Genomic DNA, 264,119 nt, shown 5'->3' with positions numbered 1-264,119 from the left:
AAAAATGGGTCTGTCCCCTCTGCATTGACTCTGTGTAAAATATGTGCTCTGAAGAGGCTTGAAGCTTAATATAGGTCTTGTTAAGTGTTCATAAAAGATAGTGAAACCCTTAGATTAAGAGGTACACCAGAGGAGAATGACAGGGTTATAAAATCTATTTCTACGCATAACTCATATTTTTATAGGGCCTTTCAATCTAACAGATCCCCAAGTTTTTTTAGCATAACACCCTGATATACTGTGTTCACTTCACCTACCAGTTCAAGGCAACCTCCTCTGAAGTGAAATGTGGCAGCTGTTTAAAAGCCCTGAGCAGTAGTAAGTTTAATAATAGGAAGGCATTTATACGGTCTTACAAACTTCAAAGAGTTAATTCTCTGCCCCTTCAGGAGGCAGACAAGGTTTATTATTCCCATTTCACAAAGGCAATATAACAAGAGTGGACAAGAGTGGAGGAAATCTGCACTCCCACAGATTTATAAAGCAAAATTCTGTGCATGAGCCTGAAGTGCTTTTAATCCCACATAGAGAAAACATATCAACATGTCTTATTAAAAAAAAAATCCTTTTCTAAAAATAATGATGTGGAGAGAGCTCTGATCTGGATTCTAACACCTGCCACTTCTGGTGAAAAAAACCCTCCTCAAGCTCGTGTTGACATAGAAACATCATGGTCCACAAATGCTTCTGTGCCATGAAACAAATTGGGCGCTCAAAATATACTGCCAAGAATCAGACAATCTGTTTTAAGAGGTCCCAAGAGTTACTAAAACCCTCTTGAAATACAGCAGGAGAGAAAGCTGCAGCAGCCCCAATCCCAGAGGCAGGCTGGCATTGTTCCTCCACCACATGCAGCTCCACAGTTCTCCCCAGCTGGCCTGCATCACATGGCAATGGTGCTTCCAATGAACAGGAAAAATTCCTTCTGTTATCCCCAGAGGTTCTGCAAGATGGTCCTGAACTTGGGGAAAGAAAGTTACAAAATTGCTTGGATTTTGCCACTTACTCATGGGGAACTGGAGTCCCATGGCCAGGTAATGCCACTGTTCTTATATCATTTCTTGAGTGCAGTCCTGATGCAGGATGAAGTAGGAGTTTAAAAGGAACATCTGATCCCTAGGGTCCCAAACACCTTTTCACTTGGTAGCACAGAAGTCTCCAGCTTTCATTCCTCCTACTGTTTCCCAGCAAGGATTTGCCCTATTGCAACTTCCACTCTTATTTGCAGGCCAAAGTGAGAAAGACCCTCTTTCAGACCACTTTGATCTTTCAAAATCCGCTTGTCTCCCCCAGACTGCATAGCCTCTGTCTTAGTCTCTGCAGCCTCCCTGCAACCCTGGGCAGCTTTCAGCTGGGGCTGCTAAGCTGTTTTCAGCTGTGCTGCCCAAGCTCCCAACAAATGGATCTGGAAAATCTTCCATCCAAAAAGCCAATCCCCAGATTGCAGATGCCTTGAGTCACCCCTACAGCATGAATGATGCTCGGGGCTGGTGGAGGGTGAGCTGTGGTCTCTGTGTCTGGCAGGATCTAGGACAGGGAACTGCGAGAGATGAACTGACCCATGCCGAGCATCATCAATCCTCCAGCAAAGTGATTTCCATCAAGGAGCACATTTGCTACACGAATCACATCCCATTCATCACTGCTACTGTCTGGATGTGACTCTGCCAGCCAGGGCTTGGCCTCTCTCTCTCCAAAAAGCTCCTGATGTACTGTACAGCATCTTCACCATGCAGGACCTGGATCAGTGCTCCTGCCTGACTCATTGCCCCCTTCCTCACTTCTTGGGAGCTGTGGGAGCTGCTCCTTTTCATCCCTCTGGCTTTACAGTGCCTGCATAAACCTGTCCTCCACGGTCCCACTGCAGCCTCTGCTGTGGAAGGGTGGCCAGGGAAGGAAGGGAGGATAGTCAGGGATAAAAATGATAACTTTAGCACTGTTGGCACGGTGCTGCAGGCAGGTCCTGTTCCCTCCATCCCCTCCCTGGAGCTGTGCAGCAGAGGAAGCTGGTCTGAGAGCAACATGTTCTGAAAAGCTGCTGCAGGGCCCTGCCAAACCACCTGGCCTGAATTCACTGCCTGAGGCTGACACTCCTTTAGGCACACAAATGAGGATATAGAGCTCAGACATAAAGTGTGGGCCTTTCTGACACTGTGAAACTCAAACCCAAGAGCAAAATCATTCCTTACTGCTGTGGCACTGAGCTCACAGCACAGAGCTTCTCACCTTCACTACCATGCAAGTCAAACATGCCACCAATCTAGATGATGGCCCAGGGGAGGAATCTCCTTGACATATTTGATGCCTTATGAGACAATGCAGATGTCATGGAGGAGATCCTGTGACTTTGCTTCCTTGGCAATCCTGATGCCAGGAGCCTGAACATGCACTGGCTCTGTACAGCCACGTTCATCCAGTGCTCCAGCCCTGGAGAGAGAGCAGCCCAGCTCTGCTGGTGGCCTTGGTGGTGACAGCAGCCCTACATGGGTCCGTGCTCTCCCTGTTCTATTGCTCTGCCATGTCCCAGCTCTGCAGGCAGCGCTGGTTTTGCTCTCAGCCCCGAGGAATGAGTGTTATGAAATGTGTTCTGCTGGCTCTGGCTGACGACGTCGGTTGATTTCTCAGGCTGACAGGGAGATTTGCAAGCTTAAGATGCTTTACAGGTCCTTATTTACAGCTCACAAGATGAAACCCAGACCTAGACACCCATATATTTGTGCTCAGAGGTTGAGCAAGTAAAGGAAATGTTTAAATATCTCTCCCTCCTCTTGATTCCCTGCCTGTGGCATGACTATCCATCACAGGTACGAGTGTGAGGATGGAGCTGCTCATGTCTCCTTCACTGATGGCTCTGGGGAATCCCTGAATCCACATCATGGTGTGTGACTCACTGTCCTTCCCATGGAGAAAGGCAGGGCACAGCCCTAGCTGGCTGAAATGAAGGGACAGAGGGAAGCCTGGGTCATTCTGGCCACAATTTATGGGATGAGACAGTGGAGCACGGGCACAGGATGCTCCCAGTCTTCAGCTGGTGTTAAGTCAGCAGAACTGCCCCCACCTGAGAAGTAGGATTTTTCCATTAAATAAATCCTGCAGCTCTTTCTTTCTTTTTCTTCCCTTCCCTCTTTAAATCTGAAAGAATCCCATTTAATCTGTAGGGAGCTTTTCCTGAACAAAAATCCCCACCAGGCTTGACCCTGACCTTTGCAAATGGAAATATGATGTAGTGAGAATTGAGAGCTGAGAGTCAACTGGCATCTTTGCTTTTGCTGCTGAAATAGAGCAGGTCATTTCACATTTCTATTATGAGCCTCAGATAATGGGGAAGAAAATTAGGTAATTCCATTTTTTGGATTAGTTGGTTTTCTTGTCAGCTGGGAGATGAGATCTGATGTATGTGGAGAATGACTGGAGGCACAGGATGAACAGAACAGCTGGCCACAGATATTGTTTGAGATTCTGTTTCTGCATGACCTGCTCCAGAGATATCAAAAGCGATTGTGGCTGTCTCCCCTGACATTCATACCTGTTTTCCAGTGCTGACTTCAAAGCAGTTGCTCTGCATTTGCCCAAATTTGAACGAGTTGAGAATCTGGACCATTGTTTAAAGATAATCTTGAAACTTACCTAAGCTTTGAAATGATTGAAAATGAGTTATGAGACATGAAAATTAAAGTACATCAGAGAACCCATAGGCAATAGCAAGATATGCAGGACGGGGAGCCTTGCCAGAGCTGACAAGTACTTGTTTATGGGGAGAATTAGAAGCTCAGTTAGTTAGTTCAACGTGCAAATTGCCCCATGAAAGCAGGGCCTCCTCATCACAGAGCCTGAATTTTCCACACAGGCACATGTGAAAAGAAGAGTTTGAAAAATCAAGAGCAGCGTTAGTAAAAAAACCAGAAAAAAACCCCCAAAGATCACTGCATGAAACATCAATAAGCACAGCAAGGAACAACAGGATACCAGGCAATCTTTAATCTGAGGAAAAAAAAAAAATACATAAACCCAATGTCTAGAAAGTAAAGCCTGATTAAATTTAACAATAAGTTTTTTAAAACAACAACAACAACAACAACAAAAGGGAATATGTGTGATTAATGAAGCAAAGTGTTTGATTTTTCATCTCAAGGGGTCTTCAACTCTGGACATTCTGGAAGAGATGCTTCAGTGGTGCCTTAGCAAGCTCACTCGAGGATTGAAAGGAACAGATTTGATGTTCTCATGCTTCTTTCTGATCTTAAAAATCAGTGAGCCTTTTTGGATTTGGTAAAGCACTTGATAACATATCACAAAATTTAGCTCTTTGGATGATCTGAATACAATAATCCATGGACCAAATCACAGCTGAATGGCTGCAAGGAATACTAAACAGGGAGTGATTCTGTTACAGAATTATGTTTATTAGAGCATCACAGAGATCAGGTCTTTGGTCTTTACTGACATTTGTATTGATGACTCTAAGGAAGGATTAAACAAAAGGATGACAGGCATTCACACAGTGACATTAAGTTGAAAGGGATCACAAACACCAGGGTTAGCTGAAAGATAATGCAAAGAAATATGGGTAAACTAGAAACTTGGGGCAAAAATACCCCAGTGCAGTGAATCTGAGACCTGGGCAGATTGAAAGTTTCATCTCTGCTGATGCCTATAGGTTTAGAGGTGATGCTCATGAGGGTCATGCCATGGGGTGAGAAGCCTAAGAAGTGCAGTGTGTAGGGAGATGCTCCATGAGAAGCCCTAGAGATGTGAGGCAGAAGGAAAACAACGGAGAGTCCTTTAGCATTTCTGGCAGGCAGGTCATTTAATAAACATGTCTACCAAGAATCTTCTCTAGTAAAACTTGATGTATCATTTCCATTCACCGAGCTGGTGTCATGTCTGCAAACTGCACACGGCTTTGTCTCCTCCATGCATTAATTTCCATCCAAATGCCCAGGCAGAGCCTCTATTAGCCACCACTGGTAGACAAGAGTGGATTATTCAGGGAAGCGTAACTAACTCTCTCTTATTTCCCTGAAATCTATACTTGGCTCCTCTGCTGGCAGATGAAAATTTAGAAGTGAAAAAGTCTACTGTGTTTCCTTTGGTTTAGGTGTTTGGAGTTGAATTTAAAGAGGATTCTAGAGATTCCAAACAAGGTTTATGCCTTGGAACCTGCTGCAGCGTGCAGGCAGTCTTGAGTTCCCTGAAACCATCTCCCAGCACCTCTTGGTTGGAAGAGAAGGGGGCTAGGACAGGGAGAGAACTCCTAGGGATACTTTCAAATGAAATTTGAAATGAATCATTGATCTGTAAGTGAAATGAATCATTGATGTGGGGAAACTGGGCAAATTTAGCCAGTTGTAGCAGCTCTTCTGTGCAAGTGTCCCTGCCATGCTGTGGCATCCTTCCCTTCTGGACACTATGCCAGCAGCCAGGGAAGGACATTCTGGAGGAGAGGTAGGATGGAGCAGTGCAGCCAGGGAACTGAGACAAGAAAATCCAATGCCAGGTTGCTTTAGACAGCTCCAGAGTACCCAGTGCTGAAGGATTTGGAGTAGGTGGGAGCAGAGGAATGATGTTTGCCTGTAGGTTCACACCCTGCCTGGCATTAGCCAAAGCCCTCCTGCCTGTGGAAACGCTGTCTGCATGATTTCACTGTTCTGTGACCTACAGGCCTGTCCCACCTTGCCTCTGACTGAAGCTGATAAGAATCCATGTGCAGAGCATCCTGTGCCATCACTCCATCCTCGCTGGCTGGCACTGCTGCCCAGTGTGGCTTTATCTCTCTGTGAAATAAAGGTCATTTTGGTGTTCTGCAGGTAGTGAAGGCTTTGAAGAGAGGCTTTGAAGTACACTATAGAAGTAGACATTATTACTCACTGCCCAGGGATTTGGAGAATGTTTAGTCTGATTAAAAAGGCTTTGCATTCTGCTGGCAGGAAGCATGACATAAAGTGGAAAATTTTTCTGAGCTGAATTCAAATGAGTTGATTTTTCTATCAGCCCTTCTCCTAGAGAATGGGTACGCTGTTCCCTGCACTCGATGATGCTTCATGCTCTAGCAAGGTTCACTCTACCCGTAAGGATTTGAATTTAGGACTGAAGTTTTAAGGGGTTTGATTTGAAATGAAGTTTATGGTACATTGGAAGTAAGTACATCTGGCTCGGGAGAAGGGCTCACAGGGTTTTTGGTGCTTGGGATTTAGAGGCATGGCAGATTTGGCAGGGACAGGAGTTGGAGTAGGGACTAAATTAGCAAATCTTCATAGCTAAAACCCCAGTGCATCCTTAGGGAGAATTGTATGTTATGTTTGGCTCCAAATAGTGCTATCAGACTCCAACTTCATAAACAGCACATTCTTTCACAGGTGTTTGGGAAAGAAAATTGTGAGAAATAGGATAGGCTTATGGACTAGACATCTTTCATCTGAACTGCAGTAAACCTATTAACATCCCACAGGTGAGGAAGGGTTTGTGGCACTCTGCTGATAACAGCACTGACAGCAGATGTTTAGTGCCGGGCAAATTCTTCACAGCCAACCTCATTTGAAGTGCTGCTTCCAAAAATCATCAGCTGTATTTGAGGTGATGCTGAAAATATTTTAAATGGTGTTTCAGGAAGCAAAAACAAGAGATGGGTAGAAATTGCAGCTCACAAAGGCTGGCTTAAGTGACAATTTGTGTGGTAGCAAGTGACATTTATTTAGTTGATTTGAAGGGAAACAAATATATTTTACACCCACTCCTCTTGTGTCAAAATTTAGTTAAAAAAACAGGTTTGCTGCTGAAGAACAATCAAGACATTTTCCCTTTCTGCTTTGCTTTTTAAAAGGACTAGAAAATAGGTGTGCAGTTTTCTCACAGTTATGAGATACCTGAATCTTCTGAGCAGCTTGATTCCTTCTCCAGGCGTCTTTCTGATATTTGAATTAAATAGATGGTAACAAGAAATAGCGAATTTTTGGCAATTTAAGAAATAATCCTTCATTTTCTGATTGCTTATCTTTTAATTTTGGATCTAGTAAGGTCATAATCCTACAATTTCTCCCCTCATCCATACAGACTCTCCAGCCACACAAAGATAAAGCTTCATGATGCTAAAGTAAAACCAAAAAAATCCTTCTCTGGAAATCTCAACAAAAACAACCAAACAAAAACCTCCACTAACAAACCACAGGGTTCAGCCTTTTTAGAAAGCAACAAACCACAGTGAGAGCTCACGGATTTCCTGCTGCCAGCACACCTTTTGGTCAGCACACCTTTTGGTCAGCACACTCTCCTCCTGATATCCATCTTGCCACCAGACAGGTCTGGTTCACACTGGGGATTTGGAAGCCTGGCTGCAGATGTTAACAGATGTTTCCCTACTTTGCCCCAAGAGCGGGTGCCACTTGCACATCCATAATTCCCTATGAGCTGATCCCTTTAACAAGATGCCACAAGGATTTAATCTCACAGCTTCCAGGGGAGCTGCTTCACACAGAGAATTATTCCAGGCAACTCAAGATCACTGTCCTTCCAGGGAGAAGGCCAGTGCTGGGATGACAGTTACAGACACAGCTCAGTTAAACCAGGATTAGTCTGCTGCTGCTGAAAGGGGCAGTGTGTCTCACCCTTGCTCAGCTGGGTGTTGGGATTCCTGGGAGCTGCAAACTGATGTTTGGCCAGGTGTGTGACTCCCAACAACTCCCTCTTTGGTAGCCCTTTGGGGTGGTTCATGATTTACAGAAGAGCACCCAGGAGCAGCAGCTCCAAATCACGGGCACGGTGTGGGACAGGGAGAGTGCATCACCTGTCCAGAGGCACTGCCAGGGTGAGGTGCTCCACGTGGGATGGACATGTGAGTGACAGGGCACGTCTGTGCCCTTTAGCTGTTCTGGAGACTCCAGAGGGAGTCTGCTGGTGAGGGCTGCACAGGCACTCTGAGCTGCTCTCACAGCAGCAGTGACCATGACGTGCTAGAGCAGCATCCTGCAGGTGCATTCCCTGCTTCTTCTGCCTGTGCAGAACTTCTAAGACATGGGTAAGTAGGTACTGGTGGATGAGAAGCACTATCACAGCACAGACATTTCCCCTTTGAGCCGGCCTGACCTATTCTCCTGCAATGACAAAATAAGTGCCACGTCTGACGATGGTTCAGCTGCACTGGGAGATAAGTGTTGAGGTTAAATCCAATTCTGTTTATTCCTTATCCCGGTCACTTGCAGTTCTGGATGGAGTCCTGCTACTTGGAAATCACTTTAACATCATCAATGAACCTCTAAAACCATCTTAGTGGCAAGATTGGCCACTACCACCCCGATAAGTTTATTTCATGCAGCTGAAATGAAGAAAACCAGTCTAAGGACACCATTTACAAATTATCTTTTTTTTTTTTTAAAAAAAAAAAAAGGAAACAGCTTGAATTATTTGTCAGTTGCCTTCAGGTTGCACTTCAGCAGGCCAGCCAGGACACCCTGCATGAATAGGTAGTGAAGCAGTGGGAGGCAAAGTCATAATCGGCTTTTGTGTTCTTTGATTATTGTTATCCAAACTAAATAAAGATTTGTGGTTTACTGCTGTCCTTCCTTTCCCTGTTTTCTTTAGATTAACTGCTGCACTGCAACATTGGGTGTATTAGCAATATTGTAGAACCTACTCAACAGATAATCTCTGCACCCCAGCTTAATGACTGCACCAACCTCGTTTAAAAGGAATCTGCTGCTTATCACAGACTTAAATTACAAGCCTTTTGCAGCAGTAACACTGGCTTTTAATGTCTGCAAAAAGCCATAAATGTTTTAGAGGGTTATAGAAATAACAGGATAATGTAATGTGCTAACTAGGAATGGGCAAAGACTTGTCCAAGTATATCTGAAGCTCCTGCTTGCTCTACACCATTGGTCTTTCCTTAGCAATAGGACATATTTGCAGCCCTTGGACCACTCGTGATAGATGAGGCATTGCAGTTTTACTGCACTGCTGGCTGAGGTTATCTAGCAATAGTCACTGGAAGAATGATTAAATCTTGCAATTACCCTGTGCTTTCTTGTCTGACATCCAAGCTCAAACACCCTCTGATGGAGAGGTGATTGCTCCTTGAATTTGTATCTCTGCTAGTAGCCTGGCTTTTTGGTTTTGAGATGTCAGAGGTGGGCTCATGGAGCACAGATATCTCACCAGCTCCATTTTATTTCCTTCTTTACTGGACTCTGGTCTTTTCCAGAAGGTGTACTACTTCTGCAGCAAATCCTTGGGAATGTAGTTTGCCTCATTTTGTACACATTTCATTTCTCTCACAGAAACGCTTATTTATTCCTGCAAATCCAGCCTGCCTAAATCTGACGACTGAGCTAGCTTCAACTCCTTTGCTTATTTCTTCTCTGCACAATTTCTTGCAAATTTTCCCCTATTCTGAGAGCTAAAAATACATCTGGGTGCTGCCTGGAGGCCATCTGAGAGCACAAAGGAAGGGGCAGCCCGATCTTCATATGCATTGCTAAGCAGTGCATGAAGAGCCTTCCCCACAAACAGGGTTGCTCCTGTATCAGGCATCCATAAATACAGAAATCTGCCATTCCCAGAAGCAATTGCATACAGAAATATGCTCACTCCTTCTATTTAGCCAGTACAGACTCTTCTACAGAAAATGCAATTGCTACTGAGAACTCCAACTTGTAATGACACCGAACAGGTGTAAAAGGGAAGAAAACTCAGCAGGGAGAAAAGCTACACCAACTCCCACCCCTGCAACCCGCAGAGCCCTCTCCTCCAGGAGTGTGTTTGTGTCAGGAATGAAACACAAATTTCATTGGAGGGGAAAACAAATACTTTCTGCATTTTTCACTGTCTGAATTTCCTCTCGATTTCTCAAAGTCGTGTTCTTCTACCAAAGCTCTTGGGAGCACTGGCTTTCACAGCCACCACTGCTAAGGAGGAGATGAAACCAAGATGTAGCTTCCTTGTTATCCAAGTGTGACTCTTTGTCCTACATACATGGAAAACATGACTTACTAGGTAAAATCCAAACCCCACAAATTAATTCAGATCTCCAAAAGATGACTGCTCAGATAAAATGTTTATTATAGAAGGACTGGTAAACTCCCCTTGTTCTCATTTATTATTGCTGTGTTCAGAACAAACCACATGATGTCATTGAAGAACAGAGTTGCGAAATCCCACATTCCAGACCAGGACCCAGGAATGATTCCCAAATTAGGCAAATGACATATGAAATATCAGTAAAGCATCTGAGGAGAAAAAAACCTAAATCTACAAAGAAGCCAAACCAAACCAAGAAATCCTGAAGCCACTTGAAACAAATTATGCTTGCCAAAATTATCGTGTTAATGGCTCTTCACCTCCGATATATTCAAACTGCAGGAGGTGGTTCTTGTTTTGGAAGTCCTTCACACATCTTCCCTCATCCTATGGGGAAGCACTGCTCTGCCAGAGGGATCTGCCAGAGGCCGGGCAGCAGCTGGCAAACATCTCAGAACAGGCAGGGCCAGCAACGGGGTCAGTGTTTACAAATGATAACTCATGTGAGCAGTGCTCACACCAGTGTTTGGGAAATAGCCCACACCACCAATCTGACCTCCCGTCCAGATGGAATTTTTACTGATTTATTTATTTTATTTTTTTTCCCTGAACAGAAATAAACCAAGGCCTCACGTTGGAAACTGGGAAACTGCACAAAAGTCAGCAATGAAATAAAGTCGGAACAATGCCCAATTCAGATGGTCTAGGGGGCCTTCTGCACAGTGTCCACGTCAAAATTTCCTCATCACAAGGAACTTCCTGCAAAACACACAGGATGCTTTTATTACTGAGTGGGTGGCATTTGATACAGCATCCCAACTGGCCAGAGAGGCCAATGAACCAGGCATTATTTCACTACTTCTCCAGAGGGACACTGCACGCAGGAATATACCTCTGTCATCTCCTGCACAGCTTAGTCACACATATAATATATAATACAGATCATACCCTGCCATGGCAGCTGTGAAGTGCAGAGTTTAACAGGACAGAAATCAGCTCTTTCATCCTTCCCCTTTGTTTCATGTCATTTCAGTGCCAACGTGCCCCTTTCCCACATACAATTATTTAGCAGTGATGAAGCTCTTGCTAATATTGAACACTGAAAGCAAAAGTAAGTTGTGTTTGGCAGTATCGTGGCACAGGCACTTTGCTCCCTCATTTACTCCTCACCTTGAACACTGTGTGCAGTTTTGGGTGCTACCATATAGGAAGGATATAAAGCCATTAGAGAGTGTTCAAAGGAGGGCCATGAAGATGGTGGAGGATCTAGACAAGGGTGGTTGGTCACTGGAACAGGGCAGTGGTCACAGCACCAAGCCTGACAGAGTTCAAGCAGCATTTAGACAATGCTCTCAGGCACCAGGTGGGATTTTGGGGTTGTCCTCTGCAGGGCCAGGAGTTGGATGATCCTTGTGATTCCCTTCCAGCCCAGGATATTCTGTGATTCCTGTAATTCTGTGATTTATGCCCCCTGTCTGGCTTGGGTCATGGTACCATTCACATGCTCAGTGCCCCAGGATGGTCTGCAGAACCATGGCTGCGATTTTTCTCACATCTTACATTTTCAAAGATGTGAAAGATCTTTAAATACATTAGCCTGGAAGCAGAGCCCTGGTGATCAGCGAAAAGGCAAAAAGGCATAAATCTGGTGTAGGAATTGTTGATGTAGCAGCTGGGCCGTGCTGACCCAGCAGCTCAGGAGGTCTGTGCCCTGTTTGATGACAGCGTGAACTCTGCGATTGTTCTGCAGCTGCGCCGATGCTGTGTTGTAATTAAAAGTGGCCACAGAATCACAGAAACGGAGAATTTCGTGGAGGGGACTCACTATATCCATCGAAGTCCAGCTCCCGGCTCTGCACAGGAGACCCCAGCCATCCCACCCTGTGCCTGTTGTCCAAATGCTGCTGGAGCTCTGTCAGGCTCGGTGCTGTGACCACTTCCCTGGGCAGCCTGTTCAGTGCTCACCACCCTCTGGGTGAAGAACCTTTTCCCAAAATCCATCCTAAGCCTCCCCTGACCCAGCTCCAGCGGTTCCTCGGGTCCTGTCACTGGGCACACAGAGCAGAGCTCGGAGCTGCCCCTCCGAGGATGCTGCAGCTCTGCCCTCACTCTGCTCTTCTCTTCTCCAAGCTGAACAACCAAGTGCCCTCCGCCGCTCTTCGTATTGCCCCTGTAGACCCTTCCCCACCACGCCATCCCCCTTGGATCCTCTCTAAGAGCTGTTCGTGTTGAGCGAAGGAGCAGCGCCGGCCCCGGCAGAGAGGGGCCCGAAGCAGCAGGGAGCTCCGGGGACAGAGGCTGCCGAAGCCCCGGCGGTGTCAGGCCTCAGCTGTGCCCAGTCCCGGCGGTGCCCGGCCCCAGCTATTCCTGCCCCGGTGGTGTCGGCCCCGGCGGTGCCGGGCCCCGGTTGTTCCGAGCCCCGGTCCCGGTTGTGCCCGGCCGCGGGGCCCCAGCGGCGGCGGCGGGAGGCGGTGCCTCTCGGGGGGCGGGGGCCGGGCCGGGCCGGCCGGCGCTGCCTTCCGGGGCTCGGCTCGGCACGGCCGGAGCCGGGGCAGCTGGAGCGGGCAGGATGCGCTCCGCCGCCGCCCCGCTGCCGCTGCTGGCGGCCTCGCTGCTGCTGCCGCTGCTCCTGCCCGCCGCTCCCGCCGCCCGCGGCAGCCTGGAGCCGCCGGCGGGCAATGGCAGCCGCCCGCCCGCCGCGCCGGGCCCCGGCAACCACAGCGGGGCCCGGCTCAGCCCCGTGCCCGCGATGCTCCGCGACCTCTCCGCGCTCAAAGCCGCCGTCATCGGGGCCTGCGCGCTCACGGCCGCGCTCATCGCCTGCCTCCTGCTCCGCGTCTTCAGGTGGGGACCGCCCGCGGCAACCCGGGACCCGGCGGGGCACGGGGGACACCCGCCACCGGGGCCGCCGGATTGGGGAAACCCCTCCTGTTTGATTGTTTTATTATTTATATATCAATATCTCGCATGTAATCGTACGTTATATAACCTGCTAATGCTGTGTTCGAAGCCCGGCCTCAAGCACGGCGTGTGCGGCTGGCCCAGCAGCCCCTGGGGAGCCGTGCGGGGCTCTGGGCCTGGCAAGGAAATCAGGGCAGGAGCTGCGCTCCGAGCGGCATTTCCCAGCCTGGGTCCCGCTGCCTGGGGCCACGGTGGGCACGGAGCGAAACGCGTGGGACTCTGTTGGAATATCTGGGCACAGGCGAGGTTCTGGTGGTGGTGGCGGTGATGGTGGGCCACTGGGATGGGATGGGATGGGTGCCCCAGGAGCCGTGGGGTGTCCGGCCTTGGAGGCACCAAGCGCAGCCGGAGATGCAGCCCAGATGGCGAGGTGTCACAGCTCAGTGCCCGGCTGCTGGGCAGGGCGGCCGGAACCAGACGGGAACAGCTGGCGCTCGGCGCGGGAGGAGGCGAAGCCATGGCTCAGGTGACAGAAGCGGTTAAACAAGTGGAGTTGGCGAATTCTTCCTTGTTCTGTCTTCAGGCCGGTCCTTTGTGCATGGCTGAATGCTCTGCTTCTCCTACTTTGAACTAATTCCATGTAGGAAGGGCAGCGTTCACGATGGTAGTATTCCAAAGTATTATCTATACACTGAAATGATTTGGGCTGATACTTTCTGAAGAAATTGACATTTAACTGTATTCTACTTAAGTGCGTGCAGCAGCTGGCAAAGGTAATGCAAATAAATGTGCTCATAAAGTGATGTGGTTTGGGAGAGCCCAATAAAGTGAAAAGGTGGGGTTTTTTTTAATCAGTATATCTGCTTTGCAGCTGTACAAAGTTGTCACGGACAAACAGCTGAATTGGTAGAGGTTATATGAGCCAGAATTAGGAAGTCCATAGCTAAGGCTTTTTGTTCTGCACTAAGTTTCTATTCCTAGTTCTGGGTGATCTTGGCGAGTTTATTTTCTTTGCCACAGTTTCTTCCGAGTATAAAGCAATATCTTGTGTCAAGGAGACCTGGCTGAATATTGGTAGCCAAAGAAGGCAAACTGATAACCTTTAAAGGCCTTCCCTGTACCATTATCAGCAAAAACAGGTCCAAGTTTAAATCCGTCTTTCCAAGGTGACTTTTTCTCCCATGCCAAAGTGGTCATTATGCAGCTGATCAGAGTTAATGCAGCATTAAAGATGTGTTCAAATAAGCACCCTCTGAGATGTCTTGTGTATCTTTGGTAGGACCTGCTGGCGAAGTGGAAAATGAGCTATTGGCTTCTGAGTATGTTTCTTTGTCTGATAGAGCACTTGTTTGTAAACAGTTATCCCAATTGCAAACGAGGCAAGAATACCAACAGGTATCTTTGTACAGCGTCACACTTGTAGCTGACAACACAGATCAGTGGAGATTCTGTTGCAGAAGAGATAAGGGATTTACCCTCAATAAATGTAAAGCTTTTCTCTGTCAGAATACGAGCTTTGTTCACACTTAGTCAAAAAACATTGCCATTTTTTTTTTCTGAAGAGTCATGGATTCCTATTAAAGCGTTTTTGCTAAAATCAAATCTTTGATTAAACTTTCACTATGAAATTGTTCTGTGTTGCTGGAAGTATATTATCCTTTTATATGGGTTGTAGAGATGAAATAAACCAGTGATTAGCCAGATACTGTCACAGGCATCGGATTAATATTTTATACATTTTATTTTTTATATAATCTCATTTTTACATATTTTTCTGTTGATATTATTTTCCTTTCTTGTTTGAGTAGGAGTAGATATAGTTCTCTAGCATTCAGCTCAGTTTTTAAGGCAACACTCAGAGATTCCTCTCCATTCCTTTTGGAAATGTTATGCTCTGAATTCATCTGATGATCGTGTGGTTCAGAATGTGGTATCACCCCAAGTGGTCTGAATTTCCTTTCTCTCTGTGGCTGCTGGGGTCTGTGAAGGCCAGCCAAGACTGCTATTTGTCTGCATGTGGCAAGCTCTAATTTGCTATAGTATTTATTTATTTATTCCTTTTTGCAAGCTCAGTCCTGGATTTGCTTTCTTTCCTACACTCGTGGACTCTGCATGCTCCCAACCCAAAACCATTTCCACAACAAACCAAATTCCATGTTATTCTTAATCAAATAGCTGGGTAGTTTGCATTACCAAGGAACAGTGTCTTGCAATAGAATGTGTGTGGCTAAACTCACTTTGATCTGTGTTTTGGATTTTGCATTTTTACCTCCGTGTTCTGCCCTGTTTCTCTCCCCTGGTGCAGCTCAGTTCATTCCATTGCAATGCAATTCTTGGGATCAGCTCACAGGAACACAGTTTTTCAGATGTGGCCAACTGTGCTGGCAGACCATGTGCCTTCCAGGGAAATCTGATAAGTTACTTTTGCTCCCATGGGCCAGCTGAGAGAGACCTAACACTTTAGTTGCAGAAAACTCTGCTCTCTAAGTGTTTGCATCATGTCTTGACCTGCTCTTGAACAAACAGAATCCAGGCTGGAAGGGCTGCTGTATATCCAGATTTTTAGAGAAAAGCTACCTGCTTATTTTGCATCTCATTGATTTTTCTTCTTGTTCAACTTTGATTTCTTCCTCAAATACCTCTTTAAGCTTAGTGTTCCAGTAATAGCAAAACTGGTATAAATGAGATTGAGCAGAGGTTCAAGCACATGATCATAAGATACAAGACCCTTTGTTCTATGAGCTGGACAGTTGCTCCAGGCCATCCAAGACTTAACCCCAGAGAGTTTTATGATTTAAAATTAAAGAATCACACAATCACAGACCAGTTACAGTACTCCAGCAAAGACAAGCCTTCTGCCAGCAACAGGAAAGAAAAACTTTGATTAAATTACATTAAATGTATAAGAAAACCCCAAATCAACCAAACATCCAGCAGCAAAACATCTATTTGTGACCTGTGTTGAAAGCCAGGGGCAGCCAGCAGCATTGATCATGGAATCATAGAATGGCAGCTGGGGTTGGAAGGGACCTCAAAGAATCACCTCTTTTCAACCCCCCTGCGTGGACAGGGACACTTTCCACTAGAACAGGTTGCTCCAAGTCCCATCCAACCTGGCTTTGAACACTTCCACAGGTTTTTCTTGACAGCCTGTGCCAGGGCCTCACCACCACACTGATAGTAGAGAATTCCTTCCTAATATCTAATTTAAACCTGCTGTCTTTTAGTTGGAAGCCATTCTTTCTTGTCCTGTCACTACGTCCCCCATCTCCAGAAAACATCAACTTTGTTGTCCAGTGCATCAACTTTGTTGTACCTAGCACCATCCAGAGAGCAGAGATACCCAGAGAGATCAACAGGAATTAAATATTGCTGGTCTAATTCGTCAACTGGTTAGAAGCCTGGAGTTTCCTGAGGTTTATAGTTCTTTTTTTTTTTTTTTTTTTTAATTTAACTGCTAAGGGAGGCCATTAACAGGAAATAAACTGGTTCTAATTCCATTCCACATATAACATTGCTGCAGTTCTAGGAGGGACTGGCTTAAGTAGATTTCCAGTAAGTACCCTACTTAGAAGGGATAAGGGGTTTTTTTTAGTTGTGTTTTTTTTGGTTTTTTGTTTTTTTTTCCTTCTTTCCAGGGGTGAGTCCTCTCCCTCTACATCTCTTAGCAGGAGGTAAAAAAATGCGGAGACCTCTCTGTCTGGGTCAGGAAAAGAATAATCTTTGAATGTCAGGGTTGTGGACTAAAATAGATTAGAGGAGTAAATAATACAATGAACCAGTGAGTTGATTCGAGCACTTACCCCACCACATGATGCCTCAGAAAGGAGGATGAAGTGCTGCATATGACTGGTGCTTGATCCAAATAGCCCCTGGTCAAAGTACAGACACAAAGTCAGCGTTCTGCTGTCTGTGTGTCCTTCCCTGCCTGGAGAGGGGTGTATGTATGATTTTGGATGGACCAGGCAGACCCTGGTGTGGTGAATGGTGCCTCAGCACTGGGTCTGCAGAGAAAGGTTAATGTCCCTGCCCCCAGTTAACCTGGGTTTTCTTTTCTCCTCATAATTGTGGGCAAGACCTGTAGCATTCCCTGCTAGTTACAAGGGGTGGCTGAATCAGCAGAAGCAACAGGATTTTTTAAAGTTGAAGATGGTTTTCTGTGCTGAACTACCAGAACCACTTCTACCCTGGCTAAAGCCCTTGGGGAGTGCATTGTCATTGTGCAGGGGCTGCTCTCTCACCACAGCTTCCAGCATGCTTCTTGTTTGCTTTTAAAAAACCTCCACAAAATTAATGTGGCTGGAAAGCAGATGCTCTGTTTGCCCATGAGGTCTGATGTGTCCTGACCCTGTCCAGGAGGTCTCCAAAGTTCATGAAACATTTGTATTCTCTAGTTCCTGCCCTGTGCTGCTCTGCTGATTCTGCTGCCTGTTCCACCTGATGAATAAATTTAGTGCTTTTCCTTTTCATGCTGTCATTTTTGTCGTGATGGTTACAGGTTCAGGAGTTTTAATGTGAAAGTTTCCTGACAGGCAGCCTTATTCAGTGTGTGTGTAGGGAAACTCCCAAAGCTTTCCTGCAAAGTTAGCTTGGGTAAGCCTTCTGGTATTTATGAAGCTTGGGGGAGTTGTGCAAATGAGGAAACAGACTGCTGGAAAGCAGATTAATGAAAAATTAGCTAGATAATCTGGGGTGGAATGGATTGAGAAAGGGGTGGCATGGAAAGACCTTTTTAGTTGTAGTTGTAGCAGCTTAGCCAAAAATCAGCAGCAAAATGAGCTTCCACCCTATCCTAGATGAGCACCATCATTAAGTCAAGTTGTGGGGATTAATAGGTCACGGTACAGTGAGTTCTGCTCCAGGTCTTCTTGAAAGTGTAGCCCAAATAGACTAATTAATGGCTGGAGGCAAAAGGATTCTAGTTTCCTGTTTCTAAAAATATCTGTTCTGCAGTAATTTCTTCAACCACTCCATTATTAACAGTTTTAAGGTGAACTCTGTGGAATAAGTTATGTTTTCTAATGGAAGGAATGAGGGAGGAGGGGTCTTAGTAAAGTGGGCCTGATACTTGGGTAGGATTTTAAATGGAACCCATGGAATCCCCCTGTAGCCTGTATGTGAGTGCAAAGTGGTAAGGCTGTGTTTGGTTAGTTCTGACAGGTTGGTCTTGGTCTATGTATAGGCTTCCCAGGATAAGTAAATATTTCTTGCAAGAACGATGTTTTACTTGCAAGGGGAGACCTCCCTGCATCACTTTGCAGTTTTTAGCAGGGAAGCAGAGTAATGGAGAAGTGGTTTCAAAAGGATTTTCAAGTGTTTGGGTTAAGAGTCCTACTGTACTGGATATAAAATCACTTTTTTCAACAATAGCAGTAAAAGAACAAATCACCCCGTGCTCAGCAGCACAGATAGCTCTAAAGATTGGAGGTGACTTTCTCCTCACTCCTGATGCAACCTCAGCCTTCAGAACAGGGAGGAAATGCAAACTACTTCATCCCAACGGCTGGGACCTGTTTGTTCAGCCTTGGACTACTGCCCAAAAGCAGGGCTTGGCAGAGGTACTGAGATTTCCACATCAGAGCTGGTCACTGATTTAAATTTCCTTAACTTCAAGCTTGGAAGGGACCACTGTGGTGGAGATGCATACTCAGGGCTGGAGTCCCAGTGTCTGCGGTGCTCACACCCCAGTTCCTGTTGCTGTGTAACTCTCTCAAAGACTTCTTGAGGCAAAAGCTGTGCTTTGAATCCAGCACACCTCGCATGATGTGCCAGGGCAAGGCTTCTTGACGGTGAAAGTGCACTTGGGATATGCTGACTGCTCAGAGCACTAGCTATGACTACCAAAAATCTGGGCTGCTTGCTTGTACCTGCACCAGCTCCCGTGTCATGCTTGGCAGGTAGCAGTTTTGTTTGCTAAAAGGTGTAGGGGAAAGTTCTGCATTTTGTTAACCAAAACCATCCACTTCTCTCCCTGAAGGCTGGCCGAGTACACATCAACACGTTCTTGAATGTATAATCACAAAAATGCATTCATGCATGAAAAGTGTGACCTTCCTAGCATGCATGAAAACAGTAGGTGAGATAAAAAAAATGGACCCACACAATTCAAGCTAGAGGCAGAGAATAAGTTGAAAAGCCGCACACCAAGTGTTTATTAATTGAAAGTAAGTGTTAGAAAATAGATCTCTCAAAACTATGGGATGTGCAGGTGTGTGAGCATCTCCATTTCCAAAGGAAGCTAAGGCTGGCATCTGTGGGAGGAGAGGTGGTAGGTGCAGTTAGCTTTGAATGATGGTTGATTATTTTTCATAGCAGCTGCACAGATGGAGCCTGAAACTGCTTCAGGTGAGACTCAAGGTTGTTGCTGTGGGAGTCCTGAGCTTGGCCTGACTGCGAGGAAAGTGAGCAGGCAATTTTGTACCCAGACAGCATCACCTCCTTGCTCCTAATCTTGCCTAGAACATTCCCATGGCTCAGCAGGGCTTAACCTGTGCTTTCTCGTCTGAACATGTTCACTAAACCAGTGGCTGCTTCAGCTGATTAAGGCCATGTCTCACTGAGTGAGTGTGGCAGCAGGAGCACGTGGCAGCTGCCGTGTTCGTGTGTCTGCCCTGGTGCCAGAGCATCTCTGGTTTGTCAGCAGTGGGAAGACTGACATTGGTCTGGATTGCAGCTGATGAGAAACTGCTCTACGCACACAGGCACGAGCAGTGGCCTTGGAAAGGCAGCAGGAGGGGACAGAGGCTGGTTCTGCAGTGTTCCTGTTAGGGGGGTCGGAGCTGGTGGGAGCAACCTCAGCCTCTGCAAAGAATACTGTATAAAGGCAGGCTTTCCCACCTCTGTTTCAGGTCTGGCAAGAGGATTAAGAAGACCAGGAAGTACGACATAATCACCACCCCGGCCGAGCGGGTAGAAATGGCTCCTCTGAACGAAGAAGACGACGAGGATGAAGACTCAACAGTGTTTGATGTGAAATACAGGTACTGCTGCCATCTATCCCGTTAGACTTGCTCACTGACCTCTTGTTAGTGAAGACAGATCTTTTATTTTTCTGCTGGGCTGACTTGGCAGGGATGAGGCAGTCACAGTCTCCCTCTTGGCGCAAGCATTTTCCCTTTCCTTTACACTCCTCGACCTATTCCCAGCACACACAGCTCTGTCCTTCCCTGCTCCTGCAATAACCCAGTCACTGCCCCAGGCTGTCTGCACTCCTCTTTCCCCTGCAGAGCAGCACAACGGGATGCACGTGTCCCAGAGAGCTGACAGGGTTTGACAGACTGAACTTCCCCTCTCGGGCAGCTGCTGGCGGTCATTCCTGTGTGCTCACACTGGATAGAGGGCTGTGGATCAAGGGTCGTGGATCCAGGGCTGCTTTCCCAGGCACTGAGCCTGGGAGGGAAATCAGAATGAATCTCCACAAGATTTGTACCAGAGTGCTCCTGTGTTGGTCTGTGACACAGAGAGGACCGTGGGCCCTCACTGATGCTGTTAGCAGTTATCCCTTAGCAACAAACTTTCCTTAAATATGTCTGGTTTTTTGAGATGGAAGTGGTGTGACAACCCAAAACTTCTGCTGCCTATTTTGGGCCTGAAGATTTATGGCAACAACTCAGCACATAAAGATGCTGCTTGTTGATTTATGGCATCAGGGTATCTGCATCTCTTATTTTTATTTGCATCAAGCCATCCACACTACTCGAGTTGTGTTCTAATCCAAATAAGGCCCACTCTAAAATCTGTCCTACTTTGGCTGAAATAAGCTCTCCTTATTATAAAAATGCAGGTCTTGACATCTTCTAACCGGAGAGTTTACAGACTTTACTCACATTGCCCATCCCCTAACTTTGGAAAAGGGGGAGCACCACACCTGCTCTGAGCACATGTGCCAACATCTGAACCACACACCACCGTATGCTTCACTGGTAGTTTCCCAGGTCACTGCATTAGTTCTCTATAAAAATCAGGAAATAGTTGGGAGCCATGAAACAATGAAGGGTGTGAGTCAAGCCTTTATGTGTGAACAATTAGTTCTTGGTTTAGAAGACTCCTATCAGTCCTTACCTGACTTTTGCCGTTCCCTGTAGCTGCCCTGTGTTTGCTCTAATAATTTCAGCTTGTGCAGTTTGTACTTTGGGATCGAGCTTTGTTAAATCCAGAATGCAGAGATCTGAGTCACCATGGCTATTTAAACAGCCACCATGTCCCACCCTTTTCCTTTTAACTCCAAACTTTCTCTGTGAACTTTTGGAAATGGGATCTGAGGGTTTTTTCCCCAAAGAGCGAGAACAGAAGAATCTCAATCATGGCAGTGCTTCAGGACAGGATGTCTAATAATGAAATAGTGGATGAACAAAGAGAGCTTGCTGGAGCCCATTTGTCTCTTGAGAGCTGTGTTCGTGTTATCTGACGTTTCTTCCCTGGAGCAGGAACTCTGCTGCTATCACTGAAGGTATCAGCTCATCCTGGGTCCCTGTTCTTGGCCAATCAGTCATCTTTTCAGCTGTGGGAATTCCTCCTTTCTGCCACAGTGCAACAGCTATTAAATTGCACATTTTCTGCAGTCCTTGCTGTTTCAGGCATACTTTTGTTTTGCTCAAACAGAGCTACTCAGTTAGGAGGGGGAGATCATCTCACAGACAGCCCCTTAGCAGTGCTGATTTTGGGAAAGCTGCTTTGAGGAGGATACGTTTGCTGTAGAAGGTGTCAAGCTCTGTGGTTCGTTTGTGCAGGTTGGAGAGTATGTCCCAAACAGTTCACAAATCCTGTCACCAGTAAAGAGACTCCTTTGCAAATTGGAGTTGCTGAGTTTGACCACTGACAGCCCCATTAAACTAGTCAGGACTCTTTTCATAGGTGCTTGTGTTCAGATGGGAAGAGGGGGATAGAGCTGTAGAAAGGGCAGCTCAGATTTGCCCACAGGGAGTCAGGGAGCAAACTTCTAACAGGTCTTCTCTTGGGGTATTTGCCCCAGTCCTCCCCAAACCCCCAAGCTGGAATTCGTGGTGTGGGAAGCTCTGAGTGGTTTATTTGAGATCCCCTCCACTGGTGGAAGATCTGTGCTGGCACTTGCATCTGTATTTGGGGGAGTAATTGAGATTCTGTGCTCTCTCCCCGTGTAATGCAAACAGTTCTCTAATTAAAAGGCAGTTGGTGTGGAGCAGCAACAGGGGAGAAGCGACATTTACCTCTCCAATTGGTTCTCATGCAGTTAATTTTCTTCCCTTTAATGCTTTGTCCTTGTGCAGATTTGTTTCCAGTCTTACATGAGGCATCAAAGAACAGCAGACAGTGTAAATTGGGCTGTTGGATGAAGGTCGTTGCTATTTTTTTCCTTTTTTTTCAGGAGGCTTTAAGGTTTTAGTCTCCCAGTAAAGCCCCCCCTGGCTTCCCTTGGGCAGTGGAGCAACAAGAAATAACCACCTTCCTCCAATAAGGCAAACTAATGAGACCACTTCAAAATCTTACTCAAACAGTCCTTTCTGCGGATGCAAAAGGCACCCACTGCTGCCTCTGTCGAATATATGCTGGATCAGATCTCCTCTTTGCAACCTCATTTCAGGAGCAGGGAAGCAGCTCTGTCAGTGGCCTCTAATCCTGCAGGCACAATTTCTGTGCGAAAAGAAGTGGAAAGTATAAAACAAAGATTGTTACAGAGTATAAGTGCCAGATTACTTGGACATTGACACCTCCTTAAAAAGCTTATGGGAAACCACTGTTTTAATTTGTGTGTTTCTGTATGTATTTGCTCTGGTGTTGAGGGAGGCATTTGGATAAAAAGTTCAGGAATTGTTCTGAAATTATTATAGAGCTACGCAAAGAAAGCAAAAAAACTGAGCAGTGGAATGAGTGTTTGTTTCTTGATCACTGATTGAATCTCCGCTGAAGGCCACAAAGCATTCTTGTCCAGTTGATTCCTGGACCATATGAACTATATTGGTCATCATTTCCCAGATGTCAGATGTTTTTTCAAGTTTTATGATGGGATTTGCTGTACATCTTCAAAAATGAGTTAGTGGAAAGCTAAATCCCATCCTCCATATGTGCTTTTTCTCATCCCACAAATAGATTTTGATTTGAAGATTTCCCTCTCCTCTTTACTCCTTTAACACTTTCTTTCAGGAAGGCAAGGGGAATTTGCTTGGGTTCTGTGATCTCTGTGATGGAGCTAAGCCATTGATTCATCAGGCATTTGGCACTCAGGGATACTTGAGTAGAGCTCTGAAGTAAAGTAGGTTGCAGACAAACATCCTCCACAAACTGGTGTCCATCCCCCACCACAAAGCACTCTGCTTACTTTGTGTAGTAAGAGAAAAGAGATTAAAACAGCTGCAAAAAGAACCAGTTTCTGAAAAGGTAAATAAAATTGTTAGCTTGTTAAGCTTATTAACTCTAGCAATGCTCATTGGGGGATTTCTTGTCAGCTTCAATAGGAAACTGAAAACAAGTTCTGAATAAATTCCGTGGTGCCTTGCACATGAAAGGCTTTGAAAGCACTTCAGTAATCTGGGATATCAGCAGTGACTCCTCTCCCTGCTGACTTGCAGCTGTTGGAGGCAGCGAGTTCTGCTCTTGCTTCGCTTGCTGAGCCCAGCTGGGGGAATTTCACAACTGTCCAGGGCGATATGTGCCATGTGACAGCCCAGAGCTGTGGAAAGAACTTGGAATTTAAATGCTAGTCCTGATGTCAGGCTCCTAAATAAATAGAAATAATAAATAGAAAGTTTTTCTTGGGGCAGATTGAAGCCTCTGTCCTTCCTGTCGGCCGAGTAAAATTCCTCAGTTTGTTTTCCCTATGGATTGTCATTTTTCCCTCTAACAGCTGCAGCACCAGCAGAACGCAGGAGCAGTTTAGGAATGCATCTTCCAAAGTGCTCTTGAGAGGAGAAAGATTTATGTGTAAGGAGCAGTGGCAGGCTGAGGGAAGAGGGCAGGAATATTTATTCAACCATTGTGGGTCTAAAGAGCTTTTGAGAGCTTGCAGGATGTTTTAGAGGAAAGATGCACCCACATGTAAGGGCTGGATTCTGGATTCATCCCTTTTTTAGGCACTGGTAGCACTGAACTGTAGAGAAACATCTTCAGCACAGTTGCAGGGCTCAGCCTTTGATGTAGTGGAGTCTTGGGAGTCTCTGTATAATAAGGGTTACAGTACTGGTGCCTTCTCTAGGACTACATCCTTTCCAGATCCTGGCTGCATGTGCAGCTCTGAATGGAGCATGGAATTGTTCCGTTTGTTACTGTGAGGTGTTCACTCTCAAGGGAGCAGCTCTAATGGATTTTTTTTTTCCAGTGAAAGCTGCAGGCAATTCTGGATGATGCTAGGTGAATTGTGCTGGGGTTTATAGCAGCTTATTTTTTTTCCCCAGCAGGCAGCAGTGACAAGTTGTGTGTAAATGGAGGGGTATCATTTATCCTCATCTGAAGGGGGTGCAAATCACCAACTCAGGCAGCAGCTCACTATAAATACAACAAATTGCCAAAGCTTTGGTGCTGCTGTTAAGGATTTCCCATAGGCCCACAGCAGGGGAGAAAAAGAGATAGTCAAAAAGCAATTTTTGCTGGGTTTTGAAGGCCAGTTCTTTCCCAACTCTGACAGTTGTTGCAGAGCACACTGTGTTCTGCTGCTCTTACAGTCCTATGGGAGGGCTCTCACCTCCTTCCTGGAGTGTAACAAGTTCTTGTTAAGGTTTTTTTTGAAGATCAAAGCAGTTAAGGCAGTAGAGTGTCAGAAGGAGTGTCCATAGCAAGGAGGATGGTCCATGTGTGTTGATGGGTAAGGGGTGCACTGGTGTGTAAAAGCTGTGAAGTGCAGAGTGTGGTTTCATGGGCCTCCTTGTGCACATTCTGTTTTCTGCTCTGCACAGTGACTGGCCACAGGATCTCTTCCAGGATCTGGGCTTTGTATCATCTAACTCTGCTTTTGTCTTCCTTTGACATGTCTTCTGGCATTCCACTAACATCCCAACACACAAACTGCTGGAGGGGGCTGGTGGCAATCCCAGTGAATTATGCTCCCTTTTCCTTTGTGACTATTGGGATTTTTATTTTCCACTTTGCACGTGGGTTCTCATCTCTGCCTGTGAGTAATTTTAATTGCAAATCTCCAGCTGTACTAATTCTTCTGCTTTCCAGGTAAAGCAGCTCCATGGAGCCTTGGTGCCCTGCAAGACATCATTCTGCTGTCGAGGGACCTGCTGAACCCATAACTGTGAAAGGGGAGGCTTTCATCTCTGCAGCATCACAACCAAACCAAGCCTCACCTCCTCGAGGTGCTGTTTGTACAGCAGGCTGTGGATCTTCTGACTAAAACAGCACCATTTGGTTCCCTGGTGTCCCAACTCCTGCGTTGGAATGACCAGAGTTCCTCTTTGCAAACTGGGCTCTCTTGCTTTAAGAGGGCTGCAGTGTCACCAAAGCATGACAAGGTGCAGCTCCTTACAGTCTAAATAAATTTTGCAGAAGGAGGAAGACAAGGAAGATTAAACCGAGCTGCTCCAAGGACTCATTTTCTAAAATCCTAATTCAACACTTCAGTCACTGTTACGGTCATTGTTAAACAGATAATGTGTTTTTAAAAAAATCAAGAAGTATTTTTTGGCCTTACAGAGGTGACTTAGGACTTAAGATGGTAAAAATGTAAGCCATGCTGGAATGCCACACAATGTTTGGTGTAGGGTTTTGGGTGGGAAGGGGTTGGGAGGCTGACTCATGTAAGAAATTTTCTTGACTTGCTACTGATTTTTTTTTTAAAACAACAGTTGCACTAAGTTTTCATGATGGCACTCTCATTGTCCCACGGAGCTCTGATCAGATCAACTTCAGTAAGTGAGACCACAGGGAAATAGGATGAATCAGGCATGCTCTAAACTACAACAATCTTGGATTAAAGAAGATATATTTTTGTAATTTTCTGCCCTTCCACTGGGAGTAACACCAGTGTTTTGTACTGTCCTGTGCTGACTGTAACTTGTCTACAATTCATTACGTTTTTCTAAGCAAAGTAAGTCCTCATGTGAAACGATTGGATTGCAGAAAGAACATGTCTTATTTTTCATGGAAGCTTCATGTAAGTGATCTTATTTTCTGTCAAACTGGAAGTTTTCCCTTACTACCTGCTTGGCATTTTTCATTTATCTCAAGGACACATTTTTAGCTGTTGCTCCCTGCTGTGCTTTGTGCTGCAGAGGTCAGAGCTGTGGGATGACACTGTGGGAATTAGATTGCTGTATCTGGAAAGGTCGGGCTTGGGAGACCACAGGCATCCAGGCATTCCAGGCCAGCGGTAGAAAGGGCAAACCTAACTGGGTTAGTTTCTTTACTTTGTGGTTTTCCTTTAGGGTAACCACAGATGAAGTTCAGATGTTACTGTTTACTGCACTCCTTAACACCTTCAATTTTGGGTTTTTAAGCTGGCTGGAACTTTGCTTTTCTTGGGGAATACATATTTTCCAATTGTTTTAGGATTGTCCCACTGTTTGTTTGACCCTCTCCCAGCCTTGCAGTTGCAATCCCTCAAGGAGACTGCAGTTTCTGGCAAAGCACCAGCCTTGCAGCAAGCTGCCACTTTTGGGATTTTTATTTTTTTTAAAGCCCTATTGAGATTTGAGGCTTGTTGAGAAACCAAACTGCTATGTCATGATACCATGACCTGTGCCAGTTCTGTGTGGTTCTCCTTGGCCCTTCAGTCAGTAAAAGGAGGTGAAGGGGAATTTTTTTCCCTTTCAAGCAGCCTTGTGCATTCATCCCAGCAGCTGCCATACCACAGCTTGTTTCCGTAGCTGTGACTCAGCAAAGGCTTTGCAGACAGCCAGCTCAGCCTGCATGGAAAAATCCCAAAGCAGATTGTTGTGTTAATATTAGTCATCAAAGCAATATAAAATGCTCTGTTATTTTCATTCATGGAATAGTTTGAGTCATTCTGTGCCACTGTTACCAAGCCATATGACAGGTCAGAGGTGAGGCCGGGCTGGGCAGGTTGTTCAGGCTGGTAGGAACCACAGGGAGCAGGGAGTGGAACAGGCTGCACTGCAGGTTGAGGTGAGCTCTGGAGCTCTTTCCTCACCTCGGTAAACCAGGTTTCGGGCTCTAGGCTGGATGCTCCAGAAGGAAATACTGAGGTTCTTCAAGGCTGCAAGACTTTGAAGGCTGGGAATTGAACTTCTTGGGCAGACCAAGCCCTTTTGAAGTCAGAGAAGTGGCAATGCTGAGAGGAGAGAGGGAGGTTAAAAGCTTCTGTTGGCATTTGTGGAAGGAGGGGACAGGATGAGGTGGCTGTGCCCTGTCTGTGCAGGCACCGTGGCAACGAGGTCATGCCCACAGTCCTGCCACGCTCATTGAACTGAGCATCAGGCACTCTCAGAGTGGGGGACAGGGAATGAAACCATCTCTGCACAAATGAAAGGCAGGACCAAGTCATGTAGGAGACAGATGAGAAGAAAAGATGCATGAAGGGCACTTCTCTTTCTGAGGGCAACTCGGTTCTTGAAATCAGTTTTTCCAGCAGCATCAGGTCACTTGCTGAGTTAGGCTGGCAAAGGCCTTCTGCTCCCCTTGCTTGTAGCTTAAAAAAAACAAAATCCCACCATTTTCACAACATGGCCAAATCTCAATGGTGGATAGGGACCAGATGTTTAAGATGTTGGAGATGGAGGTGCTCAAGGGCAGCTGGGATTTCCTGGCTCCTTGGGGAAGTCCCAAATTGTGTGCCATAAGCTAAAAAGTGCTTATAGGAAAGCAGCAGCTGCTTGGTGGAAATAAAAGGTTAACCTGACCAGTTGCTCAAAGTCATGAAAATAAGCCAAATGCTCTGTCTGATACTCAGTTGCTGTTGCAAATGTGAGGCAATGTTTACCTCTACAAAACTTGCTGTATGTGATTTAAAGTGTCTGGTTAAATATTCTATAGCTATATTTAGTTAAGATTTTAAGAGCACTTGACGTGACTCATCTAATAGTATATATATATGAATATTTTTTTAATTGTAGAAATCAGTTTAAAACATAGTTTTAATAATTTGAACTGTTTGGTTCAGGTAGTTCTAGGAGTTCATCAGAGAAGAAATAGCCATTAACCACTACATGAGTTTTTTACCTTATTGTTCTGTGTATCTTACACTGCAGATTTAGTCTGATTGTGACTGTAACATGTCTTAGTATCTGCTGCTATTTTCTGTTGCGTAGTCAAACTTGCTTTGTTCAAGAGCATTTTAAAAGGCATATTTTTTTTGTTACAGAAATGAAAACAGAAATGTTATTACAGCTGTCTGCCTGTAGCTCACTTACTGCTTACAGAATCCACTGACTCCGGGCTGAGGCAGAGTATGTGAGTCAGAGGCTTTTCCCTTTGTGCAGGTGGAGGGAAAACCCTGCACAGAATTGCAGCTGCTTTACTCCAGCCACAGCCCTGTCACCAGAGATTACACTTGAGAAGCCAGAAATCAGTGTGCTGTGCTTACCTGCAGAACTAAGTACACAGATAACTTTTTGTTATTTGCATTTTTCCTCCCTTTTCTTCCCTGGAAGTTGCAGAGATGACTGCAAACACTCGTTTAACTCACTGACACTGTGATCCCCTAGTGTTTATCTTAAGGCCAGACTTACTCGTAAGAGTCTACCGGCACTAATGAAGCTTGAACACACAGATACTAATTAACTCAAACACTTTGTTTATAACTATTCTCTCTAATTCCATGTACATGGTATAATCTCTGCAGATTGGTGGGCTGTGGTTTTTGTCGAAGATTTTTCCTTGTTAGATGAGTTTCTGCTGCTGCAGTTTGTGTGTGAGGAGATATCAGGACCATGTGTTCAGTGTTGTGCAATTGCTTTGAAGTTTTTTAAAAAGAATTTGTCATTGTGACCAAAGCTTCTTTTTAAGGAAAAAATGGTTGCGTTTGAATGGACTTCATGTGTTTCAGTAGAAACTGCCGTCATTAAACATGTTCTTGAAATCCCTGTGCTGTGTGTTACGTTTAAGGCAGGAATGGGACAGGGTGGTGCTTTTTGGGGTGAGGTGGATGTCAGAGCACCTGTTTGCTCTCTTATTAGAGGATTGCAAGTCCCTTTGTCCTGTGACTCTGAATCAAAGGCTGACAAGGGGGAAAACTGTTTTTAACAGCACGGTAGAGGAATATGTTTAACCACACAAGGTCCCCATTAACTATCACAAAGCTGGGCTTTTTTCTGGGATCAGAAGGCAGAATCCTCTGCAGTAGGGATCCCAGTGCCTTTGACTTTATAACCACGTTTGGTACCTCAGAGCCCACAAACTGTAGCCCTGTCCCAGACTTTGATCACCCCTGGGCTAAGCCCTGTCCCCTCCTTGGGGTGGCCTGGTCACACCACAGCTGTTCAGCAAACTTCCCCTCCAGACTTGCTTGATGAAGTTGCCCATCTCTGAAGCAATTTTGCCTTGTGGCTTTCAGGGCATGGCAAGATGCTGAAGTGCTGGAGATAAGGATCAGGGCAGTCTGAGGCTGCTTGTTTCACACTTTTGGCAGTTCTCAGAGGACTTTTCCTCCTCGATATGGAGAGCAGACACTCCTGAGCTCTGGAGCAGCTACAGGACAGACTGGTCCAGCACCCTGGGCATGGATTAGCTCTGCCTCTCTCCTCTGCCATGTACCACATGATTTCTCTGCCTTGATGTCTTCATCTCTTCAGGATCAGTCTAAGAGTAATTCAGTGCTGCAGAGAAGAGGCAGCTGCTGTCCCGCCTCTGCCTTTTGAATTATGTCCTGCCAGCAAAGTGAAACTCAATCTAATTCAAAGTACCAAAAAGAATGCTGTCAGCCTTGAGCCAGCTGTTGAGCAGCTAAGCTGGTTTGTGTAGGAAGCTGTAAGACCCCTCAAGGTAAGCCCTGGCCTAACTCTGGCAAAGCAGGACAGGCTGCTCTTAGCACAGGCTGCAGGAGTGAGGATGTGACAGAACAAAAGGCAGACGCTGCCATCGCTGGGGTACTTACCTTTCTGATGGGGTCTCAAGTGGAAGAGGAGCAAATGACTTGTGGAAATTATTACCTAAGTAAGAGCTGAAGAGCTGAGTTTGATGAAGGTGATTGCAGCTGAGGCTGTGTGAGGAAAGGGCACAGCTCAGCTTAGCCTTGTGTGAATTTTGACATGGGGAAGCCAAAGCTGCAACAAAGATTTTCTCAAGCAAGTCTTAATATATTTTTTTTTCCTAAATGGATCCCATTAAGGGGATGTTTCTGCAGTATCTAGAAGAGTTCTGCATGGGGCAGAGTACAACACAGCTTCCCCTCTCCCGTGGGTGGCTGTTACCACCCTCGTACAAGCTGCTGCTCTTATTAGTGAGTCTGTGTGCAGGAGTGAGGTTAAGTGAACAGAGCTAATTCACATTTACAGCCTTGGCAAAGGCGGGGAGGTGTCTTCCTTGTGTCTCAGTGTCAGTGATCTCTGGATGCCTTGATACTGATAACTGCAAAATTGTCAGCGATGTGTGGCAAACGCTATCAGGGATGGGAGCTGAACACGGAGATGATTGGAATCATGCCTGACAACGAGCTCTGTTAAGAGTATGAAACAGGAACAGCTCTAATTGCTTCAGACCGAGTAGTCTGTAACTAGGCTGCACAGAAACATTGAGGATAGTTAATCTCCCTATCAGCTGTCAATTACCAGTTTTGAAGAGGCCAGAAACTCTCCTAGCTCTGGTTTCAAACAGACACCCACTCTAGGTTGGCTCACTTCTCCCGTGCCCATTTGCTCACAGCATGTTATATGAGCCAAATATATTTCAAAACAGTACTTCTAATTCATGGAAAACAACTCTTCAGCTCAAGAAAGCAGCATGGAAGGCGTGGCCATTGCTTTTAAAGCTAAGAAGCAAAGGGTGTTAAAAATCCAGATGCAGTTTTTGATGGCTTAGGAGGCATAAGGCCAGTTTCTAGGCTTCTCTCTCCCTGCATGCTGGTGTCTCCAGCCACCTTGGTCCCTCACTTGCCTCCACGATGGGGGACCAGCAGCACAGAGGAGCCCAGCTCTCTCCAGCTCCATGGGGAGAACCCATGGAGCATATGGACAAGGAAGGAGAAGGCAGGTCCTGAGGAGCTTGAGCAGCTGCTTCAAAACTTCAACCAACATGTTTAATCTTTATCTTGGAAGATGTTACAGTCCTAATTGCCAGCCTTCAAAGGCTGCCAGCCCTGGCTTGAGAACACACTCCTGTTGTTGCCTGTCTCTGCCCAATCCATCCTGCTCAGTGTTGGAGGGAACCCACTGATCTGAGTGTCAATCAAGGACAAGGACTCAGATTCCCTGGCCAGGGTTTCAGCTCTGTGCTGTGCAGATGGGGACTGTTGGTTTGAAGGATGAGGAGGGATAAGGATTAGATGACCTACTGCACCACTTCAGCCAGGGTGATTTATTTTAAGGATTTTCTGTGAAGGGTAACACATCATCTGCTTAAAGCTCATCCTGACTCCTCTGAGCTTCTTGCAGTGGTTCTTCCTAGATAATTTAATTCAATGTACATGTTGTTATTGTGTCCTATCAACAGTCTAGCACCAGATACCTGCCCAGGACCTTTGCCAATTTCAAAAGCCAGATGAGCCAGTTTAAACATATTCTCTGACCTGTGCTGAACAGCATAGAACATCCTTGGGGACTTCTCTGCCAAGTCTAAATGCCAGTGAAATAACTGTGGCACAATTCCCTCTTGCATCCAGATTGGAAAGAGACCCTCTCTGGGCTCTAGGATCACAGAAGCCAACCTCCCCTCCAGACTCGCTGGCCCTGCTCACAGTGAATCCTCAGCTGTGAGTTTCAGATGTGCATTTCTTGCCAGGGAACAAGTCTGTTAAAGGGACCTGTGTTGTTGTGGCTGGTCCTCATCAGCTCTGATGCCAGCCCAGAATAACCACTGCACTGCTGCTGAGCAAAAATAAACTCTTTGTCATCAATTCCTTGAAGCATCACTTCCAAATCCTTTGCCTCCCCCAGCTGTTTCCCCTCCATGGATTTCCAGAGTGTCTGTGCCTTGATACAAATATATTTATCTGAAGAGAAGCTGTTCTTTACGGACACATTTCTCTCCCTCTGCCCTCAATTCATAAAGGTTTAAGCTCAGGTCAAGAACATTTCACATTGCCCCACTTCATTTTTGCCTGGCTGTCAGCAGAGTTGTCTCAGTAGTGCCTTTTGGACAATGTCTGAAATTACCTGGTTCTCTCCATCTCCTTGCATAAGGACTTGTACAGCACAGATCCCAGTGGCATTGAGATGATTCTCAGGTAAACAGAAAAAACCCAGTCTGTTTAGGCAATGTCTCCTGTGTAACATTTTTTGGGTCAGACCAGTTCCTCTTGCTGATGGTGCAGCAATGCTTTCAGAGCTCAGCACTGAATGCAGTGGTCCCTGCCCTTCTTGCTCTCCTGCCCCTTTTGCCATCCAGCTTCCCAGGGTATTTCTGCCACCAAATTCCCGGTTTCCTGACTCTGACCCCCATCTGCTGTGTGTTGCCTGCAGTACAGATTAACAACGCCCTTGTGGATAAAGCTGTGGCAAAAGAGAAATAAATCTCTTTATTTCGGACTAACGAGACAAAACATTGCTGCAACAACCTCCTGATGGGGATGGGTCTTGCTAGAAAGGCAGGGGTTACCCAGAGCAATGCTGACATCCTCAGGAGCTGCCATTTCCATGTCTGACTCAACGGGCAAACACACAGAACTGGAACTGGATGATCTTTAAGGTCCCTTTCAGTCCAAACCACTCTGTGATTCCATGATTCAAGGTTCCAATCTGAGCTCCTGTAGTTAAAAGCAGGAATATTAGGTGCTGTTAGCACTCCTGAAGCTTGCTACACTTAAATAATAAGATTGGTCCTTCTCAGGGTGCTCACACACAGGGCAAGGCTCTTGCTTGAAGAGCTTCTATTTAATGAGGTGTTCAAATGATGGATACACTCTGTCCCTCTGCTCGTACGTAATATTTTTAAAATCACATATTTGCAGTGCATTGTTCATTGCTGTTCCAGGAAACAAATGATTTGCTTTTAACATAATCACTATCAGAAATAAGTTATTCAGCATTTACTGCTTGGAAGTTAAAAAAGGAATCTGAATTTCTTTTTAGTTCCTGCCTCTTTTTTTTATAATAGATATACAAGCTGCAGGGCACACTTTTATGCTCCTGTAGCCAAGATTTTATAGAATTGACTAATAATCTATTTTGCATATTTATAAACACTTTATTATTTATTAATGGTGCATTTCAGGAGTAAATTTATAATCCTGCCATGTGATCTCAGCCTTTTAGAGAAAAATGGTTGCTCGTGTCAAAGAGCTGGAAATTAGAGCTGGCATAACAAAGAAATGAGTGAGAATATCTCATTAGTGTGAGAGCAAACAGGCAGGAGCCTCTGTGAGGATGAATACACGCACACGAGGTGCATGCACAGAGATGTCAAATGCAGAACACAGCACTCACGATGTATCAATTCCTGCACTGTTTGCTCTAAACCCACAAGAACACAGCACAGCCCTTCAGCCGTGTGAAAGCACAGGCTCACTACACCCAGTGCTCACTCTCCAGGCTGACATTACTGCCCTTGGCCATGCCACCTCTGGGCATTTTAAGCTTCAGGATTTTGAAGAGTCCTGACGTCCACCTTGGTGTGTTCAAGCCTGAAGATCAGACACAGGTGATCAATTACCTCACTGTTACTGGAATTCACAGATCCCTCACCCATTTCCAATCTCAATCTGGATGTCTCAGGCATCCCCTCTTCACCCTGGGCATTATCAAACCATTCAAAACAAGCAAATGTAGTTTCTGATACCAGCATTTATTTCACTTAAAACCAAAACACCTTCTGTATACTCAGAACAAATCCTCTGAGCTACTTTTTCTACCTTACCTGTCTCGAGGAAGCCCCTGGAGATCTCTCCTTTCAGGCGTGGAGCTCTGCTGGTCTCCATGAGCTCATAGCTAACAAAACACTTCCCAAACACCTTGCACCACTTGCAGTGACTGCTCCACTTGTGCCCTTTATAATTTTCTGGTCCTGACTCTTCCTCCCTCCAGTCTATCAGGTGACCAAACACCAGCCAGGTGCTGTCCTTTCTAGAGCTGCTCCTCACACCCCAGTCACTCTCCGTGAGGGGCAGGTGGAGGAGGCAGCCTGGTGAAGAAGGCACAAGGTTGCAGATCCAAACAGAGCTGGCACCTTGTGTAAAGATATATCATTGGCCTGAAAGTTTTTTGGTTATTCAGATTCACCAAATCACATCCCTTTAAGGGCAAGGATGCTGAGGCTGCCCCAATGCTTGGCCCATGGCACCAAGGTTGTGATTCTGGGGAAACATTTAATTTTTGGAACCACTGTGTCCAGAACTTCACAATCCAAAATCCTCCAAAAGCTTTAGTGGTGCTTTTCTTACCCCTAGAAGATGCTTTCTCCTGGCTCCTTCCAGCCATGAAATGAATGACACTTCCTTCCCCAGTGCCAGGGCAGGGTTATTCAGCTGTTTAACTGTGTGACTGGGCTTGGAATCTCTGCACGGATGGCTGGCTTCCCATCAGCCTGGGCTTGCAGCTTGTGCCAACCTGGGCAGCCTGAGCCACAGGAAAGACCTCTCAGAGCTCCATCCCTTAAGCAGGGCTTCACAGCTCAGCCAGGGCATCACCACCGTGCACAGGGGGCTGCAGAGCCTAAAGCTCCCATAGCCTCAGGTCAAAAGCCTGGGAACCACATCTGTCTCTTTTGGCTCCAAAGCTGGCAAGCAGGGAGTGTGTAGTGAGGTCTCTCATGGTAAGGGAGAGGTGATTAATGAGTCTGGCTCATAAAAGCTGGGAAGGAGAACTGAGGAGACCTGCCAGGCTCTTCATCAGCAGAACAGGCAGCCGGGCACAAGGTGAGTCTGCTCCTGTCACGGGGAGCTGCTCTGTGATTTGCCCTGTGCCAGAGGCATCAAGGTGCTGCTGCTGCTCTGGGGCAAAAGCCTCTGAAAGGCCATGTTTCCTCTGCTCATTTTATTTTATTTTTCTGAAAGGAACTCGGAGCGTTTGGAGTTTTCTTTGATAGGATTTTCAGAGGCAGCAGAGCAAGCCGGCTGTGCCTCACCTTCTGATGGGGAGCAGGTGGGGAAGAACAGAAACAGAGGGGAGAAGGTGAATGGAGCCTCAGTTTGGCAGATCTGAGTGTAGCAACATGTCATTAATGCCACCTAATTGCTCCCTGCACCTCGAATAATGTGAAAAGCATTAGCAGTAATAGCAGCTCTGTTATGTTCCTGTTTTGATGTGCTGTCTAAAAAGGTGAAATCTGAGGAAGGACATGAGGAAGGTGGAATTTTAGGCATCTTTTGGCATTTTGTTTTTGTGCAGTACTTGAAAATACTTCATTTCAGCCTATTAAGGGCTAATAAAAATATATGCAAACAGAGGAAACATATATGGAGCTCACAAATATCAAGTATTCAGCAGGTGTGAGGTGAGTCAGTGGTTTAGGTGCTGCACTGAGCTTTTGTACACCAAGTCTGTGACCCGCCCAAAAAACCATGAACTGCTAGGTCAGAGACCAAGAGCTCTTGTTCGAGGCTACCTTCATTTAGCAGAACTAATTCTGCTGGCTTAGAAGCCTTGTTGGGATGGAGGTAGAAGGTGCAGGGGAAACAGCTTGGCTTGAAGCCCTGGGGGAAGAATCTGTTCCTGCTGTGTAGAGGTCAGCTCAGCCCCTGGTGATGCCTGTGTAACACAGACAATACATTAAATCATCTGGCTCAGTGGCTCCAGCTCTCTCCCCATCACACTCTACTGCCTGGCTCTCGTCACTGGGGTGTTTGGAAATGTGGTGTGGCACCTCCAAGCACCCAGAGGATGTCACAGCTTGGTGTCATTCAGCCTGCATTAGGCTTCAGTGCAGCACATGCTGACCACGAGTGAGGGAAGGAGCAAGGGCTCCTGCCAAAAATGCAGCTGGTTCAGCTGTGGCTCTGCTGAGACAACACAAAGGTGGGTTTCCTGTGCTGCCAGCTCCCAGCCAACAAGCCCTGACTTCGTTCTCAGTACATGGACACGGTGTTTTAGTTTTTTGATTTTGCCCACCCAGCAGTAAAAAGCCAGAAGGATGGACCCTGCTCCTGCTGCCACTAACTCAAATGTGGAGCTTCCCCCAGTGCTTGTATGAATTCAGTGCCTTGTGTGTACAAAACAAAGCGATTTTCCTTTCACCCCGGTGCAGACATGCCTTGGGAGGTCTCAGTGGCAGTGGAGATGGTGGATGGGTGGTTGCACCCAAGATATTTAGGTGAGATGCTGGAGCTTGTCACACCTCACCCTCTTTTCCTGCCCGAGGCAGCCTGCAATGTTCACCCTGTCACAGGGCATTTGCCATTGCTGCTGCCAGGAGATTCCTGGCACTTGCTGGGGAGCAGGGACTCGCTGAGAAGGAAGAACTCATTGTGGCAGCAGCCCGGAGAGATGGGAGGTGAGAAAATCCTCTGGCACTTAAGGCAAGATGCCAAGCTGAGGTTTCACAGTTTGCTGTGACGTGGTCTTAGCAATGCCCTACATTTGTGCATGATAGCTGGGATGCAAACATGCACAGGACATGATGGCAGAGCTGGGGAAGGGCAGGAGTGGTGTGTGGCTCTGGGAGGCTGCGCTGGTCAGGGCCAGACCTGCAGGATTGGGATCAGTGCTGCACCAAGTGTGCTGGTCCTGAACCAAGCCAGGGTGCCTGATCTGTTTTTCATCAGCCAACAGCAGCATGAAACCAGTGCCAGATCTGGCTCTTCCTGGGCAGCTTCAGAAAGCTGTGGGAGGCAGGAAGAGAAGCATTGATAGTGATTTGTCCAAAGCACCTCAATCTTGAAATAAACAGTTCAGGAGAGAATTTGGGCTATTTCTGTTCCCCCAGCTGTTCAAGCTGTGCTGTAACCTTGATGCCAGGCTATCCAGGATTTGGAGACATTCCAAGGGTGAGCATCATTGCACTTTCAGATGTTTTTTGTGTCACTGAAAGGCCACCAAGCACAGCTAGGTGACCTGGGTGGCTGCTGTGAGCTATCACAAGCCTCCCCCAGGGCACGTAGGCACCAGGAACGATGTTTTTTTCCATTCCTTGTCTCCAGAGCTCACAAGGCTGCTGCTTCTTCTTCTTTCCCTCTTTTCTCATGCCATTTCTCCTCCTTCCAATTTGTCTTTCATCTTTAGCTTGTGAAAGGAATTGCTAATAATAATCTAGGACCATTTTAAATATCCTCCCAAACTTAGAGAAAGTAACAGGCATGTGAGAGCTTTTCCTTTCTCTCTGTGCACAAAATCCAGTCAGTATGACTCATATTTTCTGGGTATCCTAGGTGTAGAGGTGATGTGATGGATGGTGACAAGGTCTGAAAGGATCAGTGAAAGTGGCACTTTCATAAAAGACAGATGAAGCATAAGAAGGATTCCCTTATGCACAAAAAGCACCTAACAGTTTTGGTTTTTTTCTTTACCTATGTGAAGAAAAAAGAAACCTGGAGTGAAAAACTTGCCTCTAGTGAAGAAACAGGAGGAGTGCTGCCAGTGGCAACCAAGGCAGGACATTTTTGGGTGTACAATGATCTGAGGGTTGGAGCAATTCTCCTACGAATGCAGGCTGAGAGAGCTGCGATTGTTCAGCTTGGAGAAGAGAAGGCTCCATGGAGACCTCGTTGTTACTTTCCATACCTAACAGGAGCTTCTAAAAAAGAGAGAGACTGACCTTCTACAGAAGCAGATAGTGATAGGACAAGGTGGAACAGAACAGTTTTAAACTTTAAGAGAAGAGCTATAGATTAGATATTAGGAACAAATTCTGTATTGTGAGGCTCCTGAGGCCCTGGCACTGGGTTGTCCCATCCCTGGAAGTGTCCAAGGCCAGGTTGGATGGGGCTCTGAGCAACCTGGTGCAGTGGAAGGTGTCCCTGCCCATGGCAGGGGGTTGGAATGAGATGATCTTTAAGGTCCTTCCCAACCCAAACCATCCTGTGATTCTGGGATTCCACAGTCATTGCTGGAGCTGCTGCCTGTCCCTGGCTCTGCTAGGGGTGCCATGTGTGGGTGCGCTTTCCTCTGCTCCTGCCAGCTCCATCCAGCAAACCAGAAAGACAACAGGAATGCTAAAATTCCTTTTACTGTCCATCCTTCTCCTGCATAAGTAGATCAGGACATAAGTACAGTTAGTGCTGAGTGAGGAGATGCTTTTACAGAGCCCTGAGTTTGCTGTTGGCTCGGGCAGAGCCTCTCTGCAGCCATGTGTGCAGGACATGCATGGTCTGGGCAGCATCTGCTTGGGCAGGGTCAGGACTTCCCTCCTTGGACACCCAGGCAAAGCAGGGCACTCATGTGTGTATTCCAGTTAAACTGGAGGCCAGAAAGCATCAGCATGGGCAGAAAGGGCTTATTTGGAGCTGTGAATGTAGGTCATGCTGAAGATCAGACACCTACATTTCCCAGGTTGGAAACTGCAGAATTAAGAAAGTCACAGACAGGGAGCCCCACAGTGTCCTGCTGCTGCTGTCCCTGCCATGGGGAAAACCAGCCTCCAAGGTCCAGAGCAGGAGGGAGATGGCCTGTTCCAGGGAAAACGGAGGAGCTCTGGGCTGGTTTGAAAGAATTACAGTACTGTGTTTGTGCTGAAAGGGCTGTGAGCACCTGGAGCAGCCACGGGGTGGGGAACCCAGGGTGCTGGTGGAGTTTTCCATCTCATCCTTTCAGCAACAAGCAAGTGTCACTACTATGGGAAAAGTTAAAAGGCTTGCTCCAGGCCAAGCTGGTTGTCTTTATCACAAGAAAGAAGTGAACCAGGATCTCTCCCCAGGGAGCATGAAATGCTGAGTCCTGCTCATCTCTCTGAATCACAGCTCTGTTTCCTTCCCACCTATTTCTTCCAGGCCCATGTTCTGCCCTGCTGCTGCTTCTGCCACCCCTCAGGCTCTCAAGCATCCAAAAGTCAAAACACTGGCTTGAAAGGGTTTGAAAAGATCCCAAACGGGGCTTGCTTGTTTATTCATTAGTCTTTTATTGTGTTTTATATAATGTTGTCTCCTAATTGAGCATCTCAGTGGGCAGCTATTTACACACTTCCCTGCACACCCTGCCACCTGCAAGGTCTTGTAGTTTGGGGTTTGCAAGTGAAAAATGAGTGTGGACTCAGGCTCAGGAGCTGGAGCTGCAGAAAAAAGGCCTCTTTGAAGGTATATGAGGCCCAGAGGAGGATCACAGTCTCTGAAGAGGTGTGCTCAGGTTGTAAGGGCACCACATGAGAGCCAGAGCTATCCTGCCTGCTCCAAATGCATCCTCCTGGGGTTTGTTTGATGCTGGAGAGCCGGAGCACGCTGGATTTCAGGCTGTGTGGAGGTCAGGAGCCAGGGCACAAACAGTGTTCTGGCAGATTTGGGCAATTAGCAGCCCTTTTTTGAGTCCCCAGAAACTTGAGCTGCTGCCTCTGTGCAACCTGTGTAGTGTCATCGGGCTTTTCAGCATTTGCAATTGCCAAAGCCTTAGCAGGGGATCAAGTGTTAGATCCCTGTTCACCTGCCTTGACGTTAACTGAAGAATTATTATTATAATAAACATTTAACGTGTTTTTTAAGCCTTTGGTGCGGAACATTTTGTCGAATTTGACTGCAAATCTGGACCCCGTGGCTTCTGTCAAAATACTAAATACTGAATTCTCTGCTTGCCTCCCTTCTGACATCATTAATGATAATAATCATCCCCCACAGCTGCTAATCCTCTTTGCAGAACGCTCTGAGCTGAGTCTCTTCTGCCCTGCATATTCTGCAGTCATTTGTATCAATTTGATATGACCATGGAAACGACCTGGTGGGACTTCAGACCGATGGAAATGACCATGGGAGAAGCAGGGCAGCAGAGAGGAGCACTCACTGCTCAGGGATGGCTCAACCAGTTAGTGGGGGTTTAATGGTGTGGCTGCTGTCCCCCAGTGTTGGGTGTCCTGTCCCCTCTGAGTTGGGTCACTCAAACCAAGCCACCCCAACCCTGTAATGCCCAAAATGTTGTGTGCCAGCATTTGGGCAATGCTGTGGGGGGATGGCACAGCCACATCCTCCTCCTCATGTGAGCAGCACCACAGCAGAAAGCCATGAGCAAGGATTTCCCTGGATCAAAGTTCCAGAGGTCCTGACTTGCTTTTATTTTTAACATGGGCAAAAATCGAGTCTGGTTGCCGTGTCAGAAACACACCCAGGCAAACAGAACCTGCAGGTGATTGGCCTGACCCCCTGCCTGAGAAACCCATTTATTTTTTACATCTATCTCCCCTTGATGTGCAGGTGTTATGTCTCAGCTCGTTTCATGCTCCCCTTTAAAATCAGCTCTGGAGTGATGGGTCCCCTCAGACTAACACTTGAAGAGTGATTGCAGTGTCTCTGGGACAGCCTTTGCCATGGGCTCATGTTCATCAAGCACCAGTTTTGGTGCAAATTCAGCCTCGCAGGAGAGGCAAGACCTCAAATACTCCCTTGAACAGTGGTAACAAGGAGCTTTTATTTAATGTTCTCCAACAATCTGTCTCCAAGAGCTCTAACAAGGTGGGCTACTGTTTCTCTCTGTGTTTGGAAAATCAAGAGCTGCAGCAGGTACTGAGTTATGTCATCAAGTTCACACATTTAAAGGGCTGCCCAGCACCACTAGGGAAATAATTCCCCTTATATATACTTCTGATGAAACTTCAGTTCTGCGTGCCTGAAGTTTTCCATGGTAATTGCATGATTTTTTTCCGTTGTTCTTGACTGGGAAAAAAATCAAGAGGACCCAACCTGCACATTTCAGGCATGTTTATCCAATCTGTGAGATGTCTTGTGGGCTCCACAGGCCCACAGAGAAGGAGAGGAGCACTAGGATATGTTGGATCCAAACTGTGATACCAGTGGGGCTCTTCTCCAGTATGTGGGTGGATATTGAACAGACTGGAACCTTTTTAGTCAGTTCAAATTTCCCCTTCCTTATGTGTATTTGTGTCACTTTCTCATCTCTGAAATGTGTGGCTTTCGTCTCTGTTCCCCAAAAAGGCAAATGCTGAGACACTGCAGTGGAAGTGCTCCTCTGCCTGATGGGTGGGATGGGATCAAATTGTCAAAGGGATGGAGCACACGGATTTTCCTGCTCACAGGTCTGCTGCCTCCTGCAACAAGTCTGTGCTCTAAAAAATTGCAGATTTGTGCCCTGTCTCAAAGTTTTGAACTGCCCACTCACTCAGCTTTAAGATAATTACTGAGGTGTCCAAAGAGAAATAGCTTTTCCTTGTGGTCTGTAGAAGATTCCCAGTCTTACTCCTCTGGCACAGCCTTTCCCCACTTCTCCCTCCTGGTTTATCACAGCCCTGAGACAAAGTCTACAAGGCTCATTCTTTCTTTTTGTTTTTCTTTATGAAATGCCTCGTGGTCCTTTTACCAGCACACTGTAAAACCCAATCATAAATAATTAAAACTACAGCTGTCAAAATAAACGGCTGAAGTCCATTTTGGCAATGCTGTGAAATATTATCCTAGCAGGCTTTGTGGGGGCAGTTGGATTTTTGTGTGCTGGCAGCCGGAGCCTGGCAGTGCCCTGCAATCAGCAATGAGTTCCCCAGTCATTAGTTCAAATTAGAGCAGCTCTGATGACAAGTTGATGGCAACTCCAAAGGCTGAGCAAGGTGCAGAGTGACCCTCCTCGAGAGCAGAGCAGAATGGTTTATTTTGTCCCAATTTCTGGACAGAGGAAGGGCACAAAGCACTTGTGTAACGCTGTGTTCAGATGGGTTGGCAGCCAGGAGGGCTGGGGACAGCAGGGAGCACGTGGCTTTGGTCAGAGCAGCAGAAATGTCAGCAGGAGCCAGCAAACTCCTGGCATCTGCACGGGGCTGGAGCTCCCACGTGTTCTGCACACCATGGTCCCACAGTGCCCTTTCTTTGGGCTTTACTTCAGATCCACCTTTTCCTCATCTTCTCCTTCCAAAACAAAAATAGGGACACATTTTTCCTGCAGGTAAACACACGTTGATTTGGACAGGTCCAGTGATTTGATGTGTGCAGCAGAGTTTGCAATGGGAGCATCCAGCTCAGAGACCACAGGGCAGGGTGGGGCAGAAGTTTCCATTTGGGTCTTGCTTAAAAGTGCTCTGGGAGGCTCTGGCTGTCAGGGTCTCTGCTCCTACCAGTACAGCAGCAAGAATAAGCCCTTAAGATCTCCTGGACCTCTGCTTTCCATCCCAGCTATCAGACTTACTCCCTGGCCTCTAACAGTGGAAGTCCTGACCCAGGAGCTGCAGCCATGCAGGAGATGAAAATAAGCTGCGGGTGAGAGTGGGATGTGAGCTCCAGGTAAAAGCTGAGCTTTGCAAGAATGGGGGAAAGGGGTGCTCTGAACTTGAAGTACATTTTTCACAGGGCATGCTATTTGTGAAGTTTTTGAAGTCACAGCTCTTGAACCTGAGAATATTTGGGATGTTCAGCTTTCATTAATGCAACAAAAGCTGTGAGTTTCTAGACCTCATGGTTGCAGGGGAAAAATTTGAAAGGACACCCTGAGAACCAGAAAAAAACATAGTAAAATTAAAAATAGATGGCATACAGGAAGATTCCCACAGGTATTACTCCAAAAGAATTCCCTGCCACTACCTTGCTGCCTCATCTGTTTTGGGTCACTCAAACCAAGCCACCCCAACCCAAATGTAATGCCCAAAATGTTGTGTGCCAGCATTTGGCCAAACTGCAGAGCAGCTGCTGTCATTGGACTCCAAGCTGCATTTTTAAATGCTTGGATTTGGCTATGGAGATGACAGCACCCCCTCCATGGCTCTGTTTTCCTTCTCTGTGGAGTGAGGATAACAGCATTGGCTCATTGTCACAAAACACATTGAGCCCTTTGTCTGAGGTGGGAGGGGATGTTTCTCAAAGGACCTCAGGTATTTTGGAAGCATAAGTCCTGGTGAAAATCAGTTTGCAATTAGTCTTAGATGATTTTTGAAACTATTGTTTCTCTGCCGGAGGGTTATTGCTTTCACTCCAGAACAGGAGCTTTTCTTGCAAAGGCTTTCCCCAGCTCCTACCCAGCTGCTAAACAAGGCTTTCTCCAGGTCCTGGAGACCTGAGGCTGGACACACATTTCATGGGTCCAGTGCCTTCATGGAGTGACCTGTGGGCACTGCTGATGCTGCTGCCTTCTCAGGAGCTTTCCAATCACTGCTGCTCTTGGATTTCTCTCCCTTCATGGATCTGGCTGAGCCCTTGGAGTGGCTTTTAAATGCCACCTCCCCTGGGACTTGTTAAAGTGCTTTATCAGTGCCCATCTTCCTCTGCAGGGATGACCTTTAACTCATCCCTGCTGTTGCTACCTGACTCAGATCACCTTGGAAGAAAGGTTGCCATGGCAATTTCATATTCAGCTCAGCCAAAAAACCACAGCTTCTGTATCTTATTAAATGCTGCCTTTTGAGGACCCTACACATGGAGAGCCAAGGCCAGGGGTTTCCTGCATTCACTGCAGCCAGGAATTTGGTCACCAGGAGCTTCCCTGCCAGCCAGCCTGGCTGTTCCTTGCCCCCTTGCCAAGCCAAATGGTTTTTGTTTTTTGTTTCTTGGGTTTTTTTTCATGCTGGGTTATAAGCTGGGGGTTTGAAGCCATTAGTATTACTATGAAAACACTCCTCTGCAAAATGTCAGTCTGCCTTTTCAAGGGGATTTCTCACTGCTCTAATCTAAACCGCTCTGTCAAATGTCAGGAACGGATGTTTAATGAGGATCAGTTGGAAGCCTTAATTGGATGGGTATTCAATGGGCTTCCTTTTTTTTTTGGTTGTTGTTTTATCCTTGGGATGCTGTTTTCACAGAGATCCTCGTTAAATTTTAGAAGCTAATCTCCATTTAAACTACAAGCTCAGGGAACTGTGGTCCTTGGGGGCTTCTGGGAGCCATGGCTGTTGTGGGCTTTCATTGAATTTGTCTGGAAAGCAGAAAGAAAACTCATCCAGAATGCTTCTGTGGGAGCAGTGTGGACCATCTGGGGGCATGGCAGTTCTCTTTTTGCAAAAAAACTTAAGTAACACACATGGAGAAAACAGTCTAAAGGCACCAAGGTCATGGAAGAGATGGAGAAAGAGCCCAGGAGTGTTGTGGTGGCTGGCCCAGGGTTCCCTTCTCCACTGAGAATGTGAACACAGAGACACGAGGAAGGGGACCAGCTCACAGGCATATCCAGATGCATTCATGTCCAGATGGATTGGGCATCCCAGCAGTAGGCAGCAAACCCCTGATCCATCTGAGGCCATGGACAAACCCAAACCCTCATAATCCCTTAAAAACAGCCAGAGATGATGCCTGCAGCCACCTCTCTGGGCCTCATTAACTCCCTTCCATCCTGTTCCAGTCTTTCCCTGCTGTCACCTCTGTCAGAGGCAACAGGCGCTGCACAAAATTGTTTTAGTGTGCCTGTCACCAAGCACAAAATGCATCGTGCTCTGTCATCTCAGAAATTACAGCTGAAACTCCTCTGAGCCATCCAAAGATCATCCCAGCCCAAATCCAGCATTCTCCTCATCCCACCTCCTGGCTGTGATCCTGCTCCCAAACCTCTGGCATGTACCATGTTTCTGGCAGACAGATGTACCTGATGGGAAAACAGGCACTTGGCAGATCCCCAGAGCAGCATGGAAGCCCCCCTGCACTTTATTGTCAGTGCAGCACGTGTTTCCTGACAGCAAAACCTTTCCCAGAGGGTTTATTTCTCCATGTGAACTCAGTGTCCTGAACTCCTTTACACGAACAATTGTTCTTTGATTTTCTTCCCCCCCGCTACAAAACAATTTATAACAGATGATTGTTAAAACATCCTGGTTTCCTCTCGTTGTGCTTTTATTGCGTTTTTAATTAAAACCTTGGGAAGACCATAAAAGACACATCAGAGATGCGAGTGTTTCCATGCCCTGTTTCACATTAAACACCCATAAAAACCAGCACACCCCTCCAGCACCTCCCTGCTCCCTTTGGCCTGTGGCACATTCAGGGGTCCACGTTTTTAACAGGCCCTTTGGCTTGGAACTGGCTCCTATTCCAACACACATGCAACACCTTCCCTCCATCCCTAATTGCCTTTCATTTAACGCTTGCAATTACCAAAATTGCTTCTTCCAAAAATAAACCACAGAATGCTCAGAGCTGCCTGGCTTCTCAGATGGTTTTCGGCCAAGAAATTCGTGCCCTCCTGGTCTCTCCTGGGAAGCCCAGGAGGAGGCTGGCATGCTTGTAAATCTGCCCTTTCCATAAAATCCGAGGAAAGGTGCCGTGAAACCCGTGCTCGAGGCAGGTGAGACACACAGGTTACAAATCACAGAGCCTGCCCGGTCATTTCCAGCCATTTGTTATGGTGTCTTAAGTCAGCAACCTCAACAACTCCCCTGGTCTCCAGCCAGGAATAAAAGTGCTGAAGGAAATCAGGCCACGGTAATTTCCCCAAACCCCAGAGCTAACATGCATGGCAATTAATTAATTTAGTGGAGAGAGGTTTTTTTCTCTGCTATGAGCTCTCCCAGGGGCTGCCACAATAGCCCATCCCCTTGGCGGTCATCCCATGGCTTTAATCATGTGTCCCACGCAGTTCTGCAGGAAAATTCAGCAGAAATGTTTCCAGCATGGGGCCTGAAATCCGGCCTCCGAGGCCCATCTTTCAAAGCAGAAATGTGACCTGGAGAAGGGGATGAAGTCGTGGTGCTGCTGGGCTGCCAGAGCCTCTGGATTTCAGTGAGGTCAGGACAAGTCCCACCGCACGCCGGCTTCTCAGTGCAAGAAACAGCACAGCATGCTAGGGCTTGGAGTCTTTTGGGGCTAATTATTTCTTTTAAAAGAACAGAAAACATCCAAGTCTGGTGCTTGTGGTTAATAAAGAGCTTGTAGGAGCAAAGTTCATTTTCCCTAGAGTTGTTTTAGTCATGGAAGAACTTCAAGAGTCCTTTCTCCAGCTTCCTTGAATTTGTCATTGAAAGTTGCCTGAATTATGCCTGCAAACATCTTTAAATCTGGTCACAGATGGAGCATAAATGCCATGTTATTGAAGTTGAAGGACACAGCTTACTTTCTGGGGAATAATACATGGGAGGAAGCTGACACAGAATTACTAGGATGATTCTTGTTTTGTTTTCTTTTAACTATGTTTCCTTCAAAGCTTCCATCCACAGCACAATACTCATCCACCCCCATAACTAATTCATTATTTTACAGCAAGTAAAATCAAACAGGAGACAAATGATTGTTTAGTGCCATTAGTTTCAATGGCTTTGCACAATATTTGAGTCATTGGCGCTCATCTTGCTTTGGAGGAATCCCAAATCTGGATGAATCTACGCACATTATAAACCATCCATGGGGCCAGGCCAGGCCTGCCTAACAGATGGAGGTCCATATGCTTTGGCTCTGCACCCATATGGAACACTAATGTGCAGTCCAGGAATAGAGCATGCCTCTTCTCCTCTTCCTAGTAATCTCCAACACAAAGTCGTTTCCAGACGTAAGCTGAGTTAAGCAAGTTCATCTGGAAGCGGTGCAGCAAGACACTACAACACTGATGCTCCAAGCATAACATTTTCCTTGCTCTGTGGCTCCTGCTGAAGCCTAAATTGCAACATTTTCTAGAAAGCAGCGTGTGAGGCTTTCCAGAGCACTGGTTAAAAACCTCATTACGCTGCTCTAATGTGCTTTAACCTTTGCTGCCTGGGTCGTGTGAGAACACCGAGTGCTCCATCAGCCCAACATGGAGCAGCTTCTCCAGGCAACCAAGCCAGCAAATAGCTGAGGATATTTCACAATGCCTGGGAAGCTTTGTTTGCTGGAGGCACAGGATTAGTGTCAGATGGCCTGCCACCATCTCAGCACAGGGGGACTTAACTTTTATTGCTGGCAGCGTTCCTCCAGCAGAGCCATGGGTTTGTCCTGGCTGCTTTTTGGTGTTCAAGGACAGTGTTTTTTCCTAATCCATGCTCAAACTCTGTGCTTTTCTCCTGGATACAACCAGCAGATTCTGCTCACTTCTATTTTGAGCATGAGAGCAGTAAGTTCAGTGGGCAGCCTTCAAGGAGTTTGGTATCTCCTTTAGGATGACATCTCCCTGACCATCCCTGGGATCTGTCCTCCTCCTGCCTGTGCCTTTTTTAGGCAGTTGGAGATGGCTGAAGATTCCTTCATTAACCAAGCAGGAGATATTTCCATCCATGTTGTTATTCCACATTTGTTCTCAGCTCATGCACAAGGTCTTGAGGGCATCACAGTAGGAAGGGCCAGTGAATTCTGATCTTGGCTCTTGTAGGGGCATGGGTAGATTTGCTTGGAGATGATGTTAAGAAGCCAAATGCATCTGCCTCCAGCTGGGCTGTGAAGGGAACCAGCCTGTGACAGCTTTGCTCATGAACAGGAGTTCAAACAGGAGTTATTCCAGCTGGAAAAGGAGCTTATCACTGAATGCCTGGATTTTGCTAATACTGGGAGAGAAGTCCATCCTCTCGGGTGGATTATGATTTTTTTGGTTATCATTCAGGCCCTTATCCAAGGCCTTTCTCAGTAATTTCCTTGCCTACATGGATGATGTGTAACTGTCTGGGGGGCACAAGTCCATTCCCTGCTGCTGCTGGTACCCACAGTGAGAAGATGACCCAATGCAAAACTTGGACATGAACAGTACTGGAGTAGTGTTGTCTACAGACAAGATTTGCCAGCTCAGAGGTGCTCAGTTGTTTTCACAGAGAGAAATAAGATTAAATAGTAGTGAAGGAGAGGAAGGCTAGAAAGTATCTGATGTGGTGAAAAGGGGGACCCCAAAATGAAATTTTGCTGTCTGGTGCTGAGGGTGATAAAGTAACACATAGAGATGAAAATACATGCTAATAAACCATTCATAAATCTGAGAAACCTAAAAATTAAAGCAACCAAAAGACCAAAAGAAAAATGTATGGTTTGACAAAGCATTACATTGGAGACCATGGTTATGTGCCTGGTTTTACCTCTTGACATTGTGGGGGCACTGGAGAAAACCAAACCACTTCCCTGCCATCCCCTGGGGGTCTCTCAAAGCTTTAAGCTTTAATCTCCATAGTTTCAAGCCTCTCTAGCATGAAATTGGATTGCTTAAATTTTGACAAGGAGTGGTGGGTAAAAAAACTAACAATATCTATGTCATGATTTGTAGATGGTACAACCTTTTTGAGACTACTTTGCAGAAAATTAAAAATTAATTTGTTTTGGGATAGACTGAAATAATTTGTATCATTTAAGTGGGACTGAAGTGCTCAGTGTTATTCCCAACAAGTATCCAAAATGCAATGTAAAAATGTAAACAACTCTCATTATGCCTTGAATACAAAATATTGTGTCTTTCTGGTTTGCAAGACTGGTGTCTCAAAAAAAAATCAGTTTTTTCATAGGACTAAGGAAACCCCTAAGGCAGCTTGAGAAGAAATTTAAAGGTAATTTGAATCACAGTGACTATTTGCACTTTGCTCACTAATTATCTGGGCTGTGACTGAAGTAGAGGGTTGGTTATTACCTGCAGCAAGTCCTGGCTGGTGGAGAGTTTTGGGGAAGGAGACAAACGCTATTCCTGTCTTGTGGGGCTGGGAGGGAGGTGGTGCCTCTGGGAAGCAGCCAGGGGATGCTGTGCTGCTGTTCAGAGGAGCTGCTGCAACTCAAACCACCCCAGTCAGCTTTGAACGAGGCAGTGCAGGGGTTAATCATAAAGGATGGTGGCAGTGGAATGCAGACTCTGCAGTTTGACCAGGGGAGATGTGCTTGGTGTCAGGGCCAGATATGGGCATGATCTCCCCCAGGAGAGCAAGAGTCATGTCACTAGATATGTATTTTTATATATATATATATATATATATATATATGCCAAAGCTGTGGCAGACTCCACTGGATGTAACCCAGCAAACCATGGATAAAATGAAAAGACAGCCGAGCTTCTCACTGTGGTGTGGGGAGCAGGCAACACACAGCCCTTATCCCCAAGCTGCTGTACCTGGAAAATGCTCCAGGGCACAGGGTGAGGGGAACACTGTGTTTGGCCAGAAGCACCTTTTAGAGCATTGCCCCAAAAAGCCACGCTGGGGAACAGCCCCAGTCTGGGCTCAGCCAGCTGGAGACTCAAGCTTGCCTCTGTTGTTCAAGTTTAGGTCACCTCTGACCATCCAGAGGCTTTCTGGCACAAATGCCTTACCCGTGGGAGGGAGCTCCCTGTCCCAGAGCCACCAGCACCACCAGTTTGGACCAGCCTCACTGCTGGAGGGAGTGGTGGGATGGGGGATGGAGGAGGGAAGAGCCAGGGGAGCTGCTGCTGCCATTCAGGGCAGTCAATTGCACCACACTCGTGGTGCACTGTGCACCTGCATCTCTGCCTAAGTAGCATCAATACTCTCCTTTCTTCCACTCTTGATGACAGAAGAGCCTTAATTGGGCATGAAGAAATCCATCAAGCAGCAGCCTGGTGCAGCCAGGTCCCCACAGCATCTGGCAGCTGCCGTGCTGCCCCAAAACAGCCCAAATATCATCCACCCACCCCAAGCACTGCTGCAGGAGGGGAATCTGAACCTCTGCTCCTGCTGCTCATGAATAGCACAAGGGCTTTATGGCTTGCTGGGGCTTGGTGGAGCCAGGTCCCAGCTATTTGCTGGAAATTGAGATGAAAAATTTATGTTTCCAACCTGAGGAGCTGCTCAGAGAACCAGACCAGAGGTCTTGACACAAAACAATAAAGCAAGGGGAAATTATTAGTTGTTTTTTGTGCATATAAACACAGCAGAGACCAGCCTGCATGGCAGCAAGGTGAAATGGGAGCTCAGCCAGGGATTTCAATAGCTGCAGGGTCTTGCTCATGGTTTAATGCATTTTTACAACGGGGGTGGAACAGGACCCATTCTGGGAATAGAAACATCACCAGCAATTTCATCCCCCTGAATAATTTGCTTATAACTTGCCTGTGCTTTGATGCAGCAGCTGCTTCAAGGGCACCAGAAAAAAACCAAAACCCTTCTCCCATTCCCTTTTCACCCCTTGGCACACCCCTGTTGTGCTGCTGGAGCTTCAGCTCAATAATCTCTGTAGGCACAGAGAGAACATCCTGCTGGCTTTGGATGGCACAGCACTGACATCCACCCCACGTGGGCAAACCAGCCCAGCCTTCCCCTCTCCTTCACCAGCAAAAGGGGTTCCAGGGTCCCCCCATTTAATCCCACAGCACTTCACGGTCTTGCCTCCCCTCTTGCCCTTCTATTCGATGAAAATGCAGAATAAAAATGAAACCCCTGCACGTTTATTTTATTTCCTCTATTTTTATTTAAAAAGAAGGTTTGCTAACAGCAATCAGTACCATGGCCCAGTCCCCTCCATACAACAGTTGGCTTTAACAGTCCCTGCAGCTCCAGCCCTGCTCTGTCCCTCCCTCGTGCTGGGAACAAACCTGGGAATTATCTGGCTTTAAGAACCACTCCTGAATCGTGGGAAGCTCCCTGGGATTGCAGATTACCTCTATCCTGCAGTTTTACTCTCTGTCTCTTTCTGTCTCATCTTAAGCTGAGGTTCACAGCCAGGTTTAGCTTTATTGTGAAACTAAATTCACGTAAAAATAATACGAAAAAAAAACCCCAAAAAACAAAAAAACCCCACCAGGTTTAAAAAAAAAAAAAAAAAAAGACATGAAAGAAATAATTTTCTGGTGCTGGAAAGAAACATCCCCTCAGTGGCAGATTAGCCCACATTTATCCACTGTAATGTTGCTTATACCTTAATCTTAGCCATCTTCATCTGACACTAATTAGCAGGCTGGAGGCTCCTATGGGTACAGTAGCTTCTACAGCCCAAAACATGAAAGTGAGCTCTTCTTTTTACCACTAGAAGCACTCAGAGACAATGTCAAGTATTTCAGCCCCAAACTGTACACTTTTTAACTTAAAAAACACAGCAGCAGGAAGAGGCCCAAAGGTGATGATACCCAGCCATGGCAGCAGTGAAGTGCATGCCTGAGGTCTGCCTGTGCAGTGTTATTTACTCTCCCACAAATTAAACCCAAACAGTCCTTGCTGAACCCTGGACTCACCTGCATTCTGGCACTGAGTGCTAATTAGGACACAAACAGAATAGGCTGAGGAGGCAGAAAATGAAACAGAATCATCAGATCAATCTAGTTGCTTCCTTCAAAACCCCCGAAAATCAGAGAAAAGCAAATGTGGTTATAAAAAATTCTTTATATTTTGGGTTCTGTCTGGCAGGAAAAAAAAAAAAAAAGGAAAAGATTATTTCTATGATGTTCATCACTAGGCAAGCATCCCATCAAGATCCATCTGACATCCTATTTAACTGCTGGGAGTGAGAGATAATTAGGGCTTGAAAGGACTGACAGAATGGGACTCCAGGAATTCAGCACTGTGTGTGCTGGTTCTTCGGGGAGAAACTGAAAATAAATTATTTAGACTTGAAAAAATTCCTTGAAGTCCTGTGGTCTTTCTGCTTGGCTGGGTCTAGGCCTATCACCCATATTTCGGCAGTTTTTGGAGGGGGAAAGAAGGCAGGCTGCTTAGCAGGTATCAGTTGGGAATTAGAGGAATTAGAGCTGGATATACTTATGGTTTTCACCCTGACAGATGTTGAGTGTCTTTGTCACACAGTGAGACTACTCAATACTAACGGTGCTGGTTTGTGGCAGCAAAGCTCCTTCCTGCCACGTTCCCGTACCTCTGCTCCTCCCTGCACTGCTCCTCAGAAAAGGAAGAGAAATACACGTTCAGCATCCTCCTCACCATCCCCCTGGCCCAACGCTGATGCTCTCATCCTCTGGAGGCCCTCACATGAGTGAGTGTCACTGGGATCAGCTTAGCTCTGCTCCCTGCCACCTCCTGGGGACCCAGCTGCAGCCCCGGAGGCTTCTCCTGCTCTGCAGGGCTGTGCCCAGCCTGGCACTCCGTGTTTGGATGGATCTGGTGGAGCAGGACCCGGGTCCGGCTCGGTGCCACGGGACCCTGGGCTTGTGAGAGCCACCAACAAACCTTCCCTGCCCACCCCGCTCCCTGCCCCTTCCCCTCCCCGCCACGAGCACGGGGCCAAGGACGTGCCCTTGGCCAAACAAACTAACTACCAACCTCGGACCAATCACGACAAACGGCTCACGTTTACCCATCACCTAACACACCCTCAAAAACCAAGGCCACCTTCACACCTCTCGGGTGCAAGGCAAACTCCCTTCGAGTCCAGCAAGCCCCACGGCAAGGGGGTCTTGCCCAGGCCAGTCCTGTGAGATGCTCCTGCACCTCTCCTGCCCCTCCCTTGGTGAACACCGAACAGTTATAATATTCAGGTCAATATATATAGGTACCACGTAGATATATTTGTGTCGCTGTCCTGCGCGTTAACGAAGACGCCCAACCCCGCCAGGCTCCACTCGTCCTTTCCTCCCCCTCCCCTTCCTCCCGTGGCTGTGCAGGAACGTGGCCAGGGACCCACCCTACGTGGCCCCATCGCACTCCCCCACTGTCAGCTTCAAGGCTCCTTGCTGGTGCAGCGTCTTTAAGGCTTTGAACTCCAAGGGCATGGTGTGCGGGCTGGCCTGCGAGGTGTAGCCGTACTTGAGGCTGTCGTAGTAGTGGTACTTGACCGGGTTCTGGTTCTGGTCCAGGGGAAAGGGCCAGAAGCCATAGAGATAGATCTGGTTGCAGAAGCGGGTGGCCAGGGTGTACATGAGGAGGCCGGTGGTGGGTCGCTTGATGTGCACCTTGTTGGTCAGCCAGTACCTGCAAAGGGACAGTGCAGCCTGTTATTCGCCAAGCACCTTTCCTCCCTCCAGCCTCTGACTGAGATGTATTGGTGATTCAAAGTGAGAGGATTCTGACTAGCAGAGCTCTCCATGCCAAGAAAAGCCTCTCTAGGGACTGCATCCTCCTGCTCTCTGTCTGCTGGCTACATCACACTTGTTGCCATGGCATTGAAGCATCTCATGCCTCGACAATCCTTTATGAAAAACAAATTGCTTGCAACAGTGGCCTTCGGTACTTCAGCCTACAATTATCTTCCAATCAACCCTGGAGATCAATACCACAGACCAAAGCATCCACATGTCAAGTAGACTCCAACAACCCCTCGAAGCAGACACAGTCAAACACATGCTGATGACTTTCATTGATGAATGAAGATTTTTACTCTGACAGCAAACACGACAGGGCTGGAAAAACATCTGCCTTGGAACAAAGGGTCACCAGGCTGAAAGAGCTAAAATGCACTGCTGAGTTCCCATTACACCCAGCGACTGCTGCTGTGATCCTGGACCAAGATACATCACCACACTCGGCAGCATGAGTCCATCAGACACACAATATGGCACATTGCAATATAAAATGTGAGATATGGAGGTCAGCTGTGCCTGCTGCTGGGAAGCACGTTAGTTTTTATGAGAGATGGTAAAAAGAATAGGGGAAGGATGTAGGGATGCAGTGATGCAACAGCAGAAATGGTATCAGCTGTGGTATTTTGGGCTGCTGATAAAAGTTATTGCAGCACCAACACCCTGTAAGAAGACGTTTCCAGTGCCCCATATATATTGCAAAAGCAACTTAACTGGTTCTCTCAGCAGGAAAACACTGTCAGAAGAGCAAGATCAGAAAGCAAAAGGTTTGGGGAGGTAGAAGATATCCCCATCAGGCACACTCCCTTCTCCCCCAGCATGTCTGATGCCAGCACTGCCCCAGAGCAGGCAGAGCTGGTGGAGGCAGCACATTCTGCTGTGCCACAACAGCCTGTCTGAGCCCTTGGACTGTGTTTTACAGATATTTCCAAGGGCCTGAGCTCAAGGCAGCACCTTGGATAAAAGGCAGGAGGAAGCAGAGCAGAGCACGTGGCATTTGTGCTCTCACCAGATGTTTGGGATCCTGAGCCGGGCTCTGCAGTGGCAGTGGAGCCCCAGGAAGTGTCTCACTCCTCATTCCCACTTTCTGCTGGGCTCCTGAGGGTCTGGTGCTCAGACAGCAGGAACCCTTGGGACAGCTGAGCCTTAATCCTGCAAATTAGCTTTTCATGAAAGCCATTAAAATTTAGCAACCAAGGCACAAAACGTGCTTGCTTGTTCTCAGCCAGATAAGAGAAAAAATTGACTTTTCTGGTGAATCAAATTCTGGAAGCAGAGTGCCTGCCTTGGCATGTGCAGGAAGGTGACAAGGACAGTTTTTTGGGGTGCCACATCCCGGGGTGTTCAAGGGGGTTTAGCAAAGGACAAATATGATATTTTGGGAAGAAGGTCTTTGCCTGGCTCATGCTTTGCATCCAGCACGAAAAAGGAGCAAGAAACTGGGGGAAAAGCAGATTCTCAGTGGCACAGCATCAGCATTTTCTGTGCTTGCCCAGCCATAGGGCTGTGCTGTGGGGACCCAGCAGAGCTTGCTGCAGTGCCACGGCAACCTGCTCCCACAGCTAGCCATAAAGCAACCTCCTTGATGAGTTTATGGTAAGCACATTAGACCCCCTGTGTGCAGAGGGAAATGGGAGATTATCACAACCATTTAACACTGTGAATTAGGGTATCCTCATGCAGCAGGGAAGCCACCTGGGAAGAACTGTCAAGCCATATTAACCAGCTGGCTTTGAGGGAGGACAACTGTCTGGGTTTGTCCTGCAGCTGCTTTAGCCTTAAAACTCTCCTTCCTATCAATTTACCAGCTGGAGTACACACAAAAGTACTGGTGACCTTTTGTCCTCCCAAAATACTAACTTCTGTGTTTTGTTGAGAGGCTGTAAATACTCTATGAACATTCAAGGATCCTGACAACAAGATGAAGTGATTCTTGTACAGAGGCACAGGCCATTCATGTGACCACCAGTTTCATGCATATTAACAACGAGAAAAATGACCTGGGTCAGCCACTGAAGCACCCTATAGACACATGCTGTCCTCTGCAAGACAGCACACAAAAAAACCTTACCAATTCCAACAAGTGTGCACAAGCCAGCACCCAAAACCAGCCCCACCACAACCAACCCAGTGTATCCACCTCACCAAATGCAGCTAGTGAGCACTCACTTGATTATGCTGGGGTAGGGAACACTGACAATTCTTTTTTTAATAATGAAAATTAAAACCTGGCTCTTTTGTCTGTATTTCTCTTTGTTGCAGGCAGGTTATTGCAAAAACCTCACTCATGCAGCATTATAAATTCTAAGTGCAGCTTTGAGAGGGGGTGATGGACTCCAGGCTGTCCTAAACCACCCACATGGATGACATAACATAACACATAATGCCCAATCCATAAAACAGGCCATGCCACAGCTCCTCCAATTTGTTTCCTGGACAGTGAAGGTGGGAAATCCTTTGGTGAGGTCTGGGAAATACTTTTTAATGTCTGGTTTGTGATGGGAGTGTCAGAGGCATGCAAACTTCCTCTGATCTCTCCCACCACTGTCCAGCTGAGACAGCAGCCACAACCCTGGTACGGGAGAGAACAGCTGGGGATGGAAATAAAACCTAATTAATTCTGTAAATCCAAATGAGGTTGTCTGGGCGCACATGGGATGCTGTGTCAACAGCACACCTTTAATATGTGAGGTCCAGGATTTTAATTAGGAGGAAAGATAATCTCGAAGCAGGCAGTAATTATTTTTCGAATTGGCTACACCAATCACCATAACTATTAACTGCAACATTTTACGGAAAGAGGCAGCAATTAAAAGAGAAGAGCAAAGAGCAATCCTGAAACCCAATACCTCTGTTCTCAGAGCTGTTCTCCCAGTGAGGACCTCCTTCAAAGCTGGCGCTGTGTCTGTAAATAAACCTCCAGGCGTGGATGCACTCTCGAGATAGGCAGGAGCCTGAGCAGGATGTGGCTCAGAACAGGAACCATGATGCTGTCAGGGAAAAGCTGCCTGAGACAGCTCTGGTTTCAGATCATGATAGTGACAGATGTAAAATGACATCAGATCTTCAAGGCCATCTTTTGTAAGGAGGCAGCCTAGACACAGCCCTAATAACTTCTTGAACTGAGACTTAAGAAGAGCAGCTCAGAGAGTTTCATCCTACAGCTGGGAGGTGATTCTGGCTGCTCCTCATCTCCTAATCCTCAACTGGAGATGATCAGAAGTCTCCGAAGCAGAATTGCTGCCATGTCCCTGACCATCAGTGCGTGCCCCCTGTGAGGAGGCTGCTCTGCAGCCACAGGGAAAGAAAATGCTGTATTGGGACCTTAAAGCCCAGTGGGAATCAGGAGGCAACACTGTGAAGATGCCCCTAGGAAGCCACAGGGAAGGTGGCAGCCTCCCCACTGCACACCTGGAGCACGAGCCCACCACACTGAGAGTGCTCATCCTCCCCCAGCATCACTGAATTTGGGGAGAAGAGCCTGGCCTGGATTTGGGCTGGAATGCTGGGTGCAAAACTCCTCCGTGCAGGCAGCATTCAAGGACTGCTAGAGAGGGCAGGGCCCTGCTCTCTGCTTACCAATCACCTCCTGACATACCTGAGAAAAACCCAAAATAACTTGTACCCTCCAGGTAAGGGTTAACCCACAGGATAAAATAACAGAAAATCCATTGCCCTGATTAAATGAATAAAAGACATAGGTCAATGAAGAAATCAAATTTCAGCAGTATCAGCTGCATTACTTCATGATACAAATCAGAACAGCTGAAATAATGCAATTTCAGACTCTCTTAAAAGAGCTCATTCATGAAGTGTGATATAAACACAAGCTGTTGTGGAGGTGCTAGTCCTTGACTGGCAGCAGTGTATTATCAGTCTGCCACACACATCCTGCTCCCAGTAATACCCAGGAAAACCAGACACAGATAACCAGAGCAGGTGCCCTGACTGACGTCGGTGCAGTGGGGACAGGACCTGCTGGTGCTGGCAGGGGACAGAACATATCCCAGAGCTGGGTGGATGGAGATGAAGTACTGGAGCCCAGAGAGCAACTGATATTCCCCCATTCAGCTTCTTCCAGCCCTTTTCTGTCCAAGTATTGAGTTTCCTCTGTCACCTCCACCAGAACAGCCAAGAGCCACGTACAGTGATGAGAGCTGTGCAGGACAAGCAGGAATGGGCATGTCCCCATCCAGATGCTAACACTGACTCCAAAAACTGCATCCAGTGCCAGCTGGGCTTTATCCACAGGCTGAGCAAAGCCCAAACACCAAACCCAGCCTCCTTGTCCAGACCATGTAGCCCAGTTCTGGTTTTGGTGACTTGGCACAAGCAAATCAACTCTGAGCCACAGATAAAAGACTCTCTTCTCTAGATCTTGAGCTCTGTGATGCCTTTTCAAACACATATGGTACTTAACACCCTCAAGTTAAAGCATTTCCAAACAGACAAAAAAGGAAAATAATTGAGAATAACCTTTTTTCTTTCACCTTTCCTTTCTGTGCCCCTTCACTTCTTTTGAAAAAGAAAAGACTAAATCTTCCAGATTAACAGGAACAAATTAACTCTCTTGGGCCCCCAGTGCTGACACACCACAGCTCAAGTTCAATGTGCCTCAAGTGCAGAAGAGGTGAGGATAATAGCTCACACAAAGGGTTTTTTTGCAGGATAGCCACTGATCTAACCCACACATGGCTTTATGGTGTGTTCACAGCTCCCCCTCACATCCCACTCCAGTCACACACTTGTGAATGGCTGTTTTCTTTCCCTACACCCTTTGGATTTCTTTCTCCCTCACCTGAGTGCAGCACCACCGTCCTTAAACCATTTGTTTAATGCTCAGGGGAAAGGCTTTAAAGCACAAGACCCCAGGACAGGTATTTCAGAGGAGCCTCTGAAAGCATGAAACACCATAAGGGAGGAGGCATGAATTAGCTGGTTCAGAAAACCCACAAGTGAGTAATGCTGGCCCAACACTGCTGGACCCAGCAGAACCAAGCTTGAGACAGAGGGGGAGAAAAGCTGAGCTGAGAGGGCTGTGAAAAGGAAAATCAGAAGCTTAGGTTTGATTTGTTAGAGAAATTCAGAGGCTGTGGAGGGATGCAAGGGAGTGTAGTCAAAGCAACAGGTCAGGAGAACCATCTGCACACATGTCCTGTGTGGCTGCAAGTGAGGCAAAGGATGTTGGAATGGATGTGGCACAATGGGGACACGAGGCAAGGAGGGACCAGGCGTGGGTTTCCAGCGCCAGGGTTCCCACCATGGCTGGTGTATGGGACATGCATCGTGCCCTGAAACCCCAAGTGAAGGCTCAGCCCCTGTGTGGGTGGGAGGACACAGACAGACACCAAGGCAAAGATAAATGCACCCTGTGGTCTGTCAGGCTGCAGTTCTGGGTGCTCGTGGCACCCTGGGCGAGGCTGTCCTGAAGAGCCAGCTGTCATGATGTTAAACCCTATGGGAGACCAAGCCAAGGAGCTGGAAGGTTTATTGATTTTTAATTTTTTTTCCTCTCAAGGAGCCCTTAAAAAAATCTTATAGGACTGAAATTGGTTACTGCCAAGAGACCCTTGTGATGGACACGGTGAGAAATGCTAGACCAGATCAGACAAAGTGAAACGTGTCCCTGAATTTGCTGCAAGGAGTGACAGAGAAACCTCCAGACACAATTATTTTCCCTCTCTTCCTGCATTTCATGTTATTTTTCTAACGAAAGCTGCTTGGCTATAGGGATTACAAGGCTTCTTGGAGACACTAACAGGCAACTTATAAGGGGCTTGCTTGCTCCCCAGCCAGGCGAGGAGCAGAGGAATTCCTCAGGGGACATTTTATAGAACTGCTGCGAAGGAAGGCACGCACACACCCTGAAACACACAGCACTGTCCCCAGGAGCTGCTCCCTGCCACCAAACTGCCCCTGAAACACACAGCACTGTCCCCAGGAGCTGCTCCCTGCCACCAAACTGCCCCCTCCTCAGCCCTGGGGATGACCTGGCTTCCTTCTGAGCTCCTCCACTGGAATGCTGAAGGCTCTCTCCCCTCCTGGTGTGAGCAGAACTGCGTGAGAAAAGCCTCCATCCTACTGCACTGGTTATCCAGAGCAACAACACAAAAAGCTATCAGCAAACATTTAAAGCACCCTCACAGCTAGAAAGGTGATGTCTCAAATGATGCTGTTAAGGACAACAAAATCAAATGCTTTTTACTTATCTCAGCAATGCACCCTCTACAAAGGCTCCAAAATACACTGAAAATTATAGGAAAAACGCTCAATTGCCACTGAAATGTGTTTTGGTTTGAGGGAAAGCAGAGCAGGACAATAAATACTGTGGTTCAAGGAGGAGTCAAGGGCTCACAAATGTGTTTTGCCGGTAGTGGAGAAAGAAAAGGCAACACTTTTGTGGCCAAATTGAAGTTGGCTGAGATGTCAGTCTTTGCAGAAAGTGCTAGTCCTTGGGGAAAAAAAATATAAAGGGGTGCCTTGGCTGAAAAACCTACCCCATTTCTCATTTCTTTGTGACTTCCAAATCAACTTAGGGTAGATGATAAAAGATAGTTTTATCCAAAAAGGGAGAAGATGGGACCTCTCTGCACCAGCAGGACACTGCAGCACAGAGGGATGTGCTGTGGGGCTTTGTGGATTATTCATTCTCTGCTGCACATCACATGCCACAAAACATATTTGTTTCACAAATCTCAGATCTGTCAAACAAAAGCATAGTGCTATGAACCAGCACAGAGAGAGCTGGAGAGACAGAGGATGTGGTTGGAGACCACACCCCTCATAAGCAAAAGTATGGGATGATCACAGGAATTGGACAGTGACACAGAAGATGAATAAACTCCTATAAATTCCAAGTGATTCTGGTCAGTTTGACCAGAGGAAGGACTCCTTCACCCCAAACCACATCACATCAATTACCCTGAGCAGATGGTCAAGACAACCCTATTGGTACCTGAGAGACTTCCTACCCAGCACCAACAGCATCAGCCACCTCCCTCAGCTCATTCAATTCTGCCTGAATCTCAAATCCACCCAAGTCCAACCTGAAGAGGCTGTACCAAGGAAAGGGTTAACAATGACTCCAGCCTTCCCCCAGAATCCCACAGCCCTTTGCCCCCCAGCCCTGGGTGACCCCTCTGGGCCAGGCCACAACACAATGGGTCAGTGTTGAAGTGCTCCCATCAGTTCTGGCTTTCTGAGGGGGCTGCAGTTTTCATTAGATTAATTGCTAATCAGTAGGCATCCTTGTCTTCCTGCTGAGAAGTGTGAGAGCAGGAGGGCAGGTCAGGCAGCAGCTCCCTTGGTTTAGAGGGCAATCCCTGATGAGGATTAACACTGGCCTCTGTGGTTATAATTGAATTAGTGCTGCCTCTGTGCTGCCAGGAGCCACCTCCTCCATTGCCCTCAGCAGCCCAAGGGACAGGATTGAGGTCCTGGCTGAATTTCCAACCAGGACCTTGGAGTTTGCCATCAGCAAACTGTCCAGCCACAAGCTGGTGCCATCTTCATCCCCAACACCCCCAGCTCACTCCACGTGCCTGCTGGTCTGACTGGCTGCATCCCTCTGAGCCCCAGGAGGTTTTGAGAAGCCCAAACCCACACTCCTTGCACGAGACCCCAGTGAAGTCCATGGTTACACTAAAACATGTGCAAAGGGAAGACACAGCTCCAAGACACAGGGGAGAGAGGGTGCACTGCTCCCTGGGCTTCTCCCAAAATCCCTGCATCTCCTCCAGCCAGGCAGGTCCTGCCAGCCACAGGAACACTGCTCTGCTGGAGCTGCACAGGGACAGCCAGTGTGCCAGCCAGCCCAGCTGGACCTCAGGGTTGTGACACAGAAAGGCCAGGAAGATGCTGTGAGTTGGAAGATAAGCTCAGCAGCTGAGCTTGTGGAGGCATCCTCCTCTCCCATAGGAAAGCGATGCCTAACCCTTGCCAACTCCTCTGCAAAGCTTCCTATGGGAAGTTTCTGGCACTAGGAATGGTTGCCAGCACAGGATTAGCAGCCTGTTGATTTAGAGGGCTTATTACAGGAGCTTAATTCTATTTTGACAGATGAAAGTAAGTCAATTATAGCTAGAAATAGCTCTGAATTTGGGTTGTGGGATTTTTTTTTTCTTCCTCTCTTCCTCTTCTGTGAGTTGTGGTATCATTTCCTTCCCTTTCTTTACCTCAAAGCCAGTGTTTTCTGTGAGATGCCTCTCTGGCCCAGGGAAGCCTCTAACACAGGCACTTGGGGCAGTTGTGGTACGTGCTCATTATTGCAGCCTGTGAGGCACCATGGCACCACTCCACTCCTCCCAGCCCCCCCAGGCTGTCCTGGAGCCTCTCCTTGGGCTTTCTCCTGGCAGAAATGACCCCAAAACCTGTCCCCTACCCACCCCCAGCACTGACACACTACCTGAGCTGGGATAGGAAACACCCAGCAGTGACCAACTGCAGAGCTCAGACTCAGAGGTGTGCAGGAGAAGTGCTCAACGAAATCAAGGAACATTAATGCTGAGGCTTAGAAGTGGGAGCACCAGCTACACAAGGAAATTCCCATCCTGTGAGATTAATGGAGTCTAGTCAGGATCAGAGGACAACTAGTGCCATAAGTCATCTCTAGCACAAGTCCCTATCTGCCTGAACTTCCTAAATGCCTAAGGAATCATGATCCTTCTAGAGAAATATAACACAAAATCAAGAGCCTACCCCATTCTCAAGTCATTTATATTAAAATCTCACCCCTGGGGCTCTCTTTCTTTTATAACCTCCTCGTCCCCACCACAACTGTGTCTCCTGTGCATCTCAAGATGCAGCCAGAGAACAGAAAGACCCTTTCCTTCCCTCAAAGTAAAACCAGTCACCACCACCTGGCCCTGTTTATCTGATCAGCAGGACCAGATCATGTCACTACCCTCCCATCCAGGCTCACACAGGAGCTCCCTGACTTGAGGAGCTGTGTCAGACTGGTGCATGTCACTGAAGCACAAGGTGACAAAGATCATTGCTAGCTCAGTGCACACACGTTTCTCCAAGGAAAGCCCTAACTACAGGCTTGGGGGTTATGGTGACATGCCAGGAAAGCACCGGAGGTTTGGATATTGCTAAAAGCCCTCAAAGAGCAGAGTGGGGAGCCCCTGTTTAAGGTGGTCCATCCACCACCCCATCCTCAGGTCTGCAGAAGGAAACAAGGTGTGTTTTCCTGCAGCACAAGCCCATGGATCACTGTCCAGCCCAGGAAATCCTGGCTCAGCACAGCAGAGAGGCTCTCACCCTCGCACAGCGTGCAGCAGGCGCAGCGAGGGGTAGGCAGTCCTGACATTGATGTGGTGCTTCAGGATGAGCTCGTTCACCCACTCCACTCTCTCCTTGCCCCCCTTGGCCATGAAGGCTGGGATCCAGAGGATGCTGCCGTTGAGGCTGTGCAGGCGCTGCAGCAGCTTCTCCCTCCAGGTCTCGTTCACCAGGTCCTCAAAGGCGCGCTGGATCACCGAGGGGTTCATGGTCACCAGGTCTGTCTTCATGCCCACGTCCTGGGAGTACTCCTGGACAGGGGCCAGGTTGCACCTGCAAGGAGAAGCACCCAACAGCTCCGTTCAATGGGCTGAGAGAAGGCAGTGACAGGCAGAGTGAAGGGGGTGTGCTGCCAAAAGCCAGGGCTGGTGACAATGTGCCCGTTCGCCCACGCTTTTGGGAGGAAGAGGAGGGAGAATGACCCTCTGCCATAAATTAGTGATGATGAGCCATCTCCATCTCAGGCCAGCATCCCTCAGCATGATGGCATGTGCACATATGTCCCTCTGGGACAAGGCTAATGCCAGCCACAACTGTGGTGTCTCGTGGGTGGTTTGCAGGGAGCAGTGACTCTTCTGGTGCCACCCAAAAATAACACCAGCAACAAAGCTCCAGTCTCTGCTCCTATGGCAGATTTTACATAAAACAGCCTTTTCACTCAAGGAAAGCACTTGCCTCTGAATTCCAGCCCTGCTGGAGTAACATTATCCCAAAGGCCTTTTCTCCTCCTGGTGAGTCTCTGCAAACAGCAGACCTGGTGGCACCAGTGGCAATACTGACACCAGTGGGAGGAGAATGCCAGGACATGGCCTCCACAGGGCCTGGCTGTCTGGAGGCTGTGACCCTCAAAAACCACCTTTTTCTGTAGTGTTCATTGGTGCCTCCTCTCAGATTGTACATGTGGGCACAGGCCATGTACCTTGAGCTCCTGTGTCACACCAGCATAAGGGCTGAGGGCCTGTGGGACAAACTGCCAACAAATCGTCCTTGTTGTAGAGTGGTTTCCTATAGCTCCTTGAGGGGTGAAATCTGTGTCTGTGCCATGCACATGGCATGGAGGAAAATGGCAGAGGGAACCAGCTGAGGGGGGGATGCAGAGATGTTCCCTCAGCATCCTAAAAACCAGGGGGTACCCATGTGTTTGCACACCGAGTGCTCTGCTGTGGTGTTTCACAGTGAAGTTATGGTATTTAACGAGCAGGAAGTGCATCCTAACCATCTGCCTCAATAATCAGCCATTATTACTGTTTTCCCTACTTACAGATGGGGAAACTAAGGGAATAGTAGAAAGAAAATCCAGCTACTGGCATGGGGGCCCTTTGATTGACTCATCACAGGAGTGAATTCAGTAAAAATAAACATTGGACCTGTATCCTGGACACAGACCCAGTCACTGGTCACTGCCAACCCTGCTGAAAAGGCTGCCTGGATGGAGCAAAGCTTCCTCAGGAAGATGCAGGTTCCAGCAGTGGCTCAGACAACCTACAGTGGGAAGTGTGGTCTGTGCTATGCCAGACCTGCACTAGCACATGGCAGGGGAGAAGTTGCTCAAAATCCCCATCCCCACATCCAGAAAAGGTTTTCTCCTGCAATATTGCTGCCTGACATGAATGCCCCTCACTAAACTTGGCCAGAACCACAATAAGCAGTTTTTTCCCCCTGCTCACTTGTGCTCCAGTTAAGGATAATGCTCCATCCCCCGTGGACAGGCTGGAGCTGCCAGCAGCCAGGCAGCTGGAGCAGCAGGGTTTGAGTGGGGGACAGGGTGACATTATCCTCATTCCCACGTCATGCCAGCACCGCCTCTGTGAGCTGCTGATGGATTGGGCTGTCCTCGTAATAGACTCACCAGAAAACAAATGTCTGCATGTACATAAATCATCTGTGGATTCCACAGCCTCTCAGCTAACTGGGGCTTTGGGCTGGGAGGGCAAGAGCTCCTCCTCTCCACTTCAGACATGTCCAGTGAATTTGGTGTGTCCCAGCGGGGTCAGAATGTGCTGCTGCAGGGACAATGGCACAGGGGACAGAGGGGACACAGAGGAGTGTCAGACCTGGACATGCACAAGTGTGGTGCCAGGGCATCGTGTGGCGCACCCTGTGCTCAAGGGCAGAAGTGATCTGGGGACAAATCATGTTTGTGAGAGGTTTGTTTGCAAAGAGGACAAACCCGAGAGAAGAGAATGTTGAGGGGGGTTAATGGTGTACCACAAGAAGAGACAAAGAACACTTGCAAGAACACGTGGGGAGCACCTGGAGATGAGTGGAACATTTTCAGCAGGACCTTTTCAGGGGTGAGCTGTGTGTGTGCAGGTGGGGCTGTGAGGCCATGCTGCCCCAGCTGCCCAGGGTCCCAATGCCCTGCCCTGCCCCACAGCCCTGGGGCTCTGGCTGCACTGGGAGCAGTCCCTACCTGATGACAAAGCTGTGAGCATCGATCTCGGGGCCACAGCCACTGCTGAGCAGCACCCCTGAGTTGCCCACGATGGCACAGGTGGGGAACTGCTTGCCCTTGAGGGGAGAGGTGCGGGGCAGCAGCTCGTACAGGTTCTGTGAGACGTTCATGGTGCTGTCCCTATCAAATACGTAGTGGATGATGTCCCCCGGCTTCAGCGTCCCCTTCAGCACTGAAATGTCCTTCTCTGCATCCAGGAACTTCAAGATCTGTTTCCTGAGCATAGGGAAGAAAACAGCTTTATCAGGTGAGGTAGAGATAATCTGGCTGCCCTCCCTCTCTGGCCAGTCCATCTGGCCCTGCTCTCCAGGCACGGATTACAAAGGATATCTCCATCTCAATGCCTGCTCCCTCTCCACTCATCCTGCCCGGGGCAGGCTACCACAGTCAGCCCACCATTAGCGAGGTGGCAAACCTGAGTTTACCCAGGCAAGAAGGTCTCCTTCCCTCTGTGACCCATCACCTGCACACACAAATTCCACTTGGCCTGAAAAACAAGGGCTCAAGTGCTCCTTGTTTTGTCGTTTCCAGGCCAGCTGGCTCAGCTGGGAATTCATTTCCAAGCAATCGCTTACAGATATGAAGCCCAGCTCAGCAGGAGATAAGTCTTTTTATTTCTTCCTTCACTTCTTTAGATGATACAATTTGCCAGCTTGCACTGGAGAGGACCAAATCTGTCTCTTGTCCTATAGGTAATTACCAGTACCTGATCTTCAAAGAGAGTGTCTGGTTGTGTCTCCATTTGGATGAGGCTGGTTTAATGTTGTGCTTAATGCTTTCATTACTTCTGTCAACAACAGCTGGAGATGAGGAGTCATTTATTACTACTTCAGCTCTAGAGAAAAGAAAGTCGGGGAGAGGGAGACAGAATCCGTTAGCATCCCAATTGCACTTCTAATCACAGTCTTCAGCTCTGGCTGCTGGAATTCAAACTTCATCAGAAAAGCAAAATTGTAGTTATTAGCTAAACAAGAAGTGAAAGCCTGTTCGTATTCTGCTACACTCAAGCAGACAGACAGAGATCCTTAAATACCCACTCACTTCCACGAACACAGACTGACAGCCAGGCACAGCTCCACAGAAAACACACTACTGCACACTGAGCTGCAGGAAGGCATGCACAAAAACACACACAGTGACAGGCTGGCAGATGGGCACTTGCAGACAGGACACCCCAAAGCCCCCAAAATTCACTAAGAAACTTCTTAGACATGGTGGCTGCCCTGTTGTCTCGTAGTCACACATGAACAGCCCAAAATGGAGCCAGCTCAGCTCCTGATGAAGATTAAAATCCTCACCAGAGAAAAGCACCCCTCTCTTCACCCAATGGAGAAATTAATTCATCTGAGCTGCTGGGTGCTCCTTGTGAGACTGGGCTGTGAGCATCCTGTACTAAAGAGGGGCAGGCTGGCTCACTGGAAACTTTCTCCCTGCTTAGAATTGAGCACAAGGATTTCAACACCCGTATCACCTGTTCCAGACCAAGAAATGAGCAGCAGCCAGATGCTGGAGACCACTGGGAGACCCCAGCGTTTAATCCCAGCTCAAAGAAGCAAATCAGCCCCAGCACTTCTGTGACATTTAAATCAAACTGCATGAATTGAAGGAGCCTCCAAATATTTGGTTCCAGCCAGCTGCCCTCCAAAAAGGAAAGCCAAGCATCTCATCAAGAAGCTGCATGTGTATCTGCAGACCCAAAAAAGCCTTCACACTTCAGAGCACTCTGAAAAATACACAGCCAAAGCACTCACTATCAGCTAAAGGGAATCTCCCTCTTCACTGCAAAGGGCTTTTTCCAGCTGGCAAATGCTTTGTAAATAAATGCATTTCTATAAAGCATGTAAACCCCAAGGAGGGAGCAGAGTGAGAGATGGGCCAGAGGTGGTGGCTCAGGCTCATGGACAAACATCCAGCTCCTGGGAACGTATCTCCAGCCCAGGGAAAGAGCTCCCCAGGACACATTGTGGCTCACACTGTATAATGCTTCAAAAAGGCAAGGAAATGTGTTTATAAATGCTGGCTGCCAGTGTCCTGATGTGTGTGTATACAGTACCTCTCCAGAGGCTGCCAGTCTGTTGGATTTGTTTGCTTCTTGCATTTTGCTGCATCACTCATGTCTTGGAAAACCTACCTAGAAGGTGTCAAAAATCATAATGGAAGTAGGGTAAAGCAGTCCTGGGAACAACTATGGTTGTTTTGGTTTTGTCCATTTTCTGTGTCTTGGTCACAGGCGCTGACATCATCACAGAATGATATCACTCTTCTTTACATGCCATCACTAAGCTTTTCAAAAGTGCCACTTGGCAATGCTGGGCTGACAGGGAATCATTGTAAAAATAACACAGACAGACACTGAATGGGGCTGGGATGCCAGGGAATGACTGCCACGGAGGGATGCTACTGGAGTGCACTGCAATAAAACTGGAGTTCTGATCCCAAACACAGTGATCTCTCCTCTAATAGCACTTAAAACTATGGAAAATAGCAACTCTATCACTGACTTATTTTCACAATAACTAACTCTTTCTCATTCTCTCAATCACCACAACTTCCAGATCCTTGGTTATTTACAAATGATTATTGCACTGAGCTGGAAGAAGGAGGGGGAGAAATGATTAAGAAAATGCAAAGCAGAAGTGAAAAGGAACAGATACATTTACTAAATAAGAACAGCACTATCCAGCGAAGAGGAGAAGCAGATTAATAGCTGCCTTACAGCAAAAACAAATGAACACAAAATCTAATTTACAAACCTATTAGATTTGCTATGTAAGCTGTTCACAGCTGATCTGATTGTACCTCTGCCTCCAGAACTCCTGCAAGACAAAGGAAATGCATTATTTATAAATCCAGCTCCTTTCTGCCAAGCATTGTTCAACAGTCAAGAGATCCTGCTCTGAAGGACTCTGAGCCGAAACACTGCCACGAGCCCGTGTCCCACCCCATCCAGAAGGGAGATGTCCTGATGCCTCTGAGGGGCTTTTCATCCCTCATCACTGCTGCCTTGCTGTGACTGTGAAACCATTCTGGCAAAGAACACCCCGAGCCACCCCAATTAATAATACCTGTGTGATCTAACCAGCCATCACACACATCTGGTCTCGCTGCTGCAGCAGCGTGCGCCCTACAGCTGCACTAAACACATCTCTACTTCTCTTTATGAGCCAGGTGTTAGCAGAGCACAGAGAAGCTCTCCTCCATCTCCAGGCTGCCAATGGACTGTCCCTGTCCTTTTCAGGCAGGGACTGAATTATCTGGATTCCCACCACTGTGTTCACCTGGGCTTTTAGCCGAGAACATCCAGTATCTTTATTTTATGCAGACTGAATGACCAGCGTCCTTGACCTGTGGAAACCTCATACTCATAGTGTACCTTTCACACTCGTAGTGTACCTTCTCCCAGAGAGCCAGGCCAGACCCAGAACTCCATTCCAGCCCACTCCAATCCTGTGAGTGCCTTCAAGCCCCTTCTCCTCACCTTTGGTGTAACTTGGCTGAAGCTACAAAGCCAACCCACCACAGTCATTCACATGCTGGAGCTGAGACCTGAAGTGACAGCAGTGTCACTCCCATGGCCTGACACCATCACACACGGACAGATGCCAGACCAGTCTGACCAACATGTGTGGGAATGAACAGCCAAAGTTTCCAGCACCTCTATGATGCTGTATTGAAGAACAGGTTGGACCGAGCCCCTTCAGAAAGCCACACCATTCACACGAGCTGTGAATCCTCACTTAAGTACATACATATAAGTATAGGTCTGCATCTAGCTGTCTGCAGAGCTCCTTCTTGCTTTAGCTTGCTGTTTTCAAAGGGGTTACAAAGAACAAGTCACCCACCTTGTGATGCTCAAGGGAGCTGGGCTCCCATTCAGACACATTTTAACCACCATGTACTCATTGCTCTGTTTTATTGTCCCCATTGCACAGATATCCCAATGAGCATACTCATAAAGAGAACCAAATTCTCTTCCAGCAGAAATATTGCTACCCAGAAATATATACATTAATGAAAATGTATCTCAGGAGAATGTATTTCTACCAGTTCTGAAAAAAATCTCAAATGCATTAGACAAAAATCAAAGAGAAAAAGCGCGAGTGAGTGTGCTTGGTGCCATTAAAAAGGATTTTCAGACTTGCGGGATGCGACACAAATCCCCTCATCAGGCTGAGCACAGCCCTCAGCCCCACGTAACATCAAACCCTTGGAAATGCCACGATGGTTTTCCCTCTCCTCCCTCCTGCCAGAGACCATCCATGGCTGAGTCAGTGACTCCTGCTCCAGTGCTCTCCTCCGTCCTTTGACAGAGCTGAGAGCCTGTGAGCTGTTTCATTTTTTGGTGCATCAAGGGAACAGCAGGACTGGCTCATTCCTGCAGCCTAGTGGCATTTAACAAGCCTCCACATTAATGGGGTTCACGGCAGGGTGTGGGAGCAGACTGGATTAGTGTGCAAACCATGCACCTGCTCAGAGACATCTTGTCTGAAGGAGCCTTCCAAATGGGATTCACACTCCTTCACACTTGCTGTAGGACAGACAAAGCTTAGAGAAAGAAATGGTTTTGTTTGTTTTTTTTTTTTCCTGAATACATGCTGGTTCATATGTGAAAGGAAAAAAGGTAAATTACGAAGTAGAGATTATTCCCTAAGTGTTAGTTCCTACCTCAGCCATGTTTTGTGGCTACAGCAGGAAGGATTCAGAGCATCACAAGGTATTATTCAAATGCATTTATCCAGTCTGGCTTTACCTGCCCCCCAGCGACAGGTCTGTGTGTCTCCTCCTGGAATTAAGGCAGGTGTTGGGGCTGGAGGTGCTGGATGTGAGGAAGACAAGTTGAGAGCACCTCTCCCAGGTGCCTGTGTGCAGCCTGGTGGGGAAGGGGACTGGCTGCCAGCTCAGGGACAATGTCAAGGGTTACTCTTTCCCCTTCACACACTGTGAAAAGCAAAAATATTGCAATGCAGACAGAGGCACAAAGGGTTCTGCTGTCATAAACGATCAGGGAGGGGCAGCCTGGTGGAGGAGAGCAAGGCTCTGCTAACCATCTTCCCATGGCACTGGGATCACTGCTCTGATGGCCAGCAGCAGACACGATGCTCTCGTGGACACCTGAGATGCTGGCAAAGACTCTGCTCCCTGTGCCAGGCTTGGTTTCTCTCTCCAAGACAGGGACTGCCCAAATCTGGGACATGATGGTCAGAGCTGGTTTAGTGGATCTTAAAATGCTCAAAACTGTCAGTCTTTGGGTGCTTGGTGTGCCACACTACAACTTCAGGACGTTTTCCCTACAATCTCCCTTTGTACAGTGGAAGAGTGCTGTAGGATGCCGTGGGGTGTGAGGCTCTGTCCAGCCATCCTGCTCAGCTCAGCCCACTGGTGGGTCCCAGCCAGACAAACCAGCTGCTGAAAATACCAGCAACTGAGCCAAGCACAGTATTTTCCAAGGTCTGCCATACTTCATCACCAACACAGGCAAGCCAGTACTCCTGTATGCCTTCACTTCCCCCACCTGGCAAGAGGAAAACATTTAGAAATGGAGGGCACTAATTAAGAAACAGATGTTAAAAAAAAATCTCAAACAAACAAAAAAACCCAAGTCCATTTTATTATACCTTCCTGACCTGGAGTTTCAAATCTCTTTGCTTCAAAAGGCAAAGACCAACCTCGATTAAAATAGCACAGATAGCATTGATTTTGAAAAGCTTTCTAGTGCTACACTGTGTTTGGACTGAATTGCCTTATTAATCTAGTTGTTATCAGTTTCATTGTATTGCCAGCTCAACAAAGTACCAACCTGCTTCCTAATCCTATTATTTACAAAACATTTTTCTTTGGGCTTCTGTTGGGATGTTTTCCAGTGATAAGTTGCATCTATATGTGCTAATGCCATCTTACTGACTTATGCCATCTTTTCTCATTTTCACTGAGATTTTCAAGCTGCATTGCCACTAAGATATTATATAGGTCAAAACGTTCTGTGCTCAGATGTAAAGTGACACTGATTCATATATCAGAGGATGTAAAAGAAAAATTGTCTTATGGTTCAGGTCCAAATTTTCTTGGATGAATAATTTGTGACAAATCAGGTATGCAAAGACTCTTCTATTCACCGCCTATGAATGGGCCTGTTTAGGGTTTTTACTTCTCTTTTCATCGTTTCCTGCTTCTTAAATGCTTCTCTTAATTGTTGCTAGGTGAGTTCGGTCTCGCTTCGAGCCACTTCGACACGTGAAATCAAAGCAGCTTTGACTGAACAAGTAGGTCACAGAGTCTCCTTGAGTGAGCAGATCTCTATGAGCACACTTCACATGTCCACGTTCCCAGGCTCACAAACTAGAAAATGTATTTTCCATGGGTATTTTACAATGCCCACCCCCAAGTCCTGCTTCCCCCCCAGCATTTGTGGCAGGCGATGCACATGGAAAATGGGCATGAAAAACAAGAACTAACTGGAAACTTCAGCCATATCCAACCACCCATTCCACAGCTCACAAAATGATTTGGGTTGAAAAGGACCTTAAAGATCATCTCCTTCCAATCCTCCTGCATTTAACCACACTTGTGAAGCTCATTCCTGGTGGAACAAAACCTCTGCCTCTTCCTGGCCTTGGGCAACCCAAGTCCTCCTCCCTCCTCCACAAAAAAGTTAGGTAATAGTCCCTTGGGGGATTATTAAACTGAATTTATCCACCTGAATTCCCCAGGAAGAGAGTTCAGAGTGCCACAATTTTTACCTGAGGGGTTCAAAAGACTAACATCTACTAATTAGGTTTTCACAACCTGCTTTTATGTTAGGTGCATTTTATGATCCTTGTTTTACAGCTGGGGACACTGGGGATGAAGTAGCTTGGCCCTTAATACCAAAAAATGAGTTCCACAAGCCAGGAGCAGCCACTGTGAGCTTCCAGCAAACCTGTCCTCTTGAAAATGCTGCTCTTTACTTGTTGAGAGTGAGTATGGCTCCTGCTGAGTGAGAAGGCTCAGAGGACCACAGGAATTGATCTGCAAGGGTTTCACTGGCCCAAAAAGCAGAGGCAGGCAACAGCCTCCTGAGATGGCTGCAGACTGTGCCCATTAAGGCATTCTGTATCTATTTTTAAAAATAATAAATCACCACCTATATTTACTTTGCTTTTTAAGTACTGTTCTGATGTTTTCCTCAAGACCAGAACTGCTATTTTCTATCTGAAGAGCACATGAACATGATGCCAGGCCTGGCTAGAGACCACCCACCCACAATTACTGTCCTCCCACCCCAGGGGCTTTCCCAGAGGCAGCCAAGTGTGGAGGGGATGTGGAGTGGGATGTTCACAGCCCCTCTGCAGGGTCCTGTGTTGTGGCCAGAGACCCAGTCAGTGTAATTAACAGTTCTGGGGAAAAGGATACACTGCCCAGCCACTGGAAATGAAGGATATATGAGGCCCTCCTCCTCCCAAACTTTAGATTTGATCCTGCTGATGCTCACAGCGCAGTGAAATGAAGATCAGGACACAGGCTTCAACCCTTCCTTCCCCTCCCCTGAAATTCAGGGTTTGTATTGAGAGCAGCAGGACAGCTAACACACTCCAGGGCTTTTGGGGAAAAACTCACACTTCCAAGTTGTCTATGAAAGAGAAATAATTGGCTTCCAAATGCCAACCTGTCCAGCCCAACCCTGCAGCACGGACAAGCAAAGGCATCCCAGGAGCCAAAAGTGAGAAGAAACTGAGCACAGAGTCCAACCTGGATTCCTTGGAGATTGTGTTCTAGTTTTCCATCAGCACATCAGAGTACGACTGAAAATATGGAAAAAGGACACATTCATTGATGAGTCCCTTTGTGGGCTTCTGACTAGACACTCAAGTGCTTACTATGGAGTTTAGGTCAAAATCCACCTATATCCATCAAATGCTCTGCTGTCCCAGGAGAGACAAATTCAAAGAGGAAGAGCTGGCTAGCCCCACGTGTAAATCAATCTGCAAATCAGAAACAAAAGCCAAAGCTAGATGACAAGGGATGAAATCAGAGATGCATTTCTGAACCTTGAGATCCTGCACTCAAACACTCCATTGTGCACCCTCCTGGCACTGCTCCCCCCTCCAGGAATGCTGCTCTTCCAGGCTCCAACAGCATCTCCCTTTCCTGCATCCCATCTCATAACACACTGGGTGAAGCTGGGACATCAGATCCTTGCAGGCCACGCCTGTGACATTTCACCAGTTGTTTTGGAGGCTCTCTCACCCTGAGATGTGGAGAAGACTGTGATGAACAGAACTGGTGGTTGCTGAGTGGTAGCTGTGGTATCCACATTCCCCAGGCAAGCAAGGGATTAATTGGGAAGACATTTCTAAAGCAGTTGTCTGCTAGGACAGAAGATCCTACAATACATCTTGATGAGATGCTTGAAATCACACTTCAGTGTGTTTAAAAAATCCCACTTGATTATATTGTCACAGCTTGGAAGCCTAAGTGTCAAAAACTTCCTAAATATCAGGTGCTACTTTTAGTGTTCCAAGCTTAATTCTAGCAAGTCATACAATTGCATTTGGGAAAGCGTGTCCATATTACGGCTTTCAGAAACATCACCTGGTCCAGCTGGGGTCCCAGTGCAGGTCTGGTACATGAGGAGTAGCCAGGCTGGCAGTGCAGCATCTTCCAGCAAGCACCAGAGGGACACCAGCCAATGGCCTCACTGCTGCTCATGGAACTTGTCATGGGAAATGCAGTCCCACGCAAAGCAGCCTTGTTAATTTGGTCACCTCCTCCCACACCCCAATCCCACCTCCACAACATCACCCATCCTGCAGGCTCCTTCCCAGGGACCACAGAATGATGAGAAGGCCAGGGTGCTCGGCATCCCTGCCTGCCAGGTGGTGACAGTGGCTCCACATCAGCTCCTGAGTAAATGTGAGCAGGGTTTGACCCTGACATCTCAATCTGGCTGCGATTCATGGTGTGTAATCACTGCAAGTGTCTGCTGAGGACACCATGGAATGATGAGTTTGCAAAACAGGCATCTATTGCTTAATAAGGAACATGCCAATTAGTCTGAAACACTTACGAGACAAAACCAGTGACAAATCAGCAGAAACGGTGCAGCTCTGACAACAAATGGACACGAGGCAGTGGGAGAGATGTGTGTGGCAGCCTGTCACCAGGACACTGCTGGGGATCACTCTACACTGGGGTGACCAAATCCCTGTCCCTGCCTTGAGTCTGGGCCCAACCCAGCATAAGCTTTTCCTGATCCAGAAAAGTGTCTCTCACACCTGTGGAGTGTCAGCTCTCACTTCCTCATGCATTTGCCATAATGTCAGCATGGCCTGACTCAATCACCTCAAGATGCTCTTGTTCTATCAGTGCTCTAAAGACAAAATACTCACAGGGCTCAAATGTCAGACACTTCCCCTCTCCCCATCCTGCCTACAGGCAGGACCTTATTCCCTCCTTCACCTTTGAAAAATTATTCCTGGCATCAGCTCTTTTTCTCTGGCTGTGTTAATGAAATAGCCAGCAAAGAAACAGACATAGAAGCAGGCAGAAAATGAAGAGCCTGGGACTGGGCAGTGTGTGTGTTTGTGTATTTTGTGTATGTTTATGTAATTTATTTTCTTTCTCTTCTTTCACTTCTGGAAGAGAGAAGGTAAAAACCCCAATAGTCCGGGAAGATCTAGAAAGTAGCTGAGACAAAAGCCTCACTGCTTACAAAACACGTCTACACTGTACATTTGTCCTGAGATCATTATTTTCTGCTAACAGAGCAGTGTTCTCAGGGAGCACAAACAGCAGAGCATCAGGCTTGCAGCAGAACCTGTCATCCTGAGCAACCATGTCCCAAAAGCCAGAAATCCCAGAGGCTCCTGCAGCATCCTGGGTGCTACATACCTTGGGAAATGGTACAACATGAAACATTATCATATGGGGCTGTGGGCCCTTGGGCTCATCCTCCTACACTCCTCTCATCTCTTCTCCTAGTGCTCTGTGCAGCACACTGGAATACTGAAGGTCTCATGTGATTTCTTCTTCCATTGTTGATGTGGAAGCTGAGGACCCCTCCTGGGGCAGCTCTTCTGTATGAGCATCCTCAAAACAACATCTGGTGCCTAAAGACAGGCGGCTGGGAGTGCTTGGGTGAGAGCTACACCCCACAACCAGCAATGGAGACATCCCAGCATCTTCACAGGGATGTGGATCCCAGACCACAACGTCGAGATGCCAAATGTTGAAAAGTCCATGGTGGTTTCAGAGCTCGACCTCCTCTCTCCTCCCCTGCCCACAAAGCTACACCATGGAAATCCAGGCAGCAGTCAGAAGTTCAATTACCCACTGAGCAGCTGCTGGTTGCCAGCTGAGTGTTCTTCTGGGTGTCTGAAAAGGTGCTGGACATGCCTCACAACGATGCTTCACCTTTGCAGGGGAAACATGGCCCGGTTGTAGCAGCTGGCTGAGAGCTGAGTGATATTCCTGAAGGTGCTGGCAAAGCCTGGCTGCAAGAACCATCCTTGGATTCAGAGCTGGGTAATACCTGGAGCCCACTGGGATGCTGTTTGACTGAGGATGCCTTGAGAGAGCACTCCAAAACCATGACAAAATGTGCTTTTCAAAGCAGCCCTGCCTATGGAGAGCACTGCATGGGGAGGGACAGTGTGCTCAGCAGGAAGAAGGCAAGCCTTGGGTGGGATTTGTGTTTGTTTGGGGCATTCCCAGGGGATTTTTGCATGCAATAATAAGGACCTGATTTGCAATAGCAAGAAGTATTCAGACTTCTCTTTGGAAAGAGCTCTCACCCCACACCACTGCCACTGCTCTGGCAGGTTTCAGCAGTGCTGTGCCCGTTTCCTTGGATCAGTCCTTTCACTTCCCAATCAGAGCCAATTCTGCTGCTGTTGATGAAGATGCATCTCCCAAGGCCGCCACACCATCAAGGCTGCTGCCAGCCAAGACAGGATTTACAGCGGAAATGTGAAGAAAAAGGAGCTGTAAAGATACTCTCCTTTTTTCCCTTTTCCTTTTTCTATTGCATTGCAAGGGACTGAGAAGCTGACACCTGTCTGCTCTGCAGTGGTGTTTCTGGAAGGACACCTAAAACTCTGCACCTCCAGTGAATTTACTTTGCCAGGGAGCTTCCTTGTTTCCTGAGGCAACTGGGGATGGAAGCCAGAGAAATGGCAAAATAATTATTCTCTAAAGTTGTACTTTGGGCTTATTTCTTGCTGCTGAGGATGACCCAGTCACAGGGAAAACAAATGTGGGAGGCAATTGGAAGAAGTCTAATTTTGGTTTGGAACAACTTTTTTACAGCAACTCTGCCTGGTGTATTTAAGTAGTGCTATTCTCAAGATGATAAAGCAAAACATCTGTAGAATCACAGAATCATATAGATTAAAGATATCCTTTAAGATCACTGAGTCCAACAGTCAACCCAAGACTGCCAAGTCCAACATGAAACCATGTTCCTAAGAGCAACATCTACACATCTTTTAAACACCTCCAGGGATCATGACTCCACCACTTCCCTGGGAAGCCTGTGCCAATGTTTGTCAGACCTCCCAGTGAAGAACTTTTTCCTACTATCCAATCTAAACATTCTCTGGTGCTAGATGAGGCCATTTCCTCTTCTCTTATCATCAGGACAGCCTGAAAGCCCAAGGAAAGATAAAAGTGCTCCTGTTAAATGCTTTTCCTGGAAGATCACAAGCCCATCTGCCATGCGAGAGAAAACCTTGAGTTCATCCCTGCCAGGAGAAGGTTGGGGGGGCTAGTGATGCCTGGGGACGGCTGGGAGGGCTGGGGAGGGCTGGTGATGCCTGGGGAAGGCTGGTGATACCTGGGGAGAGCTGGTGATACCTGGGGAAGGCTGGGGGGGGGTGGTGGCAGCAGCAGGGTCTGCTGTGTCACTGCTGGCCCTGGTCCCAGGGGAGGCTGAATCACTTAACTCGCCGTTAGCTGCTCAACAAGCCTTTGCTTAATGAGCCAACACTTGCAGCTCCTTGCTCTCTGCTGGGACAGAAAGGTTTCCTTTGCCTTCCCGGCTGGGATTCTGCACTTGCAGGGTTAGAGGTGGGACACAAAAAGCCTACCTGGGCAGAAAGGAAACTTGAAGCCCTTCTGGGAACTGCTTTGCTGTATTCATTGCTCTGGTCATATGAACTGGTCTGGCTACAGCAACAGTGCATCCAGGAAGGGCTGGCTGGTGATTTGCATTCTCCTACCATAACTTCCTCACCAGCAAGGTCAGAAATTTCCTCCTTGGGGTCTTGCAAGCTGCTGACAGCCATTTCTGAACCGTGGAGTAACTTTTCAACGGATGCACTGGAAATCCCTTAGCACTGTCTTTTCGTTTTTTGTTCCACTGGCTTGCTTGAGGGTCTGTGAGTGCTTTCCATCCTGCTGCTCCCAGCCCTCCCCTCAGGTACCACTGCTCCCACCGGTCCCTCAGAGCTCAGCTTAAGGAAACAAGCTGTGGATATTCATCTCCCTCAGGCTGCTCCAGGCAGGAGCACAGGGGTTTGGATTGGTTTTTGTGGCAGCCCACCCTGCCCCTGCAGGGCTGCAGGGGGTGAGGGAGAGCTTCGTGGGGAGGAGAGGGAGCTCTGCAGCCAACCTGAAATCAGCTGCTCAGCTTATTGTCAGAAGAGCTGCAATCAAAGCCTACCCTGAGTATTTTCTTACCCAAATCAGTGCTCCAACATTGCTTTAATTTTCCAGCCTGATGTGTAATGGAGCTTTTCTTAGAGCCCTGCCATACCCAAGGAGAACAAAGGTCTCCTCTGGCTCCATTTACATGAATACTTCCAGGATGTCTGTGGGCTCCTGTCCTGCCGAGAGCTATTCCTCCTCCAGCCCAACCTGGATAATTGTTGGCTTGTGCACACCCACTGTGAGAGCACACAAAAGCGCTTGTTGGTAAAAGGCAGCACTTTCTCCAACAAAACTTTGTGGTGGAGAGCAACTCTTAGACTAACTCTGGGCTGGGTGCAGTAAATCACAGCCTGGCAGATATAAGCAGGACATTTGTACCCCATGGACCAACCCTGACAAGGAGCATTACGACTACAGACCGCTCACAGTAGGCACAGCAGCCTCCATAAAGGACACAAAATCTCTCTTCTACTTTGAAAGGCAGGCGTTAGAAAAGGGCACATGAGAGAAAAGTGGCAATTTACTGACAAGCTCCCAGGCAGGCAGGCCAGCAATACCAGAGACTCCGATTCGTCACTTGGAGTGAGCAGAATAGAATTCCTCTTGTAATCAGGATGGAAAGGCATGTGGTCTGGGCTAGCAGGGAAAAAAGGTTGACTCATATTAAGACCAACCCATTACCAAGTGTCAAGTGCTCCCTAAGATGGCTCAGACGCTAATTCCAGAAGTCACCTGGTGGCAGCGGGTCACCAGCTCCCTCTACAGACAATCAGGACACAGCCGGACCCCTGCAGAACTGCAACAGCAGGCGCGGAGTAACAAAGAGAGTCCCCTTGAACCAGAGCAGAATTTTCCTCCTCATCACCGGCAATAATCACCGCACTCGATGCCAGTCCTTTGTTCTGCTCTGCGGGGCCAGGTCCATCCCGCTGCTCCATCCCGGCGCGGATGAAGGAATGGCTGCGATGGCATCAGCGCTCCCCAAGACAGACGGGAGCGCGTCTTTTGTTTCCTGCCAGCCAAACAAAGAGCGGGAGCGCTGCATGGAAACACAGGCGCCACCGGGCTGCAGGAAAAGTTCAGCAGCCCGGAACCGGCTGGCTGCTCGGAAACAAAGTGCCAAGACCACAGAAATACTTCACGGAGCAGCGGGCGAGTGGGGCGAGCGTGTCCCTGCCCGCCTGCATCCCGCCAGTATCCTGCCAGTATCCCGCCTGCATCCCGCCAGTATCCCACCTGCATCCCGCCTGCATCCCACCTGCATCCCACCGCCCCAAGCCACACACCCATATCCAGACGGTGGCAAGGATGTAGCAGGGGGAAAACCGGCGCACAAGGGTGGCCGCAGGGTGGGAAGAACAGGCTAAGCAAGAGCGACGTAGAATCAGGAGCGAGAAGCTGCTGAATTTCCATCCTTGCCCCAGCACCTCTTTGTTTCAGCATCTCCTGGCTGTGGGAGGTGGTATAAGGATGTCTAGAGGAGTGAGACGGGACTGCTTAAGGCACAAACATCTTTCTCAGAAGCCTCTGGCAGGCAGAGCAGCTCCAGCTGCCCTCGGCTCCTACCTCCCTTCACCTGCGATGCGGGGAACTTATTGTCCAGAGAAACAGCACGGGTTTGGTTTTTTTGTCCTTTTGCCAGTAGTATTATATTCTCTCTTTTTACCTAATGAACGTTTTGTGTCTTCTTTCTGAAATTTGTCAGTATTTGTAGGTGAGAGAAATCTGTTCCCCCCTACTCCCACCTGCACGAGGCACGTTTTTCCAAAGACAATCCAAATCACAGGCAGGGGGCAGGGTACGTGTAAAAGTGGGCAAGCTGTTCGCTCCTCGCAATAATTAGAGAGTGTTCCGATGCCAAGGAAAAAGAAGAAAAGAGTTGCACCTGCCTGTGTTTCCCAGCCCCCCTCAGTGCCACAAGCCTGCCAGGGGACAGCTGGGCAGATCCTTATTTCCCTGCTGCACTGACCAAAGCCAGGGAGGTCTGGGGGGATGTGGAGGAGGATGCTGAGCCACACAATACAACAGCCAAACATTCCTGATGTGGGGGAAAGCTGCACAAATACACAGCAGCTCCCAAACCTCTCATGGCGAGGAGCTGTTCCCTCCTGGACACACAGAGAGCTCTTGGCAAACTTTGGAAGGCTCTCTTCTCTACACTGCTGTGCATTTTGCTGTCACACAGTTCCCTTTACCTTCCCTTTACCCTAAAGGACCCGTTAACAAAAAATGCTATTATGTGGCTCCCACAGTTGAAAACCGTCTATCATCCCCTGACCTGCAGACCAGGCACTCTGCTTTTCCAAGTCACCACAGCCAGGTCAGAGCACCGTGCTCACCATTGCTGGCACCATGGCAGCACACAGGGATGAAGTGCCCATTGTGCCAGGCTTCTGTGCAAGGTGAGCAGTGTTTGGTCCCTTATTGTGCTCAAGATGCAGGAGCTCATCAAATCCAAAACACTTTGGAGATGCAATGGGGAAAAGTGAGTGGGAGACGAGAAAGCAAGAGAAAGGTTCAGTTTGCCTGACTTCATGATTGAATAATATATAATTAATACAGCAGAGTCCCACCTTTGCTCTGTTTATCCCTGCATGGGAAGCATAGCTGATGTGGGCACTGATCTGTGACAGGTTTGGTGATCACATGTATCACACGGGACACAGCATCCTCCTTCATCCCCTGGGTGCAGGGTGCTCCTCTCCCCTGCCAGCTCCCTCCTGCACTATCATTTCTGATGCTGTGTGGAACAAGCTGCTCGCTGTTCCTACAGAACTCATCTGACCCTGCTGCCATCCCTGCCGCCGCACCGCTTGGCAGTACTTCCTTGGAGGAACTACAGAAACAAACTCAGATGCCAGGGTTTGGAGATAAGCAGCCAGCAAACAGCCAATTTCCATACAATGTACAGAAAAGAGAGGAGAAAAAAGACACAATACTGGGAATCCCTAATGAACCAGGGTGAAAAACAGGACAAGTAAGGAACAAAACAGAATAGATTTTCAATAAGGGCACAGCAAGTTCTAGTGGGTAGATCTAGCAGATAGGCGAGGAGAGAGAAGAAAGAACAGAAGCCAGAAAAGGAGATGGGAAGAAAGCAAGGGGTTCAGAGCAGCCTGTCCAATGGGGAGGATGCATCAGAAGATTTTAATTTCCTTTATTATTATATAGATAGTGCCAGCTCATTGCAGAGCAACAATTCATTTACCCTGGTAACCCACAGTCTGGTGCTGGATGTTTCTGGACAAGGCTACTGACCTTTAAGTACTTCTTGCCTGTGGCACCCAGCATAACATAACAATGAAACAATAAACAAACATCACTGCATTTCATTTATTATCTCATAAAGGTGTTTGTTTTGGTGTAATACAGCAGACAAAGCCAGCTGGTCCCAAACAGAAAGACCTTTGTGTCATTTGGGCACCCTGAGTACACACCTCATTACTAAAATTATTTGGTTTTCCACATTGCTGTAGCAAGTTCCTCAAGTTGATGCAAACCCTCCTCTCTGCATTTATTCCTCTCATTCCCTAAATTTCCAAGCTGACCTCAGAGATGGGGTTTATGGGGTGGGAAGGGTGTTGCTCCTCAGACTGAGGAGCTGCTTTAGCCCCTGCCATACATGGCACCCGCAGGTAAACACCAACCATGACAGTGTTCAGTAAGAGCTGATCTTGAAGCCCTGCATCCCACAGTGGGTTAAGGCTCTTAGACCCCACACCAGTGGGTTAAGCTTTCTGCTCCATCACCCCCACCCAACTGATCCCTGCTCAATCTCTCGTATCCCACAGACTGGTCCCTTATCCGCCTGCAGACTGGTCTGTTATCCATCACTCCCATCTCCACCACACCCATCTGGACTAGCAGTGACACCTAAGCCCCTTGGGCTAAAACTTGCCCCAGCATCGCTGTCCAGCAGAGCACTCACACCAATATCCACTGAAAGACCTGCTCCATCCGTCTGTCAGCACCTGAGCACTGCCCGTGCAAAAACCCCTCTCTCCAGACCAGGATCTGCTCCAACATTTCTAATTAGACTGGTACCCACTCCAGCATCCTTACTCAGACCTGTACCTGACAGAGCATCTCCGGACTGGTACCTCAGCCTCTCTAAAAGGACCTCCACATCTCTAACAGGAGCAGTACCTGCTCCAGCATCTCTGCCCGGACCGGCACCTCAGTGTCTGTAAAGGGAGTGGTACCTGCTCCAGCATCCTCACCCGGACCGACACTTCAGCGTCTGTAAAGGGAGTGGTACCTGCTCCAGCATCCCCACCCGGACCGGTACCTCAGTGTCTGTAACGGGGCGGTACCTGCTTTGGCATCCCTATCCGGACAGATATCTCAGCTGCTGTCCGCCCTACAGGGACCGGTACCTGCTCCAGCATCCCTAAAGGGACCGGTACCTGCTCCGGCATCCCTACTCGGACCGGTACCACCGCGTCTCTAGCGGGAGAGGTACCAGCTCCCGCAGCCCTGCCTGGCCCGGCGCGGCTGCCCCCCGGCCCCGTTCCCCATCCCGGTCCCGTTCCCCATCCCGGTCCCGTTCCCCATCCCGGCCCCGTGCCCCATCCCGTGTCCGGCGGGCCGGTCCCGCCCGGGGCTGCCAGCGGCCCCGCGGAGCTGTGCGGGAGCGCAGCGCGCTCCTTTCCCACTTGGGCACGGCAAAACCCGGGAGAGCCGGAGACAAAGAAACTGTCCGGGCGCCCGCCCCCTCCGCCGACGCCGCCACCGCCTCCCCGGTCCCCAGCACCGCTCCGCTCCGCGCCCCTTCCCCCGCGCCCGGCCGGGGCATTTACCCGCTCTCCTCCTCGATCTCGGAGATATCGGCGAAGATGAGGAAACCGACGAGCAGCGTGAGCAGCGCCAGCGTCCAGCCCCGGCACGGCAGCGGCATGGCTCCGGGGCTGGGCCGGGCTGGGCCGCTCCGCGCCGCTCCGCGGGGTGCGGAGCCCGGCGCCGCGTCCCGGCTCGGCGCTGCCGCCGCCGCCGCCGCCGCCGCCGCCCGGCGGGGCCGCTCCGCCCCTCGGCGCCCCCGGCCCGCCCCGCCGGCGCGGGGAGGGAGCGCAGGGGGCGGGGAGGGGGCGCTCGGGGCGGGCTCGGCCCCGCCGCCCCCCGCCGCTAAAGTTTGCGGCGCGTCTCCGCGGCCCGCGCGTCCCGCAGCGCCCGCGCCGCGTCCCGGGGGTGAGCGCGGGGGGCGCGGAGCCGCCGCCTCCGCCGCGCCCTGCGAGCCCCTGGCAGCCCCTGCGAGCTCCCTGCGAGACCCCTGCGAGACCCCTGCCAGCTCCTGCCAGCCCCCTCTAGCCCCTGGCAGCCACCCCTAGCCCCTGGCAGCGGGCTGCGCTCCTCGCCGCCGCGCCGCCTCCTCCCCTGCGCCCACCGCGCGGTGTGGCGGGGTCGGTCCTGGCCGGGGAGGGGGGGTGAGCACCGCGCAGGCGGGGCGGCTTCTCCCCGAAAGGACAAAAACTGTGATAAAATCAGACAGCGGGAACTCCCGCGCGCGGTGCGGTGGATGTACCTTCTCCCTTGACAGGGACGGGCAGTAACAGCTTTTGGCACGGGAAACACTCCGTTAAAACAACAACAACAACAACAAAGAAAAAAATCTGAATAACTCATCACACCCAGTTCTATTACTATCAATTGCTGTTTTGGCAACAGTGCTATTTTTACAATTCCTTACACTCCTATAAATACTGACTGTCATAACCGCACTGGTCCTGCCATGACTCTAGATCCCGTTGGAGTTTGTGCAGGCAGAATTTATTTAAGAACAAAACTGCAAGGTAGGTGTTCTGCTTCGGAGATGCTTGGCTGCATCTCAAGCACTTTGCAACCCCTGCAAACATCCTCCTGCAGTCTACAGGCACCCTTGGGTTTTGTTATGGAGAGAAAAAACTGCAGTTTCTACACAGAAAGTGTGTGAAAGCTGGGAAAAACACAAAAGTACTGGCTGGACCAAAGAACCGCCAAAACACCACCAAGAGGTGCTTTCCCTATATCCCTGTTATCTCTTAGTCCAGTGACAGACCTGGAGAGGAGAGGCTGGCTGTGTCGGGGTTTAGGCAAGGCCAGCCTGGCAGAGCATCACCAAATCCGAGCACAACTCTTCCAGACCAAAAAGTTGCTGCAAATCAGAATATCTGGTGATATATGCACTGCCGAGCTGGAGAGGCACACGATAGATTTATAATGCAGCAGAGAGAAGCAGCACAGATGTGTTGAGAGCGAGAGATACTAATTGCTTACATATTTAAAACAGCATCTTTAGTCTGAATGGGAGGCACCATTAAGCAAAACAGAGCTATTAACTGGGGCCACTTGGAAAGCTGCCATTTTCCCTTCTGTGCACGGCTTTTTGCATCAATTCAGAAGTACAGTGTGATACACTGTCAGTGTTGTGTGATTCCTGCCGAGGTGCCTTGCACCAGGATAAAGCTGCCCATATGTACAGGGATGCCTAACACCAGCATCGTGTATGGGAAGGCACACTCAGCATGAGACTTTTCTCTTTATCTGGATTAAATGGTGAAAGGAGCGTGTTACGGCCATGTGCTTTCCTGGGGATTCTGAAACTCTTGTAGAAAGAGGAGACAAACAAATCATCATTACATTTATAGGTAAAAAATACAACATAGGTGAGTCTGCTACAATTATACTGTAGTATATGTGGCAAATTTACACTCCAGTATACAGCTTTCATAATAGAGCATATTCAGGACCCTGGGGAGAAAGCGATTTTAGGTGGTGTAAGTAGCCCCATAATTTACCTAATGCATAAATCTGAGAAAAGCCTAATTTTCCTCCTGTGTTATTCATCTTGGACTCCTTTTGCCCACCCTGTTCTGGAGTTTCACAGCAGTGTGACTGGCCTGAGGATGAGGAAACAGGCTTTGAGGTGACCTTGCTGGTGCAGGACTGACATTGGGGTTTCCCGAGATGCAGCGAGGCACAGCACCAGTCCCCTGTGATTCGGGAGCACCACACCGCAGCTGGCTTCTCCTCGTACACATCCTCGGGAATACAGATGGAGATATCTGCTCCTGCATCTTTTTCAGCTCCATCCCAGGTGGTGTCTCAGCCTCTTTTGTCTGATCTTTGTGTTTCAGTTGCCAATCACAGTGTCAATGTGCAAGAACAGAAATCTCGATGGAGGCTGAGGAATAAGAGGGGGGATCGTTCAGTGCACGGCGGGAGTTGGTTTGCCTGGACAAGGACTCTCAGGGGCAAGGGCATCCTATCTGCTGAGATGCTGCTTCTGCTGAGGAGTAGCTTTTCTTAAAAGACACACTGGGATTTGGCTCTGCTCCTGTGTAAGTCAATGGAAATGCTGCTATTAACTGAAATTGAAAAAAAAAATCCTCCTTGCAGGGTGAGCTGAGAGTTAAGCTTGATGCCCTTCCATTGCTAGGGGCTCACACAAAGAGCTCTGTGAATCCTCTACTTGGTGTCATCTGTTGCTTTATTCCTCTGAAAGATGTAGGTCAAAAAAAAAGGTCATTCTTTGGCTGATTGGGCTTCAGACACAGGGACCAGGACCTTGAGGTGCAGCTGGTTTGAGGTGAGGAGACAGTAAGCTGGATAGAAGATGTAGGAACAGTGCAGCTTGCTGAATTATTTTGTAATCAATTAACAAAGCTGTATAACACCACCAAGTGTGACTCTGCGACGAAAACCTTGAGATCTCACTGCTGAGGGCTAAATACTGCATGGTCAGGAGTCTCACTGCAGTGATAAGGGGAAATTAATATAATAATACTGACTACAGAGAGGACAGTTTACTCTGCATTCACTCCAAGTCTATCCTTTACAGTGTCTTGGCCAGATTTGGGGAGGAGCAGATAATCCACCCTGATAATGCACCAGTTTCATGCATTGCTCATTATCCTGAAGAACTGCAGACTGCTTTGGAGCAATTGCCATAGTTCCTCAAGTGTTAGTCATTCTGCACATTCAATTCACCATGAATCTTTACATGATTCAGCTTAAACAGGTGCATAAATGTTGCAGGATTGGGTCCATAAGCATCCACAGCCTCAATTTTATGTCTCATTTGTAAGATGGGTTGCAGGAAGATGAGAGCAAACTGTCGCAAATAGACTGTTGTGGTAGAGTAATATGTTCTAAAACAGAATAAAAGCTGATTATATCTTCTAGTTCCTAATAATTTGAGGAAGTAATTCTGTATCCGGAACATTTGCAGTAAATACAATAAGGTCTACTTAAAAAAAAATAAAATGTTAGCATTGCAGCTAAAGTAACTGCACCAGAACAATATTGCATTTTCTGCTTTGTAAGGAGAAGAGAAAAGAAATGGCATTTTTACATTTTCTTTTGACCTTTGAGAAATATCAGGAATATGTAATAGCCACACTCACCGGCAATAGCTCAGAGGATTCAGAGAATAAGAGTTAAACACCTGGGGACATTTACAAACAACTGGCAGAGAGGTGATGAATATAAGATGTGGGTATGAAAGGCACAGGCACACAGAGAGTGCAAAAATAATACATATTTAAAATGCTTTTAATCTGTGTGAGAAGCATCATTGAGGTGGGTAGTGACTCCTGAACAAGCAAAGGAGGGGCAAGGAAGATGACCCATGAGATTCCTGCTATGCTGTGGCAAATGCTAGGACCTGGTGCAGTGAGAGGTCTCAGGAGACCTTTCTCCATCAAATTCGTAATGCTGTAAAGCACACATAACCTTTATCGTACCTGTCAGCCAAAATGAGCAGAGTTTACAGCCCATTTTATACAGCTGAGCACTGCTGTGATGTGAGGAACAGGCAGGGGCACGGGAGCCCGTGGTACCCAGGGCTGTCGTGTTCCATCACGTCACTGCTGACACCCAGCCTGCATCCCACTGCTTTCCCCAGCAGAACCCTCCCACGAAAGAGAAGTCACTCCCAAGGGCCATGGAGTGCCTTTTCCTCCCCAGCAGGTTCACTGGCAGGAAGGAAGGATGCTGATTCAGTAGGTTTGATGCCCTTCATCTTCTCCTGAATGCTCTTGCTGGTCTCCACACTGAGCAAGGGATTTGAGAGTACCAACAGCTCATGGACTCATGGATGGAGGGTGCTGGTAACAACCCAGCAGCTTCCAGAGCTGCCAGTCTCCTCACGTGGCTTCATCTACCCTTGGGTAAATGTTTTCCAGCTGGATCCTGAAGTGGCAATGTCCATTACTGAAGTGCATTCACCTGGCTCCTGGAGGAGCTCCCAGACACTGGACAAGCTGTTTCAAGCTGTTTGTCCCAGGCTGGGGAATATGAATAGGGCTCTTTTTTTTTTTTTTAATTAATTTTTTTTTAGTCAGCAGAGACCACTGAGTTGCATCTCAAGCACAGGAATTTAGACCTGTCCTGAAGTCAGTGAATCTGAATTTTGTCACATTACAGAGGTCCATAACTTTCTGTGATCCATCCCCTGTTGAAATGGGTAAAGAAGCATCCCCTGTTCCTCATTTTCTAGACAGAAAGGGAGAGCTTTACATCCTTGGATAAAGAGCTAAAACTCTCCTGTTTTTCTCTTTTTAAGGATTTTTGCCATTGGAAGGAGGATGCCAAGTCTGTCATCTTTGTACCCAGACTGGTGTAGCAGCAATAAGAAAGCTTTGTTGGTTCATAAGAAAGGGAGAAGAAAATTAAACTGTATTAATTTCAAGCTCTATTAGGATTTTAAGAAAGTAAAATCAATAGAAAAGGATGGACTCAGTAGGGAACGTGACCTTATTTTCCCAGTGTCTGAAGGGGAAGTGCACACAATAGAGAGATAAAAATACATCTATAAAACCAGATCAGCTTCTTTGATGTTGAAGAAAAGAAGTTAAAATGCTTATGTGAACTTGCATCACTCGACTGGCATTTAGGAGAAGTATCTTAAAGATAAAAAGAGCAAAACCAAAAAATCCCAACCCAAAATCCATCAAAAAATCCCCAAACTCCACCCCATCCATTAGTCCTTTCTATTTCTTTCTGTCCTGCACTAAATTGTAAAAATGGTGTGATCCATGCAGTATTTCATCAAATATGACTTGCTGTTGTCAGAGCAAAATGTTTGATATAAAACAAGAATGATATTTCTTTTCTTTTTGGTCAGATAAGCTGGTTTGGATTAATAAAAATGCCACATTCACAATGATATCGATAATTTGCATGTGAAAAGCCTTCCACCTGGTAATGAAAACAATTTTTCAGTTTTGCCACCACTAGTCAGGCGAGATAAGGTCTGCCATCCTCCCCCTTGCAATTAACCACAGACACACAAAAAACGGAAAAGGGAGAAAAAAGGGAAAAGGCAGAATATGTGTGACAATTGCAAATTGCCTGTTACCTGAACCTGATGCCAAGGAATTGATATTTCCACCTGCAGCTGCACAGCTGGCTCGCTCCTACAGCCTGGCCCTGTGTGCCTGCCAAGCCAGGCACCTCCAGCTTGGGAAGGCAGAGCTAGCTATGTGTTTGTATTCAATTTGTACACCATGTTAATGGCATTTAGGGGAGAAAACCCCACCCTAAACCAAGTTTGCACCCCCTTTTGTGGTTAGCAAACCACTGGGTGGCAGTGCTGTGTGTGCACGGGTGTTCATGTACACACAAATAATGGGGGGACCCTCTTTTTTGGGGGATGTTGTGAACCTGGATATATTTTGCTCATTCTGTGAAGCCACTGTGATGCCCAGGGCAGAAGGCAGGAGAAGAAAGGTGTTCCAGCTTTGAAGAACGTGGACAATTGCTGCATCTCCGTGGACCTGTATGAAGCTCTGCAGCCAAGGAGGTGTGAGTGCCCAAATGTCACTCCCAGCACTGCCATTCCACACTGTCCAAGCTGTCCCAGCCTTTTCTTCAAACCTGCACTTAACAGTGCTTGTCTTGCACGGTCACCAGAGGAACAAAGAAGCCTTTTGCTGATAGTCATGGAACAGAAATGACACAAGACTCCTCCCTGTTCCCTGCTTCTACCCTAATCCACATGCTTCACCCTTTTTTTCCCACCTCACAGAGAAATAATTAACCCAGCAAGGCCGTGTTTTCAGTGACAGAAGATGCCCACGTTCTCAGTGTGTATGAAGGATGCACATTTTATGCACACAACCAGCAATGGTCTGAATTTAACAACATATCCCCCTGAAATAAGGCCAAACTGATATGTAATTCTCACTTATAATTGTAGATTTGAAGTGGCTGATAAACAGATGTAGGGTTCAGATGCCAAACTGAGACCTCAGTGAGTCTTGAATTTGTCTTTTATCTCTGATTAAAGCTGCTAAGCCATGACATTTCTTTCAGGTTTGTTTCTGCAGCACCTCCAGCATGGTATTCCTGCATTTCATGGCCCTGCAAGCACAGGTCATATTGGACTCTAGGTTTGACCTGTTCCAGACTGACACGTTTGATTAGTCTTGTCGTATACTTTGACAGAAAACCAATTACACTCTACAGCCATGTTGAGGGGGTAGATCTACCTAGTTTGGGTAAACAATCTCACATGCAGGATGAAGGAACAAGCTGTGTACAGGCACTGCAAGGTGTGAGAGGAGGTTTCTTGCAATAAAAATTTGAGATTTTAGATTGTTCCCACCTGTGAGAAGTCAGAGTGAAAAAGAGGGCTGGAGGTGACAATGCAGGAATAGATAAAGAAGGGGAAATCTTTATAACCCTCCTTTGGACCATCCAAGACAGCACTGTTAACCACTCAAAAATCCATCACCTTAGTGATGAGCACACCTGAAAAAATTTGCAGGAAGGCTCTCTTGCTTTTTCCTTGCCCTCTTAGGGTGCTTTGGAAATTTTGGATTGAAATATTTGCAAAATGTGCAGGTTATAACAGCAATTAAAACAACCAAAAAAAGAAAAGGAACAAAAAAAATTCACATGCACACATGGTCCTTTGCAAATGAGAACTTTTCTGCCAGGAAAACACGAGATCTGACAATATGTTCCATTTAGCGAAGATGACAAAACCTAAAAGGGTAACATTAAGAATGTAACTTTTTCTTCTCTTCACCTCTTGCTAACAGCTATAAAACTGCTGTGCAAAAGGCCTTTAATGTGAAGCCTCATTTCAGCTCTAGAAAGGCACTTGATTTCTGTAACTACGGTGGCTGTCGTTCTGCCCCCCATCAATAATAAAATGCTTTTTCTTCCTTCTCTTTTTTTCTACTAATATTTCTCATCCTTCATGTCCTTTGTGGTGGGCAGAGCTGCCGAGGGAATTGCTTAGGCTTTGAAATAAAGGGAATTTGGAAAGAGTAAAGTAGGGCAAAAGGATTTCTCCTGAAGAGCTCTATCCAGAAGGTGCAGGGAGAGCATGGCCCCCAGGTTAGATCCTCCTGTGAAGCAAGAACAGGATTTCTTGGCTAGAACTCACCTATTGGTGGCCAACACTGAGAAAGAATCACCTATATTGATCCAAAAATCTCTTAAGGAATTGCAAGCACCCCAGTCACATTAGGAGCAGCCAGGACAGGATATTTTCAAGATCATACATCCCTTCTGGGTTCCAAAATTGAATTTTTGAGTAACTGCTCCTGGCCATGTAGCACCACACGCTAAAAACCCACCTCTGTGGGAATCTGATTTGTCAGCTCAGCGAGCACATTCCCTGGGAGGAAGAACTTTAGGGCAGCTTGTGCCAAAATGTGATTTTTTGCTCTGATCTGGGATCATTAGTGTCCTGTGTGGTGAGGAATACGAATGAGCTGCTGCCAGATCACACCTAGCACAGAACACCCGTGGGAAGGGGGGCTGCAGGGAACACTCCTTGCAGGTTGAAGTGTTCTGTACAAAGGAGAAGGAGAAGCAGAAGGAGGAAGCAGAGAGAAGAAGAGCCAGTGCGGGGGAGAGAGAGAGACCACAGGCATGTAAGAGCCTCTCTGACCTAGTGATTTATTTATGGCAGTCCTAGAGGGGAAGAAGCCATGCAAAGATCATGAGCCTGCATGCTACAGTAAGTGGTGTGTATGTGCTGGCATATATTTAGCGAGCAAGAGTACAAAGCACAAAATCAACAGAGGATGGGGAAATGCTTCCACTCCTTGCAAGGTTTTTGAATTATTTGAGTCAAGCAAGGGGAGAGGTTTATTTGGAGGAACAAGAAAGATTCCCCTTGTTTTTTCCTATAAATAAATTGCAGGGAGATTCTTGGGTTTGCTTCCTTGAAAGCCAGGGTGTTTCCTCTCCCAGCACACACCTCACCGTGCCTCACTCTTGGGCTGGCAGCAACTTCAAGGAATTTTAGATGCTGATAATTCTGCAGGGAATTTTGGATGTTGATTGTCCTCTCAGGTCTGTAAGAGAAAAGGCTGTGTCTGGGATGAAGTGCCTGAGAGGTATTTCACAGTGAGCTGCTGTCTCCAGGGTAGGTGAACAACAAAAGGAGCATTGCAGGGAATAGGCCTCCAGTACAGCAGAAGAAAAGCAGAATGTGTCAGCTGAAACCAGTAGCAATGTTCACCTGACAATTACCTGCTCTGGAAGCTTAATAAAGTACAGTATCACACGAGGGGACTGCACAAAGATTTACTCTGCACTCGCTGATGCTGCCTGCAGCCCTGGGGAAGAGCCCATCACTGTGGCCACCATAAATAGATGTTATCAAAGTGGTTCTCCTTCACTTCCCTCTGGAGTGAGCCCTGAATCCACCAGGATGGTGCAGTCTCCAGTGGGATCTGGAGCAGCACAGCAGGGGCTGCACTGTGCATGGGGAGAGCAGGGGGTGCACGAGGTGTTGGGTAGCATTCATCACACCTTGAACATCACAAAATATTAAGCCCTAAATGAGAACATAGTGTCAATTTAAAGCTCTTGACTCTGTTGTCTAAATTAAACCTCGTCAGAAATAGGATCTTAAACAAAAGCCTGTGACACCCTCTTTGGTTTCTGAATTTAGCTGCTGCTTCAGCACTGGGGATTTCAGAACCCTGGTGGCCTGAGCTCCTGGAAATCTGTGGGGACACACAGAGCACCAAGTGTCCCAGCTGCCTCTCCAGCTGTGTAAAGCTGAGGGTCTGATGACTTGGGGAAGGCTCAGAAGCATCACTGGACTTTTCCTGTGCAGGGCCAGGACTTTGATGATCCCTGTGAGTTCCTCCCCACTCAGCATATTCTATGATTCCATCAGCATTTGACATGATTAGTCCAGGAGTGGACTTAATGCTTGGACTTGCATCTCAATCAAACTTGTCTGTCATTCACAGATTCTAGTGGGAAAAAAATAATCTCCATTTATATATGGGAATATAACGATCAATCAAACTTTATAGTTCCTGTTTCCATTCTAGCAGCTTATAACCACATAATAAAAGCATATAATGAAAACATCATAAAAGCACACAGTAAAAACACATTCACCATGCAAGTATTGCCATCTTAGCACATCTTGGATAGAAATGCTGGAGAATTCTTGAGGCTTCTGGTATGTACTAATAGCCTCCATAACACTACATCACACTCACCCTTCCCACTTGAGGAGTGCTCTCAATTTAAACAGCAGTGGTTATAGAAGATGCATGTAAATGTTTGGGTTCAGCAAATTAAAGACATGAAAGATCTCCAAAAGAATTTTGCTTTCCTGGCTTTACAATGTTAGTTAGAAATTCTCTGAGAAAAGCCTCTTCAGCTGCTTTTGTTGTATTATAGCCCTTATTGGAAAAGCTGCATGAGGTGGGTGTTGCATTAACACTCATCTTCCCTGTGGTTTAAATTAAAGTTCATCTTCACAGGCAGTCCTCTGCTTCACTTGAAGGATGCAAGCAGCTCGTTCTGCCTCCCTGCTCTTTCTTCGTTTCCCTGACAATTTTCCATAAATCCTTGCTCTAGCAGAGCATGATTTGCTCACTGTGGAGGAACCAACACCCTGATCCTGCAACAGGGAGGTGATTCTGCACCCTGATAGAAATTATTGCTCTCTGCTAACTCTGCTTTGAGCCCAAACTCTTGTGATTCATCTCAGCTGACTCTCAGTGTGTGGCAGTGAGGTACCAGTGTCAGTGCAGTAGCACTCTTGGAATTCTTCTCCCATCCCATGTAGCTGCAACTCCTTTATATGTGGGGAGTTACTGAGGTCAGAGCCTTGTGTGGCTGGCCAATGGACTTGCCCACTTGTCCCTTCACATATTTTCCAAGTTTCTCATAAAGTTGTTTCAGTAAGTGAATAAACCAGAAATTAGTCATCAAGCCTGTCACAGTGACTTTCTCCTTCACTTCAATAGTGCCAGAATAGTCACCTCTCACTTTAATAAGAGCCTCTTGAATTCTTCTCACTTTCAAAGATTTTCATTTTGGTTTGAAGCGAGCATTACAGTGACACTGTGGACCTAATGGCTCAGCCACAGGTTGATTTTTGTATCTTTCTTTAAAGCCACAGATGTTACTGTAATATCTAAAATGACTGAACCTGTTTATCTTAGAGATTAAAGGCAATATAGTTCCCAGTTTTCCCCAGCTGCTTATTTTGTGGCTTTGGGAAGCACTTTTACTCACACGGCCTTGCTTTTTTTCTCCATTACTTCCCTCTCCTTTGTTTGCTTGACACTTTCATGCAGAGAAAGAGCAGAAACCTAAACTGGGCAAATGTGATTTGATCACAGAGCTGGTGGGGGGCAGGTCAGTCAATCACGCTCTGTGAGCGCTCCTGTGTGCGATCGGCTGCAGCTTGTTTGGGGAGAAATGATGCCCTGCAAAGATGCCAATCCAAAGCCTGTGATCCAGGGATACCTCTGCATGGACTCTGCATCTGGTGCAGTGTGTCACTATTCCCCCCTCTAGTTTGCAGAGGTGTTAAAGCTGGAGGTTGGTTTACCAACAACTGCAGATTGGTTCAGCTGCAGAGCAGAAATTCCTGATCCGAGTCCTTCAGTTCCTCTCATGAAACACAAAACCACCATCAGAGGCACTTTTTTTTTTTTTTTCAAGTTCTCAGTCTCTTCAGAGACACACTAAATTAACCTGAACTCCCTTGGCTTCCCTTAATCTTACAAAAACACGAGATGCCAAGTAACTGCATTCCAGTTGAAGGCAGCAGAGCTGCCCCCCTTACCCCAGCTCGGAAGTTGGTCCCTGGGATTTTAACTGTTCCTTTATCTACTGAAAAGGAATGTTGAAAAGTTTAATTGGCATGTAATGAGATAACTATAACAAGTTAATTAGTTCTCAATTAAATTGCGTTTACCATACGTTCTGAATATGTTGTTAGCAATTAACGACACCTAATGAACTTGCAGTAGTGACTGAGTTTACCATGATAAGGGAAATAATAATAATAATAATAATAATGCTCACACGTGGTTTCACAGAGCATCAGAGGCAACAAATGATTTAATAAGTATGTGGTTAAATCATCATATCTTGTGCAGCCACTGGAAGGGATACATCCAGGAAATTTATTCTGGTACATCTAGCAGGGTCTGGGAGGAAACAATTGGCTTTTAGGATAGGTCATCTTGGGGAAAAAAATTCCCTGAAAGCTGTAGAAGAGCTGCAGAGGAAAAGGGAAAGCAGAGCTGCAGGAAAAGGTGATTCCGTTTAGATATAAGAAAGCATGACAGTTCCAGGTTGGACAGGGCTTTGAGCAAACTGGTTTAGTGGAAGGTGTCCCTGACCATGGTGGGTGGGCTGGAATGAGATGATCCTTAAGATCCTTTCCAGCCCATACCATTCTGTGATGATTTTATGACAAAGAAAGATTGTAGCAACATCCCAAAATTGGGAGAAGGTAGAAACCCCTTTGGTAAGAGAGAAGGGTTAAATTTTTTTCCAAGATCACTTAAGCAGGTGAGTATATGGAGAGCAATTTGTCTCTGTGCTGCCAGTTAACCTCCCCTTAATGCTTTGTGCCATTAGAGTGTCACACTGAACAGGCATTAGAAGGAAAAAAACCCTACAAAGTAATTTACATTTTAATGAATTTTTAATTGAACCAAAATCTGTTGTTTCTGTTTAAAGATGCAGTGTTGACTTTGTGGTCTGTGCTGCTGAGAGCCAAGTGGGATCTTAATGCGATAAAAACAATGATAACGCTAAGCTTAATTAGGTTTGAAAGCATCCTTGGTAAAGTGGTGGGGAATAAAAACGTTACCTTCCCACATGGAAGCCAAGCAGGCAGCCTAGGGACAGCCTGGACCACTTGGCCAGCCTGGCTGCCATGAAGCAAGAGCCAGAGCTGACACTTCTTGCTTATGTAAAGCTCAGCCTATGGCCCAAGTGGGTTCAGGGAGACAAACCTGACACAATAACGTTAGTTCCATCTTTTCCTGCCATTAGATCCAGCTTTAATGATTGTCAGGACCTTCTGGGGTTTCTCTAGTCCCTTTCCCCTTCATAACAGGGTATTTCAAAATGCCAGAGCCTGGCCATCACACTTTCCATGGCTGGGACTTGGAGGCATGGGCTCTCATGCCCATCTCTGTCCTGGAGCATGTCTCCAGCAAAATAAACATCTCCTCCTCTATGCATCCAGCCTGCCTGGAGCTTGGAGACAGAGAGCTCACTGCACTTGGATTTAACCAGAAATGCTCCCTAGTATTGACGTGCACATGTTTGCTCTCTCTCTGGGGTACCTGTAATCCTGATCCAGACATTATCAGGCATTTTGTTGTGTTTTTAGGGTCTTGTACAGAGCAATTTGCCAAGTTGACCGTGGCACACACATACCCAAGGAGCTCGATGAAATGGCAGCAAAGCAGCTTTTAAGCACTAGTTGCACATCCTCTACTTTCATCTTTCCTCTGGCTGCCTCTGCTCCTGGGAGGATCACTCTGTTCATAACATGCTCACAGTTTCGCATAATTAAACGTTGGTTTTTATTAGTTATCATTTATTAGGTTGTTGTTGATTTGGTTGTAGCATGAGCATAAGCTGAATACACCCCTTACCTCCACAGAGAGCCCGAGCATCTGACACTCTAACGAGCCCAAATAAAATCACAGCAATTGAAAACAAGCTATGGCAGCAGGTTTCAAAATCTGTTAAAATCACTTTGTGAGCTTTGTCTTCAATATCCTGCTGCTACTTACCAGGTCCTGCATTTTGCAGCAATTTGCTTCACTCTTGCTCTTTTATGATACTGAATTTATACTGCACAGGAGTCCCTAGCCTCAATGCTCAACTTTGAACTTTACATTATATACCATGTTATTTTTGGCTTTTAAAAGTAAGGTTTCCCTTTACCAATTTATTTCATACCTCCTCCTGCTGCCATGGGCAGTAATTTGGTTCCTTATTAGCATAGGCTAGAAGTATATTCCTTTCTAAAGTGAGTAAGTTTGTCATTAAAAACATCTTTGCATGCATAGTGGGTGCAGAAGAGTTAAGACAGAGACCTTGCATCTCATCACATGCCTGAAAAACTCCTTATTTCTACTTGGAAGCAAGGAACTTTTCACTGCTACATCAATTTTTCAACTGCTGCTGTTTTTGCCTTCAGAGGCATTAAACTCCAAACTCACTTTCCCTACCTTGTTGCTGTATCTGAGCTGCTTCTCTCTGGAGCTACAGCATCTGAACAGAGAGAGCCACAGCACTCCTCACGTTGCTTTGGCTTGGGAAATTATTCCTGCCTGCCTGTCCGTGCCTTGGAACAGCAGGAGCTGTCAGTGCAGGCTGCCCTCGCTGGGTGTGAGCAGCAGAGTGGTCCAAGAATAGCCCTTGGTCCTGACAGGGCATAATCCCAGAATAGCTGGGATGTTAGAAAGTTAATACAAGGGGAAAGAAGTCACTGAGAATTTTGACTTTCAAGCGGGGATACCAGGGCTCCCAAAGCCGTATGTAGTGAGAAAGGTGAGGAATTAAGCACAGGGCTCAGCAGCTCTTGCCATCACACTGGGGCTTCACCTGCCTCAGGGAGATTATTAGGACCTCTCTGGGCAGGGGGGTGCTGATGCATGTTACCTCCCCAAAAGCAGCTCTGGAAAGGGTCAGAGTGTTTCCAGAGTATTGTGGTCTCTAAACTCTATTTTCGTTTTGGCCACTGAGCAAGAGCAACCCCAGAGCTGGAAGGCTGGGTGCAAACCCAGGCAGCAGAGCTGGGAAGCTCTCAGGGGACAGAGAAGGATGGAGGGGAGGGCTTTTTACTTGTCTTTCTGCTGTACTTGTACAGGAACTGTCACTCTCTAGCCCATAAGAACTATCTTGAGATCCAGGAAACAGCTGCTAAATGACAGAGGTGTCTTTGCATTTATACGAGGATCATTACTGAAGGGTGGGAACTCAGCTCTTGCTCTAAGTGTGGGAGGGTGCCACATCATTTTGCTTCTTCCTTCAGAAAGGGTCTTTCAATAAATTCTTCTTCTCTCTCTTCTCTTCTCTTCTCTTCTCTTCTCTTCTCTTCTCTTCTCTTCTCTTCTCTTCTCTTCTCTTCTCTTCTCTTCTCTTCTCTTCTCTTCTCTTCTCTTCTCTTCTTTCTCTTCCCCTTGCTGTTGTGGGACATTAAACGTCAAATCAATTTAAAGATTTTCCATTTTGCCTGACAGTTGCAGGCACTTGAGGCCATCTGGAGATCTGGATGGCCCCAAGTGATGAACCAGGCCAAGGGACCAGTGTCTCCCTCTCAGATGAGCCTCAGCGTGTACCTGGCAGGTCCTGGTGAGCACCACAGCAGAGTCTCTGCTTTTGCGCTGAGATGAAAAATAAATAATAAAAAAAACCACTGGTTAATTGGCTTTTTGCATATTTAGGTAACTATGGCCCAGCTCCACAGAAAAGGCTTTTCTGAAGTGAAGCATCTCTCTGAGATTGTTTTTTTACCATAGCTTTATGTAAAATCTCTCTGCTTCTTCCCCACAGTTGAATCAGATCATTGATCTTACCCTGCAAGCTTTGCCTCTCCCTTTTCACCTGTTCCTGCCTCTGTTCCACACAGCCTGGTAATGATTCCCAGATACAAAAGCTCACTGCCTTCCTCATAATGAGTCCACTTCTGTCACAAAGCTTAATCTTGGGTACCTGGATGGAAAATATTGTCCAGATCCCATTTATGAAAATCCCTTTAATTCTGAAAGAAGGATGATTTTGCAGTTCTCTTTGGGAAAAATGAGGACAACAAAGGGAATTTAGTGCAGAAGGGCCTAGAAAAGATCCATTCCACATGCTGCAGGCCACAAAACACTCTCCATCTTCTTTATCTAACTTAATGTCTAGAGGAAGGAAAGAATAAGCTCACAATGCACTGTACTGCAGGTCTCCCACCCTCCTAAGTCAGCATGTCTGGGAGAGAAATATACCTGAAAAGATGGGTTTATGTGAATGTTTCTGTGCTGGTTTAGGGTGTTGCCTCCTCCTCAGAAGGGCACAAGGACCTGGACCTCTGTTGCACCCAGGCAGGCTCTGGCATCCTTCTTCAAAGCCACCACTGCCATGTGTGACAGACCTGTCGAGATGAGGCTCAGGTGCTGAGCTTTGGCAGACAGGCAGCAGAACTGCCAGGGCTGTAATGTCTTAAGCTGTGGCAGCAGGAATTCACCTGGCAATGCTCTGTAACCAGGAGTCCTAGTGAGGAGGTGCAGCACACCCATGTCCAGAAAGACTTAGGTCAATTGTGATGATTTTCTTCCCCAGCTCTGTAATGTGGTTAGGCATAGAAAAGCTGTCTTTCTAAGTGGATTGATATAATTGACAGAAGCAGACATCAAAAATTCCTAGGAGACCACGAGTATGATCTTCTTTGAATGCAAATAGTTCCTAACACAGCAGCCCTGACTTTGGTTAGGCCTAATGCAAATTAATAAGCAAAATAAATTATATAATGGATGGAAGAACTTGAAAAAAACACTTCACTCAAGAAAGAAGAAGTGATTTTTCAATAGCACACTGTCCAGATTTTCACCGGGCTTCAGCTGCATTTTGAATAATGAGAGAAATGAAGAAGTGAAATACATATGCTTAAACCACAATCCTAATTGAAATACATTATGGTCAAACAGGGCATGTTCTACAGAGGTGGAGATCAGTGTGATAAAACCAGGAACAAGATGGAATAGTGCTTCAGAAGTGTTTAAAAGCTCTTCCCATTCCGAAGGAGTGGCTCACATTTGCAAAACATTTATTCAAGTCTCAGCTGAAAATAAATCCTTGAACGTAGCTATGCTACTGAGAGGTTGCTCAGTGGCAGTGGCCTCTTTAATCATTGTCCCATTCAAGCCCTAATCAGGGCAGCATATGCAGAAATGAGTGGTAGGAGCTGAGAATTCACCTCCTCAGCAGGGTGAGATTGTCTCTGTGTCTTCTTTCTAATTAGAAGCACTATTCAAATGTTAATCAGCAACACCATGATTAAGGAGGATTAAAGAGAACACTTGGCCATCACTTCGCTGATGTGGCTAAAGAGGGTTTTTTTCCCTTTCTTGTAACAAATAAGGATTTTCTGCTCCTGGTGGAAGTCAGTGTTGTTTACCTTCACCTCAGCATCGAGGATGCCACCCCTTGGCCAGGATGCTGCCGTGATGGAGGACAGCTGTTTTACTTCCAAGACCTTCTGCCAACCCTCTGAGCCACACAGGTCCTTGGTAAACACTGCTGATGTTTGAGGAGTGAGGAGGGACTCGCCCACCACAGCTGAGAGGAATTTGGGAAGCACTCAAAACAAAAATGGCCTGAGAGAAGGTCACAGGAATAATCTCTCTGCTCCCCTGACATTAGCTTTGAGCTCTCTCCTCGGTTATTCCAGGGCTTTAATACCTTCTTATCCCATCTTCTCTGCCAATATGGGCTCCTACGTGGTTCTGTTTGGATTTTTCTTTAGAGAAAGGAAGAAAAATAATCACTGTCAGGTTAAGATGAAATAAAATGAATTTGAGACAAATGGGAGAAGTCAGTGAAGGAATAGTGTTATAGCTGATGGAAATGGACATAACCCTGCAACTGGAAGGGACAAAACCACTGGAGATTAAACCAGGATGACTCCAGGCCAGACAGAATAAGACAAACCCCAGAAACAACGGGCACTTCTCCACTCCTATTCAAAGGAAAAAGGTGCTGCATGATTGGTAACCCTGTCCTTCTCCAATATCCTCTCCCAGGGTGCCTGCCTCACATGCCATGCCTTGCCCAGTGATACCACGTCATTCCCAATGCCTTCCCATGCCCATAATTAGGAGAAACAAAAAGCTCTCTTGTGTTTGTTTTTTCTGAGGAATAAGCTCAGCTAGCATAAAATCAAACCATTTGTCTAATGGTCTTGTATTTGGAAAAAATCCCTTCAAAGAGAGTGTACTGGAACTGGCTATTCCTCCAACTACATGAAATGACTTAATTAAAGGTGACAAGTTAAACAGAAATTTTAGAGCATAGTGACCTCATTGTAAGTCTGTATTTTGCCTTTACAAAAAGTTAGCATCAGGTGAGCCTGCCCTCCCAAATCAAATGGCATAACCAAGGTCTCAGCACAAAAACCTTTCTCCAAACTCTGAGGCTGGGGAAACTCCCTTCATTTGCATATTTCAAGGGAAAAAACAAGCAAACAAGATTGAAAAATTGAAAGCAATCAGCTCATTTCTGGTGGTGAATTTGGATGCTGCCTCCTGCATCCATGCATAATCCTCAGCACAGCATTCATTAAGCCCTGATGATTCATGACTGGCTTCTCCAGCTGAGACACAGGATAGGTTCAGCCCTGAATTGCCCTCACTGTCTGGAGGCATTTAATTCCAGGGGTGACAACATAGATTGCTGTGAGTATTTTGAGGCTGGCTCTGCTCTGTGGCAAATTTAGGTGTTGACTTCAGCTGTGTTTCTGACAATACCAAAGCAGGCGAGCAGAAATTCAACCCTGCCCTATATATTACATATGATATATGATTGTTCGGGGCAAAAAAAACTACCAGGGTCTTTAATTCTTCTTGGTATTGTAGAGGAAGGAAAAGTGGTGGCAACAATAGGCTGTGTGCTTGCAGAGTTCTTCCAGGCTGGATTCATTTTTAAAGTAAGCTAGAGGTTAGCTCAGAGTCGTCAGGGACTTCTGAAAATTAGGGGTTTTCAAAGCATCCAATTCCCATGTTGAGATGCTGTTTGCAGTCAATATCCAGCCCAAATCTTCAAATATCAGGTGGGCCTTCAGCACACCTTTAGTCACACTAATAGACATTCACAGCCCAGACAGCACCAGTGAAAGGATGACTCCTTGAACTGGAATGCTGTCCCATCTAAGATAGGCTGTAATCTTGGGAGGCACAACTGTGCCAGGTTTAATGTCCCCAGCACAAAAAACAGCAATAGTGGAGGTCCCGTGGAATAGAGAGCTGTGTGAGTGACACAAACTCACAGTCTATTGACCCATGGCAACATCCACATCCCTCCACTGTCACAGCTCACTGGGACCTGCACTAGGTAGATTAAGCACAGCTACATCAACCTGCCCACATGACAGAACAGCTACACCGAAAAATCTGGGGAGAACTGGAATTGTAGCCAAGTGTGCCAGAGGGGAGGTGAGTAGGAAACAATTATTTGCTGTTCTTGCAGCAGAAGAACAAGGGATCATTACATGAAATTCTGAAATTGCAGAGTCAAGCAAATGAGCATTTTGCACACATAGTTAAACTGAAATATACTGCCACAGGATAATGTGGGGGCCGAAAATATTCATGGCCAGAAAACCTGTCAAAAGTCATTAGGAAGAAGGACTTAAACATTGTCTGAAGAAGTGCATACAGTACTATAGCCTGAAGGTGAAAGGACACAGAGATGTTTCCTCTCTTCCAATACAAAAAGCTTCTGCTGCTGTTCACTATTAGACAGAAACCAGAGCAAAGCTGATGTTTGCTTCAGATGAGTACAGCCATTTTTATATCTTTATATAAAAAATGTTCTTTTCATGGATTTGTCCTTTCCAGGGAAGGTCAGGCTCTCCAGATATCTTTTTTGACAAAATTTTGGAAACTAATCAGATAATCAAATATGCCTTTGACTGATGCTGGGCAAGGAGCATCTTCTTGCCTGGTAGCAATTAATTCCAAGAGTCCCTCCATAGCCTAATGGATTACCAGGATTCCTAAAGGTCATCTCCTACCAGCAGAGCTCTCCCAGGATAGATGAGCCTCACGTTAGCAATGCCATCCATGTCCTGACACAGCCAGGGTAGCAGTGCCTGCTTCTCCTCACACTCAGGGTCCCTGCTCTGTCCCTCAGCTCGAGCCAGCAGACTGAGAGGAGCCTGGCTCAGCCCTGCAGCTGCCCAGGTCCCTGACATTTTACTGCTGTCACCGTGGCTGTGTCTGGGCAGCATAATTCAGCACTCTGCAGGGCTGTCTGAGCCAGCTCGAGTCAGGCAGCATCTGCACTGTTGGCATCTGAGCTGCAGGCACGTGGAGCTCCCTGGCACTTCCCACCAGTGCTTCTACCCACAGGGCTACTTTGGTCTCTCTAGCACCTTGGGTTAATTTTAATCTCATTATTAAAGGTGATATGATGAGGCCTAACATCCCCTTTGTCATCCCCAGGACTGCAAGGAATGACAAGGTTGGTCTGTGCCATCTCTGCACATGTCCCTGCTCTCCTGCCATCCTCAGCGAGGTGAGGAGCTGACAGCACACCAGGAGTGCACACTCACAGCTCCTGTGAGATTCAGAGATCCCTCAGCAGCCTGCAGGAGCCCTGCCAGCCTGTCTGCTGCCATGCTGGCCCCAGGTAGTCCAGTGGGCACGTTCTGGCCACGTCAAAAGCTTGGAGACAGTGTGTGCGCAGTTTAGGTGAGTCACAGCTTGGGACAGCCTCAGGTCTCTCCTTGTGTGCACTGTGGGCAAGAGTGAAACACTCACACTAACGAGCTGGCTCTGCTTACTGAGATTGAGATCACCTGGTGCCATTTAGCTTGGAACACCCAGCAGCTAACACTAGCGCTTTCCTTAGGAAAGAGACTGGGAAAAGTTGAATTTCCTGTTCCATATCTTTTACTTAAAACATGGCTTTGCATCAGAACCTCTCCAGTGCTGGTCACTTTCATCTGGCAATAAAATTCTCTGAAAGCTTTTAAAATAAAAACATCACAGAGTTACAAAACACAGAGGTTTTGATCTGAAATCATTACATTCCTACATGCTTAGTAATGTATTCATATTTTTCTTGCTTGCTTCTTTCAGCTAATAGTATCTCCAGAGGGGTTCTTCCAACATCACCTATTTCTTGGCTTGCAAAGAAATAAAAATCCTGATTGATGATCCTCAGGCAGACGTGATGAAAGCATTCCAATCAGAGGCACAACACTGGTGCCTGAGTAATGGTTTCCCACGCCCACGGGAGGCACAGCACGTACCAAGTGATGAGGTTGCTCTTCTGGCAGGCAAAATTCTGCACCATCATATCGACATAAACAGCCACCAGCTCACGTCACTGGGCTAAAGAAAGCAAATAGATAAACTCAAAATACCTCCCTGCACTTGTCTTTCCTCTTGTTAACATCCAGGCGTGAGCAGTAGCCTGTTGCAGTAGGTCATTTGTTTTAAGATTGTATTTGGCTTGACAGGGAGTCTAGACAGAAGAGTACTCAGTTAATCTGTCAAATTCCCATTGCTCTTCCATGCATCGAGCAAATCTTGGACGAGCTGATGCCTGGAAGGTGAAGCAGGGAGGTGAGGCAGAGGCTTCACTGCAGAGCAGCCCAGAGGAAAGGTCCTGGCAGACCATGCCAGGATTCCTCTGGAAGCAGTGAAGGAAGGAGCTCATTTTCCTCTGGAGCAGAGCTGAAACCTTCCAGAGTGCCATGAGCACAAAACCTTTCTCCAAATCATGAGATAAAGGACTGGTGTAGTTAAAGCTGCTCAGACTGGTGTGAATGGATAAGTTGCTTTTTAGGGCAGCAAGACTTTGCTTTACAAACATTATAAAGGATATATCTGTGTAAGGCACTGGATCATGGCCCAGTGGGACCCAAGCTGGGTCCCTTTACTGCTTGCAAAAGTCAGCAGTAGGAAAAAATAGCTGCAGTTTTATTGTAGTGCCCTCCATGATGCTACAGTTCTCACTCCCAGGCTGATCCTTGCCACCCTCCTAGTGTGACATTTTTTGGCACTTGTAGGTAACCTCTGCCATGAAGTGCTTACCACATGGCTGCTTTCTTTTAGAAAACAGTTGCCACAGTCCCAGACAGCTCTGACCAGCCAACACAAACCCTTTTGGGGGTCACCAGGGAATCTGGATCCCCATCCTGAATGGATGGTTAAGAAACATGCAGCCCACCAGGTAGAATGGTTCCACCTTTATGTCAGGCTCCTAACACTGAATCTGTAGTTCTTATAGCAGCAATAATCAACCAGAGCCTTGGAAAGACAGGCAGGCCAGGTTCATTTTAGATAAGGGAACTGTGAAAAATGACAGCATGACAGACAACTGCACGAGGGAGAACTCTTCACACAGTTAAGGATTTACTGACAAAATGCTGGAACTTCCCAGCAAGACCTGCTCAGTCAGCTCCAGAGCTTCATCTGCTGGTGTTCCTCAGTTCACACCTTCCAGTGGGATTCTTCTCCAAGCAAAAGGATACAGGGAGTGGAAGTTATGAGAAATGTGGCTATTTTGGGGTAGAGAGCTCCAGAGGTCCTGGCAGTAAGGATGAGCATGCCCATGGCACTGTGAAATCTGGTTAGTTTGTTTTTTGCTTTTTTGGAAGATGTCAAGTGCACCTTCAGTGAGGTCAGGAACAGGGTGTTCATCTACAACTGCCCATCCTGTGTCTTCCCACCCCATTTCTCCCCACCATGCATTAAAATGCACACAATTTTCTAAAAATTTTCAAAACCTGCTTCTGAGGGAGAGTACTAAGTTCAAACCCCTTGAGGTTGGACAGGGCAGGGTGGAGCAACTTCCTCCAGCTGCTCCAACAAAAGGGCAGCCTGCAAAAACTGAACACTGGGTCAAGGCATGATGCTGGCTGTCCTGCATGATCCTGGTCATCCCTTCTCTATGTGGGATCCAGAGCTGGTGTGTGCTCCTGCACCCTGAGGGAATGTGAGCAAAGGAGACCGTGCAGGCAGCTCCAGACAAAGATTTTTGGCTGCATCTCTGAACACTCCTCTGCCGATGAAATATTTATGATGACATGTTGCCTAGCAATGACCAGATTGCCCTGAACAGGCAGGAGATAAAATATACTATGGGATGTGGGAACTATGGGAGAGATTATGAGATTGGGGGGGAAGGGGGGGGATGAATCAAAATAAAACCAACTCCAAATGGGCACTGATTTTGCTGGGCTTAGAACCTTTTACTAGTAAGAGATAAAAAATAGGTTTTGTTCAGTAAAGAATTGGATTGGTCAGACTGATTTCACCAGCTAGGTAGAAGCTTACAGGGATAAAAGCAGGCAGTCAGGAAGCACTTAGCTGTTATGTAGCAAAATGTTTTATTTTTGTCACTGCTTGGCGATGTGTGTCCAGACAGCACTGTCCTGTGGTGTTTTCTTTCCTCTCCTTGTCAACGTGCCAAAGCTAATTAAAGTGAGCTGGGTCTATCTGTGAAGTGGGATTTACTGAAACAAACTAATCAGGAAGGCAAAAATAGCATGTATTTTTGTCATTTGGAGGGAATGGGTTGGCTCAGAAAGAGGATGGATGGGAGAGCCGAGAGCTACCGCATGTCGTCTGTTTTGCCATCTGATTCTCCTCATTCATCCTGGTCTACATGCAGAGCACTCTCAGGTTGTTTTTTTTTTATTTTTCACCTCCTAGATTTAACCCCATTTCCAGCAAGGTGGAGAGCCAACAGGTGAGCCAATAGTGTTCTTGAAAAACAGCCACATAAAAAAAGCCGGTGGTGTGTTTGCTATTTGGTGGGTCTCGATGTGAAGAGGGGGGAAAAAGGGAAAGACAAGAGTTGTTTTCATGTGAAAAGAGATCATCCTGCAACAGCATTTGTTTGCTGGAGCCCTTGCAGAGGCCAGCTGTTAATAGATGGGCTGCATGAGCCTTCTCATTCAATTTATCACCAGTCTTGCACAGAAAGATTCTGCTGCTTTCACGAGGGCAGTCAATCCAACCATCTCACATACCTAGAGCAGCCCTGATTGCTTTACCATCCATTGCCTGGCAGTCTTTATTCTTCCCAGATCCCTGTGGGGAAGGGATGGTTGCTTGCTGCACTTTGCAGATTCCCAGAGGAGTAGTGCTCAAAGCCAGACAGGAACTTTGCATCACCCAGCCTAACACAGATCAGGACATTTCATCACTCACCTCAATTCTTTGTGCATGACTGATGTCATGTTTCTCATAGCATCCCATCCCACCACCAAGCCATGGAGACTCTCTGGAGAGCTTGATGCTTTTGGTTAAACCTCCTGGAAAACTGTTTAATTTCAAATCAATGCATATCTAATTGAAAAAGTATAAAATATAAAGGGCAGAGATGGAAGTTTCAGGTAGGTGCTGGGCAGCAAGAAGTGTGGGCCCACTGGCAGAATTAACCACTCAGCAGGGAAGTTGTGGTGTGCTGAGGAATGATCTCCAGAGGGGTCATAAGAGCCAACATGTGACCCTCACTGTAATAATCACTCTGGAAACACACCCCAAATAAATCCCCAAATCTCTGGGAGGGACTTCCCTGGCCAGACCAGGCTAGGTGCTGTTGGGATTAGTGTTTTCCTTGCCCAGGTTTTGGCCTGCTCGTGGGCTCCAGTTCCAGCAGGCTCCTTCAAGCATTTTGTCAACAGCTTGAATTTCTGCACTGTTCTGGCTTCGTGGAAGCTTTTCGAGCTTTGTCATTTTGACATTTCTCCATTGCTGGGTTTGCCAGGCAGAAGTGACACAACATGCTCTAGTAGAGCTCTCAGCACTGTCTCTGCACAAAGCAACCCCCAGGCACCTGCCTGGGCTGCAGCAGTGTTTGCCAAACTTGCAGTTTTTCCCCTCAGCTTTTATCCAAAGCAGATGTTTAGCTGGGCCTTTGGGGGATGTTCCCTCCACTGCTTGCACTTTGGGGAAAAATCTCCTTCCTCCAAGGTGAGTGATCATTGTGGAACTGTACAAAGGCATTGGGGTTTGTGCCATCCTCTCACAGCAGTTTTGGGGACAAGGTTACCTCACTCCCTCCCAGCTCTCACTAAGAGTCAGCGTGGGGGAACTAATTGCTGCCACCTTTAATGGATATACCAAGAGCTGTTTAACCTCTGATGACTGAGCACATCGGGGAAATAAATTGAACAATCTTAAACACAACAAATTGTATGGTCAAAAAGAAGCAGAGTGCATGGCAGGTCCATTGAGCTGCTGAACTGGAGGGGCAAGGGGCCAGAACGTGACCCTCTCTCCTCCATCCCGATAAAAGGGAGCTCAGGGGTGGGGCCATCACAGATGGCACATCTGTGTCAGGAGCCAGGCTCATCAATTACCATTGACACAGAATCAGATAATGCTGAGTCAAAACCACAGCCTTTAGGAGACTGCAAAGACCTCCAGTTCCAGCCTGGTGCTATCGCTGTTCTGAGCAGCTGGAGGTGTGAGATGCAGTGAGAAAGCACCAGATCCCCTGGGTTCAGTGGCTGGCTTGGCCAGTGATTTGCTGGATGCCCTTGGAAAAGCCAATTAAGTTCTGCTGCCTTGGATTTCTCAGTTGTACAATCCAGAGCTGTACTCAAGCATAATTAACTCATGATCTGACCGCAGTTTCGGGCATGTGGTTTGTAAAAGGCATGATGGTTAAAAAAATCAGGATTTGAAAGTATTAATAGATTTTTAGCGCCTGAAGCAATGACTCTGCTAATTTATTTATACAGCATTTGTTAACCAGACAGCAGAAGCTCTTCCAGCAGTATCTACACTGCAGGCATGCCTGTGAGTCGTACCTGTGCATCCAAAGAGATGCAAAGTCTTGACTTAGACATCTCAAGTGACAGAGACTTCATCACATCTGCAGGTCTGCTGTTGAAAGGTTTATTTTCCTGCCTCTCTAACACACACATTGCCAGTCTGTGCATACCCAGGGTCGGCTCCCACTGTGATGGGATTAAAGAGCCGTAAATGTGAGCAATCTCTAACCCAAGTGGAAGGTTGCAGACGGTGACTGAGCCAGCTCTTTGCATTCTGGTGGATAAGCTGAATAGATTAGGGTTTAAGCCACTCACAATAAAGAAGGTTTTCAAGGTCTTAAATGATTCTGGGAACTCTCTCCAATTTTCCCAGCATCTTTCTTTGAGTTTTAGGTGCCCAAATTTCTTTGAGTGCCCAAATTGAAGAAAGAACCAAACTCATCTCACTAACATTTCATTTAGATGTAACATCTCTGCACTTCTTTTAATCTCTTTCCTTATTCATTCATGGCTCATATTTGTCCCTTTAGCTACAGTTTTGTGCTGAAAGTTCATGTTTGAATGGTTTTCTACTGTGATGCCCTATTTCTATTCCAACAGTTTCTGAATACTCTCGGAATACCTGTTTTACAACCTGAGCAATGTTTAGACATAAGGATAGGATGAATAACTTGATATTTTGATCTAAGGTAATGTAACAAGTGCCCCAAAGTCAGTCTGAGTTGGAGAGAAGGAGTCAAATTCACAGCTGGAGTTTAACCAAGACTTGAAAGGATACCCTGAATGAAGACTGGAATTAAATTTCAAGGTGGGGTTTGCTGTTGGAGCACATCAAATCTGGCATTAATCTTATGAAATGTGCTTTTTTCTTTTTCCTTCACTGTGGCTTTGAGCAAAAACCAGCTCAGGGAATTACAGGGGAAATGCTGCAGACATTTATTCTAAACTTTTATTGCTGATATGGGAATGTAAGGAGGATCCCTGACCTGAGAGAATAACCCAAAATATAGCCAGGGGCAAATGAGTTTGGGATACCCAGAGAGGAGAGAAGATGGGCAGGGAGAGTTTCACTGGTGTACATGCCACATCTATTCTTTGCTGACACCTTATTTAAGAAAGCCTTTGAATTTCTTTGCATTTCTTCTTTGCATTGTGTATTTGCTGTGGGACCACAAATGATCCAGCAAGGACCCATCTCAAGTGCGTGGCTGTGGGGCCACAAATAAGAAATTACCAAAAGATCTCTGACTCACCAGGAGTTAGAAGTAAGTTAGAAATAAAGTGTGTCCATTAAAAAATAATTTTAAAAACCCTGCTGCTTCAACATGATATAGAAATTATAGATCCAAGGAGCATCTATCAACAAAGCTGTTGTCTATGGAGGAAGACAGAAATCTGGAGAAGAAATGCAAAAAAGATACAGGACAGTGGAAGAACAGATTGAGGAATGATCTTTGGGAAAAATTCTGTGGTAAGTGAAGAGTATTGGCAGGTAGAAAATGAGGGTTTCACTAAATAGAGTGTAAACAATAAAAAACTGAAATGCCAGGACTTGCTCTACTTAAAAAACAAACAAACAAGCAACCAACGAAACAAAAAGAAAATATGACAGAGTGGTAGAGATGCTTGCAGAGTAATCTGGAGCTGAAAACTGCTTGCTTACATGAATGGCTAATTCCAATTAATAAATCCACATTAAGTTTCCATTTTCTTGTCAAGTGGATATATCAGGCTAAGTAGGATGGACAGTGAGGAAAGAGAGTGGGCAGAAAATACAGAAAGAAGACAGCATTCACTGTATGATGTGTCAGATGGACAGACTAGGGGCTACACCACAAAAACAACACATTTGAGTGTTTGAAGTGAATAAATGGGAAACTGGGGAGATGGAGACATAGAGATGAGAATTGTCCAAACAAAATGATGGCTGAAAATCAGTGGAAAGGGAAGCTGAAGGGAATAGGGACAAAATCCTATTTGACAAACAGGGAAAGAAAGAAAGAGTGCTGGCAGAAGCAGAAGGGACAATCGTTGGCAAGGGTGAAAAGGAAGTTCCTCTGCAAAGTTTTGTACTCAAAAATCATAATCAAAGATATAATGAAACGTTTCAGCATCTCAGAAAGTCCCTGAGGACATTCATGCAGAGTTTCAGCTGCTGTGTTCAGATAAACAAACATCATCTGGGAGGTTTTGTGTTGTATATTTGTATCAGCTGGGATGGAGCTGGATGGAGCAGGACACAAGGCCATGATTTACTGTGTCATACATTAATAGTATCAAATTATGGCTCTGTGGTTATTGGGGTATATGGTGGAGTGTGTTTTACTCCTGGCAATAAATGTAGTGTTTGCCTTGGGACGTCAATCAATAAACTATCTGCCTTAATTGCTATCGATTTATTCATTCATTATAACACTGTACAATGAAAACCAACACTCCTGCCTCTTCACAGCCCCTGCAGCAACAGAGCTCTCTCCAAATCCATTTTGCACATCAGAACTCAGGGTTTCGTATGGGGACAAACCTCTGTGAAACTCGCAGTGACTCCAGCTCTCCCCTGGGACACCGAGGGGCTGCCCTCCATCACTTCTGATTGCTACAGACAGGGGACTCATGTTCAATTTTGCCTCTTCCATGACCCGCTGCTGAATGGGAAGAGAAAACCTCTCTCTCCTTTCTTTGTAGCTCAGTTCAGCAGAGGAGACCAGAGCTTTCCCCGAGTGGAGGTGTGAGTGTGGATACCCCGTGGGTTGAAGCCTGCCGAGATGCTCAGCAGTGCAGCCATTGGCTTTGTTTAATAGTGGTGACAAAAGCTGCCAAAGCAGCGCTAAAACCTGCCCTGCACACAGGGCTGGGTGGCAGGGGCAGTGCTGGAGGGCTCGTGGTCTCTCCCAGAAGAACACCTGGAGTCTGCTGTGCTGCCTGTACGAGGTGAGCAGGTTTCATGCTACTTTAGGCTCAGCGGGATGCTGCCACTGTAACAATATCTCCTCTCTTTTACCTGGGAGGAGGCAAAACACTCGAGTCAAAAGATTAACTCTGACATGGCTCAGAAGCTGCTCCAGAGGGGCAGGAGGGATGCAGCAGTGCATCCAGCCTGGAGAGCACAGGCTCAGGATGGGGTGAGGGCTGGTTGATCCACTGATGGCTCGCTTTCTTTTAAGTTACAAAATGATGACTGAAAAGCAGGAACTGTAAAATCAGTGGAAAGGTAACAAGGACAATCCCCTGTCTGACAACAGTGAAAGAAAAGGGAACTGATGGCAGGCAGTGGGGGGAGGGAGAATGGTTTCCAAGGGTTTTAGTTCTAATGAATAAATAAATCAATCTGTTTTTTTGCTACTTCCATACTTTAAACAGTGCTCAGGATACCAGGCAGTCCCAGAACTTATGGCATGATACAGAAAGAGGAATCTCTTTTCCTGCCTCACTGGTATCCTCAGTCATGGCTCTGTGCTTTGTTCTGGGGATGCCTCTCCCAGACAGAAATGTATGTGATGGCAATTAGACTTAGCGCAGACAATTACACTTCTGGGGTTTTTCTCTCGTCTCACCTCATCTGAGCAAGTCAATTAATCTCCCTGCATCTCAGTTTCCCTGCCTGTAAAACAGATAATCATGTGGGCACCACCCAGCATGGCTTAATCGAAGTGCTGGCATCTCCCCTGGCCGCAGAGGCACCGTGGATTCTTTATCTGAAGCCGAGTAAAACGCTGCTTCTGGCTGGTCATTATACCTGCCAAAGCACCAGCAGCCTCTGCCCACCCCTGGGATGTGCTGGGTCACCTCCCAGGACCTTCCTGCTGTGGCTCTGAGCCGTGGGAGACCCTGCTAAAAATAGCAGTGCTGGCACTTCTGCTCTGGATGCTGCAGTTCATCTATTTTTCTTTTTTAAAGAGCTGATTTTATGGACGTTTCTTTTGCAGAAAAATAAAAAAGAGGGAGGGAGAGGAAGAAATAATTCAATTAGGGATGAAAATAATGGCCCCATTAGACAGTCACTGCTGGATCAGGCAGGAGGGAGGTGAACTGCAAAGTCTTGGGAGGGAAGGTGTGTGGGGTGTGAGGGGCTCCCTCGCAAAAAGTGCCAGTGGGATGTGAAAAGAGCAAGGCCAGAAAGGGAAACAGCCCCAGAGTGATGATGGGGCTTGCCCAGGGCCGTGCACCACAGGAATTTGTCCATCTTTCCTGGGAGGACAGACCACCCCAGATCATAAAACCTCTCCACATCTCCTCCACCCACACTGTTATTCCTCCCAGCACTACAGAACATCAATTGTGCAGTGAAAAGTGACCCAGTTAAGTCCCAGGATGAAAATTTACCAATTAAACAACGTTTCTACAGAGGAAATTACAGCAGACATGCTGTATCTCTTCAGGAGGAGATGTCCATTAGTGCTAAAAGTGCTGGTGGCCTTGGCAATGGAGACACTGGCTTGTTTGGAGAGGGATGGACAAGCTTAATCCAATTTCAGTTATGCCACCAAACAATGTCTGCTAATTATTTTAGTCACTAATTCTTTGTATCACAGTATAACCCACGATCCAGAGGGGAAAAGTTGTGTATCCCATTACCATATCCCTTGCATCAGCTAATGACTCCAAAGATAAACATGTTTAAATTAATAGCAATTTCTACGTGCTTTGTGACAACTCTCTTTCCAGTTTACAGGCTTTACATGCTCCCTATTTTTATGCAGAAAATGTATTGTGTTAAAGCTTGAAGAGCTTTTTATTGGGTATTTTTGGTATGCAATGAGTGCTTTTTTGGCATTAGTCCATCTTATGCCCACTTGGATTTTAAGGAGAGACTAAGTGGTTCTGACATGAGTAGAGGAGGATGAGCAAATGGAAGAAAGCATAACTGGAATAGATGAACTTTTCAATACTCAAAGAGGTCTGTAAGAGGAACCACTCTAGAGTTTGGAGAATCTCCACATTTCCCAACAACAACGCACACCAAGAAAAAAGGCTGTAGGTCTGCAGCTAGTGATGGGTACACAAGCAGCACATGGCAGCTGAAGCCCTTCTCTGGAAAATCCTTTGTGCTCTCAGTAAACATCTCCTTCCACACAATACATCAGCCATCCTCCCAAGATTTCAAATTTTCCTTGGAAAGTCACAGTTTTTGTTTATGGAAACGAATTTCCTCTCATAATTTTTGGTTTAGGGGTGGGGAAATGTTGGTTTACTATAAAAGAATAATAAAAACCACCCAAATTCCCACCTCTTCTCTTTTTCTCATCCAGTTCCTGTTAGTCTGTGCTCATCCATGTTAAAGCACAATAGGAAGGGTTCTTTTGGGTGGGGTTTGGCTCAATGCAACCCTAAAACAACATTTGGAAATCAGGCACTGACGTGTCTGAATGGGTGTGCTGAGCCTTTGGAACAATTTTTTTAACAGGCAGACAGGTGAAAGGGAGAAATCACAGGAGGATTCAAATGTCTCATAAAACGCAAGAACCAACCTGAGAGCTCACATGGTGCTGAAACAGATGGCTTTCTGAGAGGTAATCTGTTTTCTCAATTTGGTGCTGTGGAAGGCACATAAACATTTCCTAAGGAGAAGATGACTCCTTGTCTTTTGACAAAAGGCACCTGCCCTCCATGCAGCCGCTACCTGAACAAGGACAAAGAGAGAGAAAACAGAAAAAAAGAAAATTATATAAAAACCATGTTGTGTTTTTCAAGGCTGTGTTGGAAAAAGGATGTAGAGAGGGAGAATACTCCTAATTATTATCTGAGCAGCATTCACAGACAGTAGCTTTGGGGAAGCCTGTGGCAGGTTAAGGGAGCACATCAGCAAGTGCACACAAATGAGAAGGTACCTGCTCAAAGGAAAACAATGCATAAAACATCCTGCTTATGCAAATGTATGATGATGACATTACCAGGCACTGATTAGAAAATAAATCTGATTTGCTTAGGGCCCTTTTTATCAACAATCCAGTTTTTTAAAAGGTGTCTGGTGGCTGTAACCTTGGCTCATTCCTCCATATTGGGCTGTCCCCTGAGGTCCAGTCATTTGGAAATTAGCAGAGAAAGGAAGGCTCCTGCTTGCAGGGTGTCCTGCAAGTGAGGCTCCAGGCATGGCTGATGAGCTGATCGGGGTGGTTTTTGTGCTTGCCACAGGGGAGATGGCTCTTTATGCATCCTGTAATCTGTGTTCCTTCTCCTAAGGATGCTCACATGTACATCAGTGATGCAGCAGAGGGATAAATATGAAACAACTTACAGAGTTGGTTGGTTAGAAGTTCAATTCTTGCTGTGTTTACAAAGGTTTAGAACTTTCCTGTTTTCACTGCAGGGGCAGAGACATCAGGACATGACAAACACTCCATCTATATGGGCTGCTGTGGACACCAAAGAGCAGCACTGTCTCCTTTGATGGCATTCATTGCTACAAGACTTTTCTGATAAACACTGGCCATTAGCACATCCTGCAAGTGCCTTTTCTAAGCCCATCTCTCTTGGCATCCATGACCTGCAGAGACTGGTTCCTAGCTCCACAAATTGGCACAGATCACATTAACAGATGGCCTCGAGTACACGCGTGCCAGGACTCATTATGCACCTCTTTTTTTTCTTATTTTTTAAGAGCTGTGTATGGACTCTATCCAAGTATGTGGCAACATCTCTCACATCTGGGATCATGGTGATAGCTCCTTTCTTGTATAACAAAGGTGTGTCTCATCTGTGATGCGCTCCACAGTCCTCACTCACACTCGAGGGGAGAGAAACATCTGTCTGGTTGGAGTAAACAGATGTGCACTCCTTTTGGGTAGCCTGGAGTGAGCTGCTGGCAGCCAACACAAAATGCAGCTGCTGGGATCCATCCAGTCCTCAGCACACTCCCAGCCTCAGTAGATCTTCCCAGCCAAAGCAAACCTCAAATTCTCCCTCAGCTGATACTCCTGTGGCAGCCACAGCACAGGGAAAACAGGGCATGGAGCAGGAATTTTCTGGCAAACAGCAGCAGGTGGCCAGCAAAGCCCAAGGAAAGGGCAAATGGAGCCTGGAGTCTCCTTGCTTGGTGATACTCAAAAGCTGTGTGGACATAATCCTGAGTAAAGTGCACTTGGGGATCCTGTTTGAGCAGGGAGGTTGGACCAGGTGAATTTGTGATTTTACAGCTCAGGGCTCATTTCTGGGGCTGCCTCCACAGCAGAGCTGGTCAGGGAACTTCTTAGAGGTGGCAGCTGAAGGACGCAGGTACCACAGCCACACCCTGATCCAACAAACTCTGGTTTTGAAGCTTTGGGCTTAATTTGCATAACTTCAGGTCTGTGATATTTACCTGATGGAGAAAGACTCATCCCTTTGTCTTCCTGAAGATCATCACGACTCGGCTGCCTCCCCTTTGTGTCAACCTCAATTTTTTTTCCCTTGGGAAAAATATGTTGTGCACTGATCTGTCAGTCACTTCTTCGGGGATATGGAATCTATAAAAAAGAAAAGCCTGGTTTTAAATGACATGTCACACTAAACTGCTTCATTACCTCCAAAGTGAGATGAAATGCATTCTCTCTACATATTATTTTTTTCTCCTACTTCTCAGTATTATTCTTCATTCATGGGAATGGTGTTTAGCTTGGAAGATTATAGACTGGTCATAACCAAAGAAAAGGAGAGAAAGATTTACTCCAATCATGTGAAAGGGACCTCAGTGAGTATTAACTGATAAAGCATACACAGGTCTCAGCACCCCCCTCAGCCCGCCTGTGAATTTATCCGGCCTGACAAATGGGAGCAGTTTACAGAGCAGGCAGAAATTGATACGGGAGAGGTTTCTATCTGGAATGCTCTGTATAAATTACTGGATGCTTATCTGTGAGTAATTCCCTTGCATATGCTAACTGTCCAGACACTTAGAGCCTATGGCAAAGACATTAGATAACCTTCGATTCACAATTGCTGGGGGCAATCTTCAAGCTAAATAAATAGTTCATCTCCTTCAGACCCAAATGATATATCTGTTTCCTAGCACCACAAGTACTGCTCTAGAAATGGATACTTCAGCTACAATTTTTGAGCTGTCCTTCCTTTTTTTTTTTTGTGCCTGCAATTTGTGTCCTCACTTTATGTAATTTAGCATCCTGCTACTCCTGCCTTGCCTATTTTATCCATCAGGTTTCTAATGTCCCCATCCAGGGGTCTGTCAGGTAGATGGACAGTTAAAAAATATGATTTTTAATCTTTCTCTTTTTTGCCATACACGCTCTATTGACACCACAAAACACCCCAAGCACCTTCCTTTATTTGCCTGTTTGACAATTTTGCCCACAGCTCTTCCTTGCTACAAACTTATGTGCTGAGCTGAAAAGGAAATATTTTTCTACTGAGCTTTGCAGTCTTAAGATCAGAATTCACCTGAGCAAAAAGTGAGGCCAGGATGCAGGCAGGGTGAAAATCAAGCAGTCAGTACATGAACACAAGAGCATTTCCAGCACTCAGACAGGTGAGTGACAAATATCATCCTTTTCTGATAGAACTCCCCCAGCCCACCTTAATACAGACACTGCATAGTGTTTGTTTGGCATCATCTGAATTTACAGCTCTATTTTCTGGGAATAAAATCACTATCTCTGCCTGAAAGTCAAAGCAGATTTTTTTTTCCCTACAAGAAATTGCATTGGCACACTCTTTGCCCATCGTGCAGTCCCAGTGCCAACCAAGTGTAAATGAACCAGGAGGAAGAAATTCATTGCACAAAGAGGAAACTTCAGGCTGCTGAAAGCGATGTACAGCAGCAGATCCAAACCAGGTGTGTGGAAGCTGCTATTTCTCCAGCCATCAAGAGCAAAGCCAGGGATTCCCATCCCCTTGAGACCCAGCTCCTGAGCCATGGAAACTTTCTGCCTCACTGCGAGGGTGAACTGGAGCTGTGACCAGCACGTGGCCAAAAGCCACAGTGTGCTGGGAGATGAGACATGTGGAACTGCTGTCCCTGCCTGGAGAGACACAGCCCTCCAGGGAGGACAAGAACAAGGCTCAGGGGTCCCAGCTGCTGCCTTTGGTTTAAATCTGCTGCTACACTTCAGTCAAAACCTGCACCTTCAGGCTGAGCTGCAATTAGTTAAACAACATGGTCTGCACAAGCCTCCTCACCACAGCCATGAAATTAACTGGAAATTATTAAAACCTTAAGACACTCTTCACCCAGTGTCACCCACTCTTCTTCTTGCTCTTAACTTTTGCTACCTAACAAGTTGTGCTGGTACATGCAGTTTCCCTTGGCAGTTATCAGGAAAGCCGGCTCTGTTTGCTGCTGGATTTGTATTTCTCAGCTCTGGAAGAGGTGCTGATCCCATGCCTCATTCTTGGCATTGCCAGGGTCCCTGGCAGAAAGCTGTGCACAGATCCTTCCACAGGGGAATACTTCATTAATCAAGCGCTGACAGTCTTTGTCACTGGATTCTTTTTCCCCACATGATGGTCAAACACATAATTTTTGCTCCTGAAAGATGTTGCCTGCAATCCTGCACGGCACAGCTGCATCACCCAGACCCCAGCAGTGGCAGAGGGTCTGGAGCTCAGTCTGTACTCTGGGGAAGGGAGCAGTGCTTACCAGCATGCAGCCAGGATTTCCTACAGATGCAGAGACAGAGCTTGTCTTTTGACAAGCTTCTTCCACCCTCTGGGTTTAACAGCTAGTGACAGCTCATGTCTGCTGGTCAGAGCCCCTGTGAATGCTGTAAGCTGTGCCACCATCTCAGGCTTGGCTGCCCTCTCTCTCAAAGCCAGAGTTAACCCATCCTTTTCTCAGTTTTCCATGTGAAAGCAGCACTCAGCAGCCGTCCAGATCTGCAAGGCACAGCTGAATATCTGGAGTCCATACCCCAGACCAGGGGCATCCTACCCCCAGAATGGGGATATCCCAAGATTTTATATAGAGGCAAAACAACTCTCTCATTTTCAATGGCATCCCTGGTATTCTGCAAGATTTTTTCTGGCTGCCACTGCACATTGAGCTAACAATATTGGAGAACTGTCAGAACTGAATCCAGCTATGCCCAGTCCAAGCTCAGCACGTGCAGAGATGGCCCAGATTGTTTCTCTCCACATTCATTATGGTCAGTTACGCTGGGGCTCAGCTTTATCTATTCACACAGATTTCTGAAACCCTTCGGAGGTTCCTTGCTATTGTGATGGCATTTCACTGCCCAGAACACCTGAGCTCTTCTCCTCACTCCAGCTGTGTTGTGAGCAAATGCACATCTGGAGGGATGCCCAGTTGGGATGGGCACTGGAGGAGCTCAGCCCTCTTTGGCCTCTTGCTCACCAGTTCTTGCTCCTAAGAACCTGGAGGCAGATTTTATACCACAATTACTTTTTTTTTTCCCCCATAAAAAGCTGACATTATTGATTATTAAAGGTCAGTGAGAGGGAGAAATATCTTTGCATTTGCCTCTTCAGCTGAAATCTGGGAGCTACTGCCCATCTGCCAGGGTAGTGCTGGAGATAAGCCCAAAGTCCAAAGTCAGCAGCAAGCTACAACTCCTCTAGAGCTGGCCAGAGTAAATAACATCTCCTGCCACTGCTACATGCCTGTGATTTGGGTCAAATAAACCTTTTGCTGCATGCTTGCAACAATTTGCACAAATTTCTTCAGACCCAGGGTCCAACAAGTGCTCTGTGCAGAAGGGAAATGGGCACAAGTTTCTTTCACTGTCTCAGCAGAAACATTTACGTTTCCATCTCACAGGAGAGAAAATCTAGCTGCTATTTTTTTCCTCCTCATGGCTTGTTGCAACAAGGACTCTCCCTACTACCTTTCCCAGAGGGGAGAAGAGTTGCCTTCATTTCTAAATTTAGATTTAATGAGTGCAAAATGAATAAGGCAGCAGGGGAACCTAATCTGGTTAGCAGAGCAGCAGCAGAAAGTACAAGACGCTTGAGTACAGCACTGGGTTGTGATTTCCTGTGCTGAATCCACGGGAGCATTGGTTTTGTGGATAAACAGTAGGGTGTGAATTCGGCAGGCAGTCCTTACTGCTGGTGATGAGAGCAGAGCTGAATTTGGCCCTGGGCAAACACACCTTCCTGCTGATCTTGCTGCTTGGATGCCGTTCATGAAGGGAGAAATAGCACAGGCTGGAATTGATGAAGTTCTGTGTAAAGCCACCCCCCTGGCACAGCTTGCAGATGTACTTGGCTCCTAGCAGGCACCCTCTGGCTGTCCCTGCCATCACCCTGCTCTCGGCTCTGGCAGGGTTGGGGTGCCTCTCTCCTCCACCCCTGGAGCACCACAGGAGCTCTGATCATTCATTCATTCAACTCCAAGATGCCAAAAAACCCTCTATCAACACACCTTAGTTTTGCTCCAGACCTGATTCTTCATGTCCCTACTGATACCCTTCACTCCTGACTTGCATTATCCTCATTATCCTTCCATTCCTCACGGCCCAAAAGGAGAGTGCTGCTGAGCTCAGCTCCCCTGCATGGCTGTCCTGATCTGCAGAATATCTAAATGGGTAGGATGCCCTGACTCTTGCAGCTGAGATTCTCAGAAAATATTTCCTCCAAGAACCCAAGCATTAAAATCCCAAATTTCTTCTTGGGGGTCATTCTTGGGGAGTAGCTCCATGGAGGAAAAGAAAAAAAAAAATTGCCACCAATGTAATCAAAGTAGCTTCACTGCCCAAAAGTACAAAGAAGAATATGTACACAGAGATAAAATATTCAGGTTCCACTGCAGGGCATTTTAAGGCAGAATTAGCACCTGGCACTTGTCAGAAATGGCAGAGGATGGCTCATGATGTTAAATGATCAAGGCACTTGCTCTGGTCTCATGTGAAAGCCGAAACTATCTTCAGAAACCATAAATTCTGCTAATCCTGTGCTGATGCTGCCACTTTCTGTGGTGTCCTGGGGCTTCCTTGGAGGTCTGTGGACCAGAGACACATAAAGGATGCACAGACTGAATTTCAAAAGCATCTCTGCTCCCACAATTTCTAGTGAAGTCATCTGAGGAGACTGCAATGCTCCAATCCTTTCCTAATTAGATCAGCAGGCTCATCACCTCCTGAGAGGGCTTGGTGTATCCTCTGGCTTTTAAAGAAATTCTGTATCAAAAGCAGAGTTCCAACAAATTGGAGCCTCCTCAAATACAGAGAAAAATGTAAAGAAAATAAAGAGCTTCCCCATCACAATTTTGAATAATGACAGCTGGAGAAATAACACTTGTTTGTAAATAACCCACGACCCTTTTCATCCAAAGGGATCACAGTAGCAAATTAATCAATGCTTTTCTCAAGATATAGAGGGCATTAATAACATGCTTGGCCAGTTTTCTCACTTGAATTTTAACTTTTTCAAGGCTGTGACCACAGATTCCCAGAAGAAGAAATAGCTAACATTATCTTTAATTTCTCACTAATTTACAATGTGCTTATTTTCAGGGAATGGAGCAGATATAATTTATTTTTGTACACACTTTATTTCAGGGGATGAATGCAAACAGAAAGCACCATCAATTACTCAATCAAGCATGGAGGCAGCAAATCAACTGGGTATGAGCAACGAGGGTCAATTATTCCCCTATATATTTCTGCAGTATATAAATTAATTAAAAGGCTGGATTTGTGTTTCAGTGCTCTCACATTGCCTGGTGTCACAGAATATTTAATATTTATTTGTCACTGTTGGGATGAGGGCTCATTTGTACAAATGGGTGTAAAGATGACCCTGGATCTGTGTCTTGCAGCATTTTCAGGGTGAGCTGATAGAGCAAGGGAAGGGTATCTGAGGAAAAGGAATTGTTATTATTCCATTTTATGGGTGAAGAGTGAAGGTCTAAGGGAACAAGGCTGAGTGGAAGTGTGTAAAGCACTGAGAGGTGACTCCTGTGCTCCAGTCATGGTGTGTGCCTTCCCAAGAAGATCCACACCTCAGAAATTCAGTGAGCAGCTGGGAAACTGAAGCTTTGTCCCCTCCAACAAAATGGAGGGGAGATGCTCAGAGTTAACAGGTGGCCCAGAGGTCACCAGGGAGCCAAACCCTCACATCTACAAACCCCATGGGTAAGATCTGCACAAGCCAAAATGAGCAAACAATGGTGAAGTGTTTGTGAGGATTTATATAAATGATGCTTGAGTGTTTTCCTTGGGGATATTCCTGCCCTTTGCCACAAATCTTCATACAAATGATATTTTTGTGTGCAAGACCAATTGTACAAAGGAAAATGCTCAGAAATATGCATTTGAGTGAGGTTTCACTACAAAGAAATCTTTGTGGTTTATGAAAGTTTCAGTCCCTCAGAGGGTGAATTGAAGAAATACAATCTAGGTAATACATTCTGCAAATCAGAAAATAGCAACAAAAGGCTGGCAAACAGCCAGGTGCCATAGAAATGAACTCGAGGACTGAGATACATCATAGACTGTGTTTGAGTAAGGAACATTGTCATAAAACACAAGCCTGTTCATTCATGAATAATACAGGACCAAGGGACAGGTCTGAATTTGTCATGTAAATTATTTACTGTGACTATGAAATGGCCACCTGTCTGGACTTGTTGCAGCATTTGTAACACAGCCCATTAAATAAAAAAAGGAAAAGATAAAGTTGATTAAGCTGAAGAGGAACTTATTTGGTCCTGCAGAGTGGGATGGAGACTTGTCTTCCAAAGCCAGTCTGACCCAGAGGACACAGCAGCTTTTAGAAACACAGCACCTTCACACCTAGCATTAGCAGTTGTTAAAGATAGAATAAAATCTGCACTGTAAGAAGTTTAAAAGACATTTCTCTGGGTTGTGGCTTCCATGCCTCCCCCAGCCTGTTCCCACCACCCCACCTCAGTCAGCTCCTCCATGGTGACCTGCAGCTCTGTGCACCCTGAGCTCGAAGACAGCTGAGCTGCTCAGGGTTTCAGTGTGGTCTTTTGTTTCTTGGCTTCATTTTTCTTTCTCTTTTTTCTTGATTTTCTTTTTAACCTGTTGCTCTATAAAGTGCTTCCAAAAATCCCAGCAGACCAATAATGAACAAGAGTTACTTCAGAAAGGCACTTGGCATTCTTGTTTCAATAACCTCTTTTACTCCTCAATTGTCTTGTTTTTCTCAGGGTTGTCACAGAGAAGAAGATATTGATGAGCTGGTGGTGTGTGAGGGAGCATGCATGAGAGCAAAGTCATTTAGTCTTGTTCTCAAAAGCATTTATATTTGACCTATTTATCTAGTGTGTGTAGCTGCAGCGTCCCCCTGCTCCTTGATGTCAGTTTGGTCACTGGGAAGAGCATCCTGCAGCAGAGGCAGATGTGGTTAATGCTGCCCTGCCTGGGACTAGGGGAGTGTCTGTCATGTTTAATACATCCTGAGTAAGCAGGCACCTTGTAGCAGGCAAGTCAATAGGTTGTTTAGTTATACAGAGCTTCCAGAAGGCAAAACCTCATTTCCACCTCTCTAAAGAAAGGAAAGGTCTCCATGTCTGTGCATTAGATCTTAAAAATGGTCCCATCAAAACACAGCCTGCTGCAAAGGTTGTTTCCTTTTAAGAGAACTGTCTTACTGAAATCAGCAAGGTCTCTGCTCTCTCCTGTGAGAAAGGAGATGAATGAAAGCAGGCAGTAGGTTCTAAGACTGCTTTCCCCAGAAATAACCCAAAACATTTCTTCCTAGTGCATTGCAGCCTTGTTTGCACTTAACTAGAAAACTGGAAAAGAACTAAAAGGTGAAAGATGCCAGGCCAGGATGTCTCTGAGTTTTAACCATCAAAAGGCTCCTTCAGCAGCAGAAGCATTATGAAAAGTCCAAGATAGAATGCATTATGAAGATCAAGAGCTACTTACAAACTCCAGCCCTTGTGGAAGCTACACTCTTTGTTGAAGACTTTCCTCTGGATATTTTTTCCTGCCCTTGCTGAAACACCCAGTTCTATTTCCAGCCCACACAACACACTTGTCCTCTTCAGGTCTCACAATTCCTCTGCTCACACTGGAAGGCAGCACTGCCAGCAGAAGAGTTTTGACTGTAGCAGCATATTCACCAAAATTCCTAATTAACTGATTTACCCTTTTATTGTCTCACATCTCCACTTATCACTGGGCCTGCTGTGCTCTAACAATGCTGTAAAAAGTCTAACTTGTTTTTTCTCCCCTGGCTTTTAAACATTCCCATCTGCAGCTTTGTATAGAGATACACGTGCAAAAAACAAACAAACATGCTTGCAGACTCCTTCACCTTCTGCTGAACACAGCCCCCAAAAGGTGTCTGCCCTGCATGCTTCTAAAGCTTTAACCCAAGCTGTGACCACATAAATGCAGCCACAGTGATACCAGGTAGATAACACCAGTAATTGCAGTAAGAGAGCAGGGAAAGGAGGGAGGAAAAAGGGAACCAGCTCAAATAATATTTTCTGAAAGATGATCCTAAATGTTACTAACCTGATTCTCCTCTGCCGTCAAAATTACACCAAGGAATCTCTAGTTCAATGAGATTCAGACCATGAAAGACCAAAAAAATCCTTTCTGTTAACAGGCCCATAAACTAACGGTACTTGAAAAACTCAGCACACCAGGCTTTATGACCCACAGTGAAACAGATTAGAAGTAATACAAAGGCAAAGAGAGCCCCCTAAAACCTTATCTTTAGCTACAAAGAGTGTTCTTGTGCTGAGCAGGTTTTGGTTTGCAGCTCAGCATCCTCTTCTGCATCTCCAGAGGCAGTTGCCATCCAGCAGCATGTTTCCACAATACTGGAAAAAAATAAAATAAGTCTAACACCATTTTGTCATTTCAAGGGCTGGGTTACATTCTGACTTCATACAGAAAGCTTGTTTCTCAAGCTGCTCTGCTCCTTTCCAATCACATTTGGGTTGTGTGGGTGTTAGCACTGGATGAGTGCTGATTTCAGTGGGGAATTAGTACATGTCCTGAATGGAGAAGGTGCTCTGTATACACCCAAGGCTTGCAGGAAATGGTCTCCAGGATCTCAGGTGAAAGCATTCCAAATTAATCTTAGGGGAAGGGTGGAATTCAGCATGCTCTAAGGGTTGTCACAAGAGCATCATCATGTCATTCATTCATATTATTGGCTAAGCAGTCCCTTTCCTCCTGCATAGGAAGGAAGGGTTGGAGAGAGAAGTTTAATTCCAGAAACCATCTCTAAGACAAAAAATCAGGATGAGGCTCCACTCCATCCCAAGCATTTCTGAGCATTTCTCCTGGATTTCTGCTTGCTGAATTTCTGTACTCATCTGCTGGCAGCAGCCTGAGGAGCTCCTCTCACAGGCCACCCTGCAGCCTTTGGGGCACATTCACTCCTCACTGCCATCCTGAGTCCACCTGAGAACAAGATAAAAATTTCCATCTCCTTTGCTCTCCCACATCTCAGCAGAAATTTTCCTAACTTGCTGTATAATGAGACCATTTTTATTCTTTCTGGCCATCTCCTAAAATTGGCCCTCTGCTGAGCATCTGCTTCCCAGGCTCAAGGCTTTTAATGAAAACCTCACATTCCTATATTTAAGGCCAGCAAGGTGACTAATGGACTAAACAGCCTGAGAGGTGGAGGAAAGGCTCTGCAGAAAAGCACTATGGCAGCCAGCAAGGTCCTTGTGCTGAGCTGATGCTCCTGACAGCCAGCTGTCCCCATGGACCTCAGGCAGGGAGCAAACTCCCCTGAGCTGCACTCTGCTCTCCTCAAGCAGCTCTTTCACACCTACAAGGCCACTAAAAACACCGTATTTCTACAGCTGCCCTTCAGCTTCATGGATTTCCACTCCCAAGATAAGGAGTCTCCTACTGGGAAGTCTGCATTCCAAAAAACACAGGCTGGGGCTCTGCAGCCTGTGCTCAAAGGCAGTGGGACAGGAGCAGGCTCAGCCCCTGGACATGGTGCTGCCAGTCTGAGGATGAGCCCTGCTCAAGCATCTTCCCCTGCCAGGGAGGGAAAATGCAAATTTGCAAAAGAGCAGACACAAAGCCAATTTAAAAACCAATGTTGGCCTCAAGCTAGGAGGAAAAGATGCACCATTAGCTTTGATTTTTAAATACATTAGTTATTCTCTCAAAGGCTGGATCAATGGAAAAAGGAAACTGAGCAATGGATAAACGTTTAATTGCTTAGGATTCATCCTCACACTGCCTGGCCAGAGCATGGACTTCTGCTGGGTGACTGTGTGCTCCTGCATTCCCTCACAGCAGCTGTGCCTGCTCCCATGTCCCAAGTGACCACAGGCCAGTTAGGCACTCCGACTATTTTTCTGGTTAGGTCTGGATTGGCAAGAGGCATCTGTGAAAAGTTCCAGAAGGTTTATGTGCACTTGTGTCTCAAAATAGAACAAAACACTGAATTTCAGAATTTCCACAGAAGTGTAGTGTTAAGCAGAAAATATTGCTTGAAGGCAATCAAAACATTTCATTTCATAAAAGCCCAAATAGTCTGATTTGTTTTATATGCTGAGAAAATTCAAGCTACAGTTTCCCAAAGAAAACTCTAAATGCTCCAATTTCAACAAGATACTGCGAGCTCATCAGCTTTTGTTTGAATGAAATAGCTCTGAAACGAAGATATTCCCACAAAAAGTTATAATTTAGAGGAAATTACATTTCCCCCCTCACTGGGAATATTCTGACTGGCTGTATGTAGCACTTTGGTTTTGCATTTTGCCTGCAAAGCCCAAGGCATTTGTGTGGAAGCACACCTATTTGTCACAGGAGTGACAGGAAAACAGAAACAAGGGATAAACACCTAACTTTGCCCTGCCACGAACATGGGATCTGTCCCTCCTCTCTGGCTGGCTGAGAAAGGCTCTTCAGAGAGGGTTTGTGGTACAGAGTCACAATTTAATGAAGTGTTTTATCCTTCCAACATTCCCCACTCCAGACCACTGGACTGCTCTCTGTTGTCACACACACACACAACCCTGGGCTGCTGCCAGCACAGGGAACAGCCCAACACAAAACCAAAACAGCTTCTCACAGCCTCCAGGCCACTCAGGAGCACACAGATCATCTAAAGCTTCAGGAGCTGAGCAAAGCTGGTGCAGAGCACATTGTCTGGAACACCACAACCTTCTCCACTTGGAGCTCCCCACACTTCACCACCAGTCACTGCCTTAGACCCAGCTCAGGATGGCTTAGGAAGGCTTCCAGCACCACAGCATCCCTGAGGTGGGCACCCATCAAGGCTTACCCAAGGTCTTGGAACACCAAGGAGGAGAAGGATCAGAGAAGGCTGAAAGGGGCAGGTAAACTGATGCTGTTGATGTAACCCAACTGTGAGTCCTCTCTAATTAAAGCAGGGCTCACAGCACAGCCACACACGGGCCCTGTTGCTAATTAGGGAGGGCTGAGCACTGACACATCAACCTCCCAGTCTGAAAACATTACCTGGTGTAATATCTTCTAGGTGACATAAAGGTTAATAGTCTGCATCCACAACAGAATTCAGCTCAGTAAATACCCAATTAACCAGATTCTGTCAGAGGTAGCAGCACAAATGAAAGGTCTAGGATGGCTAAAGAAATGCTGGGTGTGATGTGTGCTGGTGTGTTCAGCCACTGAGGGGGACAGTGGGGACCTGCCAGCAATGGCCAGGGGAGCAAGCAGGAACGATGCCTTCAGAGGGAGCTTGCACAAACCTCAGCACTACCAGGAGCTGGGCTGAGGAAAAGCAATGAAGTGGAAGAAATAAAAAGATTATTCGCTGTCAACATTTAACAAAACATTTTTTTTCCCAGACTTCCTCCCTCATTCCTCCTGAACTATTCTCCAAAGCTCCTGTTGTTAGAAAGTGAATTCAAAGCAACGGTGGTTGGATTCAACTTGTGAGCAACAAAATTGTTGGGGTTTTTTGGATTTTTTTTGTTTTCTGACTTTTAATCTTTGTTTTGCTCACTGCCTTTCAGAAGAGGAAATTGGAACAGAGAGGATAAAAAATGGAACAAACAAGGAATAAGTGAATATTCAACTCAGTTGGAATGCAACTGCCTAATTTAGCATCATTTTGTAGAAGCTCAGGAGAAAACTTCCCTTTGATACACCGGATTTGAAGCATTTAAAAATAATGGGTCAAAGAAGTGATTACTTTTATTCTGACCAGTACAGCAGCTGGAACAAGGGGAAGTGTGTGTCACTGAATATTCAGGAATGTGTCACCCTCTGGGCCTGATCCCAGGGCAGCACTGATGGAGATGGAGAAGCTTCTGCAGCTGCAGGGGCTCAGGGTGCATGGCAGGGCTCAGCCACTTCACTCAGCTGTTGCTATTTCAGCTAAAAGCCCTGTTGTTTTTTCTCTCCACAGCTGAACTGACACAAAGAGTGTGAGACATTCATCACCACCAACACATCCAGCATTTTCCTGCTCAAATCATGTTCCCTCTGAGCTCCTCCTCATTTTAGTGTATTCCAGGTGTTCAAGTTCCTCCGTTCTGCAAGAATTTAGGATGCCTTTGTTCTCTCTTTCCTTTCTCCATTCATCAAACTTCATTTTGCCTTCCCCAAAACAAGCCTTACCTTCTCTGCCACAACCACTGCTTCACTGGACCTTCTCTCTGAGGGCGCTGCACATACACAGAACACATTCACCCCCACTGTCATTTCTAGCAAACTTCCAACATCACCATCAGAACCTCCAACCTGAACTCTCAACCCTGCTTTTACTGAGGTAGAGAACTTTCTGGAACAGTCAGAGCACCAGCCCAGCCAGCCGACCTGGGAGAACCAAAGACATCATCCAGTGAGACAGGACAAGAATGAAAATAGTGTTTTTAATATCATTTACAGCAAACTTACAGTATGTATTTCACATCACATATTTCTAAACTGCTCATCTGGAAAATATAAGCTGCAAAAATACAGAACACTGTACTCAAAATATATCGAGCATGTGGCTTCTCCTTTTTTTTTCCTTATTTTAAAAGTCAATTGTACAGTGAAACATTTCCTTTTCAAAACCAGGTTTTGGTTTATTTTGGAAGTACTGCTAAACCTCTGAAAAATTACCAGCAGTCAAATTACCAGCACAGTTCAAAGACTTTTCTGAGGACCACTTCCCTTGGGCACTGCAGAACAGTAACCCCCAGCCCGAGAAGGGGCAATGGCACATGGGCTCATCCAGGTCCCACACCGTGCTACAGACCATTTATGGAGCTGTTCTGTGCAGGGAGGACCTTTCTCACAGCCCACAGATGCTGCTCTGCCCAGGTGACTGTGAAGGACAGCAATGGTATGAGGGACAAACACCATGGACTGGTCTGGTACAGAGACAGGTAAATACTCCTCCAGTGCTGTGGACCCTGCACAGAGCTCTGCAGGTGAGTTTGAAGCCACAGGTGTGACAAACTGCAGGGGGTGGTCTTGTTCTCCAACAAGACAATCAGTGTGGAAGCACCCTCCATGCACTGATGGAGGATTACATCCACACACCAGCTGAAAACACTTGTCAGAGTAGTCCTGAGCTTCCAAAGCTGGGAGAACCTCCCACCAACAACCCAGTTAAAAGATGCATCAGGAGTTGGAGGGCATGGAGACATGGCAGGCCTGCCTCCTGAAAATGTATTATTTTCTTTATTTATACTATGGAGAAAGAGAAGGATGGATAAGTGAGTGGATTAAGGAACAAAGTATGTTCCAAATATTCTTACTAGCCAAAACCCCAAGCCCCTCAATCTCTACCAGAGACACAGAGGAGCCAGCTGGTCAAGACCCTTCTTTCCTAATCTGCTTTGAATTTTAAACTCTTGCATTTGCTCATCTGTACCTGCTGCTCAGGGCTGTCAGGGGTGGGGAATAACCAGGTTACACAGGCAGGGCATGTGCTGCTGCTTGACCTCTGCAGCAGGAAAACAAGCAAAGGGAGATCAGCCACTGAAACCTCGCTGCTTCTCCACCGTGAACGAGGCATGGCCAAGGACTGGCTGGGCAGTCTCTTCTGCCCACAAACCACACCAAGAGCTGCTCTCCTCCTGCCCGTGTGAACTGCCCCACTCCCTCTCCTCTGATTTCAGATGGTGCTCGTGTCTCACCTGCACAGGGCAAAAGGAATTTTAAAACAGTCTTACTGCAAATACACCCCATCTAATGCCATTTATGCATTGCTAGCTCACACGACTCCAATGTCCCCTGTGCCTGGAATGTGATATAAGTACATACAGCAGGGAAAAAAAACATTTCTGCAGACTTAATTTGACTTGTATCAAAATCCTAACGAACACCACATTTATTGTACTTTATTTACATGGTAGTCACGTATAATATAATACAATACAGCGTTCCATTTGCAGTGGTAGGCACTATGGGTTTTAAAATGTCACAGCTCTTCCCCTGCTCCATCCCACCCCCTTCTCCCTATGGATGTGGCACAAGAGCTCCCTGTTGTGCGGTCCCAGCGCTGCTCCAGTTTCCCTCTGACCCTGCTCTGGGATGGCTCCTTCCCCAAAGCAGGTGAGGGAAGCTGCTTTCGTGTGCTAGAGTGGAGAATCCAAAACTTGGATTTGGTCACAGACCACTGGCAGCCCACAGCACTTGTCAGGGGCAGTCTCCTCACCATGCTTTGCACCAAAACACTGTGAAGGCAACGTGGGGCTGTAGCTGAGCTGAGCCCCGAGCACAGGGAAGAGCTACCTGTGATCACAGAGCACCGTTTGGTCCTGCTGCACTGGGACTTGAGGAAAACGGCTGCGAGTCTCCAAGAGGGATCATCCTCCTCCTCTGATGGGGCACGAAGTGTCACAGGTGAAGAACAGGGGTGGTTTCTTCCTTTCAAGTTCACAGTTAAGAGTTGTGAGGCACCAAAATCTGCACTGTTTGCACCGAGGGGTAAATGCACCGGTGTTTGTGCGATGCCGTACTGCAAGAGCAAGCGGGTTTTGGGGGGCTGAGATATCCGTGGCAGGGAAAGATGCCTTTTGCTGTCCCACCCATGGGCAATTCATTTAGGAAGAACTAAGATATGTTAGGCCATATGCAACTCTCTTGATGCCCGAGAGGTTTCTGCTTCCGATCCAAGAGCTGTGCAAACATCGCAAGTAAAATTTGCACCACCTGCTTCACCTCAATACCAATTTGGTTTTGTCTAGGTTCATACCCTTCTGGTGTTTGCTCTCAGTAATTACTCAAATGAGTGCTTTAACCAATAGGAACACTGGGAGAGGCTGAGAATTTCAAGCATCTATTAGAGAATATTCCTGGAAAGTGGACTGAGCTGGAAGGCAGCACTTTGGCTGTCCTGGAGCACTGTGTGTCCAGCAGTGCTCAGCCCACTGGCAATGAGCAAGGATTCTCCTTCTCAATTCCTAATCACATACTTTTGAAATAAATATTTTTACTGGTGAGAAAATTCCAGCCCAGGAAACTCAGGGAGCAGAAATATCCTCTGTGAGTTTTATGTCCATCCAGAACAAACCACTGTATATGAATTACAAGAAAGCTTTTCCAGCTTCTCCAGACCACAGATATGCAGAAACAATCTTGCAAATACACTGGAGGCATTTTCTTGGTTTTCTCAGCAATTTGCAAGGAAGAAATAAAAGGGAAAATTCATGTATGAAGTTGCTATAAATTATTTGCTGAGTTGTAGCTGACAAGTTTCTTATTGCTTTCTGCCATATGCAGACACCAACTTTGTGTAGAACAAGTCCAGAACTACAAACTGTTCAGGGTATGACAGATTTTCTCCTTCTCAGGGTTGGACATCCTGCTCTGCCACACTCAATTTGAATAAAGTGGGGGAAACATCACAAACTCATCCCATCCCGAAGACCCCATCCCTGGGGTCACTCCATTCATCAAACAAATAAAGATTGAAGCAAAATGACATAAACACTACAAATGGATTTCTCTGTCCACGTAGCTTCTCCTGAATTTCCTGTGTCTTTTTGGGACCAAGAGATACTCAGAGCCAAGCAGACAAGGCAAGACTGAAGCTGAAAGAAAAGCAGTCCATGTTCACACTCTGGCCCAGGAAACATCAGTATTGCTTCTGGGCAGGCACAGCTTCCTTCTACTCCCCTGAATTCAGGGAACAGACAATGGCCAAAGATTTTACTTGGCATCGCTAGTTAATAAAGAAGTACCTCATGTCTAAGAACTGCTGAAAGGCCATTTTTCAGCAAAGCAATTGTATTAAGACTTAGATTGGCTAGAAATGTCAATGGAATGATAGAAAACATCATTTGCAGCCTAGAAATTATAAATTTAAGGGACATAAGCAGAACAAACTATAACCTTTTGAACATATGCAAAACTAAATGAGACCTGCTGGCATCCCAGGCAAATTTAAATGGCTCTCAGTAACTCTGGGTAACTCTGGTATAGCCAAGCTGTGCTTTGCCATCAGGGGAAGGAAGAACTATGGCTAGAGAAAGGAAGCTGATGGTCACTTTGGAAGAAAACACCCACAAACCATGGGTCTGGTGGAGGTAGGACTATCCAGGAGCACAGAAGGATGGATAATCCTTTCTGAGTGGCTCAGTTGCAATGTCCTTTCCTCCTTGAATCAGTCTCAACCATCAGATAAGCATGGCTGAATCTGGCTCACACCAAAAGTTCCCATCTTAATAAACTGCTGCTATATTCCCACCAATTGTATTTTGGCTGCCAGCAGAAAAGGTGAGTCAGAGCAGCAGTGTGAGATGCTGGAGAGGTGAGCCCAGATTTAGGTAAGAAAAGCCAGAACTCCTATTGCAAACGAGAGCAGGTCAGGATTATTGCTTGTAATCAGGGGTGCTCTGCCCTGTGCACAGGAGCTTGTGAGCTTTGCACATATTAATCAGATCTTGAGAGAGAACAACAACAAACCTGCTCCTGTCTGCAAACACAGTTCACATGAAATTAGGGGGATAGATGAGCACGGCTGCATTTAAAGGCAGAGCGGGAGTAAGTCTGGGAACCCTTGTGAATAAAAAAACAAAGCTGTTATCACATCAGTCCAGTGAAGCATTTGCATGTGTCTTTTATACTGACAATTCCCCACACCACCTGCCAAGAATAAAGCAAACATCACACCAAGAATGTCAAAGTCTGAAGAAAATACCAAGCCAAACACACCCAGCTGTGACAAACTCTCACATGGCAGCAACAGCTGTGGCTGACTTGGGGGCTAAAGCTTCACAGTGCTGGTAGACTTTAGGCTGTTGAGGGTTGGCTGTGGAGTGAAACTGCTGGTTGTGAGATGGAGTTGCCTTTCTGTATCCCAGGACCTCATTTACTGAGAAAAAATGTGAGTCTGAGACACAAAGGTGAACCTTAAGCACATTGCCTCCACTGCAATGTGATGAACACAAAACTCTGATGGGGATAGGAGGGGGTCCAAATCACATTCACTCCCTTAATTTTTTTTTTGCAAGGAAAAAGAAGTCAATGCATCTCAGCCATTTGGAAATACTCCAATCACTTTCCAAATGTCTGCAGACCATCAGTTCAATTTGGAAGCATTTTGAAGCATAGCTAAGTCAGATAATGGAAGCTAATTCCTCTCTGCATTTTTCCCTTCCCACCTTCTGAGCAAGGTGAGACCCAAGCACGATTAACAGCAGCAGCACCGAGGAGTTTAGTGCATCTCAGAGGGGAATGGCAGAGGGAGGTCCCTGTTAGCTGAATTGCTAAGAATGGAAGGTTTGTGATATTCAAGTGATAATTCAAGTGATGGACTTTTCAGTCCCACTCTTGATTTCTATATATATTAAAAGAAGCTTCTGGATATGCATCACCTTATTAACAAGGATGCAAAGAAAACTATTCCAGTGTCATCTGCACCAGTTTTAGATTGGGGTCCCCTTTTGATTCCACTGGGGCTATTTCCAAGTGGGATCTGTGCAAGGGAAAGGAAACCTCAACCTGAAGTCATGCAAGGCAACTGGTCAATCCCAGAGAGAGTGCAGAATCTCAAGTAGTTTGTTTTTCCAAACATCCCATTCCTTAGCAGACAGCCACGTGGGGAACACAGTGCTTGGAAGAACATTTCTGCTCAGACTGAGACCTCAACACACTCCTGAATTTCAATTGAATATGAAAAAAAAGCCACTTTCCACCACTGGATCTGGACTGCACAGCTCAGGCCGTGCTCCTGTTTCTGTTCCTGGGAATGGGCATTTTTTCTAACTCCATCCTTGTTTTTTAAGTTTCCTGCATGGTTAAGGCAGTTGCAGGATGGAGGTGAAGTACTCACAAGTGAAGGCCCATAATGCAGTTTGGGAAGAAGGAGGATGTCTGATGCTCTTCATTTGTTATTCTGTAACAAACATTGGGTTGCAGGCAAAAATGGCTTGTGGTTCTGAAATCAGAAAAAAACCAGAATGCCTGCTAGTGTGGATGAAGGGTTTGGTCTGTTTGTTTTCTTTAAACTAAAGCTCTGTTCTTAAATCTGTACCATAGCACTTACAGCAAAGCCCTTCACAATGCAGGCATCAGATTTAACCCTGGGAAAAAAAAAAAAAAAACAAAAGAAAAAAAGGGGGATGGGGGAAAAGCTTTTCAAAAGTTCCATTATCAAAAGAAAATAACAATCATGTAGGATTTTCAAGTTACAGCTTAAAAATAATGTAAGTAACCCCATTCAACTGCATCTCCCACACATACTAAGAGAAGAGATCAAATGAAAAGAGTAAAGAAAAACAAAAATGAAAATGTTACGTGCCCAGGAATCCTATTTCTATAACTCTGGTCAAGGGGGACTTTTGACTGTACCAACAAACCACAGCTCATGCACTGGGAGTTTGTTTTACATCACATCAATCAGCATGCTATTCTCCTTCACCTTGGTCCTTCAGAGGGGAAAATCATGAAACTGTGAAAGGGGTTATGAAATTTCAAGCAATCAGGCTTTTAGAAAGGTTCTATTCTGTGACATTTGTGTTCGAGTCTGAAAGTGTGTGTATAGTATAAAATTATGAGATAACATTTGGAAAGACAGCAGTCTAAGTAATAAATCTGCAGAATGAAGAGAACTGTACAGAATGATTTCAAAGGCTTATAGTTGACAATTATATATATTTGATGAGACAGTTATGCACCCTGTGCCTTTTTTGAATTAATTGTTTTATGGATGCAGTATCTCTGTTTTAGCAGACAGGATATACTAAACCAATGTAATGGTCTAAAAAGCATCATTTACCACCCAATGTAACAATGGCACTGCATAGCTTAATTTTTTTTTTCTTTCAACTCCTTTATCAGTCGAGTGATTCTTAACATGGCTGAAACCCAAGAATTAATTATCTGCAGTTACAATATTTGTTGAGTATTTGGCACAATGGAGTTTATTTGATACACCCTTTTTCCTGCCCTTATTGTTGCTGAACATGTCATTCTGTGCACAAGCTGCAAACACCCATGTAAAGTCAGTCAAGTGGAAGCAGTTTGATAGCCCACACCCATGTTGCAAAGCCTGGATAAGAGCAAAGTCTGCTAAAAAGGTGCTGAACATGAGTGACAAGTTATCAACCCTCTGTAATTGTGCCAGCTCTGGGGTGTCCACTGCAGCAATGGACAAGGACTTGGGGAAGATCAACCCCTCTGCCACCTGCATGGAAGTGACATCCAGCATTTGACTCAACATGCCAGGTCACTCCTCTAAACAGCCTCAAGTTCACAATAGCTTAGAAATGCACACAAAAAAGGAACTTTTCATTATGATGCTAACCCTTAAAGCCCTTCTGACATTTAGTCCATCAGAAACAAGTCTGGTTCCTGGGGAAAAACTCATCAAATGCTGCCAATGTGCATTGTTTCTCAGCAGGAATGTTTTGGAAAACAAAAATATGCATACAAAATAGCCTGACCCCCATGCTTCTTGTAATCAGATGAAAGTTTCCCCACGGTTTTTGCAGGTTTAGGTAAGACTGCACTGCAAGAGCCAAGCCAAATCTGCTCCTGCATGGAAGCTTTGTGGGGAGCTTGAATGGAAGTTTGAGTTGCTCAGTGCTGGCCAACCTCTGCTCCCATAACACAGCCTTCCAGAGGAACACTATTCCCACATGTACAAACAAAATGTGGCATCCAGGAGAGATTATTCCATTTTCCTCACATGGCTTCCCACTGAAAGTCAGTGGAATTTCTCAGGTGAAAAATAAAATACCAGTTGTGAGGGTTGAAGGATTAAGGTCAGTATTTCTCTCATCTTGTACACACACGCACGCACACACACACACACACACACACATACACACTTTAAAGAAAACATCCACCACACAATTTCTAGATTGCAAATTATATATATATCTTTAAAAACTGGAGAGAACATAAACAGCCTCTCCACATATATATGTATTCACTGAGTCACATAGAATATGAAAAAACTATATTATGTAAATCATCATATTATCTATAATTCTCCAACAGACAATTGTTTTTATAGAGACACAGTGCATTCATTCTCTTTTTTTAAAAACATATTATGTGTCTTCATTGGCTTGGTAGCATATTAGAATGAAGGCGTATGGATAAAAAATGCAGAGGATTAAACAAACCCCTTGAGTCACATTACGTTTGGGTGAATTAAACAGGATCCTTTACCCAAACTAGCATAAATAAATCCTCCTCATGGAAAAGTGTCAGCGATTTAAGGGTTAACATAGATTTGAAAATAATTTCAAAAAAAACATCTTATTAGAGGACTACACAGATAAGCATTTGGAACTCATCCCCCTTTAAAAATGACAGCACGTTTGGCAAGTGTGAGCACATGTCTTGAACTCTAGTGGGTTTGAGATCTGAGAGCAGTTATTCACAGACAGCCACGAAGCTGCAATCTGTGAATAAGCCTGGGCTGGAAGGACTTGGATACCCCTGACAGCATTGCTCGCCACCGGGAAGGTTTCCAGCAGCTTTCAAGGTATTTATTGTGGACTCGTGGCTGGTGACAGAGTGTGACTGGTGGAGGGACTCCAGCACCGCTCCCTCTTTGCCATGGCAGCAGGTTGGAGCAGCACCCAGCCTGGCCAACCCTGCAGGGCTCCACACGCCCTATCCCAACTGGGACAAAACCTATTGCTGTTATCACCTGGCTGTTATCAGCTTGCTGTTATCACCTTGCTTTCTCTACGCCTGTGCCCAAGCCTGTGCCGAGCTCTCCGGTGAACCTCTGCAGACGCCCTCCTTGGAAGCTCGTACTGTCACCAAAGGGGCTGGTACCCAGCCACAAGGGCTCCCCCCTTTCTCCATCACCCTGCAGGATGTCACAAGTGATCCCATTGAAAGATGCTGTTCTCAAGAATCCTGGCTGGGTCTGACTTTGAGAAAAAGACAAAAAGTTTCCTGTGTTGCCGTTGCTGTTTTGCAGTCGTTTCTTCTTTCATTCGTGCTCTCTCCTTGTTTTTATTAAAAAGGACCCTTGTATTATTAATATAGTTCACCCCTCCACAGTCACTATAAAACAGACTCCATATTTTCACACCACTCATGATCTTCAAGGTTATAGATAAATTTTGTCCTATGTGGTTGATTTTGGGGCACCGAGTCCCGCCCCAGATTGTCTAGGGTGAGAGTAGAGGCAAAAAACTCACTAGTGCTGAGACCACCTTCGTGGTTCTTGATGTATCTTTTATAGTTTTTCCTCAAGCACTGCCAGGTGGTTGTGTACAGGATGAATGCAAAGGACTTGAGGGCAATAGCAATGCTGACATACAGGTATCTGTAGACCACGTTGTCATACAGTGCACAGGCTCCTTGCTCGCCACAGAACGTGCTCCAGAACAGACACGTGGAGTCAATCCCGGCCCCAAAGATCAGCGGAGGTGGGATAAAACCTGCCAAAATAAGAGAGACAAATCATGCTTTTATGATCCCTGTGATAAAGAGAGAGGATGTGACTTCAGTGAGTGGAAAGAAGGTACTTTATCAAGGTTAATAGTCCCAGCTACAGCCTGTGATTCTAATTTTTGAAGTTTTAAATTAACCCGAATGAAGTTTGTGGATGAGCTTTTAGCTTGGACTTAACGTCTACGGAAGAGATTCCTGCTGATATCAACATGCAGCAAGGATTTTATTCAAGTTTGAGTGGCTTTTATTAAGTTTCTTGTTTGCCTAATGAGACTAAGTGGAAGGGTAAATGAAAGAGGAGGAGGACAGCCTTGCAGCTCACTCTCTAGAAACTAGCAGTTCTGCACTTTAGGGTGTTCACCTGAAGGATCTCAGAGCATTCCAGTTCAGCACCTAAAATGAGCCTCAGCACTGAGATCCAGTTTTGGACTGTACCCTGACAGAGCAAAAGGGTTTCTCTGGATCTAAGGAATAGATACAATAGCCTCTAATAGATGTCAAAGATGCCATCTGAAAAGAAGTGAAAATTTCGGTGTGCCATTAAATGAAATATCACAGCAGGATTCTCCCACAGCCACTGCAGCTAACTACAGATGAGTGTTTCTCAATCATAGTTTGCAGCAGAGCTGCAATCTTAAAGCAAAGTAATCACTCCAATCTCATTTAACTAATAAAGGAAATGTTTTTCTTCTCTACTTTCCCCCATCCTACAGGGACACTGCAGCAACCCCTCATTTCCCATTAACCTGACAGTGATTAGGACATCCACGTTCCAGCTCTGCACTCCCCAGCCAGAGCACATGCACTGAGCGTGCAGCACTGGGATGAAAATGTGAACATTCTACATAATGTAACCATTTCTCTACCTTCTGCTGTGTTAATGGGCAGAGAATAGAAGAAGATAAACCCCGAATAAACCCCTGATTGATAAAGTCACTGGTGTGGGTTAAGACGAGCAAAGGAGACCATTGTATCTACTGAAATCCACCAGCAGGCAGGCACAACATCCTCCTGACAGTATCAATGCATCCGTAGGTGCTGTGATGCCTGAGACTCTATAAATACCTGTGAAAGCAGACACAAGGACTTCAGTTTTAAGACAAGAAAGTGTTTAATCTTGGATCCGGTTTCATCATTAACCTGGATTTCCAGGCTTAAAAAAGATACCTTCCTTCAGCTTGTCACGAGCATTCATGACATGTATCCTAAGACTGCAGATAAATTGGTTGTCTTCACTGTTCCCTGTGGTAACTGAGATCTCTTTATTTTATTTTGTTGATGACTGGAGCTCTGCAGATTTTGTTTGATCTTCCTTATATGTCGATAAATGCAGGAATTAAGAAAGGCTATATGGGCTTTTGGTACCTGTTTTAACCAGTCATTAGTAACACAAATGTAGTAAATAAAACCAGATGATAAAAAAGCAAGACAATCTGTTTGTTAGAAATACTAGTTCCAGTCATCATATCTAAAAACCTGTCTGTGTTCTGGAAAAAAAATCAGCGCCAGCTCTTTGTTCATCATTTCAATAACTGGAAAATCCAGGCTGGGTTGATCTGCTTCTGAGTTAAAAGATGCTTTTTCAGTTGAAACCTGTGAACAACCACACACTCAACCCGGATTTTAAAAATTCACAAACAAGCAAGAGGCTGTGCTGCTGACTGCAGTTTGTGTGCCCAGTGCTGCTGGATGGCACCTCAGGGGTAACATCCAGATGTGGCAGTGACTGAGGAGCCACATTCTTTCTGGAATAACAGAAAACCACATTTGGATCATTATTTTGAGGTGTGAGGTGTTAACATGCTGAGAGATGCTGACACAAAGCTTTGGAGACCTGCAGGCTGAACTTCAGAGGAAGCTGCCATCCCACCTGCTGGATTCAGCTGGCCTGCCTGGTGTCCACGATAATCTGCCTGGAAAGTGTCCTCATAAGACTTGAGGAAGAACCTGTTTCCCTTGAACACCAAAGCTACTCGCATGTGAATGCAGGCATGTGGAAAAACCTTTAGCAACCAGTGAGTATTTCAGGTTGTTTTTAGCAGAGGAGAGGACGAGAGACTGACAGGAGCAAGTTGGTGCTCAGAACCCCTGAGACAAGGGAGCTGAGGGGTTGCACACCAGGAACTCCTCTTGAGAGTGAAACACTGGTGTTTTGTCATGTTAGAACAGGCAAACAACATGAGATTGGAGATAAAAATCTAAGGAAGTGCCCTGGTAGGGAGAGGCTTTTCCAGGATGCATGGTGAACACCACCCACAAAGGATGCATCCAGGATCTTAAAGGTCTGAAATTCTTTGCCATTCCAGACAATCACATTCTGAACCTTTGGCTCCAATGGCAGTGCTTTACTCTCTTCTCTGGGAAACTGCAGTAATGCTTTTATGTGAAGACACTATTTACGCTGCCCTCTCACAGCAGAATTCCTACAAAATGAGATAATATATGCAGGAGGATATCAGGAGAATTCAGTCATGTTTCATGTTATTACAGTGAATATTAAAGAGAGTCAATCATGTTCTACCTCTTGCTGCAAAGTGTTGCAAAAATTTCTGCTATATATGTATTTCACAGCAGAAACTGTAGGGCTGCATAAAAAAAGGTGCTTCTGTCTTACTGAAATCTATTAGCTAGGATTGCACCTTCGGGTCTCATACCTCCTGCATTTAATTCTCTCCTTTGGTTCAAGAAGCAGCTATTATCACTGTCTTCTTAAGTCAAAGCTTAAAGGTGAACTGAAAAGCTTTTAAAATAAATCAGTAAAGCTATTCTCAAACCTCAGGTTGATAGAGGCACAATGTAGATATCCTTGCTCATATGGAGGAGTATCTTTCTCTTCATTTTCTGTGCGTTCCAGCTACACTGCTGATATGCTTCAGGATGTATTGTCTTATTTCATGGGAATCCCTTAGTGACAGAGCAACATATAAAGATTTGAGTTTAAATTCTCACTATGGCTTCTTTACTGGAATGAAAATAAGAAATCTGTTCAACTTAAGCATACATGTCAGCCTGGTTTTAGAGGAATTCAGGATGCTGCTATCTCAGGAGACTTCTCTCTTTTGAAAGGAAAAAAGAAAAGCTAAAAATTCCTCCCCTGAAGTTTGGAAACAACACCCCACAGCCATCCTCCTTGCACACTTGCCTGCTGACACTCCACATTCAGCCAGTCACAGCTGAAGTCAGGCCAAAACCCACGAGCAGCACCAGCAGCTAAAGAAAATGCTGCGTTTGCAAGGCTGGAACCAGAGCTGACCCAGGTCATCCCAGAAACTTCCCTTTGAGTTATCTGAGCTCTGGCTAAGTTAACTTGCTGGAACTTTTGTATGACTGCAGTTACTTCACCAAAACCAATAGACATCTAATTGGCTTTATTGTAAACTGGTTTGGGAGCACCATTTCCTGTTCAGCTTACAGGGAATGAGGTGTTAAGAAATAAAGAAAAAAAATGAAGTCACTTATTCAAAGCAATGTCTGGTACTGCTGGATTTTCAGTCCTGTAGACACTGAAGTGTCTTGCTGTAGCCTAAAAGATGACACTTTAGTCTCCAGCTCATTCCTTTGGGACCAAGGGGGAGCTGTGCAGGGAAGGTGCTCCTTGTGCTCTGCTAAAAAAAGTAAAATTCCACTCCCACAGCATGCAGAAACCCTGGGCGTGAGATGGTCCCACGCAATGATGGATCAGAGGATTTTGCCCTGAATCACTGAGACAAATGAGCTGAAATGGGAGAGGTTTAAAATAGGAGCCACCTCTTCCAGAGGGGAGAAAAACTCCACCCAGAAACCAGCAGCCTGGTGTGTTCCCTTTAATTCACACATGAGAAACACATACTAGTCCAGAGGAGGAGCCATGTGCATTTCAATGGAATATTAACCCACAAGATGAAACAAGGACTCAGCTTGTCTCATTTTCCTGGTTTCCTTTCTGAGACACCCAAAGGAAGGGGCAAACCCACCATGTAACACAGATCCTGTCTCTCAAAGGAGGGTGAAAATCCATATCCCTCTACTTCAGCTATATGCAATACAGCAGTAATTCTGCAAGCTGCTGACACGTTAATAACAGCTACAGAAGAGAAACTGGTTGTGTGGAACCATGGGAGAAACAGTCATTTCTCATGCAACACTGCATTTTCTTCCATTAGCACAACACAAATAGCAGGAAAAGTGCCTTCAGGAGCCTTGATGTGACATCCCTCAAGGGCAGGGCTTGGGCCCCAGTGTGCCAGACCCCACCCACGACAACAGCAGCACTACAGGGAGTAGAAATCAACTTTTGCATGTTAAAACTGGAGTGTTCAATGAAGGAACAAAGGTTGGGAGGGAAGGACACACAACTTTTGTACCTACCTAGCAACCGGAGCAGCAGGAAAAGCACCCCCAGAGCGTAAGACTTGAGTTCAGGGCTCACGGTTCTGCAGGGAGGAGAGAGAGAGAAAAAAAAAATCAATTCCTCTTGTTCTGCTTTGATTAACACACCCTGTGGCCATTCTGTGCTGTCAGCCAGGATGCCACCAGCACCTCTGCAAAAAAGTCATTAATGGGGCTTTTCTTCTGCCTTTTCCTGAACTGCCTACAGCCCTGAAAGTAATTGCATTGGTGATAAGTTCAGGAATTAGCCAAGTCATTAATAACAACAGCTAATGTTGTCATTGGATGGGGAAAAATGGAATTCCCATCTCATTAAATCATTGTTTACAAGCTCCCTATGATGTTTTCAAGCTCCAGATGTTAAGAACTGGAGAGAGAGAAAACTTTTGGTTCTGAAACTCCCCAGACTACTGGGAACAAGAGAGGGAGGGAGGATGGTGGACCAAAGGGTTCAATCAGCCTAGTGATTCAGTGAGGAAGTGCTCAACACCAGTTTTCATGCATGTGACTTCAGCAGGCCACTTTTTTCATCTTGGGAAGACAGTGTTTGCAGTATCTTCTGCTATGAACACAACCACTATTGCATTAAGAGTTATCCTTTACAGGTGCTTAAAAAAACACTCATGGCAGGGGTGGTCTCTGTATAAATACACTGGAGGGGCATCAGCCAAAAGGGATAAAACAGAACCAGTGAGAGCTTTTAGGTCAGGAGAAGACCCTTCTGATCACCTGCCCTCCTCTCACACATTCATGGGCCATGTAATACCACACCATGACTTCTGCATGAAGCCTGTGACCTTGGGATGAATTTCAGCAGTTTTCAGGCAGACCCCCACGCTTTATATAAAGCCTTTATGCCAGGAATTATGTGACCTTGGAAAAACGTTCCAATGGTTAATGGCTTGGAATCCTCAAATAGGATTCTAAAGTTGGGTGGGAAATTAAGGAAACAGAGTTTGAAAGTTTATTATAATGAAAAAATAGATTATCATATGGAATATTCATAGTGGGCTTTTAATTATTAGTGGTGTTTCATCCACTTTTCTATATTTAAGACTAAAGTCAATCCTCTTACCTTAGGCTGGAGTAAAAATTTCCACTTGGAGACATCTCCTTTTCTCACTGACTACAGCAGTGACCAAATGACTTGCTTAGACAAGGTATTTAATTTATAAACACTGAGTCCATTTTTAAATAACCATGGGAGCTGCCAGTGTCACTTGTCACTGCTCTGGACACCAAGGACACATTCATATGCCACAACTTTCTTTAAGCAATGGAAATGGCAGTTGCAAGAGAGCACGAGGTAGTATCTGGCTCAGAGCTCTCTGCTGTACATTTGGTAGCTATCAGTGATTCTGAGTGAAGTTACAAATCTGGATGTGTGAATTGTTTATTTCCTACAGCTCTGAACTGAGTATGTTGAATCTTCCCTTTGCTTTTTTTATTCCCGGGTATTCTTCTTCCTGGCTGGTGCTGGGCTTATCTCATTTGAAGGCAACACAAAGATGTCTCCATGCAGGATCCTAAAGGTGCTGGCAGCTTCCTTGAACAAAGAACTCTTCAAACTTCAAATTGCTTTTGTCATAATATTTATCACGAGGAATTTGATTTCCCTTTAGCTACCAAAGATGCAAAGAGAGAAATGAACTAGTAGGTGGAATATCTCATTTTGTATCCTGCAGGGAGACATGCCCTCACAGAGCTGTTCTGTCCAAAATCCACTCAAGAGTGTGTTTCTAATACAGACCTTATTGATTGAATTTTATTGGAATTTTCCAGGCAGCAGAATGGATCTGCTATTTATGCCTCTGGTTATTATTCTCAGTAAGTGACAGCTTGGACAGCTAAGTAATTCTGGATAAATGTGGGCTTAGATATATATGTATATCATAAGGTGAAGTGTTCCACATGTCTGGAAATAACACAAGGTCAGTTATTTGAATAAGCTACTTTTGCCCACCTATTCACATTGGCTTAACTCAAGACATGTCCTTCAGACTTCCAAGTTCCCTATGTTCTTGGACTTGGTCCAGGGTGAGAGAAGTTGAACTCCAGTCAGGGAGGTGTTCACCAAAGCTAGTCTTTGCTGCAGCTTTTCATTTTTCTGTGGTCTCCAGACTATCTCAAAAGGTGAGCTTAAGCCTTTCCCTAAGCCATTACATGCTGAGAACATGGGGTGGCAATTCTGCCCCTCTCCTGATGCAGCTGTAGCTTCCTTACTACCTGGATTGGAGACTGCACATCTGTATCTCCACGTTAATCCCAGAAGAACAACCCCTGCCACCGTTCTCTGCAAATCCCTGCAAGAATCTTGTCCATTTGGGGGCCCAGTTCCACCTCACTCCCTCACTTTACTAAAGGAGAGCTCGAGCAGTTCCTTTTTCTCTCTAGCAGCTCCATACTGCAGCCCCTGAACTGGGGCCATGCCATAGCTAAACCAAGTGCTACCAAGTGAAAAAAGTGGCTTAGGGAGAAAACGGCTTGAATGGGTCTGGGGACAGTGAGTTCTGTGCAAAAGGCAGAGGCCAGGAGCTGTGTGGGACCCTCAGCTCCCCACTGTGCCCTAGGGTCCCTCCCACCCTGATTCCTTGAAAGGAGTGGCCCCACCTGATGAGGATGGTGACTGAGATCCTACCTGATGAGGATGGTGAATAAAGGCCCCTCTGATGAGGATGGTGACTGAGATCCTACCTGATGAGGATGGTGAATAAAGGCCCCTCTGATGAGGATGGTGAATAAAGCCCCACCCGATGAGGATGGTGAATAAAGCCCCACCCGATGAGGATGGTGAATAAAGCTTCCCCCTGATGAGGATGGTGAATAAAGCCCCCCCGATGAGGATGGTGAATAAAGCTTCCCCCTGATGAGGATGGTGAATAAAGCTCCACCTGATGAGGATGATGAATAAAGCCCCACCTGATGAGGATGATGACTGACGGTGTCTGTGCCATGGCCCCGATCATGCTGCAGACACACATCACACACAGGAATGTCAGGAAGGCCTCTTCACACCCAGGGCTGGGGCATTTGCCAGGAACCACGGTGGCGTTTTCGGCAGGGACCGAGGTGAGGCACGAACAGCCACTGAGGTTCTGCAGAGAAACACAAGGAGTCAGGAGCAGGGAGAGCTGTGACCCCCACCTGTAACAGGGCTTGTCAGCAGCAACACCTAATCCTCTAATGGTCAATTAAATTACTTCTAAGTGCTTGTTGGAGGGGGGTTTGGAAAGAATTTCAGGAGCATCAGGGCTGATGCATGTTGCCAGCAAGGGAAAGCTGTCCCTTGGCTTGTTTCTTTTCTTCTGCTCCTTTCAAGTCTCTCCCATAAATGTCACCGTGACAAAATTATTACCGAGTTCTACCTTTTTGGAGGAGAATAAAGAAACAATCTGTGTCTCTGTGACAAGGAAGATCCCCCCATTATGGTTCTAATTACTTTCTTATTTACCTCCATCCTCTTGGCTGCTGCAATTAAACTGAAGAACATTAAATGCAGGTAAATCTGCAGCCCTGTTCTTGGCTGCAGGTTTGGGACCTGCTTCCAGCACCTCAAACCCTGGGAAGGAGCCACCCACGATGGGTGCTGCAGCTCACCCAGAGCTGAATTACCACAGCCTGGCAGCACAGACGCTGCAGGACTTCAGTGCACTCCAGGGCTAATAAACGGCATCTGCTTCAGAGGGATTTGTGTTGAGCTAAAAGCTCAAGTCAAGCAAGATAAACTTTATCAATATGTGATCAGAAGGAGGGTGGAATGACTGCATTTTGCTTTGATCTCTCCAGCAAGCACAGGATGTGAAAGGAAGCTTTGTTTGCCAGTCACAGATTTAAGGATTTACTTCTTTTTTCCTTATTTTCCCAATTCGCCCTCCTGAATTTCTGAGTGGGGATGTCAGTGCAATTAAGGCACACAATACTACCAAAAAATCCCTTAACGAATACAGAAAGAAACAGTCATTAATGATTCATGACTTGTCTTCACCAGCCCGCTGGGTTTGCAGGTCACATGTTTATATGAGGAGAAACGTCATAAAACATAACATATTGAAAAGCAGCTGAATCTCCTCCCCTTCCCCTCTACCATGGGCAAGCAGAAATTCCTTTGCTTTTCTGCAGAAGCGTTCCCCTTAGGACCATACAAAAGCACACTTTCTGGTTCGCTGCCTCCAAAGATAAGGTTCAGCAAGGGTACTACTCCAACCTTTCTGACACCAATCTCTTTCTTCTGCACAGGAGTCAAATCCTTTTTTTCCAACTAAGTGCACAAAGGGCAAGAGAGACTGTGGTGCAGAACTCCAGGAGAGCTGGAGCAGACATTCAGGTGCCTTTCTGCTGGCAAGCAATAATTAACATAACAAATTCCTGTGCTGAGTTAGAAGCTGACACCTGAAGGCTCCAGAATGTCGACAATTAGCACCACTGAGGTGGTATTTGCACAGACAACAGGAATTTGTAGCTCCTGGTTCTTACTGCAGTGCATTGCTATCCACCAGCCTGGATAAAGCCCTGTGGATCAAAAACCCATCTAAGTCTGGAAAAGTATATACCTGCACTGAATAACCCTTGGACAAAACTCCCATCACAGCAAACATGCAGCATTGAGTGTTTATTTCCCATGGGCTCTCGTCAAGAGACAGAAAGTACCTGTTTCAGGCAGTGGTGGAGCAGGCTGTCCTCACAATGGTGAGATTTTTTTACAAAGCACAAGGCAGATCCTACCTTCACTGCCTGAAAATGTGTCCCTCAATCCACTTTTTCCACCACTTTGCTTCAAGGTGCTGGCCCAAAGCAGTGTGAGTGGTTTGCACCAAGTACCTCAGCTTGCTGAGCACTGCACCTCATCCTTACCTGGGAGATCTTTGATCTTTTATTACTGACACAGTATGCAACTCACAGACATCAAACAAGGAAACATCAAAGATGGAGTTATAACTTTGTCCTGTGGAGAGACAATTTTTTGCTACCTGTGCCAAACTTCTATAGATCCCCTTGTCTGCAACCCCACTGTATTCAACCACTTGTTATCAGAACCTTCTGCTGCCCAGCAACCTGCACACTCAGATTTATGTGTGCCTGTGAGACTACACAGATGCAGAGTTTATACCTTTAAAAGCACCCTGACTTTGGTGTGATTATCCATGCAAATTACCCACGTTTTTAATTACTCATTTTTTAAGCCCTGGCTCTGACTGGTACTTCAATGCAAAGCTGTGAGGTGCCAGCACAGTAACTCCAGGCTGGAGTTTCTGTGTCTCCAGCCAAAATGCTGAGAGAGTCAATGGCATCAAGAAAAAAACCACAAGGTATGCAAGGGTCACTCCCAGGAATGACTTGAAAGGAAAGTTCTTGGGGGTGCCAGAGCTCTGTCTACCAGTTCTGATATTCCTACGGCTTTTTGGACAAGTGCACCTCTGGAATCAGCTCAGTAAGAGAGAGGGAATGAAAAAGAAAAAAATAATGGAGCTACACATTGCTTTTAGAAATTGTTCACAGAAGAAAAGTGAAGAGAAGCAGTCAGAAACGTAAAATGTAGTAAAGTTAAATAAAGCATTCAGAGAATTTTATGTCCCAGTAAAAAGCAACCCTTGGCTCATCACAAGCACGTAACATTCACAAGACCCTCCAGACAGGTCATTACCTGGATTATGGGTTTAAAACTTGGTTTGGCAATTTGGCTTTGCCTCAAGGCCATTGCATGGCCAAACTGGTCCATAATTCTTGATAATGCCCTTTCCAGCGGATGCTATTGCTTCACCAATTTGTGTTCAAAATGTTACTGCAAAAAACCCCCACAAAACAAAGAGATGAGAAAAACCCCGAGGATGACAACGAAAAGGCAAAATAAGAAGGAATGAGTAAGAGAGAGCCTGAGGGAGAGTGAGTTTTTTGCTGAGAGGTTTGCTCTTGCAGAGCACAAGGTCAGGCAGTGCAGACTGAAGGGGCAGAGCTGAATTTTCATTACCACACTCCTTCCAGAGGAGCCAGAGCTTTGCCCTGCCCTGCCCTGCACTGTGAGGAGATCACTCCCATGCTCCAGCCACAGACCAACACCAGCTGTACACCTGCTGAAGGCTTGGTGAACTGCTGAGACACAATTCTGTGTGCCTGAAACAAGCTGGTTTCTTGTGAAAATCATCCTGCTCCCCTCTCAGGTGTTGACTGACTGGGAGGAGGAGGAAGAGGAGGGCAGGAGGTAACACCTTCACGTGTCATACACTGATGTAGATCTTTGTAAGGCTGCTGAAAGCTCAAAACTGTGGTGCTTCACAGGGATGCCTGCATCTCTGAGGCTGGAGAGGGAATGGAGGAGATGTTTAAGCAGGACAAGCTCACAGGTGATCTGGAAGGCTGCCCTGCCAGCAGCAAGCGTCTGCTCAGCAGCACTTACATGTGCTTTGTCTCTGGGGCAGGAAGGCAGGTTTAGTATCTCCTCAAAGAGGAAGGATGAAGCCACGGGGGGATAATTGCATGTGGTGAGCACTGATGCCCCTGTAGGCACAAACAATCCCTGTGACCAGGCTGAGCTGGCACAGACTCCACACGGCAGTGATCACCACGCCTGGCACAGCCCCAGGCAGCAAGCAAGGATGCAGGAATCCCAGCAGTCCCCACCCACAGGAGCAGCAGGCACTCATTTTCAGTGTAACCCAGAAGACATTAACATTTCAGCAGCAAAAAATGAAAAAGCTGGCTTTTAAGATGTTGTTAAAAATTCCCCACATCTTCTTTATACAGAGATAGTTTGGTCTTTAAGTTTTCTAAGAGAAAAAAAACTCTTGGAGAGAACTAAAAAATGCAGAGTATCTTTGGATGGAATCTCTGCTCCCCTGACAACTGCTCTTGCTGCTGCCTCAGAGCAAAGCAAGGAAAGAGAGAGAAGCAAGAGGAGTTAAAGGAAAGCTTAAACAAAGGTGAATAAAATCAGGATATGCTCATAACTGTCTAGGAACCAGATTCAGGGAAAGAGCAAGAGGAAAAAGACTAAAAGGGTTGGGAAGGGCACACGTGGGCAGGTGGAGAAGAGGGGAGATGAGGAACAGCAGGATAAAAGAGAAGCTGGTTCCTTCTGGGCTAGCAATGTCCTGCAGAGGATGTGCTCTGCCACTGGACACCTGTGCAGATCTCCTACCACGTTCCTTGCTTCTATGCTGAGGAGGAAGAGCAGGGCAGGAGGTTGTGAGATCCCATCCTGCTCCGTGGCAGCTGCTGCTGGAGAGAGTGGGAATTTATGGAACAGAGTCAAAATCAACAGGGGCTCAGGTCCACTGGAGGTGTGAGGTCAGCTTTTGGGGGTGCAGCCAGTGCTGGCTGTGGGTGAGCTACTCTACCAGACTCGCAAGAACCTCACTCACTGAGCTCTCAGAAGTGTTCCTACAGGTGAGAGGTCCCCAGGAAAGCTCACTCACCGTGCTGCTGCAGCCAGCAAAGCAGGCAGATAAGTATGTGACCCCGTCTGCCCCACACACTGGAGTGAAGGAATCAGTTTGGCATTCACAGTTGTTATTGCAGGGGGAATATGGGTCCAGAGATGAGGTTGGAGTTGAGCTGTAAGACAAAGAGAGAAAGAAATTAATGGATAGTGTGATATCAGGCAGCTTTTCCAATTGTTGCCTCACAAAAATGCCTTTGAGAGGGATAGTTAAGGCAAACACATTACAAAAAAGCAGTGGAGGATTCTTTGTAAGGCTAGCTGGGTTCCAGCTCTAAGAAATCCAGGCTACAGCCTGTCCTTGGAGACTGAAATACCATGGCCACTATCTCCCTGCAAAAGAGAATCTAATGCAAGGCTTGGGCTGCCCTGTAACCTCAACAAGAAGCCTCAAGGAAACACACAGAGATGCTGTGGAGATTGCTCTGTGTTTTCCTGCAACACTGTAAGGAGCTGACAGGCTGAAGCTGTCATCTAAAGAGTTGCCACTGCACACAGGAGCACTCAGAAAGAAAATACCAAATAACTCTCTCCAAGTCCTGTGAGTGCAGGACATAACAGGGTTACATGGGCCTCATTTCTCATATTAAAATGGGCCTGCAGCCACAAACACTCTCTCTTCACCATATCTCTATTTCCAGGCATCTAAACCTGGTTCTCCAAATTCCCCTCAGGCATTTAAATCAATGTATAAAGCAGTGCATTCCAGGACAAACCAGACCTACAAAAATGCTACAGGTCTGGCACCTTTTGATTCAGTTTGACTGAATTTCAGATTTTAGTGAAACTCTATTGTCATCTGCAGGTCCTCAACCCTCCCAGTGGTGAGTGGCATGGAAACATCCCAGACCAAGAGCCCACATAACACTGCCTTCCCTGTGCTTGCTCTATGGCTGTCTGAAGGCCAGCACTACCTGCTGAGGACACAAACACAGATTTAAAGCTCCCTGAAACTCTCTGTGGACTCACTTGTTTCCATAGGGAACAGTAACCCCTGCCACAGGTCCTGTGTCACACCCCAGGAACAGGAACGACACGTAGCAAGCTGTGGACACCAGGTTCACCAGCATGGCCATCCTGATGGCTCCCAGAGCAGACAGGCTGAGCTTCTTCACCAAGAGCCCACCCAGGAATATGCCCAGACATGCACATGGGATTGCTGTCATCCCTGCAAGAGGAAAAACCAGTTAGCAAGAGGCACGAGCAAGGCACAGTGAGCTACACAAAGTGACAGGGCTGAACTCTCCTGCAGCCAGATCTGTGCCCTGGCATGAGGAAACCTTGCAATGACCAACTGCTGGAATAGCTCCAAACTGGGGCTGCCCAAAAAATGGAACAGATGCAAACAGGCATGCTGCCTTGCATGGAGGAACCAGGATTTTCTGCCAGTTCTCATCCATGCTGGAGGGAATGCCAGACTTGCTGAGCTTGGCCCAGCCTGACCTAAGCAGCAGCAAATAAAGTCAAGAATTTTCCGAGGTGTCTGGAGGCTTTGGATGAGCCCTGCTGGTGCAACTCACAGAAATCTGATCTAGAGAGACTAGGCAGGAGCAGCACTTGAAAATATGAAATCTCCCTAAAAGAATTTTCTTTAACTGTGAAATGCAAAATCATTGCCAGAAGTGACTCCCCTTCCAGCACAGATAGAAATTACCACACTATGCTTGTTTGAGATCACTTTTATCCCTTTGCTGCCAGTTACAATCCAGATCTCACCCGCCTGAACTGTGCTGAGAAGAGAATCCCAGTCCTGGCATTTCTAGACTCCCTTAAATGCCACGTGAGAAATCTGATTACAGCTTTGTTTAAACACGCTGCTGTGAGAAACACGGAGGTATCCAAGTCTCCTTTCCCGCTGTGAGGTCAGAAGCAGGATGTGCTCTGGCTCATGGGTGATCCCCTCTCTGCTGGCCATCCAGCTGTACTCACATGCTGACTGCCCAGCCAGCTCCCACCAAACAGCATTTTCCCTTCTCCCGCTGGGTCAACAGTGAAGTTACTTTCCTTTGCCAAGCCTTTAATTTTCAGGAAAGATGGAATAGCCTAACAACTTTGAGACCTCTGGCCTTCTGTCAAATTGTATTAAAATTCACTAGCAAATTCCTGGGTTGCTGGGGGAGGCAAGGCTGACTGCAGGGGATTGTTTCTTTTGGAAAACCAGGCCAAAACCAGAAGACAGCTTCCAAACTTCTCTTTATGAAGATCCACCCATTTCCTAATGTCCCAGTTTTTGACAGATCACTGCCAGCTGCCCATCTGGCGAGCTGGGGTCGCAGATCATCCAAGATCAACTTGCAGATATCTTAATTGGGTGCTGCTGAGAGAAAGGCTGTCATAAACAAATGGCTGGGCCTGCCTGGGATGAGCAGCAGCAGAAAATAAATGAATATTCTGCCATCAGTGTCCTGACAGGGAACAAATGAACACTGAGAAATGCAGAACGTGAAATCACAGCAGCATGGAATGGTCAGAGAGAAGGGACATTTGAAAGACAACCAAGCTGCACTAACTCAGTACCTGAACTGCTCATTGCAACCTTGTCATTTCCAGGCCAAGGGGAAAGCAGTGACTAACAGGAGAAATTGGACTTCCTAACCCAGACTGAGACAGGCTGCAGAAGTGTGGGGCACCAGAACCATGAGACAAGGAGTTCAGTGGGGCACACTATGACTTGCAGAGTCTCAGGGATTCAGATGGCCCATTTCTGCTGCATCCAAAGCTCCCACAGACTCCTCTCCTGCCTGTCCCATACCTCTTCCCACACAATAGGCTTGGCCACAGGGGAAGTGATGGCAGCAGGATGCAGTGGAGGGCAGAGCTGAGGAGAAAAGATGCCGGAGGTCTGCTCTGGGCACAGCTGAAACCCAATTCTTATTCACAGACACATTTCCACGTGTCGGAAAAGTCACTTTTTGGGCAGCCTAACCGGCGAGACTGGCAGCAGTTACCAGCCATGCTGAAGGCTTTTAAATACCCTTGGGTGCTGGAGGGTTGGTGTCCCCGTGGTTACTCACCCAGGAGCTGGTTGGCAGATGAGGTGGTGAGGTTGAACTGCTGCTCCAGGTACTTGCCCAGGAAGGCAGCGAAGCCGGCCACCACCGCGATCTCCATGCACGCTGCCAGGATGATGCAGGTGAACACGGGGTTGGAGAGCAGGTGCTTAGTCACTTTGGGGATCACTGCAACACAGGAGAAAGGGAGAGGTGTTTTTGTGCAGACTTTACTTGAGGTGCTTTCTCCTCTGTGGAAAGGCAAACTCACTTCACATCAGGAGTAATTTCCTGTTATGCACAGACGAGCTGCTTGAAATGTGGGAACACCAGAACAAAGTGAAAACACCCAAACAGTGCCATCTAAAGATTAAAGAACCAAGAAGGTGCAAAAAGAAATTATTTGTGATTGTTTACTCTTACAGATGATTATGAAAATTGGAAGAATGAGAAAAATTTTCAATATTGCTTTTTGTTTCCTCCATAGCGAAGTCAATCAAAACCTGGTGTGCTCTTTCTTCCCCTTCTCCTTTCTGTTTCTCCTTTCTCTTTGTTCATGCTCCCCATGAACAAAGCTCAGCCAGCCAATGGGTACCATGAGTGCTGTATTCAGCATAAATTCTTGCAAGCTTTCAGACACAAACTATCCCAGCTCACATCTGGCTTTTTCCTTCTCCTGCCATCCAGATTTGCTTCATTTTCCTATTCCAAACTGGCTCACTCACTGATGGTCACCTTCTTGCAGCACATGTGGGTGTTTTCAGCAAGCTGAAACTCTCTGCCTTAGCCTGGCCCATGGATACCCATGGCACAAGGATCCTCCTGCCTGGGACAGGCTTGTCAGTCTGTGTGTTCCCACAACCTAAAGCTTCTCCAGCCACCCAACACCTTCCATGTAGACCTTCCCATCCTCAAGAGGGTGGAAGAGGAGGTGCTGAGCTGTTCACTGTGTGGGACACACACATGCAGCTCTGGATTCATGATCCCTTGGCTCTCCCCTCCTAAATCATCAATGTCCAGAGTCCTCACTCCTCCAAGCCCATCTCAATTTCCCATAAGCAAACAAGAGTTACCCTACAAAGGGAAATCTGACTAATGAATCAGATCTCACGTTTTCTACTCCAGTGAACGTTTTAATTATTGTCGAGATAACACAGCTTGAAGAGAAGAGCATCCCAGTACAGAAGAGAGCCTTGCTTTGTCTCAATACCTGATGACTAATTTCTCCCTGAATTAAATGTGAAAATCATTAAGTTTGAAAATTACCTTGATGTAGTGTAGTGAAGCCTCAGTGGACCCCTATTTGCATTTTGAAAATCCATCCCCCACATTCCCAGCGGTGTACCAGGGGCTGGCAGATGATGTTTCTCTGGTGCTGGTTTATATTCTCCCTCAGGGATTTTTTTGCACTGGCCTCAGCAGAGAATGCTCAGCTCTTTGTCAAGGATCTGCTTGGGTGTCCTTGGCTCTTTTTTGGGGACAGTGGAAAAAGGGGTAATAATTAGGTTTGATCTAACCTTTATGGAAGAGGTCACTCCACAGTTTCTGGTCTCTTTAGATCAGAAACATTTTTCTAAGCTGTATAAAATTCCTGCTTCCTGAACATAATTAAGGTGCAGGAGGCATAGCAATTTTTAGCAGAACAGGGGGAAAAATAAAAAGAAAAAAGAGGAAAAAAAGACTGTGTGGGAGGAATGGGGATGGGGGAATTCAGACATGGATAAATTTCAGAAACCACCTGCTGCTTCCTTCAATTCTTTGGTGGCCACCTACAGAATTTCCCCTTCTTGCCAGGAAAAATACAGAAACCGCAAAGGTGGACTTGGCAGTACTGAGCTTGAAAAGCCATATTTAAGGTATTAATGACTGTTGTGCCTCAGGAGTTCAGTTTGTTCAAGATTAATGGATTCCTTGAGATGTAGCTTTGTGCCAATTTAAATCCAAAGACACTAAGGTCTAGCTCTAACTTTATCCACCCAACAATAGTGATGACAGCCTGCCTTTTGCAGGAGGGAGTTAAAGATCACAGACATTTATTTCTGAAGTTGGCACCCAACCATCACGCACTACCAAGGTCAAAATAAATCTTCTGTGTTTGGGGTGGACAACAAAAAATTTGCAGAGTTATTGTAGCATCTCACACAAGAGAGGAACCCCTCATAAGTGCCTTGCCTGGCTGTGCTGGGCTACAAGTCACAGGACTTCATCACCTAAAGGGCTACAGGAGAGCTGGAGAGGGACTTTTGACATGGATTTGTAGTGACAGGACAACAAGTAATGGCTTTAAAATGAAAGAGAGAGGGATTACATTGGATATAAGGAAGAAAATCTTTCCAGTGAGGGTGTGACACACTGGAACACGTTGCCCAGAGAAGCTGTGGATGCCCCTGGAAGTGTTCAAGGCCAGACTGGACAAGGCTTTGAGCAACCTGGTCTAGTGAAAGGTGTCCTTGTCCATGGTGACGTGTCTGGAAAAAAATTATCTTTAAGGTTCCTTCCAACCCCAATCTTTCTGTGATTCCGTGATTCCATGATCATTGCTTCTCCTTCCTGTGAGTTTTCTGGGACAGATCCTGTCCTCTGCTGCATGTTTGATCACTGCAACAGGACTCTGTACCAGCAGGCAGGCGTGACACAAAACCAGTGCAAAGAGTGCACAGACAACTCAAGCAGTGTCTGGCAGCCTCCACCATCTCCTCAGCCAGGGCCAGCTTGTTCTCTTTCATCTTCTAAGGGAAATGACAGGAGGTTCCCTATAGAATTGAAAATATCCTTTCATCTTGCTACTGCCATTTGTTAAGATCAATCATTTGACACTGGCTGCTGCCTTATCTGTCTCAATTCTTGGGGTGAAATACCTCTGGGAAAAAGGTAAAAAGTCAGCAGTGAAGTTTAAAAATCTCTCAATGGACTAGAGCGACATGCTTTCAGCTGCCTGGCATATGGTGCTGGGTATGGAGTGGGAATAGAAATGCCTGATGGGGGACAGTGAAGCCCTGGGGAACAGCTAGGGATGGTGCTTCTCCACTGCAGCCAACTCAGCAGAAGTCATGGTAAATGTTACCCTGCACCTTACGGGCCCAAAGGTTACCTGAACACTTTGGAGCAGCCCTTTGCAGCTGTAAATCTCAGCTGAAGTACATTTTCAAAGTGGGAAAAGTCTTTTAGAGTCCAAAGAGTCTCAGAATTCTACTTGGAGAACGCACAAGCTGCAGCAGACACGGCACAGACTCAGCCTCCCACTCCCAGCAGGACGAGCTCATTTACCATCCTCATCCTGACGCACGCGATGCGCTCCAGAAACGGCGGCAGGAAAACAAATCCCACTGCCCTGAGGAGAACACAACACCTCTTCTCACTGCTGAACCACTTCAATCCCAACTCTTCACACCATCCGTGTGCAGTGTTGGTCACAGGATCATCCACAGGCTGAGAGGAACCTGGGTGGATGTCCCAAAGCTTCCCCAACAACCCGTGACCTCCCAACTCTTCCACACTCCAGCAATACCCGTGCCAAGGCACCAGAACACCCTCCCTGCCTCCCTCCGTGGGGCTCTGTGGGTGACAGCCAGGGGCTTGACAAATGCACACACTTATGTACACCAAGTAGCTCTGATTTGTCACTGCACATCGGGGAGTACCGGGGATAATTGGCAACCTCATTACACGAGGTTTAACTACTCTCCAGAAACGACAAACTATAATCATCACGTTGGTGCTTGAAATGAATTGTTTGGAACATTACAATCACCAAGGCCCCTGTTTCTGGTTGGAGCACCCTACAGAGACATGTTTTCAATTTGCAGTAAAGATGAAGAACACAGAAAGCTAAGTAATAAATTAGAGGGAGGTTTACAGCCCAGTCCACCTAGGACAGTGTGGTGAGGGAAAGGAAAAATGTAGTATTGAGCCAAAGTACGACTTTCTACTACCTGTGTCTGCAGCAAGCCTCAGGTCTGAAGAGAAAACAAAAGGTAAAATCTCCACCTGGCTCGAGGAAAAAGGGATGAAGAAAACAGCACAGACAGCAAGAATAAAACACATTCTGGAAAGAGGTAGCCTCTGTAAAAGAGAATATGGAGTAAGGCATGAGGTGCTGAAGATATCTCAGGTGAGTTTAGTATGCTGAAGTTCCACAGGGCCTTAGCAAAATTATCAAAAAGGATATGAGTGAAAAGGATGACACATAAATCTAAAAAGCCCTCCTGAAAAGATAGAAGCCTGAAGCAGCAGTAACATAAGCATGGAAATCAGGTCCTTCTAGTCCATCATCTTCTCTACTTGAGAGGAGGACATAAACCTCCCTCACCTGTGACACAGAAGTCACAGAAAAGCATTTTTTGGAAACAGGCTCTGCCTGCTTTGGCCCTGAGGTGTGCCAGTTGAAGGCCTTTCTGAATTTTTTAATGGTGCTGACAAGAAGATGCTGGCTTGGAAACAGCCAAGAAAAACCTGACAAAAATATCTGCACCCTCATGAAACACAATCCAAAGGAAACTCAAAGACTGATGGGACCTGATGCCTTTTATGATCACCACCTAAGACTTGGATTTCTCAGCAAGCCTTTAAGGTGTTTGCAGGGGGGACAAGACCCAAATCTAAAAAAGCATTAAAGTCTAAACCTGAGCCAAACCCTCACCACTGTGGCTGTGAATGAAGATATAGATGGAGCCCTCTCCAAAAGGTTGTCACTATCAGTCATGAGAAGTCAGGAGTTAAAAACTGCTCTTGCTAGTCTTTAATCCTGCCCAATCCTATGAACTCCCACTGAGGATTACAGGCTCCCCATGGTCCAGGCCCTCCCTGCACAGCTGGGAGCTTTTAGCTTAGCACTATGTGTCTGCCCCCAGGGAGCAATTTTTGGGAGAGAAATCCCAGATTCAGAGTGGCTCTCTCCCCAGGTATTCAGCAGATTGGCACACAGAGCAGGACGGAACTGAACAGAAGACAAGGCAGCTGTCAGCTGTACATCCCAGCTCTCCTACACTCTTGAAAATTAACCTGGAAAGAAACCAAAATGTTTCCAAATCTAGGGAATTTGCAGTTCTGAAATTCATTTAATTCCACAGTGAGTTTTCTTTTAATTCCTTGTGAATGAGTTTCTCTTTCCAAATCTGGAGGATTCCATATCAATTTCAATCCTTTTAGAGTTTTAATCTCTCTTGCTAGACAGAGCGGCAGAATGTAACGAATTTCTGGTTTAAATCATTGCAAAACAGAATGCATTTAGAGCAGAATGTTTCAGAGAGGTGTTAAAGATCATGCCGAGGAAGCATTCTGAAATCAAATTTCATCAGAACTGGCCGCTCCATTCAATAGATGTGACATTTCTGTGCGGAAAAAAAAAAGAAGGGTTTTAATGAACTATTTCCAAGCACGTCCCAGAGCAGGTGGTGTGTCAGAGGCAGCGAGTGAGAGGGCAGATGCTGGACAGACTCGAGCAGAGGGCACAGGTGCCCTGACCCAGCCGAGCATCTTCCCTGGCCCCGAGGAGCAGAGAGGTCCCCAAGGCAGAGCAGAGGTAGGAAAGCAAAGCTGTGCCCCCCAGAAGAGCAGGGACTGCCCAGCCCTTGCCTGAAGTGCTCTCACAGAACACAGGGAGAGCACAGGGCTGGAACAACCCTGCCAGGCAGGAGCAAAGAGCAATGGCAGCATTTATTCAGACTTCCACTGCTGTTAATCCTTCACTTCTCTGTGCTCCCAAATGGATTTGCTTTGCTGAACTGAAATACTAATCAGGCAAAGCGGTGCAGCATCCACGTGCCAGTTTAGGCATGGGAAGCAGCTCCCAGGACTGTCCCAAAGCTTTCCTGCCTGAGCTGCAGTGCCCCTGTGCAGAGCCCCTGCTGCCTCCACTGCCTTTGATTGCCTCGTCACCTCGTGCTGTTCAAAGGCACCACTTCCATTTCAAGTTTAGAGCTCCTCTTAAGTTTGCTTCTTTCCTGGCATGAAAATACCCCACAGGAAGAGATGCCAAGGCTTCCCAAAAGCTGGGCCCTCCCTCCTGCTTAGACTTTGACAGAGATGTAAAAGATCGATACTATGAGCATGTTCCTTTTATATTAGTCCTGGCTTTTTTTTGCGTGCTAAGGCAAGAGAAAGCCAAGGAAACTCAGCCAGCCCTCCACCTCACTGACTTTCAGCAGATCTTGTGGTGTCTGGAGCATCCTCCCACGTGCCAGCCATGCCATGTCTCTAGCTGACAGCCATGACCCAGCTCAGAGCATGTCCCCAGCTGACACTGCCCTGCTCCCTCTCCTAACATGTCCTTTCTCTTGTGGCAGTCACTGCAAGGCTGGGGAAAAAATGTAAGATAAAATAATAAAGCTACTTCAGTAGCCAAAAAGAAGCATTTCATCCTCTAAGGATGTGTTTGCATTATCAATCCAGAGAAACAGCTCTTCCTCCCCACACCTGCACAAGAGATGGACAATCCACACCTCCATGCAGACATGGACTTACAGCAGGAACAAGCTGCAGAGACAACACTTGCTAAAAATGAGTCAGAGTTATGGCCATCCAAACCCCAAGGAGCATCTCCAGTCCCTATCCCCTGTACAGGCAAATCCTCTGCTGTAGCCCAGAAAAGCTGTGGTTGTCCCATCCCTGGAAGTGCTCAGGGCCAGAATGGATGGAGCTACGAACAAGCTGGTCTAGTGGAAGGTGTCCCTGCCCATGGCAGGGGGTTGGAAGTAGATGATCTTTAAGGTCTCTTCCAACTCATACCATTTTATGATTCCATGGATTCTGTTCAGCCTCACAAATTCATGCAAAATCCAAGGTCATATTAGGACAGAAGACATGACTATACATGCATATATGTATTTTTAACCTCTGTATATAATTAAGAGCCTTTTTTACCCTAGGAAAAAGTCTAAATAGTCTTAACTTTCTCCAAAAGAGATTTAACAAATAGATTAAGGAGACCAGGACCTGCCACAAAGGAATACATACAGATATTTCAGCTGCTACCAAAGTACTGTATACCCACAGAAAGATTAAACCATCACCTGAAACACTGCTCATCAGGAATGATGAGGTGTGTTTGCCTCTCTTCAGCAACATGACTCTTGACCACATTCTGACTGTGACAACAGTGGCAAAGGACTTGAAAGGAGATGTCAGCTACCAACACTGTGTCGTCTGTGACAGCCTCAAAGGAATAACTAAAAAGGTCATTGCTTGTCTTATTTGATGTGACGTAAATTTTATTTCAAAGTCCATCTAGAAAGAGGCTCCTGGAATAGTGACTGATCCAAAATGGGGTTACCTGCAGTGAGAGGGCTAATGTGGAGGCCTGTGGTGCCTCCTGATGTAATCAATACTTGAAGCATATGGATGTGGCAGTTTAATTTCTCTACTTCAATGAGCAACAGATGCTCAGTGAACCCCCCCATGGCCTTCCTGTGTGCAAGATGGTCAGCACCATCCTCAGGCTGAACTGCTGCCCCTCCATGCAGCACGTATACATCATATTCTTTCACTTTTCTGTATGATAACCTGCAAACTTTGTTCCAGTGCCCACTCCAAAAGCTTAGTGGCCAGAAGCAGACACTAAGATGTGTACACAACAAAAGCCACAGACCTATCCATATGGACAAATAATGGGAAAAGCCCATGCAAGAGAAAATCCTTGCAACAAGGATGAAAGGATAAAGAAATTAATTTTACTGACTGAGTTTCAAAAAATTTATCCATTTACCTTTCCTCTGAATTTCCTCATCAAGTCAAAATTTCACCTTGACCTTCCCTTAATGAGCAACCACATCTACTATTCAAGGCATTTTTATATATTTAGACAACACTTTTTTCCCCAAAGTCTTTTTTCCTTCCCACCTGCATTTCACTCAACTCCCAATTAAGGTGACTGCACAGGGAGTAAGTGATTTTGTCCTCATTTATCTAAATGCATCAGGCAGTAATGAAACCTGCTCTACCACAGCAATAGGGAGTGAGAAGCAGCTACAGAAACACCCTCTCAGATGAAGGATTTTCCAGTACAGCCTAGAGAAAGGATATCTGCCCACACTCTCCCATGAAATGCTGGATCCTCAGCTGACTTTAATTAGAGACACCTCCATTTCCATCACTGCAGGATGTGATGTGAGGCTTTCTCTCCAATTTTCTACAAATCATACTCTGTCCTGCCATTTTGCTGCTATTCTGGCTGGTATCTTCCTCTTCCCTTTTCAGTTTAAGAGCTGTGGTGATGCCCAGCACTCATTGCTTTGTATCAGGATTGCACTAAGCTGAAACTCAGGTGCTGGGAGCTCTCCTCTTTTACGTGCCCTTGCTGGCTTGCTCTCTGTTTTGGGAGGTAGAGGGGAGCAGGACATGCTCCCAAATTTCTCTGGCAGCTGTACTCCCCTTCATTGTTTTAGCAACTCCTTAGGACCATCATGCATTTATGAAGCTTAAAAAAAACCAACGCAATGCTTTCAAGTCACAAAGACAACAAAATCTCTCAGATGCGGACGGCACCAGCGATAATGAATTAGAAGCTGAAAGGTCAGGTCACTGATTTCGCGGGTGACTTTTTGGCGGGACAGAGGACCCGCTGAGCCTGAACCCGCCGGGTGTCTCACCTCGCAGCTGCTGGAAGCAGGTGGTGCTGCTGTCCCCATCCAGAGGGTGCCGCAGGACGCCGTTGCTGGGCTTGGGGCGCTCGTAGTCCCTGTCGGGCAGCATGGCCTGCTCGCTGTCCCCAGCGCGCTCCGCCCGCGGCGGCAGCGACTGCGGGAACCCGAACATGGGCAGGGACGAGAAGAAGAGTAAGGCACCGCAGAGCAGGAAGCCTCCCCACCACGCTCCGATCCACCGGGGGTCGTCCGGGGTTATGTCCAGCTTACCTGCGGAGAGAGCAAACACGAGTCAAACTGGGCCACGGGGAGGGGGAGACAATGCTGTGAATGATCCTGCGGGCTTGTAAGAGTCAGTCTGGAGTTTCCCTTATTTGCCTCATGACCGTCGCAAGAAGACCCCGAGGACCCACCCCAGTTCTGGCCTGGTCGTCTTTGGACAGGAGTCTCTGGCCTGGCCGAGGGGGATGCTTGCCAAGACTGTTTGCAGGTGTGTCGTGCTCACTGGACTGTGCTGTCATGGTACCAACTGAAGACTGCATGTTCTGCAAGTCTGCACCTGCCTCTCGGAGCACCTCACAATGGTCCGTAACTCTTCCCACCTCTTGGCCAGAAGCCACTCCCTTTGGAAAAGGACTATAAAAGTGACCCTCTGGAGAAGCTTTTGAGTACTGCCCACAGATGAAGACCTGTCTATTGGCTGAGGACCACGAGGATGTCCGTCTCATCTGTTGGTAGCTATTCCCCCATTCCCCTCTTTTTCTCTCTATAGTTCGTTTCCTATATCTCTCCCCTCTATTGCAACTGAGTTGCTAGCATTCAATAAAAATGCATTGCTGTGACTAAACTGATTTGTCCCCTGCTATTTGCCTTTTGCACCTCTGAGATCCAAAAACGAACTATCACGACCCCCGCCTGCGTTGGCAGATCGTGACAGGGCTGCAAGGTGGTTGTTGGGGCTTTTGTTGGCCTTTGTTGGGTGGTGATGATGCCTTAAATAAGTTTTTCTGTTCTGCTTGGATGTGCTCTTCCATTGTGCTTGGAGGGTGAAGACAAAACAGTCTGATTCCAGCTAAGGACTCAAGGACAATTTCTTCAAACTTCAGGCCCGAAGCATAAACAATGTGAAAAGAGGAGGGTGGGCATGTAAGCAAGCAAGGAGGATGAAACTTCATGATTTGAGACTATTAATTGGACAGCTGACTCCTGCATGCAAATGGACTGAAACCTATAAAGATGTGAGATCTCGTGACCAAGGCCTCTTCTTGCTTCCATCTTGGAGCCATCCAGGCAGGGGCCATGATTGGTATTGCCAGGGTGTGGCCTTTGAAGGCCTCTCAATAAATATCCATTTATTCCCCTTACTCTGTTCCAGCTCCTCTGGGCATCAGCATGGGGCACCAGACACAAGGTGGGAGCCCACAGTGCACCCCACAGCTGCAGTGTGTGAGCCACCAGTGCAGTGTCCTCTGCACCCAAGAGATCCCTAGGGCCAGCTCCCATCACCTCCTCTATCTAAATGTCCACCCAGCCTCTGCAGCACCCTGTAATCAGAGCTTCTCCCTAATGCTGGCCAGGGGTTTTAAGCACAGAATCACAAACGAGATGGGACTGCTGTGGAACATGTCTCGAGCTGCTTTATTATTGTTTTTTCCTCTCAAGCATCAATCTCTTTACATGGTTGGGACAGTGGGAAGATGCCAGCAGCTCATGCACTCGACAGCAGCCAGAGAACATGATGTTACAACACACTTTGAAAGTTTTTTGACCAGTAACAAAAGCAAAAACATATTGCCAATAGTTCTATCCAACCACTATAAGTACACATACCTTTAGTTAAAACAATGCTTGTTTATTTCGAATACAATACCTACTTGTAAGCCTTAAAATACAATGCACAGAGCTCCATTACTAAGCTTAGACCTTCCTAATATCTTGCTAGATATACTTTTCTGCAGCTTAGAGACTTATTCTAGCCAAGCGTTAATACACAGACCATTGTTCTATTTTTCCTTGCTTTCTACATCTCATACAACTTTGCTGCTGACAAACCTTATGCTTTCTGCTTAGCTCTAACTGCAGTTTGCTGTCTCTGAGGCCTGCTTTTTTGCAGCTTTCCCAAAACCCCCTGATTTTAAGGATTCCCACACTCCCTACTGTTTCTGGCTCTGCCAGCTCTTGGAAGCTGCTGTATACCTGTGTCCCTGTGCTGGCACTGAGGATTTGGGTATCCCTGTCCCAGTGTGTCACACTCACCTGGCACACCTACTGGCACAGACCTGCACAGAGAAGGACACTGCTTACCACCCTATTCTCCCAGGTGCTCAATGCTCCCTCTGCTTTGAATTCACAGCCCTCTTCAGCAAAAGAGAGATTGGCATTTGGGCTTTAGGGGCACCTGTGACAGTGTGGAGCATGAAACAGTCCTAAATATTGGAAAAGAAACCCACCCACAGAAACAAATGGGCTCAGGAAAGTACAGAAATAATCAGAAAAGGAAGAAAAACAAAAATAAAAGGCTAGAGTATCCTGTAGGCCGTCACTCAGCAGAGGTAAGGCCTAAAAAGGGTCTGGAGTCACTGTGGGGAAATACAAATAAACAGCAGGAGAGGAAAAATGGTTATTCTAACAGCTGCCTTGCTGCCACAGCCACAGGGGTACCCAGTGTTGGAGCTGATTCCTGGGGGACACCCAGGTCCACATGGCTGGAATAACAAGCTCCTCTGTTCATGGTGACTGTCTGGTTATTGCCACTCTGAAAAATCTGTCTCAAGTGAGGCAATCAAGTTGTCTCTCAAGCAGAGACAGAAGGAAACTCTTTTCTCCTTAGGGAAAATAACACGTAGCTCTCAAATACAGATAAAGTTTGAAAAATAGTGTTGTGGAGGGACTGGATACTTCTACTGTTATTTCCTCCTGCCTGAAGTGCATTTTTTTCAGGTTGTTGGGAACACAACAGCGTGAAGAGTCAGGCAAATCAGAGTCTTTTTCATATTCCCTTCCTAAAATAGCAGCTGGGTGATGGGCAGTGCAGCAGTGTGCCCTGGCATCCCACATCTGCCCAAAACAGGCAGCAGGACAAGGCTCAACCCACTGGAGCTTGTTCTCTTTTTGCTGCCTCAAGCTGCAAGGCAGAGCCAGCTGCAAAGTGGAAACTCTTTCCCATACAAAAATAAACAGAGGCCATGTGTGCCCAGCTTTTGCACGCCAGTGACTGACCATGGCCAAAGCCAGCTGGACCTGGAGCTGGGAGCACTGCACCCTCCCTGGAAAGTGGCTGAGCCACAGCCCTTCCAGGCTTCTCAGCAGTAATGTTCTACAGTTCTTCTCTGTGGCTCAGTATTTGTCTGGGATCTTTTGAGCTGTAAATACTGAGCAATGTCTTATGTTAAAAATGGCCAGAAGACACCAAATTAATTTTTTTAGCTAGGTCAGCATCTTGCCTCTGATGTTAACCAGCTGCAGCTGCCCAGAAAGCCTACAAGAATAAAGTCAGCATATATTATTCTTGTGGCTAGGGGGCTTTCTAAGCTAGATTTGGTGTCATGTTCATTTTTTCATATATAAACTTATGCAATTGCTTTGAAATCCATTTGGAGATTTTTAGCACCTTATGGTGAGGAGTTCCACAGCTTCACCTACTGGGAGATAAAATATTTTCTTCTTTACATTCATATTTTAGTGTAAATTGTACTAAATGGTCAAATATCTAACAGGTTTCAAACAGCTCCTCTGCCAAACTAGGCTTTGGTAAAGCCAAGGAATGAAAAGGGGCCATGTGGTGTTTTGACCAAACTGCAGCCAAATGTCTCAGCCATCCCAAAAGATACTTCTTTCTCATTTGATATTATTTACATTTCTTCAGCTGTCATGTGCATGCGAGATCAAAAAAAGGCAGTAACACTTCTGCAGATTTGCACAATTCTGTTCTGAGTCCTGCAAGCTTCAACTCCATCCAAATGCGTTCTGTGACAATGCATCTGCAACATTCAGGGGCTGAAACACACCCTCCCCTCCAAGGGACAAAAAGGGACCCCTCACAAGGGTCTGTGGGTCCCGGTGGAGCTGAGAACTGTGGAAAAAGCACCTAGAGGGAAAAGAATCAGGTTTGCTGTGTGCAGCCAGAGAGCTGGGGAGCAGCAGAGAACAGCCTTGTACATGTTGCCATCTCATGGCTGAGAACACACAGTGCAGGCACCAACAAAAGCAGAATTTGGTCTAAATGAACAAAAGGACAATTCGCAAACAATCTGCTTTAACCCAGTGAAGTCAAGGTGAGCAATTATCATTTAATGCTTTGGAGAAAAGCAATAACGCCATGGGATCTTACTGGTGTGCCTCCACCAGAACCGGGATGGCTCCCCCACACCCTGGGCAGCTCCCCAGATTTCACCCTGTGCTCCGGACACAGCTACCCCAGCATGACAATGCCACAGTGCTGTTTCACAGTGTCCTTTCAGAGCTGGGATGAAACTTATCTCATAGTAGAAAACACAGAAGGGAACAAATTTTCACCATTACAAATCTGTTATTTATCAGAACAGTGATGAAACATTTTGAATCTCAGTATTAAAACCCTTCTAAAAGTGACACTCATCCATGCATGAGGCACTGAAGATGGGATGACAGACAGTTTCCTGCTTGTGAAACATCAACATTTTTGTCCTGATGATAAAAAATTTAGCATATTTGATTTGAAACCAAACCCAGTTCTCCTTACTTGTGTCAATGAAGACAGCATCCACATAGATTTTGGTACAGAACGAGCCCAAGATAAATCCACAGGCTGGTCCAAATACCAGCATCGTAAACAGGATCCCTACAAGGAAAGAGAAAAGAGAAGATTAGTACCAGGCTCTGGTTATTCATTGCAAGTTGTTCTGCTTGTCTGCTGTAAGATGGTATTACCTTCGTGATGCCAGATAGATAGGGACATCTCTGCATTGAATGCTCCAGGCAAAAGAGCACCCTAAATGTGTTTTGCTTTTCCATATCTCTTCAGGAAAATGAACAGATGGAGGTGTGATAATGCTGAAGGATTTCTACTGAGCTGAGAAGACACAGTGGACATATGCTGTGTTTTGGTCGGCTGGCTGCTCTAAAAGATGTCTTACTCAACAGCACAAGGTAAAGCAGACCTGCCTTCTCCTCACAGGCAGCTCTGTCTTTGCCACCCCCACCTAAAATCCTGCTAGACAGAATTTTCAGACATTAGGGACAGCAAATCTACGAAACAAGTGTTGTCACAGACTGCTGGATAAAGTCCCTTTACAGAAGTAGGAGCACTTTTCCAAATCTGTGAAGCCCTTCTCCCCATCAGACACACAATATTCATGATGTGTGGATCTTCCAGCTTCTCACAACTGCTTGTTCTTTCTGCAAAACCTGCGTGAAATTGCCAGTGGAATGGCAGAAGAGCTATTACAAGTAAATTACTTATTTGTTTCAATACAGTATTTAGAAGCATTTATTTTCACTCCCATTTTGGCCCTGAAACAGGAATGCTACAGGCACAGCGCCAGCTCTCAATTATCCAGGGCAGAAAGGCAGGGGGACACGAGGATAATCCAGAAAAAGAAGCAGTTAAGATAACACAAAACATTTGTAAATTAGACAATAAGAACGTATTAGGTACTTTCACATTTGGGATAACAACAACATTTGGGAAAAAAACAACAAAAAGTCCCCCAAGGACCCTTGTAAATGGCTTTCTGAAGGGAGCAGGGCCCGACTGAGCAGTGTGGAGCAGAACAAGAGCCTGGATTTTCCCTCTGGGGCAAGACATTGCAGATGGACCCATGTGCCTGGTGAGGGGGGCAGCTCAGCAGGGATGTTCCAGCAACAGTCCTGGTGTCCCTGCACTTCAGAAATGGCCCATGAAAGAGCTTATTTGCATCTGGGTGCTTTGCTCACTCTCCTAATCTCTCTGGGGGTGTTGCCTGGCATCTCAGTGCATTTATAATGCACTTCATCACAGCTATCTCAGCTCTCAAGTTCCTTATCTGGAAACTTTTTAATTCCCAAGTTCCCTCTCTGTGCATTTCTTAGGAGCTGGAGAAATTATCAGAGCTGCAAAAAAATTCCCAGACCACCATCCCCAGGCAAGGCAAACCTCACCTGCCAACAACAGCTTAGCCAAGCAGAATAAACTGGTACGGTCAGAAGCAACTTCACCTTCATTTTTAAAATGCAGGGTGCAAACTAATTCCTCCAGGTTGTTGGCACTGGGATTGGCTGGATTAGCAACCAGGGACAAAGCAGAGGTGCCTCAGCCAGCTGCTCACACACAAACGTGGTGCATTAAAGCCTTCGTGGCTCATCTCCAGCAGCACGAGGGGCAAACGAAGGAGGAGGGAGGAGAAGTGCCAGGTTGTATGAGCTGCAGCGAGGGGACACTGCTGACAGGGCAGCAGCAGGAGCTGCCAGCCCCTGCCCAGTCTCTGCCAAAGCTGCAGCAATGCCACCGTGTCACAGCCTGTGCTGACAGCTTGAATTATTCCCCAGGGTCTGTGCCCGTGATGTCCCATGTCACAAGCTGAGCAGCCATGTCCCCTCCTGCAGTCCCCCTGTCCTGGGGTGCTGGGTTTGGGCTCCATCAGCCAGCAGTACACTGGGGAATTTGTGCTCCTCGAGCAACAGAGCTGCTGAGCCTTGCTCCTTTGGGGATCCATAAAGCCTCACAGGGAAGATCCATGGTTACTGCAGAAGCATTTCGTGGGATGTGAAATGAGGGAAGAGACAGGCTGGGAGAGCAGAAAAAAAGGGATTTATTTTTCCCTTTCCACGCCTCAGCCCCATCTCCCCTCCTTCCCAGCCCCAAGGCCAGCCCCACTTGTGGCTATACAGTTTCCATCAGGATTTTATAAAATATCCATGTCACATAGTTTTTTGGTCACTAGATGGCATCAGTGTTTGTCACTCAGCCCCCAAGTGCCATGCGGAGCAGGCTGGGTGACAGTGATGCTCATCCTTGCTCCCAAAACACGATGGTGCTCCTGGGGTCCTACAGCCCCAAGGAGGGTGGCAGTGACATAGGGCACTGCCAGCACCAACAGATCTGCCATGCACACACTCAGTCTGTGCCCCTTCCCTGTCTTCATGCAGAAAATCACAGGTTTTTGGACAAACTGTTCTATAATGGTGAAGTTTTCAGGCACAGAGTTGAAGGAGACAGCTTGTAGCAGAGATTGCCACGGCTACTCCTGTGATGAATGGGGCAGCATTCAAATACATTTGAAAACGGAACTTTAATTCCGAATTTCTATGTAAATATAAATGTAGTCAAGCACATAAGGACATGCTGGGCCCCATATCAGCTGGAGCAATGACAAATGGAGCTACTCAGGCAGAAGGAGAAGAGCCAGCCAGTTCTACCCCCTAGGCAACACCTTTGGATGCATCAGTGTTGGGTTGAGCAGGGATGGAAGTTTGTCCCGTGATGATCTTCAAACCACAGAGGTGTCTGACCATGTGTGTACAGGGAAAACCACAGAACTGGTGTTTGTTTCATGGAGCAAAGTGCAAGACAAAGAACATGGAAAAAGATCATTCTTCACCAAAAGCAAAAAGGAAATATTTTCCCCTTTTCCAAAAGCAGAAGAGAGCAGGAACCTGTGGCTGGTGATACAGCAGCAGCAGGGAGATGCTTGCAGAGAGAACTATCTCAGAAAAAAGGCAAACATCCAGAAAGCTGTAACCTGTGCAGGCACAGGTGACAGATGAACACTGCCCCTCCTCACACTATTGCATCTCAAAACCACTATGGCAGAACCAAGCTCTGTCCTCAGTTATTAAAATACCACATTTCACATCCTAGTGGCTGCAGGAAGGCACGATTTGCCATGCCCTCACTAGAGGGCAATGTGGGATAGAGCATGCACTGAAACACCTATCTAACATCTTGCAAAGGCTATTAAATTATTATTCACCTCTAGGCTAGCTTTAAAAAAGCCATGTTAATTGTGTTTTCTCTTTTTCTGTAGTTTATTCTAAAATCACGAAAACAACCAGTTCACCCCCATGCCCTTTTTTATCTTTGTTTTGGGACTAACGAAATCCTAGGGTTGCAATAATACTATTTTACACTTTAATTCACAAATCAAGCAGACTGTGGAAAAACCCAAGGCATGGACTGTCACAATGGATAGTCCAGGGTCTGTACAGAGCAGGACCACGCTCAAGGATCAATGGAGCATGCTGCTGGGCACAAAAAATAGGCCAATTAAGCAATTGGGATAGAGCCTGTGGTTGAACATTTATGCGGAATTGAGGACACAAGGGGAAATTAGGCAAGTTCGAATTCGCTTAAGACATCCTTCCCCTTTTGAGAAATCCTGTACAACTGCTACCACCCCCACTACTAAGTGGAGAACACTTTCCACATCACCCACCTCACCATGCAACCACAAAGCTCCTGTTTAGTAGAGAAGAAGGTCTGGCAAAGCCCTTTTCCCAGTGCTGGGGTTGCTAAGAATTCAAATGTGCTAAATTTGTGGCGAGCTTTAATACCACTTGCTTGGTCTTTTTCCCATGTTTCCCTCTAACTTTTAGAGGGAAACCTCTAAATACCAGGAGCAAACAGATCAAAGGTCCTATCCTGGTTCCACCAGGCTCTTGGGAAACTCCCACTGATGTCAATAAAACCAGTGATCAGTACAGGCACTGAAATTTGATTTTATTTTTAATCTCAGAGTCATTTTTTTAAAATTCTTACTAAATTATGGCAGTTCTTAGAAATACTTCAGAAAAGTGAACTGAAAAAAAAGGCAACTCTGTCTTGGGACAATTCAAACACTTTGGTAACTCTCAAACACTTCCTTCCAGTTTGTGTCCTTTTAGAGCACACTTACATCTTAGTTTGAAAACAGCTAATAATTTTCAGTTTACCTGTGCTACTCTCTTAATCAGTCTCCCTGACTCCCAAAAAGGCAGAAAAAAAAAAAAAAGGCGGCAAAGTGGGCTGCACTGAGAAATCAGAAGCATTTTCCTCTTCATCTTTTCAAATGGAACAATTTGCTAAATCCTACTTTGCCCTGTCAAATAACATTTTCCCAGAGCTGAGGAAAGGATTGGGACAGAGGTGAGTATTAGATCTGACATTTTGTGATGAGACTTTATCAGTGGTAAGGCCCAAGACTGATAATGCAGTTTTCCATTAGAGCAAAGGGAAGGAGCAGCAGCAGGTAGCACATCTGTGAAGAGATGGTGGCACTGAGATGCTCTGAGTCATGCAAAGTGCACAGAAACCAAATTGCAAAGACAGGGATAAAGGGATAGGGATACTCTGTCAGTGCTTCAGTAATAAAGAGCAGTCCCTTGATGTTTCAAGTTGCTTTCTAGTAGCAACAGGATCCTGAAACATGAGCAAACCTGTGTTGTTTGCAGGGTAAAACAGGTGAGGCATCAACTCAATCCCTGTAATGAATTAACTGGGGACAGTAACTCCCAGGAGAAGCTCTCCCGGCTGGAAATAAGGCATCAAGGGACACACTGCAAGGCTTGCCAGTCTCACCAAGGTGCAGTGAGAGGCATCTCAGGTGCAGCTCTCTAAGGAACGAGAGCAGGCTCAGCACATCACGGGCTGAGGAAAAAGAACACGTGGGCAGCTAAAGAACACCAAGACATTTCACTTCAAAGCCTCAGCCTCACCAGGGGCTGAAGACACGAGGAAATTTAGTTTGGAGAGCTGCCAGGCAAAGGTGAGCTGGGTATGTGAGACAGGAGGAGGAAAAGCAGCATCTCCCACAGTGGGGCTGGCTATCAGAGCAGGAACCATCAGCAGAGACTCACTCCCAACCATGGGCAAACCCTTAGTGTAGCACAGGATACTGCTTTATTTAGCTGTAGAGTTGTCACTGGAATCTGCTGGGTGCCCTGGAGCCAGGTTGCTCCTGCCTTGGCATTTCCACGAAATTAAGGAGTGTAAAGGATTATTCATGGTGCTCCTAAGGAGCAGCACACCTTCAGCAAAGCATGTTCAGAGCAGCACTTCCTGCCCCTTGCACCATCCCAAGGGACAGCTTGGGTGGACAAAAAGCTGATCCATTTGGAAGCTGTGGGAAATTGCTGCAAAACGTTGTCCTTGCATCAAGAAACAGCATCTCTGAGGAGGAAGGGATCAGGGAGATAAATATGGTCTCTGTCAGCAACTGGGTGGTTCAGTAACCATTACAAACCACAGATTTTGGGGTGTGCCCATGCCATGCCCACCCACCTGCCATGGTCTTGGAGTCCTGCTGTGGTCATGGGACAGCATCTGGCCAGGAACACCACCCTCAGCCCCCTGCCTGTGCAGGAGCAAGCTCTTTCTAAAAGCACAAAGGGAACTGGCTTTGCAAAGCACGAGATAATCTCAAAACCCTGCTTGTCCCACATTTCCTGCTGCGTGGAGGGCTGGGCAGGCCAGTGCAAAGGGATTACTGGAATATTGTAATTCATGGGCTCTGGGACCTGCCCTTAAAGAGACACCAGCCCAGCACAGCCTGTGGGAGCCAAAGGCATCCTGGTACAGACTGGGGATGCTGCATCCTCCTGCACACCAGGCAGTGGCTCTGAAGGGCTTGGGATAAATGTTCCATGCTCACCCCTGGTGGGCAAAGCTCCTCGCTTCAGTGGGCTTGCTCTGACTTCTATCAGGTGATGTAACCTCAAAAACGTACAGTAAGGGTAGAGGGAAGCTGTTTCCTACCCAGATGGCTTCTTTCTACAGCAAAACCTGCTGGAGTCACCCAGCACTGCCCAGCCTCTCTGGCAGACAGCGTGCCCACAGCAGTGGAGGGATGCCTGCACTCCTGCTCAGCCCTTGGTCTCTCATTCCCAGCTTTGCTCATTTTCCATGGAAAGACATAATTTTTCCTGCCACCCTGTCTACACAACCCATCACCACCTCCTGCTCCCTTCTGGCTCCTGCTCACTCGCACTGGCTGTAGGAAAGGTGAAGAGGTGGTGTTGGATCAGCAAAGTGTTTTGATTTGTTCTGCCTCCTCAGTGCAGCCACTGAAGTGAAGGGAATGTTCAAACAGGCTGGACAGATGTTTCCAAGTGCCTACAGCTGTTGATTAATGAGGAACAACTTTGGGATAATTCACTTTAATGTTTAGTCTTTGTTCTGATGGGGATCAAAGCAGCTCCAGCCCTGTACTGGCATGAGGTGGGGAGGAGTGAAGAGGCTGAGGGTTCATCCCATCTGTGCACTAGCCCACACATTATTTGTTTTGCCTTTAGGAGCTCAACACCAGCAGACCCCTCAGACACTTATTTAGGGCTGCTCAATGACACCAAGGACAGGGATGAATGTCCTGGCAGTCCCAAGGCAGTGAGAGGCTGAAATCTCTGCTCAGCCATCCCCTTCCCATGGACCATTCACTGCATCTCGTCACTTTTCTACCTTTTAACGAAAGCTAGTCCCTCCTTGTGATGTGTTACAAGATGCACAAATACTATGCATTGCTTTAGTAATCAGGAACACCAAATGTGTTAGAACAAACTGAGTTTTAGTTCTGAGCTCTCCTCATTGATTCCACTATTACAGCTCACTGCCTGCATCTGTGTGTGCAACACAACACTTGGAGAAAGATCTGACAGTGCTGTCCCAAGACAACTATTTCTCACTGACAGACTTGCAGCTGCTTTTGGGCCAGCAGAGCAGCTCCAGAAAGCACTGGATTGAATCTGACTTCTCCCATTTCCATGCAACCACTTGTGACGTGAAAGCCATGCAGGGGTTTAGTTCTTTCAGCCAGTGAAAGAAATTATTACAGAGTTTGAAATCAGGCAGCCTTGGACATCTCCCATCCTCCCCTCTTCTCTGATCAAGCCTTTCTATCAATATATGAAATCAGTTTCAACAACCTATAAAATCCACTCTTGCTACGTGAAGATCTGTGTTTTTAAGGCAAGCTACTCACCACTGTATGCAAATGCTGCAGAATGACTTATTTACCCCAGCGTTTAATAAGACTTAATAACTGTACCTACAGCTGGTTGGGGAGTTTCATGTACTTACTTACAAGAGGCAATAAAAACATGCATCCATTCTACAGATATAACAAACTTCTAATATGATTCTTCCAAGGCTGGAGAGAGTGGCCATGGCAGTGGCCTTCCTCCTGCCTGCTGGAAAAGACTATTTCACTACTCCAGGACAGTTTTTGTTCTATTTTTATAGAACAAAATATATTTTTATTCTATTTTGTTCTGTATTTAAGATTCAGATGTTAATCCCTAAAGGGGTTGCTCAGACTTGAAGGCATCTTACATGATGGCTTCTCCCCAGACTATGAGGGTCCCTTTAAATATTGATTTCCATCAGAATTCAGGATTTCTCTAAGGAAATGTCTGCTGACTTAGAGATGAAATCTGTTTCCTATAAGCAGGCACTCTGCCTGGTGAACCACCCCGCATTTTCAATTATTACCAAGCCTTAGGTTTGTTTTATCAGCAAATCCCTGTCCCCAGCACTATCAAGGCTACATGTGAAAAGATCAGTGTTATACCAACAACTGACGGTCCCAGGGGATCCTGGTGCACACACGGAATGTTTGCAGAGTGGCACAGATGGGGATTGGACTTTTGCATTAGGAGCACAAGCTCAGCATCCAGCCCCAAATTTTCCATGATGACTAGGTGCATTTGCAGCAGCTCTAAACACATTCATTAGCTGGTTTGTGCCCTCGTTCTGATGAGCACAGAAATAAGGAAAACCCAAGACAAAACCAACAACCCCTCTACTGCTCCACCAAAAAAAAAAATCCCCCACATCAACCAAAACCCCAACCCAGAGCCCTATGTTTACTTTTAAGTTCCTCCTTTATCCAGCTGCTGAAACAGGATCACCTAAAAGATGGCAGAGAAACAAATCACACTGTGAGAAAAGCTCCACAGCCCTCAAAACCGTGTTTGCAAGCAAAACAAAAATTAAAGCAGCCAATTTGTGAGCTCTGAAAGGTAAACTATGGGGATGTGCTCATTACAGAAGTCTTGGGATTAATTTGTCACACCAGTTAACACTGGGAAAAAACTGTTCCCCTCTCCAGTTTTCATCCCTACCATCTCAGTCCCCTCCCAGGCAGTGGAGGGACCTCTTGCTGCATCTCCCTCCTTCCTGACGGGAAGCTGGAGAAGAAATTTGCTTATGCTAATCGATCCCTGGCACCAGCCACACGAGAGCTAATCCACTGGCAATCTCCATCAGCCTCTGCATATTTAACCAAAGCAGTGAACACTCACAGAGGATTATGAACGCAGTGGCATTGTTGTAGCAGTGTTTTCCTACTTAAGCTGCAATCACTCTGATGCCCTGTCTCTTAATATTTACACACACTCTACACACAAACAGCGTGCAGAATCACATCAGTGCATGCAAGCACCCTGCCTTCAGACACTGCCTGTGAAAACACACATACCACACTGTGATTTAATATATCTCCCTGCACCTAGTGCTGTCCCCACCGTCTTCCAAAATGCTCATCTTCATGCTGGTTATTTCTATAAACCTGCATCTCTTAAGATAGGCATATTGCTTAATCCTCACAGAAGATTTGTCTCCTTCTGCAAAGGTTTTAAAGGTAGCTGGACACGCATTGCAAGAGATTAGAGACTAAAGGTAAGTTAGGAGAAGTCCAGAAAAAGCAGCTCAAAAGTCAATTTTTTCTGCCACTTTCTGCAAAAAGAAAACAAAGAAACAAACAAAATATGAAACCATGTCCTGTCCATTCAGGTGCATCACAAAAAGCTGGTGCTGAGCAATCTCTGAAAAATAAGGACAAGCCACTTGTTCCTCCTACCCTGCTGGCTCACATTCCTGTCCCTGAAACTTGCTTGTTATCACATCAGAAGGAGTCAGTTCAGTTGAAGAAGTGGGTACAAGCACGTTCCTAACTATAGCGTGCAAATCCAGGGCAGGCTATTTCCACCCCGACACATGAGCCACGGATTCCACACCTCCAACACACACCAGCCCCAGCCGTGGGCTTCAACCAGCAATTTCCACCTTGCAAGCAATTTTTCCCTTGTGCTAATTACCTTGGGAGGCAGCCAACAAAGAGACTTTGGAAGAAAAAAAAGCCACATGCTCCAACGCCAAGTACGGTTTTTGGAAGGGCTGAAGCCACACGCCTTTGAGCTGTGCTCATCTCCCCCCAGCTGTTAAACACAAACACCTGTTTCCCCAAATCCTGAACGCCTCTGTAGCTGCAGACAGGCAGATTTCCTTGTGTTATTGCCCAGGAATTGTGCCAACTGTAGGTTTGTGTGGAAATATATTTTAGGGCACTTCTCTCTGTCTCTACAGGACTGCAACTCTGCTCTGGGTTTGCTGGTTGATGTCCCCTTTAATACTGGGTGGTTTTGATCCTAGAGAGGAGTGCAGGGATACATTAAAGACCTGCACAAAATTCTTTCCAGCCTTCTCTGTCCCGCTTGGACGAGCTGCCCACCCCACCTGGGTGGGGCAAGTACAGCCTGTGTTTGCTCAATAGACATGAGATCGTTTTGAGGCTCTCATGAGATCCTTTTGAGGCTCTCATATTTTCATCTCCATCACTCGAATTCTGCACAAGTCAGCACTTCCTTGTACTCTAAAATACACTGGGGAAAAAAAGCCCCCAACAGCTCATGCAACTGAGAGTACAATGAGCTATTCACACATATGATTCTCACAGCCGGTAAAATGTGAATTTTGGTATTTGAAGGTTGGTGCAATACCACCTTCCCTTTTTATTTATTTATTTTCAGCTGAGTACTGAGTTCAGAACAGACACAACATGTTCTTTTGAGGAAAGAGCTGCTAGAACTGCCTCCCTCTTTCTCTAACCTCAGTCTTGGGGGTATCCCTTCCCATCCCACCTATCTTAAATGAAAACACATTCAATTTCTAACTGAGGTTTTATGTCAATACAGGCAGCTTGCTGCTTTTCTAAGCAATGATTAATCAGGAAGAAAAGTTCAGCTCTATCCGCCCTACTGGACCTCCTATATGTCTGTCTCACCATTTGAAAAACTCTTCCTTGCAAAATTCCCCATGGCTCCGGCCCACTCCTCACCTGACTGCAGTAGAGGGCCACTGCTGCACTTCCAGTCTTTTTCATACCTTTAAAAGCATTTGCCATTTTTTTCTTGTGCTGACATCACCTGGAATTTCAAGACCTTTCCTCTTAGCATCATCCAGAGAAAGGATTTTCCAGGGTTAGGTGACACAGACTCACCCTGTCGGGTCAGGTATGGTGCTGGATACCCCAAGAGCCCACAGCTCCCCAAATCCTGCTCTGCCCCCAGCTGATCAAGCTGTTACACACACATACATGAGTAATCCTCCATCCCAAACACAGCACCTGCTACAGAATGTGCTCTGAACAATGGGTGAAAAGTTCATATTCCTGCTGTTCCGGCACTTCTGTGCCAAGGAAACCCTCCCACTGCCCCACATCACCCCTGCTCCAGTGCTCCCAGCTCAGCTGAGGGCTCCTGGGAACATAAGCAATTCTAATTTATTTTTCTCCTTTTGTTTCATGTTTTCTCAAAAGGTCTTGGAGGAAAAACTCAGAACAATTAAAGAGCAATGCAATATGTGGTTTGTTCATCTGTGAAGGAAAGCAGGAAGAAAAGAGCGTCCAAAAAGCAACAGTTCCCTAAGAACTGCCAGGGCAGCTCCTGCCCTCCCAAATGCCATCAGCAAAACTCTCACTTTTAGCAAGAGCAGTTTTCACACATTTTGAGATGTCTCTTCAAATCTCCTTTGCTTGGCTGCTGTGCAGGTACAGACTACGCTGCACGGTGGAGGATGACTCACAGGCAGCTGGCACTGGGTAAATCCTCAATTTCGGAGGCAAGGAGAGGACTGGGAATCACCAATGACGTCAGGCAGGCTGCTGGGAAGCCAGTGCTGATAACACTTATCTGTACCCACCATTTAGGAAAGTGTCGTGCTTTCCTCTGCTCAGTAGATTAAATCTACTCTGGTAATGGCTGAGCTGTCAGGAAGGAAAGGAAATTGAAAACAAAACTTGCCTTGTTCTGCTTCCTCATATTGCAAACGCCATCAGAAAAAAGCATTTGCTCTTGACAATAGTCATTCTTTGCCCTGACCCAAATCTCACTGAGTTTCAGGGGAACTCTTGCACTGAGTAAAGCACAAAACCTTAACTGGCTTTGTATCAAATTCACCATTTGCTTCTTAGACCAGATAAATATTTGATCTTACAGACATTCAGGGTGCTGGCCTGGGACCTGCCAGACTTGGCTTGACACAGGTATCTCACACCTCCTTCCCACCCCTCTCCTCCCTTTGAGGTACCTCACTGCAGGGGCTGCTCAGCCCTTGGCATGCACAGGTTGCAGCTCCACCTGCTTCCTTTGACAGTGGCAGGAGCATCCCCAAAGCATCTGTGGGCATCACTGTGGGAAATGTGGGGCTGGGACTCTACCCGTGCTTTGTTTCATGGCAATGCTACTTCTCAACAAGCACTATGTAAACTTCTCAGCAAGAGAAATTTGGGAAGTCTAGGTATATATTATTTATGGGTGGGACAGCACCATGCCACCACAAAACCTTCCAGGGCAGGCAATGGGGGTGGGTGATCCAGTCTGACCACCCCCTCCAAATATCCCCCTCAATTACCCCATGTGGGGAAGTCTGAGGGATGCCAGATGCCAGACTGTTCTGGGGGATGGGGAGCCTGGCTGGATGCTGGATAATCCCCCAGTCTAAGATTACTTCCAACATAATTGTTTAGCAGTTGCTTGCACTATCTGCACAAACCCTGCAGACTGGATCCAGAGGACTGTGCTCCTGAGAGAGTGTGATCCAGCATTTCATCCCTCGTGCACAGCTCTCCCTCCTCTTGCCAGAACTACACAAGGGTGTTTTCCTGAGGCTTCTTGCAAAGTCAGAAGCCATGGGGAGCTGCCAGCCTCTTCAGTGCTGCTTTCACAAGAATATTTTCTTTTGTGCCAAGGAGGGCCCTGTCCCTGAAGAGTCTCTTTCTGCCCAGGGGAGAGAACAGCTGCTGCTATCATTATGGGCTTGTCTGCCTTAATTAAGCATCCACAGCCACAGCTGAAAGATGAAACAAAGCCCTTTTCCAGCCCTCCAGGACAGGGGCTGGATGGAAGCTCTAGGAGAAGACAGCAATGCTCCCACAGTAGACCTGGAACTGCCTTTTAAGTTGAAAAGTGAATTAAAAGCAACTGAATATTCCATCTAAAATCAATCACATCAGAATAGCCCAGTTAAGGGTGTCCAGTGGGAGGCTGCTCTTGCCCTAGGGAAGCAACCCTGGTTGTCCAAGTGGGATGAACATAGGAAGGTCCATGATGGCCTCTTAGTACTGAAACAGATTATTCAAAATTATGTGTATTATTCCTCTTCAGTGACCTTTCAGGAGGTAGTGTGACTCTGCAAGGTCACTCTTTTGGGAGTAGTGGCTTTAATGATGAATACTCAAATTCCACTTTGTTCAGAGATGTCCACCTCCAAATTTGCCACTTTCTGATGGGCTTTATGTTTTCAAAAGGGTGAAGGTGTGGATTTATTTATTTTTATTTTTTGGCTTGGTTAAAAAAAATAAATAAACACAAGCCTCTTAATTCTCAAATTTTTGGCTTCAAGTGGCTTCTTTTTACAAGCATCCCTTCATCCTGATTAGACAAAAATGGAGTTGCAACCAACTGCAAATATCTTTGAATAGTATTTCTAAGAATCACTTTGGTGGTGTCACTCCAGCTCATCTCCAGTGTGGCTCTATTAATGAATTCATGTCAACTCTCTCATTTCTCTGACTGTTTATTACCCCTTTTCCAGCAATCACCTCCTGGAAGATGGTAACCCCTTAGGACTGCACAGGCAAGTGAACTGCTCAGAAAATGAAACTAGTTTCAGACAGCCATGCTATTCTGGCTGGATCTGAGCTGGACTCAGAGGTTTATAGAACTTGTTAGCACCCATATGCTGCACATCCTGCCAGCTGAACTGCCAGTGCTGCCATTTCCAAGCCCAATCCTGTGAAGCAATCCAAGTTAAAATACTCATACTTTTAAAATAATCCAGCTAAAAATAATCCAGCTAAAAAAACTGCTGCAGGAAGGAAACCTAGAAAGTCTGTGACAGGAAGCTGGAAACAGCAATTTCCAAACCAGCAAATAGAGCTGCCTCTTTTATCATCATTTCACAAGGTTTATCTCTACTGCAAAGTCCTGGTATATGGAATTGGTCAGAAAGCCTTTGATGGACCAGTGTGCCATTGGAACAATGCAGTGGATGAAGCCAGGAGGCTTTATAAGACTGCTTATCATTACTTTAATTTTTTTTGGGGGTGGGGGAAGGACAGGATGTTGAAAATTCTCCCCAGAAATTAAAAATGGATCAAAAAAAAACCGCTGTCACTTCTACATGATGAATTCTCAGAGTGCGTGACACAGAGCCAAATAAAAAAACAAACCAAGAGTTAACAAAACCACTGGTCTCTCAGACACTCTGCTCTCAAAACACTCAGTGTGGAAAGTTTCAGAGCTTGCCCCTTTTCCCTGCACACAGAGGGAGGCAGAGCCGTGCTTGGCCAGCCCCCACAAACTGCCACATGTTTCAGCTGGTGTGGCTTTGGACCATGATCCACTTTCATTATTTTTGGCAGAGTTTGTCGCATTCTTTTGGACAGTAATTACATTTTCCAGGGCAGGCTTCCTGCCAGAGCTCGAAACGATGACCAACAGGCCCTTTTTAACCACCTGCTACGATTCCAGCCTTGATTAGTTATTAATGTGCTGTGGAAAGCCATTGCAAGAACCACCCTTTCTGGTTATGTTACCAGGCTGGTTCAGGGAGAGGGAGGCTTGAAAGGAGAACAGGGAAATACCATAAGCAACAAAGACAGAAATTTGGAAGGTTGTAGAGGAACCACAGAGATTTTGTAAATGGTGCATGAGTGGGGAGTTTTTAAGTGGGGACTTGCTTTGTCCCCACTGCTCCCACATCAGCTGGGAATGAACAGCTGTGGTGTGATATAAGCAACCCAATGCTAATGATACCCAAATACAGAAACAAAATCTCATTGTAAAAATATGGGGTCTTTTCCATCCAACAAGTATCAGGCTCCCATTTTCTTCTTGCATTTTAGCTGACTCTGGGGGATGGGAGGCTTGAAAGCATTGGGTTTCTGCAGATGTATGGACACTTTCTGACTCCACCCAACAAACACCAGCTTCACATTCATATTTGACAGAGTCTAAAACACACTGAATTCTTATGACTGGCATGAATATGTCATCCTGGAATAGCTCTGTGCTAGCTCCCAAGTAGCAACAACCCAGCCACAAATGTTGTCTGTATTTATAGGTATTGTAGATGCTTATTATGGGGTATCACAGAGAGATATGAAAGCACAGAAGTTCATCTGTGGGTTGGTAGGATGCGGCAAGTTCACCCTGGCAGGAAAACTGGTCTTTCAGTCAGAAGAAAACCTCTAATTTCCTCCACCTTTTAATTTCTACCTTTTAATTTTTACCATCTCCCTGTTTCCAAAAAGAGAAATGATGGTTCAGTGGCACATGGGGATCAAGCCTTGCATGAGGACAAGTCACACTGTTTGTTGCTGGAGGGAAGTAAGAGGCTCCTGTCACTGCATATCACACACTTCAGGTATTTTCTTCATTAAACCACAGAGGACAAAGGATTGAGACACCAAGAGGCTAAGGCATATGATCAAGGACAATCCCAGGGCTTTAGGGAATGAGGATCCTAATCTTCCACCTCTTTTCTCCTGAACTGGTATCCAGAAATGCCTGGATTCCACATTAGATACTTCAAAATCTGCTGTGATGGATCCCTTCTCACAGTTTGTGCAGTCACCCATTGAAATGTATGTCCTTCTCCTTTTAATAATCAAGCCTTAATTTTATTTTCACTCATCAAGCACAGAAGCAAGTCAAGGGCTTGGCACACATCACAGGCACAAAGGACACAGGTGCTTGGCACCTTCTCAAAGCAGCAGTCCCGAAGTGAGTAATGACATTTACACTCAACAGGAATTTCTGTTCTTCACAGACACCAAATTTTAAAGGAATGGACATTGCTGATGTCCTGCATAGCATCTAAAACTCAAGAAAAATCCCCATTAATCCTGATTCAGGCCTATTTAAATGGCAGACTTCTTTGCAGACTTGATCATGAGTATGTATTGTCCAGGGTGTATCAGGCTCTTTGACAATTCTCTCACTCCTTCAAAGCCATCAGGATTTCTCCAGCCAGGCTTTCCATGGCATCCCTCCCAGCCTCTCATGCTGCAGCTGCAGGCTGCCAGGACTGGTTTGCAGCTTCCCTCTGAGCAGATCTCAATAAAGCTACCCACAGGATCTTGATAAAAATTAATGTGAAACTCTGGTGTATGCCACCAGATCTGCATCCTGCAGGGGATACAGGAAAACTGCTAATTTAGTTTTGTAATAAAGCCTCACCAATGGAGTGACCATCTCAAGGGAACACTTCACCTTCACTTTCACTCTATTCTTTTATCATCTCCCAGAGGTTTTTAGTAATAAAGCCAACACTATGTTTGTAAGGATCCAGAGCAGACACAGAGAAGGCACTCTGCATTTATTATGATGATTTCTGCTTTGCAAAGCAGGTGTATGTCTGCCAGAAAGCTCCCTGCTCTGCCCCTGCCAGTGTAACCTGAACTGTGGCAAGGAAAAGGGGACTTAGTTTGTCACATTATCCACGTTTCGCTCCTTTTCTCAAATCTGAAAGCATTTAAAGTTAATTCTTCTCTTCACTTTTTTCCTTTACATGATCAAATCCATGATTTAATAAGGAGATAAACATCTACAGACACCTTGGAGATTCCTCAGTGCACAAGGAGCTGCCAAGAGAAGGAAAGCACACCACCACTCACAGCTTTAGAGGCTTTGATTGTTCTGTGGAAGGTTTGGCAAAGTAGCACAGTAAAAAGAAAAGATTTTTCCATCCCTGTGAAAATAATTCCTTTAGTCCAATGTCGAGACAAATCATCAGCCCTTGTGACTTATTTTGCCAAAAGAAACATTCCCAAGACACTTCACTGAAATTATTGAAACATTATGTGTTGATAGAGGGGAAAAATAACTATCTAGTGTTTGATTCATCTCAGTACTACATATTACATAAAGAGATCTTTTGTCTCCACCCAAATACATAATGCTGACAATCTTCTGTTGAATACTTGGATAAATTTGATGCAAAACACTTTCATTTGAACGAATTTACCTTACAAAACACTTGCCACAGTGAGAAGTGTCCAGCAGACACAACCCAGAAATCACCCTGCAAGGTTCCCTCTGATTTGTAAACCTGATTTGTTTTGTTTTCCCAGCAGTAAGGTGCAAGGATCACAAAGGGGTTTCTAATCTGGATGTGACCTTTATGAACATCCTTAGATAAGGAGGCTGTAGCAGAAAGTTCTAATCACTTGGCAAGACTATGTACAAGACACTAGCAGAGCATTTGTTTAAATGAAATTACCTGGGCACTGAAGTTAAAGAGTGTTTTCATCTCCAGTGACTAACTGAAGCCTTCAGGCAAATTATTACACCTCTCCACTTAGGAAAGATAAAATTTTTCTTTGACACTAAATGACCATTAAGCACGAAATACTAATAGGGGACAGTGACCATTCAGAATGGTAATTGAAGTGTGTGCCACGAAGGACAGTTAGGAAAGATGCAATTTTCACAGTCTAAATAGGTTAGAATCCATCTAGTTCATGACTTCCATAAGTGTATCACTGCTCTGCAGTATTATGGCAAAGCTGTTGGGTCACATCTACTTCATCACCACAGTCAGTGTAGGACTGCTCTTCCTGGCTTTTGCCAGGGGATTATTTTCAGGTGTCCAGATGTACTATTTCACTATGCAGAACTGAGCACTCATGCTCATTTTTAATACTGAACTAGTGAACAAGGCGAGAAAACAAAGATAGGGGAAAAACATGCTTGATGTTGCATGTGAAAACCACAATTCCTTTCAGTAGCAGCTGTAATACAAAAAGAGGTGCTGACTGACACAGTCTGAAATTCGAAAACTCTTCTGGGGAAACAGAGATCTATGATGCTGTTTATAAAGGACCCTTCATCCATCCTGAAGTGACAACACTACACAGGCACTGCTGCAAACAGTGTTTTTAATCCTGCCTTTTGAGTGCTCTCTAGCACTGATCCTGCTCTCTACACACTGCAGGATAAGAAATGTGCTGCAACCTCCCCATCTGGCCATGGCAGGCAGTGAACAGAGCCCTGTCCCCCAAACCACCACTTTGTGCCACTCCTCCTCCTCCACAGCTCGCAGAGGAAAGTGCCTGTGGTCCTGTCACAGCAAGAAAAGATGATGTGGAGGAAACCAGGTCACCTCTTGGTACACAGAGGAGACAAGCCGTTCCACAAACCTTTATAGCCCATTAACACTGGCATTGGAAATAACATTTGGCTTGCACAGAAGTGCTGAAGAGAGGTTTTAATGTGTTTGAAAGGGGGAAAAGGAGCTTGATGAGAGCCATGCTGCACATCCTAGATACAACACGTACAGATCTCCTCACCTGCCTCTGAGACTGGCACAGAAAGTCCATCCCTTTGCATGAGGAGCTTGCTTTAGTTTCACTGTTCTCACAGCTTTGTCATGGGTGATTATGAGACCTGAAAAACTCTCCAGACTGAGCAACTCCATTTCCAAACCTCCTGGATGCTGCTCACTCAGCACTTCCAGAAAAAACTCACAGTAAGGACTACTTTTTTTATTACCTGGCAAAGGATGAAGAGGCCACTTTACCATTATTAGCCCAGGTGTTAGAGTATTCTCCCCTATCTGCCTCCAGGAGACCACATCTCAATTGTTTCCCTTGCCAGGGAAGTACCTGCACCACTTTCTGCTTGATCCCAGATTTTACAAGTGACTAGTCCTGAACTGGAAACAAGCCAGAGGTTTTCAGACTTCTCCCTAACTCATATGATGGATTAGGGTCTGAATTTTATTGCTCAGAAAGCAAACTGGGAAAAAAAAAAAAAAAGAAAAAGAAAAAGAAAGAAAAAGTAGCAGGAGCAGTCAGAAAAATCACATTTGCTACACACTAGAAATCTACCCCTTTCACTAACGAGTGCTTCTCTCTCCACAGAGGTTCTCAGACACATCTACATAAGAGGCTTGCCTGAGCTTAGCTCTCTGGAATATGTGTCACACCAGACCCAAATCACAGTGCTGTGATGTCACGGCCAGCAGCAGCTCAATTCCCAAGACTTGCCTTTTTTGCACCAAAATAGCAGTTAAGCCTGAACAGGAAGTTCTGAAATATTCATAACGATGGAATTAGAGGTAACACTTAATCCTCATTACTCACTATTGGTATTTAGGCAGCATACTGTCTGGCTCGTGAATAATCCAGAGGCAGAAGGCAAAAGAAGTTAATATATGTGAACAGGGCACTGTCATTTCTGAAAAGTGACTCTGTGCTGCCTGTTGGCTCTGTGTAATCTTTGTGGAAACAGGCAATGCAAATTCCTCTCCCTTTACCTGTCATTGTAAGAAAAATTCCAGCTGGCATGAATAAAGAAGAGAGCAGACAGTTCCATCACATTCTGCTTGCAGCTACCTGGAGCCGTATTTACAGTGGATGAGTCGCATTCAAACTCTCTGGATTGTTTAAGAACAGTTTGGTGGGTGGCTCTCCATCCCTACACCACCAGGTCTGCCCAACAGCAGCAACAAATGTTGCTCTAAGACTTAAGCCACAGATAGATATTCCCTCTCAAGTGCAGCCATGACCTCTTTTTTCCTTCTCATTACGCCTTTTGCTAGCAGTCAGGGCAGCTGGCTGAGCCATCAGTGCAAAGGCATCCTACCTCCTTCCAGTCAAGAGGAGCCAGATTAGCAAAGACCTGTTCATATGCTCAGTCACCTGGCTCATTTTGGTTTAGGGATGGATCAGAGGAGCAACTCTGCCTGCTGGGATCAAGGGTCAGCATCTCCTGAATACCAGCTGAAGAAATAAACTGCAGCTGACACAGTAGAGGCTAGAAAGGTCACATCTCTATGCCCTCGGTTTAGTAACAGCACTCATTTCAGGGACTGCACATTCCACAGTCCTTGATCTCAGATTATTCTGGGGAAAAAAAGGTCAAAATAGTGCCTTTCTTCGCTCTGAGAGCAAAATACCTACATTGCTTTCCATTGCTGGCCAACAGCAGAGGAGACAACACAAGCCAAGATTTTTGGGGTCTTCCCAGCACTCCATCACCAAACACCTCACACACTTTGTGCTGGGTACTGTCCTACCATCATCTTTATCTTCCTGTGGGGAAGGAGCTTTGCTCTATCTTCCCTCTACTTCTCCAAGGACATGAAAGCAGCAGCCAAGCTGAGGGTCCATCTGCCCCCATCACACAGATTCCTCACCCTTTAGCCATGCTTTTCTCTATCCTCTCCTGGATGAAAGCTCCTGTTTCATCCCACTACCATGACCAAGGCATCTCACTTCCACTCAACCCATTAAAGAACCCTTCAAGAATGGAGTTTGCTGCATTCTGATAAAGCCAGCAAGCACCAGGGTTCTGAGCAGAAACTTTGAGTTCACTTCCTGCCTAAGGTGTCAGCAGGGTGATGGAGAGGGGGGGCATCCAAAGAGGCTCTGTACCAGTTAAAAACGGCCTAAAAATGGACTGTTATCTAGTAAAGTCCTTCAAAGAACTGCAGGGAAAGCACTATTCCTTCTTATCTTCCAGAGTATAAAGACTCATGTTTCAGTGCTGCCAGTGTAAATGAGGACACATTGGGTACCACCACGTACTTCACAGGTTCTGCAAGTCATCTCAGTGGTGGGGTGACAAAGGCACAAGTTCAGGATTGCCACCACAGACAGGGCTGTGACAAAGTTTTGACTAGAGCACAGTCACTCCAGCTGGCTGCCAGCCTGCCAGCACTTGTATCCCTGCACTTGCAGCCTGCCAAGGGTCAGAGAACTGATCTGCAAAGCAACCTAAGTGATGAAAGTAAAACCTGATTCTCAGCTTGTGAGTCCTGGCTTGCATCAGGAAAGTTTAAAGGCAGTTCAGCTACCTGTCACATTGCAGAGCAGCCTCTGTCCTAAAATGACAGGTGATGTGGGTCAGTGCTCAGGTATCTCCATCTGGCTGTGAAATGCTCTACAGATGTGGCAGAGCAGGCAGTGTGACAGCCCTCTGGTTTGTGTAGAGGATGCTGCAAGGTAGCAGAGAAAAAAGAAAAGGAGATTTTCACTCATCAGCATGCAAGAGTGTCAAACCGTCAGAGCCTGTCCTTTCCACCACTGGATTCTGCCGTGTGGAGACACGGATCTGTAAGTACAGAACAAAGCAGGAGGTTTCACCTCTGACATTACAAAAAGAAAAAGAGCAAGAAGCCTGCTGCTTACTCACAGCTCCTCTGGGCCATCCCTGTTGTGTGGGCAGCAAAAGCTCATTGCAGATTGCTAACAGTAGTTGCCACTGCCATCGTCAAAATTGCCATTTACAAGTGATTAATTAATGCTGCCTGGGTACAGACTGTATTGTTAATTAAGCTAAAGGGGACTTTTCAAAAGCAATACTGGTGAGTGCTACACTGTGCTGGAAGGGCTGAACATGGTTGTCTTCCCCCCTCCCCCGCCCAGAAACAGGGAAAACAAACAAACAAACAAGTAAAGTATAAACCTGAACAAAACAGGTCCTAGTACATTTTCAAACAGATCACATGTGGTTAATTTCAAATAAATGCTATGCAATTTAATTTCCAAAGCTAGAGGCAAGAATAATACAGCCCTGCTGTGTTGTCTTCATCTGTCTTCTAATAAACTGATTAGAGCCCAACACGTTAAAAGCCCTGTGCACCATTATCTATTATTCAGGTCCCTAAAAGATGTTAATTAACCCACATGTTCTGAGGAGCTCCATTGTAACACATACAATAGGGAGCCACATGGCACAGTCAAAGCACGTGTTCCTGACTCGTTTTGACTTAATTACATGGGCATGATGCCAAGGTGGTACTGGAAGAAAAAATACAGTATGGCAGAGACAATGTCCAGACAAACACGTCAGCTTACAGTTCATTATTTTACCAGGAAAAAACCCAAATAAATTCACCTTTCTCTGTTCTTAGCAACAAAAAAAAACTCCATGTAGCTTAGTCAGAACTAGGTTATGTCAGGCAAACCTGATATTAAACAAGACCAGCTTGGGTTCAAAAGTCAGCACTCAAAAGAGTTGATCCTACCATGAAGAAGACATGAAAGAAAAGTTCTTTTTAAGTCGAAATGCAAACTGAAATCTAAAGGAACTGCAGAAGGAGATGAATGGGGTTTTGACTCAGCTCCTGGTCCCTAAGCCATTGAGAAATGAGTGGAAAGACTAAGAACAAGAAACCTCTGCATTGGCTCCTGCAGCCATGGCATGTTCATGCCCATCACAGATCAAGCTTCTGGAGAAAATGCTTTACTCAGACTCTCATGAAGCATATCAAATATTTCAGAGGTTCATTACAAAACAGAAGTTCAGCACTTAAGTGATTCAATAATGCTCTTCTAGGGCGACAAAACTCTCTCTCCCCAGACTGCAAGGCTTGGGAGTACACGAGAACTGTAAGGATTATATTTCTATTTGAACATGGTAAAATAACATGTGTTCAACCAAAAACACTGAGCCACAGCTGTTTGCATAGAAAATTGAATTTCTTCCTAAAATCTCACCCTGAGGTAGATGCTCTGCATGGAAAACCTCGGGTCAAGCTCTGAAAGCTGGCAAAGCTGTAAGCACTAAAACCAACACAGTGCAAAGGGACACAATCAGCTGCAGTGCTGCTTGATTCATCTGCAACACTGCAGAGACAACATTTAACAGGACATCAGGTGGACACCCAGCCTCTTGCAAAGCTGAAAGGTGTTTTTTAAGCCCAGTCCTCAAGCAGAGAGGTGATCCATGCACATGGGGAAGGTGTCTGAACTGCTGGTGACTGGTTTCCCAGCCTGGAGTCTCTGTTTATGTGGTGGACACTGGTGAAAAAACCACTGTGCTGAACATCCATACACTGCATGGGTTAAAATACCAAACACCTGTGAAACTGAGGTGATGGATATCAACATAAACCACTAATAGGTATAAATTCCTGCTTTGGGGCCAGCCCAATAATCAACAGATGAAACTAAGTCACCCCTCACAACAGAACAGAGAGGATGAAAGCCAGCACTTTGGACATTGAGCGAACTCACCTCTGTTTTGCAAACCCCTCCCTTTTTCTTGTTTTACAACTCTTTCAAAAGAAAGTAAAAGAGAAAAAAAAGCCTCAACAAAACCACAGACTTTTCCTATAAGACTTTAAGGATCTTGGGTAGGTGAGGGTGCAAGAGAAGCACGGCAATCCCTGGCAGGAACGGATCCTCCCGCTGGGATGCACCCCAGGTAACTCAGGTAACCCAGCAGGGTTTGGGCAGGAGCACACCCAGCTCCTGTTGGAAGGGGTCACAAACAGCAGCTGGCCCCACACGAGCCCTCTGCAGCCCAGCACCTGGCTCAGGGCTTGCTGATAAGGGCAGGACTTTGCTCAGGGGCAGGAACTGACGCTGTCCTCCGGGGCTTCCATGCTCTGCTTCCCTGCCATAAATCTAAGCCAGCTCCATAAATCTGCTAACAAACTGCTGGTGGGAGCTATGCAAACACAACACACATGCAATGGGGAGTCTGGAGGGAGCCTACATTTTGTTCATCTCCTAGTGCTGCTGGTATGATTTTTAAAAGCTGTTTCAGAGCTGTTCCATCTGCCAAGCACTTGTGATTTCAGCCAGCATAACCACTGGGAGCATAGTACTTTGTGCCACACAAGACCTTTGGGATGGAGTTTCACATGTCTGTGGTGTGGGGATTTTGTACTTAACTGCAGAAGGACAATTTGTTCCTTGTTCCCAGGAAGATGGAACTTGAAGATGTGACAAAATTTGTATTAGAATTTAATGTTAAATGAAAAATCTGTAAAGGTTACTTAACTCAAACTGTCCTTAAACCCTTGTGTGATCTAGGGAACCAAGTATCAGGGTCAAGCATCCCATGTGTATTTACCACAGATCTCATTCTTTCCTGACATACATAGAAATTTGGAGAGAACAGGCAATTTGAGGTTCTCTTCCCACTTACCCTGCTGAATCAAAGATTTCTCTTTACCTGTTCAGCTCCTGCTTTCTCTAATACAAATGTCGAGCTCTCCCTGTGCTTTCTCTGAAATCTGAGCAGTGAAGCCTTTAGAGATGGACCACTGGACTGATGATGGGTTTGACCCCTCCTTTTTAAAAATAAAAGGAAAAAAAAACAAACAGAAAACTCAGTAGTTGCTGAAGAACTTACTCAGCAACACAGAAAATTCCCATCCAAGATTTATTCTGCTGGCAGAGCTGTGAACATGGAGCAGGTCCCCTGGCAGGAAGGGAATGCCCCAACACCACCAGGATTTTATTCTATCTTATGTTGACCCTTTTGCACATCCACTCAGCAATTCCTGCTGCTGACAATGGCAGTATTTTTTTGGTCACCCCCTATCAATGCAGATGCCATTAATACGTCTGTGTTTATCAGTGTAAGTAATAGTGCAGTGTTAATTGAATGGCTGAGTGCTCATTTCATCACAAATTAACACTGCTAAAAGTTATATAATTCAGTTCCCAGGGAACATTTTACCATACACCATAAACTACATCAAGAAAAAAGAAGGCCAAGACAAAGCAAACTGGCTCCTAGCAGCTTCTCCCTCTTGGAGGGCCGTTATTTAATCAGCTTTTATTTCCATTATTTATCATGTGGAAGCAACGGTGCCATTTCAGTGGCTGTAGCTTAAAATGTAATAAAATATGGTTGTGACACAACAATACCTGGATCCTTCAGCCAAACCCTGCATTTCAGTGTCAGGATGTACAAAATATTAATCATCTGATGCAGCTGCTGCCGTCTCTGTGAACAGAGCATATATTTCACTTCACCCTGGCATGTCTCTTCTCCTGAGGGCTTTTATTAAAAAGAGCTTGTGAGTTACTGAACCATTAAGGTTTCCAAGCCAGAAATTTGACCCAATATCCAGGTTTATAATGCTCTTGGAAAATATTTAAATCAACGAGCAGACCCAGACCCTTAAATCACAGCAAAAGAACACCTGACACACCATTATACAACAAATCTTTTTTAAGAAGAGGCGGCTGATAAAGCTTAGCTCCTGGCATCATTATTTGCAATGTTTTATAACCAAAGAGGCCAGGTTCCTACTTATGGATTAGGTCACCAGACAGAGTCAGAAAACATTAGGGCTGACAAACTCCTTCTTAGACTTCATCTTTGAGTCATGAGTTTGGCAATACTTTAATTAAGGAGAATTTTAGCACAATGCAACTGGGCAGTAGAAACAGTGCTTTGCTTGGAGGGGAGCACTGAAGGGCCATCTCTGATGAGGATGATGATGATGATGACAATGACCATGCACTTGGGCTGCCAAGGCTGGGTTAAGGCTCTGCTCTTGCCTTGGCCTGGCACAACACTAGCAGCTCAGAAGTGGCTCCAGCTCCTGTACTGCAGCTTTTGGACAACGTTCACGTGTCTGTTCAGCCCAGACTTTTAGAAGAAGGAACAGAGAAACACAAAGGAGGATCAGAACATTTCTTTTGGTGTCAGTGTCACTCCTGATGAGAACTGGGTCATTCAAGAGCTATTTCAGCCATTATATCCAATTACAAAAAGGAATCAGCATCTAAAAATAAAGCTTTGTGTGCCTGAACTACATTAAAGGCAGATAATTCACAATCAAAGAGAAGAGGCCACCTTCCCCTTCCCCAACATATCGAGTCTGCATCTCTGCTGAGGTGTCACTGAAATGCATCACTAACATGGGAGCTGCATGCAAAGGACAAGAGCCACAGCTCCTGGGGGATGACACCACTATACAGGAACCACGTTCTTGAATTTGAAAACAAAGAACTCCACGGCGCTTCTGTAATTACTGCTGCTGAACAGAACTTTGAGCTTTGAATTCCCTGGTAAAACTAACCCAAGAACTGGTCAAATATCTGTTACCTCTCTCCAGCATCCTCCCTGTTTAGACATGTAAACGATATACCCCCTAGATACTCCATCCTCCAAGGACCAAGAAACAGGCTCAGAGGCAAATCAGTCCACTTGAAACACAAACCACACTCTGGCAATACCCAAGTCTTCCCACAGGCTCTGCACTCAGCCTTCCAGCTGTGAAAAAAGTCCCTCCAGAGGAGGATGTCACAAGGCCACCCTATATACCAACTTCAGTTGTCAAACCAAACTTCCTGGTGGAAGTCCGGACTAAAACACCTTTAGAACAAGAAAGTGGGAAACTGGGTGCAAGATTGCACAGCCAGCAATGGGCAGAGCCTCAAAGCTTGTTTGATATATGCAAACATGCCAAAGATCAGACGTAGATTTGAAGCACTTGGAATTGCAAAGCTGGATTGAAGTCTCACAAAAATAATCTTCTTCATGGTACATCTTGTTCTTCCTATTTCTGAATGTGATGGAAATACTGCAAGAACAGCCTCTGCCATCACAGAGCAGCATATTGTATTCCCAGGCTGCGCTGCAACGGAAAAGCAGAAGTGAATGGAGCAGAAAAAAGCATAACACTTTGGCATTATCACCCTCAGAAACACTCTTTTTTCTTTTCCTAGTATGCCATTTGAAAGTTTTTTACACCCGTTTTATCCTCAGAGAACTTCTCTTGAGGACAGTTTCACGGAAAGGACCTAAAAGTGAAATGAGATTTGAGAAATTCAGCCATGTTGGGGTGGATACCCCACCTCGTCTCCAGAAAAGGGTGGATGCAATTTATCTGTGCTAACCCAAGAGAAAGGGCAGGGAGGACAAGAAGGAGAGATCCAGTCCAGCTGAAGAACGGGCATCAAACACCTTAGGAAGAGCAGAACAGCATGGACACTGATGGGGCATCATGGACTGATGGGGCAATTCTTGCTCACACCTGAAGGAGTGCAAATTTAAAAGTTGCCTTTAGAGGATTATTATCTTACATCCTCCCTCTCTTGCTTTTAGCAAAACTCCTTTTATTCGTCTCCACCTCCTTCCTCCACACAATTCTCACACAGCCTGTTCACCTGCCCCTGTATCACACCCTGCTCTGTGCTCATCCCATCTCTTCAGATCCCAACACTACAAAGATGCTCATTACATCACACTTGCAGTGCTAGCCAGACTTCCAAGAGCTTACAAGTGGGATTCAACAGCACCCAGTAGATAGAGAGTTCTGGGAAATCAGCAAGTTCTTCACACAGGCCCAATTCAGGGTAATTACTAATCACATATTCATTACAGATGCAACCTTTCCTGACCCAATTCTCAGCGTGCAACATCTGCCTGCCTGCAAAAATGGGCATCACTGTGCTGTGACTCTTGTATGCGTAAAAAGGAGTCATTATGTACAAAAAGCTCTCCTTTTGGTCAGAAATCTTTCTACAGCTTGCATGGGTGTTGCCAGTCTCTGACTTCCTTCCTCTGCCAACAGTCAGGGAGCTTGCATCACTTGTCACTGCAACTCTTCATGCCCATGGGCTGTCCTGTCCACACTTCATTGCTTATCAAAAACTTGCCCTTAGAGTCTGTGGGATGCTCCTTCCTGGGCCTAAAAAGCAGAAGTGTCAGGGCTGCTTCTGAGGCTGAAAGCTCTTGAGGGTAGGAAGAAGCAGGGGAGGGCTGCTCCTGTAGCATCTGCTCCTTTCTGTTCCTCTGCAAACGTCTCACAGCTCCTGCCAAGCTGCTCTGTGCTAACTACCTGCTAATCCAAATTTACTCACTGCTCACAGGTTGGCCACCTCCTCCAAGATCTGTACTAGGGGATATTAAAAGAAAGATGAAACTAATGTGTAGCCATTTTGTCAGTGGTTAACACAGAGCAATTACCACAGCGTTCGTGTTCCATAACAGGCAACAAGCTCTTAACAAAGTGATGCTGTACAGAAGGCTCCTGTAGATCACAGCTGGGAGCAGGGCTGGGAGCTTGGAAGCACTCCTGGTTAAAAATAGGACAGTGCATGGAAGAGATAGGATTTGTAATGTCTAAAAATAGTCTTCCCTAAAAGGGCGCTTTTTACCTTGCTCACACATCACATGTGTATCAGACCTCTCAGCAAGTACCAGCTGCTATATCAGGATTTTTGCCCGGTCCTAACTTATTCTTTCAGAAACACGAAATCCTAACTCACAAATTAAAAAAAAAAAAAAAAAAATTAAAATATTTACCATAGTGACTCATTCTGAGAACCACATTCACAAATGCTCCCTTCCCCCTACCAGGAGACACATTCCAGGACCATGTGAGCAAGGAAACACAGCAGCAGTCTCCAAACAACACAGCCTCTGCTTATTTAACAATTCTGGCGAGCCTCTATTTCCTGATTCAGTGCTTCAGATTTGCAACAACAGAAGCAGGAGATTACAGAGCAGGTTCGTGTGGAGGCTGGGATAAATGTAGGTCGAGCAAACTGAATTTCCTACGAGGTGCAGGAGAGCAGTGTTGTCACACCATAATGGTCTCCAGCTGTTACACCACCAAAATACACAGCTAACATTTAAAATACACACATCTAGTGCTTGAGAGCATGTACAAAGCTGGCTCATCTGACAGCAGGGCTGCAGGACAGAGTCACTAACACAGGACTGGGTATTTATGGAAAGCACAGAGGGTGATCAGTGGGTGACACTGTTTACATGGGGCTGATTCTGCTGTGGAAGGACCTCAGCTCAATCAGACTGGGATTAAATTAAATTATTCTCCCAATTCCTTCTTCTATTGCTCTGCCAGCATCCCTGCTAAACTTGATGTTAATGCACAGCATCAGAGTTGTTATTCCTCTGGAGCAAGGGAAGCCCAATCTGCAATGCTGGGCAGGGAGAAAGGGAAGGGAAAGTGACCCAGCAGATACAGCATGGATCTAGCCACGGAGCTGCTGCTCCCAGCCCTGCCACTTGCCCATCCTTGCACAAAGAAACCTGCCTTTTTGTGCTCTAATTTCCCAATCTCCAATGCCAGGCTTCTCTGTTAAGATCTTTCAGATCCATGCATGCTCAAGAGCTAGACTGCTTTCTAGAATGAGGGCACCAACGCCTCAGGGCCAATAAAGATGCAGGAACCACCCAAACAAAATGAGTTTTTTGTGCGTCAGTGGAATTCCTCCAGTTTTTTCATTTGTCCACAGCAACCAATGAGCCATGATGCTGGCAGGCTGCCACAGGACTGACAGCAACCACTAAAAATTACAGGTTTGGTTTTTCCCTTGGTTTGGGCATAATGAAATAAGAGCACTGAATGTATTGATCTATTTTTAAACCTGTGCAGTAACCAGGAACATCTGACAAAAGTGCTGGGCACCACAGATTTCCAAAAGGAAAAGACTGCCCAAAGGATATTGACTTTCTCTCAGTGGGCTCCACAGCCCTGACTACAAGACAGGTGGGATTCCAGAAAACACAAGGTATAAAGGCCACCAGAATTAGTGTCTTTCAAAACATAGCTCTAAAGACTCTTTTTATAAGTGCTTTGACTTAGCCTTTGGCAGAATAGGAGGGAAAGACAAATATAAGCATTTCTTTCCCTCCTACCTCCTGGGCTGGCTATATTTATACTGCCACACAGATTGCTGACAGGTTGGTTCAAATGTCTTTGTAGGAATAACCTGAAAAAGCCTCAATTTTCTCAACAGCCTCCTTCAAGCGACAAATAAAGATAAACTACATACAGTGACACAACTGCTGTGTAACCAGGACTCAAGGTTTGCACTCCTGGCAGACAAGAGATGCATTTGCACTATTTGTTCCTCCCACGTGAGCTCTAGGAGGCCCCTCAGGAAAAGTTCACCTGGTAGAACTTGCCTCAGGGTTTTTCTTTTCAGCTTTAGCATTTTACAGGGTGGAATGGCCTGGGAGCAACTTCAGACACAAGTCTGTCTACATGCTAATGACAGAACACTGAAAAGAAATGCACTGGCAAAGCTGATGTATGATGAGCAGCTTTCCTTCTGTGCAATGTCCTGGGCTCCCTGGTGACCAGTCTGGCAAAGCACTTTCTAATACTTCATTGCAGCTTTCTCCAAGAGCTGAACGACTGCTCAGGAACAACAAACAATGGAGGTCCGAGGAAGACACCTGCAATTGAGCTTGCTTATTGCATTATGTTGGAAAAAACCCCAGAGCTATCAACTCCGTGTGGGAGGAGACATTTAGCAATTCCTTTATTCTGTATAAGCCGAAAGAATTAGAGGGAATTTTTGTTGTCCAAAGAAATAATTGCTTGTTCCTGGGATAGGGGTGTAACTGAGGGCCCATGTTTGTATTTTGAGACTGAAAAACAGAGCAGGTGTACTGTACCTGTGGCACAAACACATACTGCATCTCATCAGATCCACCACCGAGACAGAAGTGACCATAAGGCACCCATACCCAGTAGAGTGCAAAAAGCAGCAAGAAGATTTCTGAATTTTATTTGCCTTAGTTACAGCAACAGGCAAGTGTCTGGGCAAGCAGCTCTGGTGCCATGCAAATCTGTGGCCTCCCCATACATCCAAAAGAGCTGAAAGAAAGGAATTCATTAAAGGATACGGTGACGTGCCTTCGATGCTTCCAAAGCTATGCTGTCTGCCTCTGAACAACTGAGTCATAATCACAAAGGAAACTCTTCTGAAGTTCATTTCTCCTCTAATTTGCATCTTGTTTTCTTGCTCCTCTTTTGTAAGTTGTGCTTTGAAAGCACATTTCCCTGCCAGCAGCAGAGCAGAGCTGAGAGGCGAGAAAAGCTCCCTCCCACCACTGCAAGGATTCCTCGCTGGTGCCTCCGTGTCTCCCATCACTTGCTGACCCTACCCATGGGTGGGCAGGGGAGCTCCCTCTCAGAGCTCACCCACCACCCACCTGCAAGAGACAGAGCTCCACTCCCTGTGCTGCACTTGGAGATAAATTGGGCTTCATCAGGATGACAAAAATATAGATGCTTATTGCTGATTGACAGGCGCCCCATCGCTGTGGGTGTGTGCTCCTGCACTTTCCTTAGCCTGGCTTCCAGGAGAGTGGCTGGCCCAGAGCAAACTCTGCAGCTGGCTGAGACTGCTACTCTGAGCTCACCTGTCTGACCATGACAGAGAATCACATTATTGAGCCACAGTCCCTGCATCTGATTGGAAAAAAATAGTACATTTATTAGTCAAGATACACAGTGTGTAAGGGCGGTGAGGTACAGGTCTATGATAAGGTGTGCATTTATCTAACATCCTTTATACAGTGTCATGTGCTTCCATCACAAATTCCAACATCCCTCTAAGCCAGAAGTTTCATTTTTGCTCTTTCCAAGGGCCCATGCTGCAGCCCTGAGGGTGATAGGGTGGTCCCACCCTATGCTCAACCCTTGTACTTGTGACTGTGGCCTGATAGGATGTGGTTCAAAACATATTTACTGTTCTCTGAAGGGATTTTAAATGCAACAGCATCTCATGCTGATGAATTCTAGGGGGAAAATGCAATGGACAGGCATAATTTTTCAGAATCTCTACTACTGCAGGCCTCTGCTTGAACCTAGAACTCATTTTTATAGGAAGTCTATTAAAACAACCAGAAGACTACGACAGAAAGATATTTCAGTCCTACTGTCTGCAGAGCCAGTTATGCCCTACAAGACTGGCTACTCTGACATTCACACTTCTCCTTCAAGGGGCAACATGGTGGCTGGACAGAGCTGTGCCCACCTCTTCAAGTTCAGGGATAACCCTAGAACTCAGTAAAACTGACAACTCCAAAATTATGCCAAGGTTTTGCCTGGGAAAGACAACTTTATCCAGTTACTCAAATCCCATTAATGGCTCCTTGACTATAGTCTATATACCTAACTCTAAATGCAGGAAGAAGAGAGTAAAAAGAAAAAGAAAGAAGAAAAAAAAAAGATCTAAAGAAAAAAGAAGATTTCAAGGTCAAAACATTGTGTTTAATTTTTTCATGAGTAATGCAATGGCAGCAGTATGACATCGTGCCTTCTGCCCCCATCATGATTTCTCAATCATCAGAATTCTAAAGGTGTCTTTCCATCTCTCTCCAACGTCCATAGGTAGATACTTGACAATTCAGTAAACTAAACTGAAATGAAGGCTCAACAGAGCACAAAATTTGAGGCTAGTTGGAGCCTTTGAACCAGACCATTATGATATTTTGGGTCAGTGAGTAGGAAAACAAGTTGGGATAACGAAATGTCAAAGTATAAAACTGTCAGAAAAAAAAAATGTCAGAAACAATATACTCTCATTCTTCCCTGAAGATGACTCTGTCTGTGATACAATACCAAAATTATTTTACACACCAGAGATCCATGAAGTCCTTTCAGCTGGAATGGCAGCAACTGATATCTTGCTCTGGAGTGTGCACACTTTGCTTCATCACTCCTGATCTTGTGCTTTAAGAGCTGACTTTGACCATGAAATTTTATGGGTAGCACAAAAAAAAAATTTCAATAAAGCTAAGTTGATGTTTTTGCACTGCTGAGAAAAAGAGGTGTATTTATTTTGATCATTTTATCTCCTCAGAGATAAAACTAAGACTTTAGAAAAAGATGCAAACATCAAATCACAGATCTTCTGTGTGTGTAAGATGAAAGTTACAGTATTTTCTCAGCTAGGAAAGACAGAGCTGCAATGAATTTGATGAGCATTCAAGACTTGCAACAGTCTATTTTATTTTCTTGAGCCAAAATGCAATACAGAACCTGCAGTGTCATTGCTAGAAATATTCTTCTAAAAAGGTAGCAAAGATACTTGTTAAACCCTTTAGGATAAATTGGCACTCACTCATGGGTTTAAATCAATGACAAGAGATGGAAACATCTGAAGTGATGCATGAGCACTGTGAAATAAGCTGGCTGAAGTTCCTCCAATTAGACAGCTCTGGGATTCAGCAATTAACTTCAGCCCTTCATTGTGTGAAGTATCTTGTGTAACCTCACTGTAAAAGAGCAAATAATCGGCAACAGGAGCAAGAATGTGTCCCTTGACAAACAATTATGAGTACATATAATATGAGGGGAAAAGACAGCTTGAAGACTCTTAAGAGCCTCAGAAAATCAGAGAAGATGGAGAGTTTCAGATTTCAGAACCTGATTGTCAATAAACACCAGGGATCATGACCATCCTATGGCTATTCATGGATTTATGTAAAAATGCCTATGAAGGGCTCCTGCCACAGCCCTGTGTGCCAATCCCACCATGGCTTAAATTGAGTTTTTGCTGAAAGTTTGGTGTCAATGCCAAAATAAATCTGAAGAAATGCAAAGTTTGAGTTTCCCTGGGATGTCCACTGAAGAACCACAGAGAGGAACATCAGCAGCTGCACGGTGGAGAAGGACACTCTTCAGGTCAGACAATCTGGCACCCATGAGCATTAAACTAATTTCAAACAGTTTAAATGACAGCTGTAAGTTAGCATCCATTTTCTTCTGCACATTGAATACTAAAAGGAGTAATCCCCTTCTTCAGCTCCCAGGAGAAAGCCAGGACAAATACACTTTGTCAATCACAATATCTCATTCTGCAGCCCCAGCTTCCCTAGAGAACCTCAGCACACCAGTCATTTACTGGAGTGGATGGGCCCTGAGCATACACACTGTTGAAAATCATCTTGCATTCAACCCTGAGAGGACAGCTGTAATAAATATTTCCAAACTCTCATTTCTGTGGTTCCATTCCACATACTTCTGTTAAAAAGAGAAAAGGCAAGAGAACAAGTGGAGTTAAAACAGCCACTTGCAGGCAATGCCTAGCATTATCCATCCAGGTCAAGGATCCTGGAACTTAAATACAATGCAACAGAAGCTACAAAATAATGGCCTTGATTGTTTTCAAGTGTGTCATTCTCTCTCTAGGAGAACTGCCTTTACATAAGCCCTGGAAATGCAGTGCCCTCAGTTAGCAGAAGCAGCCTTGGAGTGAATCTGTTGAATTTAATCTCGGATCTACAAGTCTGTGCTTTTCTCATGCTTATTCCCTCATCAAAGAAGTTATTCAGAAGTAGAGATCAGCAAAGACAATTGTCAAATGTTTTCATCTGCTGAAGTGATGCCTTGGAGATGACCTCCACCCCAATTGTGATCACACAGCCAGTCACCCCCTCATGGTGCCAACCAAAGTGATGCCTTCCCAAGAACAGATACACCAGGTATGTATCTGACAATGCATTACAGGCCACTAACAAGAGGAAGACCAAAAACCAAGTGATCAAGCAGGGATGAGTCAGCTGCTGCTTGCAGGTAGCTCACAGGGAACAGTTCAGCCAATTCAAATATTTATTGTATATATAATACTACTATATTTCCAAAGAGCTTGAACAAATGGAAGAAAATACCTTTTTTGTCCCAATTAATTCTGAAGCTGAGGAACTCACTGTCAAGTAATGAGCGCCAAAAGTTTAGATGGATTAAGAAAGCAATTGGACAAAATAAGAAATCTCTCCTCCTGCCAAGTAACACAGCAGGCAGGAGAGAGCAGGGTTTCACTTCCCCCACTATGAGATGGGGCAAAAGGCAATTCAAGGATGAGTTAACATCACACCAAACCACCAGCATTCAAAATCCCAGCCCTGGTCAGTACAAGAATTTGAAGAGACAGACACTCAGTTTATACAACCCAAGTGTACTCATTGCTTTATATTTGTTCAACATCTGGCCCATGGATTTTCCATCATGGAGAAGCTCTTGTGCAGCCACAGAAACGTGACAGCACACATAAAGTGTGCTCCTCCTGGTGACCAAGTTTGTATTGATGGCATTGAGTCACAGGTTTGCTGACATGGATGCTGACAGGCACAAGAGAACCCCAGCAAGTCTCCCAACAATTTTTGGGAATAAAGCATTAGTAATTTTGCACAAATATACAGGGTGAGCTATGTGGTCACAAACAAAGCAGTAGCACAACAACAACAACGTGGATCCCAGTCCAAGGATGCTCAATCCAGTAATTTAGACGTATCAGTATGAAAGCCCTTGAAGTGGATTCTGTCTGCAGCCACCGTGCTTAGAAGCTCTTTTCTTTGTCATTCCCCTCTAATCAAATGTTTTACTTTGCAGAGATAAATGACATTCCTAGCTTTTATTTACTCAGAAACTGCTGTGACCAAGCAATCAGCTCCAACACTCTTCTGTCAGGTTTAAAATGCTGATGGTCAAATAACACAAGGGGTGATTCATCTTTCAAATACATCAAGCTGCCTGCAGTTGCCTGACTGCTTTTCACACACCAAGGAATGGCTGGCTTAGGGGTCTGTTACTCACAACAAACAGGATTCCTCCAAGTGACTTTCCCATACATTCACAGCTGTGCCACACCATTATATATAGGCTCTTCTTGACTTTCATGGCACAAGGGAAGGTATGGAAATCATACATCAACAGGCAGCATCTCTATAAAACAGTGATCAGGTTCCAGGGACAGTTGGATCCCTGGATCAAACACTTCACCTGCACAGGATGCTGGAGCAGACTCTTTTTGCTCCCAGGCACTGCCACACTGGAGTCAGATACCACAAATGGCAAAAAAGTGGGTGAAAACCAGGCTATAAGTTGGGTAAAACTTTCCCATATCTTATTTAATATAAAAGAAGTTTTCCTATAAAAAGGTAAAATATAATTTCAAAACTTTTTTTCCTAATAAAAACTTTTTAAGAGACAAAAAAAGTAATTATCAGGAAATTTGAGGGACTGTCAAATATCTGCTTAAGTGGCATAAAGAAAACTGAGATTATCATTGTGGAAGCACAGTACAATTCACTGGGAGGCCTCAGTCCTTCATAACCACTGTTGAGAATGTCCAAGCTCCAGGTTCCTCTTTCTGTCCCAAGTGCTCCTTCCACCACAGAGGATGAAGCTGATGCACAAAGATCTGGATAGATGTCTTTGTTTCAGCTGTTCAGTGGGCAAAGAAATCAGGGCAAGTAATTAGTGCTGGCAGCTGGCACAAATGTTACTTTTCTTTTGAGAAAATGTGACTTTTCTTTTGGACTATATAAGACAGCCTAAATCTCTATCCCAAATTCAAACCACTGCAAAGGATACACATCAGAGAAGCTGTGGCTCAGCATATTATCTTAAACTTCTGCATGTGGAAAAAAATAATAAAAGAGAGTTCAGCACAAATTCTTTTCTTTATCAGAAGTCAGTGCAGACCATATGTGATCCAACTTTCTGGACTCAAGACAGCCACCTGGCACCAAAGCACTGCACTCAATTAGTGTGATGGATTGATTTCTCCAAGAGGCCAAATTAATGCAAAGCATTAGTGTTATCCAGCTTGTATCAGCATCTCACAGTTCACAGAGCAGGTGACACCAGCCTGGCAACACGATGAAGATACAGGGGAAATGTGCATCCCTAATGCTGGCCAGCTGGTCAAGCCCAGAGCCAGGGTTTGAGGGAACCTTGGGAGGCTCTCATGGGACCTCTGCTCAGGTAAGAAACTTCCCTCAGCCCTTGATGTCAGCATCCCTGACTGCAGCCTGCCAGCAAGTCTTTTCATCTCCCTGTTTGCTTTGCCCCATAAACCCCATGCCTTACCTCACACTTCAACATCTTGCCAAAAAGGACTTTTCTCTGCCATTTGTGCACAGACAACTCATTTCTCTGCTTCTCATCCTTATTATCTACAACCTTGGGTCCCATGTTTTGCTCACATCAGAAGTGCTTTCTGCAGACAAGGGAACTAGCTGAATTCATCTGCCAAACCTTCACAACAACAGGAACATGGATCACACTCAGAATCCCCTGGCAGGTCACAAAGTCCTTTCGAACTTTGAAGCAGACAAAGAGCACTTCAGGAACTCTCACTATAAGCAAAAATAGCTCTGGAGACCCAACTGCTGTAACAGACTCAACGGCCACAGCTTCAAAAATTCAGTAGAATTTTACTTTTCCATAGACCTAAAATAACATTTATTTTTTTCTTTGTGAAGTCAAAAGTGGGAGCAACCCACACGAAAAGGAGGCGAGGCAGTACAGTGGAGCTCTCATCTCTGCTCAAGTTTGTAGGCACTGCTGCAGTAGACTTCACTGTGTAAGAATAATAAACTCTTCCTGTGGTATTGTGCCTGCTGCAGACCCAGCTGGAGTACAAACATGTATTGAAAGCCAAAGAAACAAAGAATAATGAAAATAAATCATTATTTTTAAAAGCTGAAAAAAAAATCAATTTGAATATGGCATTTGTGTTTATTTTAATTTAAAGCTATGACAACTGCACCAGCAAATTTATTACAGCCTCTTTACAAATGGCCTAGCTCAGGGCAACACCAAATGTTAAATTATGACCACAGACCTGCAAAACTGCAGGTGCTAAACACACACTCAACGAGTCCAGTTCATATTAAAGAGTAAAGCCCTACTGACAAAGCTATAATTCAAAAGAATAACACAGATTTCCAAAGAATATCAATAAAAATATACTTGTTCTGGATTTGATGGGTACACATTGGGCCAAATCAGCAGGTACAGTAATACTGAGTCTTTCACAATAACTGATGCTGCAAACTATGCATTTTGCTCCCACCTGTGAGCTCCAGGCTCCCCAAAGTGGATGCTCTGGTGTGATTTTGTAGCTAGAAGAGCATCAGAACAGACAGTGCAGGAACCAGCTTGCTCCTTTTGGAGGAAATGACTTGGTATCTCATTACAAGAATCAGTTCAAGGGTAAATTAATATTTGTGTTAAAAGCCTGATTTACTGATAAATTGGTATTTTTTCCCCATATTATTTTTATGGCACAAGATAAAGGAAGAAAAATAGGAACTAAATAAAATAGGAATTCACAAGTAGAATAATTTACTCAGACAAATATATTCAGAGACACCCCATTAACAGAATGGCTTAGCAGGACCAGCCAAGCAGTGAGCACCAAGCCAAGCAGAACAACCCCTAACATGCACTGCATTGTCTGAGGAAATATGGCAGGGGAGGGGAATAAGTATCACTTAGAAATGGAAAGGGAAAAAGTATTGATGATTTCATAACTCAGAAAAACACGAGAAAGGAAACATCTACAAATTTACACCTGGGTAAAGATCGCCAAGGCTTCTAACTGCCACACTTCTTCCTTCTCTTCTCCCCTGAGATCCTTACTAAAAAGGAATTTGCAACCTCCTTGCAGGGCTTTATTGTAAAGTGGTCCTTAGTCTCCTCTTTTTAGGCTCTTTCTGACAGCCCTGGCCTAGGGCACATTGGAGCAGCACCTCACTGACAGCTGCTGCTCTGGCTCCCTTCTCAAGCTTGCCAAGAGACATTAACTGTATTAGCAAATACACATGGGAAGGGACAACCTACAAATATAACCTCCATGGCATCCCTTTTATAGGTAAAATAATAAAAACAGCCTATGTGCAAACTCCAAACTCCAGTCCCTGCCTTCTTATGTTCTGGTAACACCTGGGCACTTCTGCTAATCCTTTGTTCTTTGGCAAAATGGAAAACAGAAGCTTATCTACAGAGATCATAAACTAGAAGGCTTTCATCTCCTGGAAACTGTGCACACCAAGAATGGTCACGACTGAAAAATCCCCAGTGACTGCAGAGCACTGATAGGAAACCCAAGTTCAGCCTTCCCCCAGCACCATCTGCAGAAACCTCTCTCTCAGATGTCAGCCCCCTCAGCTCCACATCACCAATATCCCATCTCTGCCTTGCACTAACAAGATGCCCAAATTTCCCATTTCCTTCTTCCCAGAAGAGGCAGCTCCTTTCTTCATGTTAGACTGAGACCCACCATCACTGCCCAGGGCAGATGCCACCTTCCAAAATAGTCTGAGGGCACTGTGGTGACTCCCACGCTCAGATGTCCAGACTGAATAAAAACTGGGCTTTGGAGGCAGCACCTGAGTTAAGCTCTCAAAGCAGCTGGCTGTCTGCCGTGGGATTGGGAGTGTGGTGCTCCACAGCCAGCATCAGGAGCAGGACAAAGAGCAGGAATTACAGGCACTGCAGTGAGGACAGACGGACAGAAAGGCTGCACAAGCCTGTGGACAGTGTTAGTGGGGACTGGTGGGAGTGCCAGATGGTTACACTGCAAAGCTTTGCCCTCTGCTGTAGATAACAGCATTGCCCTCTGAGCAGCTCCACTGTCAGTGCAAAATCCACTCTTGTTCAGGGTCCTGTTGATGAGTATTTTCACCCTGGTCCTCCCACACTGGTGCCATGGAAAGATGCACAAGCCCAGCTGCTGCAGTGGCCATGGGGAGGGGAGGCTCTCAGCCACCCACAAAGTGTTTGTCTTGCAGTTTAGGTCTAAATAAGCCATTTGGAAACTTGCCCTGGTAATTCTGGTATTCTATAGGCTCTGTCACATGCCTCAGTGGGAAGCCAGGTGCCTGGTTCCTATGGAAGTGAAAGGTTTCCCTCCATATATCTGTGCATACAACCACAGTATGATCCAGGCAGCCTAAAATAACTGCCTTAAGCACTAGCAGTCAGAGGCAGATGTGTCTGATGACCTTGACACTGAATTTTTTGGAGGTCATAGGAAACCCCCTATTTGAGCAGTTTGAGTCTTAAGTCACTGTGATCCTGAGGAATAACTGGATAAATGGCCCAGTCTGTCCAAATTTACACAGCTGTACATACAGGGTTACAAGAACAACTCTCTCCACACAACAGGATCTGTGATACAAAAATATCATTGTTTTGTCTTGCCCTACCACACCCAAGGCCAAACTCTCAGCCTCTAGTACTGAGGAAAACAGAATAAGGGCCCTTGCCCTGATGCACACAAATTTGGGCTGTAAGTGAAAATTCCAGAATCAACCCATTGCACAACTCATGTATCATTAAAAAAATGCTACTGACTCAAAAAGCAAGTTCAGTACATGAAGAAAAATATTTGCAGCGAGTCAGTGGGGAATACATCACTGCTCCTCATGCACAGAGGAAATGTTATTCTCACCTTGCAATTCTCCAGCATAAAAATTCCCAAAGCTTCATCCCCCTTGCTGGGAAAGGAGTGAACATCACATTAAAATGGGCTGCTGCTCACAAAAATCCCAGGCAGAACTCCCAGCTTCTATGTCCACATTCATGCACTAGTGACACACAGTCACGTGGGATGTATAAAATTACAGCTCTAAGATTACAGCACCAGTGATGATATAAATAGGTGGTGATGCACAGATGACGACAAAGATGAAGGGTCAGGGATTTATGGTCTGTCAGGTGTTGCATGAGCAGGTGGTGGCCAGCAGCAGCAAAGAAGCCCACAGCCATGCCAGACAGCTTTGCTCCATTCATATCTCAAGCTCCACATCTGCTGCAAGAGTTTCCACTTCCTGAGCAGCTTCCCAGAATTGGCAGGGTGGCATTTCCTGGCCACACGTCCAGAGATGAAGCTGCTGCCTGAGCTCAGACATGGCAGGAGGGACGTGTCCAGACCCCAGGACACACTCCACAGTCCAGTGCTGTGCAGTGACCTACATCAACCAGCCTAGCCACAGAGGCAGGCTGCTTACAGCTAAATGAAAGGCCTAAAAACTTGAAGATTTGGAGGATTACAAGGGAGATGAGGCTGAGTCAGGTCCTAATCCTAAGTATTTGCCTGATTTTGTATGCTAAAATGAAATCTCTGTGACACTATGTACTGCAAGTTTTCTAGTTTGAATTTGTTCCCAACCCGGTAGCATTTGCCACCTCAGCCTGTTTTCTTACCATAAATTTTAGCACTGGAAGATGACACATCACTGGAAGAATAAGCAGTCTGAGTAGGACACCCTGGTTTGGTCCTTTGGATTCAGCATTATCTTGAGATAAGAGACTCAAACAGACAAATCCTCCCTTTCCCTGCTGCTCTGACAATAGTGCTCCTTCTTGCCAAAAGTCAAAGCAACAAAACTCCCCAACTGCTGAGAAAGGTATTAAAAAAGTTGCTTTTTCACAACATCTTCTCGACTAGGTACACATAGAAACATCTTCATGAGCTAAAACAGGATCTTGAGCTGTATTCCAGAGGTGCTGGCAGAATACTGACTGCTCAATACATGTAGAAATGGATGCAGCACCACATGGCATAATCAGTCCTGCTGACACCAGACAGGGATCAAACAGTCCTCAGACTAAGAAAATTTATTTAAATATCTTAATTAGACACTTTGTCCCTCTGTTTAGTCCCACATATATAACAGGACATGCAAATACAAGTGAGCAGCATGGAAAGAGGGGGAAGAAGCTCAAGGGAGGAAGGAAGAGTACACTGAGCCCAACTAAAGACAAGAAATTTACAAGTGTGAACTTCGGTTTAAGCTTTCTATTTCCACTACATTTTCATGGGAAAAGAAATATCCATGCTCTAAAGGTTCAATTACTGACAGGACAGCATGAACATAGGAAAAAACCCTCAGATTCCCAGAAAAGTCAGGAAACCTTAACTATGGTTTAAAAACTAATCCACTGTCACCACATTGTTAAGACCCCAATGAAACTTGTACAGGGCTTTAAGGCTTTCAAGGGAAATTTTGGACAGAGCACTAGGATTTCATGGATCAGACAATCCAATTTAAGGGTTTGCCTATTCTAGAAGTTCACTGCTTCTACTTGCCTGCAGTGGTTAAAGTGGCATCCTGCTCAGCCAGGCACATGCCTCAATATAGGTACAGTTGTGTGTAATAGTAATTGCATTTGTAGGGCTTATTTGCTTTTTTAGGCAAAATAAACCATTCCAAATAAGACAGTTCCCTTCAGTCCAGCACTGGCAAAACCACGGGTACAAAAATAAAATCCCATCTCTGACAACACAGTTTTTGGTCGGCCTGTGTTTTCTAGCAGGCCAATATCTGAACACCTGCAGAGACAGGAGGTGAGCAGAGAACCAATCCTTTCCAATTTGCATGGATTTACTGGTGCCCCAGCAGTGATGTTTCACGGTGTATTTCCCCTCAGGAAAGGAGGAAATGGGCTGACATCCCACTACCTTTTCCATCCTGTACTGTATCACCTCCAAATCAGCTCTACATGGATATAAACTCTCTTCTAAAGCAAATAAAACTTTTCCTCATAGTTTTCTTCTAGCTCAAGACTCTGTAATTTTAAATGCAAACTTGCTCCCTTTACACCAATTTCCTAATGTTTATGGTGTGACCCACAGGCATAAAACAGGATTCCCAAAAACACCAACTCCTCATGCAGCTTTGAACCTTGCTCAGGATGTCACATTAGCAGAGTCCCAGCTAATGATTTATTTGAGCCATTTTTACATGAGAAAAGTTGGGTTTCTCATGATGCAAACTCTGAAAGGGACAGTTTCAAGTCTCTTTTCTTTCCAAACACAGTTTGGAAATATTTTTTTTAATTGCTCCTGTATTCTCTCAAGGAGCAGACAGAAATGCTGGATGGTACTGCCTAGCCCAAATGCACATCTAAAAAACATTTTATTAGCCAACATAGTTTCTGTGCTGGAGCTGTTTAGCTTATTAATTTTACAGTGCCTTTCCCTCTCCAGACACATCCACACTGTTTCTTTTGCCTGCTGTGGCTTCTTGGACCCATGCAAACCACTCCTGCCCTTCCCCAGGAAAGCCCAGCCAGCAGGCAACACACAACCTACAGAGCACCATCCTGCTCAGCTTTCTTCTTTGTTGTTGAACTGCTCTGTGTGTTTGTGGGATCCAGAACACCCTGTTCATTAAATAACATAATTAGCTGTTTGGATCTGCAGCACTATCATTAGTCTGCAGCATTACAACACAGACCAGGGAACATGCAGTTTACAGTCAATGTGGGGACTCAGATCAGGCTCAGGCCCAGGGCAGGCTCAAGCACTGCAAAAAGCATCCAAGTTTCCTGAGCACCTCAGTCTTGCCTGTGGCACAGAGCTGGACTCTCACACTGCTCTCCAGGTAGAATAACCATGTGCACAAACGTGGGCTGGGACAAAGGAGAACCCAAGGCCTCCACAGCAGACCCTGGCACAGCTCAGACAATGAGATAATTCAAATCTTCACAACTAGAGCTCTGTTCAAGTCTGAACTTCCTTTTGTGGCTTCTTCTTCCACCTCATCTGTTTCTGGGTAAGTGCAATTCTTCTTATCTAGACACCCATTTCTCCATGGGGTTTCACAAGGCTGGTGGATGAGGTTTCCTTATCCTCTGCAACCTGCCAGAGTGGGGAACAGAAGTGGCACATGAGTAACAGACACCCAGGAGAGGGAAAAAAACCATCAGAACACCAAGCCAAGGCTCACTTAGTCTGTTTGGGTTTTTGTATTATTGAAGTAGGTTTTCATTAGCTGATAAACATTCTGACAGTGTGATTACTCCAAGAGAAATCATCATGCAGAACAAATCAGTACATCCACAAGGCTGTCTCCATTCTCCAGCCTCCACAGGGACCACTTTCCCCTCCGATAAATGCAGAGGGAAAGGAGATGTTAATTCTTCCTAGTAATGCCCTGCCTTTCATCTGAGATTTTCAAAACACTCAACATTGAGCATTTGTTTTGTTAATGTTTAGAGGACCCAGGAGAGCGGAGGCCTCATTAGGAAATTGATACAAACAAAGCAGCATCATCCCTGTGCTGCAGACAATGGTCTGACCAGGCTGGACAGAACAGGTGCATCAGAGGAAATGAAGGCAAAGGAACCTGTATATAATTACCCACTGAGATGATTAGGAAGCCAATTCTGTTGCCCTGAGCCTCAGTCTTACTCACTGGATCAGACTGAACATCACAGCCAAGCTCCCCACACCAAAGGCAGAGTATCTCCATAAAACAGACAGGAGAGGCCAAAGGAACTCTGCTTTCCAGGAAGCACAGGAAGTCAAAAGAACAAAGTCCCTTGACCCTAAAGAAAGTGCCCAGATATCTGCTAGATAAGCCAAGGCTCAAATTCCTGCACAGAGACAGCTTCACCATAAATGCCAGGAAGAAATGTGTGGAAAAGCATGTATGTGAATAACAGCCACTTCTCTTTTCCATTTCAGTGTTCCCTCCCAAAGGAGAATGTCGTGTATATTACTTGTATCTATAAATAATTTATGTGTCTGAAAGAAAGAAGGCAAGGTCTTATAAATTTAGGTACCATATGCCTTCATACACATATTTATGTATAGAAATATATATGCATGCACAACACTGCTATCCTGGCATTCGGATTTCTACAGACAGCTCATTTCTCTCCCCTCTCCTCCCTTCCTTTGCAGGATCACAGTAATGAAGTTAGGCCTGGCAACATTAGTGAAGCACTTATTTAATCCACCCTTTCAAATTCAACTGATATCTGCCCAGATAATATCAAGAGAGCAGCTGAGGCCTCTTTGTCAGCAGCCTTGAAGGAGTCATAAGCAAGAAGATAATAAGAAATCTTATTACCAGCTTGGAGAGAAAGAGAAAATAGGGATTTGGAAGAGACATATAAGCCAAAATTGACCCTAGGCAAATGCATGTGAGTAAGGCTTTCAAATGCAGTATATCAGGAGAGCCCTAAAATAGGGTTTTAAATATGTGCAATGCACCCAACCAATTAAAAAGGTGTTCTATCAGATGCTGGGCAGCTCTGCCCCTGCCAGGACACAGAAGCAAATTTTATCCTCAGCTAAAAAAAATAATTTCTCTTTTTGTTTCACCTCCAGGACATGAATTTTCTTTTGTTCTCTCCCCTTCTGCAGTATCAATGAACAAAACTGGCATTCTTGGTTTATATATCTCCTCAGAAACACAGAAACTCTTTGCATATATCTGGAGATGCCACCTAAACCTTAAAATTCATCCCAGAAGTTGGTTTCAGTTACAAGATGTTTTTGAAATAAGCAATCTCGAAGAGCAGTAGCACTACATACTTGCCTGCAAAGTAACCAAAGTTACTTTATTTCTTGGAATTTCTTAAGAACCAGAGACGTGGCATATTTTTATGAATTATTTATCTCGTATTTCTCACAGAATATTGTTTTTTGGCACATTTTGACCGATTTTTATACTTGAAGTTGGATATCACTTTGAAGAATACAGAAGTTTTGTAGCCCTGCAAAGAAGAGACAGCTACATCAAGGAATCACAGATTGGGCACCTGATCACCAGAATGACCTGCACAAACCCTTCTGGTAACTATTACATCAGAATTTAGTGATTGCTTCATCTTTGTTCCCTTCCCTCAAATAGGGCTGGTACTCCAGGATCCATCTCCCCACAGACTCCAGCTCACCAGGGTTTCACACATCCATGGTGGGAGAGAAACCTTGGCTGGGGAAGGCACAGGGACCCCTCCCCACTGCACCTTCACAGCCAGGGCTCAGCAATGCTTTGAGGAAAACACTTCCACTGAGATGAGCCTGAAAAGCCAAAGGGAGAAGCCTGTTATTAACAACAGATGGCTCTCAGTAGTGCATCTTCAGGGGAAATTGTATCATTTCCCAGTTTGGGGGCTTGGAAACCTGAGACACCATGGAGGTGAGGTGGTCTGCCAAGGGGCACTCGCAGTGACTCTGCTCTTTCTGATTTATTAATAACTCCATCCACACTGACTCAGCTGGAAAATATGATGGGCTCTAAAGGCAGATGGAAGCTGGTTTATGGCCCAGAAAGGTAATGTCAGTTGAGCATATTTCTAAGCCTGTTTCTAAAACTAAAGTTATATTTAAGCACTCATGTGTTACAGCTGATCTTGATGCAGGAGGTAAAGTCTATTGTGTTTTGCAGGGTGTCCCACCAGAGGAAGAAACAATTGCTTGTTTCAGTTTGGTTTTTAACCTCAAAAGGAGAATAAGCAGCATTTTAAGTTGACCCAAATACTTGGCTTCACATGACCTATTTCTGGCTATGATAACTGCACAGACATCCTTTACAGGTCACCGAAGTGTGACGTGCAGGGAGGGGCACAGCAGCTGCACAGCAGCCCAGAACCCAGCCAGAAATATCCTCCCCTTGTGCCTGACCACTGCCAATCTGAAGCCTCCTCATCACCACTGATTTTGGTGCAGAATGGACATTTCCAACAGTTTCATTACTTGCAGATCAAACATACAGTTAGGACATGGATCCATCTGACCCACTGGCTTGGATCTGACAATTCTTCACAAGCTTGGGACATACTTGTAGAATTTCAGCCTAACCTTATCAATTCTCCTTTTGGTTAAACCTAACACAATAAAAGATTAAGCCAAGTGGCCTCCTCTGCTGCTCTGATAGAGACCAAACACAAGCAGTAAGGGCTGCAATGAGCACAGCTCACTCCTGCACTGTTATCTGTCCAGGCAGGGGATGGAGAGGACTGCTGAAGGTGATTGTGGATCTTCTCTGCACCAGGTTTGGCATTTAAACAACAAATGGGTCAAATCTGCAACAGAAGAATGGACTGTAGGTCTATGAAACAATGCAAACACAGCCTATGCTGTGGCAATAGGGTCCTTATAGGGACTGCTGTGCAACCCTGTGCTGTTCCAGCTCTTGCAGGAGCTCTACCCCTGTGCTCACATCTCTGCCCAAATACTTGGGAGCTGTGCTGGCTTAGTTCAGCTCCGTGCCTAATCAAAATTGAAAGCCTCTTAGGATGACTGTGGTCTGCCAAGACTTCAAAGAAAAGGTTACTTAAACTGCAAGACTACCTGCAGACCCAGAGGAACAAGATTTTCTTTTACTGTCAGAACTGAAAGTCAGTGCCTGCATTCCATGGCAGAAATAGGTGCAAACAGCTCTTTTACCTCCTCATGTTCTGCCCAGCACTGAAGTTATCCCTCCCCCAGATATATATCCCTAGCAGCTCTTTCCCACAGCTGCTGTGACAACAAGGCACTTCTACAGCCCTGAGGATCTGTTTCTCCTCTTCAGCCTCTACAGTTCAGAAGCACCAGCTTTAATTGCTGACAGTATTGGTGGATGTCTCCTCTCTTCACACATCCATCCCCACACCATGCCCCACCTCACAAGGTGCTCCCTGGGATCAGGGGGAACTTCAGAGCTGTGCAGAACTTCTCAGTAATCACGTTTGTGTCCTGCAAGTGGATGTTTTTGAATGGCGTCTGAAAAGTTACTGCATTCACTGACATGCTTTGACATCTGAAGATGTAAATAGATGTAGCCTGGCTTTCTTGGACATCACTCCATAGCATCAGATCTCAAAGGCAGGTGACATTTGAGCACAATTCAATGTAGACAGCAGGTGCCACAAGTCTCCCTTATTCTTCTGGAAGCTTCATACCCTCCTGACTTTGCACATCCTTGCCTTCCACAGAAATTCACCACATGCCCATCATAACTGCAGCCTCCTTGACCAACTCCAAATTAAATCTAATAACCAGCTCATGCCTAAATGTGATTATTGTCCATGGGTTGCAGGAAACAGGGAACATTCTATAAAACTGAGATCAGGGCCAAGCTTGATAAAAATTATCTCTGGAAATAAGTGTAGTGAAAACAGAGGCTCCATAACAGGGTAAACAGCCTTTCCAGAGCTCTAAGCCTCTGTCCTACACTTTGTCCAGCTGGTATAAAGCCCTATATACTACACCAGGAGTAAGACAACAGGTAGCAGTTTTATCCAAAAAGCTTTAGATGGATGATAAAGCCAATGCAGGAGAAAAAGACAGGAAGAAAAGAAAAAGCATAGGGAGAAGTAAGATCAGCCAACACATCAGTGGAGCAGCCCAGTCATGCTTTTGAGACAAAGGATCCTCTGTCATGCAGTGTTTCCAAAGGCACGGATTGCAAACCCGTGCTGGTGCCACTGGAGCATTCAGGGGAGCCCACTGCATGTCTGATACCAAGGAAACCCTGAGCAGCTGCACATTCTGTCCTTGTCAATGGGAGCAACATTTGGGAATTCCTGTCATGGAACGAGAAGTCATCACCTTCATCTACACAGAAGGCACTCAGCCTTGCTCTCATGGCCTCCAGAGCTCCATAGAGCTGTCCAGAGAAGAAAGAATGCAGTTGAAAAAAGGAAAATAAACATCAGCTTTTCAGTTCTGGAGTGTGATTGTTTGCATAGCTGAAATATTTTTGGCCGTATATACAAAATACAATTTAGATGTTCCTCAAGTTCAATTTCGACAATTAGAGAACTTACTTTTATATCCTTACCGACCCTGTATTTTCAGGGAGGATTATGTTAGTTTTGGCTATAAAACACTGATTATCAGCCGTTTATTGCACAAGTGTGGACAGCTATTCAACTCCCCTAATTTATCACTAGAACCCTGGGAAAAGCAAGCTTGCTTTTACAGCAGGAAAGGAGATACACAGCAGCAGTGAAGTCCTGTCATGCCACCAAGGAAAACTGTTCAGAGTTAAGCTGGCAGTCTCTCCAAAAGCTTGAGTGCACCTGAGGTGTCTGGAAGTGAAGTAAGGAGGAGCTGGGGTTTTTTTCTGTGCAACAGCTGGGAAAAAATGCTACAAGCTTCTTTTCAAGGCCAGCCTTCATTTAACTGAAAAGATTAGAACAAAATCAAACAGTAAGCCACTCTCAAACTGACAGAGCTGGAGGACAACACATGCAAGCAAGCATCCTGCATACAAAAACAAGACAGCTGAAGAAGCAATGGCTGTATTTTCCTCCTAGAAAGCAGCCTGGGGAGTTAGACATAGCTTGGCTCTGCAAAACTTTGGACAATATAATCTCCCACTTGATCAGCATCCTTTCCCACACGTTTCCATAGCAGGCTTACAGAGCAGCTTTCAGAGGATTGCTGTGACACTACAGGGAGGCAGCACGACAGGAACGCTCCAGCCTGGATGGCAGAACACCCCAAATCCCACCCCACAGCCCAGCCTGTCCTCCTACATGTGAAACCAAACTGGCTGGCAGCTCTGGGTTGTAGGAAGCCAAGGAGAGGAAAAAAACCATTTATAAAACACCAAACCATTTATAAAACACGCTGTTTAGGGAGAGCTACAGCATCTTGCAGTTTTACAGAGTAACTGATCAAGCCCAGGCAGGATGCAGGAATTCTGCTCCAATCTCATCCTCTGTGCAAGTGCTACAAAGAGAATTAAAAGCAGTAAATATGACTGCATTGCACTTTGGATGCCCAGCTGACTGTGCCACTAACTCATCTGGCACCAGAGAATGTGACTCTTGGGCAGATGATAACAGGAAAGGCACTGACTGCTCCCTTCTCCCCAGGGCAGGTTACAGCTCTAGGAGCAAGGACAGCCCAGTGCAGAGCAGAGCATCTTTCTTCTGCCTCCTGTATCAAACGAGCTGAAGGATCAGGTTTAAAACATGGACAAGAACTTTTTGGACTTTCTCCCACTTTTACAAGTCTTCCAAATCACGTCAAGTGGCACATCCCTGGTTTCAAGTAAATGCCACATTGTTGAAGCACTTCAGGTTTTTTTGCCTTGACTGCAAGTAGAAAATACATGGATAAATTGAATACCAGTCATTGCCATGCCCATTAAAGAATTTGACAGTATCCTAAATGAGGGCATTTCATCAGCAGAAATAAAACCTTCATTGAACACAGGAACTGTCCAGCCATAGCCTATGACAAGCAATTAGTAGCTGTGGTTTGACAGACATTTCCATCCTAGTAGCAACTCTTGCTTTTATCTCTTTGAAAATACTACTCAAAACCCGTAACACCCTGTAAAGTTCCATAAACAGGGAAAGCCTAATTGAAATAATTCAGCCAGGGCTTGGAGAAGCAGTGCATCAACTGGACTACAATCCAAGCAATTCTTCTCTAAACCTCCTCCCCTAACATGAGCTCATACTTGGTTGCTGAGGATTCAATAACAATCAATTTTTGCACAACAAAATCCTAGCTGTCTTTGCTGACAGGGCTCTCATTCTACAAACTATATTATTGTTGTAGGAATGCAAAGGAAAATATCCAGTGAAAAATGAAACAGATTCTACCAAATGCCTTCAGCTCTGTACAAAGAGCAGATGTTAAAACCTTCAAGTGGTGTCAAAACATCTCTCTCTGAAGTGGCAGGTTTTGAATGGCTTGGTAATTAAAAACTCTGAAGATTGTTGGCTTTAGTTCAGCACACTTCACATTCACAGAAAGCCTTATTTCTTCCCTCCACAGTGCCAGATATTGATGTACTGAGATATTTAAAAAGCCAGTCAGCCACCAGCTTCCATGAGAGAAAGGCGAAAAACCAGCAGTGCTAAAACCCCAACATCTGCAGAGTCTGTTCACACATCATCAGTCTGCCTGGGTAATAAAGAGACAGAAATTTGCAAAATCACATAAACCCACAACCAGCATTCACACCTTGCAGATGAGGGGAGGGTTTCTCCCTGTGGGCACCAAACAAAGAGCAGAGGCAGCCCAAGCAGGACATGGAAACAACCAAACCCCAACCAGCTCAGGAGCCAGGTACTGCCCAGGGGAGCTGTTTGGAACATTCTGAATAGGAGGAGGCTCCAGAGCTGTCATACTTTGGCCAAACTCCATCACTATTTTAAGAGGAGATCTGTGTATCTCCCTTACAGAATATAGAGAATACATGAAACATGCAAACTCCCCCATAAATATGGTATAGATCAAGGACAAAACCAAGTCCTTTTTTAACACTAAAAAATGTTTTCCACACAAAAGCCATGTTATTAATTACAATTTTTCCTTAAGTGGCCCACACGAAGGGTTAGTCATATACCTCCCATTGACTCTAATGAGAGCCTTATGGTTAGAACAGCAACAGCTTTTTCCAGAACATGGTGGGTGGAAGCAACTTCTATTTTAATAGGCCAAGAGTAGCGAGAAAGACAGAAAACCAGAAAAAAAATTTCCCCTTGCATGTTTGGAAGGGGAAGAGATCTGGCATATGTGTTCTCTGCCTCATTTCAGAGACCTGAAATGCATTTTCAAATTAGTTCTTAAAGCTTTGCAACAAGACAATAAAGTAATTTTCAGAACAGATGTTGACCTGCTCCTTCCTTTAGGATGAACAACTTCCACACTGAAAGGACAACACCAAAATACAAGCATGGAAGCTGAAAACACATCTTGGGTTTGAGAAATATTTTACAGAAAGTTATATACACTGCCAGTGGTTGAAGGCTGGCAAATCTAAATTACCAGAGCTAGAGAAAAAAATAGAAAGGCTTCTCCAAAAAGCCACCACATTTCAAGCTAACTTGAATTCTTAAATGGAAACTCACCCCCTCGAACCTATACTTAGAAAGAAAATCCCTAAAAAGTGCAGTCTGAGATTTCATTTAGGAAAACTGAAAACAATGTTGTAACTGAGGATTCTCAAAACACTTCTGAAGCTTCTCAAAATGCCTAAAGCTTAGCTGTTTGCAAGCTGACAAGCTGGGCAACAGACATGAGAACTGGGTTGTGAAGGGTATTTTAAAGCAGAGGAGCCTCCCATGGTGCACACCTTTGAACAGGGACACAGGAATCCTACAAATCCCACCTCCAGAGCAGCACACACCATGTGAGCCTGGAAACCCAGCCTGCAGGAAAACAGTTCAACTTCAAGCTTTTTTTTTTTTTTTTGACAGTTCTGTTGTTCCACGTGGCCTATTATGAATAACCTTAATATTTGTATAAGGTTTAAAAACTCTTTCCAAACATCAGTTAATCCTCTCAACAAATTTGTGAGGCAAGCAAATGAGTATTATCATTTCCATTTCATGGCTGACAAAGCTAAAACATGTAAAGGAAGTTAAAGCCACTATTTCCAAACAAGCAGATGAACAGCATGAATGAATGAATGAATGAATGAGTGAACAGAGCATCCTGAAAGTTCAAAAGGGATCTCTTGCTCCAAACAATCATTCCACTTGCAAGTGTGGTTAGATATTCAGGTTCTTGAAGGAACAGGGCATGCACACCTCCATGCAGAGGGTGATATCTGGCACTCATCTTCATGTGGGAGGTAAATTCTGGATTTAATGGCATTAAGCAAGAAGCTGCTTGGTGAGTACAGCAAGAGGTGGGTCCTGGGATCTTGCTTCCAGGAAATACTGAAAATTATTCCAACAAGCACCCCCTCAAATCCCCCTGGGAACGGTTCACCCCTTAAAACCCAAAGCTCCTGCCTGTTGATACACCAGTTATAGCTGGGGTGGGATGTTTGAATCTCACCCAGCAGGGCTCTTCAGCACAAACTCCAGTGGTTCCTTTTTCCCCACGGCAGGGGAGCTCATTTGCCTATTGCTGTGCACAGCAGAGGGGGTCACCATCTTCTTTTCCTATCTGGAAATTTCCTATTTGTTTTGAATATACTTGTAAGGGCACTGAAGTAATTGAGCTGGGCATTTTATTGTCTTGCTCTTATAAATCCAAATAAACACCACACCTGCTTGAAAAATTGATTAGCTATCAAAAAATACAAACAAGAGCAAACAAGAATTTACTTTCTTTTTGTTAAGACCTCAAACATGTCCAAAAGTCCTTAATGCCTGAAATGATAAAACCCCAAAATGAACAGTACCCCAGAGGCAGCACAGGCTAATTTATGAGCCAAAACCATTTTGCACAGAGTATACAGAAGTGTGAAACAGGTTTGATCATGGGCCAAGTTGTATTTCCTGGGCTGGTGTGTGATTATCCAGCATGACTTTGCATTATAGCACAAGGGCACGGGTGTGAGCTGCAAGAGGGTGCTGCAGAAAATCACCAAAGGCTGAGCATCTGCAACAGAGAAAAAACCCTGCATTTCAAGTACATGAAACTTTGAGTTAGCCAAAGTTTCATATTGTGGTGACAGGGAGGAGAAGAGTAAATTAATTGTGGTTGATTTTTACTAAGTGACAACCTAGTAGCTTATATGCTTTTTCTGCTGAAATAGAAACAGATTAGATATATTAAATTGATGACAATGACATTTATCTTGAGAGTCAAGACACAAACACTGATTTGCTGTCAGAAGCACACAGAGCAAGACCTAGATTTTTATAAATCTCAGCTGTTGCTCAGGCAACAGCCACTTTTCAACAGCTGCCATGCAGAGAGCATTTCCACAAACCCAGCCTGGAGCATCTCTGACTCAGTTTACTTGCTGCAAGCAGGGATGGGAACCTCAGGGGGAGAGAAAGCACCAAGTGCTTCATAGTCCCTGTGTGAGGAAAGCCTCCCTGGGGCCACTGTAAAAGCTGATGCATCCCAGGGAAAAAGCTTTGCTGTTCAGTGTGTGAGCAAGAAAGACCTGGATCAGGTCTGTTCCCCTCCCCAGACAGAAGGATAGCTGGAAGGATGATGGAAGGGCTGCAGGGAGGACCTGCCCTGTGGCTGTACAGTTTCCTGCAGTTGTAAAAGCACCACAGACCAGCCCTGCCAACTAAACTGACAGACAAGCAAAAGTTCTTCCTGGTCCCTGAGGCTACAGAGGCCCTAGAAAACAGCTACCAGACAGGAGGAGAGCTTGCATTCCCAATTCCCTGCCTCTCACTTTCCTGGAGTGCAGCCTTTCTGTCCTCCAAACACATTAGCCTGGCTGTTTAATTTTCCTCCCTCCCATCCTCACTGCCCATGGAGAAGCAGCTCCTTCCCTGACAGCCTGTTCCCACTCACCTGATCCTTTTGTTTCAGCTCATTATGACTGTCTGCGTGGGAAGGAGAGCTCAGTAAATGAGCACCAAGTGTGCTATTCTCAGATTTTTCTTTACATTTTGTAGCAAGGTGGCACATGCACATCAGCACGTTTTCACTTTTCTTGCTGAGCAGTTTGGACAGAGCCTCAGAATTCTTTGGGATGAAAACCTGGTAGCAAAGCTCTGTTTCAGCCTGTTCTGCTCTTAGAGCATAAAGCTGAATTTCCTTCCATTTAAATATTGTATCCAAAAAAAGGTAACCCTTAACCCTTAAAAGCCATAACCCTTAATGCTCAGTGTATATAGTGGCATTCTTTGCTCTGCTTACTGTAACAACAAAACCTTCCAATCTTTATTTCTTTCCTCTGATCAAATAGCAATGGAGATTTCCAGACTTGGACACCATTCAAATCTGTATTCTCTACTAGTCAGTAAAACGTGCATTAAGAACTGAAAGGGGTAATAAATGATTTTTAGGTGGCAAGTCCCATTGGTCTGTGCAAAACAGAGACAAGATTGGAAATTCTGTGACCTTATATAAAGCCTGTAATTTCAAAAACTGGAACAAGGTCTCTAAATAACATTTGCAGAAGAAAAAGGAATCACAATCAAAAAAGGACTGAGTGTCCCTCTTGCCACAGGTGAGACTGCAATAGGCTTGCAAAGCAGCCTTAGGCTGAGGCCAGGAGACAGAAGGAGAAAGGGATTTAAATGTGAAGCCAAAGCAAAAATACCCAACAAATGTTGCTTTGGTTTTCCTGTGCAGCAACACTCCAGTTACCTGGAGTGACCCTATGGAAGGAGCCCAGAAGCAACAAGGGTTATGGGGAGATGCTGTGGCCAGATTGTCGTAGAAATGCAGAGTGTTTTATCAGGTTAAAAAAGCAGAAGACAGCACATGGCAGTGAAGCAGCAGCCTCCCAGCTGACCCCACAGAGGTAAAAAAGGCAGAAAAGCAGGAGGGTTTAGCTGAAATTAAACAGACAGTGGATTAGTATGGGATTTTTATCCTTGACCTGGCTTTCTCTCTTGCAAACAGCTAACACCCAAACACGCTGGCTAAAGAGAGACTGGCAGACAAGTGATACAGTTTTGCTCTGGCACAATCAGAGGAAGGAAGGAAGTTATCCTTGCCTTACTGTACACAAGCTAAAATTAGCTTCCTGCAGTTATAGAAATGCTTTTCCTTCCTCCCTTCCCAGAAACACCTAGCAGTGCTCAGTGCAGCAATACCAAGTCTTGTACAAGTCTTCTTCCACTTCTTCAGGAATAAAGAGGAAACTAAACAAATTTCTCTTTTTTCTTTTTAAGTTCACATCCTCCACACATCCAAGATTTACATTTGAAAACAAAGAACTGCAGAAAGTGCTATGAAGAAAGATTCTCTTCTTCTCAGTCACTTCAGAAACATGCACATGAATCAGACACGAGCCCTAGGAAGTTTGCTGCCATCCTTTCATTCACAGCAGGAGGCTTTTCCCTTCCCCAGCCCCTTTTCAGAGACAGAAGCTGCATCAAAAACCACTTCATCCTACACTGCAGGATGAGACACTGTGGGCAGGAGCTGGCTTTCAGCTAAGCCCCCGTCCGGAGCGTTTGCTGCATTTATCCTCGCAGCAGAGGCTGCAGCCCACCCTGTGCTGGCAGCCTGTACCAGCAAAGCTTGCCTGCAATAGTTGTGTATCTTCCAAACTACAAACCAGTTTTACTTCAAGTGCCTCAGAGACAGCAGCTACTTCAAAACTTCTTCAGAGTAGGTTAAACTTGCAAGGTCAAGTGATAACTTTGGGGTTTTTTTTTTAAGGTGTGCCATACAAGAAAGCCTCAGGCAGAACTCCTTTTCCTTTCCCCACCCCAATCCCATCTCTGCATCCCAGCAGGATAAGGCTGGATGCTGCTGTGTTCTGCAGCAGCCACCCCAGCACCTGTTTGGAGCCCCAGGGAGCAGGAAGGCTTTGAGGTCCCCATCTCACCAGGCACAGCAGACTCGTGCACTCTGAGTACGAGGTGGCACTAGGGCAGCTTTGGGAGGCAAAGCTCTCCAGCTCCAGCACCACAGGGCTGGGAGATGGTGACATTTCTGCAACGTGAAGGAGGATGCAGGTGAGAGGAACAGCAGCAGCAAGGCAGCCCTTCCACCCCATGGCTAACGATACACCTCATTAACTGCTGTGCAGTGAACTGAGATTGTCCTTTTTCTTAGTATTTTTAATTTTGAAACAAACCCCAGAAAAACCCTTGCTGCTGCCTTGGAATGTTCCAAGCAAAAAAAACTTTGACATTCTTCCTTTTGAAGCTTTTTTCCTCCCCTTCTTTTTTTTTTTTTTTACCCTTGAAATACTGACTTTCTACTCAGTAAGAGTGCTTGATCTTGCACATATCCCCAGCTATAGTCCTTCCTTATCCACAACCACTGTGCTTCCAATCATTTAGAAACACCACCAGTGTTTCTGGGATGTTCCAAGTGAACAATGTAAAACCAAGGTGTGACCTGAATCTCAGGACAGGGTGTTCTCTGAGCAAGCTACACCTGCCTCTTCTGAGAATTTGAAAATAAGGATGACTTTGCTACTCTGTCACAAATCCCTAGCCAGTATTTCATTTTAGTGGACTTAAATCGCTCTGGCACACAATGCAGCCGAAGGAAAAATGCTCCCCTGAGCAGCTGCTTGTTTAAAAGCAGAATAATCCTGTGTAGCTCCTCAGGATGGATCACTGGGAGCTGTGATTCTGTGATGTTAACAACCCATCCCAAGATGACACATGTGATCCTTTGGCTCTAAAACAAAAGCAAACTGAAGCACAAAAGGAGACGTTCTCCTTCAAGCTCCATCTGCAAACACAGCCCAGGAAATGTTTTACTCACTTCTGCACTGCAAACACCTCTAAGAAGTGAAGCAGTAGACTAAAATCCCATAGAAGCATCCTAGTGTGACTCTGAGGACAAAACATGTCTTTAACACTTCTGACAGGGGGTAGCAGAGAAGGAGAACTGCACAGTGCTCATCTCCAGGGCTGTCCCTGAAGCAATGGCTCAAGATTAGCTCACAGGAACTGCTGCAGCAGCTGAGCTTTCTGGGGTCAGAGAAGGAAATTTCAGACCTTAAGCAGTTTTGCTTCTGTGAGTCAGATGCTCTTGAAGCAATCCGTGTACACATGTGCATTTTCACACGCAGCCCCTTGCCCACACATTGATTAACAGCAGCATGCTCTGCCCTTCCTCCAGTCCTTTAATGCCAACACTGTGACTGCAATCCAGCCCTGTAAAAAAAGGAGGAAGCTCTTACAAAGCAAGGGGGAATCGATACGTGACAACTGTAATTCTCTGCTCAATAATTACACAGAATTTACACTGCTGAGTAGTCTCCCAACATTGATTTTTACAAAAATATTTACTGCGGCAGGAATACAGGTGGAAGGCTAAGTTTTGAGGCTCTGTCTTTTCAGTGCATTGATTTCAAAACAATAACCAATTTCATACTGTACAATGCTTTAATTCCTTCATTCAGAGACACACCTCCACGCAGACCATGCCTCTGCCAACAGCATTCTTCTCCCTCTCCATTTCTCTTCCTTCGTTCAAAAATCCCAGTTTAGCAACTCTTAAGTACTTGTCACAGTCTCAGTAAGAAATGAGTCATGTTGTAGAACCTGGGGTTGAACCTTGGGTCTGCAAGAAAGGACAACATCCCTGGAATCCTGTCAACCAACTCCACCCAGTGACACAGCTGAGGGGCTGTGAAGATGTCCCAGTGCTAGACAATGCTCAGGCTGTTAATTACACTGTCATAAGAAAAACAAGCAAACAAATCCATCCTGATACCAAAAAAACCCTCTCAGAATGTGTTCTGCAAAACTTGAGGGAGGAGGGGAGGAATTCAAAAGGGAAGAAATTATAATGATGTCACTGTCCAACTCCAGAGCAAACCTGTATCACATCCAATATGAACATCTGACCATCTAGCTTCAAAAAAAATAGACTAGAAAAGACAGACAAGACAAGACAAGGAAACTAGAAATATGGAATAGAAATATGGAAGGAGAGAACCACTGCTTTGGGAACTTAAGATGAAGACAAGAGATGACCGAATTTTGTGGAAGAGATGAGCAAAACATCACTGTTCTGTCAGGGCTTGTAGGTACCCAGGCAGAAGCTGTAAAAGAGATCTAAAAAGAAGAATTTAGTTTGTGGAACTTGCTGCTGCAAGATATTGCTAGGCCTGAAATACAAATCAGCCTAAAGTCAGGTTAGATGAATTTGGAAAGTACAGACTCAATGGTCCAGACAGAGCCTCCAAAACCAAACCACTGAATAGCCTGGTTCAAACTAAACCACTAAAACTAATTTCAAATACTCAGGAGAGGATCATCCTTGCGTTTTTCCACACTGGAACATTTGCTGCTGGTTACCATGTGAGAGAGGGCAAGAAGGACTCTGGCCACAGCTGTCCCCAAGGTTAATGCAGCACAGAAATCCCTGAACTATTCCCAGTAGCAATGGCACAAACGTGTGTGTGAGAGGAAGGGCAGTTCAGAAGCACCAGAGAAAGATGGACACAAACTCCCTTCAATTTAAAGGAATAAAATCACCATTTAATTATTTCCTTGCTGTTGATGCTGTCCAGAGGGAAAAAAAAACAAGTTGAGCCAAGAATCTATGACTGCTTTTCCACAAAACACTGGTATGCAGCAGCTTCTCTGGACTCAGCAAAAGCTACTCTCCTTTCTCTTTAAACTTAGAAAGGAGAGTGTAAGCCTTCAAACCAAGAGCAGAGGTCTGGGCCCAAACTAATAAATCCCACTGGTATACACAGATGAAGGGTAGGTAGCTATATTGCACTGTCTATTTTTCTTTTCATTGCAATCAATTCAATTTTCTAATTTTTCATGTGATGTAAAGAAACTGTTTTAATTCCATGGAAAAAAACAAAGACAGAAGGTCAATACTGCATAAAAAGTCTCACTTCTCTTGGTTTCCTCTCCTGAGAACACTGATGCTACTAATGCACCATGAATTTCATAAGAGTGACTCATTATCTAAGTAATGGAAGATTAAGTTTTTCTTCCCCCTCCTTAAACTTCTGCAAGAGAGGGTTTTTCAGGAGCATGAACAGGGTGACTCACTGCAGAGGGCGCAGGGGCCACAGCTGGACGTGCAGCACTCCCATCTTAGAAACCCCTTCCAGGTGCTTTTTAGAGCTGTGCAATGATAAATGGCAGATTAGCATCTGACATGCGAGAGGAGAGCTTGTAATTACCAGCAAAGCGGAAAGGCAGAGGCAAATAATTGCCTCTCTTCCAGGAGACAAACATTACAAAGGTTTATTGAGCCATGTTTCTTGGGGTGGCAGTGGCCCCTTCAACACCTCCTGTAAACCCTTCTTCAATCTTCCCCATGCTGGGGCCACTCCAAAGCCACAAGATAAACAGGAGCAGGGAAATAACAGTAAGAGGAATAAAACCTGGATCCAGGCTACAGAGTAATAAATATTTATTGCCTTTCCTTTCTGCACACTGTGGAAACAGATGCAAAATGAAGTTCAGTGACTTGTGGGAAGTGAGCCAAGCCCAGCTTTGCTGCTGCAGCAAACAAGCAGAGTCACAGGAACAGCTCCTGGTTACCTTGTGAGTGGTGCAGAATTTGTCTGTCCATCTCCAAATCTCTAACACCCCTGTTCCACTCCACATGGACCAGTCTCCCCCAGCCCCACAGGCTCAGGAAGAGCAGATCCCTCTGCCAGGCAAGACAGCACACTGACAAGTGGCCCTCTGAAGCACTGGGATGTGGCTGCTTAGTCCTTAAGTATTGCAAAGACACACTAGCTGTTGCTGCTTTGTCAGGAAGCCAAAATTTTAATAGCTTCTTTTGTCCGAGGCCCAAACATCGGCTCCTCTTCTCATGTGATGAGAACCTCTCTTTGTACCTTCACTCAGCATTTTCAAGGAAGCCTGTTACATTCTCTCAGACCTTTTCCAGCACGACTGTGCACTAAGGAAACTGTTTGTTCTCTTGTTGCACTGCCAGAAGCATGCGAATACTACAAAAAAGCCACACAGAAAGAAACATAACCGCATTTTGTTTGCTGGCTTTCATATTTTTTTCCCAGATTAAAGGCAAGTCCCACCATCCACCATGCAGCTAAACAAAGGCAACTACAATATTTAGGGAAGTGCCTAACGTCCAAATGATGTCACAACGTTTAAATATTATAATCCCAAAATCAAACTTGTCTCATATTCAGCAACATGGCTGCAAAAGGATGGGTGGGAATCTTAATTTCCATCCTTTCTTAGTGAGTTTTGTTTCTTCTGTGTTGTCACTTCACAACTACCACTTCCATCTAAGATCTTAAGTTCTCACAGGTTCCTACCTCACAGGGTGACACAGAGGCACAAATGGACATTTCCAATTATTTACATGATGATGCATTAGGCAGGGATTGAATCTAGAAAATTTTTCGCAAGCAGCTCAGGCTTTGAGCACCCCGTTCATCAGCAGCATGGTGAAGCTCAGGCAAACCCCACAAAACAGGGTGAAGGAGAAGGATCCTTTTCCTGAGTGGCCATTCTAAACAGCCTCACTATGAGACCATCAGAGAACAAGGATTTTGCTCCCAGGATATGATGTCTCCTCAAAGCAAGAAGAGGTGGGGAGACAAAACAGGCTATCTATAAATTGTTTCAGGATGCATTTCTTTCCTTAAATAAATGGCTGAAACCCACCACAGGTTACCAGAGGACATCAGAGAAGTACAAAATGTGAACCAGTTCAAGGAAAGAGAGAAAAACCTGGGGCAGGGCTTGGCAGTGCAGACACCAAGCAAGTCTCCGGGCTGGAGAGGAGGAAAAGCTGAACACACTGATTTATAAAAGTCTGCAGGTACCATGGGAGCAGCAGGTGAGACGGGTCAGTGCAGTTCCACATGCTCACAAGAGGCCTCTGCAAACAGCAGCACCTGCCAGACTGCTGCTCTGTCCTCATGCACACTCTGCCCACTGTTTCCTAATGCAGTTCGGCTTTTTTTTTTTTTTTCCCCTCCTCCATGTCTGTAACATCTCCAGTTGACTTAAAAAAGCTATTTTCTTTTTGTGGAAATATGAAAGCTCTCCATTATTCAGCACTTATTCCACATGGATGAAGGTCGATGGCCTCCTTAAAGAGCTTTCCCACAGTGTGTAACATTAATAGCTGCAAAAGACAAAATTAATTTCATTTTCCGAGATCTCACTTTTGACACTGAACAAAGTGCGTGGAACGGGAAGGAACAGCAGTAACAATTCCTTGCATGGCTCAAGGGGAATTACACCTCAGGCACCAGCACCAAACCCCACAGATCACTTCTGCCCTCTCCTCCAGGGCATGCAGAGGACTCTGGGCTGAACTGGTCCACACTGGTCAGCCCCAAATCCCAAACTCCTGAATACTTGTAAGCCACAGCCAGGACCCTTCTGTGAGTGACACTCACAACATGTGAGCGTGTTGGCAGGAGACTTGAGGGAGTCTTAAAAATGCTTACGAGCTTAATGAGGTTAATTACTAGGTAAAAAAGTACTTTAGTCATTAGAAATAAAACACAAGAAACAAACTGTCCACTTAAAATACAAGAAAATGAGAATAAATTGCAGTGATTGGTATCAGGTTCTTCTTTCCTCACTAAGTAAAGTTGCCATTTCCCATTATATGCCCAGTCTCAAGGGCTGGGTCCTAAAAGCTGCATCTCTGATGACCATATGCAGGAAAAAAAGAGAAAAGGGCTGATCACCACATCCCCTCAATGCAGGTCTCACTGCAATGGTTATAGCATTCAGAGCCTGTGTGAGCCCTCTGCCAAATCAATCCATACCAGCTTTAATCCTTTAAACAACTGATCTTCTGGATCTGGATGGTTTTGACTCAATAACACATGGTGACACCACTATGTCTGCTGGGTGTCCTGGTGGGATGGGACATCCCTCATTAGTCACCCCATCCAGAAAAACACAGAGCAGACCCTTAGTCAGAAGCACCAGGAAGGCAAAAACAAAACCACCAAGCCTGTGAGGCTGAACACAAAACACTCGGGGTGAAAAAGGAGAGTCTGGCAGCAGGGAGCTGCAAAGGAAAGAAGACTGAGCCCAAGCAATGTAAAGATTAAGAGGAAGGTGGAGATTAAGCACTGCTGTGACCTGCCATTTTACTATGAATAAAGAAAGGGCAAAAGGAAACACACCAGTGCCCTGCTTTGTGCTGTGCTGACCTGCCCCTGCTTAGGCCACCAGCACCAGATGATATAACAGCCCAAAGGAGATTTGCCACCACGGTGTAGAAATCATATGCCATTTAGAAACCCTGGAATTAAATTGACTTTGCAATTCAACAGCAAGCACAGAAGGAAGATAAATAAAAAGCCCGTGGGTTAAAAGTCAGGATCCCCCTCAGTGCTGGGAACAGTTTGATTTCAGCTGTGCTGCACAGCTCCAAGACTAAAGCTTAAGCTGTGATATTAAGGTTCATATGGCTCAGAAGATATTGGCATTTGGGCAGACATCAGCAATTCTTTCAAGCGAGTTACAGATACCAAGGGCTGGAAAGTCAGAAGCATTTCTGCTGTGTAAAACGTGACATGCCAAGATATTTAGTCTGTTGCAAATGATGCTCCACACGAACCTTGAATGACTGGGTTTCTTACAGCTGAAAAGTAAGACACCTCATCCTCCACACACACAGGTTTTGGCCCAGGTATACTGATGCTCCTGCCGTCTGTGCTCCCTCACAGAGCATTTGGGAATTGCACAGGATCCCAAATTCCTTACACCATGTGGCTCCAGTGAGAAAAATTATAGGAAAATGCCTCTACATTAGTTATAATAAGGTTTGTGAGCACAGACTGGGTGATGAGTGCATTCTACTAGCACTGAATACAAATCAGAGGCAACACACAACCACGGATTGCCTGCAAAGTGATCAGCTCCTGCCTGCACTCCCTGGAAAGGGCTTCTTTCTTCTAGAAGGGCTCGTGGAAGAAGCAGGGAGGGAGAAGGGCAGCCCAGGACACGCTGCCCACTGCAGAGCTCCCAGCAGGAATGCTGCCAGTTCCCATGGCTCTGCTTTAGGGACCTGGGCACACCAACCCTGCAGGTCAGAGCTGCCCAAATGAGCCTCCTCTTAACCCCACTGAAAATGAGGCTTTGCAGCTCATGGCCAAATATTAAATGTCACTTTCATACTAATTTTTAAGCTTGGACACAAGTGTTTGTTTTTCAGGGAAGGTTTCAGAAAGCCTCTGCCTTCTGCACAGATGGGTACAGCCAAGATCTAGAAAACAAGCCACCAGAACTGATGAGACTTGATTTTCCTCCGTATGAAATTATTATATCTGTGTTTTTTCTGAATATAAAAGGTCACAGTTAAAACTTGGGATAATGAAAGCAGAAGTTGACTTTCAATTAAAAAAACCAAACCTAAACCAGAATGTTGCAATTACTTCTGCCACATAATAATCCTACTAAAAGGCATTCCTCTATTCAGAAATTAATATTCAAGTTAAATATTTGACTAGTTAGAGTCACTTTTTGGAAGGCTTATTTTATTGGGTTTTCTTCACTTCTTAAATAAACTCCCTCCAATTTGCTGCTAAAAAACCCTAAAACAGTGGAAATAAAAGGGAGCCAGCGTATCCCATTAAGGTTTAGATCATGTTCAGCTGCATAAGAAGTGTAGATAAACAGGAGGGAGGAACTCAGCCAATAGGATTTTGGGCCCATGGGATGGATGTCATATGTTTGAGAAACACTTTTTGTCTTCTTGCCATGATTCTGGATACCAGAGAAGGCAGAAGATAAAGGCACAACTCCTGCCCCATGTGCTCCGTCTGGATGTGCAAGGACTCAATCACCATTATTTTCACTGCAAATTAAGCTGTGTCACCCTTGAAGTTGGTCAGGACCAGAAGGCACTGATGAACCTTCAGTTTATTAATTATTTTTTCTGCTCCCTAAAGAAATTACACTAAAAATAAAAAAAGAGCATTTTAATTTCCCTTGAAGAAACTTGGAAAATTATCATTCCAAGATAACCTTGGCATTCTGCTTTTTCTTAAGTAGTCTACAACTTCCCCTGAAGGGATAGTAGACTTGTCTGTCAATGGAGATTTACTTGGTTAACAGTTGTATGCAAGTGGAATTAGACCTTCATCACCATTTCTAGAGCATTCTGGGTATATGCACAGCATTGCACAAATGAAGAACTGCACCAGACAAATAACAGGTCGCCCATCCAAAAGGGCTTACATTAATTATGTTAATCCAGTAGAGACAGAGGAGTGTGATTAAACAGTCTCTACTGCCTGGGATTTGGCTGTTATCCAGCAGTAATCCTGCACAATCTGTGTAAGGCAGATACTCTAACCACCTATATTCAAAATCAAAGCCAGTGACTTGGGTAGACAACAGCATCCCTGGATGCAGGAGCAGTTCCTGGAGAGCAGCATCTCCAGAGATGAGCCCCAAGGCCCCAAGCTCAGCTCCAGAGCAGCCAGACTCTCCCTTGACTTCTGTGAACATAAGGGCACTGGGGACTTGAAGTTAGGCAGTAACTGTAATTAAACCCCAAAAGCCTCATTAAGGAAGAGCAGAAGGAGACACCAGAAACAAAGCTGGGGCCAAACCCTAACATGCAGCTGTTTCCTCTGCCCCTGACAGGGGAGGAAGACTCAGCTACATGGACCCTCCATGCAGTCACTCAAGGTTAGATTGGAATTCCGTCTCCCAGAGAGGGGAATCCCTGTACAGGTGGCTCATCCTCCTGCTGCACAGAGGAGTTAATTGTTAAATTGTTAAACAATTTAAGTGTCACCTGCAAATCTCCCCTTTCTTTCAGCTCTAACACAGTGGTTATGAACACAACTGGCTGAAAAAGGGATACTGATTGCCATACACAGCCTGGGGCATCAGTGGAGCTACAACACAGCCTCTCCCAGATCATGTTTGTGACCAGCAGAAAAGGAGAGGTCCCTTTGTGCATCTTGTGACTAAGATGCCCATAACCTGGGCTGGAGGAAATAACAGTGGTCAATACTGGACCTCCTGCTTCTCTTCCAGTGCCTTCCTGCAGAAGGCCATAGGTCAGACAAGGAGCAAAAGAACTGAGCCTGTGCCTGCTCTGTGCCAGCTCCCCACGGCAGCAGCACACCAGCCTCGCCCCAGTGATGCCACCAAGCACAGTCACTGTCCCCAGAGGCACTGACCCGTGGTGTGACACAGCCCTGAGTCTGCTCCTGCAGCAAAAGGTTATCTCAGCTTCTGGCCAGCTGGCAGCAGATCCTGGACACTGCTGTGAGGACCCTGCTGATATACCATCCACTGCTGTAACCAGAGCACAGCTTATTTATTCACTCTGTCTCTGGCAGGCTTCTCCTATCCAGAGGCATCTCCAGGGAAAAGAAGCAAAAAGCCCTGAGCCGCTGCTCGCAGCATGGGGAGCTCTGCCCACCCACTGAGGAACCTTCTCCAGCCCACTCGGTCCTGAACATCACCTTTGGCAAGCAGGCAGCAGCTCTGGGCTACCTAGCACAGCTCCAGAGGGATGCTGTCAGCAAAACAATCTGCTGAACTTTAACTCGTGACAGTGTGAGCCTGGATCCTGCTGTGCTGGATACAGCTCTGAAGGCTGTGAGGAGCAGAAGCAGAGGCACAGCTCCTGGGATGTGCAGTGGGAAAGGTCTGCTTCCAAACATCAAAACCCATTTCTACACTTGCAGCTGACAGGGAAGCAAATCTTTAGATTTAAAGAGATCTACTTAAATTCCATTCCCCTCTCCTGCATCCCTCTGAGACAAAGTCTGCAAGATATTGTGGAAAAATCAAGACACTCTCAGAACAAAGGCTGAGGTCCCAACCCTCCTTCTCCACACTTCGCACAACAGAAAACAACAAGTGAAAATGCAGATCTGGAGAAATGCTCTGCTTCCAAGTCTCCTGGACAGAAAACTGAGGTAGTAACTTCAACATACACACTCACAGAAGATGATAAACATGTCTACAAGCTATTTCTAAATTCTCAGTCTCATTTGCCAACTGAGATGCTACAGACAGCAAGTAATTTCTCTGTCTCAGCAGGGGAGACAGGACAGAAATCCGTAGACAATGTGAAGAAATGCTGCTCAGGCAGGAATCAGAGTCAATCTTTGGGAAGTGCCTGAATAACAAAGCAGATCACTGTTACAAAATTCTGGTTTGCAATGTTTCTTTCATATTACAGTAGGAAAACCCACTCATACAAGCAGGGAATAATGTCAAAATGTACCTATTCTACTACTAACTTTGTGTTGGATAAACTCACTGTAATCATAAAACCCCCAAACTTATGGGTTTGCTGTACCTGTCACTCCCACAACCTCAACTCAAAGTGCTTTGATCATCTGCTGACAACTAACTTGTTCAAGGTTTGCATTTAGTTTGAAAAGCTCAACATCCCCAGCATGAAAAACAACAATGTTTTCCTTGGGTCAGCAAAACAGGGCAAATGCAGCTTTTATTTTCACCCTAACCCTAGCTGGGAGAGGCATGCTCAGATTCAAAGGCACAAGTACTCTCTGCCACACGGCTGGGAATGAGTTTTGCTCTGTAGCTCTGTAACATCATCCAATTCTCAGCTGGAGGTTTTCCAGTTAATAAAACGGCCATATGGGGCACGAAAAAACAAAACCAAAAAACCAAAAGCATTTCCTTCCTTTGCTACCTTCAGTCTCAAAAATCCCTCAAAAAAAAAAAAAAAAAAGAAAAAAGAAAAGAAAAGTAAAGCAGCATCCACTGGTACTCCTGAAATTCTGAATTTCAAGAGCATCTCTTTTTTTTCTTACAACACTTTTACCCAGCGAAAGCACTATCAGCACCTTTGATCAGTGTGCTGCGGGCAGAAGACAAATAATAATAATGGGTTGGAAGCAGCAATTAGCATCTTCAGTAAACACTGGATCTCTCTCTGGGAACAAGGCTTCTGGCACACTCGCTTCTGCTCCTGACACCACCCACACTCCCCATCAAAACACACTGTTTATTCACAATTAAATTCTCTCTTGCTTTGTGAGAGAACAGAGACCACAAGCACCCTGTGGTCCAGGAGGAGGCACACACCAATACCCTAATGAATTGTGCAGCAGTTGTGACCCACAAAGGCAATGCTTAGCACAGAGTCCACTTGGACACCTGATTCACAGGTGGGTGTCGATTATTTTAAGAGCCTGAATTTTAATAAAAAAATTGAGTTTTTGTATGTGAAGATCCAGGTTTCTGTAGACTCAATGGAGATGGCCCATATCATGTTTCTCCTGTATTGGCTGAGCTCCTGTCTCAACTCTGGTTACTTAAATACCTGCCCCTCCTTCCCCCACAGCTTTAATATGCTGCTGCTCACATCTACACTCCACCTCCCTTTCTCCACCATCCTTATTCTTGCCTCTGCTGAATGCAGCCTTTGCTCAAGCAGTTTTCCCAAATCCTTACCCCATCCTAAGCCACCTCCAGGAGCTCCCCAGTGCACTGTAGATTCAATTTCCAATTGCCTTCCTGGGCTGCAGTAGGCAGCAAGGACTTTCTCGAGCATATCCCCAGCCAGCCCTACACCTCCTTACTCCCTTCCCCTTCCACTGCTCCTCTGGCTCAGCTCTAGAATTTACTGCCCCTCCCGGGCTAATAAAACCCAAACTTGCTGATGTTAAGGCACACAGTAAGTCTCATCTGTTTACTCAGACTTGGAATACCACAGGACAGCGAGACTAATTTATTCAGAAAGCTTCACTCAGCTGCTCTCATCTCCACATTACCACAGTTTTGGGAGGGTGCAGAATGTGAGATGAACTCAGGGAGCCACACATGGGAGCATTTTACACAGCAATGCTGGAGAGCAGCACAGCTGCATTTTCACTTCTCTTGTTTATCTGAAGTTTTCACTTCAACAGGTCTTTTGCTCATCAGCAAAGCCCATTTAAGACTGTATTTTTCACCTAATGGGATTGCCTGTTCTGATTTTTGCCAGATGTGTCAGCCTGTCCCTCATCTCCCCTGCCCCAGTGCACTTTCTCACCTTTCCAAGGAATTCCATGTGCACTCCTGTTTGTGGTGGGATGTTGCAAGGCAAGGGTGATGGCACAACTGCTAATTCAGCAGATTTTTGATAGGCAGATGCCACTTCTAAGATACCTTTACTCCATGAGGAGTTTTGTGCCCACTTCGTCACCTTCACAGCCTTAAAGCCAAAATCCTAAATATCCAATCAAGAAAGCAACAGTCTTGGGAAGAAAAATGCACAGCCTATCTTGGAGATGAGAAAAACTGTGGAATTTGCTGCCATTTTTGTTGTGCAGGCTGTGAGTGAGCTTCAGAGGTGACTGGACAAGACAGGGATGTGCATCCCTGTGCTGCTGGCTCCTGGGAATGTGTTACAGAAGAGTGAGGTATCTGACTGTCCTCAAAATGCAGCTTGCAGCTCACCAACCACTATCACAGGATGGTTTGTGCTGGAAGGGACCTTAAATTCCAACCCCCTAGCCATGGGCAGGGACATCTTCCACTAGACCAGGTTGCTCAGAGCCCCACCCAGCCTGGCCCTGAAGACTTCCAGGTATCCACCAGCTCTCTGTGCAACCTGTTCCAGTGCCTCACCACACCCACAGTCAAGTTTACTTCCTAATATCTAATCTAAACCTACCCTGAGTCTGAAGCCATTTGCCCTTGTCCTGTCACTACACGCTCATGTAAATAGTCTCTCTCCACTATGCAAAGACAGTGCTGGTCTCAATTTAATCATCCAGCTCTTGGAGGCAAGTTAAACATAGCTTGCAGAGGTGGAGCAGGCTAGTGCTAGCAGACAAAAAGCCAGGATCTGTAACCCCTCTGACACTGAAAAGAAAGGAATGTTTGCACCCATGGAAGATACACTGCTTTGCAGGAATGTAGTGAAATGCTTTAGTCCTCAGAGCAATTGCAGAGCACTGGAGTCAGAATTCCTGGGCTCTATTCTCGCCCTCTTACTAACTTGTTTTATAACCCTTGAGACATTGCTGAGTAGGAGTGTTTGCTTAACCTAAGCTTAATTTAAGTTTTGCTCCTACTTATAAATCAAGTACCTCCAGGACTAAGCTCCTAAGGAGGTGGAGTATACAATTACAGAAGAGACTGTTCCCATTTGATAGGGAAGTCTCACCAGCACATGAAGTGCAGCAAAGTTTGAAGGGACAAGATGTTATTTTATCAGATCAAGTGACAACTGAGAAACAAAATGTAAATATTCTTGAGTATGATTAGTCACACTGATCAGAACAAGATCCACCAAGCATGAACACGTGTGTATTAAAAAGGTGTTATCTCTCTCTACAAACCTCTTACCCTCTGGCACTTGTGGGAAACTCTTCACAGAACTCTTCCCCAGAACCACTGCAAATAATTTAGTTTCCTGCAATGCTGTTTTCTGCGGTTCACAACACAGCGTGCTTCTCTGCCACCAGTACCACGGCAGCACAGAGGACATGAAGATGTGCATGGAGATAAACCACAAGTGCAGTAAAACATCTGCATGCTTGCTTTCCAGGAGCGTGAGTTTTGATATAAAATGAGAAGGGGGAACACTGAAAAGACACACACACACACACACATCTCTAAAGCACAAAACCAACCAGTGTGCAGAATGAACAGAAAGCTCAGAGGGAACTGACAGCTCAGGGCAGTAAAGCATTAACCAGTGCTCAAGACACCTCAGCAGCATGGCCAGGGGACTTTGTCGTTCACTTCTTGCCTGCTACCACCCCTTCAGTCTCCAACCCCAGCACACAGTTTAGAACTGTTTGCTGAGAAAAAGCTCTCTCTAACAAGTCTTATTCTTTTGATGATTGGTCTGATTGAATTAGGACATCCATATGTTGTAGCTGATGGCTAACAAGATAGAGGTGGTTTTTCAACACATGGGTAATTGGTCTCTGCAGCAATTACTAACACAGCAAAGTTGTCCCAGTTGTCTTTTTCTCCCCCCTAATATTATTTCTTTCAAACTCTAATAAGCAGTATCACTGTCTTGTACAAACAGTGACAGTGGGACTGGTTTGTTTAACACTGAGGGCAGGAATGTACAGAATACCACAGGGAAAAAGTGAGGTAAGCAGAGGGACACAGAGAGGAAAGAACTGCTGCACAGAGCATCTTGCTCTTCTACCAGTTTGAACACTTGAATATTCACTATTGCTTTGATCTGCTGCCTTTAGCCAGATCCTGCTTCTTTTCACAGACACAGCTTTGTTTGGCTGCACTCGAGAGCTCTGAAGTATTAAATCAAAGAGCAAAGTCACATGTTGTTAACTTCTATCCAAGAAACTAAATCTCACATTTTAACTGGTTAATAAAGGGCCAAATTCGGATAGTCTCCTCCATACAAATCCCTATTACTGAAATCAAAAGGGGGCTTAGTGAGAGCAGGCCTCCCTCTTAGGAAAAGCAAAATACCTCATTAGCAGCATAGTTAATGGAATGGCCATATCCTGACAAAAAGAAATCTGATAGAAGACTGAGTCCTTTCAAAAGGAGCAAAGTTTGAAGAAGCAATTTTGGGAGCAGACACCAGCTTTGAACCAAGCAACCAAAGTGCAAGAAAACTTGGTTGAGCACCTCACCCAGGCATAGGAGAGGCAGTTGTGAGAGGAAAACCAGAACTTGTATGAAAGAGCTCTGCATTCTTCTATACACTCATACAAGCACCTTGTCCTGCAGATAAGTGAGTAACACCCAGCCAGTGCCCTGAACTGTGCTGGCAAAGGGGAAATCCTGTGCCTTGTCCCACCACAGGAAACAGAGCCCCAGCTGTCCTCAGTGCCAGCCTGTAAACTGTGACCAAAACATCTGGACACTCCTCACGTGCAACAAGCTGGGGAGTCTGGGTCAAGTTCCCAGGGGAAGGGCCAAGGTTGGCACACATCAAGGAGGCACAATACAGCCTTCAGCTTTTGACATGGGCAACTCACCACGTTCCAATCTATTTAATTAATTTTATGAACCTTAGGGCTCTGCACATGTGCCATTTAAATGGCAAGGGCACTGCAGTAGAGAGGCTGCCCCAGGAATGATGTACCTCACTAGGCTCTCCCAGATGATGACTATTTAAAGTACACTACAGAAAAAACCCAACACACTCAACAAATGGAGTGATTTTTACAAGACATCAGAGTCAGCAAATCCCAATTAAGGCAAAAATCAGCTGCAGAGTACACAGAGAGCACAGAGTAACATGGAAACAGCTCCCACCCTCAATATGCTCTCACATAAAGTCATTTGGTTGAGCCCAAGCTTTATTTACTCAGCTCACAACAACAGCCAAAAAAAGCTATTAGCAGAAGGTTAAAGTAACTGAAACAATTGCTGTAAAATAATGGAGCCCACAGCAGTTACGACTTCGTGCATATATTTATTTAATTGAATAAATACATCCATTCAGCTACCGCTTTTCACAACAGCTTTCCTGCCTGCAGTGGGAAAGGTTATTCCCATTAATTGATTATTGTTACTGCTCTAATAGACCCTACACACTTGTTTGTGCTTCCATTTAATTTTCCAGGGTATTACCACTAGCCCTGTAAAAGGGGACATGTGTAACTGAGCCAGCCCTGCTGACACACAGCAAATGAGAACACCCATCTCTCCCCAAAGGGGCACAATTATAAAAGGCTGCAGGTTATCAATGGATCAGTGGGTTAATACTGGGATATCCACATGAAGCCATGTAATTTAATCTGATCACAGTCAGTCCACGGGGAAGACAGCCCAGTGAATGTGGTGCAAAGACACCTCTCAGTAATGAACAGGCATCACAGCCCTCGCGCTGGCAGCAGTGCTGCTCGGAGCTCAGAGCTAATACTGTGCCTTTCTCAGCCCATGGGAGACTGTGACAGGAGGAAAGGCTCTCCAAATCACTCGTAGGAGGATGCATTTACTGAACAAAAGCATTACAGAATTCCGTCTTCAGGCTAAAAATATTACACACCTATAAAACTGCCTATACCAGCAAGGAGAAAAGCAATTCTGTGCCCACGTGGGGGTGGACAAACTCACCAGGCAGCTGATGGGTATGGAGTGGGCACAGAGTAAATACAATAGATAGGAGTCAGCTACAATCCACTACTGAAGACCTCATAAAACAGGCTTTAAAAGGAAAAAAAGGATAAGGAATGCACAAGGCTGGCAGAGCCTTAGGTGGTGAGCTCAGAGAAGCATGTTCCAGCAAGAAGGGCTAATGTGAATAAAGTACCCATGTTGCTTGCAGACCACAAATGAGCACAAAAGGAAGGAGAGTGGCCATGTGGGAAATGCTGTGAGGAGTGAAAGGATAAGCAGCCAGGATAAGGAGAGCTGTACAGACCTCTCAGGTGGGTCCTAAAGGCCTTCCAATCAATACACATCAACAGACAGCCTCAAAGGGCTGATGATGTGACCTGTATGCTATAAACAAACAATTATTCCACTTCCTGTGGTTTAGAAATATAGGTTCAGACACATAAGTCAAGAAACTTGAGAGCTTTGGAAAGGATAAGACTGGTCAAAATGCATTCATCCTCCATGTAAGAGACTTTTCATCAGGTAGAGACAAAATCAGCAAACCTTGAACATACAAAATGTTGACTCAAACTCTGATTTCAGTATCTTTTGCTGATAACTTGCCATTAACTCACCAGCATAGCTACTAACTCTCAGATTTAATTCTTGCCAGTCGAGAAAATGTTTGTGCTTCTCCAAAGCACAATGGCTGCTATCATTTTGACTGACGTAAGCTACCATAAATGATTTTTCAAATGGACAAATTTATCCCTGGAGACAGCAAGATTCCAATTAGGGCATGTTTGTCTTCCTCTGCAGCCAATCTTAAGCTGGTGCTTAAAGCAAGAGAGAAGGCACCAGAACTGAGAGTGAGCTTTCTCTCTGTCATCACACAACAAAAAGTGCTTCTACACATTTGATGTAAAATAACCCCACACTAACACAAAGGTCAGAGCCAGCAGCTGCAATGCAGGGTCCTGTCCCTTTTACAGGGTTAGTTAGGGGCAGATGTGGTAAGAACACATCATTCTGTTGAGCTCTCCTCTTACACTAAGGGTAAGAGCTGGAACAACCATATGATAAAATACACACAGAAAAGGCCAAATGGGTAAGACAGAAGAAAGCAGCTAAACAGACACATCCAGCAGAGCTGAATTATCCATTTTTCCATTCCTCTGCCCTGTCATGAAACAGGCCAAGGACAGCTCTATGCCCCAGAGGATGCTGTGCTCAGATACGCCCTTGCACACCAACAACTCATCACTCCTCAGCACACACTTCTTGACTGAAGACTTGTCCCTTCTGGGGTTTCCTTTAAGCCATTCTTCATGTTACTGCAATTCAGTGAGCAGCCCTAAGTTATGGCTCCTGAACATGTGGGCTATGTGCCCACAATGCCAAACACAGAGACAGCTTCAACAAATGCTAAGAGAAATTCTAAAATGCATTAAAGATCAGCACAGTATTCTTCTGAATGAGCCTCACAATCTGGCAGGGCTCCTTCCAACATCAATATCAATTTCCTCCATCAACAGGAGACAGAATAATAGCAACTTCCTCTGTTTAATACAGCCCTTAATTGTCCCAGATCAAATACTGGCTCCCAGAGGCTATTCATTCTGCTCTATAGGTAACTGTGTCCTAGACAAGATGCAAGAACTTTTATCAGCAAATTTAAAACGCAGCAGGAAAGCCAGAAGGTGTGTCTCAGGACTGCTAAAAACATTAACCAACCACATCAGTGCACTGGCTCTAATGGAACTCACAAAGCACTGCTGGGAGCAGCACAGGCACTCCAGTGACCAGAAAACACTTGCAGGAGAAAACTCCTGCTTATCTGAGAGGCAGCAAATCCATAAAACCACTGTCAGATCCGGGGTTTTTTTTTCCTCTTTGTATCAGCTCCATGATGCCTCTGATCCCCCTCTTAATGACAAAGTCCTCACTGATTTCAAGAGAACTCAGCAAGACTGAGCAGAAAAAGAACTAAAAAAGGAAATGCCAAGTGAGTCATTAGTGGGTGGAGAAAAGAACCGTATAGTAAGTAGTCTTCAGCTTTTACTCCTTTAAAATAAACAGTGCCACAAATTGAAGGAATCTTTTGACACTAGTGAAGATGGAGCAGTAACAAGCCTTGCACAGTCTGTAGGAATGATGAATTCCTACACTCAAAGGGGTTACTTATGCCAGATGCCAATAAGCACACAGGTAAAATTAATCTGCTTGTTTGGAAACCTCTAGATGGAAGTTCCAATATGAAATACAAGATTAGACTCGGAGAGAAGCAAGAAAACCAGCACCAAACCAGAATATTTTTCCCAATTTCAAACAGCTAAGAAAATTCCTTTATTTTTTCCATCTTTTGGCTGCTACTGCCTGCATTATGACCTTTGAGTCAAGCAGGTGCTCAGATGCTGAAATGGGGGGAGAGATTCTTCCCCATCATCATGTTTTACATGACCAGCAACGTGTTCAAGAGAAAGGTGTCCCTACCCATGGCATGGGGTAGGAGCTGGATCACCTTTGAGGTCCTTTCCAACCCAAACTGTTCTATGACTATCATTAACCAGAGCAGGCATGGTGCCATGATCTTTCTAACCCTGCTACAGCACAAATATGTTCCCTCTGGAACATACTTCGGTGTGTACTTTCACACCCTCGTCCCTTTGATTCATTTTGCCCTGGCTCACCAAAACACAGCCCTTTCTTCTAGACCTGGTTACTACAGCAACAGAATCTCTTTGATTTTGGTAGCAACACACTGAAGGCACCAAAAAAATCTGCCATTAGTTCAAGAAACATGAAGCTGCAGGTCAGCAGCCCATGCAGAGAAGTATTGCTGTAGTATCTCGCCCCTGCCTCTCTAATTAAGAAACTCTAAGAATCCCCACCTCCTCGGCAGAGCACAAGCCTGAGCAACCTCTCACTTCAAAGGATGCACAACAGAGGTGCACAGCCCACAACATCCTGTGTGCCTGTCACTGCAGAGAAACCACAGGAGAAATCTGATGGGTTCATAGCCACAAGAATATTACACTCCACAGGTGCTATTAGTTCCACTAATGATTAAAGCTAAAGCATCACTTCAAACTCCATATGGTATCACATCTGCATTCTTCTGCACACACATGAGAATTAACACACAAAAAGGAAGATTTGAGGGGTGTTCTCGGGGTTTGGACTTCTTTTTTTTATAACTAGAGAAGCTGTCCTGTATTGTTATTTCACTGCAAAGTGTATTAGCTATTATATTATTACTCCACTTAACTTTCATACAACTCAGAAGGAGAAAAAAAAAAAACCCTCTCAGTACAAGCAGTTATTTCTATCTAATTCACTGCCTTGGGACACGAGGGTTTTTATTGCAGAGGTGAACAATGACTAGTCCTTAGCTGTCAGGCTGAGAGACTGCTGCTAACCCTCAGCTACAGTCCAGCCCAGTGCAGCACACACAGACTCAACATGAGCAATACACCAAGGACAGCACCAACTGGTCAATCTGATCATTTCTCAGCAGCAGCCAGTCATTCTAGAAAGTTCAGCCAGACTATTATCACTGTTATTAATTAGTTTGTATCCTGAGAGAATGATCTATGCCAGACTTGCCCCCAATTTCAACTAAGGGAACTTACCCAAAAACATTTCATCTGGTCACACACAGCCCCCACTGAGTGAGTGTGCTATTATGAGAAAGCAAACTGATATAAATATAGCACAGTGACAGTATCCACTCTGCAGTTATTTCCTCTGCGAAACAGAGCAGAATGAAGTGGGTAAGCTGCTCAGCCACCTTTCTTCTAAGGCCACTGAAAACTGCATTGATGACATCAACAAAAATTATCAGTTAAAGACAGATCTGAGCAAATAATTCCCAAACAACACTTCAACCGAGAAATCTGACCTCCTCTCGAGTATCCACCAATGTAAGATGATACTTCCACTTGTTTCTTCTCCATTTATATTCATTCATGGAATAGATTTTTTTCCTGGTAGCTTTTATTTTCACTAGCCAAATTGATTGCAAGGTGATAGATGAATTAATCATCCAATATCTGAAGCTCTACTTGTGATGGATAAGCTAGGACAGGGCAGAAATTAAACTTAATTGGTGACTGAGTGTGCATACACAGGCACTCCTCTGTAATCCACAATTCAGATGTAGAAATTCAGGTTATGATTTCCATAGCTAAAGCCAGAAACCAATCAACCCTAAAATGCTTGGGGTTTTGTGGTGGGGTTGTGGGTTTTTTTTTCCTTTGTTTGTTTTTAAACTCCACATGTAGTAACAAATATGGTTAGACAACATCCTTGTCTCTGCAGAAAAAATAAAAAAAGAGCATATAGTAAGCAGAAATAATTTTCTGGAAGCATTTTCCCAGCTACAGTTGAACTGCCAACTTTAAACACGTTATTTTAGCATACAAGATGAATGTAGCTCAGGAAGAAGAATCACTCTTCCTAATCCTCCTCTCATGCACCCTCCTCCAGCCTGTTCTCAAGACATGAAGCATTGCTTAAAAAATGCCCACGGAACAGACTGAAAGAAGTTGCTGCTCCTCTATATAGTTATTTATAATAGATAATCTTAGAATCACTCTTAATTCCAGCTCATCATTTATGGTGTTGGCACAGTTGCTCCAGTGAATTTGGTCTCATTATTCACCTTTGGGTTGTACATTATCTTACATTTTATACATCATCCTTCTTTGTCCAGTGGATCCCTCACAAACACTTACAGAACCAGGTGAAGATGAATAATGACCCAAGGACAAAGCTAAATGCTGAAATACTATGATTTTATGGCCAGCTAGAGAAAAGCACGGACATGTTTTGAATACCCAGACAAAGCTCTAAGTGAAGCAGCAATAAATCCATGAATGCCACACTATGTAGTGACTTTCCACCAGGCTTCTGCACTATCCCAAGACATTAAACAGCACTCAGAAAGTCAGCAGGACCGCTCAGCTTTGCTGTCAATGGCCACACTCAGCTTGGAAACTTGATAAAAATGTCTTTGGGAAAAAAATCCAAAGATGAATAGGATCATCCACTCAGCTGAAAGTCACACCAAGGCGGGGATGATGGAACAAGTGCACACTTTTGGTTACCAGGATTATAGTAACAAGTGCAGAAGGATCTCATTAATGGCAGCACACATACTGATTTATTCCATTGGAGCAGTTTACCTAGTGACAAGTCCTGCAGAAAAAGGAATGGGCCAAGCTGGTACATTTTTTTAAAGAAAACTTTACCAACAGCATCCGCTTTAAACCTGCTGGGAGGGGGAACTACTGCTGAAACCCATAAGCACTTTACCCCAATAACTGAGATGTTTCACTGGGGAATCAAAGGCAAATTTCACAGCGTAACCATCTGGAAGAATTTTGCAACATGATCACCAGAACCATGAGTTCTACTCCAGGCTCATTGTATCTCAAAATAGACCTCACATAGCTTCCACATCCCATTCCGTTACAGGGATCACATTATCAAGGGTCCTGCCACAGCATCCTGGGTCACAGCACCTACTCTGTAACTGGCACTTCCTTGCTGAAATGTGACAGTGGCAGTGACAACACGTGTGTCCTCTCAGTCTCCTTAGTCTGCAGTGATCACTCAGACATATGCTTTGCAACAGGAAGAGAACCAGGGTATCATGGAGGGGGAAAAAAGCAAAATAAAAAAAAAAAAATCAATCATCATCACACACACCACTTGAAAATTCTTCAGCTAAAACTGAGCCAGAAGCCACCAATATAAGAATTTAAAGAAATCAGGGCAACACTAAAGAAGGAATGAGCATCTTCCCAATCATCATGGCTGCCAACCTTTACCACTGCTACAACATAAGCAAACACTACTGTGCTTCTCTGCTGCTTGATGCAGAGACCCATGCCAAGTCACTTTCACAAGCACAGCAGCACGTGGAGAAGAAGCCTTGAGGCATCCCTTGCACTGGCATCAAACAGGGAACAAGAGGCAGATGCCAGCCCACAAGGAAAGCCTTCTGTGAGAAGAAGTTCAGGGAGCCTTACCTATGTACAGGGAGGAATCTTTCCGTCTCACGTGGTCATCGATGTAGGAAACTCCCAGGGGCTGGACAGGGGTAGCACCAATGCCCAGGAGGACCTGTGCCCCGATGAGCAGCAAGTACATCATGTTGGTGGCAGTCCTATTCCTGCAGATAAGGTCTGGGTCTGGTCCCTCATCGCTGCTGGACCCATTGACAGCACACACATCCCTCCCTTCAGCTCCCCAGCGTATTTCTCCCGATTCATATTCGTACTGGTGGGTCAGAAATTCAGGCAAGGCAGAAAGGAGGGCACCCAAGGCCATGACTATCCCTCCACATCCTATCAAGCGTGGCCGGTGTCCCCGGGCTCCGAAGTAGCTCACGAAGAGGATGAGGGCCAGGTTGCCAATCTCGAAGCTGCTGGCAATGACGCCCACGTCAGCGCTCTGGAGGTTGAATCGCCGCTCCAAGGTGGTTAAAACACTCACCTACAACAGAGAAATACAGAGAAAATTACATCCCGTGCCTTCCATTCTCCCCGTATGTACTGCTAAAGTGTGAATTTCCTTGACTTCTCCTTGGAGCTGAAACCATACCCAGCAAGGACATTCAAATCACAGTACAGTAGCTGACCTCCAAGCATGACCTGACTGCTCAAAAACAGCCACACCAGAAGGTCCTAATACCAAGTGACATTTCACAGCCTACCACCTGTCTGAGCACATGTCACTTCCGAATTCCTGTGCTCATCAGTGTGTATTTTAGATGCCTGCCCATGATTCCATGATTCATTAGTGTGTCTTTGGGCTCCCTTTCTAATTGATGGCACAACCTTCATGGTGCACAGTCCCACAGAACCAAGGCACAAACCACACTGAGCTTCACAATCTGCCAGGTACTCGACCTTTCCCTTGGAATGAACTGCAGTTAGGGAGCAGCAGAAAACCCTGCAGATTCTGTGCTTGCACACCAGCACAAGGACATAGAGCCACTCAGAGATAGTGATGTACACACAGGCACTTTAGCTGGCATTGAATGCTTTTACTCAAGTATATAAATAAAATGCTGATCAAAGGGTTTAAACTGTTTGTGGATTAGTTAATGACTGCGATGGTCACAGAGTATTTTTGAGAAGACAGGCCAATTAAGGTTTACATAGAAGTTTTAAATCCACCATGAAGAAGGAATGATTTAACAAATTGTGGGTATTTAACACTAAGAAGAGAGAAGCACATGAATAGTCTTCAAATATTTAACATTGCTGCAAAAAGGAATGGCCTGTTCTTTGAATTCAAAATGAATGGGACAGAAGTGACAAGTTTAAACTGCAGCAGAGATGATTCAGGTTAGATAGAAGGTGGGCAGAAACCACATTTTACTGGTAGGGATTGTGAGGCACTGAAATATGCTGCCTGGAAAGGCTGCAGAGGTCTTTAACAGGGCACAGACCAGCGTCTGTCAGGAAAGACACAGGTATGACTGATCTTGCCATGGGGCAGGAAAATGAACAAGATCATCTCTTGAGAGCTCTTCCAATCTTGATTACATGGTGCAGTGAAACACAATGTGGATTTTCTGCAACAGTCACAGCACTGATCAAAGCATGAAGGATGAACCATTAAGTACCTCACTTGCTGTCAGCCCTGCTCAAGGGAGAAAACAGAGTATTCTCATGTCTATGGCAGTGTCCCTCTTCTACAGTAAAAAAGCAACAAAAGAAATCTTGAACGTGTCACAGAAATGCCAAAAACTTTTACCTTGAATAAAAAACTATCGAGTTTTTCAGGCTGCAAAAGATGAAGGTATTTAAGGTTGTCCTAAAAGAGGCAGGTTTCTTTATTCCAAAAAAAAGTGATAAAGACCTCAGAGAAGAAGGTAGCCCCTGGATAGAATAAAAATAGCCTCCCACTGGAGGCACTGAAAATCTTTGCTGATAAACTCACGAAGCAGGAGCCAGCCTGACCGACTTTAAAGTATTCTGACAGCAGTTCTTGTCCGGGGGCAGTTTGCCTCTGCTAGGGTACACCAGGGCACAGTTGGACAAAGACAGCCCCACTGGCAACAAAATGGGAAAATGGAAACAACCCACTTCTGCTGCTTTGCATAAGCAAAAGCTCCCAAACCTGACTGTGATTAAGTGTCCAAATCAGATCTCCAAAACTGGACTGTGTTAATGTTTTCTGAAAATCCAGCCTTCTTCCCATACAGACAGCTATCATTTTATACGACCACCAATGTAATCCTCCCCAGCTAAAGAGCAAAGAGCTGAAGAAGGCAAGGAGAAAGAAAGCCAAAAATCAAATCCTATGAGTAAAGACAGTGCAAGAGCAGTAACTCTTCCCATGCCAAAGCCAGGTGTGTGTGTGTCAGAGGGAGAGGAGATCACCACTTTGCCTGCCACACCAGGTGCAGGTCCCTGCTGGGATGGAAGAGCTCCATGACTCAGGAGGGACAATGGTGTCCCCTGTGCAGGGCACAGCACAGCCTGTCCCTCTCCAGCCAGCAGTGCTGGAGCAGCTCACATTTACAGAGACACTGCAGCTCCCAGCCCTCTGTGGGAGCTGAGCAGGTGAGCACAGACACTGCTAGAAAACATCACACTGGTGTTTCCAGAGCAAGGCACATCAAGGAGAGGGGGATACAGACAACATCCCATAGCCACAGGCACATCCACCAGGCACCCATGGGAGAGAGAACCATGGAATGGTTTGGATTGGAAGGGACCTTAAAGATCATCTACAGTTCCAAACCATCCACCATGGATAAGGATTTATCATCCATGGTTTTATTGCAAGGTGTGATCTAATGGGGTGGTTGCTGGGAGCCCATGAACACCAATTCTGACAGCCTGGGGGATCTCTCCAAGATCAATATACATAGCTCTGAGCATGCAAAATTATGTCTGTGGTGCTCATTTCTGAGCTGTACCTAGATAGGAAACTCATGATTACTCATTACAGCTGTGTAAACTGAGGTAGAGAGCCAACTATTAATGAGTCAAGTACAGTCAACAAAATTAATTTCTGATGGAATAATTTAGACTGGAAGATTGAAAGCCAACAGAAGTGATTTCCCAAGGCCAACTGGTATTAACTAGGTTTGGAAGTCTCCCACATTTCGACCTGGCTGCCAAATTTTAGGCTTTTATGATACATATACACAAGTGGTTAGAAGGCAGGATGGTATTTAGACATATGTGGGCACCAGGTCTCAAAAGGGTCAGATTTTGGACAGCTGGATTTCAGACACAGAACACTGCACATTTCCAGGTGCAATTCACAGTGACAAGAGACAGTTAACTAGTGACAAACCAGGGAACTAAAACCAGAGTCCCAATTCTCATTCCACTCTTATTTCAGTGGGACTTCAGCCATTCTTTTCCTTCTTACAAAAGCTTACCCATTCACAGTAGGGGAAAAAGAGTCTCACAATCCCCTAATACTTCCTTGCTTTACTTTGGGGAAAAAACTAAAACAAAAGCAGGAAGAGGACAACAAGACAGGGCAAATTCCAACCTTCTTGATAAAAGCTGGCAGTTCTCCTTATTCCTCTTCTGGCCAGACCACACTGCATTTCCCAGTTTACTCCTGGCTGCAGCACTGCTACCCAGTGCTACCAGCTCTGCCTTTGCTAAGTGGGTTATGAGGAGTGGAGGGTATGGTGAAAGAACAAATCCATCATACGAGCCTTGAGCATCCAGAAGAAAATAGCATCCAAGTAGAAAATGCTGAGACCAGCATCAGCAGAGTAGTCTCCAAATATGACAGTCACAGTGAGGGAAAAAAAATTTCCCAAAATAAAAATAGGGCTGGGAAATAAACTGTCAACATGCAGATTCTTAGCCAGAGAACAACAGGAACACAACTGCATTTTATCCAGGGTGGCTGCAGCCCAGGCAGCACAGCTCAAACTCTTACTATGACATTGGCTGTGACCTTACAAAGACCAACTACAAAATCAGCATTAGCATAGCAGAAATGTTACCTGCATTTATGCAAAATAAACTCTGCCCATGAATAAAATCATTCCCCCACCCTCCATGCTCCTTTTTTATGGGACTTCCTGCATATAAAGTTTAACCTGACTAAACTTGCAGTTTCTATGTGGGATGTTCCCAGTGCCCTTGTAACTGTGGGATAAAAACACTGTACTGCCCATATTTCCTTTCACAATCCTGTTCCTCAGCAGACCAACCATCACCACTCGCAGACACTAACTCTGTTTATCCAGAGTTACATAAAATGTTGTAAAAGACACCACAGGTCCCTGTAAAATACTGATATCACATGAAAAGGCTGTGAGGATTATAAAAAGTCCCTGTGTGCTGATGCCAGGTTGATCACCCTAGAGCACAGCCCACGTTGATGCTGTCTCAGAGCAGGGATGTGGGACATGGGATGGTGCAGCAGCACAGCATCTTCAGATGGACAACCTCCTGCTAAAACACAGCAGGGAAACACCAGCAGCCCACAGCTGTGGGCTGCTGGTGTTTCCCTGCTGTGTTTTAGCAGGAGGTTGTCCATCTGAAGATGCTTCTTCCTAATTCCTGTCAACTTACACAGCTGTTTAGTGAGGGATGGGAAGAATCGACTAAGAGGGTGTTTAGTTAAAAAAAGCTTCTAACCCAAGATCAAAACGGTTACCAGGAAGCACAGAGAGCACTCAGTAAAACCCATGCAGGCAAGATGGAGCAGATCACACAGTCTGACCCCAAGAAGTCACTGATGTGAAACCACCCACAGGACAAGACAGGCCCAGAGCAGGCACCAGAGACAGGGCCAGTGTTCCAACTGTGGAAAATGGGAACAGCACTGAAACTACAGCTGCCTATGGCAATGTGCCTGCCTGCCACCCCCATGTGCTCATATCTGTCCCTTTGCAGGTCAGTGGGGCTCTGACCAGCCAGCACCTTCACTGCAGCACTGCAAGCAGCCAGCTTTGCTGCCTTCTGCCATTACTCCCATTTCACCTACTCCAGACATCTCCCACTCCATTTCCGACAGCATCTCCACTGAGATGCAGCTCCTAGACAGATCAGCTGTGTGGCTGCTGTTACTCCACAAGTTCATGCTCCTCCAGACTGGGCCTATACCAGCTGGACCACTGAAAACTACAGCAGTTTGGGCACCTGCACACCTTGCTCATGCAGAAAGTCTGGGCATCTAGAAAAGATCATGTAACCCAGCCTTCTGGCTTTCTGTGAACACCCTGCAACATACAATAACCAGAAGTGATTAAAACTTGTAGCATACTTGCACTGTCTCCTCTTACTGAGCCACAGAGGGCTGCACACACATTTGGATCAGATAACTGACATCAAACAGGCCTGGGCTAAAGGGGCCTCCTAACACCACCCTAAAACACTCTGCAATGATTGAAAAAGGAAAATGTCTCACCTAACGCACACAGTGATAAATGACCCACATCGAAAAATAAAAAAAATCAATCACCACCTTAAAATTTTCCAGCCAAAGCAATTTGTACTGCAACTTTTGTAACTAAATCTACAGAAGCTTATGCCATACCATTCTGGACTTATTTCAATAATACATGCTCACATTCATCATTCCTGACTGTCCCAAATCTACAGACCTTGGCCTTTCCGAACCAAGGCAAATTTGTTTTCTCTATAGGCTGTTTATTTTATATTAGTGCTCAGCAAAAATACAATCCACAGACCTGCTTCACCCTATTGCCCCACTTTATCACTAAGAAATGAACTGAAGGCTGGGAGCACCATGATGGAGTCAGAGACACAGTACATTGAAAATGAATATCATATTGTTCGTATCTCCAATGATCAAGTCATATTCACCCACAGAGTCTACAGTTAAGTTCATTGTATTAATAATACCAGGTTATATATAGAAAACACATTGACTTTATGCCTGAAGGGCCTTTTCAAAAGGCTTCTTTTTAATATAAAATACATTTTCTCAGTTATGTGGTAAGAGCTTGGACTTGAAGAGACATGTCTGCAGTGCTACAGGGTGTAAAATAATTGCCTGGCAACTACGTTCCCAAAGGAAAACAAAAGCAAACCATCTCCCACCGTCTCCATTACAGAGCTGGGAAACACAAGGCTCCTTGAAGAGCCAAAGGGACCATGCCAGAAGTGCCACTCCTCCCAGGTGCCTCCACCCATTTCTTCAGGTGTCACCTTGTCCTCTCTTCCAACAGCTGTGCAGGATGGGGCAAATGTGATCCCATTGCTGGGAGACTCTTCACAGCTCTCCCCCTGTAGAGCTGGTCCCCAGGGTCACCTCCTTCCCACAGCCACCAGGCTCAGGCTTCAAGCCCATGGGAATGATGCTGATCCTCTGCTCTGACATCTTCCTGCTCCTCAATTCCAGCCTTGACATGGACCATTTGTGGTTGAGCCAAACTTTTTAAAAGGCAGCCACTTCCTTGGCATTCTGCCCACTCCTTCCCCATCGGATGGCTGGGAAGAAGGCAACAACCTTAATATCCTTTGCCCAAACCCAAGCAACAGCTCTTCTTGCTGCTCCTCACCCCACTGAAGTAGTCAGGGTATCAGGATCTCCTGTCTCAGGCTGCTGATCACTTTTTGAACACCTTTCCTGGTCCAGTGAAGTCAGTCGAAACTCAAAATACATTTTCAGTGCAGATGCCAACACCTGTGCTGGCTTTGGGCACACGAATATAAGGGAAAGCAAAAAAAGGTGGTGAAATGAACACACCCAAGATGGCTCTGCCCAAGGTCTGGAAATCATCTCTGCACAGAAATTTGCATCCACGTGACAGGGATAATAGATGCCACAGCTGAACCCCTGCTGAAAGTAGGGTGTTATTAGCTTGGCTCTTGCTGCATGTGCCTGTGCTGTTTCTAGGCCAGCACTCGAAAAATCTGCAAGTTACTGTACTGGTGCCATGAGGAGTTTGCAGCTTGGATCTGTGCCTCGCTGGTGTGAAAAATTCATTTTATATTCTAGTGACCAGCTCTGAGGTTACTGACACAGTCCAAATTAAGCACACGTTCAAGGTCAGGATTTTCAGGGCCTGAGAAAAAGGGTTTTGCACCATGCAGCAAGAGAAACAGCACATCACACTCCTAGCTGAGGCAATGCACACATTTTTGGCAACCTTCTTCTCCCTGTCATCAAGAAGAAAACTTTCCTGCCATCTCTTGTAGCCCCCTGTGCCATCTCCTCGCCACATTTCAGCATCCACAGCATCCTGTGCCTCTTGGCAAGCACACAAGGCACAAAACAAGGGTACCTGGGCACCTTTTGCAAGGTTTCACAGCTGTGCCACAAACACAGCAATGCTCCAGGCTGTCACACACTGCAAACAGAGCAAAGAGTACTCAGCACCCATGGAAGATATCCTGTTTGGTCAGAAGCTGATACATCAGTGCAAAGCCACAGTTTGTTCCAAAATAGCTTAAACCAGAAGAAAGCCACGTGCCTCGGAAAGGCAAACGTGCATTTTCCACTACTCTGGTGAAACTGGGATCCACGCTGGCCAAATATGCTGCATAAAAGCCTAACCTCTAACCCTCACTGCAGCAAACAGCAAGGCAGGCAGGGCTGTCAATACCTTCCTCATTTGCTTCCAACAGATCCTGCATGGGACACAATGAGCTGACCCCCTTTCCCAGCTCCCACGAGGAAGGGAAGGTGCAGTGCCCCATTTACAGCAGTGTCAACAAAAAGATCACTGGGGTGTGATTTGCAGCTACCCCCTCACCTTCATCATGGAAAGTCAGCCTGAGTCACCAACAGCTCAAAGCAGACCCAGGTACAGAGCCAGGCCACACAGAACTGCCTAAGTAGAATTTGAAAGGCTTTTTCTGTTGCTCTGAAACAGATGCACACCACAGCCAAAATCTAGGGTTTTTTTAACCTTTTAAAGCCCCAACCTATAGTGATATAATCACAACCACAGACTTTGTGTCCACATAAGCTTTCTGCCTCCAAGTCTGCTGTTCAATACTGACCTCACTGTGTGACAGCAGGTGGTATTTTAGTCCCTGACAAGGTATCTACATAAAAACACCCAGCGCCAGAATCCATTTTTAGCACAAACTTTCCTTGAGTAGCACACTTACAACGAAGCCAGTAGATATGTGAATCCTTACTTATTTTTAAATGTTATGTCATTTTCACTGGCAGCCAAATAACACATCATAAACATGCAAAGAAGAACAAACCTCAACCCTCTATCTGCATTTCTGCATGCTTTAAAAGCTGTAGCACAGAACAGCGCTGCTGGCACATTTCAGACCTGGGGGATGAAGAATTCCATGTGGAATAAGTGCACAGCAGCAGGGGCTGGTGAGCAGGGGCAGCCAATCTCTCTGTCAAAGTAAACAGCCAAGGGAAGGCTGCTGGAACATCTTTGACACATTCAGAGATGGATCTCTTTCTTTTTCCCCGTGGCCAGCAAGTAGGTGTACAAAGCCAGATGACGAGGAATTCAAAGTGTGTAATTTAAACATAGGCGCCTACAATACTCCTAGCCACATACAGAACTGGCAGCAAGGTCTGGGACATGGGTCTGGAACTCTGCAAACTGGGAAACACCGTGCTGGGTTCCAGCTGAGAGGAGCAGACGAAATTCATGTCGCTGGAAGACTCTTATCAGGAAAAAAACCCTTTCTATATACTATCACATGGACTGTGTACTACCACTGGTGAGGCACAATCCCAAGCTGTCACTCTGCAACATCCTCCCTTCTCCACCTCCACAACTGAATGCTGGTCTGCTTGCTCATCTAATAAAACACTTCCTAACACAACACTTCCATGCCTGCAGAGAAGTCTTTCTACTATAAAAGGGCACTTACCAGGCAGAAACCATAATGCAAGCCTGACGAGGAAACCTGTCGTGCAGAGAGCTCCATGTTATCTTAATTTATGATCAAGAGCTGAACTCGGGGCTAAGGGCTGCACCCGAGTTATGGCTCTGTGCAGATGAAGAAGCAAGGCCTGTGCAGCTGGTTGCTGAAGCGTTCCCAGCTGCCAGGCATGAACCAGGGCAGAAGTGACACAGGCAGGACACTCTGAGGCAGCATTAATAAAAGCTTTGAAGGAAGAGGAATTCAGTTTTCACGGTTGGAGGACAACGGTGATTATATAAAGGCTGTATACTGGGCAAGGAGCTTTTCTGACAAGTCCTACTACTCTTCTCCTCTTCTGCTCTGGCTCTGCTGATATCTCTCCTGCTCCACTCCCTACCCAGCAGAAAGGATGCCTGGCTGCAGCAAATGGGAATTCGGCTTAGGGAAAAGTTTGAGGCTTTTCTCATCAACCAGTGCATCAAATGCTTTAATTCAGGAAGCCTTGGGACATAAGAATCAATTTAAAAGGGAAACAACAAAATGGCCACATTGTACTGCCATTGCACCGCACTTTGTAAGAACTCATAAAAATACTGAATGACTTCAAAGTTCTGCACGTGGAATTGGGGTCTCTCTAGCACCCAACGAGCAACACCCCAAGCTTGTCCCAGAGCCACATGTGCTGCTTGCTTATCCCCACCTCACACCCTGCAGCCCACACAAGCACTGTCCGTGTCATCCTGCTTATTTGCTAAGTAACACCCTCCTACAAAGCTGCTCACAAACAACTCATTTCTCCTTTCACGACGTCTCTGTGCAGCACCAAGGGTACAAACAGGAGCCGTGTGCTGGCTGCTGCCAAACTTCTCACTAAAGGGACAGGCAGGCTGGGAGGTGAGCAAGGAGGGCCATGGTATAAATAGGCAAGTCATGGCTTGAAGGTTATCTTAAATCTATTTACTGTAGAATCACCAGATCCTGAAAAACTTTAATGAGCACATGCAAGGAAAACAGAAGTTCCCACCTCTTCTATTTACCTATCAGAGTCTGACATGAGCAAAGGAGAGGGGTTCCTGTAGAGGATCACTGCTCCTAGAGATACACCAAATTCTGGGAGGAATCCATAATTCAGGCACTAAAGAGTGGGAATGGTTTTGCATTCAGCAATCAACACAAAGCCAGAATCATCCACTAACTAATGGTTACTGCAGCCAACATGAGTATTCTCTCTTCTCTCCTTCAACTTTCCCAGTCTGGGCTCTCTCAACCTCCACAACCATTTCAAATCCCATGTTTTCATCTCCTTCCAGTTCTTCACTCATCCTTTTCAGACAGCTTCTACATGAACTTAATTCTCTTTATACTCAGCTTCTCCCTGGTTCCTGCCTCCCCAAGGTACTAATTACAATACAGTTTATTAGCCAGGCACACATAACATTTTTACTCTAATTTTGCCCTGCTTTAAAGGAAGCTGGACACTACTGAGACAGTCCACTGCAGTCAGTAACAGGGAAGGATATTTTTCAAAAGTACTTTAGTGGCTTTGGAACAAGAGTCCCATTTTCAAAGAGACACTTGGAGTAAGTCACTTCTGTCAATGACAGTACGGCTCAGAAAACATCCTTGAAAATAACACCCTCAGGCTCTTTTAAAATCCATCACTTACCAAAGAGTGAGTGAAGCAGACCCAAGTAGTCTTTTCCAGTGAAGCCAAACAGCAAAAGGCTAAATGTTTCAGCCTTGGCCTTTCAGGCAGGTGTGAAGGAAACAGAGATACCACTCACCAGCAAAGCTGCATCATCACAGGTAGGACAGCACAAAATTACCACCCCATTAATTAATTTAGTTCAGCCTGTTATGATAACTGCTAGAGACCTGTTTCAGGACCCAAGCCTGGGGGCCTCTTTGATCCCAGTTAGCATCACTGGAGCAGCTCAGTGCCCATCATACTACACCACAAGATGACCATGGAACCTGACAATAGCACAGCTAGAACATTTGCTGGTTGAGAGAGAAAGCCCAAAGAAGGCCTGGAGATGTCCATGACAAAGGCAGGAAATGAGCCCAAGCATGCCTGGTCTGCACCTTCACCAAAAAATACAAATAGTGGTTGTTCCTCAGCCAACAAGCATTACCCCATGGGATAAGCTGTCCTCTCCCAAGTCTGCCACATGTCACATTGTCCAAATGAGAATAAATCCAGATTTCTCTGGGCACAAATATTAGTCTTGACTGATGAAGTGAGTCAGTTTGGACATGACAGGTCTGGACAGCCAGCTGCAAAGTAAGAGCTTGGCTTGAAAACATTACCCACATGTGGCTGGAATGTTCCTCTGTTCCTGCCAAGATGCCACCAACAACAGAATCTACCTCGCCAGTATTGGTTCAGAGGAATCAAGTTGCTGTTCCTCCATCATTTAGTCTCTCGCTTGAACAGTGGGGGCAAGGAGGAGGTCAGGGAAATATATAATGACAGGACTCCTGGAAACACTCCATGAACCTAATATTGTGTGACACTGTCTGGATACCAAGAGTTCTGAACACAATCAGGATGCTGAGAATCAAATTGAAAGTGTCTGAATCTATGCACTATGCACTACAGGGGGCAAATAAAGAATAAAGCACATGTCATTTTAGTTCATTTACACTTCCAGTGTAGCAAAGTTCTGTGCACCTCTTAAACATCCCATTCCTTGAAGCCTCAGTGTGATGCCTAACAGAAATCTATAAAGATTTGATCAACAGTAACTTGAGTACAAGTATTGGAATAAGCAGACACACTCCACTCATGTCAGTTAAACCAGAAGACCACACTTTACCACAAGCTACTTGCAGAACATTTTTGTCTGTTATGGCCAACCTTTCCCCCAAACTGTAATGGCAACTCAGAGCAAGTCAGTTTGAACATGGAGATACAGAAATACTGAGCTCGAAACATTGTAGGAGAGCCTGGGAAAAAATTTCCATGCCTGAGACCATACACCCTTATAGCAAATCCCAGAAAGAACTCTGCATCCAGATTTACCTCCCAGTAATTCCCTCCTGCTAACCAACTGCTCACTGGATACCTGTCCACAGATACCAAAGATGTAATCTATTAATGTGGGAGTATCTGGAAAACTCAGATGATTACAAGGGAGCCTGGGCACTGTTCAGGGATAGACTTCAAGAGTCTGCAATCTGAAAACACATAGAACTGATTCTAGAGGCTGCATCCAGTATTTCCCAAGAGTCATTATATACAACTAGAGTAATTCATTAGGGATCTTACAGCTACAGGAATCCATTAGGGATCTATTTAAATAAGGAGGCAAAATAAAAATCCTGGCATAAAGCTTGCCCAGCATTAAATTAAGCTGAATAATTCAAATCAATAAATGCCATCTTAAATAAGGGAGGCTACACCATAAGGCCCAAATGCTTCCACGAGAAGCAGCTAGAAGAAATTTGAAACTTCTGCCTTCTTCCTAAGAAAGAACAAGAACTGAGATTAAGTGCAACACAGTAGCCTTGATGCATCCTAATCCATGGAAAACACTCAACTTCTGTACAGGGCCAGCATCTGAGAAAGCTTGTGCAGTTGTGCCAAATAACACAGCAAACCCACAAAACTGTGCCTCTAGCATGTGGCTTGCTAGTGTGGCTCAACTTCAATAGCCATTAAATAACTCCCAAGCTGATTTTGGAATCCATTCGTTCACACAGTGATGTCAATGCAGAAGTGGCCTCAATTAAGCAAATTAACTCATGAAAGTGAACAGTTTATCTAGTTCCATGGAATACTTGAATACTTTCAGCGTTTGCTTCCAAGCTCTCTGAAGCTGGTAGTTTTGAATCCCAAAGACTGGGGAAAAGCTTTTCAGTAACTTTTAGCAGCTCCCTTGAGTTAAAATTTTTTAATAGTATCACAGACTACAGAAAGAGAACTAACAAAATGCAAAACCCAACCCAGACTATCATCTAGGCTGAATTGTGACCCAAGGGCTCAAGCAGCCATGTGGTTTTGGTATCACATTTTGGTATCAAAAATAGAAACTTGTGGTCCAAGCACCCATCAAAGCTGGAGAACACAAGCCAAGGCAGGTTCCTGCAGGAACACAGCAGAGCTCAGTGGGCACTGCCTGCAATGAGCACCTCGGATGAGACATCTACAGGATCACCCAAAGAGCCATCACAAACAAGCACCCTTAGACAAGGCATCCCTTCAGCTGAAGCTCCTGTCCCTCAGCCAGCAGCTGCACTGACTTCAGACATAAGGACCTGCATTATAACTAGCCATAGGCAGCAGGAAACAAAGTGTGCATCTCATGCAGAGGCTGAAAGGCCCATTGTAATTAACCACTCTCAGCCCTGTACGTTGGACAAGACAAAAACAAAACCCACACTTTTCCTTTGCTGGTAAGCCCTAAAAACACTGCCCACTATTTCTCATAAAGGGCCTGTATGTCCAGCACTTTCTCCATCACAAGTTGGAGCATTTGGCATAGCCTATGGGAAGGTTAATTCCCACAAAAACCACATTTTACAGACAATGCCTGCAGGACAGAAGGAACACCACCCTGTTTTAGTCACACAGACACACTTCTTCTTGGGCTGAACCTTGCTGCCCAGTGGGACACCACAAAAACCAGTGACTGATCACCAAGTACAGACAGGACTCAAGCATAGGGGAAACCATTTACCCAACGGCAGAAAACATTTCTGCAAAGAGCACGTCAGTGCTCAAACATGATTAATGGTTTCTTTTAGCTCATGGTGAGGGTGGATGCTCTCCCAGCAGAACATAGTGAGGATCTGACAGAGACATACTCCCAGAGAGCCTGGGGGGAAAAAAAGGGGTGGGATGGGGGGACTATGGTGTTTTGCTTTTTGGCTTTGTTTTTAACATCAAAATGTATTTCACTTAGCAATGAAAATTAATTTTCCCAGGTCAAGTCTGTTTTATCCCTGACAGTAATTGCTTTATCTCAACCCACAAGCTTTTTCACTTCTTTTTCTGCCCCCACTGTGTTGATGAGGGAGTGAGAGAGAAGCTGGGTGGAGATCTGGCTGCAGACCAAGGTTAACACACCACAACATCTCACCAAGCAAAGTGGACACCCTTTAACATGAAAAGAGTTAAAGCTTGAAGAATAACTTGGAGAAAATAGCTTTGCTAAATCACAACAATTACAGTTCTTCCTGCAGCTCAGTGAGATGATGAGAAGCAAACTGTAGGACTGAAAAACTGTAAGTCTTAAGTTCTTCTTTAAAAATCAAACCTTAGTTATAAACTGATATTTTTCTGTTGTTTCCAAATTACTGGGTAAGAAAGGACCCATCCCAAATTTGGGGCCTCAGTGCATCATCATACAACACTCAGACCATGTCAGGATGAGAAGTGAGCATGTTTCCAGCAGATGAAACTCATTAGCAGGGCACGAGAAGCAGCAAGACACCACTGGGGGCATTCCCTTTTCATGTTTTTCAAAATAATTTTCTTTTAGTCAGTATTTTAGCTTCTCTCTTGGAAAGTTTTAAATGCTTGCACTCTTCTCTCTTGGCATTTCTCAGTGTGGACAGGCACATGTGCACATACACCTGTGGTCTTTTCCAGAGGTACAGGGACTTGCCCTGCTATTGTCCCAAGCATGGCACATGCCAGTCCTCCTGCATCTCCCTTCAGAGATTCCTTCCACGCCAAAGCCTGAGGTTTACTCCCCATTCCAGCACCAAAATGCTACCAAGCAAATTTCTGGTCTCCTGCTAATGATGTGCCAAACTATGTTTGCACGAAGCTGAGAAGTGGAAAGAGGTAGCAACTATTTCATATCCTCCTTTTCAGAAATAAAAAACAAGAACTCCAGACAATCTTTCTGCAGCCCTTCCTGCTAAAGTTCCACCAGAGAAAACAAATACCATTCATTGTTTAAAGGACAGGTTGCAAAACTATTAAGTTATGATGTTTTCTCACTCCCTGCTATTCCTTTGGAGAATTAAAGGGATGAAATACATCTGACACTACAGAAAACTCAGAACTCTGTCTTGCTGTGGTAAGCAGGCCCACCATTGCTATCTCTGGCCATGCTGTGTTTGAACATAGGTGCTCCTGCCAGCTGAGAGGGTGAAAAGCTCCATCTAATACATGTACCAAGAGGACTCAAGGAAAAATACTTATTTTTCCCCTTAAATATCAGTTCATAGAACAATTCCTCTGTTTTAGGAATGCAGAGGACACCACTAGCTGTCATCCTCCACAGCAAAGCAATTCCACATTGTTTCATGCAGTTCTGCAGGTATTAAAATGTTAGGTAACATCCTAAAATACACACATGCAACACGCATTTGAAGGCTGTTTCTTCTCTATTGACCCAAACACAATGCTGATTTCAATTCAGCCAAAAGTCTTTCAGTGGGGGACAAAAAAAAAAAAAAAGAAGTATGCCACAAATATACCACTATTCATCTTTGAAAATGAAAGGTTTCTGTATTGTTCCACACCCACACCACACATCTCAACAGCTGAGCTTTGTTTCAGTTTTCTTATGGTAGAGTTTGCAGTTGCCCTTAAAAAAAAAACACTAAAGAAAATGTTGGATTCAGACACAAACATCAAAGCACCAAAAAACAAACCTGCCATAGCTGCTTCAGAAACTGGGTGAGTCATGAAGACCTCAATACAACTGAATTATCCAGGTTCTGTCAAAAACTTCACTGTCATTTGATGGATCACCATAAAACTAAATTTTTCCACTTTCAGTAAACTAAGGAATTATGAATTATACCATGAACAGCATGGTAAGTGTTTCAAAAGGACACTTAAAAATAAGCCAGTTCCAGAAATCCTTACCCAGGAAACAGATGTAGCATGGAATAACAACTCCTGTGCTCCCACACTGGCCCTCGCAGCCACTTATCTAAGAGTCACTGTGCCTGCAAACATGCAGAAATCATCCAAGTGATAGCTGCAGACACCAAGATGGTGTTAAAAAAATACAGTGAAATCAGCTGGCTGCTTGGTGAGATTTTGAAAGGCTACTATGAAGGGAGAGGCAACAGAGGAGAAAAAGAGAAACCAAAGCAAATTCCTTTTCTTCTTGAAAATAACAATGATGATAAACATTCAAGCAAACCAGAAATAAATATTGTGCTTTTGCAATGCAGTCATCTAAAATAACTGACTGTGTTCAGGCACTGCTGCAACAGCAGCTCAGTAAAAGGTCTCCAATACAGTGGGCACTGTGCAATAGCAGGAGGGGGCTGCCTGCCTCCCTTCAGCAAGGAATACTCGGGTGGCAAAATGCTGAAGCACATCAAATCAAGAATAAGACTGGGAGAAAAAAAAATTTGCTAACTGGAGAGCTTAGAAAATCTGATCTTAGTTCTGAGGTGTTTCCTAGTTTGCTGAGTGAGGAGAGGCAGATCCAGACCTGTGCTCTAAGTTTTTACTTCTGTATGATTACAACAGCATACCTGCTTAACATCTGGGAGAAAGGAATATTCCCTTTTTGCTACAGGGACCACCTCTCTGAACACTACAGAATGCTTCCCATAACAGGGCAGAGCCCTCCCAGCACGGATGGGAGGAGTGACAGACACTCCAGGAGCATCCTCGGCAGCCTGCAATCACTATTGATCCTATTGACAGTGTATGGAGCAGGGCAGTGTGAAATCTCTACTCCGTGGAGCAGGCACCACTGTTTGCTTTGCACTAACTATCTACAAAGAGACAAAGTCTAGTGGTTGTTCCAAGGTGACCTGGAGACAACACTCTTGGGGTTCTAGTCCTGGTTTTGCTGCAGAGCTATAATGAAGCCTTGCAAATCAAAATCAGTGGCCCATTTTTCTGTGCAATAGGAAAAATTAAGTCTTCCAAACTCCACTGGAGCACTTAAAGGAGTTACTACATAAAGTACTACCACGTTTATTTAAACTTCCTTGGGTGATGCTTAAAATACTACACTTGTAGTTTCATCTGGTGTTGATCAGGAGACAAAGCTACACTAATTCATCCAAGGTGCAACCTCACCCACTAAACAGTTTGGCACTGTTTGATCTCCCTGTGAAGGAATAGCAGGAGACCAAGGAGCCTACAAGTAAGGATTATAATACACAGAGGACAAATTCTTCTTGATGAATTGCAGAATAACCCTTCTGAAGCAATACATTTACACTGCTGTAGCAGGACAGAAGTTGCTTTTTGGTCCTTTACAATATCCTGAAAGTAGGGGGAAAGAAAGCCCGTGCAAACCTGATAGACAACCCTTTCTGGGAAACGGAGTGTCTGCTCTGCCTTGCAGAGAAAGGGGGGGCTCACAGTTCCAGCGAGCTCTCCCTGGGACAGGGACACCTAAAAGGACCACTAAAAGAGTCACACTGCATGAAGTTCCTAAGCACAAATGGCACAGCCTTTCAGAGCAGTGCATTATCTGCTCCAGTCCAAGACACCTTTAAACCTCAGCTGCAGGAATACTGCAGGCCATTAAACCACACAGAGCCAGGCACACAGGCACCCTGCAAGAGGGATTCGGGAGGAGAAGGCTGGCCAGAAGAAATGAGACACTGGTTTTACGATGGACCATAATATTTCTAACTGCTCCTTCTTTCAGGGCTTACAAACATCACTTGGCCCTTACAGAGAAATGGAAGACTTTCTGCTAAAAAATAATAAAAAACACTGAAATCAATTAATCCACATTTACACATCAAGTGCATTTTGCCTTTAAATGCATTTAACCAAGAAGACATCAGACTGTAAGTTGCAAACTGCACATAATACATAACGTAAGAGATAAGCATGTTACCTCTACACCATTTCATCTATTATTAGCAGATTAAAAAACCCCTTTCTCCTAATCAACATATATATGCCAGTTATAAGTTTTTTTGGTACTCAAAAATCCACACTTGGATTGGAATTTGTTTCTATAACTTAAAGTTTTTATGTTAATGTGTCCATGGCACACTCTCCACACACAGCCCACAAGAGCCAGAAAGCATAAGAACCCAGAGCTGGATCTGGTTTCTGCTCCACCCGGCAGTCAGAGACCCCCAAAAATTACCAAAAAAGTTTCTTCAAGAAGAACCATGAATGTAGTCAAAAGAGCTAGTTTAGAATAACTTTCTGTGCAACTCAGCTGCAGAACAGACAATGTTCTCTAATGGGAAAGGAATACCAGAAACAACTTTCCAGAAATAACATTGCCAGCAAAGATACATTAAGAGAAAATGAACGGTAAGCAATAACCAGCCAATGCTTGGCAATATTCATCCCCACTAAAACGTTTATTTTCACTCCATGGGTTTCTTCCCCTTTAACTACCCCAGTGACAAATAAATTATGAACATTACAGCTAATTTATTACTCAGCACTACTGAGGATGGAGAGAAAAAAAAAAGACAGCAGTATTTTCAAGCTGATTCTTATTCTAGGAAAACAAATACTTCATTAAAAACAGTAATAAATTAAAAAGGAAAAACTGCTCTTGCAGTTAAGCCTGTCCATGCCTAAGTTATTCAGGCTTTGCTGCTGCCAACCAATCAAATGCTTTATCAATAGCTTCAGAAACAGAATCAAGTTCTTAATCTCTGCCTCAGTTTCCCCACCTGTGACACAAGTCCCACCCCGTCCATTCAGACTGCAAATACACAGAGGCAAATTCTGTTGTGCAGCACCAAGGACAACAGAAAGCTCTGAAGCACTGCAGTATTCCAAAACCTGACTTTAATGACATCCTCCATGCAGATCTTGCCAGATTTCAAGGAGGGTTTGCTCAGGCCCATACCACAGAACACAGTATTGATTTTGTTATATTCAACATGGGAAAGGAAGGGGCTGTACAGCAAAACAACTTAAAAAAATCCAAGAGCCAAATTCTGCTGTTAACCCCTCAGTTCTCAGTTGTTCATCACACAGGGACCTTATTTGTTTGTTCCACTGGAAACCCTTTGATGATTAACTTCTGTATTTATCTTTGATACTTATCTTTTTCCTGAAGACGGAATTTCAAGATTTTCATTGATATCTCAAACCCCAGCAGCAATAAAACCACACAGAAGGAGCCTGTCTCAGAGACCACATACACACACTCTCTCACCTGGCGTCACACAGCACTACTTTTACTGCAGGCACTTAGTTAAGAGACTTTTTGCAGGCTGCAGTCAAACACTGCTGCATGGGCAAAGCTCTCCCTAGGAAGTTAAGCACGGCTCAAAAGTTTTCATTCAGCAAAACAAGAAACAATTTGGCATTTCATTCCCACGCAAACACCAATGCAGCCTCCTTGGGAGGGACCAATTATTTTCCTTTCCATCCCATGCTCAGGCCAGTCATCCTCTATCACTTGATAAAACATGAATAGCTGCATTCAGAGCTGTAGCAAACAGAGACAGCTCAGTAAAGCTCTGTAAAAACAGCTCCCCAGAGCACACCACAGAACTGGTTCCCAACACACTTCCCATATGCATGCCCTTTATCTAAAGAAGCCCCTGACTCTGGCAGATGTTGGATGCTTGCAACTAGGTCAGTTTGAACCAGAGCGAGTCAAGGCTAAAGGCTAGGGAGAGAAATTAAACTGTGCTCCTGCTCCACAAACTGTGACTGTCAAACCGAGGTCTCCTTGCCTTCTGCTCAAGCAATGATTTCACCACTGGCTAGGCAAAAGATTTGACTGGCAGGGTGATGAAATGCCTCAGCGATGAACCATCAGGAGCACTTGGAACGCTATTACCAGTAAAAATATTCCAAAATGTAGTGCACGTCGGAATTCGTGGGGAGGGAGGTAGACAGGCAGGAAAGTGTTGCCAAGGTATGTGAATCAGCCTTATCGAAATCCTCATCGCTGCACGGCTGGCATGACTGATCACACTGCTGCATCCACACGAAAGGCACAAGGCTCCAGCTGGAGAACAGAGGCTGCAGCCCTTCCCTCCTGGTGCCATCTGCACCAGTCACCCCCAGCTCTTTAATCCACTGCCCAGCGCTGCAGGAGAGCAACTGCAGGTGGAAATCAGCTGGGCTTTTAAAAGTTGCTGTGAAAATCCTGAGTAACTTCTGCAGCAGGAATGCCTGCAGACTACAAGCAGCATTTCCCCCACTGCCACTGCAGTTGCTGGGAAATCCAAGTTTCCAAAAGCACGCAGGAGTAATTAGATGAAGCCAAATAAATGTGTACACAAAACCTTACACGAATATGCAAATAATAGGGTGTATTCAGCAGCCCCAGAAATTAAAGCAGCAGCGCAGGCTTGTATTTGCATAAACTATGCAGGATATGGCACCAAGTAATTCTGGAACATGTGCATTTTGCAAACAGCAAGCATAATAATAGACAAATATTTTGGAACGTGACATTGATCAAATACTCCCTAAAACTTCGCATGAAGAACCTCAGAGACATCACACTATTTAAACATAGACATCTACTGCTGGTATCCTGGGGTATTTTCACTGCTGAGTTCTGTGGGAAAAGAATTGGACTTTATATAGATTTTTATCAGCATTTATTATTTATAAAGCCCTGCTAGCAAGCACAATGTTTTATGAACAAATAAACCTGAATGATCCCTGCTTAAAAACCACATAATGAATGAATGTATACTTTGTACATACATTCAAGCAGTTGTTGCTAGTCTATTGCAATGAACATGGAAAAGGAGAGATTTTTTACATCTCTAAAAAGAAGTAACAATAGCCACTTCTAAAGGTACTGACATGAAAGCCAAGCCCAATCCAAACCGAGCTCTTCGATCACTCCTGAGAAGCCAAGCCCCTTGGCTTGTTTTCTGAACAAGCTGAGTTTCTGCCCTCATGGTCTCCCTGTGCCGATCAAGACAAAATCTGAGGAAACCAACTTGTCGCCGTATAAGGCAAAAAAAGGTTTCTCTTCCTGAGTTACAAATAACTAGGGAAAGTCACACATGTGGCCAAGGAAAGCAGAAGTACGAATACAGAACTCCCTCACTACTGACAGGCTAAAATTAGTAGTTTATTCAACTGCCCAGAACTACACCTTGTGCCTGTCCTATGCAGCATCTCCCTGTCTGTCTTTCTGTTTGCTCTCCACTTTGTCTCACCTGCTGATTTGTCCCTCGGGGAGCAGCCCTGCAGCCACCACTGAGCCCCACTCATCCTAGGAGCCTGAGCAAATGAATATCCACTTGCAGGTACACCTAGGCAACTCTGCAGTGCCTCCACTGATTCAACCCCATGGCACCACCTAAGAACAGCACCTGGCCCCACGGGACACTCAGTCTGCAAAAACCATTAAGTCCTCCATGCTTTCCACCAAGCATCTTTGCTGCTCCTGCTCTCTCACTCCCCTGCAGTACCTGTAAGCACCGTGCTGGGCAGATTTGCTTAAAGGACAGATTCACCCTACAGTGACAATTCCAACATTTGCATCTATTCATTGTATGAAGAGCTTCGTGGTATTTGCAATGACGGCAGAAAAATTATACAGGGAACAGAGGAACAGTTGCCCACTGCAGCTGGGCCACTGCTTATGCATGCTAGGGATTGTTTTGAGTTTAGTTTGCTTTTTTTCTTTCCACCCACTGGCCAGTTGTGTGTTACTGCCTGTGGATCCTGCTGGCCATGGAGCACAGTGTCATGCTGCTCAGGGCACAGACCTGGAGAAAGGCAGAGAGCAGAGACAGCAGCACCTCAGTGGAGTTCACCCCTTGGAGGAGGGAGGACTCAGGGAATCGCAGTGCTCATTTCCAGACGGTGGGGCTGGGGTGTGTGAAACACTCCAAAGAAGCAGCAACGCTGCTCAGGTACACAGCACGCCCCAGGAATTGGGGAAAACAGGAAAAGAAATGCTAAACTGGCGAGGAGTCAGCAATGCAAAGGAGTTTGAGGAAAATGCCACGCTAGGGACTAATACTGCTGATCCTACGCTCAAACACCCCAGTGAAGCATGCTGATATACAGTCCTACAGCAGACCCACACATTCCTGATACACCCCTCTAGCAGATCCATACATCCCTGGCACACCGGTGCCCACTGGGTGACATCACCCGTGGGCTCTTCCTTGGCTATTACTTTGAGGAAGGATTATCCTACACTCATTCACACTGACAGCTCATTTTGCAAGTAGCTCATCGGAAACAATCTATTTACTTACTAAGGTGTTACTCACATAAAACAGGCATGTTCCTGTCAGGCTCCTACAAACTAAGTTATATCCACATATACTCACCTAGGGTATAGAGCTGCTGAATTCATTTCATCAGATGTGATACAGTTTCCTTTGGAATTACAACTATGTTTCAAACTAAACTTATGTTTTATTATATGGAGATGAATTCTAATTCCATTTCATATTAACAGGGAATATTAACCACGGTTAGTTTAGTCACATACCTTGAAAAATTATAGATCACGTTCAGTACAAATTTGCATAAGTAGTTTGAGCATGTGAGAGAAGTAATGCTAAATACTGAATACAAGCACCAAATGCAGAGTTCTTACATTTACTGTGGAATATATTATGTGTATGGCCTCAAAAAGCCTCAGAGATTACGAATACATTTCTTTTCCATGGAAACTATAATTCTCAAATCCAGCAAGCTATTTTGAGACATTTAAATCAACTATACACTTACATCTGCTGGAAGCAGAACATTTCCACAGGCTGTACACTTCAAGGCACAAGCACAGCCGTATGGACACCTTCCCAACTCTTGTACTACACTTCTGCCTCTGACACCACATCTCACTATGCATATTTAGTGCTAAAGTCTTATTTGGATTGTTCTGTACCCGACACGGGGACTTTAGGGGCTGCTGCGCTTTTGCACCGCTGCATCACTTAAGAGGATGAGGAAAAGCGGTAACGCGGGAGGCACGAAGTAAATGCCCCACTAGCTTCTGCCGGTATTTATTCAGTGTGAAGTGCAAAGGCTGGCGCTGGAGCCGAGTGCCGGCCGGCCGGGGAGCCGCGCCGGTGCCAGCCCGCGCAGGGCACGGCCGCGCTCCGGGCGCTCGGGAGTCCCGCGGAGCGGCCGCACAACTTGGGCGGCAGCGGGTGGGTGACCCCTGGGCACTGCTGAGTCATTTCAGCCGCCGATCGCCGGGCTGCCCTCTTTCCCCCCTCCCCGGGCTGGGGGGGGGGGCTGCCCGCAGAGCCGCCCCGGCGCCGCGGAAACTTCCCCTGCGCTCCGCCGCGCACCCCCGCCCGCGGCTCAGCCCCGCCGGCGCGGGGGGCTGCGGGCCGGCCGCACTCACCAGGTACGCTCCCACCGTGCCCTGGGCCAGCATCAGGGCGCACTCGGACACCAGGAAGAGCTGGATGCTGGAGAAGCAGGAGACCTTCCTCCGCCGCCTGCGCTGCCGCGGCGCGCCGGCCCCCGGGAGCTCGCTGCCGCCGCCGCCGCCCGCCGAGCCCCGCTTCCCCGGCATCCTCCCGGGCACCGCCGCTCCGCCGCCGCGGGATGGCGGGCCCCGCGGCTGCTCCGCGCCTTCCTCCTCCTCCTCCGCCTCCTCCTCCTCCTCCTCCTCGGGGTGCCAATCACAGCGGCAACCCGCGGCTGCCTCTCCGCCCGCGGGCTGCTGCCATGGCCAGCTCGCCGCCGCCTCCGCCGCCGCCTCCTCGCTTCTCCCCTCCCCTCGCCCGGCCGCGCTCCCTCTCTCCGCCGGCTCCGCGCAGGCCGAATCCGCGTCCCCGCCGGCGAGGGGCGGGGAAGGCGCGGGGCTGGGGCTGGGGCCGGGGCTGGCGGAGGCTCCGCGGCGGCGGCGGGCGGGGCGGTCCCGTCCCTGTCCCCGTCCCGGGCTGTGGGCACGGCGGGGGGAGCGGCCGCAGCGCCTGCCCCGACCCCGACACCGCTGTCCCTCGGCTGCGGCCGCGCCC

General features: G+C 45.8%; 3 protein-coding genes across 3 annotated transcripts; 1 reads left to right on the top strand and 2 right to left on the bottom strand.

Annotated features, from left to right (window-relative positions):
- The first annotated feature begins 12,577 nt into the window (after nt 1-12,577).
- On the top strand, nt 12,578-28,862 carry FAM174B (family with sequence similarity 174 member B). The gene is made up of 3 exons (XM_014888825.2): nt 12,578-12,852; nt 19,758-19,889; nt 25,042-28,862. Exons 1-3 carry the CDS (start codon nt 12,578-12,580, stop codon nt 25,043-25,045), a joined length of 411 nt encoding a protein of 136 aa, XP_014744311.1. The 3' UTR covers nt 25,046-28,862.
- A 21,326-nt stretch (nt 28,863-50,188) lies between these two features.
- ST8SIA2 (ST8 alpha-N-acetyl-neuraminide alpha-2,8-sialyltransferase 2) lies at nt 50,189-82,050 on the bottom strand. Its single transcript, XM_014888806.2, has 6 exons — nt 81,927-82,050; nt 67,257-67,319; nt 65,210-65,338; nt 64,462-64,719; nt 62,028-62,321; nt 50,189-52,659 (listed from the first exon to the last, which is right to left on the bottom strand). The coding sequence occupies exons 1-6, from the start codon at nt 82,022-82,024 to the stop codon at nt 52,374-52,376; spliced, it is 1,128 nt and encodes a 375-aa protein (XP_014744292.1). The 5' UTR covers nt 82,025-82,050; the 3' UTR covers nt 50,189-52,373.
- A 44,491-nt stretch (nt 82,051-126,541) lies between these two features.
- SLCO3A1 (solute carrier organic anion transporter family member 3A1) lies at nt 126,542-263,686 on the bottom strand. The gene is made up of 10 exons (XM_014888824.2): nt 263,498-263,686; nt 240,507-240,972; nt 163,639-163,737; nt 158,925-159,188; nt 150,364-150,528; nt 148,319-148,517; nt 147,327-147,465; nt 142,837-143,012; nt 139,897-139,961; nt 126,542-135,536 (listed from the first exon to the last, which is right to left on the bottom strand). The coding sequence occupies exons 1-10, from the start codon at nt 263,669-263,671 to the stop codon at nt 135,157-135,159; spliced, it is 2,127 nt and encodes a 708-aa protein (XP_014744310.1). The 5' UTR covers nt 263,672-263,686; the 3' UTR covers nt 126,542-135,156.
- Nucleotides 263,687-264,119: the final 433 nt, after the last annotated feature.

The sequence above is a fragment of the Sturnus vulgaris genome, chromosome 13, assembly GCF_052056855.1.
Source record: "Sturnus vulgaris isolate bStuVul1 chromosome 13, bStuVul1.hap1, whole genome shotgun sequence".
NCBI lineage: Eukaryota > Metazoa > Chordata > Aves > Passeriformes > Sturnidae > Sturnus > Sturnus vulgaris.
This window is presented reverse-complemented; position numbering and strand designations above follow the sequence as displayed.

What these genes read in the sequence shown, in the direction of transcription:
- FAM174B (XM_014888825.2), top strand. Translation starts at nt 12,578, where the DNA reads ATGCGCTCCGCCGCCGCCCCGCTGCCGCTGCTGGCGGCCTCGCTGCTG. An exon ending in CTCCTGCTCCGCGTCTTCAG is followed by an intron (nt 12,853 to 19,757) that starts GTGGGGACCGCC and finishes CCTCTGTTTCAG; the next exon opens with GTCTGGCAAGAGGATTAAGA.
- ST8SIA2 (XM_014888806.2), bottom strand. Translation starts at nt 82,024, where the DNA reads ATGCCGCTGCCGTGCCGGGGCTGGACGCTGGCGCTGCTCACGCTGCTC. An exon ending in ACACTCTCTTTGAAGATCAG is followed by an intron (nt 64,720 to 65,209) that starts GTACTGGTAATT and finishes CCCTATGCTCAG; the next exon opens with GAAACAGATCTTGAAGTTCC. An exon ending in GCTCACAGCTTTGTCATCAG is followed by an intron (nt 62,322 to 64,461) that starts GTAGGGACTGCT and finishes TTCTCCTTGCAG; the next exon opens with GTGCAACCTGGCCCCTGTCC.
- SLCO3A1 (XM_014888824.2), bottom strand. Translation starts at nt 263,671, where the DNA reads ATGCCGGGGAAGCGGGGCTCGGCGGGCGGCGGCGGCGGCAGCGAGCTC. An exon ending in GCACGGTGGGAGCGTACCTG is followed by an intron (nt 240,973 to 263,497) that starts GTGAGTGCGGCC and finishes TCTCTGTTGTAG; the next exon opens with GTGAGTGTTTTAACCACCTT. An exon ending in ATCTGCCAACCAGCTCCTGG is followed by an intron (nt 148,518 to 150,363) that starts GTGAGTAACCAC and finishes TTCCTCTTGCAG; the next exon opens with GGATGACAGCAATCCCATGT.